The sequence below is a fragment of the Pogoniulus pusillus genome, chromosome 4 (assembly GCF_015220805.1).
Source record: "Pogoniulus pusillus isolate bPogPus1 chromosome 4, bPogPus1.pri, whole genome shotgun sequence".
Lineage (NCBI taxonomy): Eukaryota > Metazoa > Chordata > Aves > Piciformes > Lybiidae > Pogoniulus > Pogoniulus pusillus.
This window is the reverse complement of record NC_087267.1, coordinates 18,552,229-18,816,043: the sequence shown is the minus strand read 5'-3', so window position 1 is coordinate 18,816,043 and position 263,815 is coordinate 18,552,229. Positions and strand designations below refer to the sequence as shown.

At 46.6% G+C, this 263,815-nt stretch overlaps 2 protein-coding genes across 4 annotated transcripts; both read left to right on the top strand.

Moving 5' to 3' along the window:
• Positions 1–31,644: 31,644 nt before the first annotated feature.
• ETV6 (ETS variant transcription factor 6) lies at positions 31,645–180,175 on the top strand. 3 transcript variants are annotated; one of them, XM_064142300.1, is made up of 8 exons: positions 31,645–31,762; positions 80,025–80,148; positions 143,197–143,361; positions 147,695–147,829; positions 153,461–154,003; positions 168,212–168,354; positions 172,610–172,710; positions 175,884–180,175. In XM_064142300.1, the coding sequence occupies exons 1-8, from the start codon at positions 31,730–31,732 to the stop codon at positions 175,987–175,989; spliced, it is 1,350 nt and encodes a 449-aa protein (XP_063998370.1). In that variant the 5' UTR covers positions 31,645–31,729; the 3' UTR covers positions 175,990–180,175. The 3 variants fall into 3 exon arrangements, with proteins under 3 accessions (XP_063998370.1, XP_063998369.1, XP_063998371.1); XM_064142299.1 differs by having other exon boundaries at positions 80,022–80,148; XM_064142301.1 differs by lacking the exon at positions 31,645–31,762 and adding an exon at positions 44,033–44,093 and having other exon boundaries at positions 80,022–80,148.
• Positions 180,176–242,739: 62,564 nt separating this feature from the next.
• BCL2L14 (BCL2 like 14) lies at positions 242,740–261,603 on the top strand. Its single transcript, XM_064142868.1, has 6 exons — positions 242,740–242,764; positions 250,344–250,754; positions 254,607–254,756; positions 258,921–258,988; positions 259,931–260,203; positions 261,038–261,603. Exons 2-6 carry the CDS (start codon positions 250,352–250,354, stop codon positions 261,077–261,079), a joined length of 936 nt encoding a protein of 311 aa, XP_063998938.1. The 5' UTR covers positions 242,740–242,764; positions 250,344–250,351; the 3' UTR covers positions 261,080–261,603.
• Positions 261,604–263,815: the final 2,212 nt, after the last annotated feature.

Here is a 263,815-nt window from a genome sequence, read left to right as displayed (position 1 = left end):
AGTTCTCCCAGACAACAACTATCAGGACAAGAGGAAATGGCCACAAGTTGCACCAAAGGAAGTTTAGGTTGTACAATAAGAAGTTCTTCACCAAAAGAGTTGTCAAGCAGTGAAAGAGGCAGGTCAGGGCAGTGGTGGAGCCACCATCCCCTTAGGTATTTAAAAGGTGTGTAGGTGTGGTGCTTAGGGAGATAGTTTGGTGGTGAGCTAAGCAGTGTTGGGTTACTGGCTGGACTCAATCATCTTAAAGGTCTCCTCTAACCAAAACAGTGCTGTTATTCTTTGCTGTTTCTGATGTTGATGATGAGCTGCTGCCTGGATGAAATTCCATATATAGTACTATTACTGGTTACTGGTCCCTGCTACTCAGACCCTACCTGGAGTACTGTGTACAATTCCAGAGCCCCCAACACAAGAAGGACATTGAACTGTTGAAGTGAGTCCAGTGGAGGGCCACAGAGATGATCAGAGGGCTGGAGCACCTCTCCTATGAGGACAGGCTACAAGAGCTGGGATTCTTGAGCCTGGAGAACAGAAGTCTTTGAGGAGACCTTGTAGTGGCCTTCTAGTATCTGAAGGAGGCCTACAGGAAGGCTGGGGAGGGACTATTGACAAGGTCTTGTCAGGACAAGGAGCAATGTGTTTAAACTTGAAGAGGGGGAGATTTAGACTAGATGTTGGGAAGAAGTTCTTTACAGTGAGGGTGGTGAGACACTGGCACAGGTTGCCTGGGGAAGTTGTGGCTGCTTCCTCCCTGGAGGTGTTCAAGGCCAGGTTGGATGAGGCCTTGAGTGACCTGTTCCAGTGGGAGATGTCCCTGCCTATGGCAAGGAGTTGAAACTAGATGATCTTTGAGGTTTCTTCCATCCTAAACCATTATATGACTCTATACATCAAGTATGGATCCCAGGTACTCCCTCCCAGAGTGTGTACATAGAGCAGAGCACTGGCATCAACTGAAGGAGTTCCTCAGCTCCCTACTAACTTCTGCTCTCTCTGCCTATACATTGCACCAGCACAAACACAGTAGAGAGCATCGAGCCAATAATGTGAGGTAAAAACTTAGCACACCCAAATTATTCTAGTATTTATGTAGCAATGCCATTTCTTTTCTTTCTTCCAGTTTGGCAGTCAGTTGCTAATCAATGCTGGTTGCAGCAGTGGGTGTCCTGGGGGGAGATATGAAGCAGAGAGGTGATCTGGTTTCTGTTAACGCTGACTTAGAGCTCAGGAAAATCTGTAGGACTGTGGAGAAGCACAGCAAAGGCTGAATCAGAAAGATGGGAAGAGGACTGAGTAGCAAATCCATTTGAGTTTTTGTACTCAAAGTCATTGGCAACGCAAGCTTCAGAAGCAGTTAGTATCAGTTCCTCCTTCTGGATCAGGAAGTTAACCTCAAAAATAAAGTGAATGCCAGCCTGTGTTGGTTGATACTAACACCTGATTTGAAAAGCATGTGAAACTACACAGTCAAATCACAATTCAGGTCATAGAAAGAGAACCACCTCAAGGAAAAGGACCAAGGTGGTACAGTCTGGTTTGTTGCTCTTTCTTTGTTGAATTAAAGGATATGGAAGGGTCTTTTCACTGGGTTTGCTTCTCCATATTTGCCCTCTTGCTATGATACTTAAATAAAGCAATTTAACAAAAATCAATAGGAAAGGAGAGGTAGAAGGAGGAGTTTCCTATATCAGTTCTAGCTTTATGAAAGTAAGTTGATAATTCTGGGTCAGTTTTTGTTCTAGGCAATCATACATGAATCCTCAGGTTGTCAACAGGACGCTGAGGGTGATGAAGCTCAGATCCACACTCAACGTAGTTTCCAGACTGACAGATAAGGTAGAAAATTATTCAAGCAGTGGAGTCAGCAATGTATTGCCAACTCTAAAGAGCAGATAAGAACCATGACTAAGGCAAACCTTTTAGCTACTTGTTTATATTTACTTGTCTTCTGTTTTTCAGCCAGTTCCAGTGAAAGCATGCATTTGTGCATCAACCTACTCAGAAATCTGAACTGTGTGAGCAGAGAAGCTTTTCTGGATGCTGTGTTGGAATGGCATGGAGCAGCACTGCAAGCAGGAAGAGACTGCAAATACAATCTTGGCAAGTATGTTCTACACTTAAATACACATAAGAAGGGGTTTGGATCAAATGCTCCAGATACTGGACTTCCTTAACAATGTCAGATAGAACTGATTGATGCAAAGCAGCCCAGCTGGGTGAGGCAGAAGGGGTGATTGCATCAAAGACTCACAAACTGATACCATTTTCACGGGGCAGTGGAACATTTCAGTCTTAAATAGTAAGCCATTTGCTTAAAGTTAGAAACCACTGAAAACCACTGGCTGAGTTGGTGTAACCACTTGCAGCTGCTACAAATGTAATCTCTGTACATCTGTCTCTGTGCTGTCCTCTGCTTCCGGCTGTGGTATCTCTGGTATTCATCTATCTCAGTAATAAGCAGATTCAGCTTTCAGAGACTCAAAACTGAACCTGAAAGGAGATTTGAGCTAGGTGGGTGTTGGTCTTTTCTTCCTATTAACAAGTGACAGAATGAGAGGAAGTAGCCTCAAGTTGCACCAGGAAGGTTTAGATTGGATATTAGAAGAAACTTCTTCAATGAAAAGGTTCTCAAAGACTGTAACAGGCTCCCCAGGGAGGTGGTTGAATGTGTTTAAAAGAGGTAAAGATGTGGTGTAATTTAGCAGCAGATTGGGCAGAGTTAGAGAGTGGTTGGATTCCATGATCTTAAAGGTCTTTTCCAACCAAAACAGTTCTATGACTGTAAGTATTGATTGATATGAGTGAAACATGAATGGAAAAGGGCATGTGTAGACACCCAAGAAAGAGCAGAACAAAGGTTAGATGGATGGCTGGACACATTTAAGGCAGAAAAATTAAGAAATAGCTTGCTTCTCAAACCAGAAAGACTTGCTCTCTCTAGCACAGAAAATTTCTCTGCATAAGACTCTGCTGTCTGACAGCTGAGCATGGTGGGAAGATAAAGCACATCACAAATGGCATTTTTTTTCATCCAACCAGTAGCAGACACAGCCTCAGAAACCCAAAATGAAGAAACACAGTAAGTAGGCAAACAACTTTCCTGAAGTGTGTGAAGGCAGAAGTATAGAATTGTTAAGGTTGGAAAAAAGCTCTAAGATCATCAAGTCTAACCAAGTAGCCAGGCTGTGAAACTCAAGGATGCCACAATAGTGACTGTTGGGTTGTATTGTCTTTTGTACCCACTGCTGGGCATAAAAGATTCATCTAAGGCAGGCTGCCACTGCCAGTAAAGGATAACTCAAAAGATTCCATAAGGATGCAACAGTTGGCACCCATAGTATCACCTGGGCTAGAAGGGACCTCTAAAAGTCACTTAGTCCAACCCTCCAGCAGTGAGCAGGGACATCCTCCACTAGATCAGGTTGCTCACAGCCTTGTCCAGCCTGACCTTGAATATCTCCAGGGATGGGGCCTCATCTACCTCTACGGACAACCTGTTGCAGTGCTAAAGAATTTGTTCCTCACATCCAATCTAAATTTGCTCTTCTCTCATTTCAAACCATTGCCTCTTGTCCTATCACTGCAGGCCTTTGCAAACAGTCCCTCTGTAGCTTTCTTGGACATCTCCTTCAGGTTGCTGCTAGTTTACCGCAGAGCCTATTCTTCTCCAGGCTGAACAACCCCGGCTCCCTCAGCCTATCCTCCTAGGAGAGGTGCTTCAGCACACACAAGCACAGGTCATGTCCAGACCTGCTGGGCATACACTCTTCACTGCTTGTGAGTGTGGGGTTTAACTCTTTATGAGTGTGGGTGTGAATGAAGTGGAATAAATTGAAAGAACTTGAAAGGAAGTGCTGGAACAAATTGAAAGAACCTGAATGGAAGTTCAGGATCTGAGTGAAAGGATGAACAACAAAAGGCACAACAAGCTGGAATATAAGAAATTCCATTTAGATATTAGGATATATTTATTTTTTACCAGAGTGTGGTTGCTCAGACCTGGGCTAGAAAGGATATGAGATCTCCATCCTTGGAGGTATTCAAGTCTCAACTGGACACAACTGGCATCTGATTTCTGGGAGGGGTGCTGTGTTTGTGTATTACTTTTAACTTGTATATTTCTGTATATATTTGTAATATATTGTAAATATTTGCTTGCATATTGTGCTAAGCTGTAAATAGAAAGCTTCATTTCTTAACTTCCAGCTGGCTGAGTCTAGTCTGGGTGATTTCATAAGAGTAGGGGTGCAGGTAACTCCCAAACCAAACTGAGCACGACAAAAGGTGAGACATAAAGTAGGAGGTGAAGATGGATGTTAAAAATGAGTTCTTTACTATGGGGGTAGTAGAACACTGGAACACATTGCCCAAGGAGATGACTGGGGCCCCATTCCTGGAGATATTCAAAGTGAGGCTGGACAAGATTCTAAGGAACCTGATGTAATTGAGGATGTCCCTGCTGACTGCAGAGGGGGTTTGGACTAGATGAGCTATGGAGGTTGTGGAGACAGAGAATTAATGTGGCTGAGTCAGGAATGATAAAAATATAATTATATTATTTTCCTGAAAATCCCACCCCCAAACTATATAAAAAAGTGGTTTAGGTTCATTTGCAGGATCTAATTCAATTGGGAAGAATCTTCACAGAATGCTATAGGCAAATTTAGAGATTTAGGAAGTCAGGAAATGGAAAAGGCTACAAACACAGCTTTACCCCACTATAAATCAGGCTGAGCAGAGGAACAGGGAACAGTAGGCTTTACTCACAGAGGTGAGATAGATATTCAGCAAGGAACCCTTGCTGGATTTCTCTGTGGCTCGGATGCCCTCTGACTCTGCAAGCAATATCCAATAGTCTGGATCCTCGTGGCAGAAGTCCAAGGCAGGTGGAAAAGGCTGCCAAACTCAGAAGCATCTCAAACACTTCTGGATGGTTGTGGCAAAATACTGCCTCAGCAGCGGCAGGGGAGAGCCAAACTATTAGGGTCTCCCCAGGTCAGAATAGCAGCCAGAAAATCAAGGCTGCAGTATGTTCAGAGAGTAGCCAGGTCCAGATGCTACCAGCAGCTCTCAAATGGTGCCCAGGACTTGCCAAGCTTGCAAATCTGTACAGAATGGTGCAGAACTGGTGTACAACCATACAAAAGCAGGAACAGTGCAAAAACGGAGAGCCATGCAAAGGTTAGGAGCCACCCAAAGGCAGGGACTGTCCAAAACAAGAACTCTGTCACAGTAGGAACTCCTTCAAGGCAGGAACCTGTCCTGTTGGGAGCTCTGTCAAGGCAGAAACTCTTTTAAGATGGGAACCTTGTGCCTTTTCCCCTTGCTCTATTTATGCTTTTCTAGACAAAGTGTCTATTTGCCATTTTATACTGGGTGTGAAAACCCAGCCAACCACCAGCTGGATTCCCAGGGCAGGCTTCCACACGGGTCAGTGTACGTGTGGAAATGTGCCTTTTGATCTTCCCCTTTCAAGCCCGCAGGGGAGGGGAAAGCAGTTTTCATGCCGCCTTCTCCTCCCCATTCAAACCTGCAGGGGGAAGAGAAGGAAGGAATTTGGAGTGCTCCAGAACACCTTCCAACCATTATGTGATTCTGTGATAAAGAAAGACTAGTTAGTTGTTTTGTTTAGCAACTAGTAGCCACATGCACAACAGTGATTTTTGTAAGGACCATGGCGTTTATACTTGCAGAATGAAATGAAGAGACATAAGCTTAACACAGCTCCTAATCATCAGGAGAGCTTGCATGAAAAAACAAACTTGGCAGATCTTCCAACCAGTCTGTGAGACTTGGCCAGTCTAAGTGGCAGGATGTAAGTTGAATGTAAGTAAGATGTAAGCATCCTCCTAAGGAAAGGAGATTGTCTCTTTAAGCATGTTTTGTGCGTGTGCATTTGGAAACCAAATCCAAGAGCTGGTTCCTTCTCAAGGTGGACTTGTCAATCTTTTTCTGTGGGAATATAGTAACAGAGGAGCATTGCACTTCACTTACTGTATGTCCTGGGTTTGGGCTGATCCCTCCCCTGGGAAGAAAATTCACAACACAAACCCCCCTTCTTTTTGAAAGTCAGGGAAAGATGAAATTGTATTTTCTTATAGTATAACTATAACAATGTAAAGAGAAATAATAACTAGAGAAGGAAGGAAGGGAAAAAAAACAATACAATAACCTTAAGGGAGATGGGGGAGGGGTCAAGCAGCGGCGAAGCAGCAGAAGCAGCAGTAGCCAAAACAGCAGCCGGGGAAGATAGGCAAAGCTGCAGCAGCAGAAGCCAGCGGGAGAAGGGGGAAACAAACTGTGCTTCTAGACATTAAGTTCTTGATGCTCCAATGAAATTATAGTAATTTATCTATTGTTGCCATTTATGTGGCCTATCCCTGGAATGTTCATCTGTCCCCTATGTCTGAGCTAGAGGATCAGCTCAAACGGCCACACTGTATCACCACAAGGCATGGCCATGTCCAAGACCAAACCTTTAGATATCTTGGGAAATGCAGCCTGTTGTGCTGTTTGTTGCCTTTGAAAAGCACCTGATGTTAAAGCATCTCCAAGCATACTGTACAAGCTCTACAAGGCTGACTACTCCTGTTGTTCCATTAGAAGAGACTGCTTACCCTTCCTTTACACCATCACATACTTGCTTTGCTCTCAATTCAGCACCCAACTCTACAGCTTACCAATGATAATTTGGTAACTGTTGGCCTCTGCAGGTCCTTCCTATCAACCTCTCCCACACAAACCTGGTTTCTCTTTGTATAGCCATCTGTAAGTGGCATAAGCAAAGTTATGTTATTGAGTTCCCTCAACAAGGTGATCTAACCATGTCCTTCATTATGCAGTACTCTTCCTGCAGCTCTGGCTGCAGGGTAAAGTGTGACCATCAGCACCTTGGCAACATTCACTGCCCATCCCAGGAAACTGGGCTGCTTGGACTCTTGGCCAACACTGATAAGCAGCTGTCTGGCCTTGAATAGATCTCTCAGACAGAGCTGTGAGGTTTTTCTGTGGGGGCTGTCTCTGCTTCTCCTGGGAATTGTGTTTAAGCTAAGAGTTTCACCCCTCTTTCCCACCATTGCAGCATGCCTCTGCCTAGCTGCTGGCAGGTGGTGTGCAGTGGCAGCCACTCAGAGTGCTACAGCTTCTCTTACTGTCCACCTGCATTGCATTGCATCTGTCAGGGAGCAGTGGCCAAGTGAGCCAGCAGCATGGCACAGCAGTGAGGTGAGCCAGCTGTGAGTGACCTCAAAGCAGAGCAGCATCCAGTGACATTCTTCCAAGGTGGAGGCTCAACCTCTCTTGGTGACAGCTCCCAGGCTGGATTTGTTCCATGGGTACTTCCATCAAATCCACTCCCTTTATTTCTTGAAAAAGCTTCCTACGACCTCTCAGCCATGCTTTGGGACATCTCCTGTGCCCTCTCACTGTGCCAGTGCTGGGCTTTTAGGGATAGAAACTATCATGTCCACCATGGCTATTCAGGGCAGCCCCAGCAAGGTCTTGATAAAGAATCCACCAACAGAGGAAAATTGAACCATATGCCCCCAAAGGAGCAGACTGTTCAGATGCTGTGGCAGTCATTCCTGTTCCGTAGTTTTCACTTCTTTTCAGCAATATCAACTTCCCACAGCATGCCTGTTTTGAAAAGGTTATCAGAGGCAGCAAACAGCAAACAAAATTTGACATAGTTTTCATCTGTCTTTCTGGTGCTACTAACAGTCCCAAATGAGAAGCTTGTAGACCAGCTAGATCGGGCATGAACTTGTTCCAGCTTTGCCTAGTGGGTGAGAGATTGCCCTTGTAATATCCTATCCCTTTGTCAGGGGAAACTATTCCTACAGCCTCTGCAGAACCTAGTCACTGTAGCTGAAACTCTGCTTTATCAACCTGGACTGTGCAAGTGCCAGCATACAATTGATGGGGAAGTCTATTCAGCTTGCTTTTGAACTATTTCCAGTCACTGTTTTGGTCAGGGATGCCTTTGAAGACCTTTATTTTGTGCATTGCATACCAAGTGGTCTTTTCACTCAACTGTTCAGTCCTTCTTAGACTTGTAGGAGTTCTCTACAAGTTTTCCTAGTTCAGAAAGTTGTTTGTTTGGCTTTTTTTTTTACTATTCATTGTCATTTAGAATCATAGAATCAACCAGGTTGGAAGAGACCTCCAAGATCATCCAATCCAACCTAGCATCCAGCCCTAGCCAATCAACTAGACCATGGCACTGAGTGCCTCATCCAGTCTTTTCTTGAAGACCCCCAGGGACGGTGCCTCCACCACCTCCCTGGGCAGCCCATTCCAATGCCAATCACTCTCTCTGTGAAGAACTTCTTCCTAATATCCAGCCTATACCTACCCTGGCATAACTTGAGACTGTGTCCCCTTGTTCTATTGCTGGTTGCCTGGGAGAAGAAAATCTGAATACCTTTGCAATCACTAATGATGAAAGCTTGGTGGCGTTTGTTGGTTTGGTTTGTGTGTGTGTGTGGTGTTCTGTACTACTGCCTACTGTGGAGAGTACTTGTACTGGAGAAGCTTCTCTAGAGGAGCTCCTGTTGTCCAGGACATGTATTAATTACACAGACAACAAATTTTCTGCAGCTTCAATGGATATTCTGCTCACAGATTTGACAGGGAATGAGATAATGCCACAGCTTATAAATATAGAACATAGAATGGTTTGGGTTGGAAGGGATCTCCAAGGCTTGGTGATTCAGGGAGTCAGTAGGTCAAAGACTGATCAGAAGTGTGGAGAGTAGGAGAGCCCTGCAGATGGACCTTGACAGGGTGGGCAGAGGCCAATGGGATGAGATTTAACAAGGCCAAGCGCAGGCTCCTACACTTCGGTCACAACAACCCCAAGTAGTGTTACAGGCTGGCGACAGAGTGGCTGAGAGCAGCCAGGCAGAAAGAGACTGAGCCAGCAGTGTGCCCAGGTGGCCAAGAGAGCCAATGGCATCCTGGCCTGGATCAGGAACAGCATGGCCAGTAGGACAAGGGAGGTTATTCTTGCCCTGTACTCAACACTGGTCAGGCCACACCTTGAGTGCTGTGTCCAGTTCTGGGCCACTCAATTCAAGAGAGATGTTGAGGTTCTGGAACGTGTCCAGAGAAGGGCAACAAAGCTGGTGAGGGGCCTGGAGCACAGCCCTGTGAGGAGAGGCTGAGGGAGCTGGGAGTGTTTAGCCTGGAGAAGAGGAGGCTCAGGGGTGACCTGAAGGGTGGCTGTAGCCAGGTGAGGTTGGTCTCTTCTCCCAGGCAACCAGCAATAGAACAAGGGGACACAGTCTCAAGTTGTGCCAGGGGAAAGTACAGGCTGGATGTTAGGAAGTTCTTCCCAGAGAGAGTGATTGGCATTGGAATGGGCTGCCCAGGGAGGTGGTGGAGTCACCGTCCCTGAAGGTGTTGAAGCAAAGCCTGGATAAGGCACTTAGTGCCATGGTCTAGTTGATTGGATAGGGCTGGGTGCTAGGTTGGACTGGATGATCTTGGAGGTCTCTTCCAACCTGGTTGATTCTATGATTCTAAGTTAAGTTAGGGACCAAATATATGGTGATGATATAGTAAAAATTGTGTTATGTCACAGCTGCCCTCCTGCTCCTGGATTAAAACCAGCCCATGGATGGGACAGCTGCTGGTGAGTTTGTAACCACTAGATGGAACCCAAAGTCTTTGCAGTAAATTCACTCATCTGCTGCAGAGCGTCCGTCCTGGTTTTAGGTAAGACTGGGCTTCTGGTAGCAGTGTCAGCACCTGTGCTCAGCAGTGAGTGTTCCCAAAAATATGTTCCATTTACCCCAGTGAGCAGGAACATGAAATGTTTTATGTCCAAGCCATGGAATTGTTGCTGGTTTCTGCTGCTGTTCTGCTTTCCCCTTGTATTCTGCTCTGGTGAGGCCACACATCGAGTATTGTGTTCAGTTTTGGGCACCTCAATACAACAGGGACGTGGAGGTGCTGAAGTGAGTGCAGAGGATGGCAACGAAGCTGGGGAAGGGCCTGGAGAATTAATCTTGTGAAGAGTGAATGAAGGAACTGAGGATGATTAGTTTGAAAAAGAGGAGGCTGAGGGGAGACCTCATTGCTGTCTACAGCTACTTGGAAGGACGTTGTGGAGAGGCTGCTGCTGGTCTCTTCTCACAGGTGATTAGTGATAGAACAAGAGGGAATGGCCTCAAGCTGTGACTGGGTAGGTTTGGACTGGACATTAGGAAAGAGTGATCAGGCATTGGAATGAGCTACTCAGGGAGGTGGTTGTGTCACCAGCAACCCTGGATGTGTTTAAGGGTTGTTTGTATGTGGTGCCTGGGGGACATGATTTAAGGTATATCTTGTAGAGCAGGGATATCGGTAGGACTTGGTGATCCTGAGGGTCTCTTCCAGCCAGAATGTTTCTGTGATTCTGTAATTCTGTGTGCATAGCATAACATCTTTGATAACTTCACAAAGAGTGCTGGAATATGTCTTCCATCAGACAGGTCACCAGCACATGCTTTGATCTGGGGCAGGTCATTTAAACTGCCTGTGGCTTGGTTCCCACATCACTTAAGTAAGTTTTAAAACTATCTGCACTGAAGTGTGCTGAGTGTCCAGTAGATGATTCCTGAAATGGTTTCATCCACTTAGGTGGGGTACATTGTGCCAATTACTATTAAAGAATAACAAGCATTAACAAAGCTGAGAGGCTCCAGGCAAGATCAGGTCTGTGTTGTACTGTGCCTTGTACAGCCAGAGTGAGAGGAATTTCTTCCTTGAAGCAGGTTACAGTCTTCATAGGAAGAACAAACCAAGGGACAAATAGAGCAAGCAGTGCCCAAGAAAATGCAAACAAACCATCACTTGGCATGAGGGAATTCAGAGGGCAAACAATAGCTGGGCAGCTGACGTGAAGCTGACCCAGCATCACTGATTCTGTGAGCTCACAGCAGTTTATGCCAGCTGAGGATGTGCCTAAGGTGTGTGAAGTGTCTTTTGTAATGTCATATTCAAAGCCTAGCCTGGAGTTGAAGCAGCTTTTCAGAATCCAAATCACAAGGCTTCCCTTTTCATGTGCTTGCTTGCCCACCAGGCAGCCCTTTGTGAAGCCCTGGTGGCTGTCACCCATCACTTCATTATTCTCTATGCACCTTAGCACAGCTACCAGGAGGCTCAGCTCCATAGCCTCACCTGGCACAGAGGTGACACCAACTGCTCTGTAGTTCCCTGGGTTCTTTGTGCTCCCCTTTTAAAGAACAGGGGTTTGTTTCCCCTTTTCCAGTCTGGGGGCACTTTGCCAGACTGTCATGACTTTTCTCAAATATGATGGCCAGTGGCCTAGCAACCTCAGCCACCACTTCCTTCAAGACCTGTGAATGGATCTCATGAGGTCCCATAGGCTTGTGCACCTTCAGGTTCTCTAGGTGTTCCCAGACCTGATCTGTGCTTGCTCTGGATGGTTCTCTACTTTCCCAGACCCAGCCATTCCCAGTGAATTGAATGGTGAGGCTCAAGTGGTTTCCAGTGAAGACTGAAGCAAAGAAGCCATTGAGCACTTCAGCCTTTCCCATATCCTTGGTAACCAAGGCACCTGATTCCCTCCGGAGGGGCTCTGCATTCTCTCTTGTCTTCCATTTTTCTCTGACATACCTGTAAAATCCTTTTCTGCTAGCTTTCATATCCCCAGCCAGATTTAATTCTGCGAGGGCTTTAGCTTTCCTGACCTCGTTTCTGGTTTCCTGAGCTATTTCCTTGTATTCATCCCAGGGTTACCTATCCTTGCTTTCACCCTTCTTGGTTTCACCCTCTGCAGGCCTTTGCAAACAGTCCTTCTGCAGCCTTCTTGGAGGCCCTCTTCTGGGCTGGAGGTACTGGAAGGCTGATCTTAAGTTTCCATGGAGCCTTCTCTTCTCCAGGCTGAAAAACCTGTATTCTGTAATGTTCTGCTCTAGACTTTAGTTGTGATTACTTCAGCTGAAAAATCTGACCACTTTAAGAATATTTGTAAACTTTTAAGGACCTGATTCTATACTTCTAAAGGGATAATCAAATGAAATTACCTCATTGCTGTCTACAAGTACCGGAAGGGACATTGTAGCCAGGTGGGGAGTGGCCTCTTCTCCTAGGCAACCAGCAACAGAAGAAGGGGACACAGTCTCAAGTTGTGCCAGGGTAGGTATAGGCTGGATGTTAGGAGGAAATTCTTCACAGAGAGAGTGATTGGCATTGGAATGGGCTGCCCAGGGAGGTGGTGGAGGCACCGTCCCTGGAGGTGTTCAAGCAAAGCCTGGATGAGACACTTAGTGCCATGGTCTGGTTGACTGGATAGGGCTGGGTGCTAGGTTGGCCTGGATGATCTTGGAGGTCTCTTCCAACCTGGTTGATTCTATGAAAATATGCACTATGAAACCCCAGCGTATCCTTGTAGCAAAGGTGTTCCAGCCCTTGGATCATCTTTGTGGCCCTCCTCTGGACCCACTCCATCAGGTCCATGTCCTTCCTGTGTTAAGGGCTCCAGAGCTGGACACAGCACTGCAGGTGAGGTCTCCCCAGAACAGAGCAAAGTGGCAAGTGGCAGAATCCCCTCTCTTAATCTCTGGCCACGCTGCTTTTGATGCATCTTAGAATGCCATTTGCCTTCTGGGCTGCAAGTGCACACTGCTGTCTCATGTCCAGCTTCTCACCCACCGGCACCCCCAAGTCCTTCTCTCAGGGCTGTTCTCAATCTCATCCTCCCCCAGCCTGTGTTGGTGTCTAGGATTGCCCAAACCTAGGTGCAGGACCTTGCACTTTGCCTTATTGATGCTCATGAGGTTCTCCTCAGTCCACCTCTCCAGCCTGTCCAGGCTCCTAACCTTGTCAGTGCAGTGATTTCACTAGGATGGTCGCTTCCCTTTCCCAGCAAGCTTAATTAGCCAATGCGACCTTCTCTAAGGCTGCAGCACCTCCATGACCTGCAGTGCTCAGGACATCTCCGGTTACCCCATCACAGCAGGCACTGTCCAGATGCAGACAGTTTCTGCTTGGCAGTGGGCAGGAAGTCTGCCTCCAGCAGTTCCCCTCGTGGGAATGCCAAGGCAGTACATTTATTAGCATCTCATCTGTGGGTGAAGGTGGACTTTTGCAGAAGTGAGTATGTGTGCTGTGACTGGCTGGAGTTCTTTCTGCTGTGCTTTAAGCTGTGTTATCCTTCATCTCCCAGTGGCACTCACCAGCTTTCTCTGCTCTCAGACAGAGCACACCAGGCTTTCTTCAGGGCTCAGACAGGAGAAGTCGTGTGCTCTAGACAGGCCAGCAAATTAGCCCCTAGACATCTTTCTTGGCTTTCAGCCCCTTCTAGCTTAGGAGGAACTAACAGATGTGCCCCTTTGCTGTTCTGCTCTGAGCTCATTACAGGTTTCTCGGCAGGGGAAATGAGCAAAGTCTTGTTAGCATCTGTCTTTTCCAGCCAAAGAGGAGTCATACGCAGGCAAGCTCCTCAGCCCTGGCTATCTGATCTCATTTGGACACAGGTCCCTGGAAGTTCACCACTCAGACAGTTTCCCTCCTTTGCTGCTTTGCCAGCCCCAACTGGTCCTCCCATGTGTATGTACCTTTACTTCCCAGGGGAAATGAACTTGCTGTGTTTCAGGAGGTCAATGCCTTTGTGGCGCTGCTCCAGAGGATTTGCAATTGGTTTAGATGAAGAGCCAGGATAAAAAGCCAACAACCAAACTACTGAAAAAGCCTCTAAGGCTTTAGTTGTGTTTCTTTAATGGCGGTAAAAGGAGCCATGGATCTGCTGTCAGTCAGTTGCCATGGTTATTCTTTTTTTCTTAAAGCCTCAGGTCCTATAGCCCAGTAATTACCTGAGAAACATGGCACTTGCTTTAAAAGAAATTGTAATAACAGCTGTGGGTAAAGATGTGGAAATGCTCATTCTAACAGGATAAACAAGATAGGTAACAAACACATACAAAGAAACACAAAAATCCAAGTTGTGCCAGGAGAAGTATAGGCTGGATGTTAGGAGGAAGTTCTTCACAGAGAGAGTGATTTGCCGTTGGAATAAGGTGCCCAGGGAGGTGGTGGAGTCACCGTCCCTGGAGGTCTTCAAGAAAAGCCTGGCTGGGGCATTTAGTTGACTGGATAGGGCTGGGTGCTAGGTTGGACTGGATGATCTCTTCCAACCTGGTTGATTCTAAGATTCTATGTACAGATGTGAAGGATGACAGCTGACCAGGTCACATCCCGGGTGGCACATTCCTATACCAGATCATCTGATCATAGAATCACAAATTGGTCTGGCTTGGAAGGGACCTCCAAAGGTCATCTAGTCCAACCCCCTCTGCAGTATGCAGGGGCATCCTCAACTAAGTCAGGCTGCCTAGAGCCCTGTCGAGCCTCACCTTGAATATCTTCAGGGATGGGGACCCAACCACCTCCCTGGGCAATTTGATGAGGAGCAACCTTAGTTTCAATCAGTGTGACAAGGGCCCTTACCAAACCAACTCGCACAACAAGGAAGAGAAACCCCACCCTCTCCATCAGGCCATGCACCAAAGGCCAAGCCATCCAGCTGTGCAAAGAGGAAGGTCTTTTCCTGCTCCTCTCCCCTGGCTGCATCACTTTGTCTAGCTCCAGCACAGGCAGAAGCAGGCTGTCACACTGGGCTTTGAACTGGAGAGTTATGAGCACTTAGAGCAGGGAACAAGAGGCAGGAAAGGGCAGGTTAATCACAGACCACTCATTTGGCAAAGCACCATCACAAAGTAAATTTTGCTGGTGATGTTTTCCAGCTTGCTGTTTAAAGTAAGTGCCTACACGGGGAGCAAACCCTTCCTCACTGATCAGCCATTATCATGATTGGTAATCACAGGGTGTCCTAACACTGTGCCTTAGTGAAAAATACATTCTGCAATATGAGATCATGACTTTGCAGTTTCAATATTGACTGAATTCTAGGGAAAAAAAACAAAACCAAATCTGAAAAACAACTTTACAGTTGTTTCTTTCACCAGCAGAATATTTTTGGGAATCAAGATGATGCTATTCCAGTCACTAGCAGTGGGGCAGCAAGCTATAGAAGACTTCTACTTAGGATGTGGAAGAGTTAACTTTCCCTGCAGAGACTTTGAATGAAGACAGGGAGCAAGGTGGGACTCTGGAATAGGGAGGCTGTGGATGCCTCCTCCCTGGGGATCTTCAAGGCCAGGCTGGATGAGGCTGTGAGCAGGGAGTCTAGTTGAGAGGTGTCCCTGCCCATGGCAGGGAGGTTGGAGCAGATGAGCTCTGAGGTCCCTTCCAACCTGAGCCATTTTATGGTTCTGTGATTTTGTTTTCTGAAGCAGCTAGCCTTATTGAGGCTCACACTGTTGGAGACTGGTACAGCAGTTATGTGAGGTCTCTATATCCTGTGAAATGCATTGGAGTGGACAAGACAGTCATGATGATGGTAGAAGTTGAAGCTGTTGGGGTTTACTCCAGTTTTATGCTGATAGAAATCCCATGCTAAACCACTGGCCTCATTACAACAGACATCAGGATCCTGTAACTGCAGCTCAAAGGGAGCCAGACAGCACCACTTCCTCTGCTGGATATATTTTTAGCCTTGGAGCTGTGGTAGACCTGCCACAGTCATCTGAAGCAAAGGCAAATATACTGCAAACACAAATGGAGTACCCTAGAATATACATTTGCATTACACTGGCTGCTATATTCAGCAGAGACAGAGAGGTAATTCATCATACTCTGGTATCAGAACAAACAGATAAGAATACTAATCTGGGAACTAACCATTCAGATTGTGTGAATGGGCTAGGGTATCAGTTTAAATCTTGACAGGTAGTGTTAATCAGGTAAATTTGACATGACAACAGTGATCTCTGTACTGAGTTAGGGGCTGCTCCACACATTGTGCTGGTGGCTTCTCCATATGGACTGTTTTTGCAATAGCAAACAGAAGGCTTTGGCCTTTTTGTGGCAAATGGGGGAATAAAAATCCAACCAATTGTAATTAATCAAATTATATGATAGCCCAAACAAAGAAAAGATGAAACTCTCCCATTTAAAATGTAATCAAAGGCCTTGTAACACGACACAGATTAATTCTTTACAATTAAGGGATGCAACATCAGCGCCCGTGGGGAAATGCAGAACAATAAATTTCTAGTGCCAGACACTCAAGAGACTGTTTGTTTAAAATGCATGAAGATTTACACTCCACTAATCTCATTATGAACCCTGTGTAGGAAACATGGGTTGAAGCACATCAGACAATAAAATTGGACCTTCAAAGATGATCACGTTCATAAGGATCTTCTCTTAAATAAAGAGAGCAAGACACTTGATATTTTGCAACACCTGGTTCCAGCTAGTAATCATGTTAGAAAACAGTGCTGCTGTTAGACTTAAGGAGCAATTTCTCTTCCAGGATTCCTTTTGAATTGAAAGCCATCATTAACACCTGTCAGATCCATGTAAACACATTCACTGTTCAAGTCATGTCACCTGGTTGTGTTAGAGCTTATGTGAGTTTTGAATTTGTGTCTCTGAGGGTGGTAAATTAAAGGACAAAGTAAACCTTTTCTCCTACAAAACCATAATATCCATCTCCTGTGCTGTCTAGCTCCTATGCTGTCTTTTCCCTCTGTGCGTGTTCAGCTGCTTTACCAGCACCACTCTCCTTTATGTTTTGTTGGAAAACTCTGACAGAGGACTCTTAGAAAGCTCTAACATGCCCAAATTCCCCCAGCAAGATCATAGAATCATAGAATTAACCAGGTTGGAAGAGACCTCCAAGATCATCCAGTCCAACTATCCCCCAGCCCTAGCCAGTCAACTAGACCATGGCACTAAGTGCCTCAGCCAGACTTTGCCTGAACACCTCCAGGGGCGGTGCCTCCACCACCTCCCTGGGCAGCCCATTCCAATGCCAATCACTCTCTCTGTGAACAACTTCCTCCTAACATCCAGCCTGTACTTTCGCCTGGCACAACTTGAGACTGTGTCCCCTTGTTCTATTGTTGGTTGCCTAGGAGAAGAGGCCACCCCCAAGCTTTTGTGTTCTCTGGGACCCTAGAGGTAAGGATGTCACTGTGGTACCACGCTGGTACTGACATCTTGGGGCTTGCACAGCCTGGCATGCTGAAGCTGACCAATGCTTTCAGGCATGTTGGACAAATTTATGATCAGCAGTAGGCAAAATGGCAACTTTGAATCAAAGTCATGAGCCTGTTTCAAAGGACTGAGGAGCTGTTCACATCTTTTTTATCTGCTGTCCATCATCATTTGAGGACAATTGCTCAGCTGGGCACTTCATCCACGGTGGCTCACAGCACTCAGGTAACTGAATTGTCAGACACATAGATCTGTCTGTCTTCATCACACCACATCAACACATGCTCTGCACCAGCATCTTAAACTGTTTCAGCTCCTGGAGCTCAGATCAAAGATGTGTGCTTTCCCAAGGTGCAGAGGGGCCAAGGAGGTTCTCCCACAGCTAGGCATGTTTCAGCACAAACGCTGCTGGAACACAAAGCAGGCACATGCCTGATCTATCTCCTGGTTATCTGCAGGATCAGGGTATGTGTACAGCCATCATGTTGCAACCCAGTTAGGGCCTCAGCAAGTACTGAAGCTAGTGCTGGGAGAGCCAAAACAATTAATTCAAGCCTCTGGCCTGGTTCAAACACACAGCCCTGCCAAGCCTCACCAGCAGAGTGTGAAATTCATGCTCCTGGTTTATCAGCCCCTCTTGCAGCCTTTGCTGCTGTTTCTCTGATTTTTGCCCAGAAGCTATCTAGATATGTGCTGGTTACCACAGACCTACTAACCCACAACACATAGCCTGTGTGTTCTAAAGCTGAGCAAGGCAGTTGTGGACCCACATGGATGACAGGATGATAAGAAACCTCCCTTGGGTCACAAATTCCTTTTTCCTCTCCCAGTTCTTCCCACTGAATCACAGCATATATCTGGTTGGAAGAGACCTTCAAGATCACCCAGTCTCACCCTGTAACATCATGCTGATCCTTAGAAAATGAGCTAATGGCCTGGGGCAACTTCTGATGAGCAGAAGGTGCCTCCACTGACAAATGTCTGCAGGAGTCTCAGCATTGGTAGTGTCAGTACAGAAAGATGTAGATGGACTGCTATGCAACTTGGCACTTTTATATGCTCATGCAGTCAGAACAACTCCTGAGCAAGAGCTAAGGAGGTGCAAGTTCAGTTGTAGAGCTGTGCATCTGAGGTGCTGAAAGAGAAAAGGTCCCCTTCTAACGCTTTAATCTCAAGGTGACCCAGGAATGTCTCATCCCCTAAGAGACACCCTCAAAGCAGGTAACAGTGCCTATTCCAATACAGGTGATGTATCGTGACAGCACGAGGAGATGAACCCACTGGCCACATGCACTGGACCAGCACATTTCAAAGTGTCAGCCTGTGCATCTCTGACCCAGACAGAGTCTCTTTAAGTGCTGTTGCTACACCACAAAAGAGTTGTCATATAGAGCTGCGTCAGAAGGTGTCAGCCACTGTCTGTATGTCCTGGGTACACTGAAGGCAGCATGCAAAGTGTCCAAAGCAGAAGATGGAGTTCAGGGCATTCCTGCAGATGGAGAACTGTGGTGCTAACGGTGGCCAGAGGGTGGTAGCACTGCACAGCTGAAGTCATGGCCTTCTGCACCACGAGGAAAGAGGGTGAGGGAGTCTCTGATGCTTAAGGAGAGGTGGTGAAGTTGGAATAAATAGTGGAGACTTTAACACTGAAAGAGTGTTACTAAAAATAGGCCTTATCTTTTATAGTGCTCTTTCCTGATTCTTTCAACATCTGAAATATTGTGTCCAGTTCTGGTCCCCTCAGGTCAAAAAGGACCTCAGGGAACTGTTTGAAAGAATTCAGCACAGAGCCACGAAGATGCTGAAGGCAGTGGAACATCTCCCTGTGAGGACTGGCTGAGGGAGCTGGGGCTCTTTAGCCTGGAGCAGAGAGGCCTGAGGGCTGCACTCACTCACTCGTGTTCGTAAAGATGTGCAGGGCAGTGTGGGGAGGACAGAGCCAGGCTCTGCTCAGGGATGTCCAATGACAGGACAAGGGGCAGTGGGGGCAAGCTGGAGCAGAGGAGGTGCCACAGAAACAGAGGGAAAACTTTTTCCCTGTGAGTATGGCAGAGTCCTGGAGCAGGCTGCCCAGAGAGGTTGTGGAGTCTCCTTCTGTGAAGACATTCCAAACCCACCTGGATGTGTTCCTATGTGACCTGCCCTGGGTGCTCCTGCTCTGGCAGGGGGATTGGACTGGATGATCTGTGGAGATCCCTTCCTCCTCCTGTGATTCAGTGATTCTGTGAATTACACTGGTTTTCTCCTCTTGTTTTGTACTGGAGGATGCTCCTCTGCCCTCCACAAGCTAAAAATAGCTGCAGCTTCTTCATTTCATGTGAAGAAAAAGGAGGAAGCAGAGATGAGAGAAGGTGGTTTTTGAAATGAAGAGGAACTTTTACACAAGCATCTCACTTTTCTGGGCACTACAAACACTGTGCTAACCTCTGTCAGTGCAATCCTCCAGTGATGCTGAAGGCTGTTTTTTGGGCTTCTGCTTTTTCAGCTGATGCCTCTTCTGGAGTGGTAGCCACAAGTTGTTACATACTTCTTGCCCTATGATCCATAATGACTGAAAACAAATGATCCTACCAGGATGGTACTCATGTGCAGCTTCCAGGTAATTGCAGGTACCCTCCAACTGAAATATTCCAGACTAGTTGATCTCAAAGCATAGTTGGGGTTTGAAAATTTGTGGAGTATTGGCATCTTGCAGGTACAAATTGTTACCTTATGGATGCTGAAAGGAGGAAAACCGAGGAAATAGCTCATGTCAGGGCACAGATGACACTAAAGCTAGTGTTAGGATGATTGTGACACACCTATTCATCCATGTGTGCACATAGAGGTGTGTTTGCCTCTTAGTATTCCTTAGCTTGTAGATTAAGGCAGGGAAGATCCAAAGCTCACAGTCTCCACCTGTCATTTTATTTGGCATTGTGTATTCTAGAGCTATCAAAAGTAGATTTGAGCTGCTGACATCAGTTGTCTCTTCTCTTTTTCTCTCCTTTACCACTGAGAAGTCTCTGTCCCTGTCTGTCCTGCCTCTGTTTCAAGCTGCATTTATTGTAGTAGCTTAAACCAGAATAATGTGTGGTCCTTGCTGTGTGACCAGAGGCTTGGAGCTTTGCTGCCCTGAGCCTCAGCTCTCCCATAGGTGTGACAAAGGTAACTATGCTTACCCTGTTCTGTGGAGGGCTCTGACATCTCCAGCTGCTGTGCAGGAGACAATAGAGTGATTATAATTGCTCAGGCACTGGCAGACCCTGTTCTCAGTGGCATTTCTTGCCTGCTTCAAATACTGCCACACGCACTCTTGCTGGATTTTTTTTCCTCATTCCCCTATCCCCTTCTCACTATTTTTTCCTTTCTTCCTGCCTCCTCTCAGGAAAATCTACCTTCCTTATTGACCCATTTTCCTCCCCCGTTGTTGGCTCCCTTCCCTTCATAGCTGCTTGTATCAATAGTCACTTCACCACCACCGCCTTTCCTGCTCCCCTCCTCTGAAATTCCCTCTCAGCCCTGACACTTTCTCTAGAAAGACCTGCAGGCTATTTCTAACCTTCCTTCTCTCATCAAAGTGCTTGAGAAATCAGCTCACTTCCATCTCTCAGCTGGGAGGCTGCCACACCACTGCTGTGGTTCGCAGGCTGGGCTGGGCTGGGAACTGAGAGCTTCTGGTTGGTGACGGCGGCACCGCCACTGACTCACCACCTGGCCTTCGGCAAGCCGCTTCCCTCTCTCCTAGCAGGAGTGATAGCTATGCATTTACCTCACATGGGTGTTGTAAACGCTTAATTACCACTTGTAAGATGCTATCTGAGAGTGAAATGTCTCTTTATCTCTTGCAGTGGTAGCTGTGACCACTGCAATCTGCATTTGGTTCAGGCCTTGACACATTAAAATGTCTTCCCCAGGCAGTTAAAGCCTTCCATCCTTCTGGTCACAAAGGTGCCTATGCCACAGTCCTCTGAAAGAGTTGTCTTCCTGGCTGCAGGCTGTTCCTCCTGGAAAACAAGCAGGGAGGCTGAGTTCCCCTCACCTATCCACCTGCTCCTTTCATCATTCTCTCTCTCTTTCCCCCTCTGAAATTGCAGGTGAGGCCTCTCCTGAAACAAAATCGTGGTCCTCCTCTCAAATACTTTTTCCATCCTCACCCACTGGCTTGCTCTTCCTTTTGCAGCTGCTATGGCTGACAGGACTTGTCCAAGCCACCCTCCCTCTCTCCTCCTTCCTGGCTGTCCTCTCAACCTGTTTTGACTGGCACAGCCCAAGCCTGCCTCCACTTTCTTCAGGCAGTGGCAACAAAGATGAGTCTGTCTAGTCAGGTGCTATCCACCCCTGAGCATGGAGAAGGGCAGTGGACTGTGTGCCAGGCAAGTGGCAGTGGCAATGCCACTGTTGTCCAAGTGACAAAGTACAGGTTGTGAAGAGAGCACAAGGAAATGAACCAGATGTCCACAGACCAAAGCCTCTGTCCTCCCCTGCATGCACATAGGGGCTTCTCAGTCTGGTCCTCCAGCATCAGCCATGCCCAGCATCAAGTAGGAGCAGATGCATCCACACATACTGCCCTGAACTCAAGCTGACATAAAGAGGAAGGGGCTGGGGTCCCTCTGTAGCTATCAGAGATCTGTGCAGAGTTAGGCTCAGTAAGGTGAGGCCTTGGCACCAAGGTCCACCTACCTCTGTGCCTCTTCTCAGTCATTTCCCAAGCTAATGTTTGGGTCAGCTCAAATTTCTGGTCTTGATTCCACCACTCTGTACACACACCATAAGAAAACCATCAGTGAGTCGGGCTGATTACCAGCTCTTCCCTGTGAGAGGATGATCAGCAGAATATGCAGCCCCTGAAAAAGCTGCAGTTAACCCTTTTGGCTGCAGGCCTGCACTTGGAAATAGGATACAAAAGAAGCAAAGGCTCTTTTTTTAGATCAGGACAGTCAGAATGTCTTCTTTATTCTTTTGTATTCTTGTCCAAAATCTTTGTCTTTGGAGTGTGTTTGGCAGTTTCTGAGCTCGAGTTATAAAAAGGGGTGAGGGTGGAATAAGACCTATGAGTGGAAACTGTTTGCTGTTCAGCCACAGGAGAGGCTACTGCTTATCCATAATGTATGCACTCTAAACTATATCCATAAATGTCAGGCATGATTTAAGAGGCTCTAAAATCCTACATCATGATGCTACTGCAAGTATTGGAAATAAAAACAGATAAATCACAGCTCTGTGCAACAAGATGTGCACACAGTGCTTTATTCAGTTGCTGGGATTCCATTCTGTCATTTCTTGAGCATGCACTACCCTCAGTTAGCCTTTGGTTGAGTTTCCCTTTCCCCATTTCCTTTTTCCATGTTCTGTTTTCCATTTGCCTTTTCCTTTTTCCATTTTTTTTCCATTTTCCTTTCCCTCCTTTTCCTTCTCCTTTTGTCCTTTTCCTTATTCCTTTCCCCTTTTTCCATTTCCTTTTCCCCCCTTTCTTTTCCCTCTTTTCTGTCTTCCATTTCCCTTTACCCCTTTTCTTTTTTCCCCTTTTCTGCTTTCCCTTTTCCTTTTTTTTTTCCATTTCCATTTTCCTTTTCAATTTTCCTGTGGCCCTTTTCCTGTTTTCCTTTTTCCCTTTTCCTTTTTCCATTTTAACATGTTCCTTTTCCCCTTTTCCTTTCTCCCTTTTCCTTTTCCCCTTTTGTTTTTTCCTTTCCCTCTTTCTCTTTTTGTCCTTTTCCTTATTCCTTTCCCCTTTTTCCATTTCCTTTTTCCCCTTTTCCTTTCCTCTTTTCCTTTCTCTCTTTTCTGTCTTACATTTCCCTTTTCCCCTTTTCTTTTTTCCCTTTTCTGCTTTTCCTTTTTTTTTTTTCCATTTCCATTTTCCTTTTCAATTTTCCTGTGGCCCTTTTCCTGTTTTCCTTTTTCCCTTTTCCTTTTTCCTTTACCCCTTTTCCTTTTTCCATTTCAACATGTTCATTTTCCCCTTTTCCTTTCCTCCTTTTATTTTTTTCCTTTTCCTTGCTTGAGTTTCCCTTTCAGCCTGCTGGCTTTGCAACCACGGAATCATGCTGCTGTAAGCACCTACCCTGATGGGTGTAGGACTGGGCAGAAAGGTGCAAGATTTCCTCAGGCTTGGAGCAGGCAGTTCTCTGTTTTTCGCCTCCTAGGAATACAGGACAATTGTAAGCAGACTGACTGCTGTTGCTCTTATAATGCTATTCTTCACATTAGAATATGAGTACTAAATCTAGGAGACAATGTTTATCTGGCAGGGAAACAATTTGTGTCACTCATTTACTGCCAGCAAGACAGAGAGTTACGACAGGGATGACAGAGTGTGCAGCACTGCTTCAAAAAGGCTGCACAGCAGCAATCCTGGCACTCCATGGAATAAAAGTGATGCTAAAAAAGGAGGGAGGGGGTGGTGAGCCTGTGAGAATATTACTTGTAGGGAGGACTGGGGGGTGAGAAAATTTTTCTTCACCTTTGCAACTGGGGTAAGTGACATGGAGAAGGAAAAATCAGGCAGTACATGCAAAATAGAGGTCAATATGGATTTATCTGGCAGAGAAATTAAACTCTGTCCCTTCAGCTTCTTTTTGTTGTTGTTGTTTTGTTTAAAATGCTTTTTTATATCAGAATATAGCTAGATGTTTTTTCTACTTTTATCATGAGTTTCATCATATATCTTATTATTCTTTAATTTTCCTGGAGTGACTCATGCAATTATATGTGAAATAAGAAGGCAAGTGGGAAGGTGAGAAGAAAGAGGTGGAGGGAGAGAGAGAAGGAAAAAATAACAAAGAAGAAAAAAGAATGAAGAAAAGGGAAGGGGGGGGGGAATATTCTGGCACTCAAAATTTGGGAGAGAATTTTGAAACATGTACAAGACAAAATGCAGAAGAAAATAAGAAAATAGAGACTTTGTTAAACAGAATTTTCTGGAGTATTTTTTCCGCTCAAAATCACAAGATTTCGAGGTGAGAAGAAGGTCCATCATTACTCTGAATTCCTGAAGCTGTCAATATTGACTTGAACTTCACTGTTCCAGATTATGCAAGAACTAACAGAGGTTGGGTGGCTGATCTGTTGGAGAGCAGCTCTGAAGAAAAAGACCATGCGCAGGATGCCCATGTGCCAGTAATGTGCCCTTGTGGCCAAGAAGGCAAATGGTGCACTGGGGTGGATTAGAAGAATTGTGTTTAGTAGGTTGAGCTTCTTCTGCCTCTCTACTCTGCCCTGGTGAGGCCACATCTGGAATATTGTGTCCAGTTCTGGACCTAAGAAGGACCTCTGGGAACTGACTGAGAGTGATTTGCCATTGGAATGGGCTGCCCAGGGAGGTGGTGGAGTCGCCGTCCCTGGAGGTGTTCAAGCAAAGCTTGGCTGAGGCACTTAGTGCCATGGTCTGGTTGACTGGCTAGGGCTGGGTGCTAGGTTGGCCTGGATGATCTTGGAGGTCTCTTCCAACCTGGTTGATTCTATGATTCTATGATTCCAAGATGCTGAAGGCAGTGGAACATCTCCCTGCTGAGTAAAGGCTCAGGGAGCTGGGGCTCTTTATCTTGGAGCCTGAGGGGGGACCTTATTCATGTTTTTTCTCCAAGGAGCCTCTCATACAGTCTGCCTGGCCTTGCTCATCTCCAACCACAAGCAGAGGTCCCCCCTACATGCATGCTTAGTGGCACTTCAGTGCTCTCTGTCAGGGCAAGATTTTGTAGGGGTAGGGTAAGGACCAGTGCCTGGTTAAGCTTCTTGTCTCTTTGCTAGTGAGCAAGAGAAGCTTCTTGTCTCTTTGCTAGTGAGCAAGAGGGCTACTAGCATGACTTGATGTCAGAAGCTGCATCTGTGGCTGTGAGGAATCACAAGATTCCAGCTTGAGCTATCCCTGCCAGTCTCCATCTGCTTGCACCACAGCCAGGAGAATGAGATAGCTCTAAACACAGAGATGCACACACACAGACACACAGATGATACAGTGCTTGTGCTTGTTCACTTTGCTAAAGGACAGCTACTAACACGACCAAAGGGGAGTGTTGTGTGACCTTCGCAGCAGCATGGGATGGGGCACTTCCATGAGGTGCTAGCCCTGCAAACTTTGCCTTTTGGCACCACACTGCAAGCAAAATACTGGAAGAAGTAGACATGGGCTTGGCTGCTTCAGTCTTATGGTGCAATGGTCTTGCTCCATGGTGGTATGAGAGGGGCCTGTGGTCATAGAATCACAGAATGTTAGGGGTTGGAAGGGACCTTGAAAGATTATTGAGTCCACCCACCCTCCCAGAGCAGGATCACCCAGGGCAGGTCACACAGGAACACATCCAGGCAGGTTTTGAATGTCTCCAGGGAAGGAGACTCCAAGATCTCTCTGGGCAGCCTGTTCCAGTGCAAGTTTAGCCCAGCCTGATAGTCAGGTTTAGCTATTGCCAGCTTAGCGTCACTTGAGTTCATGTACTCAGGAGCTCTGTCAGGGCCACTTGCTGCCTCATTTATACGTGCTGTGACATGAAAGCATGCACCAGGAGTAGCACTGCCAACGTGTGTCTGAGCAATGTCTTGTGCAATAAAGTTTGCTTTTCAAACATGACTATAAACTGGTCTCTCAGAAGATGCTGCACTGCTCCTCAATCTCTCTTCCCCTTTCTCCTAACAGATTAGTCACACAGCAGCAGGGGGGAAAAAGTTTCTCTTACAGAAGAAATATAGCAAAATATAGCAGGTAATTCAGACTAATCCAGCACATGATGATGTGTGAGGATGATACTGCTTAGAACATCAAGCATGTTCAGGGTGGCAGTTTTTCCATACATTCAGTGCTGAAGTGGTGTCCTAGCAGGAGTTTTGCATTTCCACTTTGATTGCTGTGGGTTTCTGAACCCAATACCTGCAGTTTTGGGGAATTAGAATTGTTTGAAACAGACAAATGAACAAAAAGCCTAACAAATATTTTACCAAAACCATTATACTGTTGCAAATCATAGAATCAAAGAATGGTTTGGGTAGGAAGTGACCTCAAAGATCATCTAGCTCCATGAGTAAGGACACCTTCTGCTAGACCAGGTTGCTCAAGGCCTTGTCCAGTCCGCCCTTGAACACCTCCAAGGAGGAGGAATCCACAACCTCCCTGGGCAACCTGTTCCAGTGTCTCCCCACCTTCACTGTAAAGAATTTCTTCCTAATCTCCAGTCTAAATCTCCCCTCTTTCAGCTTCAATCCATTCCCTCTTGGCCTGTCACTAAAAGCTCTTGTAAAAAGTCCCTCCCCAGCACTCCTGTGGCCCTTTTCAGGTACTGGAAGGCTGCTCTAAGGTCTCCCTGGAGCCTTCTCTTCTCCAGGCTGAACAGCACTAACTGTCCCATCCTGTCCCTATAGGAAGATTCTCCAGCCCTGTGATCATCTTCCTTCTTGTGTTGGAGTTGCCTGCAGGAAGCCCCATGGAGTCCTCATCAGTCCAGGACAGTCTTAACCTGCCTTTCTGTATGTGTATTCCACCCTGGCTGACAGTGAAGGTGAAATGCTGTAGAAGTTCAGTGTAGGTTAGGACTAAACAAGGTTGGGGACATTAACAGCACCTCGCAGAATGCAGCAGTCATCTAGGAACAGGAAGAAGAGTCCTGCAACAACTCCTATAGGTTTTCATGCTAAAATCCTATTCAGAAAGCCAGCCCTGAGCAGTTAAGAGACCACTGAATCTCCTAGGCTCTTAGATGAAGCAACAAGAAAGGAAATGAAATGGATATGGCAGTTCTCACTCTAATGTTTAAGATGGAATTTCATACATAGTTCTAAAAAGCCAAGGATTTGGAACTTCTACTACAAGAAACATTAACCTGTCTGAATCTTGGCAAAAGGAGTTGCCTAAGAGTATGAAGTGAAAGCTAATCCTACTGCTAACGATCAGAAACAGCATAACTGATAAGCACTAGGGCCATAAAATGCAATCTGATCTGAAAAACCAGTTTGGGAAGGGAAAAAAGCAGTGTAGTGCTATGTGTGCAACAGGGATCACATCCAAAGCACACCTGTGCATCAATGATGATGGATTTACTGGTGTGTCCTCAAGACACTGACATGAATGGATCCTTGCATGTTCTTAACATTTACTCCTGCCTCTTACTGTGTTCTGTTCCTGATCCTTCCTCAGCCTGGAAGAATCATCTCTGTTGAAGGTCATTAATGTCATCAGACCAATCCTATCACACCAAGTGACTGGAAGACAGAAGTAAAACTAGTAATACAGATGAAGCAAAGAAGTGAACACTAAATAAGTGAGTCAGTTAAGTTCTGCTGGGGAAAGATAAAAAGAAGGAAAAACAAACATTGGAGAAACATTAGAATGAGTTAGTGGTAACTGGGCACTGGGAACTAATGAGTGTCTTTGCAAATGTTAAAAGGAATGAAAAAATACTACCATGAACAAGGTCTCCTTCATAAAAGCAAGGTGAAGGCAACAATTACTTGACAAATGTCTAAGGTACTGCCCTAAGTTGCTGAAACTGGAAAACTGGTACACAGAAGAAGAAATGAAACCCTTGGCTTTCAGCTGGGTGTAGGTTCCCAAGGGTCTAACTCTTCTGGAGAAAAAAGTTCCAACATCCTTTAGGGACATGTGGATGAAAACTAGCCTAGCAGGTGGGAAGGCACTGAGAGGCTCATAGCTGTAAAAGAGGTCTAGATGGAAGCTGGTGTGCAGATGCTCCACTGCAGGCAGAAAATGAAAAGTACCAATGAAAGGTTGGTTTGCCTCTGTTTCTTCTGGGCTTGCTCTGCTTTCAGGACACTACATACTTCTGTCTGTGGGATTTCTCATCCTGCTGCAGTCTCCCAACATGCCACCCATCTGTCTTTATTGAGAGAGCCCTAATCAGGGCAAGAACTTGGCCTCACTCCAGAGGCCAGAGCATAATTACCTTTTGCCTGCATCAGCATTGCTGCCATCTAGGCAAGCAAAAAGTTAGGGGATTTCTGGGGAGAGTGTTGATGAAAGGTGGCTCTCTGAGACAGCAAATGCTGCTTTTATCTAAAGAGTCCTCCTTGGAGATAAGCTAAAGAATAGCCTCTAGGTGAGAGGGAAGGAAACTAACTGGGAGTCTATTCAAGGTTTAATAGGAGCTAATGGATTTCCTTTACACTCTGTGCAATCTCCATGTGGTATGTATCTAAAGCAGAGCTGACAGCCGGAGGAGCTTTCTTCTTGTATTTCCAGAGTCCTGCAGCCACAGACCATCCTGCTCACCAGGAGATTTGGTAGCATTTTTCCTCTCCTGCATAGAGCAGCACCAGGATCACATCACATAGTCTGAGGTCTCAAGAGATGGAACTAACGAGAGGAACTGAGAGAAATCAGGTCAAAGAAACAAGAGCTGAATCAAGCTAATAAGCTAATGCATTACAAGGAGTTTGGCTCCTCCTCATTCAAAGATGTTCTCCACTCACTGTGGCTTATCTGCTTTTGTTGGTGGGGGCAGACCACAGAGTGTCTTGTCCAGCCATGTTTCCTTCCCCAGCTTCCTTACAGCAGCTTCAGTGGGGTTGACTTCTGGCTGGAAAGGTGCCTGTGGCCTTCTCTATGCATTCACCTTTTTTTGGTCCTTATCTTTTCTAGTTCCTGTCCACTGCACTCATATTGAGTGGAGCAGTGAAAACAACCCCAAAACTAAAGGAGCTGGAAGAGAACAGCTCTAAACCAGGCTGTAATCTTGGACAGATACTTGCCACCATTCATATTGGTTGAAAGGTCTGCCAAGATGGATCAAGGCCTGTGTTTGTAGGGCTGTTAATCAAAGCAGGAGGAACAGCAGTTATCAGTGACCCCAAAAAGAACAGATGTTGAAACTCCAGGCAAGATAATGAGAGTCGTGACACAGCTTCACCACAATCTCTGTAGGGAAAAACAGATTGCACTTGTAGTGCAGGAGGGAACACTGAGGAGTAACAGGACCAGATCTGATTCATGGCAATGGCATGTGCAAATTTTGTACAAGCTTCTGAGGCAACTTGGAGACAAATTAAATTGTGATGGGGGGTTGTCTGCATTTACAAAGGATCAGGCAGCTACTTGTGCCTAAACGCAGGCATCTGTGGGCTGAGACAATGACTGATGGAACAGGAATCAGAGGAGACTCATGACAATGATAAAGTGGCTGCAGGGGCTGATTAATGAAAGGAGAAAAAAAAATTAATAGCAATGGCTAGGAAAATGTGTGACACCTGAATGCAAGGCAGGAACAGCCAGTAAGGAGAACAACAGTGTAGAGGAGGGCAATACGCGGTTAGAACCCAGCTGGTTATACCCAGTTACTATTAGGTGAAACTGGACAAATGAAAACATTGGCCAAGTATTTTCTTGACCATGGGACTTGCTGGACTGTGAAACAGTCTCAAAAAAAAGGGGTCGAGGTCCTCAAGGCATTTAAAACAAAATCAATCAACTGTAACTCCTCTACTAGCAGGGAAGCAAGGTAGATGACCTAACAGGCCTTTTCCATCTCCAATTTCTCTATTTAACAACTCCCCCCCCCCAGCTTCCCATGAGTTACAGAATAATGACTCAGCACTTGGGGAAAGCCAGGAGTAGAATGGGAAAGCCTAATAGTGATGAAACAGAAAAACCAGCAGAGGAGAGAGCAGCACATGGCACAGTTCTGCTCCAACAGCTCAGCCATGCTGAGGGAAGCCAGGTAAAGATGAATCCTTTATTATTCGCTCAGCCCTGTAAGGTAACAGTGTCACTGGTTGCTAGGCTGAGAGGGAATAGTTCTTTCCCTGTCTCTTCCACATTTAATTCTAGTGGCTGGCCAAAACAAAGCTGCAAGAGGTAGTTTTTTGTTTGCAAAATGGCCTGCTGTAGCCTGCCAAAGGATGCCTACCAGATGTTGTCTATGTGGACTTCAGTAAAGTCCTTGACACCCTTTCCCACAGCATTTTCCTCGAGACACTGCTGGCTCATGGCTTAGACAGGTGGGCTCTTTGCTGGGTAAAAAACCTGGCTGGCTGGGTGAGCCCAGAGCCTCGTGGTGAACAGAATTAAATGCAGCTGGCAGCTCATGGTTTACACAGGTGGAGTCATTGCTGGGTAAAAACTGGCTGGATGAGTAAGCCCATAGAGTCCTAGCGAACCGAGTTAAATCCAGCTGATGGCTGGTCACAAGCAATGTCCCCCAAGGCTCAGTTTTGGGGCTAATCTTGCTTTAATATCTTGTATCAGTCGTGTGGATGAAGGAATTGAGTGGTCTCTCAGTGAGTCTGCAGATGACACCAGACTAGGTAGAAGTGTTGATCTGCTCGAAGGTAGGAAAGGTCTGCAGTGGGATATGGACAGGCTGGATCGATGGGTTTAAACAAGATCGAGAGGTTTAAACAAGGCCAACCGCCGGGTCCTGCTTTTCGGTCACAAGAACCCCATGCAGTGCTACCGGCCTGAGGCAGAGTGGCTGCAAAGTTGTCCATCAGGAGAGGTCCTGCGGGTGCTGACAGGACGTTTCCCATGGTGTGGCTATCCTCCGGTTGGACAGGGGGCGCCGGGCCGCTGCTAGGAGGGGCCGCATCCCGCTACTCCCTCGGTGTCTTTAGCCAGGGAGCTCTGTCGGGGGGCCGAGGCCGGGCCGAGCTCGACAGCAAACGGGGCTGGGCGGAGGAAAAACAAGGGCCGGCGGTGCCTCCCTGGACTTCCCGTGCCCCGCGGTAACCCGAGCCTCATTTCCTGGTCGGGACTCTTAAAGGGGCAGCCCCGGCGGTGGAACAAAGACCATCGTCCTGCCCGCGGGCCGCCAGTCCGCCCCCACCCCGCTCCCCACAGCGGCGTCCGCCCACCCCGCTGCCCGGCCCGGCGCTGGCTGCCGGTACCGGTGAGCGGCGCTTAAAGGGCCCGCCCGACCCTGCCGCGGCACCTCGCTAAGTCAAATGACACTCCATAAGATGACGCGACCCAGTCGCAACCCTCCAGCCTCCGCTCCGCTAGGACCGGCCCGCATCAGCAACTTGCCGCGCCCCTGCCGCGGGGCACGGCCGCTGGCGAGGAGGAGCGAAGGCTGGACGGCGGCGGCCGCCATTCGTGCCCGCGGTTGCCTCCTACCGGAACGGCCCCTTTAAGGGGCGGTGCCAGTGCCGGGAACCCACGTCAGTTTCGGCCCTGAAACTCCGGATCAATGAGAGACGTGGGGCGGAGCATAGGTCCCGGACAGGCCTGGCCCGGTCCCTGCCGCCTTTCGGTTTCTCTCTTCCAGGAAGGAAAACAGCGCCGAGAGCAGGGCCGCGCCGCAGCCCCCGCCCCTGCTGCTGCCCCGCTCCGCCGCTCCGCCGCTCCCCCGCTCCCGCCTCTCTCCTCCCCTCGGCTCCGCTCCCCGTGCCGCGCGCGCGTACCGGCTCGCAGACGGGGCAGGGAGCGCGCGCGGTCACACGCGCAGAGCCACAGGCGCGTGCCGGGGGAGAGGCGGGAGCGACTGCGCGGAGCAGCGGCGCTGAGCAGGGCACTCCGGCGGCGGGGCGCGTCTCCCCCGACCTCCCGGGCGGCTCTGCGGGCCGCGCCGTGCCCGCCGCCGGGCCATGGTGGCGGCACTAACTTCCCCTTGAGAGAGACGGGCCGCGCTGAGCCGCCGGGCCGGGAAAGGAGCGGAAAGTGGGGAAAGCCCGAGAACTTACCGTCCGCCCGCGCCCGCCCGTCCCGCCGGGCGTCGCCGATTCCCACCGAGAGATGTCTGAGACTCCTGCTCAGTGCTTTATCAAGGTAAAGCCCAGTCCCTCTGTCCCCCCTTGTGTCTGGCCGTCCTCTATCGGCGCGGTGTCTCAGGACGGTGGGCGCTGCGTTCAACCTGGGGTTATTTGGCCGCAAGACCTGGTTATTGCTCTTCCTCTTTGGCTTGTTGGGCGCTTCTTTCTTCATTGTATTGATTTGTTTCATCCGCGCGAAGTGCGGTCATGGGTTGTGGTGGGGGTCGGCCTCACGTCTGTGGGGTCAGCAGCTGCCCCCAGCCGTGGCAGTCTGGAACGCGGAGCACCCCGCGCTGGCCGCCGGCCCGGGGGAGGCGGACACGGGGTCTCAGCTCCCGTCGGTTGTCAGCGCCGTGTGTCTGCCCTGGGGGGACACGCACAGCAAAGCCGCCGCGTCCGGGATTTCACGGCGTGGCTCTTCGCGGCAGGAGCCGGCGATGCGATGAGCGCTTTAAAAGGAGTTTCGGAGGCCGGCCCGGCCTGGGCTGCCTCAGGGCTGGCTGCCCGAGGTTCCCCGACAGTAACTTCACAGAAAGTTTCCTGCCGTCAGGGAGATGCAGCTGCTGCTGCTCCCACCCGCAGTGGGTTGTCGGGCTTGCGTTCTGGGTTTTTTTTTGACTATTTTGTTTAATGTTCGCATTATTAGCATTTTTCATCACTGCATTTACTGGCGTGGCTTGCTAGTCAGCAGTTAGGGCAGCCAGGGCTGTGCAGCCTGGGCCCCACACTGCCAGGGCCCCGGGAGTGTGTTTCCGTACGGCTTGTCCTGGTGGAGAATGGGCTGCCCCGTAAAGTTTCTAAGTGGAAGTGGTATGAAGCTGAGACAATGGGAACCAAATTGAGTTTCCTTTTTTGTCCAGACCCTTCCTCTAAAGGAAATTCCCGCTGGAAAGAGTGCTTTCCTCTCTGCTTCCCTTACTCCTCGGTTTTGTTTCAGTCATGCATTTTCTTCAGGAGCCGTTTTGCCTTATTGCCAGCTAGGAATCTCCTACCTGCTTGCAGCTAAGAGTGCTTTAGCAGTTGTCTTTCCCTGCCTGGGAGGAAAAATTGACTTCCAGACTCTCTAAGGGGAAGAGTCTAGAATAATTATTCAGCTTAAGAGCATGACACTTTTTGTCTGCTTGTCGTACATGTGTATGTTTACTCTGGGAGTCTTGCAGCCTATATGGTGTGAGCACGATTTGAGAGCTTCTGTGTGTATTTTCTCTTGTTGAGTTAAACGTGTTTGGGCCTGTGTCCCATGAAGTCTTGTGACTTAGACAGTCAAGTTCAACTTTTCATGGACAAATTGGGTACTGAGATATTGTATGTGTGTTACAGTATGGCAATACTAATGCAGGCCAAGTGTGTACAATTAACTGAGCAGATCTCTGTGTGTGAAATGGATTAACACTGCTGTATTTTCTAGTAAACCCTGTGGAAAGGTAGGTTGTGTTCTCTGGGCAGAAGAACACAAGCAAATGTCACAAAGCAGTGTCATATGAGTTGTCTTGCCTTGGCTTTAAGTTGTCGTTTTGAAAATGCGAGGCTTCTGCTCTCACTGAAGCCAGCAACACCACTGGCCTTGATTTCAGGATCCATAAAACTTCCCCTGCCCTCATGGAGATGTATTACAGAACCATAGTCTAAGAGATGAGCTCCATATCAGGAGAGATGCAAGCTTTCGTTTTGAAATGATGAAACCCCACATTTTCATTGCATGTAGGCAGACATTATTTTTTTAATAAAGCAATCAATTCTAAACACTGTGGTTGGAACTTGCTTTTATTTTTTAACGTGCAGCTTGTTTACATGCTTGCTGCCCCTTGCACTTATCTTGGAGGACTGAAACTCCTATTACTGGTTTATCTGGTGAAGAATAGTTTAAAGTACGGAAAGTATGTCTGTTCAAACAAATGTGAGATTTAAATGATAGCGTTTCTTCCCTGGTAACACCATTCTGGCTAACTTTCTCTTCAGGTTTTCTAATATCCATCCAGTCAGAGGTGGTTGTGATCAGCAGCTGGATTCAGGAGGAGTTGTTTAAATGGTCATACGAGTAGGATGGAATATTTCTTCAGCCTACCGGGCTGGCTTGGAGCATGAGGTCGGGGTGGAGGCGCAAACTCCTCACCGTGCTCCAACTTCTCTGTTCTGAAAAGCAGCCAAGCGTTGGGCTGCAGAAGTGTCTCTGAGTTTCGTTAGAAGCCAGTGAACTGGAAGTGGTGGTGCTGCTAGATATATTTGGTGTTTATTTTTTTTTCTTTCCTACCCCAACATAAGACAAGGGTGCGTGCAGTAAATGCCACAGCAGCTGGGGTGATGAACCATGGAAGGCTTCAGCAGAAGGAAGTGAAGGCTAGGGCTTTGTTTATGCTGCGGCTCCTCAGTGCGCTGTGTCCCTTATCTCACCACCTGAGAGATCTGTAACAAAGTTTAGGAGAACTTGGAAGTGAAGTTTTGACATATATTTAACAAGTGGTAATTAATATAAACTTGCAACAGTATCTCAGTTCTTGTCAAGTACTTATCAGTATGTATGTGTGATTGTGTATTGATACGTGTTTGCTTTGTAGCGAGTATGTGTGCTTGCTCACATTAACTCTTTCTCCAAGAGAGCAGAAATCTAACACCTAATACCCTGATCTTGCCAACATTTGGGTGTGTGCTTGCCGGGCTGATGGCAAGCAAACTCATTGTGGCAAGGAAGTTAAGTGTGTGTGCAAAAAGCTTTAAAGCAAAGGAGAGAAATCATTGATGTGGTCCACAAAGTAAGATCTTGGGGGTCAGATAGGACTGTGAAGGTTGGATGCTCAGTGTTGATTACAATTTAGAGCATCGGTTTACTCTGCATGGAGCATGAGGTCGGGGTGGAGGCGCAAACTCCGCACCGTGCTCCAGCTTCTCTGTTCTGAAAAGCAGCCAAGCATTGGGCTGCAAAAGTGTCTCTGAGTTTTGAATCTATCTGGAACAGGCTGCCTGGAGAGGCTGTGGAGTCTCCTTCTCTGGAGACTTTCAAAACCCACCTGGATGGATTCCTGTGCAGCCTGCCCTGCGTGATTCTGCTTTTGCAGGGGGAGTGGACTGGATAATCTCTGGAGGTCCCTTCCAACCTCTAATGTTCTGTGATAGGCTTTGACTTTGAGACGAGTTAGGAAGGAATGTGTGGTGTGACTTCCTTATTTGGATACGTTGGGATGCCTATGTTGGTAGTAAATTTGTTCCTATGATCCTGGGCCATAGTAGTTAGCTGATAGGCCGTCATTAATTGTGCCATGTCGTTGGCACTCCCTCCTCACTATTGGCAAGTGATGCTTACAGCCTCACCTCTACTCCCTCAGATGGGACAACTGAGGCACAGGGAGAGTGTAAACATCTTGTCAAGGGCTCACATGAGAGCAAAAGCACAAAGGAAAACAGGACTGAAGGTATGGACACAGGTGATGATTTTGTGATTAATTGAGGTCCATGTGGTGATGAATTCTGTTTAAAAATTCGCCTGGAAGTTTCAAATTGTGAGAATCTTTCTTCTTTTTCTTTTTTTTTTCCCCTGGAATACCTGGAGGATATTGCCATGGTGTCACATATGGAGGCTTACAATTAATCAAGCAAATAGAAAGATCCCAAAGGCACAGTTTAGTTTGTTTTCCAAATATGTGTGGACCTGGCACTTTCAGTTGCTTAGTCTAATTTTTACCGTGTGACCCTACAAACAATTGTGCTGGCACAAGTGTGGAGTTGTGGGGGGACTCAAACTGGGATTATGGAAGGAGATCAGCTGCTTCAGATCTCCTAGACCAGTGCTTCTCCAAGCCTGGGCTCCCTTTCCTATGCCTGGCTGATGCTTGATTAGAGTGCTTCCTATGAGTTATATTTCACAGCTGACTCCAGTGGAGATTTAATGCAGCTTTCTCTTACAGTCAGCTGCATAGAGTGGCCCTTGTGATTGAGTGGACACCCACAAGTTCAACCCAGAACCCTGTATCTTGAGGCCTTGTCTCACTGGTGCTCATTTTGGATTCAAGGATGTACTTTGTAATCATTTAAAAAAAGGAAGGAAGGAGTGAAAAAGGCTGAATGTGTAAGATGAAGGGCAGAGAATGAGCATAGTGTTTGAGCTTTCAGTCTTAACTGGCTTCCCCAGATTTACTTCGTTTTTAAGTAGTGCTTTATGTCTCCTAATGCTTCATTAATGCAGTATTTGCAAAGAGCTGTCTCCCACTTAAAGCTTTCTGTGCTGAGTGACTGTTCAGCACTGCACATCCAGAATCCTGCTGCCCTTAACCAAGGCTGAGAATCTGTTGGTGCAGGTTATGTTCCTTAGTATTTATTAGCAAACTCATGTACTAAGAGGAGGGAGCCTTTTGTTGGTGTCAGTGACAAAACTCATTAAGTTCGGTGCCTGTAGGATTGAATGGGAGAAGGCGGGTGTTTAGAAGTACGTACTATTTAACACCTGATTAATCACTTAACTCCTTGGCAGCAGCTAAATTTAATCTCTCCGAAGCAAAATTTTACTAACAGTGTCCCAATTACGCACTGGTCATTACTATTCACTGTGTCATTACCAGATAAGTCAGTTTCCTGGGAGGTAACCCATTAAAACGGCAGCACCAATCTGAAATGCCCCAATTAAGCAGAGGATACTTCAATGGTAATTTACACATATATTGCACCTTGCATCTCAAAGTGCCTTTTGGAGGGAGGTGGCTGATAGAAATGATAATGAGCACGGAATGAAATCCTGTACAGTTAGACAGAAGTGAGCTTGCTGCTTCTCAGAAAAGTTATCTGGGTCCTTGAGTGTTTTCCTTCTGAAGTTTTCCAGCAGAAGCTTTCCTCAATAAACAGCTTTATGTGTGAAAAGAGACCTAAAGCAACCTGTGCTTTTGGCCAGCAGTGTGGTTCTGACCTACAATCCAAACTTTGGCTGATATAAGGGGGTTTATGCATGCATTTGTTTTGAGAGTTGTGGTTCAGTGCCTTCAGATGGGCATCCCAAGGGAGTCAGCAACTCAAAAGCCAGTATTTCTGAAAATGTTTGCTTTGGCCTTTGCTTTTCTTATCTGTGAAACAGGCATAATATAATAATGAACTTGCCTCTGCAGGGCAGTAGTGAGGCTTAGTATTTGTAATTCAGCATGCAGAAAGTTGTGTTTTTTACAGAAATCAGTGTTAGTGATCTGATTTGCTCCTGGTTTTTTAGTTCATGCAGTGTTTAGAGGCAGGGGAGTGCAGCTGTTGTTTGCCTCTTGTTTCTGTGGTGCGAATTCCTTACGTTTGCTAAGCAATCAGAGTAAGGTATAGGTGGCTTCACTGTGACACAATCACGTGTGGACAAGGTGGTCTGTCTGTGCCTACAGCCCATGCTGAATGTGGCTTGGGGAAAGCTGACTGCATCGTTCAGGTGTAGCTGTTCTGCCACAATCCTGCTCTTGGCCCAGAGCAGGAGCACCTGGGAGGGTTGGCAGCCAGATGTGGCTGCCAGAGCAATCCCCACTGCCACCCCCTGACCACCCCACCCTTGGCAGGGCGCCCTGCAGCTGAATACAGAGCAGGCTGCTACTCCGTTGTACAAGGCATTCTTTTCCTTTGAGGGTAGGAGGGCATCCCTCTGTTACATCAGGTAGGCCTTTGTCATCTGACAAGGGGGACGCACTGGCAAGGGCAGTGGCTGGTGGTCAGCTGCTAGCGTTGTCACAACAAATAATTTTTAGGTCTCAATGTGTCCCTGTGCCTTTTGAGGGGAGGAGACCACCCAGGGCAGCCCATGAGTGGGATATTCCTCTAGGCAGTGGTGAAGAAGCCAGACACAGCCCAGATGTGTGCTCAGAGTCAGCCTAAGCAAAGAGACCAGACAGGTCACCAAAACTCCTGTGCCTTTAACGGCAGAGTTGTGGCAACCGATTGCTGCTATTGTAGGTTATTTTTCAGGTCTACAACCCAAGCCAAATTTAGCCCATGTTGGTTCTGGTGTTGCTGACTTGTCTTCAGGCAGTGTTTTGTTGGAGCACAGAGGACAGCTACTTTCTCTATCTACTTCTTTAGTAACATATGGAACTCAAGGCAAGATTCTGTGATTATACTGATTTTTATTTATTAACTTTTCACCTCCAAAAGTACCACTACTGGCAGAAGAATAAATGCAGAAAACTCCAGTTGAAGTTTCCCTTCTTTATGGAATGTCTGGACCAGCTGTAAGTAAAGGATATCAAAACGAGTTAGGGTTTTCACTGATGGTATTGCATCTCTTCTGTAATGCCATGAAGCTCCCAAGTGAGCTGGGTACAGCAATTAAGGAAAGCTATAAAGGATTCTTCATCTAAAATGATTTTCCAAAGGTTATTCTCTATTATGCCAGTTTCTTTCCTTCAGTGTTGCTCTTGTACAGTTAGCAAACATTGTCCTGGATAAGGACAATCTGGAGAGAAAATGGGTCTGAAAGAGAGAGAGAGAGATTCTTACTGCTGTTATTTGATGGATCCTTTGCATGCAGAAAGAAATAGCACTGTAAATCATGTTAAAGATGTGAGCAGTGCCAAGAGCAGCAGTATGATTGCAAGAGTTAAGTGTCAGTACAACTCCACAGAAATACTTTGGATGTGACAACCAGGCTTTACATGTTAAACTATTAACAGATGGCCAATATTAAATCCAGAATTTGGATGTTTAAATTTAAAATACAATTAAATAGGAACAATGGGTTTTTTTTTTTTTTTGTGTTGGGGTTCTTTTTTTGAGGCTTTGTTGATTGTTTGCTTTGTGGTAGTTTTTTTGTTGTTGTTGTTTTTGGGGGTCTTTTTGGTATGTGTGTTATTTTTTAATTAGCTCAGGTGTGGTCTTACAATCTTGAAAATTCTTGAGAGTTTCATCTGGAGGAAAACAACTTCTATCCAGTAAGAAGCATCCTTAAAACTGATGAAATGCAGCAGAGAGTGAGATATCTTTATATAGTTTGAGTTTCAGCAAAGTATGGCTGAAACAACTTTTCCATTGTGTGTTCAATGTGATCCTCCAGCATATCTGTGAACAGAAACTAGAGATGTTTTCTAAATGCTATGGAATTCTGTGGAAATCCATGAGCTTGGAGTTCTACCAGATAAGTGAAAGAAATGAAACTACCAGAGATAGGTAGTACTAGAATTTGGAGGCAGATTTGTCCACTTAGGAGGGCCACAGCAATACATTCAATATTGGCAAACCACATTTTCCTTCTCCATTTATTCCTGAAAGGTCTTTATATCAAAGTGGTTTCTGTGATTGAGGGACCAGTGTGAAGTTCTAGTGGCAATTGTTTCACCTTGTTCTGTCTTGAACAAGTTCTGACCTCCTTGCTTGCTCTGTGCTTTAAAACTTCAGCAAAGCAAAGCCTTCTCAGACCTGTCCAGGAGTTGAGGTTAGAGATGCTAGGGTGCAAGGAACTGGAGGCTCTGTGGTGAGAGTTTTGGTCTCAGATATCACTGGAGGCTACCAGAAAAAACATTCCCTGGCAGATGGATCCTCCTTGCCACATCTCTCACAAGCTGTTTCTGATGTTTCCAGCAAGCACCACTTTGTGAGACTGGCTGCAGCTTGAAGCCTGCAGAGTGGTGGGGGTAGTGCTGAAGGTCTGTTGTCATCTGTGCCACTGCCTTTCTACCATGGTGGTTCTGTTCTCAGCAGCCTCAACCCAGCTCCAGGCGACCCTCCAGTTTAGAGCACCGTTATGCTGGGTCAGGCAGTCTGGTGTAGGGACATTTAGGTGGCAGGTGCCCAAGTGGGGCTGGGCTGTGAAGGTGGAGTGATCGACCCACCATCTGCCTGGAGGTGAGGAAATGAAGGGCTGAGCTGTTTTCACAGAGAGCTGAGGATGCCATTCATTCCTGGTAAGTCCCAGGGTGCCAGGAAGAGCACCAGGCTGCAGGAGCAGGAGTGCTGATGGGTGTAAAAGATATTTCTCAGTTGGCAGTCTGAGTGGTTGTGTCACTGTAAAATGGCTTGAGCAAATGGGTTCTTTGGAAGAGGGCTTGGGAAGACTCTGGGAAGTGGCTTCCAGGGGAAGAAGGTTATGGGCTGTAAAATATTTTATGACATGTAGCCTGAAATGTATATCACACATTGCACAGTAAACACTGGGCTCAGACACACTGCAGATAGTCTTAGCAAACTAGCTTACACCAGCTGAGTCATCAGAACCCTCCATGACTGACCCTGTGCTGTCTTTTATTGCTTCCCAAGTGGGACAAATGACAACTTCTTTGAAACCTCAGAATAAGAAGAGAGTGAATTAATAGCATATGCTGAGCCAATTAGTGCAGCCAGCTGAACCACATTGATGAGTAGTGAAACTCAGTGCTGCAGGATGCTGTGGAGGCTAAAGATGTAAAGAGAGTAGAGGAATACATGGAAAATACTAAGCCTGGCATCCTGTGTGGTGGAGAAGCACCCTTGTAATTACTCAGGAGAAAGATTACTTTTTCTGTCTATTAAGCCTTTCCTGAAACAGAGACTTCTTGTCTTTTGAGGACAAGATCTAGGCAAAACAGACTTGCACTGATGTCTAGGCATCCAGATGCTTCAGTGTAAAATCTTGCACCCTGGAAGGCTCATCTCAAGTGCTTGTTACTCTCCTCCAAATTGTTTCCTAAGTCTCAGCCCCGGCAGCCTTGATTTCCAGAACGCTAGTTAATTGTAAGTGGGAAGAGAGCTAAGGAAGAATTTGTTCGTGACTCAGATTACTGAAGTCTGGGTTGCTGGGACAAGCAAGAGATGGGCTTTGTTGCTTTAATTACCCAGATTCAAATGAAAGGGGGAAAACCCTTCAGAGAACACATGGAAGAAGGAATTGCAGATCAGCATTTGAAAAGGGGAAGTTTTCTGGTTATGGAGAAGAGAGGTTGTTTACTTCTAGGAGCCAAATGTGAGGTGACCTATGCTTTTCCAAAGGTCTCCCAGTTCCCATTATCACCCACCTGAAATGCGCTCCCCAGGCATTAACTCTTTTCACAAGTGTGACTGACAAATGATGTTCCAGCCAGAGCTTGAGCCACGGCCACAAGAGTTGCTGCCTTCAATGCCTGGTCAAATGCTGTGAGTAGTCACAGAACTGGCTCACTTGCTTAGAAATGCTGGCACTGGTGCATCACACTTTCATTTCGATGACCTTTTTCTTACATTTTTTCTTTTTTTTTTTTCCTTATTAAAAAAAACAACTCTTTTTTTTTTTCTTCTTCCCTTTTTTAAATTGCAGGCAGCAGAATGGATACACAAAATCAGTTCCAATATTGTTTTACATGTATACTTTTGCTATTTAAGTATCTGGATAGCCTCCTACAGGTTTAGTTAGGTTTTTATTTTGGAAAATAAAGAATTATTTGATTTGCTAGGTGATTGATTTTTATTTTACTTTTCTTTTTTCTTACATTTTCCATGCTGTTTATGGTAGACAAGGGCAAGTGTGGAGTCTTGTACTTGAGTAAGAACAATGCCACGTATCAGTATAGGTTGGGGACTGAGCTGTTGGAGAGCAGTGAAGGGGAAAAGGACCTGGAGGTTCTGGTGGTCAGCAGGATGTCCATGACCCAGCAATGTGCCCTTGTGGCCAAAAAGGTCAGTGGTACACTGGGATGGATTAGAAGGGCTGTGATTAGTAGGTCAAAAGAGGTTTTCCTGCTCTTCTACTCTGCCCTGCTAAGGCCACATCTGGAATATTGTGTCCAGTTCTGGGCTCCTCAGTTCAAGAAGGACCTCAAGGAACTGCTTGAGAGAGTCCAGTGCAGAGCCACAAAAATGATTAAAGGAGTGGAACATCTTCCTTATGAGGAAAGACTCAGGGAGCTGGGGCTCTTTGGAGTAGAGAAGCCTGAGGGGTGACCTCATTCATGTTTATAAATGTATGAAGGGTGAGTGCCAAGAGGATGGAGCCAGGCTCTGCTCCCAATGACAGGACAAGGGGCAATGGGTGGAAGTTGAGGCATAGGAAGCTGCCTGGAAACATCAGGAAGAATTGTTTTTCTGTGACAGAACACTGGAACAGGCTGCTTGGGCGGATTGTGGAGTCTCCCTCTGGAGATATTCAAAACCCATTTGGATGCATTCCTGTGTGGTCTGGTGTAGGTGATCCTGCTCTGTCAGGGGAATTGAACTTTTGATGTCTCTCCCAGCCTGCAATAGCATTAGTTTCTGCTATTATAGTTATGACTGTGGGTCTCAGTACATAGAAACACAGAATTAACCATGTTGGAAAAGACCTCTAAGATCATCAAGTCCAATCTATCACCTAACTCTTCTAATTAATTAAACCATGGCACTAAGTGCCTCATCCAGCCTCCTTTAAACACTTCCAGGCATGGCAACCTCCTCCCTGGGCAGCCCATTCCAATGCCAGGCACTCTTTCTGTGAGGAACTTCTTCCTAACATCCAGCCTAAACCTGCCCTGGTGCAACTTGAGACTGTGCCCTCTTGTTCGGTCACCAGATACCTGGGAGAAGAGACCAACTTCCACCTGGCTACAACCTGCTTTCAGGTAGTTATAGAGAACAATAAGGTCTCCCCTGAGCCTCCTCTTCTCCAGGCCGAACACCCCAGCTCCATCAGTCTCTCCTCACAGGGCTGTGCTCCAGCCCCCTCAGCAGTCTTGGTGCCCTTCTCGGGACACATTCAGGCACTTCAACATCTTTCTTAAATTGAGGGGCCCGGAACTGGACACAGTACTCAAGGTGTGGCCTGACCAATGCTGAGTACAGGGACAGAATGACTTCTCTTGCCCTGCTGGCTACACTATTCCTGATACAGGCCAGGATGCCATTGGCTCTCTTGGCCACCTGGGCACACTGCTGGCTCATGTTCAGCTGTTGACCAGTACTCCCAGGTCCCTTTCTTCCTGGCTGCTCTCCAGCTACTCTGTCCCCAGCCTGTAGTGCTGCTCAGAGTTGTTGTGGCCAAAGTGCAGAATCTGGCACTTGGCCTTGTTAAAACTGATGGTATTGGACTATGTCCATCTATCTAGCTTGTCAGGTCCCTCTGCAAAGCCCTCCTGCCCTCTGACAGATCCACACTTGCTCCCAACTTTTGCTGTCACCTGCAAACTTAATCCCTTCATCTGGATCACCAATGAAGATATTAAACAGGACTATGCCCAGCACTGATCCTTGGGGCACACCACTAGTGTCTGGCTGCCAACTGGATGTGGCTCCATTCCCCACTATTCTCTGGGCCTGGGCATCCAGCCATTTCTTAACCCAGCACAGGATGTCCCTGCCCAAGCCATGGGCTGCCAGTTTGCCAGGAGTTTGCTATGTCCAAGGCCTTGCTGAAGTTCAGCTAGACTACATCCACAGCCTTCCCCACGTCCACCAGACAGGTCACCTGGTCATAAAAAGAGATCACATCTATTATTGTCTTATTGTGTTCTTTTTAATGTCATGCCCCAATCTTAAAATTGAAATATTAGAAGTGGCTTAGAAAACTTAAATGTATTTAGATGCAGTGCCTTGGTGGATCTTGAATTTGGTGCTTGTCAGAATTTCCTTCTGTCCTCTGTGTGTTACCTAGTTTTTGTTTCACAGAATCATAGAATGGTCTGGGTTGGCAGAGACATCCAAAGGTCATCCAGTCCAACTCCCTCTGCAGTCATCAGGGACATCCTCCACTAGAGCAGGTTGTCCAAAGCCCTGTCAAGCCTCACCTTGTATATCTCCAGGGATGGGGCCTCAGCTGACTGCCTGGGCAATCTGTTCCCAGTGTTCCACCATCCTCATGGTAAAGAGCTTGTTCCTACCATTCTTTAATGCATTAGTGGTGGTGAGACCCATATTCAGCCATGGAGGACTGAAACAATGGAAAATCAGCTGGCACAAGGGTTATTTCTCTAGTGCAGCTTGAAGGTTTGGGCTTGCAAAGAGGAGAGGAAGCTGTTGTGGATGCAGAACAAGCTTCCTGGTTCCAAATAAACCCAGAACCCTTATGGTGTTAGTGCTCCTGGAAAGAAAAAGCTCATAAAACCAGCTTTGAATTAGTGTCCTACAACCGAGTTGTTGGTGTGCTTTCTGAGATACTTGAAAGCCTCAGTGATTTGTTATGTTCCTGTGAGGTGGGGAACTGCTGTTGCCTTGCTTCACAGATGGGGAGTGGAGAGCTTCATCTAGATTTTCAGTATCTATAGGTGTAGCAAAATACTTGCTGTGCTCTCCCAGCTTGGGTCTCCTTGGTCCCTTTGTCTACTGCCTGCCTGGGACTCCCTCTCGCTATTTCCTTGGCAGATGATGATGTACTTTTGCTGGCCTGTCCAGTCACTCATACTCACCCTTTCTGTTTGCTAGGGTGAGAACCTCACAGTCTTACTGCGTGTCCTGAGGATGTGAAGATTTCAACAAGGCCACTTATAAAGGTGAACTTAAATACTGTTGAAAGAGAGGCTACTTTCCTTCAGTCTAGACTCGAGCTTCCTAATTCCTTCTTTTTCTGTCAGTGGCCCACAGTGCACACTGTCATATGCAAAATACTCATTTGACTGTATGGGCCTTGGCCTTCTTTTTGTTGAGAAAACTCTCTCCCCTGAACAACAACTGAAGTTCTATAACTTCCTTAATTAAATAAACATGAGTAGACCCAGGTTGTCAGCAGGTGGTTGGCAAGCTGTGGATTGAAGACAGTGAGGTAGCTCCTTTGCTTTTTCATACACAGGACACTGAGCAGCTGGCTTGGAGTAGGGCTTGGATTTGGAGCACTTTTAAAGGTAAACATTGCAGTATGTGCACACTTAAATTGTCATGTAAAGAAAAAAGAACCCAAGAAACCTGAAAATTCATTAAGCAAATTAAGGTCATTAAATGATAATGTCTGGGGATATAGAAAGGTTCATTTTTTGGGGTTGGTTTTCATGCAATACATAAGAGACAGCTGGCCTGTACAGTTTTGAGTGGTCAGCACAATCTTTCTTGCCCACTGTTCAGATGATTTGCTCCAAAAATAAGTGGCTTGGTTAGTAGCTATACTTCTGGAAAGAAAACATTTACATATACTTAACGTTCTTTGTTCACAATTTGGCCCTTTGTTTCTTCTGAGAAACAAACTCATGGTCTAGAAAGCTCCACCCCGTGCTGGTGGTGGTAAGAATCTGCGTGAGCAGTCCTGCACTTCAGAGTGGGAACTTCTGTCTTGATTTGCACACCAGAGCTTCCAGACTGTTCTTTCCTCAGCCAGGCACACAAATTGAAAGATAATCAGCACTGATGCAAGATAAGAGCTTTGACATAGGGTGGCTCTCCATGCCTATGTAGATAGGGAACTGTTTGGACCAAACAGAGATCTGGTATCTGTGTTTCTATACAACTACTCTAAGATGTGGGGTGGGAGGGTAGTGGAGAAAGGAAAACAGGAACCAGGGCAATAGAATGGGATTGACAGTAAAGGAATTAAGAGAGGAGGAGGTTGCTGTGGCAGCAACTGCAGAGAGCTGGGTCTGTCACAGACTCCTGTGGAAGTCACAAAAAATTGCTTTAGAAGGTATGGGAAGCAGAGACTGAAGGAGAATCTGAATTGGAAGAGGTGATTTCTCACTGTATGGGAGCAGGGAGGATCAAACGGAAGCATTCAGCAATGTTAAACAGAGAAGTATGTATTGACACAACATGTGGGGGGTTATCAAGCTTATTGCCAGGAACTGTGGTACAGGGCCAGACAGGCAGTTGATTTCAAAAGGCAGTTCATAGCAGATAGACCTATTCAGGACCATTAATTGTAAAGATACAGCTGCAGTCCTTGTCTCAAAAAACTCTACCTGTAGATTGCTGGAGGAGCCTGCAGGGGAGAGTTTATTCCTGAGCATTTCCTGTTGGAGATTGTTGGAGATATTACTAGGTCAGACCCTTGGGCTGCCCAGAACTGCTCTGCTTTTCTATTCACATAGAGTGACTTCGTACTTTGGTGGTAAACTCTACAGATGCCTCTGACAAGTGGAGGAGTAATAGCTGGGGAAAACCTCTTATGTGAATCAGACCTTCTGCTCTGTTTCTTGATTTGTTGTTATGTTTCCTCAGCAGAGGTAACCTGACCATCTGAAATTCACGAGGCAAATGTTCTTAAGGTTATGAAGTTCACTCTGGGGAAAATTCGTGGGGATTTTCCTGTCCTTGAATCTCCTCTTGGGCTGTGATGCTGTTTATTGGCGTAACATGCCATGACCTATTTTACCTCTCCAGGTTTTTCCCAAGATTTGTCTGACAGAAGGTGAAAAAAATAATTAGTTTCTTAGATAATTCAAATGCTACGTGCTGTAAGCCACACCTCTTCTGATGGCAGATAAGGGACAAGTGAACACAGTTCCTTGCAGGATGAGGATGCGCTTGCTTGGATGGCACAGACACGTCACTGCATGACTGTATGGCTGCTGAACAGGTGTTATACAATACAGGGACAGTTCCAGCCCTTCCACTAATTTATTCCATCAGCATGCCTGGAACCTGCTTTGGAGTGACTATCTTGAATTGACAGTTTTATCTCTTTGCCTTTCAGTACCTGACTCTTCTTTTCAGGTTCCTAATAACTGAGAGAATTGAGGAGGAAGTGTTGTTTACACACTTGCTGGACTTGATTTTTCTACACATAACAATTAAGGAATGAGTAAGCCTGCAAACAGGACCTCCTTGTCATGCCCTCTGTACACCATTTTTTTTCCTTAAGTGCAAGATGAGCTGTTCCTCAAACTATGCTTATCTTGTGCTGATGAAGTCAGTGGGCAGTTAGAGCTAGAAAGGTGATCTGGCTAAAAGGAAAAAGCCAAATCTGCAAATGTTCATGTGTCCTTTACCAAGCCCCTCATCTAGAACAGTGTCCTGCAGCAGGCAGATGCTGTAGCAGCTTGCTGTCACTTGCCTGTCTCTAGGCTTATTTGTGATCTCTGCGACACACAACCTTCTCACCTTTAACTGTCTCCTGAAGTCCTGTTCCACCACACTGGCTTGGATGGTTCCTCTGGGAATGGGCCCTTCTTTGCTGTTCCCAAGCGCTGGCTATAGCACCTGAATGCCAGAAGATGTTACACACATTACCAACACAGTAAAACAGAACTGGAAATTCCCAGATGATGCTAGTAGCTGGAGAAATTCTGTTTTCCCAATGTTAAACGCAGGGAAATTACATTTTATCATTCCATACAAAAGTGAATTACATGTCTGTGTACCACATGCAGTCAGGACATACATTTTCCTAGCCCAGCGTGCAAGCAGAGCAGCAAGGTGATCCTGTGACCAAGCACTGAGTTATTTTCCCAGATTTTATAGTTAATCTTTAATTTCTTACTGATATGATGTCTTTTTGCACTCTACTACTTAACTCCTGTATTTTGCACGCAAGCTTTGGGTATTGGTAGGATTCATGGTGCTACAGGAATAGGTGCTGGAATGTCACCTGTGAACAAATGAGCACAGTTAGCACTACTGAATGCAGGAGGAGGACTAAATTTTCATACTTGCCTTTTGTAGTGTTCAGCCTGCCCCTTTCTCCCTATACCAAGTGCTTTGCCTGTTTGTTCATATCACTATGCTGTGATTTCCTTCAGGGTTGTATCTGAAGTTTTACCTCACCTTTCACCAGTTTGAAGCTTCAGCCCTTGAAAGTGGTGGTGACAAGGCTGCTGGGGGAAAAAAAAAGCAGCCCTTGGAGATTGAAAAGTCTGTTTTTCAAGACACTTGAAATAGGACCTAAATGGTATACTTGGTTTTAGAAAGTGGCAGTATTCTGTCTGGTTTTGTCCCTCCAGTGGAAAAACAGGTGAGGGTTTGATAATCTTTGTGGCAGTACAGTGGTAAACTCAGAGTGATTTAGATTGCTAATGGAAAGTCCTTTTAACTTGAATTTCTTAGCAGTGTGTTAGATGAAAGGAGAATCTTATTCCATCTGCTTTCCCACTGCTGCTGGCTTGCCTAGGGTCTGCCTAAACTGAAAAGGCAGCGCACAGATCCCAGCGTGCAGAAGTAGCAGGCTGCTTCTGTGGCCAGGTCATTAACTTCCTTCCCTCCATTTTCCATTTCAAGTCCTACTGCTGTCCATTGTCAATTATTCTGGCCCTGGGCTCATTAAGAGGCCAAGCATTTTCCAGGCACGAGTCATTTGTGGCGAGATGTTTGTTTTTATCCCCTGGCTAACTACTGCGGAGCCTTCTCCTGGTTGGCTCCTTTGTCTGCTTTGTCATTTCCCTTTTCACAGGGGGAGGGTACTCTGCCTAAACCCTGCTCTATTTGTTTGTGGGAGGTGCATGCCATAGGTCGTGGACTATATGGTCAGCTGTGCTGTAACCTGTTTTGTTTTGTGGTACAGTGGGATTTGGCATCATAAGAGGTGAAGCTTTTTAACCAAGTGTATGAGGAGTACTGCCCAGGGTGTGGTGAGGCAAGTGAAAACTGTGACTTGAGCAAGGGGTCTCCATCTTCATCCCAGGTTAAGCCTTCTACTTCCTGTTTTTTTTTCCTGTGGTGTGTCTGATATTTTCATACCATCCTTCCGTGCATCCAGCAGTGTCTCTGTAAAGGAGTATTTGCCCATATCTGACTTCAGGGTGATGTGAAGCTGGTGACTTCTCCATGGGATTTAAAGACATTGCAGAAGCACACCATTGGCGTTTTGCTGAAGGAGTAGTTTGGTGAGACTCTTAATTCAAGATAAGGTGGTGGCACCCTGAAAGATGTTGTGCCACCCTTCCCTTTCCTTTTCCTGTGGGCTGGCACAAATGTTTGGGCGGATGTGCACTTGATAGGGCAGAGATCTGAATTAGAATGGACAGCTTGTGCTAGCACAAGGCAGGGCATAGTGTGGAGGTGGGAACAGGGAGCTGGGAACATGAGGAGGGCAGGGCACGTTTTTTAGTGGCAGTGCCAGTTGATCTGGGATTAAAGCACTGATGAAACTGAATAAAACTTTGGCCAGATCTGTGTTACCTGACATCAAAACCTGAAGCTGTTTAAGGTTAACACCCATTTTTCTTTGAGAACTGTCCCTTAAGGCCAGATAGATAGCCGCAGGAAAAGTGGTCACTGGTTCAGCAAGACATGGTGGGTCTTGTGCCAAGAAGCTCACTCTACTTTTTTTTATGCCAACAAACAGGAAGGATCTAAAGAAACAAAGTTTGCTCTTTTGGTGTAAAGAATAGAGCTGTTGTCTGGAGGTGTGAGTGAGCCTTCTGGTATCAGTGTGAGGCCCCACCACCATCACCTCCAGCCTTCCAACCATGCTGTGGCTTGCTTTGCAGTTCTGAACACACTTTGGCTGTGCCGTTTAGGTTTGACTGTAGGAGAATGCTGCTCTTGTTGTACACTTGCATGTGTTGAGTTTTCTGAGATAGGCTGGCTGAATGCCAACCACCCCTGCTTTCATTGCAGATTTATGCTCTTCAGTACTGCTGATGCTGACAGAAGGTCTGGACCTGTTTAACCATGCAGCAAAGCATGAAGCCTTCCTGGGTCAGGGGAGGAAGTTTGTCCCAAGTGCCTAATCTAGAGGTCATTTCAGAATTTCAATTATCTGTTAAAATTATGTCCTCAAAACTTACAAATATGGAAATGATCCATCCAGATCATAAATTCCAGTTCTTTATGAGCCACTTTCACCACATCTTTTCTGGGAACTTGGTATACATGCCCTCTATATGGTGTGAAAGGTATCCGTGGCATCTTTTCTGTAACAAACTAGGTCAGGTCATGGATCTTGTTTTATTTCTCTTGTATCTTCTATGCTGGCCTTGTACATGGTTATAAAAATCTACCAACCTGGCTCATATACTCATTATCCCAGAAAAGGACTAAAGATACTGTATGGGGATACTAGAGGTTGTAGTTCAGTCCCCGCTTTGCCATTGCATTCTCTGTGACCTTGAAGTCATTTGATGTCATCGCCCCTCCATAAAGCATCAACACCTAGCAAAATGGGAGTTAGATTGTGGGTGAAAACTGCTTGTGCCTCTGTAATATAAATAATAATGGTCTTGCCCTAAAACTTTGCTGGGATGATGAATGGTGACGGGGGAAGTACAGGCTGGATGTTAGGAGGAAGTTGTTCACAGAGAGAGTGATTTGCCATTGGAATGGGCTGCCCAGGGAGGTGGTGGAGGCACTGTCCCTGGAGGTGTTCAAGAAAAGCCTGTATGAGGCACTTAGTGCCATGGTCTGGTTGACTGGCTAGGGCTGGGTGCTAGGTTGGCCTGGATGATCTTGGAGGTCTCTTCCAACCTGGTTGATTCTATGATTATTTGTAGTAGGATGCCGAGTTTCACAGTACTGAGGTAGGATTTTGGGTAATTAGTAGTTGTTTCCCTTTTCTTTTAAACTGTATCAGAAGAACTCCTGAAAATACCACTTTGTTGGCTGATGCCTAAAAGGGAGCCTGAGCCATGGCTAGGATATTTAACTTAAAATTTAAAGAAAATTCATAGTAGTATCTGCACAGTTGTAGAACTGCCAAGCTATCGGTCTGATAACATCTCTATATTGGTCATTTGGGTAGCTTTTAGTGAAATGACTCCTTCCAGCTGATAGCAACTTTGATGATCACTGTACTGAAGACTTGAGAATTTCTCCTCCCTCCTCCAATATTACTTAAACTAAAGAAACTTTTGCAGCTAAAAGAGGGAAGAAGTCACTCTTCAAGACAGAAGTATTTACTAGAGATTAGAAGGCAATCTTGTTTTATTTGGCCTGATATCTATGTGCTCCACTGAGTTCAAGAGGATTTGTCTGAGGCCTGCAGTAATAACTGAGCAAGAGATAACCAGTGGAGGAGAAGGAGCTCTCTTAAGTAGCACTGACCATAATGAAAGCTAGTCAAGAGACATTTTGTCACAGAGTTAACATCACTACTTGGAATTCATTTTTGAAAGTTTGAACATGAGGGATAAAAACAGTTTTGCTTTTAAAAGAAACAGCACCAACAACTAGACCCTTCTATGTCTGGTCAGGGATTTGTTAACAGTATCAATGTTAGTTTTTTTTCTAGTTACTATTAGCTTTGAGGTATTCTCTTACAAAGCAGAATGATTTACCATTTCAGAAATACATACTTCATTTGTCTTTTCCTGACTCAGCCTGAGGAATTTGACTGAAACAATACTTGCCCTTCAGAATACAGACCTGTTTTCTAACAAGGATGATTTCTGTTCAGCAGATGATGGAACCAAGAGCAATAAAGATAGCAAAGGATGATACAAAGTAGCCCTGCCTTCCTGCCTTCCTGCCTTCCTGCCTTCCTGCCTTCCTGCCTTCCTGCCTTCCTGCCTTCCTGCCTTCCTGCCTTCCTGCCTTCCTGCCTTCCTGCCTTCCTGCCTTCCTGCCTTCCTGCCTTCCTGCCTTCCTGCCTTCCTGCCTTCCTGCCTTCCTGCCTTCCTGCGCCATGAGCAGAGTCCATTGTGTATCTTTAACCTGTGTTTTAGCCATGACACCTGCATGGCAGGTACATAACAGACCCTCCACATTTTTTTTGTCCTTGATGCTCTTACTCCACTGCCTCTATGTATTGCCTGTCCAGCCTCAAGTAACACTGGTGACTGCTTAAGCCGTGCAAGTGCTGTGTCTCTTTGGGCCTGTGTGATATCTGCCTGACAGGTGGCTTGGCTGGGGAGGGAGGGGACTCCCTGACCATTCTCTTTCCTAACCAGTGGATAGCACTGATGCTGTTGCTCCTTTGCAGCGGCGAGAGGTGACTTGCTGTCTGATTTTCAGTATCATCCTCTGCTCTGGCTCAGGAGTTTGCATCTTGAGGTTCAACAGATTTTAAGGCTAACCTTGCCTGGATGAGTCATCTCTACTTTTTGATGTGTGTGCACTATTGATGAGCAAGAGAGGAGGCAGGGATACTTGCTGTCCTTGTGGTACAAGGCTACTTTCCACTGCCCTTTCTCAGTGCATCAGATGGAGTTGTCTTTTCCTCCCAAACCTCTGTATTGCCTGCAAGTTGGAAAACTGGGCTCTCATACTGAAGAAGAGTTTGTGTGTTCCCCCACCCCCTGCAAAATGTAAGCCATTCAGAATATCTCTGACAAGTATGACACAGATACAGGAGCTACTCTGTTAGTTTGGTTAACTGCTGCCCACCTGCCATCCAGGCATCTGGCTACTAATTTGTAATGGTTTCCTTCTGTGAACTGTGTGTGGAAGAAATCCCCATTTGGTGCAAAATCCCTTTCAGATTTATTTGAAGTGCTTATCTGACTTGGGTTTTGTCTCTTGTTCTATTTCAGATTTCTACCACCCATTGCTGAATGCTGTGCATCATAGAAATGTATCTAGGTGCCAGAGTTGACTGATAGTACTAATAGAACTGTTCACCATGGCCTGAATGAATGTCAGACAGTGAAGAGGTCTGATGCTGAGTTTTGTTTAACTGAAAAAAGGAAAGAAGCCTTAGCTGAAACAGTTCACTAAGAATTGACAGTCATCAGTTCTTGGGACACTGTAATAACGGAGAGAACTCCTGACTATCTGAATGTGAAATATGAAATTTGTGTGAAAGCAAATAACTTAAGAATAGAAATTCTTGATTTACAAATGCAGCTTCCACACTGGTCCTGCTGGATGACTGCACACTGCCCTCCTTGGTTCTCTGAGCTAAGTCCTGCCAGTGCTGCTGTATCACTGGTGTGGTTTTGCAGCTCTGTTAAGGGACGGCAGCTCTGACCTGACAGCCCCCAGAGTATTATTCCTTTTCTTTTACTAGGCTCAAGTAGTCGATGTTTGCCACCCTCTTTGAGGATAGGCACTTCCCAAGCTGTAGCAGGTTTTGGTACAGAATCTGTAACCCTCTTAGGTTATTTGAGCAGCTAGATAGAAGATTATAGAGCTGCTCCTGCTGGGCTTACTGAAGTTAGAGTATTTTTTTATTATTATTATTTGATCCATCTTTAAATTAGATCAGCTCAAGCAATGTTATTGTGCAAGTTTTACTTGAGACTGGTATAGCAGACAAGGAAAGGTGTGTGTTTGTGTGGGAGGATGTTTTCAGCCCTGTAAATAATAATCTCCAACTCTTTGCTGGTCACTCATTCTTTTCTTCTCCCAAAGACTTCCTGCATGTCTCACTGGTGAGATGAGGTTTCCTTTGGAAGTTAAGTGCCAATTTCAGCTTCACTTGGAAGCTTTATGAAAAGGTGGTCGAAGTGCTGAGGAAGAGGCTCTATTTGGAGTATCACTCTGAAGAACTGCAGGTCCTTAAATGCCTTGAGGAAAGGCAGAGGATTAAGTTCTTGGAAGAATTTTCTTTCCCTAGGATACCCCTGAGGAACTTTGCTCGCACTTGTAGCCACTTTGTGGTGAGTATAAATGCACTTCTTGGAAGTGGGGCTTGTTCACCACTTAAATCTTAAGTAGTGGTGCTGTATGTTTTTGTGTACCCCTCCTTACTCCCATGATCTTGTGGTTATGGTGGATTTTTGGCCACCTATGGTCTGAAGTAGAGTTGCTGTGGACTCTGTATGTGTGTAAGAATAGCAGATTAGAAAATGAGAGGTTGAGAAGCTCAAACAGCTTCCTGAAAGTGTGGGAGTACAGGCCAGAGAAAGGAAGAGAAATCTTTTTGAAGCTGTATCAGTGCTTTACACGGACAAGAATAGCAGACAGAGCTTATTGACACAGGAGCCTGAGGATAAATGTGGTCATGTAGCACAGCCCTAATGCTGTAAAAATCACCACCATCTACTAATGAAACAGATTCTTCCAGCATGAGTGCAGTTTCATCAGTGTGGCTGTGTCCTCAGTCCTCACTTCTGCTGGCACAGCTGCATTAGACCCAGTGGGTCTGTGCAGCCTCCATATGTCTGTGGTGTACGTCCAGAATGCCACAGAAGAGGCGTGGGGAGCAGCTTTGAGCACGTCCTGGGATGTGCACTGCCTCTGTCAGGAGACAGCAGATTGGTGTTCTCCTCCTGCAAGTCTGCCATACCTATGGTTCGTGCTTAAGTGCTGGTCCATTGGTGCATGGATCATTCCCCCAGCTCCTACAAGGTTCTTCCTAAGAAGGGTTGAACTCCTTGTCTCAAAATGTGTAGTAGCTAGGACTTGAGTCCTTGGTGGAGTGAGGCCTAGCTTTTGTTTCATGTTTCAGCCTCTGCTTCCAAAGGCTTTTTGAAGCAAATCAGTGTAATTTTCTGGTTTTCTAATGGGTAAACTGAGGCAGAGAGGAGCAGTGATGAAAGAGAAACAGCTTATTTAGCATCTGCCATCCTGAGACAGGAATAGCAGCCCGGTTTGTTTTAGCCCATTGCTTTGGGCACTTGTTCAGCAACACATTTAAACACATGCTTGATAATAAGCATTGCAGTAACTACCTTACTGTTCCCTCTTTGCAGAGCATCCTAAGCAGATTGCCCATGGCACCTGAAGTGCAGAGCTGTTCCCACTTAGCCAACCCCCATTAGGATCACCCAAGCTGTCAGCTAGGAGAAAACTCTTATTTGCTGGTGTAATGGATGGCAACATCTGGCCTTGTAGAATCTGTCTTATCATGAAAGATGCAGGAGATGGAGCAGAGAGTTACCTACACAGTGTCAGAATGTTACCAGTTGGGTTGCAGGTGATATCAGGACAAGTTTGTTTGTCTCTAGCTGGCTTTTGAATCGAGCTGACTTTAAGAGGATCTCCTGAACTTCCAGGAGGGCTCAGCACAGTCAAACAGTGGCAGCACAGGGGCACCAGGCAAACACTTTCATACAGCAGTGTAATGAGCCCTCTTAGACATGCCCTGAGCATTTAAGTGATGTAGTACCTCTGTTTGGAAAAAAAAACGACCCAAGAACCTAAACCGCTAAGAAGCCCCAAACCAAACAAGCAATGACTGTTCCAATACATCCACTTGCTGCCTTCAAAGAGAGCTTCAGTCTTAGCACTTGGCCTAACACAGAGTGTTTCATGGTTATGCTAAGAGGCAAACATGGGTCAGCACTGGAAACTGCTTTTATGAAGAGCAGTAATTTATTGTTGCCAAGAAAATTGCCTTTCCCAGCACCTTGGCTCGGGACCTGTCTGCATTGTGGGACTATAGTGCTCAGGAAGAGTGTTACAGCTCCATTTGCTGCTTGAGTTCTCCTCATACATCATGTGAGACACCATTCTTTTCTTTTCCTCTATAGGCCAGCCTCAGTTCAGTATGTCCCTCTGGGCATTTTGATCATCTCGAGGTCTTTGCTACTAATTTTGGAAGGGTATGATTCAGAACTTTCACCTGGGTTGTATTTTCTCAGTGAGATAGTTTATGAGAGAATGAGTCTCAGGATCCTATCTCAGGAATCTATCTACTTTAGTTTCTTTCCATCTGTACATGCAGGATTTTTGTGAGTGTTGCAATCTTAGCATCAGGACTGTGATCTATTCAGATTAAAACTAGTGGGAATTTCCATTACTAATTACCACTGACATAGATTCCAGGTCATAACAAATGCAACGCACTGTTCCCTAAGTTATTGTTAGTGGCCACATGAAATGTGATATATATATATATATATATAATGCATGCCATAATGATCTATGCAATGTATGCTGTTACCTGGTACATTTTACTTTGAGTAATGTTATTTTCTAAAATTGGAGACTGCTATTATGAATCATAGAATGGTTTGGCTTGGAAGTGGTCTCTAAAGGTCATCCAGTCCAACCTCTCTGCCATCAGTAAGGATATCCTTCACTAGAGCAGGTTGCTCACAGCCTTGTCCAGCCTCACCTTCAGTGTCTCCAGGCATGGGGCCACAACTACCTTCCTGGGCAACCTGTTGCAGTGTTCCACCACCCTGATGCTAAAGAACTTGTTCCTCCCATCCAATCTGAATATGCTCTTCTCTCATTTCAAACTATTGCCCTCATCCTGTCACTGCAGGCCTTCGCAAACAGTCCCTGTGCAGCCTGCTTGGAGTTCCCTTCACCTACTGGAAGGACACTCTTAGGTCTGCCTGGATCCTTCTCTTCTCCAGGCTGAACAACCCCAGCTCCCTCAGCCTGTCCTCATAGCAGACCTCCCTGATAATTTTTGTGACCCTCCTCTGAACCCACTGCATGTAGATAACTTAGTTTCCATGGAGCAGAACCAGCTGTTATCAAGTACTGAAGGGGATGAGTTGATACCTGAAGTAGGGTGAAGGGTGAAAGGGATACAGAGAAGAAGAGAGCTTAATCCCTGTGGTAAAGGTACTACACAACTGGGAAGCAGTTGGGTTAATAGTTCTGTAGCCAGGAGGGGTGAGAATTATTTAAATAGCATCTACATAATAATTTATTAGAAGATTAAATGACATTTGTTACCCTGTTAAAAGTCTAAAGCTATAAAACAAGGAATATATTCTATTTATTTCTCTCATTTTGGGCTATGCAAAGAGGCAGATGGAACTGATGAGTCGGGAAGGAGTTGCTCATCTCTGCAACATACCAGGAGGTCAGCATTAGCAACTAACTGAGCCCTGCTGAAGAAATAGAGAGGAGAAAGGAATATACTCCCCCCCTCTTAGGAGCTTGCAGTTTGTCATGCAAATTCTGATACTTGTTCTTAGCTCAGGTAATTGCCATATACAATATTGAAATAAAAAAACTTTCATTATGTGACTTCGGTGAAGTTTGGGTGATTTTTGTGATTTTTAGCCTGTGTCCTATAAATATCTGCAGAAACTTTCTGGACCTGCACGTAGTTTTGGCCAAATATAGGTTGAGAAGATCTTGATGGTGTGAGGGCAAAATAATTGGAAACATTTATGTTTACAGTAATCATCGTGGCTAAAAGACAGCTCTTGATCTGAACATTCCCAAATTTGGAAGTCTGAAATCCACATCTGGATAGAATTTTTAGATGGAAAGATTTTTATCCTTAGAAAAAAACACCACCAAAAACCCACTGATACATAGACAACTACAAAGTAAATCCCTCAGGAAAGACAGAACATGTGGAGGAGGTCCCTGCTGACTGCAAGAGCATTTGACTGGATGACCTTTGGAGTTCCTTTCCAACCTGGGTAATTCTATGTTTCTGTTCTATCATCAATGCATTAAAAGCCTTCAGCAGGGACATCCTCAACTAAAGCAGGTTGCTCAGAGCCTTGTTGAGCTTTACTTCGACTATTTCCAGGGACTAAGCCTCAACTACCTCCCTGGGCAACCTGTTGCAGTGTTCCACCACCCTCATGCTAAAGAACTCGCATCCAATCTAAATCTGCTCTGCTCTAATTTCAAACCACTGTCCCTTGTCCTGTCGCTGCAGGCCTTTGCATGCAGTCCCTCTGCAGCCTTCTTGGAGGTCCTTCTCAGGTACTGGAAGACAGCTCTAAGATCCACCCCAAAGCCTTTTCTTCTTCAGGCTGAAAAATCTAAGGAAGCTCCATGCTTGGAAACACTCAAGGTGAGGCTGGACAAGGCTGTGAGCAACCTTCTCTAGTAGAGGATATTTCTTGCTGACTGCAGGGGGTTGGACTGGATGACCTTTGGAAGTCACTTCCAACCTGGGTGATTCTTCTTTGTTTAGGTGTGTCTTTACCACGCAGACTTTGCTGTGCTGGCTCATACTCTGCACATCTACAACATTCATTCCAGGCACTGCACAGGGCAGCTTTTAGAAACTCACCTGGACAATGATGTATTAAAGCATGCACATGAAAAATAGAGTTTAACAACAACAAAGGAGTTAAACTGAGACTTGAATCATTCCTGCATGAATTTGCAGGAAGAAATGAATTAGTGTTTCTCTGCCTTTTTATTTAATTAACTTAATAGACTGGACATGGTATGTGTTCTTACATATGTAGGGCCCTCATTACATAGAAATAGAACTACTATTAAGTGACATTTCCTGTGAAAACATCAAAAGAAATGATTTTTTAATAGATTTTTCCTTTGTAGCAGTAATAAAAAAAGTTTTCTTCTATCCAATTTTCAGCAGAAACACATTTTTCCATAACTACAAGAACTTGTTAATCAGAAACAGGAGATCAGCCACTTCTCTACTGCTTCCCTTCTTAATAGCTTTGCTCTGTATGTCTGGCCCAAAAACTGTAGTGTGTCCTCAGCTTTCAGCAGTTAAAACAGATATGGAAGCCTATCAACAGGTGACTGGATTGGTCTCAGAAATCTGTTGAAGACCCAGTCAGAGGTCATGTTCTGGCTGCAATTAATCCAGACTCAAGAGATGCTGCCTAAAGTTACTATTTTTGTTTGTTTCATTGGGGTGTTGTTGTTTTGTTTGTCTTACAATATTCTGCATATCAGGTATTTAGTTGTTTGGGGTTAGAGTTAAAAATTATTGTCTTTAAATGGTGAAATTAGGAAATTGAGATTCCCATCTCAGTGGGATTTACCACCCACTGATCCTGGGGTCTGCCTTGGTTTCCTGAGCCAGATTTTCCCTTTATAGCCTGCTTTCTTAGTGGCATCTATGTAGTGAGATAAGGATGTTGATGAAAAAGCAAAGCTATTAAGACTGCAAGCTAACTCCACTTTAAAAATAGCAGAGAATTTATTTTTCCATTATACTGAAACATGGAAAGCAGATGGTAGGAATTTTTGGCAATGGGAGTTGCTTTATTTGTTGGTGGAAAAGGATTCGTTCTGGAGAGGGTGCATGGGAGGGAGATGGACTTGATTCACGTGCTCTGGTGATAAGAGAGCCATCCCAGATACATCTCAACCTACACTTCAACTAAAGCTCAAAGTGGTTCAGAGAAACTGCTTAGATGAGTGCTGGGCAGCTGCTTGCCTTTTTGGGCTGTCCTGTCTAAGTAAAAGCCAGCCCAGAGTTTGCTCTCTGTGGAGCCTCTGTGTCTTTGTGTTTCTTTCACAAGTGCCATCTCCTTCACTGTTTGGCTGCCTGAGTTGTGGCCCTTTGGAGTGGCAACCACTGGTGCTGTAGGTCAAGTGCATATCCCTGCTCTCAAACGTGCCTACCATGCTTCAGTGTCCCTACACGCGGCATGGCTGTGCCCAGGTGGTGGTGAAAGGGAGCTGAGCCGCTTCCTCTTGGCTCTGCTGCTAGCCAGAGGTGAACTTGGAAACACTCCTCTCTTGTTTGTGGGACAGTAAGGTAGGGGTAAGATATGGGTCTCCTCTGAAAGGCTCTGCTGACATGATACATGGTGTGTGTGCTCCTCAAATCAGCCCAGGGACAGTAAGGTAGGGGTAAGATGGGGGTCTCCTTTGAAAGGCTCTGCTAATGTGATGCATTGTGTGTGCTCCTCAAATCAAATCAGCCCAGGACTATCCAAACCTGGTTGGTGTAAAAGTGACAGCTTTCCAATTAGCCCATACTTTCTTACAGCTGTAGAGGAGAGGAAAGTGCACAAGCTGGGGCCAGCCCAAGTGCAGCTGCTGGTTGTTATCCTTCCATTGGCTGGGCATGAGGCAATTCCATGTGCCTGGCCTCACCCCACCCCAGGCATTGCTGGTGCAGGTTCTCACCATTTCTAGTAGAGAGATTGCTCTGTGGCAGAGCCCTAGTGTGTGGCTAGATGGGGATGAAGAGATTGCTCTCTGTTGTAGCCTGAGCTGTGATATGAACTTGTGGCATGCAGCATGGTTTAGGAGCTGTATAGCTGTCTGCCTGTAGGCAGGGTTTCAGGGTCAAGTAATTGAAATTATCCCTCAGCAGCTTTAATCAGTGGATCGTTCATTGTCATGCTGTGGCAGTGATCCCAGCATTGCTTGGGATGACCTGTCTGCTACCTTGGTTGGGCAGAGTTACCACCCAAGCTCAGGAGGTCTTCCTTTCAAGTCCAGGCTCCCTTTACCATGAGCTTTGCAACATCTGCTCAGCTTCATTTTCTGTCCCCCTACTGAGGAAGTGATTGTGCTTTCCAAAAGGGCAGGAGAAGGAAGAGAGGAAAAGAGCTAAAGCAAAAGAGCTTGTGAGCCTGGTTGTGCGGTGTCCCTTCTTTCAGGCCCTCTCTTTTGTACTAAATTTAACTGTTCTCGCACTAAGCAGCAGCATGTAGTCTGGAAACTGTTTCCTGCTGATTTAATGTGTTATGCTAGGAAGAGCATGTCACAGGACTTGAGATAGGGTTAGGCAGTGAGCATGGGCATTAATGGAACAGCCATTGTGAGAGACAGGCTTGTTCTGTCTCTCAGCTCCGGCTGAAGGGAAGTGGCTGTGAGCTATCATGTAGCAACAGGCTTTTCCTTCAAAGCTTGAGCCCTTTGCAACACAGTTTAGTTGCCGTCCAAAATTACCTGGCACGGAACATTTATTTGGGGCTCCATGATGCTTGCAATTTGGCAGAAGCAGGTGACACTGATTTCAAAGCAAAAAAGCTGGAAAACTTCCTTCGTAGAGCCACTAATGGAAAACTTTAGACAAGTATTTTACATGTCAGAATTCTGCTTTGGCATTGTGGAGAGAGGCAGGAGATGGCTTTGGTGGCTTTTCATTACAAGTAGTACCATCATGAGAGCAGCATCTTTGACATCTTGAGAACCTGTCTGCCCTTGCTGCTGATTTCTCACCTGAAATCCTAACTTACTATGGGTGGCATTAGACACACTTCAGCAGCAGCAGGTTGTGAGGAGAAGTGCGAACAGCCATCCCCTTGGTAAGATGATTAAGACAAGTCCATGGATGTTCAGCTTATGGTTCAAGTACTTTGAAAAGGACACAACCATGTCCAAGTTATCTGCAGTCCCATTTTCTGCATGAAGCCTGAAGTAAACGAGGCCAAAGTAGACTTTGGGGGTTTACCATGAGGAAGTAGATCTATTGCGTCAGCGTTAAGTAAAATTTAACTGAAGAAATAATCTGCACTTTTTATTTTCCCTGTAAGATTCTCCTCCCATTGGTTTCAGAGTCTCTGAATAAAGATTTATATTTCTACATGCTAGCTGAATGATGGCAACAAACCAGTGTTATGACAGCTGCTGTTTTTACAACCATCTTTAAAGTGCTCATACATCACATGGAATAATCGAGGATGGGTTTTTTCCTTACGTAATCCTGAAATTTGCTGAAGACTGCCAGGCATTTTGTCTTCAGCCAAAGTTTCTATAGATACAACACAGAACTGTGACCTCAAGTGCCATGCAAGAGCAGGGAGGTTCTGTGTGGCCTTAAGCCTTTTGCTCTTCTCAGGAATCACAGCTGATTTTAGGCTTTTGTTATCTACACCAGCATGGCAGATAATAGTACAGACAGCTATGATCTTAGGAGTTGGGGTTGTTCAGTCTGGAGAAGAGAAGGCTGAGGGGAGACCTCATTGCTCTTTACAGCTACCTGAAAGGAGGTTGGAGTGAGGCTGGTTTGGTCCCTTTTCCCAAGTAACCAGTGTCAGGATGAGAGGAAATGGGTTTGAGTTGGCATGGAAAGGTTTAGGTTGGAAGTGAGAGAGTGTTGAGGAGTTGGAGCAGGCTGCCCATGGAGGTGGTGGAGTCACCATCCTTGGACGTGTTCACGAATCTGTAGATGTGGTGCTTCAAGAGATCGGTTAGTGGTGATGGAGGTTGGGTTATGGTTGGACTCAGTGATCTTGGAAGTCTTTTCCAGCTTTCATGATTCTATCTATATGTTTAGAAGTTAGGCCCAGCTTTCAGAGTGCTGATGGTTTACCTGCTCTTAGACTAGATTTGATGTCAGTATGTGTAAATGAACACAGCTTCCCCCCTCACCTTGTTTGTTGAAGTTCCAGTTTCTGAAACTGATAGGTAGGAAAAGCTACAAAGAAAAAGGCAAATCGTCAAGTAGATGCTAATGTTCTTTCAAGATACAAATTACTCATGTAAATCTGTGTCAGGGAACAAAGCACTTGCACCTGAGGTTACCCTCATTGCTGCCAGGAATTTAGGAATAACCTTCTGGGGAAGGGGGAGGGTAGGTGTTTTAAATGTATACATAATATGTGAGAACACAGATTGCATCATTTGTGCCAGATGTTTTTTTGGTTTGGAGAGAGTGGAGCAGTGTGGGTTTTTTGGTGACTATTGGTGTAGATTGCATGCCTTCATAGCATCCTTTAATAGATAAAACCAAACCAGCTTGAGAGTGACCACTAAAGACTCATCATCACTGCTCTGGCAGTATATCCTGTAACTCCAGGTTACCCACTGCCCCTTCCCCTGTTTCTGTGCACATCTTTTCCTCCTTTAAGTGGTTGCAACTCCTTGTCAGCAAAGCTGAAGTTAGGAAAAGCATAGTGAGCAAACTTAGTTAGATGAGTTCTCCAGCTGCAGATGTAATCACTGTGTTGAGCTAATCAAATGTCTCTGTTTAACCTGAGGGTCACTTTTTCTTGGGTTTGATCCCCCAGTGGTTTCCAGTAAGCCTCTGGACTTTGCTCTGGAGCAGATAAAGAGCACTCAAGCGTTTCCTTCTGCCTAGCCTGCTTTGGGATTGTTACTCCTCGTGGCATGGTGGTAAGAGATGGCAATTAAATTGCTGCAGTTGTTTATTAAACCTTGAGCTTCAACTAGGCAGAATTTTGTGGTCCAATATAAATGGAAATGAAGAGATTGCGATTGATTCCCATTAACCAACACAGCTGTAAAATTCACTTGCCAACATTTGCTTCAGGACAACTTCTTTGGGTGACTTTCCTAGACTGATAGACCACTTTTTTGAGACTCCTGGTGGCATATGTTTGGTGTAGGGTCTGTGTAGTGCCTGTTCTTATGAGTAGTGAGATTAGTTGGAAATAATACAGGACTAATAACCCCTACTATAACAGTGAGTTTTGTCAGAGGATAAGTATTGAGTTGTGTCTCTATGAAGAATGTGAGCTAGCTTTGTTTTTAGTAATGCTTCAGATGCAGCTAATACTGATGGTTCCACAGTGGCCAAAAGAAATCTTTCCAGTTAGGTTCAATCAGAAGGGCTAGTTTTGCTAGGAATAAAAAGGATTTCTTGCAGAATATGAGCCTGCCTCCATTGTATTCATAGGCACCTGTAGGTATTCTGCGTAGTGAACACCTACACTTTGGTCTCTGTTCTCAAGGGCTTGCTGAGGTATGAGGATTTGCTGCTGTGTCTGAAATATGCACATTTAGTGCCTTTAGAACTTTTTATTTCCCGGGTGGGGGGGCCCCACAGCCTTGAACAAAAACAGTGTGTATGCTTTTTCTGAATTCATAGTTTTTACAGTTAAACCTGAAGGTCTTTGCTGCTTCTGCAGACCAGGGAGCTTGGGATGTTTGTTCCCTCTTGCTGTCATGGATCTCTTGTGTTTCCTTTCTGTCCTCATCAGTTAGATGAGTGAGCTGTCAGTGTTTCCCGTTTTTCTTTACTTCCATACAGTAGAGAATTTGTGTCCCTAAATTCTCAACTGTCTCTTAGTAACAGGCTTTCTCTTTCTCTCCCCAGACTGGGAGCATTGTGTATACCTAATGATTTCTGTTGTGCCCAGAGTGCTGTGTGCATTTCCCAATGGGGCTGATGCTTTTTTTTTTGTTTGCTTGATCTGTTTTGTAATTATGATCTTGGCTATGGCAAGGGCTATTGTCCTGTTGCAATGTGTCACAGCCTACATCAGCAGCCAGTTATTGCAAGTAGTAAGAGTAGGTAGGTGGGTTGCTCACTACAAATACCAGTGTCTCCATTTCCTACTTCTGCTGTTTGCAGTGTTCAGCAAAACCTGTGGTTCCCTGTGTCAGCAGCAATGTGCTTGCTAGCTCACATTCTTTTTATCATAGAATCAACCAGTTTGGAAGAGACCACCAAGATCATTCAGTCCAGCCTATCACCCAGCTCTGTCCAGTTGACTAGAGCATGGCACTAAGTGCCTTATCCAGGCTTTTCCTGAACACCTCCAGGGACGATGACTTCACCACCTCCTTGGGCAGTTCATACAAGATGAAGATGTGTTAATTTTTGCATGCTTGCACTCTGAGATGTATTTCAGCAGAGGTTCTTGGTTGTTGCTGTAGATTTCAACATGGAGGTTGAAGTTGCAGTGGTGATAGTAATATAAGTGTACATGTACACATGTTGAAAGACAGCAGAGCTTTGCCTGAAGCCTGGATGTTCTTCCACCTACATCAACTAATCCAATAAAAAGTTCTAGATTTCCGTGCAGGCCAGACTGCTCTGCATTTAAATATGTCAATAGCTTTAGCATTTCCAGTCTGGGACTTTGGATCATTGTATTCCTAGCAATCTGGAGAAAAGGAAGAGAATAAGTTTTCTAGGTAAATCGTAGAATCCTAGTTGTCTGTGGTGGCAGTTCACAGTTCTGTGATTTTAGCATTGGCTTAACAGGCAGGAGGCAAGTAGAATGGTTGCTAGCTAGATCATCAATGCAGCTTGTTGCATGGATTATCATCCTGCTGTGCATACAGCATACACTGCTCTGTCCAATGCAGGTTGGGTTAGCCTGGAGCCAAGAACCATGTCTGCTATCAGTGGGGTGTCTGCGTCACTGAGCCTGACAATGTCTGGTGGATGCCTACTGTAGTGGAGAAGTCTGTAAGTCTGTGTAGGATGGCTGCATCCAGAGGACTGTCGTCAGCAGGGCAAGAGAGGGCATTCTACCCCTTGACTCTGCTCTGCTGAGACCCCACCTCCAATCCTGCCTCCAGTTCTGGTGTCCCCAGCCTAAGGAGGACATAGAGCTGATGGGGTGAGAACAGAGGAGGCCACAAAGGTGATCTAAGAGCTGGAGCCCCTCTGCTATGAGAACATACTGAAAGAGCTGGGATTGTTCATCCTGGAGAAGACAAGGCTCCAGGGACACCTTAGAGCTGCTTTCCAACAGCTGAAGGGATCCCACAAGAAGGCTACAGAGGGACTTCTCCTGAGGGTGTCTAGAGACAGGACAGAATTTGTTCTTCACCATGAAGGTGGTGAGAACCTGAAACAGGTTGCCCAGGGAGGTGGTGGAGGCCCCATCCCTGGAGGTCTTTAAGGCCAGGCTGGATGGGGCTCTAAGCAACCTGATCTAGTGAGGTGTCTCTGCCCGTGTCGGAGGGATTGGAACTGACTGGATGATCCTTGAGGTCCCTTTCAGCCCTGACAATCCTGTGATTCTAGGACAAGAGGGAATGGTTTGAAGATGAAGGAGAGCAGGGTTAGACTGGATCTTAGGAAGAAGTTCTTCAGTAGGAAGGTGGTGAGACTCTGGAATAGGCTGCCCAGGGAAGTTGTGACTGCTTCCTTCTTAGGGCTGTTGAAGGCCAGAAGCCAAGTCTAGTTAAGAGATATCCCTACCTATGGTGGGAAGGTTGGAGTAGATGAGTTCTGAAATCCCTTCCAAACTGAATCATTCCAGGATTATGCCCATGAGGTCTGATCCATACAAATTTTAAGCATCCAGGCTGTTAGGAGGGGTCATTTTTCACACTGTTATGTGGTTATGAATGTAGATATTATGGAAGTCTTCCATTTGTTGCCACCCAGGGAACTGGACTAGCTCAAGACCGCTTAGAATCCAAGAAGATGGTGTTGCTGTGGGGCTGGCTGTTCTTACTGAAGCTGATTTTAAGGGGTCCCTAACAACTTCCTCTTTCATATAACTGGAACGTGGTGAACAAATTTTCTTTGTTTTTCCTGCTTGTAGATGTGTAAGCTGTGGTGCCCATTCACTTGTTGTGCAGTGAGCTTGTAAATCCTTCATAAACTGTTTGTAAATCACTTTGGGATCCTCGTGGCTCACAGGCAGATCCTGCATAAGCTCATCACCCAGCCTGCTGAGGCAGCCTTGCAAAGCCCGAGCCTTCAGGAGTAAAACCAGTTGCCAAAGAAGCAGGTGTGTCAGCTTTAACAGCAGCCCACGAGGAGCAGCTGTAAGCTTGAACTTTGCCCATTTATTTGCTCAGGGGTTTATCTCATCCTTTATTATACAGACCAGTGAAAATGAATATTTACCATGTCACTTAAACTGAGGCCATCTGAGTGGTAGGCTCTGTGTGCGCTAAGTGGCCTCATGGGTGAGAGAGCAGAGCGATAGGAAAGTGTTGGAGGGGAAGGCTGTGATTTCTGTGTCATCAGAGAAGATAGGGACACCTGAGTAAACAGTGGGCACCCAGGGCTGTGTGGGTAGGGTGACTACTTTGGCACACTTGATTGATTTTTAATTTTTTTTTTTCTTTTCCCCAGTCTATTTATTTTTTTTCCTCTCACACCTATAACATCTGACATCAGAGCAAGACAACGGTGCTCTGAAGGGCTGCATCATTCTGCTTCAGGATTTTGAATATGAATAGCAAAACAATTACTGTCAGGCCAGAAGTTTCTTTTGAATTGAAGATCGAATGTTCCACTTGAAAAGCTCTACAGTCTGCTGTTGCTGCTCTTGAGATAAGTTGTTCTGGAAGAAAACCCCAAACCTAGCCCAACAAACCTCAGCATTACAAACCGCTCTGTGTGGTAACCAAAAGGGATATCTTTGGTTTAATGTTTTGATTTTTAGCAAGGTTGCATGCATTGAGGAGAATGTTCACCATCAAATTGGTTACCATTTCTGGTCTTCAGATCCCTGCTGATGGACCTGGAGCCAGGCAGCTGCAGTTGCTGAATTATCTTTTTTTTGTCTAATGCATTATAGGAGGATAAAGAAGGAGCATTTTCTAGGATTGATTAGGAGCTATTTGGTGCTGGAGTTAAGGCATCCATATTCACATACAGTAGCCCAGGTTTGCACATAGGGGAAGACACATGACTTGGAACTTGTCCAGAGAAGGGCTGTGAGGATGATCAGAGAGATGGATCACCACTCCTGTGAGGACAGACTGAAAGAGTTGGGGTTGTTCAGTTTGGAGAGTGCTCAGAGGAGACCTTATTGTGGCCTTCCAGTGTCTGAAGGGAGCCTACAAGAAAGCTGGAGAGGGATTTTTTAGGATGTCAGGTAGTGATAGAACTAGGTGGGAATGGAGCAAAACCAGAAGTGAGTAGGTTCAGACTGGATGTTAGGAAGAAGTTCTTCAGCATGAGAGTGGTGATACACTGGAACAGGTTGCCCAGGGAGGTGGTAGAAGTGCCATCCTTGGAGGTTTTTAAGGCCAGGCTGGATGGGGCTCTGAGCAACCTGATGTAGTGTGAGGTGTCCCTGCCCATGGCAGGGGGTTGGAACTAGATGATCCTTGAAGTCACTTCCAACCCTGCAATTCTGTGCAGGGACCCGGGTGGATTCTCAGACCTTCTCTCTGTCCATGGCTCTGCCTACCTTGAGCAGTTTGGCTGCTCTGTGCCTCCAGTTCTTGTTTCATCTGTGCATAACTATATTTCTTTAGATTTTAAAACAATTTGAAATGGGACTGCCTCTTACTATTGAAAACAACTGCTTTATTTCAACACAATCTTAATAGTAAACATAACCATGGGCTGTGGATATTCAAAATAAATTTAGGAAGATTCTGGGTGGGTTTTGATTATTTTTTTCAACTGCTGTACCAAGGGCTGATCCTTGGACCTATAGAATCAAATGCTTTCCTTATTTGCCTTCTGTTATTCTGCCTTTCGAAGGACTTTGTGGAAAAGAAAGCAGCATAAAAATCACACAACCGGTTTGGCAGGTCCTGTATAAATAGGAGGAATGCCAGGAAAAGTCTCATGTCTTTGTTGCCAGCTTTAAAAAGAAGAAAGAAAAAAAAAGTGATTATTTTTTCTCCTAATGCAAATCTCAGCTGTTCCTCCGTGTGAGCAGGGCTGTGGGGGAAGGGTATGTGGTGGAAGGGGCTGGTGAGGGATGCTTGCTAGAAGGAGGAACATGTGTGTCCTCAAGTGCTGGGAATGTTCCTTTTCCTGGGCAACTGTCCCAGTCACCTCCTTGGCTGTAGGAACAGAAGAAGTATTTTGTCATGCTTCTTGTAAGCAGGTTTGCTGCTTTTTTATAATTTTTTTTCATCCCCCATCTTCCCTGACAGTCTCACAGCTCAGCTCCAGCGTTAAACACACCCAGCTTGATTAGAGGGGGGTGATTGATGCCCCCCTGTTTTCCTTTGCCTGTGCCAGCAGAAAGCTGTGCTGGTTTTTAAGGCTGTTTAGCTGTGAGTCGGGTCGGATAAGAAGTCCCTGCCTTCCTAGCTGCATCTGTGCTGTTGTGTAACTGTGGGAAGGGTTGGATTGCCTCTGTCCCGATTCTTGTGGCAGAGGAGGGATGGGTTCACAGCTCTCTTTTGATGCAGGCCATCTCTGTTGCCACTTGGGAGCTGAAAGATTTCAGTCAGTGCTTTGACAAGGAGGAGCATTAGAAATCAGAAGTGCTTATATGGAAGGTATTTAAAATCAGTGCTAAACTGCAAAGTGAAATCCTTCTCAGAGCTTTTGCTCATTGGCCACATCATTTTAATGCTCACTTGTCTTCATCTTTGGGTTTCCAGAGCCAGCAGTCTCATCCCAGAAACGCATCCATGTGGGTGGAGGGTCACCGTAGGATTTGGGCAACCTGCTGCTGCTTCCTGCACCTCTGTTCCTAATTGGAAAATAGAGTTTAAAAAGATCCTTCCTCTGGTATTTTTCTGTCTTGACTGCTTTGGCTGTGAGCTGTTCAGGGCTGTTCTCTGCTTGGTGTTTCTGTGGTGCCTGTTTGTCTCTGAGTGCTGTCACTATAAATGTCAGGTCCTAACAGCTGGATTCAGATCCCAGTAGGGTTCTCAGGCTAGAATATTGTTTTCTAAGGTGTCAAAGAAGGATTTTGCTCAGTGCTTGTGTTCCTGATGGGCTGTCCACCTAATCTGCATGTTCTTTGTTCCCTCCACTTGTCCAGGTGAGTGCAGTAACACTGCTCTTCAGTGCACAAAAGGGGTAGAGGTAGTATAACACACGCTTAAACAGTGTAACAATAGTGAGGACCATGGATGAGCCTTTAGATTGAGTCAAAATGGCCCCAGGGCTAGCACTTCACTCGTTTTCTTCTAGGTGGCTGCAGTTTACCCCATTTCAGCTGGCTTGTCACTTCTGTGACAGAGCAGTATTTGCAGTTCATAAGCAGTCTATGGTAAGGGTGGAGTGGCTCTTATTCCAGCGTCCACTCAGTCGTGAACCAGCAATGCTTAGCTGTGAAAACAGGCCAAAGATAACCAGGGTGAAACCTCAACACTTCTCATCTGCCAGGAGCAACATCATAACCAATGCTTTGGGATTATGAGCTAAAACAAAATAATAATTTAAGGAAGAACAAAAAGCAATGCAAAGGTTGAAAGGAACAATTAAAACAGTTGGGAAACTTAACAAACAGGAAAAACTATGGCAGAAAGCAAGCAACTAAACTGAGATTTTTTTCTTCTTAGCCATCCCAAAGCTTGACAGACCTGTGGACTCGGTGTTCTCCCATTGCTCTGCTGGCACATCCGAGGCAATGAGGGCTGCAGTAGTGCCACAACTTGTTTTGGACAGTCACTAGCAGGTCTAGGAACAGGCTCCTGTCCCTCTCAGGGAGGTCTCTTCTTTAAACCTCTTTGGCAGAGCTTTGTGTTTTCCAGTGCTTTGCAGTGTGGCATCTGGCTCCTAGCTCCACGCAGCAGCACTATGCAGGGAGTGATCCACTTCTTGTTCCCCTTTTGAATGCTGGGAGTGCCACTGGAATTTACAGAGTGAAGGAGTGAGGGCTGTGTGGGGCGTATCCTGTCACATGGACAGGTGTACCTGGAAGGCATCTCTTGTTTTCAGAGCAGTTTGGAAAGGATTGCTAATAGCTCTCCTTACACAACAGAATATTCACCCACTTAGTTCATTACTTATTAGCTTCAGGCAGGGACATTGCAGATTTATTAATGGTAATGGCCAAATCATTAGAGTGTGCAGCATTAATGCAGGAGAAAGCATTTAATAAAGAGCCATCACTGGACCCTGTCATTTTCCCTGGAATACAGACCAAATTGTCACATTCAGGCTCTGCTTTCATTCTGCCACCTGTACCGCCTTAAAAAAGATGCCTTGCTCAGGAGCTTCAGCTTCTTTCAAACATGTGAAAGTTCATCTCTTCTTCTTTTGAGTTAGGTGTACTGTACCATGCCCAGCTGCTTCTGTACAAACAAACTTAGTATGTCTCCTTAAAGTTCTACCAATCTCAGTAGTCCTCTACTGGAAGGACCATGTTGAAGAGGAAACAGAAGATTTTTTTGTGCCTCAAACTATCTCCCAGGTGGTTTGTTTACCTTTTTCTGACTAATATCCTGTGGCTGATGCATTGATCAGCAAGGATTCAGTTTCTTTTAAGCCTGTAGACTGGTCCTGCTCTGGAAGGGGGTTTGGACTCAAAGATCTCCAGAGGTCCCTTCTAACCCCTAATCTCCTGTGATCTTGTGCCTTCTGGTGGGGGTTTTTGCAAAAGCTTCTGAAGAGCTTGTTAAATTGTGAAAAAATAACCTTGTTCTTGTACAGGTTGACCTGCCTGCAGGTTTTCCTTGTTCTGATGTAACTCACCTTCCTTCAGTGGTCTTCCACTGCATCTTAATGTTTTAATCACAGCTTTGCATTAGCTCAAGCTTCTGCAGTATGTCCTCCAGACTATCGTCCCTTTCCTCTGTTTTTATGTTGGCTGTTGAGATGTGTCTGTCACATCTCCCTCTCTGGTTCATTTATTCCTTCCTTACAAGCTAGAGCTTCTGACTGTTGTAAAACTTGTCTATCTCACATAGACACCTCTAAGTCTGTGTGTTTATATAGATGGTGCAGAATGAAGAGCCTGCAGATGCGCAGGATGCAATGTTCTATGTGAAATCCTACCAGTTGTTTTTTATATACTCTCCTGTGTCAGCCAGGGCTTTCTTTATAGTCACACTGATCTTGTGGTATTCATGTTAGGGTGGCTGGAATAAGTGAGAGTGGGAAAGGAAGATTGCAATTTGATGTTTCTTTCTATCCAGTTTCTGTACAGTAGACAAGGTCAGTGCAAGTGTGATCCTTTTTAGGAACTCTCTCTGCATTTAGTATGCTGGGAGTCGAATGATCAGATCACAGAACGTTAGGTGTTGGAAGGAACCTCTGGAGATCATCCAGTCCAATCCCCCTGCCAGAGCAGGATTACCCCAGGTCAGGTCACGCACACGGAGCAATGCATCTGTGGGGGGCTGAATGTCTCCAAAGGAGGAGACTCCACAACTTCTCTGGGCAGTGAAAAAGTTTTTTCATTATGGTCACACGGAACCTGCTCTGCTCCAGCTTGCATCCCTTGTCTTCTGTCCTGTAAGTATCCTTTTGATACTTAAGTGACAAACATCCATTGCCTCTTGTTTCAGGACAAGCTTATTGTGGCAGTCTTTATGTGTTTTATTTGGCTGTATTTCTGTCTCTGTGGATTCTGTTTGGTTTTCCTGAGCACTCAAATAAATTTGCCCTTTTTTTTTTTTCCAGAAGCCCTTACTGTAGCTGTCCTCTTCCTGAGCTGGCCTAGATTCCCTCTGGAAAGTTGCTTTTGCTTACTTAGAGGTGTTGTTGAACATGAGGATGCAGCACACTCTGCATGCTGAGTTACTTTTGCAGTACTTGAACCTTTAGGAGCAGCAAATGTGATGTATTAGGGTTAGACCTCATCATAGCACCTCCAGGTTTTTCTATATATTTGGTGTGTCCTTTCTCAGGGCAAGTCTGCCAGAAGTCTGAAGAGTGATGAGATGCTGTCATGGAAATGTGATAGTGTGGGGTATGCTCACAGTGTTTTCTTTGCTGATGAGAAAAGTTGTAAAGATGTCAGCCTTGCAAGGTTAAACTGTTGTTTCACACCACAGTCAGTAGGTACAACCAGTTCTCTTGTCTGAAATGGTTTTTCAGTACCAGAATCCAAGCTTGCAGTCAGGGCTGTCTTCTCAGCGCCTCCAGCAGTTGCCAGGAGAGACATTCTCATGCTCACCAGAGTAGGCACCTTGGTAATCACACATAAACAACTCTTTTCTAGCCTGTTATAGTAGCTGTTTTTTGGGTGTGCCCATATTTTCAAATGGTAACAGATAGAGGATAATTATAGCAGGTGATGATGCAATTTGCTTCCAAACAGCCATATATAAACGTTGCTCACCCCCAGGTTCACTCCAATTTCGTAGAGCTAATGATGGAGAGCAGACATAAGTGACCGAACTGAAGAAGATAAAGATGGAGGCTCGCTCATGCATTCACTTTATTCCAGCCCTGACTTACAGTAGTGGAAGTAATATTTTTCAAAACACCTGAGGATTTTGCAGACACAGATGGGTTTAAAATCCAGCTGTGCAATGGGACCTAGAAGGGGCATTCCTTAATTTTTAAGTTGTATTTCTGTAATGTGTATTTCAGAGCGTTGTAGCTCTTCAGGAATTTTACTTCCACCAGTGACCGAGGACTGAAAGAAGCTCTGACTTTTATGTGAATTACTCTGCCATGATTTTTCCACTGCTTGCCTGATTGGCAGGCAAATAATCTGTGGCAGTGAATGAGTTGACCTCATCTACGTTCTGACCTGTGGTTCATCCTATGAAAGTATTTGATATCCCCTGCTGTGAAGGATTCTCTTGTTCACAGTAGAAATGATCAGAAAGCACCACTCACCCCATGTGGAAAGACCAGACACGATGCTTGTGCCGGAGATGTGTTTGAATTCATAGCAGCATTGCAACTTAACCACTGCAGTGACAGCTTCCTAATGCAACTTGGAACACTTGCACTGCCATGCCAGCCCTGAGACATTGCAGAATGGTTCCAGGATTCTCCTTTCCCATAACACATGAGAGGGCAGCTCCCTGTACACTGTGTCTCCCCTTAGTTTTCCCATCTCAGTTTCATGGCCTGCAGAAATTTTGCATTGAAATGAGTGCATGACTCCAGTCACGGGTGTTGAGGGTGTGAATTCCCACGTGTACAGGCAGAGTTGTACAACCACTGTATGCTGCTGGGATGAGGCTCCCTTAGTACTCCTTGCTTTGGAAAAGAGAATGTGAAAATCTCTTGACACGCAGCTGTCTAAGCCTGCTAAAGGCTCTCTGTTGCCCTCCCTGCTTCCCTGCTGCATACTCACTGGCCACAGTACTTCAAGGCTTCATGTGAGTTGCCTTCCCCCCACCCCGCCCCAGCTGTGCAATAGTCTCTTTCTTGAGATTTCTGTGGTGCTTTGTACTAAGGGGTTGTGCTAACCAAATTAGGATCTAGGTGCAAAAGGAGTTGTCCTGTGGACCAGAGCAGCGGTCCTCCTTTTTCTATGGCCTACTTAAATGGAGGTCAGTAGCAAATTCTTTGGAGGGATGATGCGGGGACAACCCACAAATGTTGGAGTTGAATGTGGAAAGAGGATGGGAGCAGATAGTTTATTAATGTCAGGCAGTTGAACCTCTGGGTAATTTCTGCCTTGAAGTAGTAGGCCAGATGGGCCGAGACCCAGCTTTACTGCACCTTCTTGGGGGCGTCACTGCAGAAGGATGGGTGCAAGGGTCTTCCACTTAGGTAAGGCTCTACACCTCTTCCAGAGTGTGATGATTCCACATTTCAATTCTTATCTAGACCCTGTCTCCCATATAAATTTGTGCTGCCTAGTTGGGATGTTGCTGTCTCCAACTACCTGAAGGGAGGCTGTAGCCAGGTGGGGGTTGGTCTGTTCTCCCAGGCAACCAGCAACAGAACAAGGGCACACAGTCTCAAGTTGTGCTGGGGGAGGTATAGACTGTATGTTAGGAGAAAGTTCTTCACAGAGAGAGTGACTGGCATTGGAATGGGCTGCCCAAGGAAGTGGTGGAGTCAGTGTCCCTGGAGGTGTTGAAGCAAAGCCTGGCTGAGGCACTTAGTGCCATGGTCTAGTTGATTGGGCAGGGCCGGGTGCTAGGTTGGACTGGATGATCTTGGAGGTCTCTTCCAAGCTGGTTGATTCTATGATTCTGTGTCTGTGGTTAACATTGTTTATTATTCATATAAATGAATAATCCATATGTAACTCTTGTTGAGCTTTTTGTCTTATTGCTGTTTTTTGTTTTTTCCTGATATTATCTTCCTCAGCCTCTTTCTACTCTTTATTCATACATTTTAGCAGTGATCTCAGTGAAGAAATGCTTTTGGAGCATGTGGTTCAGCTAGTTTTGTTGTTTGAGGTTTTTTTTTTTTCCTTCATTTATATTTGCTAATAGAAATTTTGGTATTTTGCAGTGCTTAGACAATAACACAACCATATAATGGCGTTTTCAACAGCAACGTTGACCTCTGCAAGCTGCCTTTTCACAACATTGGAGTGCATCAATAATGCTTTTCATTTAATTAGAAGAGTGGCAATAATAATTTTGGGAGAAGCCTGAACTTCACCACTGTCTCCTTTCCCCTTCCCTTTCATGATGAACTGTTGTACCTCTGTGGTGTTTTTTTTTATTTGCTTGGGTAAGGGTTGAGACATGAGAAGGTAGCCATCTCCTGCTCCTCTGTTCTGGGAGGTTTGTCAGAGACAGGCTGAAGGGAAGAGGCAAGGAGGAGCTTCACAGAATCACTAAGGTCACGGAGACAATCTCTGCTCTGTGTGCAGGAAATGAGATGTTAATCTTTTCCCAGTGCTGCTTTGCATAAGGTCCATTCCAGAGAGCTGTATTTGTTTTAATTTCTCTAATTACTGATAGTGTGCTGATTATACTGCTAGAGATTTGACGTGAATTGCTGTATTAATGGGATCAAAAATGAGGAGAAGTCTGCCATGGAAATTAAGAAGATGACAGCAGCAGGGGGAAGGGAGAGAAGTGGAGAGTTTAATTTTTACCCTGGTACTGCAGAGCTCTACTTTGCTGTTTCTGGAGCATTATCCTTTGTCCCTGGCAGAAGTTGCTGGATGCATACCCTCAAAATCTATAGACTCCTCTAGACCTGGGGTCCTGTGGTCTCTTAGGGGGTCTGATTTTTCTCGCCTCCTCCCCTATGTTAAACCTTGTGGCTCACCTGATAGTAGTCTCTTGAACTTTTGTATCCAGTTATACTGTTGCATACAAAACATCAGTGAACACTGCTTGTCTTCCTTCCCTTTCCTCTTCCTCTCACTTGCTTCCATAGTGACTAATGTACTTTAATCTCTTGCTCTCATCCCCTGTGCTACTCTGCAGCTGGTTTGCTGGCATTGCCTTGCTGAGTGCCTAGATGTGCAGGGCGTTCTGAATCTTCTCTGTGAGCACCTCATTCACCCTCATTTTCTCTAAGGCCACGTATTCTTTTCTTCTGTATCCAAAGCACCTACTCCTAGGAGGATTTGCAACAGCAAAACAAGATCCTCTTCAGGGTCTGAGTTTTTTGTACCCCCCTGACTGGGGGTGTACAGTGCCATGTCCAAAGCACAGCCGTCACCGTAGGTTTCAAACCAAGACTTTAACAAGCTAAGGACATATTACTCAGGGGTTTTTAAGGATAGGGCTTCCCCAGAATCTTAAGAGAGCACCAGAACATCTACATGCCTGGTAGTGCTGCCCTCTCTGAGCTGGAATCTTCCCTTAAAGCAGTGTCCTGCAACTTCTGTCCTGCAAGTAAGCAAGAACATCCTGTGAGGACACAACCGGTGCGTAGGTACCTTTCTTCTCTTTTACTTGTAGCTGTTTGCTTTCTGATAGTTACCTCAGCATGAATCACTCTGTCTTCACCTGCCTGCTTCTCTGGGGAGCAGGGGGAATCTGTGCTGTTTATGAGGAGGAGATAAATATCAAATGCAGCAAGACAGGCACGGAGTGGCACAGGTACACCAGCAGCCTGCAGGGCAAATGAGTGTCAACTTTCACTCTTGGTTAATCTTACCTTGTGTAGTATCATCACAGGCAGTACAGGAGTAAATTTTTACTTGTTGATAAGTCAGCTTCCTTTTCTGTTCAGCACAGGGTATTTGCAGACTCATGTACTGCTTTGATTTCCTGAAAGCTGCTGTATAACTCATGCATTTCGTTGCTTTACCAATTAAAAGCAGTTGGCTTAGTGCATCACCTCTTCAGCTACTGAGGTAGTCATGTTGTTGGGACAACCTGAGAGCTTGCTTAGCATGCCTTCTTGCATGCTTTGTTTTCTTTTCTGCAAAAACTCGTATGCCCTTTGTGCCTGCCATCTGAATGATGTTAATAAAGAGGCAAAGAGACTTATCAGACTGCAAGCTGGAGAGCACTGATGATGAAAACTGCTGCTTTGGATTTTAGAAAGGCCTAACTTTAGCAATAATGTGAAGCTATTTTTACCTTGTAGCATTATTCAGCATCAAAAGTTAGACGTTTTTAAAAGGCAATTAGCAATATGAACAATTTGTATTCTTGATAGAATTTTCCATGTGGGTTTTTTTTTTCTGTAAGGGATTTATCCCAATTCTTCAAACTGAAATCAGTGTGTGTTTTGATGGCTTTGGAAGTCCAGTCAGCTGTTATGTGCATTCCTACTAGAGAGTAGTAATCAATTATAGCATTGGAAATGCCTTCCTTTCTCAATGCTTGAATATTTAGTGATTTGGGTTTTTTTTAGTACAGAGAAAACAATCATAACTTGTCTAGATTCTTTATAATGTGTTTCAATCTCTGTGCTAGATTGGGCAGGTCAAAACAGGACCTGCTCTCAGCAGATCTGGATGTTTTGTGGGTGGCACTGCTGGAGCACCAGCCACTCACTAGAGTTAACCTCAAGGAGGGTCTCTGTAGAGGCTGACTTAATACATCTCTTGAGTTACTTGTAGTCAAGGTGAAATTCCACGGTGAACGTATTCTGACTCACTGTGAGCTGAAGAAGACTTTAAAAAGAGATGACAGTAAGGAAGTAACCTAATGGTTTTATCCACCTCCATACTTTGTGGCTACTGGGAAAACACTTAGGAGATGCTATTTTCAAGTTCTTTGGGGCTAACTGCTTGGTCACCTATGGGTTTCAGCGTTTGTAGGGTCCCCTGGCAGGCAGTGAATCTGGAAACTGGCAGTGCCAGGCCCTCTCTTGTCACTCATGAACAACAATCTGAAAGGACCACACCAAAGAGGTGTTGATTTAGGTTCTTTTACCAGTAGAATAAGCTGCAGCAAGGCTTTTTGCTTGAGTACATACAAGGTTCATACTGTCTTCTATCAGCACTACCTGTCCTTCCAAGCTGTTGCTTGAATAACCCTGCCATTGACCCATTTACTCTTGGCCTTAATGCAAAGGGAAATATTAAACTGACTGGTTAAGAAACTTGGCAAAAATCCTAAGGTTGAATAACCTTAGAAACACGAGATACCAGCCATGGTTTTGTTTGATGAATCCCATAGGGAGAAGCTTTAGGCAGTTCTGAAGCTGTGAAGATGAAAGCAAATCTGTTCTCAGTGTTGTGAGCACAACAGGTACCTCCTGGAAGCATGACTAAAAGGCCTCAAAAAGCCTGGAGGAGCCAAATGTGACTTTGTGTGTTCACACATCTGCATGGGGCAGGAGTTACGTGTGGCTGAGGCACAGAGCTACAGCAGGTTGTAGAACTGGACTGATTTTTGCAGTTCTGCATCCAGCCACGTTACTGACTCATGCCGCAAACAGGGCTGAAGCTCATTTTTCCACAAGCCCAGTGCCTTGACCTCCCTGTGACATTGCCATTCCACATCTTTTGTAAATCTGGCCCAGATAGTTCCAAGGGCTGCTTTTTCAGGATGCACTTATTAAATGTATTGCCACTGAGAGTCACATGCTGTCTCTTTTCCAGACAGCTTAACTCAGAAATTACTTAGCTCATTTGAGCTTTGCTCTTTCTGTAACTCAGGTTGCCCATGTGTCTAATAAAAAGAAAAAGACTTACCTAATGTCTGTAAATTGCTTTGATATTTGGGTTAAAGGTGCTGGAAAAAATACAGGATTAGTAAGAGAGGGCATTTCAAAGGCACTAACAAGAGTCAGAGAGCTAACTCCTCTTGGTGCCTCATAAAACGCATCTGCAAATTCCCACGTTGCTGTGGACATCCAAAGCATGTGGGGAAAACATAACTGTATTTTCACAGCTTTGTGGGATTTACAGTCACCTTCTTAGGAGTACTAGGAAACAATGAATCAAGTGTATTTGTGAGGGTAAATCTCAGGGCAGATGGCTTGGTATAAATGAGGTTACCATATATACCTTTAGGAGGTTAATGAGTGCAGAGAGGAAGGCAACAGGTGTACTGAAAGCTTAACATCTTAGTTTGATAGAGCACCTTCTCAGTGTTGAAGGAAATGCATGGGCTTCTAGAACTAATTTTGTCCTCTGCACTTTTCCTCCTGCTGTTGGCCAGCGAGAAGGCCCTTTGAAACCACTTAGCCCTTGTCTTTGGAGCTGTGATTCAGTACTTCTGTGAGCATGAAATGGAACCTGAAGTTGGGTCCTCTGTTCTACAGGGGGGAGGAAAAGGACTTCAGGTGTCCAATCTGTCCTCTAATGGCTGTTTGTAGAGGCAAGTATCTGTGTGGCTATGTTTCAGCAGGTGCTCCTCAATACCTAACTCAATAAACAAAATGATCAGCTGCAGCATGCTTTGGTTATCTGAGCTTTGGATCGCAGCAGGAAGCAGGAGGAAATGGCTGATCTGGTTGTGAATTGCTGGTGTGTGCACCAATGGTGAGAAGGTGCAGTGAGACTGCAGAATGGGCAGAGAGCTGCACCTTGCAGGAACACGAAGCACAGAGTCAGCTGTTTCAAAGCAGGGAAGGAGTTGCATAAGTTAAAAGCAGATGAGTATTTTGTAGCTCCACAGGTGTGTCTTTCACCTCATCTTAATAAATATCCCTGTTAGGACTTCAGCATTTCTTAGTTAACTATGATCTCATGGATTTCTGTTGCTTGGACAGTAATGGGTAGACAGGAACTCTGTAGATACAGTAAGATGTCAAAGGGGTTTGTGGGAGACTGGACAATTCCAGGTTAAAAATAAGTGAGCTGAAATCCCCAGAGGCTGTACCCACAGCAGTAACGTCGTGATGGTGGAGCGAGCTGGGTCTGGCTTCCCCACTCCATCTAAACCCAGAATCTTCAGCATAGTTTTGTCTCTGCTATGGTAGTCAGCAGTGGTGGCTATAGTGTAGTGGTGGGACTGTAGACATGAAGATGAAACTTCTAGTTCTTCATGAGCTCCTGAGCAGCAAGCTGAGAGCAGCACCTTGCACCAGAATGGCTTGGGCTTGTTTTGAAGTGGTGGCTGAGTGAGACAACACTTTCTAGATGCCCTGTGTCACATCCCATTTCTTTTTTGATACCTCATTGGCCTGAAGAGCTTTCTGCTTTGGTGAAATTTAGTTGTTATTTGCCCCTGTTGTACAGAACTCTTCCTCCCTAGGTGGTGAGGGTGCTAATGTTCTGTCTATCAGCTTCACTCCGGTTGCCTGCCACACACCTGTGATAGTAGTGTGCTTTGCAGTGGAAGTTGCTACCTCCTCTTGCTTCGGCACCAAGGTTGTTTTCCTTTTGCCAGAGATCAGGGTGAGGGTGGAAAGCTGCAACTATATTCCTCCTCTCCTGCAACTGTTCAGAAATGGAGGTAGCTCCTTTCTTTCCCATCTAGATGTGTGTGGATGGAAATCCAGGCCGTTTGCACTGCCATCGTGAATTGCCAGCACCACCGCTCTGGGCATCGCCTTCCAGGAAGCACATGATAATAATTTGAATTCTGTTTTATTTTGTTAATGCTCCTGTAAAATTGTGGTTGTGTTTATTTACAAAGGGTATGATTTGTGCTGTTATTGAAGTACAGGCTTAGAATATGGAAGAATTTTTCCATCCGATCAGATGCAATTTCAGTCTTAAATTTCTTGGTAGACATTTTCAGAACTAAAACTCTAAGGGTGACAACTATGAAATTCAATCCAACATTTGCTGATTGCCCTTTACTTGACTTCTTTGTGTAGCTGCTTTCTGCGTGCTGACTTATTTGGTTACAAGTTAAGCTACTTCAAAGAAAGTGCTAATAACTAGTTCAGTCAGGGGAAAAAAAAAGAAGTGCTGCTTTGCTGAGTGGTAAATAAAGTAGTTTTTAGTGATGGAGTATGGTTTTCTTCAGCAAAGGCAAAAGTAATTGCTTAAGGTTTTTTAAACTGCTATAAAGGATTAAAGTGTTAAATACTAAAGGTGCTCAGACCGTGACTGGTTTGTTAACATAAGATGAATTGGTTTTGACACTGTAACATCAGGCCGTTGCTGTCAGCTTTGCACCCATGTCAGATGCTCCGTCTCCTCACTTGCGTGTCACTTCCCTTTCCTCCTTTGGCAAATTTCTGAGACGATCCTTGGAAACTTCGCAGGCCTTTTTAAAAATTAATCAGGCTGTCCTGCCGGCTGTTTGGAGCCCAGCTGGGCAACAGGCACCCTGCGCAGCGCTTGCCTGCGAGCGTGCCGTGCTCGGTGGCTGCCCGGGCAGCCGGGTGCATCGCCAGTGCCGCTCGCCCCCACGCCGCGCACACTTCCTTCCTTCCTTCCTTCCACTCGCTTCCCCCTCCCCTGCCTTGGTTTCACACCTCTGTTCCAAAGTTCACATTGTCCTCTCTTCTCTCTTCCCCCCACCCCACCCCCCCGCTTTCTCTTTAACAGCAGGAGAGAATTTCGTACACCCCTCCGTCGAGCCCGGTACCAAATTACACCTCGTCACCACTACATGTCTCAGTGCCTCGAGCCATCAGGATGGAGGAAGACTCGATCCGACTGCCCGCACACCTGCGTGAGTGTCAGCACGGAGCCTTCTCCTGCGCTTGGGTTGAGGAGGGTGTGGGGCAAGCTGAGAAGGTGTTTCTGGTTTTATGGAAGGCAGCAGGGAAGCTCCCCTGGCTTTAGGCTTCTTTTAAAGCTTTGTCTGGTTTGGTTTTTTTCTAAATATTCTTTTAAGCCAAGGGAAATGACTCTTAAAGCCCCCCTCCCCTCCACTCCATGTCAAGAATTTGTCTCGTTTCTCAGGGTAGGCACAAAAGTGGAAGTTTAATTTTGGCAGGAAGTGCTGCATTTCCTTCCACGGTAAGGGAATTGCTCAGCTATGTACTGCAACCCAAGGTCAGGGTTTCACAAACTGCAGCAAGCAGAGAACATTTCTGCTGTGGCTGTTTCTCAGGTGGTTACAGGTCTCAGTATTCAGTGCTCCTGGTGTCCCTTCTCTTTGCTACAGTGTGTATTGACAGAGGTGGTGGTCGAGGAGGAAGAATGGGCATAGTTGTCCTGTGCAAAAGGATGCTGCAAAGGAAGATGGGCTATTGCTGACACTGGGACAAAAAGTGTAGCTGGGGCAAAATTAGAGCCAGGCACTTCCTTGCTGAGATGATTCAATGTTTGAGGAGTAGGAAAGGCCAAGGGCTTTTGGCCAGGGAGGGAAATTAGTGAGATAGGATGGGGACAAGGAAGAGTGGAATTTTCCTTTTTGGAGGGGAAGGAGTTCTGATGTAAATTGAGAAGCTTTGAGTAAACTTCTGTCAGGTGTTACTTTCCTGGGGTGCTTGAGCTGAGCAACAGGCTGGGAGCAGATGTAACCTTGTGTGTTGTCATCTGACAAATAGCTTTGGGATTTCAAGGTGGAGCAAAAGTAGTCCATGTTTATCACAAGACGAACTCAGCTCTGTCCTCAGCTGTCTCCTAGCCACACTCCTTTTCTTGATACAGACTGTGCTTCCAACACTTCCATAATCCTGTGCTCGGTTTGTTGCTGGTCACTTGAGTTGCTTTGCCCCAAGGTCACTCATTGCTCATGCTGCCTTCTGCATGGTCCTGTTGTTGCTTGCTGCTGCCTGTTAACTCTCCTGCCCCTGCTACAGCATAGCCCAGGTTGTACTGGTTCCGTGTTTTCTGACTGGGAGCAAGAGCTGGTGCTGTAGCATGTCTGACTGTAGTCACTGCCTAAGTATCAATGAGCTCCCAGACCCTGTTTGCCTGTGGTTTCTTGCTTGTTCCTTCATCCCAGGGAGGACTTGCTGTCACACTTAGAAGACATTTCTGTGGTTTGCCCAAAGCTTAGACATGGAAGACCCAACACAAGCAGTTTTCCAGGAGTATTTTTCATCACTGGTGTTTCTAATCCCCAAGATACTTTTATTTCTCCTTATATTGGTTGTTATTATTTACTTCTGCTGTGGGAGCCATTGCCTGTCCTTTTCACATGGTCCATGGTTAGCTTTCCAGTTCTGCTGTCCACAGTGCAACTGGCAGATGCACAAGGCAGGAAGGCAGAGACCCTTGACACTGAAAGGGGTGAGGCACTGTGTTTACTACCTGCTTCCTTCCTGTCAGCTTGCCAGCATGCTAGGTTGTATGAAGCTTGTAAGGCTGCCTCTCAGTGAAGACTTTTCACCCAGTATTGTTTGGTGTGATTCAGTCTTTCATCTTGAATTTTGTTTTGGTTTTTCTTTTCTTTTGATTGGCACAGTTTTAAACTTGAAAGGAGGCTTCTTTCCCATTAGTGTTTCCACACCAGTATGACTTCTTGTAGTGTGAAAACACACAGACAATTAATCATTAAATATCTGTGGAATATTATTGCAGAGAGTTAGTGTCTGAGGTCACAAACAACGTGGAGCACATTTACAAAGCTGTAGTCCTTGGCAGTATAGCCTTTTGTAGCTAAGTATGCAGTCAGTATTGATCCAAACACTGTTACCAGCCTATGACAGTTGGAACCATTGTTTAAAGTATAGAGGTGAACAGCCAGAGCAGAAGGATCATTGCTTGTTCCTAAAACAATCTCTGCTGTTGCTTGAGTCACAGAACTTCACTCAGTTCCTGTGTTCAGGTCCAGCAACTATTTGAGCTGCAGCATGTTATGCAGAAAGATTTTTTTTTTTTGGTGGGTTGTTTGTTTTTTTTGCTCTTCATATAAATATTTCAGTGATGGGGAAAATATAAGGTCTCAAGATGTTCTTTCATTGCTTAATTAGCCTTCTTATTTGCCTTTTTTTTTTTTAAGTGCCCTATTTATAGTTTGGATTAGTCAAGCTTCAGTTTCCAACTATTAGATCTCATTATCTCTTTTCCTGCTAAATATTGTCAAAAGACTACTCCTGATAGAGGTGCTTTTAGATAAAGTCACTTCTTAACCTTTTCTTGGCTAAAGTTGATAGGAAGAGAGGTTCTTAAGGCTGTCAATCTTCCTGTAAGTCTTCCAGATTTCAGATTCTGTTTGTGTCATGTCTATGAACTGTTTCCTACTTCAGACATCCTCCTTAAAGTGAGGACAACAAAACTGAAGATCATATTCCAATAGTCTTCCTCATACCAGGCACAGGTATAACTAAGCACGTGTTGGGTCGTGAGGTTTAAGAGGTATTAACATGAGATTTTGCAATTCCTGTGTGAATTTTTCTAATTTTATGAATGGGGTATTTTTTTTGTTTGTTTAGAGATGTGTCTGTGAGATGGTTTTAGTCATCAATCCAAACTACCTTAAGTCAGGCTGTGGTACTGTGTGTGAAGGTTTGAGTTAGGTCAACAAAGACTAAGGATTTTCTAAGTCTGAAATGTGGTTTGGTTCCAGCCTTGTTGCCTTTGTTGCTTAGGTATAGGGTAATAACTTCTTTCCACCCTCACTCATTCCAGTGCAACAGGGAGATAATGGCAAGTTCCTCCAATCATTCACAGAGCTGATAGCTTGTCAGGTGCCACTTAATGCCATCAGAATGTCATGGAAGTTACTGAAATAAAGGCAGAGTTAAGTCCTAACCCATACAACTTTGCTTCTGCCAGCTTGCAAGTTCAAGAGCTGCTACAGATGCCACTGAAAACAGCAGTTAGCCCAAGCAAAGGTAAAACTGGAGGCAAACATTGCAGCGCGCATGAAGTCCACTGTGTGGATTCTAACACTGTTTTATGTCTTCCTATTAGAAATTCCACTGTTTTTAATTTTTAAGAGCACTCTGAAGGTGGTAACAGACAATAGAATCAGGATAATTAGTGAAGCAATTTCCTTTGGTGCAATAAGTTATTTCTCACTGTTTGGTGAGCAAATGGGTCTCAGCTATGCTGAGCTGATTCATTCCAGAGACTGGAAGAGGGAGAAGTGCAAGTTTTAGAAGGGTGGGATGCAGATCTCTTTTTGGTATGAACATGTAAAGGAGGACTCCTCTTTGTTTTGTTCAGCACAGATAGAAATACAGAAAATTCTCTCTTCCTGAGGATGTTGTTGAAGGTGTTTTCCCCTTCTCACACTTTCTTCTTCTTCTAATGAGCTGCTTTCTTCCCAGTCTTCCTATTCCTATAGTAGAAAGGTCCAATGTATTCAATCCTTTAAATCTCTGGGAGAGTGAGTATCATTTTCTAATAAAACACACCTTCCTCTAATGTTGCAAGAGACTTCTCTATAAGGGATTTGTGACCCATTCTCTCAAACATTCTTGTTTGCTTAACACTTACCTAGTAACTGGGGATTTGAGGCATTGTGAACTGTGAGTGGGGAGATGGAGAATTTGCTTTCCTTTGTTTTGGGGACAGTGGTCTGCAGTTTGCTCTTTGTCTCTTGTTGCATACTGTGGTAGCTTTCCAGCATATCTGATCTCCACTAGAATGCATTGAGGATGGAAGAAGTCTTTGGAAAATGAAGACATTTATCAAGGGTTCAAGAGAAGCAAGTTCAGGTCTCGCACAAAGCCCTTTGTGCCTTGTGTGACCTCGGGCATCCTGTTTTAGTTCCACTACTGTAGAATGAAAAGGCGTGAGTGCAGAGACACAAAGTTTTGAGTATTAATATGCTGACTGCCCAGATGTTGTGATCATGAAGAATACTGAGATAGGTAGAAGTCATCTGAAACTATTTGCATTTGCACACCTCTCTCAGGAAACCTACTCTGAATTACCACGGAGAAAAAGTTACTTTGGTGGGATTTTTTCTTGGAATTAAAAACAATCATTTTGTCTTCTGTGGTCCAGTGTCATTAGTTACTTATTTTGTGCTGTGGCCAAAGCCTTGTGGTAAAATGTTCTTGCAACTTGATAAGGAATACAGCATTTAAGAGACTGTTTAGAGAAATACCTTCACTGTGCCTATTAACATGTTCTGAATCGGAGAGAAAAGAGCTGTAATGGTTTAGGTGTTACCTGCTCCCCCACACTTAAGAAAATCACCCAGACTAGACTCAGCCAAGCTGGAAATTAGGATGAAGCTTTATATTTACAGCTTAGCCCGATATATGAGCAGGTATTCACCAATATATACAGCTACAGACAGAAATATACAAGTTAAAAAGGTAATACAGAAACACAACAGCCCTCCCAGAAACCTGAGTGTCCAGGAGGGGCTCTCACCTCCCTTCCACCCCTCTACCTTATCCCAGACTTAGCCTTATGTTCAAGGTGAGTTTGGAGAATCAGCCGGGGGGTTATGAAGCAGATGGATTAGTTACACAGGCAGCACATTAGGAAGAGAAGGGAGGTAGCCAGCCAGAGAGCAACTCTGTTGTCTATATTTGTGTTCTTGTTTTTATACATCTCAGCAAGCCTGAGTGCAGTAGCCATATCACCATTGTTTCCTTTTCACAGTCTATCATCTAATTCTTCTCACCAAAATATTCTAGCTAGCTTCAAACTAGCACAATGGCTTTTCCCTTTTTAGTAACATGCAAGATGAAAATAAGGTGATTTGCCTTCTACAACAGCACCTGTAAGTATGTGCTAAAGGTTTCTTGGTTTTCCTTGTCTCCTTAATGTGAAACTTCTTCAGCAAGAGACAGAAACACCAGTGCTGAAAAAGGACTTCTTGCATGCTCTGATGCTGTGCAGCAGCATTCGCCCCTTACACATTTTGTACAGTCTGAGATTATTTTTTTCATCTCTGAAAGGCATCTTCCCTTGGGATATGCCTGTGTCTTTGTTTATGGAGATGGACTTCGTGGGCAAAGATTCCACAGTGTTTTCTATTGATACAAGCATGAACAAGAGTTCAGTTTTTCCTCTGAACTAATTACTCTTGAGTGTTGGCATCTCTCAGCTGCCTGCAGCCCATTGTCATTGCAAGGCACACTGCACATACTTTGCATTGCCTTTCTATGCATATGAACCAATTCTTAACAGCAACTAATTTTGCTTGATGTTGCCTTTTTTCACCTTCTGAACCCCCTGCAGGCTGCACTGATATTGAGAGTGCAATGGCACACTCTAGATGTACTCTTGTGCAACTTATTCCAGGCTAACCTTCCTTAGCAGGGGAGCTGGACTGAAAGACCTCTAAAGGTCACTTCCAACTGCTGCCATTCTGTGGTTCTGTACCCGCATCCCCTCCTGGCTGCCCTCGCTTTCTGAGGGGTAATGGTGATGGAGAAAGCAAAAAGCCTGTTTGTAAAATCATTTGAGTCCCTTTTGTTTCAAATATAGGCTTTAGGTGTCTTAGTCTTTGGTTTTCCACTGCACAGCACATTCTGTGCTACCAAACTTGACGAACCTCAGAATATTCCAGACCTGGTTCCATGCAGTTAGTGAGACCACGGCTTTTAATTTATTTCAGTGTCTATGTGTTGCTTGTAGTTACTCTCTGGTTTACACCTCTCATTAAGGAGAACAGAAGGCAAATTTGTTTAGCTTTCTACGGTGGTTATATTAATAAAGCATTCAGGTGTTTGGCAAATGCTACATGAGGATCTTTCTGCTTGCCTGTTAATACTGGTATTCAATACTCTGATTCAGAGCTTCTTTCTCTTGATCACACAGTGTTGCTGACAGGCATCATTTGTGCTTTAAGGGCTCCGGCTGTCGTTCTGTCCGGCTGTCATTCTGTCCGGCTGTCTCTCTTTTAAAGGAATGCAGGAAACAATTAAGAGAAGGAGGAGGAAACAACAGTGCTCTCAGGGTTGCCAAGGATCCATTTTTTTCTGTTAGTGTCTATTAATTATGCTGCTCCTTTTATTAATCCTTCGGCACCTGTTAATTATTCTACAATTTTGGCTAGCAGCTGGAAAGCCACTTTGAAGCATTAAGCATATTGTTATTTAGTTAATAGAATATTCAGTGCCTTGAACTGAATATATGTAGTGAGACAGGGGAAAAAAATCCCTTTACCCTAAGCCACATTTAGAGCAGCAAGCAACAAAAATATTTACTTTGGAAGGGACTTTGTGGAAGAAAACTGAGTGATGCACATACAGGGAAAACAAAATAAAAGCTGCGTAAGACAAAGGGACTGTGGGAGGTGCCCAGAATGTCAAATTAATGACTCCGAGACTAATGCTGCTCCCACTGAAATGAATGTTTCAATTCCCACTGATTTTAGTGGGACTGGCTTCTTTCTCAGATGACTGACTTTTTCCAGATCCCTCTTTGCTCTTCTGACATTATGGCCACTTCTGCTTTGTTCTTCCCACTTACTGTCCTTTTTGCAGTTGCCTTTCCTCCTGATCTGCCTTTCACTTTGTGCATCATTCTCTGTTTACCTAGTACTTGCCTAGCCAATCCCAATCCCCTACAAAAAAACAGACAAAATAAATGAAGCCAGTACAGTGACTCTGCTTGCTGCCACCTGACTGTTTGCAGCATTTAATCTTCTTGATATTGCATCTTTGTCTTCCACTGTGGGCTTTTCTTGCACATTTATATTGTGAGCTATGCAGGGCAGAGCCCATCTGCTTCCTCTGCTCAGCAGTGCCTGCTGGTCATCCAATTCATAACCCCTAATCATCTGCTGACTGACTGGACTGTGGCAATCCTGGCCACCCATTGTGTCAGTTTCAGTGACTATGGCTTTGGTCAACCCTAATAAACTGACTGGACCTGAGTCCTTCACAAATTTGAGTTCATCCAGTTGCTAGGCAAATAGGATGAAAATGACAAGCCAGGCAGGTGTATTTTATGCTTGCCTCTGTCCTGAGGTGGCTGCTTCCACAGGCGGCCTCAGGTGCTCATCTGAATTTAATTCAGCTACTCCAGCCTGCCTAATGGGTGTTTCTTAGAGTGAATGTCAGGACAGCTTTGAAGCAATCATATGGCCAGGCAGTTTGGATGAGTGGGAAGACTGGAGTCTGGGTTCAGCCCTGCACCATGTCAGAGAGGAGTGAAACTTTCTGTTACTGATCCAGCTGGGAAAGCTGTGGCATCTGGCTCAGGAAAATCCTGCTTACTACAGTTTTCTGGCACAGTTTTTGTTCATCACTTATGGGAAATGGAGCCCTTTGTCATTGAGTTTGCATCAAGGTGACTGAGGGTCGTTTCAGTTGTCACTCTTGATGTAAACAGCTGGTGAGTTAAACCCTAAATGTGTTAGCTCCTTACTGCTGCCTGGTGACTGTGGCAGAGATATCTGGGTTAAGTGTGAAAAAACTTCACATAACAGCCCAGTGTTGTGAGCTGGTTTCTGCCTTTTGGGAGAGTCAAATGGGACTTTTGTTGTTTATTTGTTTGTGCTTCTTTATGCACCTGATAGTAATCAGACAGAGTTAACACAGTGATTTTGTGCACTGACAGTCCCCAGTGGGAATATGTGGAGGGATGACATCTTTCCTGCCCCAGTGGGAACTTGCAGAGGAGGGCAAGAGATTTGTGTGGGAGTCTCAGTAGTACTAAGTAAGTCTTTTGCCCTCCTGGAAAGCTTCACTTCAAAGTTTAAAATGTCCAAAACACAGACTCCCCTCCATTCAGAGGAGAAAGAGATCTGTATTGCTTTAATCTAGGATTCAAGGCGATCCCTTTTGGAATTTCCTTGGAAAGTGTGTGTGGGAAAACAAGAAGCAAAAGCAGCAGCAGGACATTTATGGTATTGCTGGGTTTGAAGCATTTTTAGCATCTTAAAGGGATGCTGTCGAGAGCAGCGAACCTAAAATTAGCTTGCTTTCTCTTTCCATTCCAAATGTATCTTTACTTCTTTGTTTATGTCAGGCTTATAAATGCTTTTTTTTGTGTGTGTGTGTTTGTTTGATTGTTTTGTTTATTGGTTTGGCTTTCTGTTTTTAAAGAAATAAAATTAACATAAAGAACCCAATGTTCATAAATAGCTCTACAATTAAAGAAAACACAGAAGAGAAACTGCTTGTAAGCCATGACTAACAGCTCCGCAATAACAAACCATTCTGTGGTGAGTGCCTTGTAACAAAACCCAAGCGTGGTAGAAAAAACACCCCTGTGGAAATAACATAGCATGTATGCCATGGCCACTGCCCTAATGAAGAACAGAGCTGAGCCTCTGGATGGTGAAAGGAAGCGCCGGTGTCCACCATGGATAGTTTGGGGCACATCTTGTGTGAGGAGAAACCTGCTCAGCTTCAAGATGCCAGGGATTAACACAGTAGACCAAGCGTATACACCTGTGCTGTGAGGACAGGCTGAGGGAGCTGGGCTTGTTCAGTCTGGAAAAGAGAAGACTCCAGGGGGACTTTATTGCTGCCTGCCAGTACCTGAAGGGATCCTCTAGGAAGGCTGTGGAGGGACTTCTCATGAGGACATCTAGAGACAGGACAAGGGGGAGTGGTTTGAAGCTGAGGGAGAGCAGGGTTAGACTGCATCTTAGGAAGGAGTTCTTCAGTAGGAGGGTGCTGAGACTCTGGAACAGGATGCATAGAAAGGTTGTGGCTGCCTTCTGCCTGGGGGTATTGAAGACCAGGTTGGATGAAGCCTTGAGCAGCTGAGTCTAGTTGAGAAGTGTCCCTGCCCATGGTGGGAAGGTTGGAGGAGATGATCTCCAAGGTCCCTTTCAACCTGAAGCATTATAGGGTAGTAATACTGTGAGTTGTTAAAGGTCACCACTGATTAACTTGCTAGAGGCAAAGAGTTAGGACACATGCTCAGACCCAAATTTTTGTTGACAAGCCTTTATGCATAGAAATCATAGCCTGAGAATAACCCTGAGCACCCTGTGTGTGCCTGTGTGGTTTTGATCTTGATGTGCTTTAGTATGCCATTGAATAAAAGTGTCCATTCTGCACTGACAGCAGGGTCAACTAGCTCTGGCAGTTGTACAGACCAGAACATGAAAATGTTAAATTACACCTTGGCAAGTTACACTGAAATTGTCTCTAGTGATTAACCAACTTATCCTTCCTGCCTTTAGAGTCCACAGCCACAGTATGGGATGCTTTGCAGTCACTGGAGAGGTAGAACAAGGAACCCTCGGCAGTCTCTGTGCATTGGAATGGACTACCCAGGGAGGTGGTGAAGTCATCATCCCCAGAGGTCTTTAATAAAGCACTGGATGTGGCACTTGGTGGCACTTAGCTGATGTGGTGGTGTTAGGTTATAAGCTGGACTTGATAACCTTGGAGGCCTTTTCCAGACTCAGTGATTCTGTGATTCAGCCCTAGAAGTCTCAGTTCTGAGGGTTGGTTTGGAGACAGGACAGACTTCCTGTTGGAGAGTTTACTGAGGGGATCCTTGTAGCCAGAGAGGCACTATCCAAGTCCCAGGGTTACTTGTAGCACCAGATCCCATTTACTGTGAAATACTGCCCCTCTTCTTGTGGTGGTTTGGGCTGTTACCCTCCCCCCCACACTTCAAGAAACACGCAGCTAACTCAGACGGACTCTGGGAATATAAATGAAGCTATTTATTTACAGCAGCACAATATACAAGCAGATATTTACAGTATATACAGTTATAGACAGAAATAGACAAGGTAAAAAAAACAACACAGAAACACAACTCCCCTCCCAGAAACCTGAGTCCCCAGGAGGGGCTCTCAACCACCCCTGCACCTTCCCCCTGCCCCTCTCAACCTTACCTCAGTCCAAAGAAAGAAGAGAGGTTCAGCCAAGAGGTTAAGAAGCAAGGTTAGTGGCAGTGAGGTTAGGGAGCTGTGGCTCAGTTCGAAGCCAGAAGCAGAGTGAGAAGATGGTGAAAAGTGTTATCTAATGTTTCCTTTCTTGTTCCCATGCCTCTCAGCGAGACTGTGAGGGAAGGAGACATAACCATTGTTTTCCTTTCACAGCCAATTATCTACTTTCTCTCACCAAAACATTCTAGCCTGCTTCAAACTAGCACACTTCTGCAGACAAAAAGTGTTCTCCCCATGTCCTGCATGGATTTTGCCCTCTCCTGGAGCTATGACATGCAGGGGGTGCTATCCCTCCATGGCCTTTTGTCATTACGTATTCTCTTCCCAAAGGGAGAGTGGTAGTTTCACTGGTTTTTGGACAATGCACCCCTGGGCGTGCTCTGGGGATGGCAGAGGAAGCAGTTAGTTGGATGATAGAAGTTAAGTTGAGAGGGTCTGACAGCTATATTTGCCACCAAGAAGACTTGGTCTGAACAAAGCAGTTGTAAACAACAGCACCAGAGTTAGCCCCTTGCCAGAGTGATAAATGTTACAAATGCTTTCTGGTAAGAATCATAGAATCAACCAGGCTGGAAGAGACCTCCAAGATCATCCAGTCCAACCTATCCCCCATCCCTAGCCAGTCAACTAGACCATGGCACCAAGTGCCTCATCCAGTCTTTTCTTGAACACATCCAGGGACGCTGCCTCCACCACCTCCCTGGTAAGGATGAGCTCTAACACCACACTCAAATACTGTAATGCTGGTAGTGAAATTGCAGGGTGCTGAGAGGTGCAAAGAAAAAGGCTTATGTTCTTAACTTACTAATATGTTCTCTGCATTCTCCCTCTTTCAGTTCTCTAGAAGTGTGGTTTTGTTTGGGGTTTTTTTTATGTTTCCATAAGGTACCTTGAAGATTCTTGTTTGCAGAACAAACGTCCTGCAGAGACTATGACCTGGTCAGAGCACTGACATTTTGCTTGAAGCCCACCAGCAGCAAAAAAAAAACCACCAAATACTATTGAAGGGAAATTTCCTTTTTGGGTTTTTGTTTCTGTGCAAGAATTTCCTATGTAGGCAGGCAGTAATTCCTAGCTCCATACTTCCTGATAAGGAAACAGCTCCAATGAGAATGCAGCTATAAATAGCTGCCTTTTAATTTCTTTTAAAACACAGGGAGATTTGTCTAGCCTTTCTTGCAAACTGGAGAAGGAAAGGGCCAATGTTAGGATAAAGCTCTTAAGGTTGGCACCCACTGCCTTTCCAGATCAACAAATGAAGATTTTTTTTAATCTGCATCTGTCCATTTAATTATGTAAAGTTTAGATGTCTTTATTTCTGTTCATCCTCACATTGGCAAAAAAGAGAAAAATGAAATCTCCTTTTTCTGTGGGGATTATAAATTGCTTTTTTACTTCCTCCTGAAGCAAAAGTATTTCCTGCTTTAAGCAGAGTTTATGATGCTTTGCTATGTGGCTGCATTTTAGTGCTTCTCTTTTCTATATAGTTTCTAAGGTGTGTTGTCAGAGTAAGCAGCAGGATTGTCAGCTGTGTTTATGCATGTTTGCTATGGATGCACTGTGGCAAATTCATAGTTAGACATAAATCCTCCTTTTTTCTGTCAAATTAATTTGCTGGGACAATTTAGTGCTGGGACAATTCTCAATTTTTTCCTACATTTTCTCCCACCTTTTTATCTTCTTTTATTTCTTCTTCTTATTTTTTTCCTCCACTTTGCTTTTCTTTATATTTTTAACAGAACCAAATGCACAGTATCTTCAGGGAAACAAAAAAACCCAAATCACTGATTATCTACAAAAACATTTATAGAGATGAATAAATTTGGTACACAAGTTCGTATGAAAATGGCTTTGCAGGTTAGATTTCAGGACAGTTTTGCCTGGAATACTTCTGTGCCTGAAATTCTTCTGTACCTGTTGCTGTTGGCAGGGTTCTCCCTAGTTTTCCTGGGGAGACTGAGGTGCCCATGATGGGCTCCTGGCCATGCACAGTGCCAGTTGCACCATGCCTAAAGCTGCTGTAAGGGTGAAGGTGCAGCTTTCTCAGAGCCAGGAATCGGTGGGAAGTCAAGGCTCAGCACAGCAGAGAGGAGGTCAAATAATGTTCCCTTCTCTTTCCAGTGATTTCACAGGGTCTTATGATTTGAAAGATCTGCCTTGCTCTTATCAGTCAGTATTTGCTGGAAGGTCCTGGCAGGGCCCAGTGTGTGTCCCTCCTCAAATATTGCTCACCTAGCCTGTGAACACACCACTTGTACTTGGTTTTCTTTTGGGGAAAAAACCTGTAGGGATTTGACCTTCCTCCTTCTGTGCTCCTCTCTTGGCTACACCAAAAAGGTTGGTCAGCAGGGCTGTGGAACGTGCACAACTAATATGGTGTTAATTAATTATGGGGAGGAGTCGCTGCTGGCACGAGAACCAAGGCTTGCAGCTTATAAGATGAATGCTTTGATGATGAGCTTGAAAGCAGGTTTCCATCAACTGAAGCCAGGAGAGAGCTTGGGTGATACTTAAACCTTCTCTCTGTACTTTCTGGAGCTCACAGGTCTGCCACCCTGTGCTCTAGCAAATCAGTAGTGGCAAAAGAGGGTTCAGAAAGCACAACCATGGACTGACCCTCAATAGTTGTAGGTGGAGACATAGGGGCTGAGCAAGAAATGGTTTGCCAAGACAGCTTAGTAGATGATTGCAGTGTAAAAGGAGTTACTGTCTGGACCCAGAAATGGGACTTGTGTGGCTAACCTCAGCAGCTCCCAGGGTTTTTTATCCAGAATACATGTGTGTGTGAGTAAATATGCAAGTTTGCACTGTGCTTCTACTTGCTTGGCCAGTGTTTGGAGGAAGAGAGCTGCAGGAATGACTGTGCCTCTTTGTTTTTATGCAATACTGAGAATTTCTGCTTCCTCCTTCTGGCTAGCGCAGAAGGAAGTAGTCCTGGTCCCTACCAGTCCACAAACCAGTTACTCATTTCAATTCTGCCACTCAAGTGAGCCTTTGTGTATTTCCTACTGGGGGAAATCTCCCTTTGTGTCTAAAAGTTCCTCCTTTGCTATTCTCTCTTTCGTTCTTATTTCTTCCAAGCAATCTGCCTCCTTCATTGTTTAACCTCCTCGCTGGCTTTCGCTTCCTCTCTATGCTTCAGTGAAGGCGTTTTGTCAGAACCCCCCCTCTGTGCACAGATCCTTCTTTGTTTCCCCCCCCCCTTTATTTTAAATGTCATACTTCTTTGTATCATGCTTCCTTGGAAACTTCCTCAGTAGTCTTACTACCTCTGAACTTTTAACTGTAGTACTCTGGGTAGTCATGGCTGTGTTGCTGGGTGTGTAATTGTTTAAGGCACCTTAATCTTTTTATTAGAGGTTGGTTGTTTTTTTACTGCTCTTTAAATCCTAATAAGCAGTGGTGACAAATACTATTATTAAATACATGAGGCTTGTTTCGTTGCTGCTCTCCACAGCATGCTCAGGGTTTTTCACTTGTTGAAAGTGAGTGTAACCAAATCACAGGAATCATTCTCTACTTCCACCTTGACGTTGTCCTCAGTGGTGCAATGTATGGTGCAGGGTGGTGGAGAATGGGGCCACAAGCAGTAGAAGTAGTTCAAGGTTTGGCACAACATTTGAAGCCTTAAAGCTCAGCAGAGTAGAAACAAAGAGTAGTGATCCATGTCTGTAAGAGCTGGATCATTTACAGTCCTCATCCAGTTTTAACACTCTTGAGTTTTAAAATCATGCAGAGGGGGAAGTGAGCAGAGGGGATGGGGGGGGATAGCAGGGGTAATAGTGGCAGCAAACTGAACTGAGTTTGTGATAGGCAGACCTGCAGCATCTGGGTTGTTAGAGGAACTGATAACTCCTTTTGGCCACACAATGATCAGTGTGTGCAACAGTGATGGCAAAACCTCAGAAAGATTGGTGGCTGATTCAGTTCCAACGGAACACCCAGAAGTCAATCCAGATGTCTTTCAAAGTGGTTGAATACACAGCGTTGTGCTAAATTCTCCATAACGATTGTCTTCTTATGAGGGATAATCCAGCTGAGTATCTTGAGACTACAGCTTCTCACCCATGGCCTTTCTCATGCTCCATCATTTGTAGGGAGAGCAAAAATCCCACCTCAACTTCGGGAAGGGGTCAGTAACCAAAATCTGCTTCGAAGCTGAGAAATGTGGAGTTCTTTTCAAAATCTGGCACACTTCAGGTGTTTTTGTGTAGATGGATTTGGAACCTGCAGAAAGAAGGCTTGCTCAAGGACTTAAGTTTCATCCACAGAGGCTGTTAGGTAAAATTGTAAAATTAGAGCCTATCATCAGAAAAAAAATCATAGAATGATTTGAGTTGGAAGGGATCTCAAAGATCATCTAGTTCCAACCCTCCATCATAGGCAGGGCCAGGTTGCTCAAGACCTCATCCAACCTGGCCCCAAACACCTCCAGGGAGGGAGCATCTGCAGCCTCCCTGGGCAACCCATTCCAGTGTTTGACTACCCTCCCTGTAAAGAACTTCTTCCTGACTTCTAGTTTAAATTTCCCCTCCTCCACTTTTAAACCCCTTACCCCATATCCTGTCATTACAAGACCTTGTAAACAGTTTCTCCCTATCCCTCCTGTAGGCCTCCTCCAACCTGCGCCATTCTGTGGTAATTCATACAGCACCACAGTGCAGAGAAATGTCATTCAGAAGGATGCTGTGGCCAGAAGGATGTTGTGGTTGTTCAGCAGAAAACAATTGTTGATGTGAGCAGCTCACTGCTCTTTTTGTGTGTGGTTTTACAGTGAAATCTGTCAGTTTACATGGAGTGTAAAAGTAAACAAAGATATTTGTCAAAAACCAGTCACCAGTCTTGTTTAGCAATTCTGCACTGAATTGCACCAAAATTGTTAGGAAATAGAAGTTTTGAGCACAGCCATGATGAAGTTCATGAATCTGTAGAGAGGTTTCTTAACACCTTGAGTTTGTTCAAACTCAGGCATGCTCAGCATGTGCTGGGTCATTTTTAGTATGAAAGAGGACCTAACTGGACTAATTCCCCAGTTTTCTCATTGCCAGGAGGCTGACAGAGAGGAACAGGACTCTGCAGTTTGAGGATAAGCTCAGTGTTAGTGAATGGGCTGGGTTGGGAGGGAGAATGTTGCTATGCGGTTAGGAAACTGTACTTGATACGGAGAAGGTGACCAGGGAATGGTTACTGGCAGTTCCTCACAGACCAGAAAATACTTTATTCCTTACTTTTTGGTTTGATTTTTTTTTGCTTATGGAGCCACAACAGAATACATTTGGTTAGATGGGTTTGTGATCTTTCCTAGCATGGCAGCTTTTGTGTTTTACCCCATCTCATAACCATCTTCAGTGATTTGACAGCAGTGTGGATGCCTTCCAAGCAGATCTGTATTCAGTATGCATATGCTATGCTAGAGGGCTCTTTGAGGTGATAACTAACTCATCAGCTAGAGGCCATGGATAAAAGTTAAGTGGGGGGGATTTGCCTTTAAGCAGTTCTGACAAAAGTCTCTTTACACACCAGCTGACTGAATCACTGAATGTAATGCCAAGGGCAGCAGTAGGGAAAAAAAAGCCATGTAAATTAGCTGGCAAGAGAACAGGGCAAAGCTATCTGGTATAGGAGGGAATGGGAGAGGAGGGCAGGCAGCCACCTGCTGGAGCTTGGGCTTCAAAGACCAGATCTCCCCCATCAAGTGTTTGAAGGACAAATTTTGAAGTTGAGAATGAGGGGCAAACATGGAGCGTGTCTCTCCCTAGTGTACAGGCTTCCAGTGGACTGTGATCACCCCCCTGTGTGATTCCTTTATTTCTATCTTTGTCTTCCCACAGGCTCTCAAAGGGCTGCTTTCATTCTCCTGTTCTTGCACAGCCCAAGATCCAGTTCAGCCTGTGCCCCCCCCTGTCTCATCCATGCAACCCAAGTTTCGGTTCTGCTTCCTCTCTCTTGCCCCAGATGGCAGTTTGGGTTTCTGGGCATAGCTTTATTCAGCATTACTTAGGATTTGAAATAGGAAATTAAAAACTAACAGGAAGTTTGGCAGTGCTTCTGATTGGTATCCCCTCTCTCAAGGTGCTTCATATGTTGTTCTTCACTCTGGCTTGGATGTTGTTGGCACTGTCCCACTTAATGATTCACAAGATGTCTGTGAGATTCATTTACCTAAGCATGGTTCCCCCTATTCCCTCTGTATAGTCTCATTTTCCTCCTCCTTTGCTTGCAAGTCTTCACTGCAAAAGTTCATTAAATAAACCCCATGGAATGTATAAGAGACAGGGTAAAGTCTCTGCTGTGTCATCAAAAGAGTTCTAAGATATGGTGCGGATTTTCTCCCTGATTTCCAAGTAGGGGATTAGAGTAGTTTGGGAAACTTCTTTATGGGTCCCCCTCCTCTTCCCCTGCTCATTCTCAGCTCTCTGTGTCCTGTGCCTCTCTCTTGAATAGAAAGAATTTTTGCTACTAAAGGCTCAGCAACCAGTCTCCTCTGAATGCTCCTGGCAGTGTTTGGGGGGGGGAGGAGCAGGAGAAGAGCTGGATGCAGTGGGGTCTCTGCATGCCTGTGCAAGGGCAGAGCTGCCAAGCCCTGCATGCTGGCTGCAGTAAGGAGGCAGGGTGCTTGCAGGGCTTGCATGCCAGAGTCTCTTCAAACAGCTCTGCTCAAAGGCGTGAGCTGGGCTCACTTCTGAGGGAAATTTCCTTTTTGGGGAAGTTGCTGCAAAGGAATTTCCTGTGTGGGCAGACAGAGCTTCCTGACTTGAAGGCTTCTTGGAAGGGAAACTGTTTCATAATGAAATGATAAATTAAAGACATACCAGCCTGGTTCGCTTCAAAACAGCTATTGAGAGAGCTCAGGCAGTGCACCATTATCCTCCCGCGCAGAGGGAAAATAAATTGCATCCTGACAGGATTCTCTGTAGTGGAGCATATCCTTCCCCACAGCCTTTTCCCTCTATGTCTTGCTTTCCTTTCCTACCCTTCCTCCCCCTTTTTCACTCCCCCTTTCTCCCTCCCCTGCTATTTGCTGCTTTCTCATCTATCTTTGGCAGCTCTCACTAACCAACAGGCAAATGAGCTTGATGTTGAAGGTGGTTTGCTAAACACGCTCCTTTCCCTGTGGAGTAGGCAGCTTTGGTTCCAGCCCTGCTCTTTGGGATGGCACAGGGAAGTCCTTGGATGCAAGGCATGGGAATTACACGTGGCTGCTCTGAAAATTGGGTGACTTGGACACTGATGTGATTGTGGAAAGGAGATATTAGGGGTATCGACAGAGTTTGATTCAGTGCCTATAATAAGGAACGTCTTGCTGTAGTCATGCAAATAGCTGGGAGGAAGGCTTGCAGAGTACTATTTCCTGTTAAATGAGAGGAAAAAAAGGACCTTTGCTCTTTCCCAACCAAGACACAATGGAGGTGGGAGAGAGTTTGGGTTGTTATAGCAGAGGTCTCTTCCAACCTTGGTGATACTGTGATACTGTGATACTTTTTGGTAGGCACAAAGCAGATTGTGTTATTTGCCTGCTCTGTGCCATCCTAATCTGGGGAAAAGTGAAGGTAAAGTGCTTGTGGGTCCCCATGCCCTAAGGGCTGCCTGCAGCTGCAATCTAAAGTGATCTGGGTGAAAAGCTTCAGTTAAACTGCTTGAGTTGCTGAACACGTTGTGTGCGCCTATCGAAGATACCATTTCGGGTGGCATAGAAGCAAGGGAAACGAACGAACAAGAGCTTCACATCACCTTTGCAGCTGTTTTCCCAACTACAGGATCTGTAAGCTTGATGGGTGATGCTGCTCACAATACCTAATTCCACAAAGTGATCTGATATATGCTGCTACAAGAGTGGTGTCACCATTTTATTCTCTCCCTTGAGAGAATTGTAGAATTGGCCAGGTTGGAAGATACCTCCAAGCTCAGCCAGTCCAACCTATCATTCAGCCCTATCCATTCAACTAGACCATGGCACTAAGTGCCTCATCCAGTCTTTTCCTGAGCTCCTCCAGAGACAGTGACTCCACCACCTCCTTGGGCAGCCCATTCCAATAGCACATCACTCTGTGAAGATTCCTCAGGTGTCTGAGAGCTCTTCCTACAGCCAGCAACAGGTCCCCTGCCAGTGCTTCAGAACTGAGTATTAGGAAGAAGTTCTTGCTGCCTATTAAAGCTATTTCAATTCTTTACAAGAGTCTTCTCACTGGTGTGCATCGTGTACCTTGCTGTGCCTCCAAGGCCTTACCTCTCTCAGTGGCTTAGAGACTTTCTTGGGAATTTTGCATGTGATACATCTGTTTTTACAGCTTTGGCAGTTTTTACCTTCTCCTTATCATGCTTGGCTATGCCATCCTGCAGCACTGGGAAGGCAAAATTAACACTCTGCTGTGTTTAGTGATTCAAAGAGCTGCTGCTGCTGGTTAAATGAGTTGTGAGGGATCTGTCCTGAGAAACCAGTAGAGTCGTGCCAGCCCTTACAGCTACAGGAAATCGTTAGAGAAACAGAGTTCTGCTCTATGGTACTAGACTGTCTTCTTCATTCAGGTGGATCACTGAGCCAAACTGAGTTGAAAACTAAATGCTACAGAGAAGAAAGATCCTCAGCATGGCTTGTATTTGGAGGTACTGAACCAGTGAAAGTTGTGTGGAAGTACTCTGCTCTTGTGTGACCCCACCTCAAATACTGCAGCAGATCTGGTGTCTGCAGTATAGGAAGGACAGAGGTGTTAGAGTGAGCCCAGAGGAGAGCCACAAAGATGATCCAAGGGCTGGAGCATCTCTGCTATGAGAGTGGGCTGAGGGAGCTGGGCTCGTTCAGCCTGGAGAAGAGAAGACTCTAGGGGCACCTTAGAGCTGCCTTCCAATCCCTGAATGAATCCTCCAGGAAGGCTGCAGAGGGACTTTTTCCTGAGGGTGTCTAGAGACAGGACAAGGAGGAATGGTTTGAAGCTGAGGGAGAGCAGGGTTAGACTGGATCTTAGGAAGAAGTTCTTCAGTCTGAGGGCAATGAGACTCTGGGACAGGCTGCCCAGGGAGGTTGTGGCTGCCTTCTGCCTGAGGGTGTTGAAGGCCAGGTTGGGTGAAGCCTTGAGCAGCTGGGTCTAGTTGAGAGGTGTCCCTGTCCATGGCAGAGAGGTTGGAATAGATGACCTGTGGGGTCCCTTCCAGCCTGAGCCGTTCTAGGATTCCATGGAATGACAATGCTCAGTATAGTTGTAAGCAGTACTGGTTTTAAGAAGACACTTTCTATAGTCAAGGTATAGATCAACAGAGAACAGCACAGAAATACCTGCTTTGTTTTAAATCCATGTTGTAAGACACCTGATAAGTTTTAGTAGCAGTGCTATCACTTGTAGGGATAGTTTTGGAATTGAGGATAGTCTCTCAGGAAGACTTTCCCCGACAGATACAGTGCCTGTTCAGCTTGAGAGGGCTTGGAAACTGAATTGTTAACGTTTCCCTAATGTGGCTAGCATGCCTCAGATGAGGTCTCATTGGACCATTTGACAGGCTTGCTCATCAGCCCCTTTCATTTGGTGGAGCTGTGAGGCACTCAGAAGTGCACTAGGCAGTCTGACTGCAAAGGGTGGATAAATACTGAGCTCAGGACTCTGATGCTGTCACTGCTTTTGGATAGCATTAAATTAATGGTTCAAATCAACATGCCATGTACTGTTTGCATAAGCTGTTCCTTCTTCTGCCCTTGCTATTGTTTTTTGTTCAGCTCATCTCCTCCTGAAGAAACTTCACTGTGTTTTCTTTATTCACCACCTCTTTCTTAGGCAGGATGATATGCTTCTCTTTGTGTGCTTCACAAGGCCTCAGCTCCTGGAATCTGCTATCTTAAACTTCTGATATCATAGAATTACAGAATGGTCTGGGGTTGGAAGGGACCTCCAAAGGTCATCTAGTCCAGGCTCCTCTGCAATAAGGAGGGACCTCCTCAACTAGATCAGGTTGCCCAGAGCCCTCTCAAGCCTGACCTTGAATATATCCAGGGATGGGGCCTCAACTACTTCCCTAGGCAGCCTATTGCAGTGTTCCACCACTCTTCTGCTAGAGAACTTCTTCCTCACATCCAACTTAAATCTGCTCTTCTCTCACTTCAAACCATTGCCCTTGTCCTGTCACTGCAGGCCTTTGCAGGCAGTCCCTCTGTAGCCTTCTTGTAGACCCCTTCAGGTGCTGGCAGGCTGCTCTTAGGTCTCCCTGAAACCTTCTCTTCTCCAGGCTGAACAGCCCCAGCTCCATCAACCTGTCCTTGTAGCAGAGATGCTCCAGCCCCCTGAATATTTTCGTGGCCCTCCTCTGGTCCCACTCCATCAGGTCCTTGTCCTTCCTCTGTTGAGGGCTCCAGAGCTGGACACAGCACCGTTGAGGTGTCACCTGAGCAACTTCCCCCCCCGCCAAAGAACATGGAACTAATTTCTTTTGCCTGCTTTTTTTCAGTCAAAATGAAACAGAATTGCTTCCAATCTCTCAGAAATAAAACCTGGGTAACATCCTGCAATGGCAGCAGCTGCAGCCACACTGGGAGGAAATCGGAGTGGAAGCATAATGGTCAGGCTGCACGTAGGACAGAACACTTCACCAAGTACTTGTTCTGTACCAGAAGTTTGCATTGTTAATCAGGTGCTACTCCAAAGCTCACTTTTCAGCTTAATGATGGTGAGTTCCAGTAAAATGCTGAGGGAAGGACACTTAATTTGGGCTGGATTTTTATTGCTTTAAACATGCTCACTGTTTGTTCCTGGCACAGTATCAAGAGTGCTGGAAGGAAATGAGGTAGAAAAAGGACACGAAAATCACAATTACATGACTGATCTCTAAGGGTGTTGTTCCTACTTCAACATGGGAAGACCAGAGATTCCTAGTAGACATTCTTGCTGGGTTGGCAGAAGATGGAAGCTTCATATTTCATTTCTGACAATAGGGAGTCAGTAAGGATTTCTCTAATCAGCTGAAAACTAGCAGTGATGGAGCTGAAATATATTGTAGGCAATTACTCCTATCACAGGAACAGCTCTTACAATGCAAGAGCTTTGAGGACAAAAGGAAGACTGGAGAAGTGAGGTAGAATGCATCTTACTACTCTTGTAAGTCATGTTCTAGAGCCTAATCTTGAGTTCTCTCCTATTGTGCAGCATCTATTTATGCTTGAATGAGAAAACTGGAGATGTTGATGGGTATCATGCATGTCCCCACTCCAGAGCACTACATTTTGTTATATACTTGTCTGCTTTGGTGGAATTTCTGTGATGTCCCTTGTGACTCAAGTATTACCCATAGGAGGCTGGCATTCAGCCTCCATTTTCTTCAAGAGAAGTTTTCCTCCTGAGTTACACTGACTCAGGACTACTCTGAGCATCTGCTTGTGGAGTGCTTAGACCAAACATTGTCAGGCATCTTATGAAGGATGACTGAGGGAGCTGGAGCTGTTTAGTTTGAAAAAGAGGAGGCTGAGGGGAGACCTCTTTGCTGTCTACAACTGAAAGGACACTGTGGAGAGATTGGTGCTGGTCTCTTCTCACAGATAATTAGTAATAGAACAAGAGGGAGCATCTTCAGGTTGCAACTGGGTAGGTGTAGACTGGACACTAGGTAAAGAAATTCCTAGAAAGAATGGTCAGGCATTGGAATGAGCTGCCCAGGGAGGTTGTTGAGTCAGCAGCCTTGGATGTGTTTAAAGGTCATTTGGATGTGGTGCTTGGGGGTATGGTTTAAGGTGCCTCTCGTAGAGAGGCATGGTGATCCTGAGGGTCTTTTCCAACCCAAATGTTTCTTTGGTTTCTCTCCCAAGCTGCCTGCTTCTCCTGGTGTGAAGAGAAGCTGCATAAAGTATGTGCAAAGTTTCTGAAAGCTCAACAGACAGGACTCAAAAAGCTGGGGGAAGAATATGTGAGCCAAAAATGAATTCAAGGTAGCCATTCTTTGGATTCTTCTGGAGCTCGGAGCTGCAGGCTGTCTGGAGCGCAACTGGGATTTTATCAAGCTGGATCTCTCCCTCCCCATTTGAAATGCTTCCTTTTTCACCTCAGCATAACTTACAATCACAGGGGCTATTGCAGCAAGAAATGTTAACAGGAAAGATCTGTAAACACTCCAACTGTGTTTGACTTCCTCTAAATATGTATATGTTTGTGTTGAGGGAGTTAGTCAATTCAGAGTGAAATAAAGCTTTCCAGTCAGCCCTGGGAGAGCCTGCCTTTGAGATAAGTTCATCTCCCGGGGAGGATGACGTGTGCAGCAGTGCTGGCTGCTGTGTTGCCCAGGCTGTCACTATGACAGCATTTCAACATGGCATCAGCATCTGCTCTGCACTGGCTGCATTTGCTTCCCATGAGAAAGAGGATTGGCAGGGAGAAATCCTAAAATTGAAAGTGAGAATTACAGACACGAGTTTCTTCCCTTGCACAATCCCTATTTAGGAGTTTTCCACTCCTGTGTCTGGTTGTGTGTGGAAATGCTTCACTTATGAACTGCTGAAGGAGGCAGAGTGACTTTGGGCTGACAGAGTTGGGGTTGTTCAGCCTAGAAGACTTCAGGGTGATCTTAGAGCCGCCTTTCAGTAGCTGAAGGGATCCCACAGGAAGGCTGCAGAGGGACTTTTCCTGAAGGTGTTTAGAGACAGGACAAGGGGGAATGGTTTGAAGCTGAGGGAGAGCAGGGTTGGACTGCATCTTAGGAAGAAGTTCTTCAGTAGGAGGATGGTGAGACTCTGGAATAGGCTGCCAAGGGAGGTGGTGGCTGCCTCCTTCCTGGGGGTGTTGAATGCCTCAGGTTGGATGAGGCCTTGTGCAGCTGAATCTAGTTGAGAGGTGTCCCTGCCCATGGTGGGGAGTTTGGAGTAGAAGAGTTCTGAGGTTTCTTCCTACCTGAGGCATTCTATGAGATTCATCTCTGCCTAGCCAGACTAAAGTGACCACAACTGTCTGGTTTAGATGTTTTTGGGGATGGAGAGTTAGCCTTCCTGAAGCAGGTAAAGAGAAGTGATCTCTCTTTGTGTTGACACTAATATCTTGTATCCCTAAAATACTTTAAGAGGCACAAAGTGATATTTTTCTTAGGGAAATTTCCTTTCTAAGGAAGTTAGTCATATAAAATAATGATTATTTTTCAATTCAGTAAGAGTCAAGGGAGTGCCCTGATTACACATTTCCTGGAAAAGGCCATTGGTGACGTACCATTGACTAACGAAAACTCTCTGCTTCTCTTCTGTTAACTATTTGAAAAGGCAAAAGTATTTTACTAATACAGCTCTTCACCATTTCCTTTCTTTTTTAGCCTCCCAATCTTTAGCAGCTACAGAGTTGTGGCCTTGATTGAAAAATACAAAACTATTCTACTAGGATAAAATAAGTCAAATCAAAGCCTACTTGCCACCAGGTTGGGAGTGCACAGCTTAATGCACGACCTGAAATGCAGAAAGGAAAAAGAGAAGCAGAAAGGAGGCAGAACAGACATGGCAGCAGTTCAGTCAGATTTCCCTTGGAAATCAAGGTGATGTTTTAGCTACTGGTGAGCAGCAGCTCTCAAAGAGCTTTGTAGTCCCGGCAGAGGTGTTAAAGATGGACTTTTGTGGCTGTGTGAGAGATTCTGGGCAATAAAAAGAGGAGCTGTTGAACTTCTTTGTTTCATCCACTAACTCAGGATTTTCTAGCATGCATTAAACCAGTGTCCAGGAAATCTGAGGAGTGGGTGAGACAGAACTTCTAAATACCATCTTAGCTGTTATGTCTAAGACTCTGGGAATTGTGTTGCTTATGCTCCGAAGAGCATGACTTGTGACTCTAAATTGTTCAACTCAAAATGACCTCCAAGTCTTACTGGAAGTCAACTTAGGGGAAAAAAAATAGAATATCCCCCCCCTACTTCTACCAAGAGACTTTTCCGTTTTCAGATCAGTGTCGTGCAACGTTTTGTTTTGAGTTTAACCCCAGCAATATCAACACAAGGGAATTATGCAAACAAGGAAATTTCCATGGGCTGAATTGCACAATATCAAGAAACAATCTGAGTTGTTAAATAAACATGAGCCCTGGTACCTTAGGAGTGAAGGGCTCTGCACTCTCTGTAGCTCTTGGAGCAGAGAGAATAAATACACCTTTCCTTTCTCCCATTTTATTGACTGCACACACAAGTGGGTATGAATAGTACCTGGGAAAGTGTTTGTGTGCAGTGCCAAACCACGGGGGTTGTTCTGAGGGCCTAGTGCCTGAGATTTACCTTGCAGTCAATGCAGCGCAGAGAGGGAGAGAGGAGCAGCGCTGCTATGGGTGTTAAATCTGTGCATTGAGAGTCTGCCGTTAGTTTCCTAGTGCATTAAAGGTGCTGAACTTTGGCAATAGCTCCAAGTGCAGGGTGCTGCACTTTGGCCACAACAACCCCATGCAGAGATACAGGCTGGGGTCGGAGTGGCTGGAGAGCAGCCAGACAGAGAGGCATCTGGGGGTGCTGATTGATACCCGCCTGAACATGAGCCAGCAGTGTGCCCAGGTGGCCAAGAGAGCCAGTGGCATCCTGGCCTGCATCAGGAATGGTGTGGCCAGCAGGAGCAGGGAGGTCATTCTGCCCCTGTACTCTGCACTGGTTAGACCACACCTTGAGTCCTGTGTTCAGTTCTGGGCCCCCCAGTTTAGGAGGGACATTGAGATGCTTGAGCGTGTCCAGAGAAGGGTGACAAGGCTGGTGAGAGGCCTTGAGCACAGCCCTACGAGGAGAGGCTGAGGGAGCTGGGATTGTTTAGCCTGGAGAAGAGGAGGCTCAGGGGTGACCTTATTGCTGTCTGCAACTACCTGAGGGGTGGTTGTGGCCAGGAGGAGGTTGCTCTCTTCTCTCAGGTGGCCAGCACCAGAACAAGAGGACACAGCCTCAGGCTGCACCAGGGGAGATTTAGGCTGGAGGTGAGGAGAAAGTTCTTCCCTGAGAGAGTCATTGGGCACTGGAATGGGCTGCCCGGGGAGGTGGTGGAGTCACCATCCCTGGGGCAGTTCAAGGCAAGGTTGGACGTGGCACTTGGTGCCATGGTCTAGCCTTGGGCTCTGTGGTAAAGGGTTGGACTTGATGATCTGTGAGGTCTCTTCCAACCTTGGTGATACTGTGATACTGTAAAGCATTTCCTTTGTGCTTCTATAGGATTCTGTGTAGTCTGTGATGATAGCTACCTCTAGATATAATAAGAATTTCTGACTCCACCACAAAGATTTCTGTGAGGGATGCAACCCAGGCACCACCAACCTGTTAGTGATCTGCATTTCAGCTTTCAGCAATCAAATAACCTCTTCTCACCCAGAAGCTTTAAGCTTGCCCACCAAACTGTATCCCAGGTATACTCCCCAAATTGAACTGCTGGGCTGTATTGTTTTGGTGGTGTTGCCAGTGTGTAAATTCACATCAGCTCTTGTTATGTGTGTTCTGCCCATAAGGGCAGAATGCCTTTCCCATCTCTCAGTACTGTAGCTTTCATTATTACAAAGGTGTTTGATTATGGTGGGGATGAGTCTTACCTTAATCGCTTAATTACCTTAATTTCTGTAAGGAAAATCTCAATGCCAACCTCACTTTGCATGAATGCAAACCAAACCTGGTACTGGCCGTGAACAAATTGATCTGGGGTATGTAAAGTGTGTAGCTGTTGGAGGAGGGAGGTTCTAGAGGAGTCATCCAGCAGGATTAGTGGCTCAAGCAGTCTAAGCAGTTGTTGGAGCTTGTGCTATTTTAAGTAGGATTATTATAGAGAGGATTCAACTTGGGTATGCTTTCTGAAGGGTGGTCCACCTAGAGGTCCCTTCTACCCCAGTGTCTTGTGGCCTTAAAAGTTTTGTGTGCTGCTTGACTAGATCTGGAGTTTCTGGTAAAGTCCTCCAAGTCAGGATTTGTGAGGTTGCCTGAGCTGTGTGCAGAATTTGAGCTTTATTACTCTCCTGTGGTTACTATGTGCCTCCAAACCCCTGGACCCATGCAGAGTGTAGGGGAGTGTGTTTGTGGAAGGGGACTAGGGTTCAGACCAAGAAGATGAGAGGGAGGTGAGATAAGCAAAAGGAGTAGGGAAGTGGTGGTGCTCCTGTACTTGGTCCTAGTGAGGCTGAGTACTGGTTTCAGTTCTGGGGTAGGAAAGACACTGATGTGCTGCATGGTGTCCAGGGAAGAGTGGTGAGGCTGGGGAGGGCTTTGGAGGGCATCATATGAGGAGCAGCTGAGGGAGCTGGGGTTGTTCAGCATAGAGAAGATAAAGCTGAGGGAAGATCTCATTGCTCTCCACAGCTCCCTGAAAGGAAGTTGGAATGAGACTGGTGCTCATCTCTTCTGCCAAGTAACCATTGACAGGACAAGAGGAAATGAGTTTGAGTTGTGCCAGGGGAGGTTTAGGTTGGACATGAGAAAAAACTTCAGTGAGAGAGTGGTGAGGGGTTGGAACAGGCTCCACACCTAGGGAGGTGGTAGAGTTGTCTTCCCTGGAGGTGTTCAAGAAGCTGTAGATGTAGTGCTTCAGGAGATGGTTTAGTGGTCATGGTAGCTGGGTTCTGGTTGGACTTGGTGATCTTAAAGGCCTTTTCCAGCATTGGTGATTCTGTGAGTCTCTGATTACAGTGAAGCTTGGGGATTACAGAGTGTCTCCTGTGAAACCAAGCAGGGAGGGGAGGCAAGACACTTCCATTCTGCTCTGTGAAAAAATTAAAATGGGGATGCAGGCATAAGCTACCTGCATTGGCACAGAAGGATAGCATATCTGCAAGTCACAGGATGCCAAATATGTGCAAAAGACATTATTGCAGCAGAGGAAGTTGATTTTCTGAAGGCTCAGTCAATGAATACGAATGAATCAATATTCTCTTACATTTTATTGGATGATAATCAGGCAGTGAGACTCTTCAGCAGAGTGAGGGATGTGGTTTCTTTATCTGACTGTCAAGCAGAGAGGTTATGTGTTATTCTTCACTTGCTTGAGTTTGCCCAAGGCTCACATTATTGGTGAAAACTGTCCCATTTGCTGTACTTAATGATTATGAAACCTCTGCAATCCTTTACTGCCTGTTGACACATTATTGCAGGATGCCGCTCACTTTGCCTGCCTAGGAAAGGTTCCTTGGCAAGAATAAACACATTAATTCTTAGGAACTATTTTGAAGCCTGACGATGAAAGATTCTCCTTTCCACTCTTTCCAGACTATTAACAATAATTCTAGCTGAAGAGGGTGGAAGAATGGAGAGTATGGATCAAAGGGCATTGACAGTTAGCAGCTTATCTAATGGGCTTGTCTTTAGTGTAAAAGAGCTGCGACCATTTGAGAAAGGGGGACTGAGTGCAGGACCAAGACTTTGCAGTGAGCAGTGCTGAGAGAAGGTGGAATCCTGTGATATCTCACCACAGCAAGTTATTCTGATGTTCTGATTGTGTTAAGGCTGTCCAAAACCTAGGAGACAGGGCCTAAAAACCATATAATATACATCACAGACCCACTAAACATCAATTTTTGTTCTGGTCATGGATCAGTCTAAGGAGGAAAGTGGGAGGTGAGGGCATAAGGGAGCACAAGCTGGCTCTGTGGAACACTACTAAATTTGGTCTGAGTCCAAATCATGCTAACAGTGATCATAAATAAACGCTTGCTGATTCAGTGGCTTCTGCTAAATAGATGGTTTCTGTCCTGTCTCCAGTGAAGAACTGTCCATGAGCATCCATACCCCATCATTAAACTAACTGTAGGTGTAGCTGTGAGGTCAGGACTACCATCAGGCCAGGGAGACTTGGAGCGAAACAGGCTATCACAGCTCAAGATGACCTCTCTTTGGCAGGGTTAGCCCATGGCCAAGGCAATGGGATGTGAAGTAGTAAACTAACTCTTCTCTCGTCTACATGGTCTGGTGGTTCATGCTTTCCCACAACACTGAAATCTCTACTGAGACAGAAGCGTCATCAAAGGTGATAGAGAAAACTTAACTGAATGGTGCAGCAGCAGAAGGGGGAGGGAAGCTAAGGAAAAAACACTTGTCAGCTGAAGAAAGTACAAAATGAGAAAAGTCAGCATGTTGTCAGTTACTCCACTACCTCCCTCAAGCATTTCCTTCATGCTTAGAACTTTAATCATCAGTAAAACAACAATAACAAAATCTGTACAAGGAGTCCAACCATCAGCTATTGTAATTCTCTTCAACACAGCAAAGCACTCTTTAACAAATAACCATTAAGAGATTAAGGCCCTTTTATGAACAAATTGTTTGGTATGCTGAAGGCAATTTGTTTGACATTATTTTTGCAGGATTAAGGAGTTGAAGACCTTGACAACATGCTAATTGTACCTCACAGAGAGGCAGGAGGAAAGCCTTGCTAATACTCCATGCTATTGGCAAAAGTAGTATTCACAGAAGGTAATTCGTTAGTGTAGTCCTTAGTTTGGCTGCTAATGAAAGTAAATGAGTGTGTGTCATGATGATGCTTTTCATCCCAAGATTCCCAAACACCATTTCCTCTGAGGGTCTTCCAAAATCCATACCTGTTCTTCCTATCTGCACACTGACTGTTGGCAGATTTTCTACTATGCAAATAATTCCTCTGGCTTAAAACTAAAATTTGGAGAAAACAGTGGGGTTTGTTTTGTTTTTTCCTTTACATTTACCTGGATCCTTTTCTTGAGCAGATTTTTTTGCACAGCAGATTGAACACTTCAGGAGGTTTCAAGGGAGCTGTATAAAAACTGGAATCTGAGGTAGGACTGATTTACTGTGGCAGTGCCACTTTAAACTGGCCTGAAGTGCTCATAAAGCTGTGGCTCTAGGTAAAGTTTAATAGCCTGTTTAAGGACTTGCTCACACCACTCTCATGGGTTGCCTCACATCAGCTTTAGCCTAATGAGTGAGCATACACAGAGTTCCAGTCAAACTGAGTCTTCTGCTGCTGCATCTGAGCTGTAGCCAGTCTGGTTAGCCCACGCTGGCTGCAGCTGAAGCAGTTAAGTGCAGAGCAGAGATGCTGTCAAAAGTGTGAAGCAGAGAATCCAATAATCCTTGCCTGTGTTCTCCAAAGCAGTGACAAGCATGCTGCCCACAGCCTGATTGTAGTATTCGTCTCTTATGTTCTTCTCTTCTTTTTAAAACAAATGATTTAGCAGCCTGAAGCATCTGCTCCTCAAAAGGAAAAGCATTCAGGGAAAAAGGGGGCAGGGAATCAAATTTTCCTGAAGTTTATTTCCTGGCAAGGCAGTTTTCAGCTTCAGAAGGATGTGCAGGGCAGAGAGAAGTCCTGTAAACATGTTCACACTTGCCAAAGCTCCTTGAGTTTTTGCCTTAGCCTAAATCCCACAGGACACATTGACTGTGGTTCATTGTCCTCTCCCAGGGACCTCCTAGTAAATTGTAAATTCTGTACACACACAAAGAGGACCAGAAAAGAAGTGAGTCTGTGTCAGGTTGTGTTAAAAAACCCAAACCCTGAGTCTCCATTATTTCATCCCCTCCCTTTATGAAATACTTTTAATCTAAAAATGATGGAAACTGAGATCATCCTAAGAAAAGTTAGAATAAACACGACTGGAAAAAAGGGCCCTTGGGAGGTGGTTTCAGTCTTCTGCTGCTGTGCAGTTAGTTGTGTGAAAGCTTTCTGCCTTCTCTCTGCAGCTGAGCAGGTACCAATAAAGTATAGCTCAGGAGAATGAGACAACTTCCTCTGAAGAGGCATGATGGGGGAATCAAAACAAGTCAAGTAGCAGTAAACTGTGTGTCAGTGATTTGCTTTACTATCTATCTGTCCAGCATCTGTTGTTTGGGGGTTTTTAAGTGTACTGCAGGAAAAACCCTGCTTTGCTGCTTGATCAAGCAAGGTCCTCACCCACTGCAGAATAAAGGCAGCAGTTGATGCATGTCTGAATGTGTCCTGGGTTAACATAGCCTACTCTCACAAGCCCCTGCCATCCCTCCTTCCCCCCCATCCCAGACTGGAGGGGAAGTAACTCACAAAAAAGGCCTCTAAAAAGAGTTTAATGAAATGCTAAGATGCACAATAACCTTGGCCTGTTTGCAGAAAAGGCACCAAAGTACACAAACAGCTGCAGAAGTCAGCAATAAAATGGTTCCCCCCACCCTGAGCCTCAGCCAGTCCAGCAGAAAAGCCCTGTCACCCTAAAAGGTGAAACTGGAAGTCTCCCATGTTACAGTCTGAACTTCAGGCCCCATGATACTTTGCTCCAGCCAGTACTTTCATCTTGAAGCTGGCAGGGTATTGAGCAGTAGTAGCAGCAGCAGGTGCAGCTGAAGCAATACCAGAATGGCCTGTGTAGGGGTGTGTGCATGGGCATGTCTAGCCTTGAGCGTGAGGTCTCCATGTGCTGACTTCCACTGATTAAGCAAATAGTGTTACTTCCTGCTGAGCTGGGTGCAGAAGGAGACTCCATACACCTAGGCAGCACAGGAGATGTTCTCTCCAGATTGCCCAGGGAAGTTCATCCAGGATTCAAGAGTTTGTATCTCTGGTGCTAGTCGTTGCTTTTACAGTTACCCTAGCTTCTGGGTGATTGTAAATGAGGGGCATTATCAATTTGAGTTGACCCTTGGGTTTGGATAGTAGTTTCTGGCTTTTACCCTCTGAAGGGGTGCTGCACACGTGCTCTGCTAGTGTGATCTATGGTCTCTTTGGGAGCTAGAGGACAGCTGCTTTTAGGGAGCAGAGGAGAGCTGAGTTTATGACTGCGAGGTAACAGCAAGGAGTTTATTTCCGTATGACAGCCTTCCACGTAAGTCATCCATTGGGTGAGGCTGGAGATTGTGGATGTTTTTCCTAAGCTTACCTAGGACTGTTGGAAGACCACTGTACTGAGCTCAGGTTTTGCTGTGGATAGGATGATGTCAGCGAATAAAGAGTAGAGCAAAGAGCTCTGAGAGCCACCTGCTACCAATCTGGAGCTGCAAGTGAAGTCTCTTGTTTGTCATTGCCTGGAGGACAGGGCAGAATCTATCTTGTTTCACCTGCCTATCTTTTCCTTTACTCTAAAACACATCTAAGTCCTTGGCAATATGCTGTTGGAAACAGAGAAGAAAAAGCTGTAGTATTTTCTACCAGCTAGGCACCTCTCCTGGTGGTTTCCTTAGGACAGCATATTTTAGTGGTCACAGGCTGCAACCTCCTAGACTGCTGTGCCCCACTCTGAGAGTGGTTCCTACAGCACACCCCCTGCTCACATCTCTGAACACATTTCATTATGTTTCAGCTTTTGTTTGGTCTCTCAGTTCAGGGACCTGCTCTTAGAAATGCTTTTGATTATTAATAGTAAGCTTTGACCATTAGGGCTTCACCAGGAGGTTTGTTGTTCTGCAGTAAGAATCAGGTGCTAAATGAGGTTACCCTACCAATAATTTTTCTGGTTTATGGATTGTCTGGGATGAGCATTTATCAGCAGCTGATAAATGAGAAGAACGTTGTTGTGACATAGATCACAGGAGGTCTCAGGTCTAGTCTAGCAGGAATAAACGAAGGGGTTAGCAGTCTACACATCAAATAAGTCCATGTTCTTGCTTTGTGGCTTGGGTACTGATTGAGTTCTTTAGGTCATCTGCTTCATGAACTGTCAATGACTTGCAGAAATTTGTTACTCTCCACTGTGGATTTGTCCGAGATGGATCTTGGTCAAGCAGCCAGTCAGCGTCCTGTTATGATGCATTTTGTCTGTGCTGTGCACTCCACCTAGGCTGCCCTTGTGCTGTTTTCTCTTGCTTTCCCTGTATTTACTTGCAGCTGGGTGTGTTTGGGGATTTATTTAAAATCCAGTGCCTTTATGTTTTGCTGTCTGAGAACGGGAGAGGAAGACAGGGAGCTGCCAATGAGGAAACAGTGTCTGAAAGCTTGAAGAATGGAAATAGTGAGAAGCCAGGCACATTTTCAGAGAGGTGTAATGAGGAAAACAAAATCCTATTGCAACTCTAAATGGCCCTGACAGTCTTGGAACCTCGAGTGGAAACTAACCCCAGGTACTTCCATATGTACAGATGATCCCAGTATCAATTTCCAAGTCCTCTACCATTTGTACAGTGCCCACAGCAGATTTTTTTTATAACAAGTAAGGGCAATGACTTTTCCCGGGTAGGGTGTAGCACTGGCACCTCCAACGTAACAAAACTGTCTGGTCTAGAGAGGAAAATATTTCAGTAAATGGTGTGTTTGTGTATCTAGAGGATAATAAAGGGATTGATGAAACTTTCAGGGCATTATTAGATGTTCAGAACAGTAAGCACTGAACTCACTGCAGCTGTTGTCCAGCTGGCAGTTGTGGGTGCCATCGGCTGAATCTGTCATGCAGGTTGAGCACTAGTGTCTGGCAGTGCCCTTTGTCGCACTGCCTCCCTCAGAAATGGGGAACAGCTTTTGTAGGACCTGCCAGTTCAACTGGCCAACACTTCTGCTTACTGCCTTCAGTGGCTGAGTGTTTGCTGAGCAATCTACAGCCACCTCCCTCATGTGGGAGGGCAGCTAAAATCTGTGTGCTCCTTCAGGGCTGGCTTAGTGACTCCCCTAAAAGACTCTGTCTTGCAGCAAAGTTTGCTCTGAGGTCTCCTTGGGGATTTTTCTTTTCTTTCTGCAAATGCCTTCTCCAAAGCAAGTCACCTCCAAAAATTAAAATTACTTGTTCTTTGTTTTCAGTGATCTGTTTTCCTGAGTGTCTAAGGAAAAAAACAACTTTGTCTCTAGATCTGTGTGTCTTTGATTGTGTGGTGATCTTAACCGACCTGATCTAATGTTTGATGATAGAACATAACATTCCTGTTGCTGGCATCAGACTATACCACCTGCGCTGCCTCAGTCTCCCAAGATATGCCAACAGCATCCTGGGCAGCATTAGGCAGAACCTTGCCAGTAGGTTGAATGAGGGGGTCCTTGGTTAGATCATGTCTAGAGCACTGTGTCTAATCTTGGACTCGCCAATATGAGACAGACATTGACATACTGGAGGAAGTCCAGTGAAGGGCCATGAGGTTGATTAAGGGTCTGGAGCATCTAACCTGTGAGGAGAGGCTGAGAGAGCCTCCAACTGCTTATCCTCAAGAAAAGAAGGCTGGGAGGGAGGTATCTCATCAGTGTGCATAGGTATTTGATGGAAAAGAGTAAAGACAGGGGCAACTCTTCTGTGTGATGTGCAGTAACAGTGGGCACAAACTGAAACACAAAATACTGTTTTGATCAGGGGTTGGCCTCAGGAGATCTCTGAAGTCAACTTCCAGCCTCAACTGTTCTGTAATTCTGTGCAGGCTGATGAACCCTGGGAAAGCTTATAGTAAAGAACCTCATGCCACTGCTATTACTTGTAGTCTGCTGGGAGGCTAAAATAAACCAGGAAAAAAGGAGTTGATGAACTAGAGAGAAGAGGATTGAACGGGCCTGCAGTTGTATCTGGCTTTCAGATCACTCTGGAATCACAAGCATTCACTCAGTTATCTGGAGATGTACTTTACAGGATGCCATCCCTTCATTCTCCTAGTTCATTGCAGCTCATTCGGAAGTTCTGTCTTTTAGGTGGGATAGGAAGCTCATCTCTCCCTTCTTGCCACTTAAGACAGATTACAGGCTAAAGTAGTGTCAAATTGGAACTTAAAAGGAGAGACACATTTACAGAGATCATAGAATTCAAGTGAGCAAGGATCTCAGGAGGTCTCTGCTCCAACCTCCTGCTAAAAGCAGGGTCAGCTGTGAGGCCAGACAGCATCCCTCAGTGCTTTGTCAAGTTGGGTCTTTTAAATCTCTAAAGATGGAGGTTGCACAATGTCTGTGGGCAACCCTGCCACAGTGCAAGTGTACTCATTGTGAAAAGGGTTTTCCAGTCAGAATCTTTTGCTCTCAATGTTGGGGTTTTTTAGTGTGTGTGTGTTTGTGTGAATCAAGGCAACAAGGTAGCCTTTGAGGGTTTTAAGCAATCTACATCCCTTACACTCTCAGGTACATCTGGAATCCCTCCCTAGGCCCTTACCTTTATTTAGAAGCACAAAAAAAACCCCAAACCAGTGTCTTCTGGCCTTCATGACTTCAAGAATTTCCAAACTGAAACTCTGTTAACTTTCTTGTGTATATAAGCAATGACTTCTCTGGAGACTTTCAAAACCCACCTGCATGCATTCCTGTGTGACCTGTCCTGGGTGCTCCTGCGCTGGCAGGGGGCTTGGACTCAATCTTTTGAGGTCCCTTCCAATCCCTAACGTTTTGTGATCCTGGATTTGGAGAGGCAGGATGTATCTGGTGAAATGTAACTGAAATATTTATTTATTTGTTTATTTATTGCACTTTATTTTTCTGTTGACTTTGCTGATGTTAGTAATGAAGAAGTAAGATGAGAACTAGGGCCATGGTTAAGGGCTGGAGCACCTCTGCTATGAGGACAGGCTGAGAGAGCTGGGGTTGTTCAGCCTGGAGAAGACTCCAGGGTGACCTTAGAGCTGCCTTCCAGTACCTGAAGGGATCCTCCAGGAAGGCTGCAGAGGGACTTTTTCTGAGAGTGTCTAGAGACAGGACAAGGGGGAATGGTTTGAAGCTGAGGGAGAGCAGGGTTAGACTGCATCTTAGGAAGGGGTTCCTTAATGTGAGGATGGTGAGACTCTGGAACAGGCTGCCCAGGGAGGCTGTGGCTGCCTCCTTCCTGGGGGTGCTGAAGACCAGGTTGGATGAAGCCTTGAGCAGCTGAGTCTAGTGGAGAGGTGTCCCTGCCCATGGTAGGAAGGTTGGAGCAGATGAGCTCTGAGGTCACTTCCAACCTGAGCCATTCTAGGATTCCATGAATTTTTGCAAAGAAGGGAAAGATTAATAATTCCTTGTACATTGCCTTACAGCTCTAGGAAATGACACCAGTGAAATGTTTTTAACAGGCAAGGAAAAACCTGTGTGTGGAATCTTAAGAATACTATGGCTGTGCACATCAAACAGGCACAGTGTTTAAGGCAGAAAACTTCAGGAGTCAGCTGCAGTAGCATATTTTGTATATTTGCTGTATTTTGCTGTGTGCCAGAGACTAATTTGGTTCTGTTTCTTACCCTAACATAACTGCTGGGTTTTTTTTTCCCTTTTGTGGCAGTGTTTGCTTTTGCTCTGTCCGTTTCTTGTTACTCTTAAGAAAAGGTATTTGCCAAAACAAATGGATGTGAGTGATAAAAGCTAAGAGGAATGTCTGTTGGACCACAGGAAATTTCCTGTGCAGGAAGAGATCTCAGGAACTTCCTGTGAAGCAGGGCATTGTGGGTGTGTTGGCAGAAGTCCCTTGACCACAGCTGCAGTTAAGTAGAAGAGGGTGGAAAATGGTCAGCACTGCCTTTTGCTGTCGTAGAGTTCAAGAGAGGAGCCTGAACTGGATGCTTAAAACAGGCACTGCATGAGCTAAACGTTAAATCAGAGCTGGGGGCGTTCAGGTGATCACTCTCATAGCCAAAAATAACCAAGCAAATGAGAACGATGCAGAATTCCAGGCCACCTCTGCTCATGCTCACATACTTCATTTCCACTTACAGGCTATCTTGGAGTACCTGGGGTGTACCCTAGGTTTTGATGCAGCTAAGAGAGTTCAGTAAGGGTGGTCCCATGGGGCTGGAGAATGAAACACGTCCTCAGACCCTGCAGTTTGTGCACTGCTATGGCCTGGCGCCTTAACGTGCTCAGGAGATATTTCTAGTCAGCCTGTGCTCTCCAGCAGGATTTTCCCATGTCAGTACTGTCCCTGCAGCTTCCATCAGGGTCCTCAGCATGTCCCTCTTAGAGTGGGGACCAGAATCCAGATGCCACCTTGAATAGGGTGTCCCCAGCATAAGGACACGAGCTGTTGGAGTGAGTCTGGATGATCCAAGGACTGCAGCACCTCCGCTGTGAGGACAGGATGAGGGAGCTTGGGCAGTTCAGCCTGCAGGGGCACTTTAGAGCTGCTTCACAACACCTGAAGGGATCTTACAGGAAGGCTGCAGAGGGATTTCTGAGAGTGTCTAGAGACAGGATAAGGGGGGACAGTTTGAGGCTGAGGGAGAGCAGGGTTAGGCTGGAGCTTAGGAAGAAGTTCTTCAGTAGGAGGGTGCAGAGACTCTGGAATAGGCTGCCCGGAGAGGTAGCAGCTGCCTCTTTCCTGGAGACGTTGAAGGCCAGGCTGAATGAGGCCTTGAGCAGCTGAGTCTAGTTGAGAGGTGTCACTGCCCATCCAAGGGAGGCTGGAGTAGATGAGTTCTGAGGTTCCTTCCAATCTGAGCCAATCTGATTCTTCCCAGGAAAGTTCAGGTCTGAGGTGATCCATATCCCACGTGCTGCGTTAAAGCTTGCGTTCACTGCCAGCATGCAAGACCCTGATTTTCACATCATTTTTATTTTCCCCACTAGCAGACATGCATCTCTTTCCTCTTCTCTCTAAGACAACACCTGCAGGAGCAGGGGAGCTTCTGTGGAGGGAGACATTGAGGGGAGAAAATTGAGGAGGGGTAAAGCATGCTGGCACAGATTGGTGTAATAAAAAGGAGGGGAGAAACAATTGTCATAGGAGGAAATGGGCATAGTTCACAGGGCAGAAAGAGAAGGGCAGAGAAAGAAAGAGACACCAGAGGCACAGATTTTGTAGGAAGAGAAACTGGATGGTCAGCTGGAGACAAACACATTTCTTCTAGCAGTATATTCAGAGCATGATCAGATGTTACACAAGGGGAATTTGTGGGGCAGGGGATGTCAAACCCGTTAGGTGATGGCAAAGTGAGCTCGATATGGGGTGATACCTCCTAGACTGTAGTCCCAGATTCATCTGTGAAGACAGTCATAGCCCTATGCCTGTATCCTGTCCTTGGCCTCACTTGGAGAATGACAGAATCTCAGAATGTTAGGGATTGGAAGGCACCTCCAGAGATCATCCAGGCCAACTCCCTGCCAGAACAGGATGACCTAGAACAGGCTGCACAGGAACACATCCAGGTGAGGTCTGAAAGTCTCCAGCGGAGCAGAAAGTGCCATAGAAGAGGCCACTGAAGTGGTGCTTGAGCTTGTGGTCTGTGCTCTCTGGCAGCCCTGTGTGAAAGGTGGCATTTAAGGGTGTTGAGTCCCTTCAGAGAGGTCAAACAGCAGCTGACAGTAACATCTGAACTTCAGCCTTGTGAGGCAACGTAGAGAATCACAGATTGTTTTGGCTGGAAGAGACCTTTAAGATAGCTTAAGCATAATGGCATCATCTGGTGATTTCTAAGGGCCAGCTCCTCAAGTGGCATGACTCTCCTCATAAAACAGGGTCTTGTGACCTAGCCCCCTTGCCTGTGCTGCTTCAGCAGTTGACTGTTTTCTTCCAGCTGTCTCTGTGCACTTCTCTTTGTTTGCTCACTGAGTGCTTCCCCACAGGAAATTTCCTGTGATGGAAAGCTCCGGGGAAGCTTCCTGTCAGCTGAGGTGCTGCAGGGGGCAGATAACAGAGACTGAAGCCCACAAACCACAGCAGCTGAGGCAGCATTGTCACCTGCTGCTTTCTGCTGAGGGAGGCTGGCTGACAGGAAGAGTCAGACACTTTCTTGAGTGGTATGGGGTGATGGAAAACCCACGGCTGCTGTTGGCCTGATGAAGTCTTTGCTAAAGCTGGATGCTGGAGTTGGTTGCTCCCAGATCCTCAGAAGCCATGGATTAGTTCTTATCACAGGGGACTCCTGAGGGGCAGCAGTTCTCTGGAGAAGGCCTGTCCCATAGTGAGCTGGGTGGCTCTGCAGAGGAAAAAGCTTTTGCCTTAAGGAGGACCCCTGCCTCTCTCCTACCACTTGCTTTCAAGAGGAGGGATCCTGCAGTCATACCACTTTTGAGCCAAAGGCTGTGTTTGGCAGTCCATGCAGAACCACTTTTCATCCCTTACTGACACTTGCTCTTGCACTGATACAGAAAGAGTGATCTGTCTGGTAAGAAGCTGTTGGTGCTACTGACATCCCAGGCTGCAGCAGTGTCCTCTTGCTGTTTGGGCAGGGGTTGTGGCTTGGCAAAATTGGATCTTAGTGACTTCCTAGGAGCAGTGGCCAGCAGATGTGCAACAATGATTCAGTCAGTCCAAGGCTGACAGCACAAACCCTGCTTGGGGAAGGCACCCTGATGCAGGAAAGCTCTTCAGGCTAAGACCACAATTCCCTGGTCATCACATGGCCCATGTGGTTAGGTGATACCCTGGGGAGCTCTGAGGACAATCAGGTACTTCCAAATAACCTACAGCCTTCCACAGCTCTTGCCATTGAGCCTTGCTGTGCCTCACATTCCTCATACATAATACCATGATGATAGTGCTTCTTTCTGCCCCCACTGACATCTCTGTCCAGATCAATGACTGGCAAAGGTGGTAGAACTTCAGAGCTGTCAGTACAGAGGTGTGCCTGCCCCATCAACAATAATTTGAGCTTCCCTCTCACCAAACTACCTTCAGCCCTCCACAGTGTCCCCTTAAACTCTTCAGAATGTTTCCTCTACCTCTGCAACACCTCAGCTTTCCATTGTCTGCTGTATCCATCTCCACCATCCAATGATTTTTTACATTACCACCACACATTTTCTGGGTACTGGTACCATTCCTTAAACCTCCTCTTTGGGAGTACTCTCATGAAGAGATCTTCAGGATCATTTGCCTAAATGTTGCTTATGCTCAACTGCACAGAACCACAGAACATTAGGGGTTGGAAGATCATCCAGTCCAACCCCCCTGGCAGAGCAGGAGCATCCAGGACAGGTCACACAGGAACACATCCAGGTGGGTTTGGAATGTCTCCACAGAAGGAGACTCCACAACCTCTCTGGGCAGCCTGCTCCAGGGCTCTGCCACGCTCACAGCAAAAGTTTTCCCTTCTGTTCCCATGGCATCTCCTCTGCTCCAGCTTGCCCCCATTGCCCCTTGTCCTGTCATTGGACATCCCTGAGCAGAGCCTGGCTCTGTCCTCCCCACACTGCCCTGCACATCTTTATCCACGTGAATGAGGGCAGCCCTCAGGTTCCTTCTCACCAAGCTCAAGAGCCCCAGCTCCCTCAGCCTGTCCTCAGCAGGCAGGCAGGTGTTCTACAAGGGGGTTTGTTGTTTGCATGCAATCCTTCTGTACGTTGATTTATGCCAGGAACCTCTGGGAATTCTTACCAAAAGATGGAAGGGAGAATAACCTTTTGCACTGAACATTCCTGGTTTTCTTCTTCAGAGCTTAACCTCTTGAATCTGGTGAGGAAGGTTAGAAATTCAAGTTCAAGTCACATTAAACTGAACTATGATGTCCTTCAGTGACTTCTTTAGGCCTACTCCCTTGGGGCTAGAGAAGGCAGATGTTCAAAGCTTTTAGTTTTCAGTGTGGCATAAGTGCAACGCAGCCTTCGTTCAGTCAGCAGTAACTGCAGCAGTGTGATCCTTGGGCTTGACTCAGAATCGTGTGTGGGCTGGCCAGCTGGCCCAGCCAGTCACTCGCTGGGCTGGTGAGACTGGCCAGCTGCTTGTCATTTCTTGACTGATGGGGGACCCCCAAATTGCAAATGCTGCTTCTCAGCTAGGGGCCAGGTGGGAACAAGGCACTGCTTCTGGTGTCCTGATAGAGTAAAGACGTGGTTTTGGAGCTATATGTAGCCATCAGTCCCAGTGTGGTGTCACCTGCCATGGATTGAAGGCACACAGGAAAAATGTCAAGCTCTTGCTGTTGGGTGAGTGACTGCACTGCTTGTTTTCCAGATTTCTAGACAACTCCTATGGTTGAGAACTTGGTCTTGGCACTTGTGCAACTTTTCCTCTCTTTTAACTGCTGTGGCTGGAAATTTCTTTGTCAGGACAGAGAACAGTATATTGCTGTTGAACTCTCACAATGTCTGGCACCCTAAGGCTTGAAGGAAGAGAAGTAGTCTCTGCTGTGCTTTGGGTACCTCTCTGCTGGGCTGTGTAGGTGAGAGAGGAGCCAACACAGGCAAAACCAAGATGCCCAATTCAGAGGGCAAAGGGAGGAGTCTGGTCAAGGAGACTTAGCTTTGTGCATGGGTACAATCAGAAGTGGAAAGAGAAGGACTTGCAGTGGAGCTAGAAGGATGCATTTCTTAACCTTGTCCTTCCTCTGCTGTCACATGCCTCTGTTGCACAACCTGCTGGCAAAGTGAGTAAGGATATCTCCTGCCCTCCTGGTAGTGCTGGACTCTGTGAGAGGTGGCAGTATATTCCTGCTGCTAGCAGCTGCCACTTCATCAAGAAGGTCTGTAGGTTGGATCTGAAAGTGCTGACTCTGCTACTGACCCATGCAGGTTTCATTATGATGCCATGGTGGAACTTCTGAGGGGAGGTTGTTTTTTTTTTTGCCATTTCTGACACTTAACAAAGGAAAAAAATATTCTCAACATATGTATCCTGCATTACAGCCACGAAGGTTGTGAAGGTGAGGGAATGTCAGAATTAACATTGCCTATGTGTACAGTGATCCCTCAGTCACTTGGGCTTTGCCTATGCATTAGCACAGGCAGAGGTTAGCAAAGTGAGGGCTCCAGAGGCTATGTGAGTAACTCCACTAGATACTGGTACGAGAGGAAAGGGGATAAACTTATAGTCAGTGGAGAGGATAACTGTAGGAGAAAGCTATTAAGTCTGCAGGGACTCGTGGTCTGCTCACTGCTATCTCAGCATGAAAAGTGTTTTTGCCGCTCCCATGTTGTCCATAACCACATCAGCTTTGGTTACTTACAGCTGAGCTGGAACCACTGTTTTGGAGACTGTGATGAAAGTTTCTTCCTGGCTGATTTCGGCATGTATGGGTTTGCTAGGGCAGAGGTGGTTGGTACCAAGTCACCTAGGAAGTCTGCAGCTTGTAAATCTATATATAGATTTATAGAATGGTTTAGGTTGGAAGGGACCTTAAAGATCATCTACTTATAACCCCTTGCCATGGGCAGGAACATCTCCCACTAGCCCAGGTTGCTCAAAGCCTCATCCAGCCTGGCTTTGAACACCTCCAGGGAGGAGACATCCACTGCCTTCCTGGGCAGCCTGTTCCAGTGACTCACCACCCTCACTGTAAAGAATTTCTTCCTAATCTCCAGCCTAAATCTCCCCTCTTTCAGCTCAAAGCCATTTCCTCTCCTATCGCTACAAGCCCTTATAAAAAGTCCTTCCTCAGCTCTCCTCTAGCCCCCTTCAGGTACAGAAAGGCTGCTCTAAGATCTGCCTGGCATTGAACGTGGCTTTTCCTGGTCCCTTGACCTTGCTGTAAGATTCTTCGCTTTGCAACAGTGCACAGATCTACCTTCCCTTCCATCCCAATTCTGTATCCCACTGGCAAATAACTCAGCTGTTTACATGGCAGTGTAATGGTAGGAAAAGTATTGATTGTATTTTTAGCAGTCTGTAATGTAACTGAGCAGATGGAAAAAATGAGGAGAGAGGCAGCTTTCTACAGACCACCACCATGTGCTCTGCAGGCTGGAGCTGGGGGGTTGGTAAGATAAAAACTGAGTGAAAGCGTGCAAAGCTTGCTGCACAGATGTGCTTACTGTCAGGATGGACATGCACTCAGGAGAGAATCCACAGTCAAAGCCACTCATTTCAAGAGTGAGCTCTTCCATTGACTGTAGTTGGCTTTGGCTTAAACCCTGTTGTGTTCCCTCGTATGGTGTTTGTAAAGTGTGTTTGTCCTGCTGCAGAGGTGATACATAAACCTCACCACCATGCACTTGGACAAACTGAGTCAGTGTGCTGTGGAAAGTGCAGGACAAAGTACTGCATTGTTCATTCCAAAGCAGTAATGTGGTTTCAATCATTTTTAATAACACACTTGGACATCTTCTTGATGTGTTGTGTAAACAGAATAAAGTATTAGGAAAATTAGTTTGCTAAAGATTGGCTATTAGGTGTTCTCAGCTTGAGGCTGCAAGAAATGATCCCAACTGGCAGTGAGAGTTTGCAGTGGTGTTCTTTGTAAATATAACTGGTGAGGTTCAGAAGTGAAGTCGTTAATAGAGCTCATCTGTCAGTAAACCTCTTTGACAGTAACCTTTAATACTCTAAAAGCTGTCTCTGAAACAAAATTCTTCTTAGAAGAGGTCACACTACAACATTTTTTACTTCTATTCTGAAATATTCAGAGTTGGGGGGGGTGAGGGGAGAAAGTGCTTTTAGCAACGATTCTCAAACCTCCTAACTGTGGAAAACTTTGCTTACCCCAAAACCTAGCTTCCCCTCACACTCAAAGTAGGCATCACAGTTAGGAGAGCAAAGCACCAAAAGCTGGTTGCCTCCTGAATGCAATGGATTAATACCAGACTGGAAGTGGCACACTTTTCCCCCTTTGTATTTCATTCAGTGGATCTTATTTTGTAGACTCAAGGACTTGTTAGCTCTCCAGCCTCCTGAGTACACCATCAGCTCCTCTTCTTCCCACCCCGCCCCTTCTTCTCCCCCCTGCCCCTTCTCCCCCCCCCCCCCCCCAATTCTTCTCTTCATATTTAACTTTCATGAACTGGAGATTTGGGGAAAATGCCAAAAAATTCCATCTTCTTAGATAGCAATCTCTGTGCAGAGCTATTAAGGACAAAAATATCACTGCTGCCCTGTTCTGTCTGCATTGCCAAGCACACTGGGGTCCTGCTTTATGATTGCAGCTGAGACACTACAATTATGCAGAATAATAGTGCAGGCCTATTGAATTAGATGATGAAGATTATTTGATTTCAATTAGGACAGCACCTCCTGGCCCTTCACATGAACCAGGGCCTCACTGTGTGAGCTCCTGCGCTTGGTGTAGTAATTGTGTTGTGTCTGTACAAACAAGACATCAGGCCTGCTGACTTACTGACACTGGACAGTTTTAAACTGCAGTGAAAAATGAGGCAAGAGCTTGTGTTGTTAATGAAATCTTCAGAATGTGGCAAAATTTCAGCATAATCCATTCCAGAAGAAAAACCATGAAATTAAAGAGACATTTCCCTCCTCCCATCCCCAGGTCAAAATTTTGTATTCAAAACAAAACAACTGTGCCCAGTTCTGGTGTCCACATCAAGAAGCTGTTGGTCCTCCCAGGGTGGCCTATTCCAGTCTTACCACTCTCATTCTAAAGAATTTCTTCCTAAGATCCAGTTTGACCCTGCTGTCCCTCAGCTTCCAACCATTCCCCTTTGTGCTGTCTCTAGGCACCCTCAGGAAAAGTCTCTCTGCAGCCTTCCTGGAGGATCAGGCAGCTCTAAGGTCCTCCTGGAGTCTTCTCTTCTCCAGGCTGAACAACCCCAGCTCCCTCAGTCTATCCTCATAGCAGAGGTGCTGCGGCCCTTGGATCATCTTTGTGACCTCCTCTGGACTCTCTTCACCAGCTCTGTCTCTTTCTTATGCTGGCGACACCAGAGCTGAAGGTAGTACTGGAGGCAGTACTGGATGTGAGGTCTCAGCAGAGTAGAGTCAAGAGGCATGATCTCTTCTCTTGCCCTGCTGCCCACACTCCTCTTGTTGCAGCCTAGGGTACAGCCTGGGTAAGATTTTCCTAGGATGCATCCTAGGTAAAGTTTTCCTATGGCTTCTGTGACACATGGAGAAATGATTGACAATTCACAGAGAGAGAAATTCAAACTAGAGAAAAAATATATTCAAATGGCAGATTTATGCAAATGACCTTATCAGGACAAGCAAAAGGCTTCTCCAGGGCTGCCAGTTAGGAGACAGCAGCTCTGGCCATACTCAACTCCCTCTTCCTGAGAAGATGCTGCTTTAGCCTGTGATGTTGGCAACCACACTGTGAAAAGAGATTAAAAATTGTCTCCACTTTTGTGTGGTTTTAAGAGATCGGCAGAGATGTGAATTCTGGACACAGCAGGCACCCTAATGGTATCCCAGTACCACTTCTGCAATTTCATCTGGGTTCTAGCAAGCCACGAGAGCAGAGCAGCCCCTAGGCTGTGACAGAGGTACAAAATAGTCCCAGATTTCTTTCAAGGCTCTGGTGTTCTCTGTCCTGACTCTCATTCTGAAGATAGAAGTGATGAGCAAACACTTGCTGCTGTGCAGCCCAGCTCAGCTTGCCCAGTGCAGCTGTGCAACTTTCTCTACTTTTTACCTCTTAGGATTCAATCTACCCTCACTGTTGGTCAGGCTGAATGGAACCCAGGAAAGCAGCAGCTCCTCTTCTGCAGCCTTTTCCAAGTGTGCCAGGATTTGTGAAGTGTTTTGGTCATTAACACAAAAGGAGGGTGTTGTGTTCAGAATCAGTAACGTGAACCTGCTGGTACTCTTAGAGATGTTTCTCCTCCTTTTGGTGCCTTACCCACTACACTTAGCCCTGCAGCCGAATTATCAAGATTGCCTCAGATTTCCACAGGAGCTTTTCAGGACTGAAAGGCAGCATTTTGAAGAGCAGGCATTCACAGATTGCTTTGGGTTAGAAGCTCATCTTGTCCAACCTCCCTACAGCCAGCAGGGACACTGCTCGTTGGTTTAACTTTCAGCCGAGTGAAGTCAGTCCACGGTCACTGTTGTGCGTTCATGAGGATTTCTCATAGCTAGAGTTTGACTGTGCCCTGACAGTGAAGGTGACAGAGCCCTGGAGCAGGCTGCCCAGAGAGGTTGTGGAATCTCCTCTGGAGACTTGGAAAACCCACCTGGATGCATTCCTGTGCGAACTACCCTAGGGGATCCTGCCGTGGCAGGGGGGTTGGACTGGATGATCTCTGGAGGTCCCTTCCAACCTTCTGTGATTCTGATTCTGTGAAATAGTCTGGGGGCAGCCAGGGGTTATGGTCAAATGAAAGGGGCAGCTGAAATGTGATGCTCTGGATTAAGTGCACACCCTGGGAGTGCATCACGTGTGCTAGTGCTGCTTCATTCCAGTTGCTGCTTCTCAGGCTTAAGTGCAGTTTGTGTGAGCAGCATTGCTTAAGCAAGAGGGCAGGAACTAGAAAAGCACTGTGAGCTCTCTGCGTGTTAAAGCAGAGCAGCATGCAGAAATAAGAATCCAAACATTTTGTCTTCCTCTCCTTATTCCTGTACTGAGAGAGAGAACATCCTGGGTGGGAGAACAGAGTTTAGTGGAGGGTAATACAGCTGGCAGAAACATGTGCATTGGAGCTGCCAGAGTGCAGGGCTGTGGGAGCAGCCACTCCAGTGGGATGCTGCAGAGAGGCATTCTTCAGTGCCCGACAAAAGCTGTGAGCCTTGAAGATTCTTAAGATTCTTCTTGTTGCATGGAGGTGCAGCCTGTGCCATAAAATCAGCTTGGGTGTTCAGAACAGTGGAAAGACCTAGAGAAGAGAACTTGAAAGTTTGGTGCAGAAGAGCTCTGCTTCTTCTGGGGTCAACACTCCATCTGCTGCTGTGAAGAGTAGGGTCTGATGGCCATGGTCATGTCTCTGGCAAAACCAAAACCATCAGGAAAGTCACTGTCACAAGAAATGCTGATACTCCATGTACAGCTTGGGGCTGAATTCTCTGCTGATTTTCCCTCTGCTGTGAGAACCACAGAAATGTCAGAGTTGAAAGGCACTTCAAGGATCATCCAGTTCCACCCCCTCTGCCATGGGCAGGGACACCTCGCACTAGATCAGGTTGCTCAGAGCTCCATTCAGCCTGGCCTTAAAAACTTCCAGGGATAGGGTGCCCACCACCTCCTTGAGCAACCTGTTCCAGCATCTCACCACCCTCATGGTGAAGAACTTCTTCCTAATGTCTAATCTGAATCTACCCACTTCTAGTTTTGCTCCACTCCCCCCAGTCAGTCCTAGCATTGCCTGACACTCGAAAGTCCCTCTCCAGCTTTCTTGTAGGCCCCCTTCAGATACTGGAAGGCCACAATCAGGTCTCCTCAGAGACTTCTCCTCTCTAATCTGAACAGCCCCAACTCTCTCAGTCTGTCTCCATAGCAGAGGTGCTCCAGCCCTCTGACCATCCTAGTGGCCCTTCTCTGGACATGCTCCAGCACATCCAGATCTTTCCTGTAATAGAGGATCCACAATGGACACAGTACTCCAGGTGGGGTCTCAGCAGAGCAGTGTAGAGGAGGAGAATCACCCCCCTCACCCTGCTGGCCACACTTGATGCAGCCTAGGATCTGGTTGGGCCTCCAGGCTGTAAGTGCATGCTGCTGGCTCATGTCGAGCTTCTCATCCACCAGCACCCCCAAGTCCCTCTCCTCAGGGCTGCTCTCCAGCCACTCACTGCCCAGCCTGCGTCAGTGTCTGTCATTGCCGCAACCCAGATACAGAACCCTGCACTTGGTCTCATTGAACTTTATGAGGACATGGGCACACCTCTACAGCCTGTTGAGGTTCCCCTGGATGTTTCCCTTCCCTCTAGCCTGTCAACCACACCGCACAGCTTGGTGTTGTTGGTGAACTTGCTGAGGGTGCCTTTGATGCCACTGTCCCTGGCACTGACGAAGATGTTAAATAAGACTGCTCCCAGTACTGATCCCTGAGGGAACTCCACTTGTCACTGCCTCCACTTGGACATGGACCCACTGCCAGTCACTCTTTAGGTGTGGCCATCAAACCAGTTCTTTATCCACTGAGTTGTCCATCAAACCTCTATTTTACCAGCCTGGAGACCAGGACATGGTGTGGGACAGTTTCTGGGAGGCTGCTCTAAGATCTCCTTGAAGCCTTCTCTTCTCCAAGCTGAACAACCCCAGTTCCCTCAACTTGTCCTCAGAGCAGAGGTGCTTCAGCCCCCTGGTCATTTTTGTAGTCTTCTCTGTCCCTGCTCCATCAGCTCTGTGTCCTTCCTGTGTTGAGGGCCCCAGAGCTGGACACAGCACTGCAGCTGAGGTCTCAGCAGAGCAAAGCCAAGTGGCAGAATCCCCTCTCTCCAATTCTCCTGCCACGATTCTTTTCAATGCAGCCTAGGATACTATTTGCCTTCTGTGCTACAGGTGTCTTCTCTGGACACAAAAGTGAGACAAGCAGTATGCCCAGATGCATAGGGCAGGACCATTTCTTCAGGTTAGCAGTTAAGAGTTGCTGCAAGGATGCTGTTTAGCAGTGAAGTGACACCTGTCTGTGTGCTTGTGCTTCACTTATGTTTATGGAGAGAAGGGGAAGAGCAGTGTCACAGTGCTGTGATTATTTGTGTTGGGTGCCTGCTGCTCACTGCTTGTTTTCTTTCTTGTAACACGGAGGTATTTACGTGCAAACCAGAGACTTCTCTTGCCAAATCAGCCTCCTCCTCCTACCTGATTCCATCAGCAGATCTGCAAAATCATCACTGCGACAGCACTGAAGGAAAAAGGGGCGAGGCTGGACTGACAAAAGTAATCTCTTCACACAGAGTGCACACCTCAGGGGTAGAGTGAAGAGGAAATCTAGAAAGAAATCAAAAAAGACATCAACAAGGCATCTTGTTCAGAATTAACCACAATGGGCTTGTTCAGACTGCAGAGCAGGAGGCTGAGGGGAGGCCTCGTCACTCTACAACACCCTGAAAAGAGGTTGGAACAAGGAGGGAGCAGCCTCTTCTCCTTGGTAACAAGCAGCAGGAATAGAGGAAAGGGTTCCAAGCTGCAGCAGGGGCGGCTCAGGCTGGATATCAGGAAATACTTCTTCAATGTAAGGCTTCTCAAACATTGGAATGGTCTGACCAGGGCAGTGCTGGAGTCACCCTCCCTGGGAATGTTCAAGCAGTGTGTGGACCTGGTGCTTAGAGACATGGTTTGGTGTTGATCTTTCAGTGCTGGATCAAGGGTTATACTGGGTTATCTTGGAGGTGTCTTCCCACCAGATGTATTCTGTGGTTCTGTTTTCTTTTGAGAATAATCACCAAGTGTTTCAGGACCTAGATTAACAAATGTAGTCAGAGCAAGGAAGAGACAATATTGAACCGGAGCAACCTAACAGTTGCCCATTCCAGCTGCTTCAGCAGAAGGTGTAAGGAAGAAACACTCTGATTTCCTGAGCACACAGTATCTAAGTCCATATGCTTGATGTTTATTATCTGCCAGAGTGGTGTGAGACATGTAGAGTCTGCAGATTGGTTTTTAGGGCTTCATGGGAAAAATTTTGGCACTTTGCATTCCCTAATGTCATTTGGTGTGAAATTGCTGAAGAAGACTTCTCCCCCCTCCCAAAACTGACAATGTGCCCGTGTCTGCATTTCTGTACCATGCTGTCAGTGCTAAGCCAGCTGACCCCAGTAATGTGGAAAAATCAAAATCATGTTCAGAAGCAAAGCACTTCAGAAAAGTAATTTTCCACTTGTAGCTTGTTAAGAAGAAAAGCAAGGCTTGGAATGTCAGCTTGCTTCGCACTGACGGCCTGGATTAGCTCAGGGATTTCTGTAATGCAGGAGCTATGAAAGCAGACACGCAGGGAAAAGTTAGGTCAGAAGGTAGCCTTTCCCGAAAGCACAGCTCACTGGCCTGCCCTGGTGGGCACACTTGCTTCCTGCCTTTTCACTTCTCAAGTCTCTCTTTCTGTTTGCCCCATTCCCTGCCATCTCCCATCCAAACACAGGTCCACTTCGATCCACAGCCTGAGAGTCTGTGCAGTCCTGCTGCAATCTGGACTTGCCTCTTGTGCTCTGCTTAACCAAGAAGCTTCCCTTTCTCTGATTTCCAGAAATTACTGTTGCTGGTACAGTTGGCAGAAGCAGAAAGGATGGTACCTCTGTACTTGGCCCTGCACAGCTTGAGCACTGGGTTCAGTTCTGGGTGCCACAGGACAGGAAAGACATTGAGGGGCTGGAGGGTGTTCAGAGAAGAGCAGTGAGGCTGGGGAGGGGTTTGGAGGCCATCATATAAGGAGAGGCTGAGGGAGCTGAGGTTGTTCAGTGTGGAGAAGAGAAGGCTGAGGGGAGATCTCATTGCTCTCTACAGCTCCCTGAAAGGAGGTTGGAGTGAGGCTGGTGCTGGTCTCTTCCACGTAACTAGCAATAGGACCAGAGGAAATGAGTTTGAGTTGTGCCAGGGGAGGTTTAGGTTGGACAGGAGGAAAAACTTCTTTAGTGGAGAGTGGTGAGGGCTTGGAACAGGCTGCCCAGGGTGGTGGAGTGGGCATCCCTGGAGGTGCTCAAGAAGCTGTAGATATGGTGCTTCAGGAGATGGGTTAGTGATCATAGTAGCTGGGTTATACCTGGACTCAATAATCTTAAAAGTCCTTTACAGCCTTGGTGATTCTGTGATTCTGATTCATGTGTGACACAGTCACATTAACCAAAGTGGGGACATCCAGGCAGGTGTATCTTACTAGGACAGCAGATACCACATTAGGGCTGGCCAGGGCTGGTTCAGACAAGTCCAGGTCCATGAGCAGTAGGTCCAGATGGGGATTTAAAAAGATATTCCATGTTGTGCAAGTTGGCTGTCAGTTGGTCTTCCTAGGAGAGCAGAAATTTGAGATGATTTGAAAGGTATGATATGAAAGCATGAAGCTCAACTGGTTTGGATTTTGTAAGTCAAGCAACTCTGGAAGAACAGCAAAAAAATTACTGCTTTAGACATCTCTGTGGCTTTCCTGACTTCAGCATGACTGTGACTGGCTGAGTTTTTGAGACCAGAAGTGTTGTGTGAACAGACCCACCTGTGAATCTGGCTTTCTGCAGCAGATAAGATGTAATTTGACAAGTGTCTTTCACAGAGCTGGCTGAAATATGGGGGAGTACTGCTAGGAAAAATTTAATTGGACAAGTTGATGAAAAATTATTTCAACTCCATTTTCACAATAGCCACTTAGGAAAGAGTGTTTGGGGATTCCAGCAGTTTCGGTTAGTTCCCAGGGGTGTCAGCATTGCCTGCACACCACCAGGCTGTTCACTTTGCTTGTGCATTCAATCCCTTCCCTCTCCTTTCTGTTTATAGTGTCCTCCAGGCAGGGCCTTCTCCTTACTCAATATTTTACACCTCCTGGCACAACTGTCAGCCACGTGCAGAAGCCATGATATGTTACTGAATATTTCTGTTGTGGGCTATGATTTGCTTCTTTCACAAGACTTAAACTAAGGAAAATAAGGTTACTGCCCCACACACCTTCAAAAGAGAGGGCACTGATAGTGGGTCTGACAGGGGTAACCTCACCCCTCCCTGCTATCACAGCTCCACAGCTGATCCCACCTCAGCTGCAGCACATGACACTCCTCTCAAGAGCCAGGGCCCCTTTCCCCTCAGCACATCTGCAGCAGTTTGTTGGCACTAGCAAGCACAGGGCTGGCCATCCTGTGCCAGTCACAGCCTGGGCTGCAGCAAAAGCAGCCATGGAGGTGCTGCGGCCTTAGAGAAGGTTGCACTGGCTACTTAACCTTGCTGGGAAAGGGAAGCTGTTATCCTGCAGAGAAGGACCTGGGGGTGCTGGTGGAGAAGTAAGACAGGAGCCAGCAGTGTGAGCTTGCAGCCCAGAAGGCCAATGACAGCCTGGGCTGCATCCAGCGCAGTGTGGCTAGAGATGGAGAGAGGGGATTCTGTCCTTCTGCTCTGCTCTGGTGAGACCTCATCTGCAGTGCTGTGTCCAGCTCTGGAGCCCTCAACACAGAAAGGACATGGACCTGGATGGAGCAGGTCCAGAGGAGGCCATGAAGGTGATCAGGGGGCAGGAGCACCTCTGCTGTGAGGGCAGGCTCAGGGAGCTGGGGTTGTTCAGCCTGGAGAAGAGAAGACTTCAGGGAGACCTAAGAGCAGCCTGCCAGTACCTGAAGGGGTCTATGAGAAGGCTGCAGAGGCACTGTTTACGAAGCCCTGCAGTGACAGGATGAGGGCAATGGTTTGAAATGAGAGCAGAGCAGGTTTAGATTGGATGTTAGGAACAAGTCCTGCACTGTGAGGGTTGTGGAACACTCTAACAGGTTGCCCAGAGAGGTGTTTAGCACAGCAGGTTCAGAGTTCATGGAGTGAATCTAGGGTGGTGTCAGTTACCTGCCATTACTTGGTGTGCAGCCTCTCTCACAGAACCTTTGCCTTTGCAAGCAACCTGAAAAGCAGGATGAGACAGACCTTGTGGATTATCTCATCCAGTTGTTTTCTTTTCCATTCAAAGCGTGATCCTCTACTGGAGATGCGTAGGTAAATCACTTGTCTCTGTTGACATTGCAATCCTTTTTTTAGCCCCAGAAGCAAGCCTTCCTTGATGACATCATCCAGACCAACCCAAGTAAGACACTATCAGTGACATGACATGTTCTACAACAATTTTAGCTGAAGCATTTCCTCCCTTCTCTGTCACCAGATCCAGATGTTGTTCTTTTTTGCAACTTGCCACCTCCCTGCCACTTGTGTTGAGCTGCCTATTACTGCAGTTGTGCTCCCAGAAAGCTGACTGGCAGAAACCAACATGCAAATACACTGTGGGTCCTTGGTGACAGGACAAGAGGTACTAGGAGTAAAAGTGAACATAGGAAGTCCCATCTAAACATGAGAAGGAACTTCTTTACTGTGAGAGTGGCGAAGCCTGGCACAGGCTGCCCAGAAAGGTGATGGAGACTCCATCTCTGGAGCCTTCCAGGGCCCACAGGGACCTGTTACTGTGTCATCTGCTTTGGCAGGGGGATAGGACTCAATGCTCTTCAGAAGTCTCTTCCAACCCTTGCCATTCGGTGATTCCGCCCTGCATTGCACTGGCACATCAAAGGGTTAGCCAGAAAGGCCTACTAAGCACAGCCACCAAGCACTGCATCTTCTATGAGCTGTGACCTGGAAGGAGCTAACTGGAAGGACAGCAGAGTAACTGCTGGCCCCTTCATACCAGACAGAATAACAGAAAAAGATTTCAATGCCCTCAGTTCAAGAGGGCTCACATTTCCCTCAAGCACAGGACTCCAGCAAGACCTGTATGAAGTCAGAGGGGGATAAACTGTGTGTTTCTGAGATCTGGGGCTGCCTCAGAGTGGTAGCCATAGCTCAGACAGGATCTCTTTGCTGCAGGGAGAGAGGAGTTGGTGTCACAGCTGCCCAAGAATGTATTGAAGCCACAGACTTCAGCATGACCTAGCTACCATGGTGTCAGGCAGGCTGTGCTGAAGATACAGCCTATGCTCAAGCCCTTGTTATGGTTGGCATCTCAGGGAGCTAGTTTAGAGGGCTCCCCAGGGGTGACTGCAAGTGCTGCACCTGTGCCTCTGAGTGAGGATGCTCATGGCCACGAGACACCAAGAACAGCAGCCTAGCTCAAATCTGACAGGCTTCTGATCTTGCCTGCCATCCCAGTTAATAAAGATGGTTTCTCATTCCTTGGGCAGTATTTGGAAGTGGCCCCAAACAGATGCAATGTGTCAACTTCATAAGAATTGCAAAGGAATACTAAGTGAAAGCCATTTTGGGGGGAGCTACAGAGAGTAGGTGTGCTATTAACTGTGGTGACTAACTTCAGAGCAAGCAGGAGTTAAACTCTGGAGAGGAAGCAATTCTGAATCTGCAGCAAAGATAATCATGATAATTTATCACCTGATAATCAAAGAGCACACACTTAATTTGTACTCATTAACAATGTATTTCAAGCACAAGTACCTCAGTGCAAGAAGCCTTTCTGTGCACATGTTGCACTGGAAAGGTGGAGATTAAGGGCTCCATGAAAATGCAGTGCAGTTCTTTCTCCTGTCTGGATGATGTGGAATAGAGCAATTTGGAGTCCTTCTCAGTGGCCTCCTTGTCCTGATGGAGTGGGAAAGAACCCCTGGAGTTTAGAGCTGTTGTTTGAAGCACTTGACCTTTTTCTAGGACGGCAGAAATGACTGACCAAGACCTACAGGGATTTGGTTCATTAAGAAACCATCAAGAACTGAAGCTGGAGGCTTTAACTGTGTCAGGATTCTGGCTTGCAGCATGCTAGGACTGGGCTTTTACCTCCAAAGCCCAAGGGGTGGTTCAGATCTGAGAACAACATACAGGCTCCAGAGCTGGCATTTGCACCATTTGCCTCAGTGATTTGATGTCACTTGAAGGCAGGTCTTTGCAATAGGCACAGGAAGACTCATCTGCTGGTGGACTGAAGCAGGCTCAATGCCTGCATAAGCCAAGAGACAAAGGTCCAGAGGTGAAATCAATTCCAGCAGAAGTACGCCATGCTTTTACCACATGCTTGTGTTAACAGTTTTCTCTACACTGATTTGCTTAATGGTTAGAGGCAGAGTAAGGCACAGTGCTGGCTGTGCTGCCAAAATCTGCTTTTACAGTAGCAGCACAAAGTGCAGCTGCAGCTTGCAAAGGCCTGCAGCCTCTGCGCTGAGGAAGCCAACAGATGACATCTTGCTGTCATGGGGCAGGCTGCTCTGTAGTGGAGCTGGCCTCACGTTCCCTGGAAACAGCCTGGCAAACGTGCTCCTTGTGTCCATCCCCCCTCCCCAGCTCTCACAGTCACAGCTGAGTTAGGAAACAAAGTTCTAGCCAAAATTCCTCAAGGGAAAGGGACCCAAATTATTCAGCATGCAAGGCTCTGAGAACAAAATCTCCTTGTGAGAAGAAAGCAGCTCCTTAATACAGGAGGATTACAATGCCTTGCTGTGTTGTTGGTTGTGTTTTGCTGGCTTGTGAAACTGAGACTTCAAAACTTTCCACTTGATTCAGCTGTACAGAAAGGACTCCCCAGCCTCTTTCTTCTGAAACAGAATCACCTCTAAGTTTGCAGCCACTGGAAGAATGAGGTTACCTGGCCAATGACAGGTTGAAGTGACAAATTGCTGAAAGGAGCCATCTTCATTTTAGCAGCTGTATTCAGTGCAGCTGGCAGCTAATTCTTCAGTTCCCCCATCTTTCTGGAGTGTTGATGGAGTACCCAAACTTGGCACTTTCTGTTTACCAGCAGCGTTACTGCTGCAGACTGTAAGCCTGGGAATGATGGCAACAGCCCTCTCTGCTCTACAGCAGTCAGGCAGCAGGCAAGAGACTCATGTGATGGTTTGGGGGTTACTCCGCCCCTCCCACACTTTGTATTTGCCCCAGCTAACTCAGACGGACCCTGGGAATATAGATGAAGCAATTTATTTACAGCTAGCAGAATTTACAAGCAGCTATTTACAGTATTTACAGTTATATACAGTCATATACAGAAATATACAAAGGATAAACAATACAAAAGCACAACTCCCCTCCCAGAAACCTGAGTCCCCAGGAGGGGCTTTTAAACCACCCCAACACCTCCCCCCGGCCCTCTCAACCTTACCCCAGTTCTCAGGAAGAATAGAGGTTAGGGAGCAAGGTTAGTAGGAGCAGGGTTAATGAGATGTGACCAGGTCTAAGGCAAAAGCAAGAGTGAGTAACAAAATGGAGAAGAAGTCTTTCTTCTTCCCAGAGTTCTCAGCGAGACTGTGAGAGAAGTTGACATCAATTGTTTTTCATTTCACTGCCCGTTATCTAGTTCTGTTACCAAAACATTCTAGCTTGCTTCAAACTAGCACAACTCAGGTGAAACCATGGCTAGGTCAAGACTCTGCTTTGAGGACAGGCTGGGGGAGCTGGGCTTATTCAGCTGGAGAAGAGAAGAATTCAAGGGGACCGTAGAGCTGCCTTCCAATAGCTCTATGGAAGGTTGCAGAGGGACTTTTCCTGAGGATGACTAGAGACAGAACAAGGGGGAATGGTTTGAAGCTGAGGCAGAGCAGGATTAGACTGGATCTAGGGATGAAGTTCTTCAGGAGGAGGGTGGTGAGATTCTGGAACAGGCTGCCATATTAGGATCCCTAATAGGATGCCTCCTGCCTGGGGCTGTTGAAGGACAGGCTGGATGAGGCCTTGAGCAGCTGAGTCTAGTGGAGAGGTGTTCCTGCCCATGGTAGTAAGGTTGGAAGAGATGATCTCTGAGGTCCTGTCCAACCTGAGCCATTCTGGGATTCTATGACTACCAAGATCAATTTGGTTTTAGTTACGTACAAATCCTCACCACCCCAGCTAGGGAGTGAGGCTGTGTTGTATTAAAAGAAAGAAGCAGCAGGTTTCAAAATACAGATTTCATGGATGCACCAAGCAAGTGGCACCAGTGGGGAGGAAAAGCAGATGTAAAGATGCTCTGCATTTGTCCAGTAGGAAAGAGGAGCAGAACATAGTGGATTTAGTCCCTCCTTTAACAGATTTGGAGTCCAATGACTTTTTGCTTCACATTCACAAACCAGATGTAACAACCTCATCTGCCTGCAGTTAAAAAAGATGCTGTGTGATGTCATTATATGAGTTACTAATAGTAGCACCAGCAGTGGCTGCATCCAGAACAGGGAGACTGCAAGGAATATTATTTTAGACCTGAAGCTTGCCCTGGGTTAAGATAAATTGGTTTGAAACAGTAGAGAGGTGCTGAGGAGAAAATTGAAGTTTTCATAATCCCACTGACCTCTGCTTGCCCCTAGCAGCAGAGTCTTCTGAACTGGCTAACCCATGCCACTGTGGGGCTGAGCTCTTTTTGTTTAGGAGCTAGGTTTTGCACATACAAGGGAAAAAAAGCAACAGGGGACGTTTCTTTCACCACATTTTGGAAGGGAGCAGTAGGAAAGCAGTGTCTGCTCCACGGAAAACAGCCAGCAATTGGTTGAGCAGGAGTGGATTAAGACTGTAAGTGGGAGCAGATCCAAACCAACGTTTCCTCATTCTCCATCCCCCTGCCAGTTGCTTGTGTTGCACAAAACACTCTGATAGGTGTACTGTGGTCAGCTGCACTCTTGTCTGTGGGCGCAGCCTGAGCAAGGAGAGTGGGGTCATCCGGAACCCAAGCAAGTTCTTTGCCAACTGTGGTGTCCACAGAAGTAGCTGAATGGCTACAGGCAGCCAAAGAGCATTGTCCTGTCTACAGCTCAGACTCACTGCTCTGCTCTGGGCTTCTCTAAATGCAGTGCCCAGGTGCCAAACGCTAGCCTTCACCCTGCCCTGGAAGGAGAGCTCTTCACCAGCTTCTAGGTTTTGCAAACACCATGAAAGGAAGCTGAAGTCATTCTGCACAGCTCTTGGAAGTTCTTGGACATGGCTCATGGAATGAGCACCCAGAAAACATGCTGATCTTTTCATCACTGCTGTGCTTGCTTGCTTCTTTAGCCATTAGCTTATCCCTTCCAAAACTTTCAAACCCTTCAAATTCCAGTGTCTAGGCAGGTTTGCCCCACCCTGGGTGAATTTTACTTTCAGGCTGCAAACTGTCAGCAGCAGGTAAAGTGCTCCAGCACTGCTACATCTTCTGTGACTGATCCCAAAGTGGGGCAGCTCACAGGGGAAAGAGGTCTACATCCCAGCTGCTTTTTATGCAAGATACTTATGGTGATGCAGGTGGAAACAGAAAGGAGAGAGGTGTCTGATAAGGGGCAGATACTGAATTCATTTACAAGAAATGGAGCACAGCTGCCACGTTAAGTTACTGAGGTTGCATTTGAGACTTTGTTCTGTAACCAAGTACAGTTCTGAGGACTTCAGGAGTTGGTTTGCAGGGTTCAGAGACTTTTCTGATTGTTGCTGGGACAGGGGAGTCTTAGATTAGCTGAGTAATTTTGTGTAAGAGTTACTTCACCTACTAACCTCTGTCTTCAAAGAAAAGGGTTTCTCTATAGAGTGAGAGAAAATGTGTGCTTGGTGTTTAATGCTGCAGTGTGGCCTTTTCCCCCTCCTTTCCTGCTTACACAGCCTTCAGATTTTGTGATGTTTTTGTTCTAGTGACTTCATCTGCCACCATTAATCAGAGAGCTATCTCAGCCCAGCAAGCTAATTTAGAGTCCTGCTCATGCATTTGATCAGCAAATGCAAACCATGTGTAATGTCAGCAGGTCAGGGGAGGTGATGGAACATGGGATTTTCACCTCAGTTCCAGAAAGGGCCCTGCCTGCTTCCAGGAAGCTGAGCTCGGCACTGGGTGTGGGGAATTGCAAAGATTTATTTCCCTCAGCGAGAGCTCAGAGCTTGATCATTCTAATCAAGCATTTTCCAATCAATATGTTTCTTACACACTTTCCAAAGGCTGCATTAGAAAAGCAGTTTTATTTATTTGATGGCCCTGAGGGATCTGGGTGCAGCAACTTTCCAAGGTGTCTGTACAAGCCGTGAGAAGAGAAGGGCTGGGTCGCAGGGCACCATGCTAGCAGAAACCTGGGCTGGTGCTTCCCAAGGTTTGGTCCTGTAATGTCTCCATACACAGACCATACAGCTGAGCTTCTTCAACAGGACAGCAGGAGCCTCTGCCTTTTATTTCAGACTGCTGCAGAACAAACCTGTTTCACCCTTTGTTCCTAGCAGTGTAGGAAACTTCCCAGAGCCTTGCCATTCTAATTCCAGGCAGTTTCACACCTTTTTAAAGGACATGCAAGCCTTGCTGGGGTCTCACTTCCTGCCCATCACACAACTCCTCTGTCCCCTATCCAGTATCTTTTTCCTTAACAGGACCTGTAAAGGTGGCATTTCATATGCTGCCATCAGTTTCCCTTGGACCAGTTTGTACTCCACTTTCAGATCGTTTGCTGAGGATAAGCCAGGATTAACCTTTTCTACCTTTATCTCTTGGCCTTGAAACTGCAGAGCTCAGTCTCTGCAGGCCAGCAACAATGAATGGCCACTGCTTCTCCACTCTCTGGGTCAAGTGGCACCTGCTGGAAGGAGCAAGTGGTCAGGCACATCACTGTACCCCAGACCTCTGTCCCCTACTTATAGCAGCAAATGCAGGGGCCACCAGCAATAGTCAAGTCTTCTGAACTTCAACTGAAGTCAGAGCTGTCCTGCCTCACACTGTCAGTGATGATGTGTCTTTTTATAGGTTGAAAGGAAATGGCCTCAAGTTGCACCAGAGGAGGTTTAGGTTGAGTACCAGAAGAAACTCCTTCACTGAAGGGGTTCTCAGCCACTGGAAATAGGCTCCCCAGAGAGGTGGCTGAATCGCCCTGCCTGGAGGTGTTCAAAAGACAAGTGGATGTGGTGCCAGGGGACATGGTTTAGCACTAGACTGGGTAGAGTTTTACACATAGTGGTGGGAATCAATGATCTTGAAGGTTTTTTTCCAGTCCAAACAGTTCCATTATTTGTCCCTGGCTGTTAGGAAACCAGCTCCCAGTTTGCACACATTGGCCCCTTTGCCCAGCAAAACCAATCCTGCCTGCCTTGTAAAAAGGGGGAGTAAATGAGAGCTCTGTCTTTGCTCTTTACTTGCCTCTTCATCGTGCTGTACAGATGGTGTGCCCTGCGTAAGTGGAACAAGAAGCTGGATGGCACTTGCTGTGAATGCTGTTTCTGTCCTGCCTGCTTCTTGCATGGCTCCATCCTCATAGTGAAACTAAAATGGAGCAACAGCTCTGGGGGGTGCTGTGCATCACCACACTTTGTATCAGATTTGTGTCTTCAGAGTGTTCCACAATGAGTCAAGGTGAAAACAGCCCACAGTGCACTATACTTAATGGGTTTGCTGTGTCTGTTACGTACACTGTACTGCGAAGCACTTACTCTTGTCTTCCAAAGCCAAGAAGGAGGTGCTGCACAGGGGACTCTGCAAGATTCAAGATCAGCCACTTCTCTTCAGAAAACCAAAGCTGTAACCCCACCAGATGTTTGTGGTCAGATACAAATGTTGCTGCCTGTGTAGTTTTATCTGCAAAAGGTTATACTAGGTGAGCAGAGCACTCTGCTTTTCCAGCCTCAAAGCCTGACCATGCTTAAGTTTCCTGTGGGGCTCACTATCAAAAGGAGTCAACTCTAGACACCGTCCTAGAATGGCTCAGGTTGGAAGGGACCTCAGAGATCAATTCCTCCAACCTCCCCACTATGGGCAGGGACATCTCTTAGCTAGACTTGGTTTCTCAACATCTCATGCAACCTGGCCTTCAACGCTCCCAGGCAGGAAGCAGCCACAACCTCCCTGGGCAGCCTATTCCAGAGTCTCACCACCCTCCTACTGATGAACTTCTTCCGAAGATCCAGTCTAGCCCTGCTCTTCTTCAGCTTCAAACCATTCCCCCTTGTCCTGTCACCAGATCAATGCACTCTGCTGTGTGTGTGCAACTGCATGGACATAAGTAAACAGCTGGACTTACAGAAGCAGGTGTGAATTACCCCACTGACCCTTCTTCATTGTTCTTGGTTTGGCTGCCCAGGAAGAGACAGGAAGGGAGAGTGGTTTTCTTTTGCAGCCCAGATGGCTATCAGCTTGTGCCCTGGAAAATTGATCACTCACCATTTAGTAGCTGTAGTGTAACAGGTGCTAGAAACAGGACTTGGGATGGGGAATAACCAAAACAAGTAGGTGATCTCTTAAGGCATCACTGCTGCAGCCTGCAGCATTAGAGAGGTGAGCATGAATGTGAGACTGTCACATCCCAAAGGTGTCTATAAATTCTTGTATTTCACTCTGCTGGAGGTGGTGCTTGGAAGCTGACAGGATACAGCCTAAAGAATATGCTGAGTGTCACAAAGCCAGAGTCTGATGGCTGGCATTGGTCTGAGCTGCTTTCAGCTACTGGGTTCAAGAAGTGTTTGTTGTTGTTTATTTTTACATTACATGGATGGGAAGATTAGGTTGGGGATGCTTGCCAGACTTCAGCCAGTGGAGCTAGCTCTATTAGGTCAAAATTCATTCTCTGAAGTCTGTGATGACACTGAGTACTGGGAGAAAGGCAACATACCCTATATCTGATCCACACACAGTGAAAGCAGCAGAGCCTTTCAACAGCTGGTTCAGTAGGCAAAACTCTTGTCCCCCCATTTTCTATCCCAGCACTGATTTTCCTCACTGTTTTCAACCTGGTCAGTATCTTTGTTAGTTGAAGACAACACTGTTAGCTTTCACAGAGACTAAAACTGAGGAGATAAGAAGAGCCCATTTTCCTTCACCATGAGCATGACAATAAAAGAGAAGATAGAGAGAGGAAAAGAAAAACAACATCCAAAAAAGAAAACCTGTCTAAGCAGGATTAGTTTTTTTTCTTTCATGGAGAGTATAGGAAAGCATTTTCAGGACCTACTGATAGCTGTGGATGCTGTGCTGTGAAATCCTTCAGCTGCAAAGCCAACCCTCTGGTGCCCTTGTTTTCACAGAGCCAACTGCTTCTTCTTAAGAAAGGGCAAAGAAGGTGGGATCCAAGTTTATTCAATGCTGTACTGCACGTGAAATAATTGTTTTTGTATGGCAGTTTCTGAAGCACTTCGGCAGCACCAGCCTGTGCCTGCAGAAAAGCCGCATGGGGCTGATGTGCTTCAGGCTTACAAAGCAGATGGGCATGCAGTGGAGACAGGCAACTAGAGATGGGATCTAGGTGATTCTGTTCTAGCAGGGGAATTGGACTAGATGATCTTCAAAGGTCCCCTCCAACCCCTAACATTCTGTGGTCCTGTTTTTTTTAAGAAACTAACTTCCCAGGAAAATAGCAGGGCAGGGAGGGCAGGAGATGAGAGAAGAGGCAGAGGGAAAAGGAGGTAACTCATTTAATGGAACTTTGTCTTCCAAACAAGATGTAATGATTTAATTATAGTATCACTGTGCAGGTGGAGAGATGTGGCACATGCACCCACTGATTTTAGTGGCAGCCAGACTGACTTAGAAGGACTGCTTGCTGATTCTCACTAACTAGAAGCCCTGGGTCATAGAATCACAGAATGGCTCAGACTGGAAGGGACCTCAGAGACCAGCTACTCCAACCACCCTGCCATGGCCAGGGACTTTGCTCAACTTGACTCAGTTGCTCAAGGCCTCAGAGTTTTATGAGAGTTGAGAGAGGCCATACGGCTCTAGAACTTTTCTCACAAGCTTTGGAGGTGCTGCTGAAACTCAGCAGGGATCTGCTTTGCAGTGTGACACACTGGGCCGGTGTCAGGTTTGCCAGCACAGCACAAGTGGCTTGTCTTGGGCTGTGTGGCTTATTTGGCTGTTCTGGATCTAGTGCTGACGGATCTAAACCTCTCTTCAGCCATGGTGCTTTTGTATGAGCTGAGTGGAAGGCAAAAGTGCCCTATTAGCAGCACATGAGGAAATGTTGCTCTGTGTTTGTACAGGGAGGCCCTTGTTTATTATACTGTTATCTTTTCTGGAGCAAGCACCTCATGGCAAGTTATCATAGAGCTCTGTCTGTGTTGCCCTGATTTTTCCACTACTGTTTTGTTTTGTGCTTCAGGTTGTGAAGTCCACATCAGAAGTCCATTAGATTTCCACATGGCAGTGCTCCTCTGGGAAGTTCATTACTTGCATGGCAAAGGGAGAGGCAGAAGAAGTGATGCAAAACTATTTCAACCACTCCTGGGGTGGTGTTCTGAACTCTTTCATACGCTGTGGTCTAGCTGCATCACACCTGACTTCTTGCTCTCTGAGCTGCAGTCGGTGTGCTTGTGCATGCTGCCCAGCAGTGGCCTGTGAACAGCGCCGCGTTCAGCAGGAGAGGAACCTCACACTAGCATTTGGGATGACACTTGCTGTGTCTCTGAGCAGATCAACACCTCAGCCCAGTCCCCTGAAAAAGAAGGGTCCTGCAGAAAACTCTGACCTCGCTCAGCAGACCTTAATTCAGTAGGGAGGGAGAGAATTGCAGTCCTTCACCAACAGATAAATGCTACTTCATGTCTCTGTGTGGTTACGTAACAGTGCTACAGGGGCAGCTGAAAGCTATGCAGACATCTCTTCCTAAGGCCAGCTCTAACTCTTTCTCAGGCTCCATCTCAGTTCCTTCTCCAGCTGAGATTTAGTTCTGTGTGCAGCTTTGGAAAGTCCCAAAGCCACTGTCTAGGAATCTGGCACAGCAGCAGAGTGCAACTGACTGCATGGGACCTTCTGCTAGAACAGAAAAACAAGTGAAAAACTAAGACAGCACAGTGCAGCTCTCCCAGGTTTCTTTTAGTGCTTGCAGGAGGAGAGTAATCAGAGCTCAGAGCTTGGCATGCCAGGGAGGAAATTTCTTCCCATGTGCAGCATACAATCAGCCAGGTGGAGTATGAGGAAGGGAGGTTCATCTTTCTCTGAAGTGTGAGGCATTAGCCCATGCCAGAGGCTCTGTACCAGAGATCTGATCAGATACAGCAAATTTTATGTTCTAGGCACAGCGTGAAGCTTTCATTTCTGTGCAACACATTGTAGCAAGTCAAACAATGACTCATCTCGGAGGGAAAAGGAAGGAAAGCTCTTTATCTCCCAGTGGACCAGAGATAATCTCTCTACCTGGGTATAAAAAGCTCTTCACTGTGCTGCTTCCTCTCCAGGGGAAGAGAGCTGGTTTAAATTTGTCTGTGAAACAGGTACTGAATTGTGTCACCTCCCAAGCCTCTCTGCCTGGGCCTAGTGAAGGTACTGGGCAAAAGGTCTTTGACTTGATGGTAACATGGTTGGGCCCCTGTGGATTAACACAGTAGTTTAGACTGTGTGTACTGTACAGGCTGACTGGGAGAAAGGGAGCGCTGGATACCCTTTACCATGAGGGTGGTGGAACACTGGCACAGGTTGCCCAGGGAGGTGGTTGAGGCCACATCCCTGGAGATACTCATGGTCAGGCTTGACAAGGCTCTGGGCAACCTGCTCTAGTGGACCTTGTCCCTGCTGACTGCAGTAGTGTTGGACTAGATGACTGTCAGAAGTCCCTTCTGACCCAAACCATTCTGTGAATTTATGATTCTCCTTGAGGCCCTGGAAACTCTGGCCAGACCAAGCACAACTGCTGTTTTGCTACCAAATGGCATACCACCCTTCCCTGGGCAGAAGGCATTGCTATGATGTTCTCACTGCACAGGAGCCACAAGCTAAAGCAGTGCTAAAGATGCCGCAGTCTCAGTGCTTGTTTTGACCTCCAGTGAGGTGCAACAAAATCTGAGGTCTGAGCACACCTTGCTTAACTATACCTGCACTGATCACCAGTCAACAGAGGTTGTGTCTAGCATCCCCTCTTTGCAGACCCCAGCCACCTGGAGGGAAGCATGGGCACAGTTCTTGCAGTGAAAGGACACTCACTAAGTGTGGATGGAGCCAAGGACTTTGGCCTCCTACTTCTTCTGCACCCCAGAAGGAGCAGCTGGAGGAAAGTCCCATTTCAGTAGAAATCTGTAATGAAAGAATATCCTAGAAGCTTTTTCCAGTTCTTGTGTCTTTCACATGTCACCAGGAAACCAAAGTGCCTAAACTAATGAAGTATTTCACAGTCCAGTGCCTAAAGCAATTCAGTGCCAGTGTGATGCTCCTCTTCTACTCCTTCCTCCGAGACTTCGCACGTGGTGCTGAGGGGACAAAGGGGGAGTCACTGCTAGCTGCCAGTTTTCCCATGCCTCGTCTCAGTTTGGTAACAGGATCACTGTTTTCTCCTGCCACAGGTTTGCAGCCCATTTACTGGAGCAGGGACGATGTGACACAGTGGCTCAAGTGGGCGGAGACAGAGTTCTCCTTGCGGCCGATTGAGAGCGGCAGTTTCGAGATGAATGGCAAAGCTCTGCTGCTCCTCACCAAAGAGGACTTTCGATACAGGTCTCCTCATTCAGGTGAGGGTTGTTCACAGGAGCTGTGATTGGAAGGAGACAGAAAGATGCCACGAAACCTGAAGAGGGTCAGAGGAGAAAATAGTCACATTTGTTTTGGTTGGCTGGACAAGGGGAGGAAGCTGGGTACAGAAACACTTGTAAGAGGCAAGGACAAGAAGGGAATGAAGTCCTGGTACACCTGAGCTGTAGGCAAATTCAAGCCCAAACAAGCAACCTTTCTGCAGCTAAAACTCCCTGCTTCTGTGGCAGCACTGTGTGACTTGCAGCTCTTCCCTGCAAAGCTTATCTTCCACAGCCCCAGCTACAGCAGCAAGTTAATCAAGTGCTCCAGCCTCTTTAAGAGTCCCATATTAGCATTTTGCCTCGCAGTTGGCTTGGCTGACGTGCTGCTGAAAGCGATTGCAAAACTCCTCCCTGGGGTACCTTTCCTCTATTTAACAGCCCCCGTGGGCTTTGCATTACTTTCCCATATTCTCTTATGTGCTGGAGTCCAGCCCAAGACAGAGCACAGACAGGTGTGTGAATCAGTCTGCCTATTGCTCAAATTATGTCTTCATTTATTCACAAAGGAGATTTAGAAGTGTGTCTGTTGCCTGTGTTTCTATCCCCTGCGGTCTGTCTGCTCCAGTTTTACAGTCAAAGTAAGCCTCTGCCCTCCTTTGTCAGAGATGTTTAACCGAACGTCAGTTGTGAGTTCCTTTGTGACCAGGTACTCCTGGTAAAAATAAAGGCTGTAACTCAGTCAGCACAGGTGAGCAAAGAGTCTGGACCCAGTGGTGACAGAACTGCTGTGAGGAGGCTTCCAAGTGCAAGGCTCACTAGGTACAGAAGCACAGCTGGTACCACTTGGATCCAGCTGATAAATAAGCTGTGGCACTGACTCTGCACCAAGCTGCTTGGTGACTGCCTTGAACACCCCCTAGAACCATCCTCCTGCAGAATCTGCCTCAGCAACTGGGACTTGTTTGGTGTACACCAAGATTTTTAAGCACTGTGCTTCAAACATGGGACTAATATTGTGTGCCACACGTGAGCATCTATTGGCAGTGTAATACAGCAGTGACAAGTGATGCCTGGAAATAGCTTTTATTTCTGGTATGTGGCTTTGAATCATTACATTAAAAAATGAGCCCTGCTTATGGCTAGAGGAGTATTGAAAGTGAGGATGTGGGCAAGGACTGTAAAGGACACCTTTATGTATCTGAGTGCAGCTGCCCTTACCACCCCAGTGCCCCGCTGCCAACAAGTGATGCCCCTGCTCTGTCTGCTGTGAGGACACTTGAAATGAGCAGGATTCAAATGTTTGTAGGCTGCAACTAGAGCATTCCCAGAGGGAAGCCTTTGGCTTGCATGCAGAAGGTTAAGCTCTTATTTACCTAAATTTGGAATGAAGCAACCAAAGGAAAGGCTTCCCCCCTCACTTTTTCCCCCCTTCTCTCTAGGTATTCCCCACTGATAATAAACCTTTAAGAGGATATCTGAGTCAGTTGCTAAAAACTTAGATGACTAAGGTAAAGGGACATTTCCCAGAAATGAACCATATATGACATAGAAGAAGTACAGAATGATGTTTGCCACAGAGGCACTGAGTTGATTTCAAGGTTGTAGCTACATAAAAGCTTTGTCCTTTCCCCTCCTCTTTAAACCAGGAGAACTCTATCCACTCCACACAGTGCTCCTTACAATAAATTGGGCTCACAGCCCCACACCTGTGCTTCTCTTTAGGGCTGGGAGTCAGCAGGGAAAGGAGACCATGAAAAATGCTTCTCACTTTCCTGACTAGCATTGCAGCACGTGGGTGGTTGAAGAAACAGAACTGTTTTATCAGGTACAAAAAGCCAGCCAGCTTTACAAACATTTTCACCAGTTTGTCAGGCCAAACCAAACGAGGTACAAATTTTCTACCTTAGAGCTGGGAGTATTACAGCACTGGCTGCGATTATGCCACTTTTGCATTCAAAGATGCAAATGATATGGTAAAATCACTTTTTAGCCTTTCAGGTACTGAACATGGCAAAGGTAACTGGGTACTCGAGGCTTTGTTTTTAATTAGTGTTTTGGGTATTGCAATCATCTCTTAAAAATGCCCTGAAGCCACTGCTGAGACAGTTAAGAGCAGCCAGGATGGTAAAAATAAAGGAAGCTGAGCTCTGGAAAGCAGAATAGCTTTGACTGTTTCACACTAAGACACTAACAGATAGAGCTGTAGAGCCCTGGAAGTGTACAAAGACAAAGGATAAATGTTGTAAGGTTTACAGTCTAACAACAACAGCTGCTGGAAAAACTTCTGAGAGAAAACTCAATCAGAAAATGCATGGGTTCCTAACTGCAGCTTCACTGGGCTCTTTTCAGATAATCTGGGATTGCTGCAGCCTGTGCCACTGTGAGCAGAGACAAACAAAAGCTTGTACACGGAGTTCAAAAGATCAGAGAATTCCTATCCTGTGTGGTGCATCTCACTTGGCCATGTGCAACCAGTTACAGCAGATAGAATGTGCAGGGTCCTGCAGCTGGGTCAGGCCAGTGCCAGGCACAAATCCAGGCTAGGTGTAGAGTGGGTTGACAGCAGCTCTGAAGAAAGAGACTTGGGGGTGTTGGTTGCTGAGAAGCTCCCCATGAGCCAGCAGTACCCTCATGCAGCCCAGAAGGCAGCCCTGTGCTGGGTTGCAGTCAGAGGAGTGTGGGCAGCAAGACAAGAGAGGGGATTCTGCCCCTTGACACTGCTCTGCTGAGACCTCACCTCCCATCCTGCCTCCAGTTCTGGTCCCCAGCATAAGAAAGACACAGAGCTGCTGGAGTGAGTCTAGAGGAGGCCACAAAGATAATCCAAGGGCTGAAACACCTCTGCTGTGAGGGTCGGCTGAGGGAGCTGGGGTTGTTCAGCCTGGAGAAGAGAAGACTCTGGGGGGACTTTCAAGCTGCCTTCCAGTAGCTGAAGGGCTCCTCCAGGAAGGCTGCAGAGGGACTTTTCCTGAGGGTGTCTAGAGAGAGGACAAGGGGGAATGGTTTGAAGCTGAGAGAGAACAGGGTCAGACTGGATCTTAGCAAGAAGTCTGTGAGTAGGAGGGTGGTGAGACTCTGGAGTAGGCTGCCCAGGGAGGTTCTGGGTCAGGCTGGATGAGGCTTTGATCAGGCAAGTCTAGTTGAGAGGCTTCCCTGCCCAGGTAGGGAGGTTGGAGTAGCTGAGCTCTGGGGCCTCTCTGATTCTACCTGTATGATGTAGATGTTGTAGAGGGGCTTCAGTACCAAATGTGATACATAAAAAGACACAAAATAAGCAGTTCCTTGATTTTCTGGGTGTGGTGGTGACATATACCAACGAGGAAAGACACAGCACTTCTGGGGCCAGGAAATGGGAAGAGAGGAGCAGCCCATCTGCAGCCCCCAAGGAACCAGGCACCTGGGTCACTTCATGCAAGACTGTCAGCTTGGTGCAGGAAGTTCTGCAGTGATAAACTAGTACCTCACATGGTTTATTTGCCCATCCAGAGCACCAAGTCTGCTGCATTTTGCTCCTTAGTCTGCATCATATCCATAGTCCATACAGATTCCAACATCTAGAAATAACCAGCTTTGGGATCCTAGCTGGGCTTTTCAGTCCAAGCTGTGACACCAGAAGTGATGGACAGAAGTTCCTAAGGCATCTGTAGCACTTGAGTACTTCCAGGAGTTGTTAGCACAGCAAGTTTGGTCAGGATCCTAAAATCTCTCAATCCTTTTAGAGTCCTTGAGTCCATTCCAAAGTAGGTTGTCAAAAGTGAGAGTGGATTTGCTGGAATGGAGTTTCTTAATGGCAGACTGCCACTGGCCTTCAGACATCGGTTGTTGCATGAAGTGACTTTACAGCACTTCTGTCTCTCTCTCCATGATGCCTAAACTGTTCAGCAGCTAAAGTAAAGTATGGACTTTGCTCTAAGCAACTCATTGTATCAGCCCTGGGCTCTGTTTTGTAAGATTTCTGTGTCCTAATGCAGCTATCTAAAACCTGAGGCTATGATAAGGTAGGACACTGAAGTAACCACTTGTAAATGTTGGGAGCTCTTGAATGGACAGTCATAGCCTGGAAAAAAACCTCTGCATTAGAGCAAGAAAGGCCATGCCATGTCCTCTCACTTTTCCAGTCACACACAAAGGTATCCTGTGAGGCTTTGCTTTTGCTTTTTGTTTTCCATTCATGGAAGAACCTTGCGAAAGAAGCCAATGTGGGATTTTACTGTAAGCATTTTGGGCTCAGAGCACCCAGGAGCTCTGAATGCCTGCATCAGATGGCTATGTGACTCTTATCAGCAGTGTGTAGGTTTTCATTTCCTTTTTCCTGCTGTGTGCTTTCCAGGTGATGTTTTGTATGAACTCCTTCAGCACATCGTAAAGCAAAGAAAACCTCGTATGCTCTTCACACCGTTCTTCCACCCTGGGAACTCCATCCATTCTCAGACAGAGGCTGTATTACACCAGAACCATGATGAAGGTAACTATCTTGTTTTTAGAGAAGCTGCCCTTGTGGAGGCAAGTAGGGTAGAGCTGTGAGGCATGATGTCATTTTCTTCAGAGAACCATAGAATGACAGAATGGCTCAGGTCCTGATAACTATAAATGATGAAAGATCTCCCTAGATCACATTTTATTTGCTCTCTATGGTCTCCTGTGTTCATCACAGAATTTTAGAATGGCTTACATTTAGAAGGGACCTCAAAGCCCAGCTACTCCAACCTACCCCACCATGGCCAGGGACACCTCTCAACTAGTTTTAGCTTCTCAAGGCCTCGTGCAACCTGGCCTTGAACACTTCCAGGGAGGAGGCAGCCACAGCCTTCCTGGGCAGCCTGTTGCAGTCTCACCACCCTCCTACTGAAGAACTTGTTCCTAAGATCCAGTCTAACTCTGTTCTTCCTCAACTTCATACCATTCCCTCACCCTGTCATATTGCTAGACACCTTTATTAGCAATCAGTACCCTCAAGTCTCTTTCTTCAGAGCTGCTCTCAACCCACCCCGCATCCAGCCTGAATTTCTTGCTCCCAATTTACTTGAATAAAACTACTCTCTTCCATTTGTCTCCATAGCTTTAGAACAATCATTTAGTATAGAGAGGGAGTCCCCTGTCCATCTTCCACTTACCTGCCATTATGTTGTCCTGTTTCCAAAGCCTGTGTGGAGTTTAAAAGAATACCAAGAAGGTTAAGTGTCTCCACGGATTCACTTTTCCTCACTCACAATTAGGCAGGCAGAGATGCTGCATGGACTTTCAGTGTCCTGGAGATGCACTTGTTTGCAGAGCAAGGAAGAAGGAATGTCTAACTTAAAGTCACTTCAGTCACTGCAGAATGCCAGAGATTCCAGCACTGAGCCCATCGTGTTGCTTAGCTCTTGAGGAGGTGGTTTTTACTGCAGGTTTTCTCTCATTTTTACTATCAGCTTAGATTGTTCTCAGCCTCACAGGATCACAGGATGTTAGGGGTTGGAAGGGATCCAAGGAGGTCATTGAGTCCAACCCCTCTGCCAGAGCAGGACAATACTATCTAACACAGATCACAGAGGAACACATCCAGACAGGCCTTCAAAGGCTCCAGAGAAGGAGACTCCACAGCCTCACTGGGGAGCCTGTTCCAGTGCTCTGGGACCCTTACAGTAAAGAAGTTCCCCCTTGTGTTGAGGCGGAACCTCTTGTGCTGCAACTTACACCCATTGCTCCTTGTCCTATCCTAGGGAGCAGTGAGCAGAGCCTGTCCCCCCCTGGCCAGCCTTCAGATACTTATAAACATTTATCAAATCTCCTCTAAGTCTTCTCTTCTCCAGACTAAACAGCCCCAGGTCCTTCAGCCTCTCCTCGTCAGCCATGCCCTCCAGTCCCCTAATCATGCTCCTAGCCCTCCGCTGGACTCCGTCTAGCCTCCTGGTAGTGGCCATACATAGCATGCCAGACAGAGGTGGTAAGAAAGAACAGGTATGTTTGTGGAACTGCAGATTTGGGCTGCTTCTCCTCATTATTAGTACAGATCAAAATGTTTAAGTCTGCTTCCTTCCATGGAAGGCTGAGGTTTTATTTACTTTGAAAAAGAAAGCCTACTCAAAATACTTTCTGGTTTTCTTCACTAACAGAAAAATTAAGAGCCCAAGCATTTTAAAATGTCCTTTCCATAACAGCATTGTGCAGAATTAGTTTTTTCAATGAAAAAAAAAATCTAGGCAAAAGTAGTGTTATTCTATTCTCAGGTAAACAGGGGAAGAGAACAGAAGTGACTGAAGGTATCACCCTAATCCCTGCTAACTAGAGAAAAGGTGCACAAATTATTTCAAGATTCAATGCTGGGATTGCAAGGGAAGGTTAAGAGGTGCTGTCAGACCTGTCCAAGTTGCCCGTGGCCAAGCTGAGCAGGACAGAACCAAATGCACCAGCAAAACCCCTGAGACTGAGCCAGAAGCAGGACAGCAGAAGGTGGGATAAGGACACGCTGAAGTGTTTCCACACAGATGTGTAAATGTTGCAGATTAGAAGAGGCTGCTGCAGGTCAGGCTGAAGTTGAACTGGCAAATGTTGCCTGGTGTACTACAATAGGCACTTCCTAGAGACCATTTATTCCTGAAGCTTGGCATTCATGCATAAGCATCCCCTTTCCAAATCTCACAGAGAAATGCCAGCTGCCCTCCCAGACACCCCAGCAGCAAAGACAGGGGGCAGCTTTTGCTCAGAGAGTGTTTCACAGGGAGGTTGAGTCGGTTTCATCTGTGTCACTTAAAAGTTCCCTGCAATCCAGTCCAACTCCTGTCAGAGCAAAGGATGATTCAGAAAGAACTTTGCTCTCTTCCTGCCAATGCTGTGGCTGCTGATGGCAGTACTGCTTTTACTTACAGAACTCTCTACTGCTACTCAAAACTTTATAATAATATAAATTAACTCTTGCTTTGCTGTGAGGGGCAACTGCTAAAGGAGTAGAAGAAACTACAGCTTGCCTGCCACAGTGCTCTGAGCAATCAGAAAACCTCTGCCAAGAAGTTACAAGCGGAGGAATTTAGTCATTTACGTACTGTGGCATTCCTCCTTTCTCCTTCCTGTCCCAGTCACTTGGCAGAATCCAGCGCATTGAAGTCTACCATCTTCCCTCAGCAGACTGCAGCTTAGTGAAAAAGGAGAAAGAATGTGAGAAGTAGAGTTTAACCCTGCCTAACTCAGGTGTTACTTTGGCAGTTTTGAGTGGCTGAAGTTCATAAGCAATGGATCTCTGTTAGGATCTCTCCTGACTCCAGTGATCTTTCTCCCTTTTCTCCTACCAGCTCTCTTGCCTGTTTCTCAATAGATTTCAAACCTGTGATCCTGCTTCTAAATGCTTTTAAGGTATTTAACCCATAATTACATGATACCAACCTTGACATCTGGTGTAGCTAGTCAAAGTGTGTTTGACTACTGGAAATCAGTTAACTGATAGCAGTTCAGGAGATCTTCAGGATGCACTGGCTTGGAATCTGCCCTGCTGGCATCAGTCTCTGTCTCTGCAGAGGGATAAGCAATGCAGAGCGAATGACCTACATCTCCAGTGGTCCTTCTGACTCAGCACTGAGTCATTTGATGGGATGCCATATAGGAAGCTTGCACTGTCATTCCCTGCACTGCTTTTATGGGCAAGCAAAGAGTGCCAATTGTTGTGACTGTCACACTGGCAATTGCTCACTCTCAGCCCCACCCAGCCCTATATGGATCAGACAGGTCCAGTTTTCCTGGGAGCTGAATTCCGTTTCACAGCCTTCCCTTCAAGAAAAGAGTGTTGGTCACTCAGAATAAAGAGCCAGACTGATCATGTGGATCTGTTTCTGCAGGAAATGCTAAACCATATGTGCTTCGCTTACAGTCATTGGATGTGCCAGGGAATTAATGTGATGAGGATTTTATTCTGTTCAGGGTCATTCATGGCAGTGGAGCTGAGACTGAATTGTTTCATGGTAAACAGCAACTTCAGTCATTAGGGTATTCTTTAGTTAATTACCTAAAGAGAAAGCTCTTGGAGGGAAGTGAACACTGGTGTCTATCCATTCATGCTTTTTCCTCTTGCTGCTTTTAAAAGAGTTCCTTGGTCCCTACCTTCTCTCCATCCTGTCCTGGTTCAGGATCACCGTAGTTTGGGAGCAGATAGATAGGTTCTGCTTAGACCTTGACAGAACTAACTAATGTTTACAGGGAGCTTGGTGTAAAGCACAGCAGGGCATTCCCTTCTGCTTTCAGGATATTGCTCCACACAGCCAGGGCACTTTAAGTAAGACAGAGGATAGAAGATTCTGGTCTATATTTACAGGCCAAGAATGAGCACAGAGCATGTGTCTGTACAGTGATGAGGGTGGATGGCATATAGAAGATAGGACACACAGTAAACCTGGGGAGTTGGTTGTTTTTTCCTGTTGTGGCAGAGAAAGGAGACTTTAAGGGGAAAGAGCCACAAAAGCAGGTACAGCTGGTAAATTAATGCCTCTTTGGTCTTCACATCATTTGGGCTCTCCCACGTTAGCTGGCCACACTGCATTTGAAACTGTTTGGGTTTTAGCAAGAACAAGCCATAGCTCTGGAGTTCTACATCTTCTAGCTGTTTCATTGTAAGTACCTTAGCTCTGGAGTTCTACATCTTCTAGCTGTTTCATTGTAAGTACCTTAGCTCTGGAGTTCTACATCTTCTAGCTGTTTCATTGTAAGTACCTTAGCTCTGGAGTTCTACATCTTCTAGCTGTTTCATTGTAAGTACCTTAAACAGCTCTACCGATGCATTTTTCTGGGAGCACAGGTGTGTGAAAGAAGAGCTCTGGAGCCAGTTAGTTCCTGCCTGGTTTGCTGTAGACTTGGCATCTTGAGTAGGCAAAAGGATTGTCACTGCCTGCCACTATATTTTCTCGGGACTAGAGCATTTTCTGTCCAGGCCTTTCCCTGAGCAAGCGCTGATCCCTCTCTTGATGCCTGCCTGGGTTCCAGGTCAGTCCCTGGGTCTTCTCCTGCACAGGATCTTTAGCAAGTGTCAGTGCCTTGACAGGAGAGCAAGAGAATCCGAGCAAATGGAGTGAGCAAACAGGCAGCCACAAACAGGCAGCCCTTGTGTCACTTGTTGACATGGACCCAGGAGTTTTCTTCTCTTATCATCTCAGGCTCTCAACAAACAGAAATTTGATCTTTCTTTTTCAGATAAACACCTGATAGTCACTGCTCTCTGCGGGTATTTTCCTCTTTGTTGGTAATTTCCCAAGTCCAAATCAATGGCCTGAGCTAAGCTGGAAGTTTGCACTGTTTGTGTCAAGCAATTCCTTTTGTGGGCAAATTGTTGGTACTTAAAGACACTGACCCAGAGCTGTGATTTGTCTTAGCTCTGCTGTAAGGGATCACAGCTGGGGAAATGTGCTCCTGCAAAAGTGATACTAGAAATCCTCCTGATGCAGAAATGTACATGCAGGTATGGGGCAACCCATCAGTAGACTGCACAGGCCAAAGACATTAAGGGGAACATACCCTTCTGAACATGTTACATGCTCTTAAACATGGAATAAAAGTAAATCACAGAATGGCTTGGGTTGGAAGGGACCTCAAAGCTCATCCCCTCTGGCCTCCTCACTATGGGCAGGGACACCTCTCCACTAGACTCAGCTGCTCAAGGCCTCATCCAACCTAGTGTTCAGTAGCCCCAGGCAGGAGGCAGCCACAGCCTCCCTGGGCAGCCTATTCCAGAGTCTCACCACTCTCACACTGAAGAACTCCTTCCTAAGATGCAGTCTGACCCTGCTCTCCCTCAGCTTCAAACCATTCCCCCATGTCCTGTCTCTAGACACCCTCAGGAAAAGTTCCTCTGCAGCCTTCCTGGAGGATTCCTTCAGGTACTGGAAGGCAGCAATAAGTTCCCCCCAGAGTCTTCCCCTCTCCAGGCTGACCAACCCCAGCTCCCTCAACCTGTCCTCATAGCAGAAGTGCTCCTTCTTACGCTGTGGACACCAGAGCTGGGCGCAGTATTCAAGGTGGGGTTGAGGCTGGGTATCCAGTAAGCCCAGCGCCCGGTTTGACAGTCAGACCCTACTCCATGATCACAAACAACACAGACAATATGTATTTTTTGTGGTTTGTTTTTTTTTCTCCACAGATAGCTTTGTCCAGAGACCTTCAAGACCATCCACAGAAACAGTCCACCACAACCCCCCAACCATTGAACTGTTGCATCGTTCTAGGTCACCCATCACCAACAATCACCGTCCATCACCAGACCCCGATCAGCATCCACTGAAGTCCCCTATGGACAACAGTATCCGCCACCTCTCCCCAGCTGACAGGATGCCAGGAACAAGGTATCAGCAAGAGAACAACCACCAGGAGTCCTATCCTCTCTCAGTGTCCCCCATAGAAAACAACCACTGCCCACCTCCTCCTGAGGTGCTTCAGAAGCCCTCCAGCCCTCGCCAGGAGAACACCAGGGTTATCCAGCTGATGCCCAGCCCCATCATGCATCCCTTGATACTGAACCCCAGGCACTCCGATTTCAAGCCACCAAGGTTTTCTGAGGATGGGCTGCACAGGGATGTGAAGCCAATCAACCTGTCCCACCGAGAAGAGTTAGCCTATATGAACCACATCATGGTGTCTGTATCTTCTCCTGAGGACCACACCATGCCAATTGGAAGAATAGCAGGTAAGTGGCATTCTCTAGGCTACACCAAAGTTGATGCTCTTCATTCATAACTGTGTCGTGCATGGCCAACTCCATGCTTCCTTCCGCTGCTCTGTGACCTCAGGAGTTTACTGGCACTCTGCAGGTTTCAGCTCTCGTGTGGTTCAGACAGTTAAATGTGCGTAAAGCAGTTTCGTGAGAGGCAGGCAGAGGTGCAGAAGTGACTTGCTTGCGACCACAGAATGCATAATGAGTGCTAAAATGTTTGTGTCTTGATGCTCAGTGCCTCCTTGTCCACAAGCAATCCACCCAAGATAAGGATCTCCAAAGCCTTGTCCTGCAAGAGAGGTACTTTCCTGAGAGGTGCATTCAAATTGGGAGTCCAGTCTTATGGAAAGCAAAAAAAACCTACTTTTCTTTTAAGGTAACACCGTGTCAAGGTCACTATCCTGGGGATGGTGGGACTAAAGAAATTCCACCTCTGAGTCCTACTTTGAAGGAGGCTTCCCTGTGCTTCTCACACCAGGATTGTCCCTTCTTACAGAAACAAGGTTGCCTTTGTCACACACAAACCACAGGCATTGTCTCATCTTCATTATCGTAAATAGCTGACATCACAGCAGCTGAGTCAGGAAGCTGAGGCTACAGAAAATGGGGGGTTGTGCTTGAAAGGGAGCTATAAATAGACAGGGAGAGGGGGGAAGAGAAAGGGAATCCAACTTCAGGAATATGCTGGAATTGCCCCAGAAACCAATTTCTCTTGAGAGATGTAAATGCACACCACACCCAGGCCCATCCCATGCATCTGTGTCAGCAGTAAGCTAAGGTGAGACTTCAGCTTCTGAAGGGTGCCACACATGTCCATCTTGGCCTGTTTTGTGCTTAGTACCTGAAATTTGTTTCTGCCTTAGCCTTGATGAGCAAGAGTTTCTGTTTTCTTCAGACATAGCACCTTGAATTCAAAAGCTACACATCTCACCATCTAGGTCAGTACCAAGCACAGGGGCCATGGTCCTTTCACATGAGAGAGATGGGCTACGGGCATGCACATTGTGACGTTTTTGCCCTCCTACCATTTGTATGCCTCCTTTTGGGTTTCATTTCCTACTCCCAGCAAGCAAAGGCATAAATGTCATGGCACAGAAGATGCTTTACTGGTTGCATCACTGTAGATCTGCCCATAAAATGCTACTGGAAGATCAGGGAGCTTCTTCAGTCTTGTTTTTCTGAGGGAAAGATTCTCTAAGAGTGAAGCCTGAACTGAAAAGAACACAGGAAGGAATCTGGAGAGGAGATGGTGATGTTATCTTTCTGATTTAAGCCCAGGTGTTTTTCTTACAGGCTTGGGAACCCCTGGTTTCTGTGCACTGGGTCCATGACAATGGCCCAGTAACTGGTACTCCTGTGTCCTTGCCATCTCTGTAGTTTGCAGGACACCAGAACCTAACTCTGTGGGTATTTGAGCCTAGGACAGTTGCTTGGCAAGTGTGTAGCAGTTGGGAGTGCTAGACTCAGGCTGTATTTGCATACTTAGCTGCTTTCACCTGTGGTCTTGTGTTCCTTCGACCCACCAGCATGAGTGGGTCATCTTAAAGAGCGGTTGAAGTATATACCATGCCAAAAAGACCCAAAGTGTACTAAGACATTCAGTTCAGATGAGGGCAGTGCTTTCTGGCCACAGATTAGGGGCTTGCACAGCTGGTAGTCCTATCACTACCTGACACCCTAAAATGTTTCTCACCAGCTTTCTTGTAGACTCCCTTCAGATACTGGAAGGCCACAATAAGGTCTCCTCGGAGGCTTCTCTTCTCCAGGCTGAACTGAATTTGCCACTGTTCTTCCATCAGTGTCCCTTATCCTCTACTTGTAAGTGCCCACAAGCCTCACTTGCTGCACTGGCACAGGCTGGTGCTGTTCTGCTTGGGTCGTGATAGCTCCTGAATCATAGCTGGACCCTATAAAGAGCTCACAGCCATTTAAAGGTGACAAAACCTGGATTACCACCAAACATGTAGACAGCCAACTTCACCAGTGCGACTGAGCTCAACAGCACTGAGTTCAAATCCAGACCTGTTTCCCACCCATTTCACCATCTCCAATTCACTATTAGGAGATGTCATTTTAAGGTCCTTTCTTTTTTTATGTCAGCATAGATCTCTTTCCCACCTGGCAGTGATTATCTCCACCAACACTGCTATAGATAACCAGGAGGCTTTTGACTGTCAGTGGCTTGTCAATAGATTTGAGAAAATCAGACCACTTAGCACTTGAACTGCAAATGCACATCAATTAAAGAGAGCTTCTTAAAATCACTGCCATTAGTTCTGTCTCATGGATGAGGAATGGGTAATGAAAAGATTTGCCAATATTCCAGTGCCAGAGCCAAGTAATTAGTACAGGATCACAGAATGGTAGGGATTTGAAGGGACCTCCGGAGATCATCCAGTCCAACCTCCCTGCCAAAGCAAGATCACCCAGGGCAGGTCACACAGGAGCACATCCAGGGGGGTTTGATTGTCTCCAGAGGAAACTACACAACCTCTCTGGGCAGCCTGCTCCAAGGCTCTGGCACGCTCACAGGGAGAATATTTTCCCTTCTGTTTCTGTGGCATCTCCTCTGCTCCAGCTTGCCCCCATTATTCCTTGTCCTGTCATTGGACATCCTTGAGCAGAGCCTGACCCTGTCCTCCCCACACTGCCCTGCACATCTTTATCAGCATGAATGAGGGCAGCCTTTAGGCTCCTCTGCTTCGAGCTCAAGAGCCCCAGCTCCCTCAGCCTGTCCTCACAGGGAGATGTTCCACTGCCTTCAGCAGCTTTGTGGCTCTGTGTTGGACTCTCTCAAGCAGTTCCCTGAGGTCCTTCTTGAACTGAGGGGCCCAGAACTGGACACAGTATTCCAGATGTGGCCTCACCAGTGCAGAGTAAAGGGGCAGAAGCACCTCTCTAGACCTGCTAGCCACATCCTGATCAGGCTGGTGAGGAGAGAGCAGGTGATTTCCAGGGGAGATAGCAATGAGGAACAGCTACCCAGGAAGTCCTGTGGGCTGCTGAGTGAAACATTGGGCTGTTCTCCAAAATGTATTCTCTTCCCAGCTTTAGGATTTTAAACTGTAGAAGGAATTCTTCCTGGATGGAAGAACCATCCCAGCCTCATAAACCTGTTTACCAGAGCCTTATTTTGAATTAAGCATGCAGTGACTTGGTGCTGAGAAAGAAACCAAGGCTTGTGCTTGCTGCTGTCTACAAATACTGTTTTCAGGAGTTCTGGGCTTCCAATCAGACAAAATAATAACCTCTGCTCACTGACTTGACTAATCTTTCCTACCTTTTAATGTAATATGGTTTCTCAGAATATTAGTTTTACTGATAAAGCACTTTGCCTTTTATACCGAGGAATTTCAGCTTGAAGGTCTTGTTCTCTTTTCCTCTAAGGCCATTTTATGCTTTTCTAGCAAAGCAGGAGACATGAAGTATCTTTATGTTGCTTGTTAATGGCCAGCTATTATTCATCAATGGCTGGAGTGGGTTTTTAGAATGGTGTTGAACTCTCTTCTCAGGACGATATGCATGAGTCTTGTCTGCAGATTTGTCAGCACTAGAGGTCATTGAGGTCCTGGAGGGTGTCCACAGAACAGCAGTGAGGCTGGGGAGAGATTTGGAGAGCATCATGTGAGGAGAGGCTGAGGGAGCTGGGGTTGTTCAGTGTGGAGAAGAGAATGTGGAGGGGAGATCTTATTGCTCTCTACAGCTACCTGAAAGGAGGTTGGAGTGAAGCTGGTGTTGGTCTCTTCTCCCAGGTAACCAGTGACAGGACAAGAGGAAATGAGTTTAAATTGTGCCGGGAGAAGTTTAGGTTGGATGTGAGAAGAAACTTCTTTAGTAAGAGTAGTGAGGGGTTGGAACAGGCTGCCAAGGGAAGTGGTGGAGTTACCATCCCTGGAGGTGTTAAGCTGTAGATGTGGTGCCTCAGGAGATGGCTTAGTGATCATGGGAGTTGGGTGATGGTTGCACTCTAAGATCTTGAAGTTCTTTTCCAACCTTAATGATTCTATGATTGTGTTGTTATGATCCAAAGGCAGACTTGAATCTACTTGTGGATACACCAGAAATGGTGTGGCTAAGTCACTCAGACAGCAAGGATCATCTCACTTCTTTCAGATAGGTGATGTCATCTGAGAAGTCCCATTTGATGAGAAGAATTGTATCCAGGATGTGAGTGACAGATGGGTTTGAAGAACAGCACCAAAAAGATGCAGGATTTGGATGGCACTGTTCACTCTACAGAGGGTCTGTTTCTAGTTAGATGAGTAGTGTGACGAGCAGGAATGATGGGATTGGATAAGGGGTGGAATGTCCCAGGTTGAGAACTATAGAGTTAAAAAAAAACATCTTCTGGGGACTAGAAGACTGCTACTCAATCCCATAATTCTGCTATCTCTTTATAAACTCAGGGCAAGGCCAGCTCGTTCTCCTTTCCTCTCCCTCCTGCCCTGTGTCAAGCAGGAGCCACTTTATGGGACAAAACATGTAAGCAGCAGGCCTCTTTAGGGGTCTCCAGTGGCTTGTGTTTAGGCCTGTAGATGGCAGAGGCACTGGGGGAGGAGGACTGGAGCACTGGAGAGCCTAGATTTAGTTTTGGGCTGGGGGAAAATTCAAGGTTGCTGTATCTGCTTCTGCAATTTCTTTCCTGTATCTCTCCAAATCTGATTCTGTGGTTTTATTCCGAGAGCTTCATTTCTGTCGTCTCTCTTTGCAAACCTTGACACCCAAGTTTTGATTCAATCACTTAGAACTCACTGATACATTTCAGGATGCTTCTTGTCAGGGGAAATACATTGCTGAGCAGGTTCCTGGGATCCAGCTCCCAGTGTCCTTTTCTCTGCTAGCTCTCTGGGACTGAAAGGCTTCTTCACTGCTGCACAACTTAGTGCTGGCACTGGAACTTTGGGTACAACAACCTCTTTTACCTGAGCATTACCCAGTACAGATGCTAACCAAACAGATGTGTAGGTGTGAAATGCAAAGTGCTGTAGAGCAGTGCTGGGTGCTGCTGGACCTCCCCCGCAGGGGCCTTCTGGAGTTGGGACCCAGTAAAGCCCATGAAGCTCCAGGTTCACTCTGTGTGTGTCTGCTGCAGCCCTCTCCTGTTCCAGCACACAGCTAGAAGGATGGTGTTGCTATGCCCTGCCTGCCCCACCCTGCCATCGCTTTGGATCCTGTTTTGCTCTGGGTTGGGGGGAAGTCTACAGGCAGGTGAGTCTTATGGCTGTGGCCTGCTAACTGTTCTTATCAGCTGGGTTCCCGTAGCAACTGGGCTCTATCTGACTTTATGAGCTCCTGATTTGTTTCTTCCCCTTCAGAAGCCTGAGGAGAACCCAGGTAATGTTTAAACTGCTCAAAGGTTTGAACCACAGAGCTACTGACTGCTATTGGAATGAAGACAGGCAAGGTTCTTACCCTGCCAAAGCCATGGAAGAAATCTAACTCTAGCCTGGCTTCTGGCTTGCCTCAGGCCCCTCAGCCTGCTACCCATGGAAGAGTACAGGCTTGTGGCATGAACCCTGCATGTATGTAAGCAACCTGTTAATAAAAACAATCTGACAGCTGAGACTGGAAAATGCTGCCCCTGTTAGGAGTGCATCAGCGATGAGTGACTCATGTTCTACTAACAGCTACAAACAGCACTTAGGCTGGGCGTAGGCTGTGTGTTAGCTGTGAGCACAGAGAGGTCTTATAGCTCTGTAGGGATGGCAGTTTAGTTGTTTCTTGTTGGAAAGGGAACAGGCTGAGGGATTCTCCTGCCCTTTCATTTGAAAAACTTCTTTGCTTCTCATAACTTGCAGGGGAGGGAAAAGGAGAGGTTAGCAGAGTGAGCCTTTTACATTGCTGTAATGCAGCACCCACATGCCATGGCTAGGCAGACATGAAGTGTGCTCAAGGCACCCTCAGTCTTCGCTGGGGTCAGCCCCATGTTAAGCACCTTGTTAAGAAACTACCTGTGAATGAAAACGTGCCCCTTGCTTTCCCTGGGGATTGCACACTTGCTTCAGGCTGAGGCGAGGGAAGAAAAACCAAGAAAACCAGGGAATCAGGCCCAGCCAACCTGCAGGAAAGGAAGGTCCTGCCCAACCAACCTGAGTGACCTGCCTAGTAGATGTGGGCAAGGCTGTGGATGTGGTCTACCTAGACTTCAGCAAAGCCTTTGACGGTCTCCCACAGCATTCTCCCGGCAAAGCTGGCAGCCCATGGCTTGGACAGGTGCACTCATCACTGCATTAAAAACTGCCTGGGTGATTAGGCACAGAAAGTGGCTGTGAATGGTGCTGCATCCAGTTGGTGTCCGGTGACCAGTGGTGACCCCAGAGATCAGTACTGGGCCCAGTTCCAATCAACATCTTTACTGATGACCTGGAGGAGGGGATCAAGTCTACTGTCAGTATATGTGCAGATAAGAGCGAGTTGAGAGGGAAAGTTGATCTTCTGGAGGGCAGGAAGATGCTGCAGAGGGATCTGGACAGGCTGGGTCAATAGACTGAGGAAAATGGGATGAGATTCAACAGGACAAAGTGCAGACTCCTGCACTTTGGCCACAATAACCCCATGCAGCACTACAGACTGGGGCATGAGTGGCTGGAGAGCAGCCTGGTAGAGAGGGACCTGGGAGTGCTGGGTGACAGCCAGCTGAAGGTGACCCAGCAATGTGCCCAGGTGGCACTGAAGGCCAATGACATCTTGGCCTGCATCAGGAATAATGTGGCCAGCAGGACTAGGGTTGCAATTTTGCTCCTGTACTCAGCACTGGTGAGGCCTCACCTTGAGCACTGTGTGCAGCTCTGGGCCCCTCACTTCAAGCAGGATATTGAGGTGCAGGAGGAGAGTGATGAGACTGGGGGGGGGCTGGAGGGGAAGTCTGCTGATGAGATGCTGAGGGAGCTGGAGTTGTTCAGCCTGGAGAAGAGGAGACTTAGAGGGGACCTTATCACTCTCTACCACTACCTGAAGGGAAGCTGCACTCAGGTGGAGGTCAGGCTCTTCTCCCAGGCAACTTGTGACAGGACATGGTCCGAAGCTGTGAGAAGAGGTTTAGGTGGGAAGCACTTCCTCACAGAAAGGGTGATTAGGCACTGGAATGGACTGCCCAGGGAGGTGGTGGAGTCACCATCCCTGGAGATCTTTAAGAAAAGACTGGATGTGGCACTTGGTGGCATGGTTTAGCTGATGTTGTGGTGTTAGTTTATAGGCTGGACTTGATGATCTCAGAGGTCTTTTCAGCCTCGATGGTTCTGTGATTCTGTGAAAATCACAGGAGGATCAGAGGCAGTTTTCCCTAGTGAGATAGCTGGAAGAGTGCTCTCTAGCATTGTGGTAGAACAGGAAAAGAACACCACTTTGCTAACACTGGAGGTAGCTGCCTGTTTAGTGGAGACTGGAGGATGGAATGGGAGAACAGAGCGAAAAAACTCAGACATTATTTCATACTTCAGCTTTAAGACTTCAGCCTGCAAATTCTCCTTCTATCAAGCTGTTCACATATTCTTTGTGATTTGAGTGCTCTTTTCTACAACTACACGAGGGATAAGAACCCTTTGGATCCTTCTTCTCCTGACAAGATTTTATTGCCAAAGACAGAGCTTGGCCTCATCTTGCTATGTTACTTTTGCAAGCTCACAGCACAACTGTTTGCAGGATGACAGCCTCAGGTTCCTGCTCTCACACTCGGTGCTGGGTACGAGGCAGAAGCGGTGCACAACTGCTGTATTGTGCCATCTGGCAACCTCTCTCCTCAGCCCCAGCTTGAATTTACTGAGCTGAACAAACAGTTGTCTGTCAAGAGGTTTCTCCACATAGAAACATTGGCTGTACTGTACCAGCTTACCATCCTGCTTCCCACAGCAGCCAGCATCTTTCTGTCAGTAACCTGGACAGGGATCAGCATACAGGGATGAGCAGGAGTGCTTCCATCTCAGGATGTTCCTCCCCAATCCTCAGTGCCATTTAACTACTTGAGACTTGGCTACTTTTTTGGCTTCATTTTGTCTGCTCAAATAAGTGTGCCATGGTATTAGGTAGCTACTGAGGATGGGTTGTGTCTCTATGCAGCAGTAATCCTACTGCAGCATGCCCTTCTGTCTTAGTGTGCTGTCAGTTTTTTCCCAGTATTTATTTTACCATGGAAAAGGCTTTCAGCAAGAACAGAAGAGCTGATTTGATAAGGTCCAGCCATATGTCCTCTCTCTCCTTTGTACCAGCTGTGTTTTATTTCCCTCCATTTGAGGGGAGCAAGTTCTCACTGAGTTGTTCTCACTATACTCCTCTAACAAACAACAGTACCAGCCAGCCTGATGAGCTTCATGTGCCAGCCAGACAGCTCCAAGGTCCACTTGGGTGATCCAGAAAGCTGTGCCTGTTGCACTGTATAGGATGTGGTTAAACTGCAGTTGGAGTTCACCTCCATGGCAAGCCTAAATCAGAACTCATGAGTTGTTTTCCAGTCACCTTAGTGATTTGCTGGTTCTGGCTGAAACAAGTAGCATTGTCTTCTCTGAGACTTACTGATCCTCTCCAGCAAGGGGGATGATGACCACAGGCTGAGGGTTCATGGGACCTTCTAAGCATGTCTTTCTTTCTTCCCTCCCCTCACCTTCTCTGCCAGTGTAGTCTTGCCAATGTCTTTGTGCTGGCTGCAACATTCAGCAGATCTTCTGGCAAGCAGACTCAGCTCTCCTACAGCAGAAAGCAAGCTGGTGTTTTCTGCAGGGTTTTTGTCTTTTATTTAAGTGATTTAAATCAGCTCACAGTGAAATCTTACAAAGAGCCAGCACAAGGGAAGCAGGAGGAGAAAGGGAGGTCATGACCTTCTCACAGCACCTGCAGACAACCTGATTTTGACCAGTTCATCATTTTGATAGCATGAGCATCACCTTGTTAGCTATCCTAACCACAGTTCAGGTTTGTTTATGGAAACCAGAGCAGCAGACAACTTTAGAGAAGCTCTCTTCATCAGTCTCAGTTGTGAACAGCTTTTGCTTGCTTCACTGCACACAAATGCAACCTAAGCACAAGTCACCTTGGAAAATAAGCAGGCCTGAGCTTGGGAGAGCTCCTCAGCTGGTAGAAATGACAGAACCATTTCACTCAGATGATATCATGCTGGGGGAAATTTCAGGCTAACCTACTCAGCATGGGGTAGGGCCTAAGCTGGTGTCAGAGTGGGATACTCTGACAGTGCTGCTCCCTGAAGTCATGTTAGTGTCCAAGTCAGCCATCATGATGCCAGACCCAGTGCATTTTCTGTAGTGAACAATGTGGGTGGGTCCCCTGAAACTTCTCTGTGGTGAAGAGAGAGAGGATCAGCACTGCTGTGCCCTGAGGGCATCACTTAAACCAGAGAGCTCTCTGTTGTGTGTAGGAAATACTGCCGTGCAAGACAACGTTGTCTTCCAAACCAAAGAGGCCTTCAGCATGTGCATGCCTGTGCATGACTTAGTCTAAGGGAGCACAGAGACAAGACTGTCACTACTGCAGCATCGAGAGTGCCAGGCTAGTGCCTGCCATGGCCAAGTGATTCTAGAGCATTCATAATGACTGGACAGCTGTCAAAAGACTAAGAACCCAAGGTCATAGAATCGTAGAATGGTTTGAGTTGGAAGACACTTCCAAAGGTCATCTAGTTCAACCCTGCCAGCAGGGACACCCTTCACTAGATGAGGTTGCTCAGAGCCTTGTCCAGCCTCACCTTGAAGATCTCCAGGCCTCAGCTACCTCTCTGGGCAATCGGTTGCAGTGTCCACCACCCTCATGGTGCAGAACTTGCTCCTCACATCCAATCTAAACCTGCTCTTCTCTCGTTCCAAAACAGTGCCCTCGTTCTGTTTCTGCAGGCCTTTGCAAACAGTCCCTCTGCAGCCTTCTTGCAGCTCGCTTCAGCTACTGGCAGGCTGCTCTTAGGTCTGCCTGGAGCCTTCTCCAGGCTGAACTCCATCCTGTTCTCATAGCAGAGGTGCTCCAGCTCCCTGATTATCATTGTGGCCCTCCTCTGGACCTGCTCCATCAGGTGTGTTGAGGGCTCCAGAGGTAGATGCAGCACTGCAGCTGAGGTCTCACCAGAGCAGAGTGGTAGAATCCTCTCTCTCCATCTGTTGGCCACACTGCTTTTGCTGCAGCCCAGGATGCACTTCGAGTTGCAAGGGATGGATGTACTGCTATTATGTAGCCACTAGGAAATATTTATGTGCCAGGTTTGCTGCCTGTGGGGAAGGTTTTGCCTATGGATTCAGAAGGATATTTGACACACAGTGTCTGACTGTCACAAGGGATTTATAATGACAATTTATTACTGCCTCCCCTTGTTTGCAGCATTACCAAGCAATGCTGCAAATGCAGGCAGCAAACAGCTTTTCAGCCAGAGAAGAGAAATTTTACTGTGCCAAAGAGGAGCGGATGAAGCTTGGGTGCTTCTGCCACCTGAAAGCAGGGGTTAAAACTAGAGCAAGGAGGCTGTTACTGGAAGGGTTTAAAGTCAGCAGCTGATGTTTTGGGAGAGATTTCTTCCTACTGAAACCCCAACCACTCTCTTCTGTCTCCCACCCTCTCCAGGACTGTGCAGCTGTCCTTTTTTTGCTGCGCCTAAGGTCAACCCTTTCAGCCCAGCAGCATCCAGGAGACTGAGTGGGCAGGCATCACCAAAGGCTTCTGCTCTGCCAACCTGGGGACTGTACAATCCATGGCTGTTACTAGCAGGAGTAGGAAACTGCTGCTTCTTGCACATATAAGGCAGTGTTTATGGGACACAGAGCCAGCCAAGTACTGCACACCTTATTACTACCTGGTGCATAACTGTAAAGCCTGCTCTAGAAGCATTAAGTGCGGGCAGAAAGCTGCGGCTGTGCCTTTCCATTTGAAGGCAGAGTTTGCCCTCATTCCCAGCCAGTTACACAGTACAGCTGAGAAGGTGGCTGAAGATGGGAAGCTCAGCTTTCAGGAGCCTGCCACACTGCTGCACCTTCCCACTTCAATTGGATGTGTTAGGGGGAAATGATGTTTTCTTGTCCTCCAGAGAAAGTTACTTTCTAAGTAAGCTTATTCTAGCCAAAAGGCAGGAAATTGCAACATGCTCAAACAATTCAGCTACTAGCCCTGACTCTCTCCCTTTTAAAGTGTGACTCAACTACCACTGGCCTCAGCAACATCCCTGTGCTTTCTTGCCATTGCTCACCAGCCAACATACCCCCTGTGGAGGGTACCCCTCATGTGACTGCTCCTCTGGAGGCCTTCTGACAGCCAGGGAAGTGATTCAATCTTCATGGAGTCCTTCACACCACCCAGGTTTTGCTCAAACAGCTCATTTGCCCTTAGAAAACAACTCTCCATACACAAGTCCTTCTCTGCATTTCTCTCTCCTTCCTGACAATGCATGGAACAGTTTTGACCTTCCTGGAGGATGTGACTTTCTGTATTGTCACCGCCAGCCTCTTTTCCTAGTGGAGAAGCTCCTTTCAATAGCATTTTCTAGCACTTCCCTTCTTGAGTCTTGACCAGTTTCATATGCTTGCAATCCACTCCAAAGGGGTTGTACTCTAAATTCATCATACTTGCTCAGAGTTGACAGTGTTTGACCTAGAGCTTCTATTCTCTTATTAAAAATTACCTCTGTTAGCCTAATCATTATGTAGCTGCTGCTCCTCTGTCAATCAGAGAGACCCCTCCAGAACCTCCTTTCTTTTTTTTGCTGGGCATTTTACAGAGAAGGACACCCACCTGTGGTTAAAAAGAAACAAAGCCTGAGTGACAGGGCTTAAATTCCTTGAGGTCTCCCATGTGACACCTGAAAAAAGGCAAACTGGTTTAGGTCCTCTGCAAACAGAGCTCAGACATCTTCTGAATGGTGCTGCCAAGCATCAGCTGGTCCATGATGCATGCTCATAGCTCTCAGCAGAGGTAAGAAGAAACTAAGTGAGCCTAAACCTTTCCTACTGGTGTTTAGATCTAACACTTTCCATTTCCTCTCTGCAGTGGCTGGAGACACAGTTGCCAGTTGCACTGATGTATGCCAGCTCACTGAGTTACTGCAGCTCAGTAGGGTATCTGAAGTTGCTGACAGACAAGTGTAGTTTGTGCAGACAGTTTTTTAAGTGGTTGTAGGAGCCAAGCAGAATTTTCAGGAGTTTTCTGTTTTCATTTTGAAGCAAACAAGAGGTCTCCAAGACACTTGGGTGGTTGGTTTGGGTTTTTTTTTTGTGAATTCCATCAGCCTACTAAATATCTGTGCAAGTCTGAGCAGCTCAGTCAGTTTAGAATATCAGATGGGGCCCTTGATCACTTAGGACTTCTCTTGTGAACATCTCAAGATGCAGATCTGAGGTTTTTCTCATTTGAGAAATATTTGTATTCAAGCTTAGCCTTAATCCATTCTAAAAATTAAATGAAGAACAAAAACCAAATTTGCATTTTAATGCTACTTCTTCTTCAAGTCTGAAGCTCCGTTGTTAGTCCCAGTAATTTGCCACCCAGACATTTCAGGCTGAATTTGTTGCCTTTTCTTGCTTTTGTGAAGTAGGGTGCACAGTGCAGGGAGGGAAGAAGTAATGGTAGGCAGTGGATAATCACCAGCACCACTGGAATTCAGACAGATTGAAGGTGAAATGTACAGCCCTGCCATAATGCACATGGCTGCTGTCAAGGAGCCAGCAGCTCCTTGAAACTCCTCCAGGAGCCAGTGTAGAGAGGGTATTAGGGGTCTGCCATCCCCATCAGCAGGACCTGTGTTTATACATTTTGTCTTTGGTTGATTGCTCTTCAACCACTCTTAACAAGACCTCTCTCAAAGACTGGTTTGGCTTTTAAAGTGAGTTGCAACCTTACAGCAGCCATCTGAGGGCCCTGGAGAACTGAGCTGTAAAGGCCCTGTTGTTTCTGCCAGCAGCAGAAGCCCCAGCTCTGTGCAGCTCACTTTCCATATTTCATAGCTGCCAGTTACTACGCTGTGCCATGCACACACACTCACACTGCAAGCAGGAAGCAGGAGCAGCTCAGTTCTTGGCTTCCTCTGTCTCAAGAGACTGCCATGAAACTGAAAAACACTAAAGTAAAACCTAAGTATCTGTTAGACCTTTAATTAGCAACCTGAGGAGTGTTTGCCAAGAGGAAATTTGAATTCAATTATCCAAATAGAAAGTATTTAACCTCTCAATAGCACTCAAGTAATTATACTACTTGGGTTGGGTTTTTTGGTGTTTTCTTCAGAAACCTAAAAGAAATAAAACAAAAAGCAAATTGAAAAATGTTAGAAGGTGTCAATTTCCCAACACATGAAGCATACCAAGGCAGGCTGTGGCGTTGCCCATGCTTTAGGCTGGTCATGTTGCACAGGAAGGAGCAGCCGTGAGCAGGGAGAGCAGGTTACAGAGTTCTTCATTTCCCCAGTGAGGCAGGGCCAGCAGAGGTGGGTTTGTGTGCAGGAAACACACAGCTAAGGGCACTTCACGTAGCTTGTTGTGTGTTGAGGGTGCTTGGTGACTGTTAGAAAGTCACACAGAGAAAAGGAGGGGAAAGGACTTAAGAAGTGATTGTAAGGCCTGGCCTGCAGAGTGAGCCCGAACTGGAGCTGTGTCCAGAGAGGGCGACAAAGCTTTTGATCTGGAGAACAGGGCTGGTGAGGAGCAGCTGAAGGAACTGGGGTTGTTCAGCCTGGAGAAGAGGAGGCTGAGGGGAGACCTCCTGGCCTCTACAACTCTCTGAAAGGAGGTTGGAGCTGGGTGGAGTTGGTCTCTTCTCCCAAGGAACAAGTGACAGGACAAGAGGAAACAGCTTGAAAATGTGTCAGGGGAGGAAGAAGAAACTCCTTCACTGAAAAGGTTCTCAAACAGTGGGACAGGCTTCACAGGGAGGTGCCTGAACCCCTGAGGAGGTGTTTCAGAACGACAGAGATGTGGTGCTGAGCAACATGGTTTAGCACCAGCCTTGCTAAGTTAGAGCATGGTTGGTCTGGATGATCTTAAAGGTTTTTCCCAACCAAAATGATTCTGTGGCTAAGACACATCAGAATAGGCTGAATACTCCAGGATATTTTGCGGACATTGGTCCACATGAACCACACCACCTGCATTTCAGATCACAGCAGCTGTTTCAGCCCTGCTCCCAACTGTGTTTTCACTACTCATCTGCCCAGAGGTGTCCAGAATGAATGCCAAGGCAGAAGTCACTACTGTCTTGCTCCTCTCTCCACAGACTGCAGGTTGCTCTGGGACTATGTTTATCAGCTGCTTTCTGACAGCCGGTACGAGAACTTCATCCGATGGGAAGACAAGGAATCCAAGATCTTTCGGATAGTGGATCCCAATGGGCTGGCCCGGCTGTGGGGAAACCACAAGGTAAGGAAGCAAAGCAGGCTTTGTTCTGTGCCACTCCACCCCTTGTGATCTCACAGGATGCACTTGTGAACAGAGGGAGGAGGAAGACACATCTGCACATAAACTGCTGCTGGAACATTGTGATCTTTCATGCTACACACATGACAAATAGAAATCACCTTGCCTTAAACCCACCTTTCATCTAGAGAACCTCTTGTGTTGGTTTCAAGTCACTCAAATGGATTTAATGACAAAGAATCAAGGGTCCTTCTCCCTCAAGGTGGCTCATTTCTTCCTGAAACCCCATGCTACATAAGTTCAGGTGAGAGGTGGTCTGCAAAGGCCTGTGTAATACAGCTGCACAGGAGCTTTCTATATGTGTTCCTGTCTGCACCTGTGTTAAGAGCAGCTCTGAAGAAAGAGACTTGGGAGTGTTGATTGACAAGGATCTCCCCATGAGTCAGCAGTGCCCTCATGCAGCCTAGCAAGAGGAGCATGGCCAGCAGGAAAAGACAGGATTCTGCCCCTTGAATCTGCTCTATAGAGACCCCACCTCCAATCCTGCCTCCAGTTCTGGTGTCCTCAGCATAAGGACACAGAGATGAATCCAGAGGAGGCCACAAAGATGATCCAAGGGCTGGAGAACCTCTGCTATGATTATATGCTGAGGGAGCTGGCATTGTTCAGCCTGGAGAAGAGAAGGCTCTGGGGGGACCTTAGAGCTACCTTCCAATAGGTGAAGAAATCCTCCAGGAAGGCTGCAGAGGGACTTTTCCTGAGGGTATTTAGAGACAGGACAAGGAGGAATGGTTTGAAGCTGAGGAAGAGCAGGGTTATGATCTTGGGAAGTAGTTCTTCAGTACGAGAGTAGTGAGACTGGAATAGGCTGCCCAGGGAGGCTGTGGCTGCCTCCTCCCTGGGGGAGTTTCCAAGGCCATGTTGGATGAGGCCTTGGACAGACGAGTCTAGTTGAAACATGTCCCTGCCCATGGTGGGGAGACTGGAGTAGATGATCTGTGAGGTCCTTTGCAACCTGAGCCATTCTGCAGTTCAGTTCTCACAGACTGTCCTGTAGCACACCCTAGATGCTACAGGATTATGGATTTCCTAGTCAGAGGATAGCTCTGCTTTGTTCTTTCGACAGCAGTTACTGATCTTTGCAGTTCAGGGCTGAGTATGCACAGCTGTCTCTGTGGGGTTTTGTGATGAATATAGGAGTAGTCAGCGTGGATTGCCAAAAAGGAAGTCATGCTTAACCACTCTGATACCCATCTACAATGAACTAACGAGCTCAGTGGACGCAGGGAGCACAGTGGTTATAGCTTACCTTGATTTTACAGAGGCTTTTCAGACTTTCTCCCAAAACGTCCTCACATAGAAGCAGAAAGTCTCAGGCAAAAATACAGTGAGGTAAAGGGAGATCTGGCTGAACCACTGGGCTGAATCACAGAATGGCAGGGCTTGGAAGGCACCTCTGGGGATCATCTAGTCCAATCCCCCTGCTAAAGCAGGTTCACCTAAAGCAGGCTGCACAGGATTGTGTCTCAGTGGGTTTTGAAAGTCTCCAGAGAAGGAGACTCCACAGCTTCTTTGGGCAGCCTGGTCCAATGCTCCATCACCCTCGAAGTGGAAAAGTTTTTCCTTCACTTCAACTGACCTCTCTTGTGCTCCACTTTGTACCCATTGCTCCTTGTCCTATCACTGGGCACCACTGAGAAGACCCCAACCCCATTCTCATGGTCCCCATATTTTAGATTTTGATAAACATTGATCATAAACCCTCTCAGTTCTGTTTTTTCTGGGCTAAAGAGTCCCAGGTCTCTCTGCCTCTCCTCGTAAAAGAGATGCTCCAGTTCCCTAATACTCTTCATGGCTCTCCCTCAGACTCACCTCAGTATTTCCCTGTCCCTCTTGACCTGGGAGCCCAGAGCTGAACACAGTACTCCACGTGTCCCCTCAAGCAGGCAGAGCAGAGGGGGAGGAAAGCCTCCCTTGACCTGCTGGCCACACTCTTAATGCACCCCAGAACACCACTGGTCTTCTTGGCCATGAGGCTACATTGCTGCTCATGGTGAACTTGTCACCTACCAGCACTCCCAGATCCTCTGCAGAGCTGCTTTCCAGCAGATCACCTCCTAAGCTGTCCTGGTGCAGGGGATTGTTCCTCCCCAGGTGCAGGACTCTGCACTTGCCTTTGTTGAACTTCATGCACTCTGCCCAGCAATGCAGCCTGTCCAGGTCTGACTGCATGGTAGCACAGCCTGCCAGGGTGTCAGCCTCTCCTCCCAGTCTTGTGTCATCAGCAAATCTGCTGATAGTACACTTACACTCTGCTCCTTCATCCAGGCCCTTGATGAAGATGTTGAACATGACTGGACCCACTACTGACCTTAGGGGCCTCCAACTAGGCCTGCATCATTGGTCACAACCTTTTGAGCTCAAAAAATCCAGTCACTAATGATGTTACCCCAGGGACTGATTCTGGGGGGCAATGCTCTTTAGCATCTGCATTAATGACTCTGGACGATGGGGCAGAGCACAATCTCAGTGAGGGACTGAACAATACAGAACTGGGAAGAGTGGCTGTTCCACCAGAGGGTTGTGCTGCCATCCAGAGGGACCTGGCCAGAATGGAGAAATGGGCTAGCAGAATTTCATGAAGTTTAACAAGACTTTACCTTGCCCCTCGTTACATTTCATGAAACCCCAGCTGTGGGACTGGGACTGTTTCTGTAGAAAGATGGTCAGACACTGGAGCAGGCTGCCCAGAGGAGACTGTGGACTCTATTTTTTGAGATGTTCAACATCCAGCTGGACACAGTCCCGAGCAGCTGTCTCTGTCTGACCCTGGTTTGAGCAGAGGGACTGGGCTAGGTGAGCTCCAGAAGTGCCCTCCAACTTCAGTTCCTCTGTGATTCTGCATACAAAGCCTACAGTCTTAACAAGGTCAGGATTTTGTCATCTGTCTTAGAGGGCTTGGGCTGCATCACTGGGAAATTGGAGAGTTCTGCCCTTACCCAGTCTCCATGCTAATAATTTGGCCTCGTATTTCATGTCTAAAACTACTTCAGCACAGTAGCCACTTGGGAAACTCAGTGGCCTTTTAGCATGTCAGGAATTGCAGAAGCACAAGTGGCATTTCAGGGGACTTCCCAGGGAGTGCAGCCTGCACTTTGTCACAGGAGCTCATTATATGGCCTTCCTTAGCAGAGCTGCTGTGGTCAGGGCAAGCAGAGGAGGTCTGCTCTTAAGGGCTATTTTAGACAGGCAGATAATTTACTACAGCTAGGTCACCACTACAGCCTTCTGCATGGTGCTGGACTGGCAGAGCTGTGCCAAGCCAGCATGGAGGCCAAAGCATGCTTCTACTGGTTTGGCATGCTTTGCCCACGGCGAGGCAGCTGCCTTCTGCTCCTGCAAACACAGCTTTGCTCCTGTGGCTGACTCTGCTGGGAGCATCTTTGCCAGCATAGTCACCTGTGTTCCTCATACCACAAGAAAACTTCATGGCAGACATAGCCTAAAGGACTGATCCTGCTACTCCAAGTCAGTGCTTATAGAGGCTGCCTCCATGTAGCTCTGTCAGTGCCTGTCACTTCTGCCTTTTGAAACTCAGCTTCAGCAGGGCCATGCCTTAGTGCCCCTCCAGTGCTCTGGCCATGGCCCTTGGGGTTAGCAGCTCCCAGAACGAAAGGGAGGCTCTGTCACAGAGACCACTGTACAACCTAATGGGCTTCTTGATTTGCGCCCATATAACCAGAGGAGGAGCAGGCGCTGGGTCTCCACAGTGCTCTGTGAGCATGACCTAGTTAATGGAGGGGAATCCCAGAGCAGCAGCAGTGCTCTTCGCAGGGACTGCTGACAGGCGCAGTCTATTAACCACTGGTCTTAGGCAACCAAAGGTGGTTGCATTAGGAACAGGCCTATCACATCTCACTTAGCAGGAACATATCCCTCCATCTACTGTTTCCTCTCATGGCTGATGAATCCTTTTGTTAGCTGTGATCCAAGAGACTGCAGAAAAACCTTGCTTTGAATTTTTGTTAGCCTTTCTCGCTTAAATTGCCCTGAGTAAAAAGAGGCCCATAAAATGTTGGTGATGAGAGCTGGAGGGGCAGGCTGGGCCTGCAAAGAGCAGAAGCATGGAACATGTAATTTCTTGAACCTACTTAGTTACTTGAGCTAGCTGCGATAGTTCTGCAACTCCTTTTGAGGCTTGGGAAGCTTTTCATGAATCATCTCACCAGGCTTTTCCATTTTCTTCTGAAAAAAACAGAACAGAACAAATATGACTTATGAGAAAATGTCCAGAGCCCTACGCCACTACTACAAACTAAATATCATCCGGAAGGAGCCAGGACAAAGGCTTTTGTTCAGGTAATTTGTTCTTTTCTTTGCTGTCCCTTTCTACAGACGGCTCAAGTTTTGAAGGTGGGGAAGGTGACTGTGTGGGAGGTACTTTGTTGTGACAGCTGTAACAGAAGTGACAATGGGCATCTATTTGTGAAAGCTGTCTAGGGCAGTGCTTCCCAGGTGTCAGGGCAACCGCAGCGATTTAGGCCAACAGGGACCTGTTTTGGTGATCAGTGGACTCAGAGAATCCTTTTACTGGCTTCAACCATGTTTGTGCCATTGTTTAAGACCTTGGCTAAATGATTCATGATCTCAGCCAAACTGCTAGAAAACTTGCTCCAAACTGACTTCTCAAACACAGCTGCCAGTGAAAGCTAAGCAGGGAGCAGGCATTTCCTCAAGTGCCTCAGCATAACAGAAGTGCTGATGACCATGTTTTCACTGGTGCTGCCTGCAAGGAAGAGAGGGACCTGCAAGAGCTGTTCATCAAATGCATGAGATGGGATGGTACAACCCATGAATTTAGGAAAGAGAGCCTGAAACAGCATTAAAGCTTGTACAGACTTGAGTGTGGCTGGCAGAGGGTGAGGGCACTCCAGTTCTCTTTAGAAAACACCAGAGAATACAGTGCATACATCCAACCTACAGAGCACTGAACTCACACCAAGTGCTGCTTTGATGTCAGTGGTCTGAGTCTACATGTGCTCAGAAGTGGTATCAGTCAGGAAGCACTGGGTTGGTGTTTGTGTTCTTAAACAGCTAACAGAACTGCATTAGCACAGCTGCTACATACAGCTGGGAAAGTTTCTATGGGATGTATCATGGCAGCTCTTAAAAAGAGACTCGGAGAGAGGAGAGTGAAGGGAAGAGGGAAACAAAGGCAGAATCAACTGTGCCATTTCAGTATTTTTTGTGTTAAGGTAAAATATATTTTTCAAGATAAAAGAAGGTTGCCCTATCAGCAGCAGTGCCACAGGAACCTGGATTGCGCAGCCCTGGGGGTATTCTGTGATGCTGAACAGTGAATGTGCTTGGAGGCTGACTTTTCAGTGGGGGCACAAAGATAACAGGAGTCCATCACTTCTCAACCAGGCTGCCTATTTTCTCAAAACCCTAGTGACTTAATAGGCTTGGAGACCTCACTTCCTCTGTCAGACTTGGCCAAAATTGACCAACAAATTGAAAGGTCACCAGGAAGCATAAAACATGAGCATATAAACTTCATTTCCTTTGGAAAATGGAAACAAAAAAAACCCCAAAGCATTTTTCTGCACAATTCCCAATAAAAACTTACTGATGTTGTTTTCTTAGACCTATTTATATCGGAAGAGAAAAAGAACAGCTGCAAAAAATCAAGCTATTAATGTGCTTTTCTTGGCTATTTCTTGCAAGCACAGAAATAATAAGAACTGTGACTTTGTAAGTAACATGCAAGCAGTTGTCATCTGCAGATATGTGCAGAGCTTTAAGGAAAATGGAGTCCGAGAAGGGCTTCTTCTAGGCTGCCAGGGTGTCTTGGCAACAAAAGAGGTCACAGACCCTCCTTCCTCAGTAGCTTGTAGTTCTCTGGGAGTAATTAGTTTTAAAATTTAATCAAATTCTATTACAAATAAATGTCCATGCTTTGAGTTCCTTGACGTGACTTATAATGCAGATCAGAAGGAATACTTGAAGTGGTGCAGCTCAGGGCAGCCCATTTCCCACATGGCTTAGGAAACAAGAGCAGACAGAAGGTAGTGAGGTCTGTGGGACTGCTTTCTGATTTGACTTCGTCCTGATAGGACATGAAGGCAGCAAGCAGAGGGTTTGAATCAGGGCATGGCCTGGCCCCTAGACTTTAGTGCATTGTCACTGATTCACCACTCCTGAATGCTGTTTTTTCACCACCGTAACACCATTTGTATCAGCAGCGCTCTTAGAGCATACAAATGGGAGTGACACAGCAGTGAGTCACAGCCCCTTTTTTCCCTTTTTCCCCTAAATGCATATGTGCACATGATTTCCAAAATTAGAAGGGGTGGTGAAAGGTTTGTTCCAGGCTGTACTATGCATTTGTTGAGAGACTTCACATTTTTCCAATGGAAAGCCCTTGGCTTTATAACCTCAGAGACAGAGGAGGAGGTTGAGCCTTGCCCATGAGCTTCAGCAGCGATTTTTCTGGGTCAGTGATAGTACCGAGGCTCCTGTTACTAGACTCTTGGGTTTGTTTTCACTGAGGCAGGGATACTGAACATATCATCAACCTGAAATAAAATTAGCTCCTCCGATTAACACATTTGGTACTGCTGAATCTCAGCCAGTACATCGTTAACGAAAGGCTGTGAAATATTGTAACACTTCCAGCACAAATATCTTTCCTCCTTATTTCTCCAGAAGCACATGTAAGAAAAATTGGTGTTTAAACTGGTAGCTCATCCTTCCTGTGCCGTGCTCTCTTCCTACACCACTGAATTCAGAAAGCAAACCCAGAGCTTTTCTGTGTATACAGAAGCACCCTGGCAAAGACCAAGACTGCAGACTTCCTCTGGAGGCTGGTGGATGTCATTTCCCACTTCCTGACGCTGTCATGCCTCCCCAGAGGCGGTTTCTAGCCCCCTGCAGACCTTCTGCCTCAAGACATCAGTGCTGGGAGCCGTGGCATTCATTGAGGGAGGGTGCTGCTTGCTGCAGCCACACAGGAAGATGTCTTTGCTCACAATTCTCTAGCCCAAAAGCTTTTTCTTTTCCATTTCCATTTCCCAAAACTTGTTCTGACTTATTCCTTGGGTTTTTCCACCACTGCTCTTTAGGTGTTTCACATTCCCCTTCACTCAGCTGCACACAAGCCTGTACAGACCCTCTGTCTCTTCACTCCTTTCGAGTGCTTTTGCTTTGAAATGTGCTGGCCATAAAGTTCTTTAAAGTTCCTGTCACCAGACATCACAAAGGCATGCACCTGTGGCAAGCTCCAGTCTTATGTGACAACAGCAAACTGCGCAGGAGCAGTAAATACCATTCTTTGGAAAGGACTGGGAGGTTAGTGCAAATCTGACTTTCCACCATGCCTAAGGGATTGAACAAGACAGACCCAGTAGACTGGAAGAAGAAGCTCAGAAATATTAAAGCAAAGATGATTTGGGGAGCTGAAGAGCTCAGGGGGCCTCAATGTCTTGGTGAATGTAAAAGCTGAGGCCACTGCTTGGTTCCCTGTTTTGCAGGTTCATGAAGACCCCAGATGAGATCATGAGTGGCCGAACGGACCGCCTCGAGCACCTTGAATCCCAGGAACTGGATGAACAAATATACCAAGAAGATGAGTGCTGAAGGGGGCCATGGCATGGCTGGCACAGTTTGGGTGGGGACGCAACGACACAGAAGCAGTACTTGGGGTCGCCGCTTAGCTTGAAGACCACGCAGGACCTGAAGCACCTTAACAAACTAACAGGCAGAAGTGGTGCTGGCAGAAAAGTAAAGGGGAGAAAGCCTGGACTTATGCACTACTTCACTGTTCCTACAAAGTCTCCCTTGAATTCCTTCTTTCTTTTTGGTTTGTTTCAGTTTTGGGGTTTTTTTTTTGATGTTTTGGGTTTGGTTTTTTTTCCCCTAATAAACATGCAGTTTGACTTTCCCTATCTCATATAGGACAAGACATCACATTATGCTTCTTGGGGGTGGGAGTAGGGAGGTTTGAAAAGCTTTCCTATGGAAACAGAGCACTTATTTTCTGTGCAAGTCTCATGACATAACACTGCATAAAACAATGGCATCACAGAAGGGATTTGCTCAAGGGTTCCAGTTTGCTCGGCTCAACTTACATCTGCTGCCACTGGGAAATGTGTTAAAGTAACCAAAGCGATTCTCCACACGTATCTGTCAAGTGAAGAGGAGTCACCCTGCATGCGTGGGCTGCACAGCGACTCCTGCCAGTGGCTATTAACTGCTGGATCATGGACCAAAACAGATCACCTAAGTGCTCCAGGGAGGAGAAAAATAAATGTGACAAACCTCTGCAATAGACTGATGTTGATGGTTTCCCTCTCTAGCAAGCAAGTGAAAGAGTGGAGTGGGGTGGCAGTCAGGAGGGGGAAAATACACATATAGCTATGTGTGTGTATATATGACAAAGGTTCATATATTTATATCTGTGTAACCCCCACAGTGCAGAATTCCAGCTCAAAGGGTACTGTAAAAAAATCAAAGGCTGAAGCATCTGTAATTACAAAAGGAAGGAGTGCTTGATAGCAATTTTGAGGTGGAAGGTGAAGGACTGTTCCTTACCCTGTAGGGAGAAAGCAAAGGGATCCATCACATGGTTTGCATTGCTCAGTGGCCTCTCCAGGATCATTTGTGCTGCTGGAGAGGTAGGTGATTCACCAATCTGAAAGCTGATGGTTAAAAACTAGAGACCAAATAGCTATACTTGTAATGGGTTTGGGCTTTGTTTTGGGGATTTGCTATTTTGGCTTTTTTTAATGCTTCCTCCTATCTTCCCCACGCCACAGGTCTGCCATCAAGGGAGCTTCTCTCAGTTTGAATGTGATTCAAAAGACAAAGACAAAAAAGAAACCCTACAGCCATGGTGCTTTCTTGGGGTTTGGGTTTGTTCTGGTTGCAAGGTGCCTCTTTTTGCACACCCCTAGTCTGATCTGCTGCACTGTATAAGGCAAAGAGCTACACCTACTTTGGTCACTGGAAGCTCGACTGTCCTTGATGCCAAATAGAAGAGCAACTGCTGGCTCTTGTTATTGCACATTGCTTGGACCACCATGGCAGGCAAGTCTGTAGTGTCTTGTGATACATCAGCAGAGGCTCTTTGAAGGGAAGGAAGATCTGGCAGCAGAAATGATGCTTGTTAACAGAGAAGGTGCGTAAAGAAACGACGCAGGAATCCCGTGGTGGCTGGAGGAAAGTGCACAAATGCTAGTTCATTAAAAGAGAACCTTGGGAACTTTAATACTAGAAATGGGGAAAAAACAACAGGCCAGTCTAATCCCTTTCAACCAAAACCCAAGGTCCACTCCCACCACAGAGCCTTCACCAGCTGTTAAAGACACACAACATTGGTCTTACCCCATGTTTAACAAGAAGGTTCATCTATCCAGAAAATATGGTACTTGGAAATGCATAGTGATGTCTGAGCTTAAACAGAGTTAGTCTGGTCTACAGAAGGCTTTGTAGGGAGTCACAGGTCATAGAAGGACCAGTTTGGTTAAGGGTGTAGGCATCTTCCAAAGAGGAGAGATTTTCCAAAGCCAGTACCTGGTGAGGAACTTTTCCCAGCTACAGATTGTTTAGTAACTCACTATGTTATAAGTGCCAGCACACTGCATACTTGCCTTTTTCCGCCTCAAAACAAGCTAGGGGAGTGTGTATCAGAGCAAACCTGCAACCTGGCATCTGTCTCTGCTGTGACTAAAGTCCTTGGAGCTCAGGAGAGATGAGATGGGCAGACACGGGGAGACACTGAGAGACTTAAGCGGTTACAGAGCTGAAACCAAAGGTCTCTTGAAGCCAAAGGGCCAAGGAATTACTCTGCTTTGTCACACTGCTCAAGGGCATCCAAGCTGTGGCTATGTCTCAGGAGCGGGGGTGAAGCGGTGACTATGAATGATAGATGAAGAGTGATCAGAAGAATCAATGTAAAGAATGCTTCTTACTGGTTCCTTGTGTTTCTTAGGGTGCCCAAGTGGCAGAAGGTGTTTACAAATACTTAAAGGGTGGGCATCAGGAGGACAGGCCCAGTATTTTCTCAGTGGTGCCCAAGAACAGGGCAGGGGCTAATGGTCACAAACTCTAATGCAAGAAGTTCCATCTAAACATGAGGAAATTCTTTACTTTGAGGGTGCTGGAGCACTAGGACAGGCTGCCCAGAGAGGTTGTGGAATTCCCATATCTGGAGTCATTAAAAAATCTACCTGGATGCCATCCTGTGTAACTTCCTTTATGTGACCATGCTCTGGCAGGGGTGGGGCTGGACTGGAGAATCTCCAGAGGTCCTTTCCAACCCCTAACTTTCTGTGAAAGAAACAAAGTTTATACAGAGAAAAACTGATACTCTTGACTGTCCAGGCTGTGACAACTGCATAACTCTGCTATTTTCTTTTGCCTGCTACAGCTACTGTGTGAGCTAAGGAGAAAATAGGATGATGGGGCCCTTCTATATAAAAAATGCTCTGATGAGCCACAGGGGTTTTGTCACAGCTAAGGTGCACACTGCAAAATACATGGAACAAAAGACAATCCACCAGTGCTGTCCCATGGTGAAATTTTGTACAGGAAATGTTCACCTTTACCAAAAACTGCAATCACTTTCACCTGCAAAATCTAAACCAAATGGAAAATATACTTGGTGGCTGTTAGAAACTTCCAGTTCACAGGTAAAAGACATCTTAAGACCACTTCACCATCACAACCACAGAGAATTTTTCTCAAGGCTGATGATAGAATGAAAACAGCCTTTGAAGTTGGAACAGGTCAATCCCACAGAGATACTTCCTGGCTGATGCTGTCCCCTGCCAGGCCTGTGTGGTGCAAGCAGGGGCTTAAGACCTGTTGTGGGAGCTGCAGGATCTGAACTGCCTGTTTGGTCTTGGAAGGACGTTTACTAGGTATGACTAAAGAACCATGAAACCAGGCTAGAGCAGCTGCAGCAGGCAGATTCCCATCTACCTCACATCCAACTGGCAGATATGTGGAGCACACATCATTAACACAGCAAGCTCCAGGACTGCTTGGTGATCTGGCTGGGCTAGTGAAGGTGATGCTGCCCTTCCACTGGCCCTAAGCCGCACCTTCCTGCCCCCGGTCCTGCATTCCCAGGGTAGAAGTTCCCAGCACCAAACCATCCAGACTTTCTGCCTTTGCCATCAAAGCACTCCACAAAGGAGTGGCATCCATGGAGACGTGCAAAAAGACATCTGGACACAATCCTAGGCATCTGGCTTAAGGAGGAGGGATGAGGGGTTGGATCAGATGTATTCTAGGTCCCTTCCAGCCTCAACACCCAACAAAAGATCTTCAAACTGTATGGTTGAGTAGGACCTTCATTACTGTCAACTTGCTGCAAGTCTGAACAAGCCACAAGCTGGTCAGGCAAGACATGCTGCAGTTCCACAGCAGAATGGTTTTTTGACATAAGGCTGAAACCTTTCAACTGCCTCTTCATCCAAAGAACACTACAGGGGGGCCCTTTTCATCACCATTAAGTTGCTGCCACCCTCCCCAGACTTCAAACTCCACACATGCATTCTCCAGATCTCTGTTAGACTGCAACTGTGTGCAACTCCAGAACGCTTCAGTTTGAGGTCTTTTTTTTTTCCTGTTTAATAAAATTCCAGTTTGTTTTTATTGATGATGGCTTTTTGGTTTTTTAAGGTGTGGGGCTAAGAGACTGAATCAAATGAATGTAACAAAACAAAAACAAAGCCTATTCTCAGGGCCAGTGAGTTGCAAATAATTTTTTTAATGCTTGTAATTACATCATCTCAATAAAAAGACAATTAATATAAAAGTGGGAATGCCAAATTTTGTTGGTGCAATCATTGCTACAAGGTCCTTTCTTTTTAAAACCCAGTATCTAGAGCACACAGCAGCTGTTTGCAGTCAGGAAAAGAAAGCTGCAGGCTTCCCATGCCCAAACATGTATGCAGAGTGTCTGGCTTTTCCCTGGGAAGCAGGTTCAGAGAAGTTAAGGCTGTCTCTTGGAGTGTTTACTTTGCTGCCTGCCCTGAGAAATAAGCAGAGCACTGCACTAGTGCCCAAATGGGTCTACCTGGTTTTCTTGCCTTCTCTTGGAGAGGCTAGAGAAGCAAAAAGCCAAGTGAAATGATGCAGTGTGAAGACAGTTGCATCATTTTTACGCTACCAAACAGGGCGGGTCAAGGAGAGTAGAAGATCTTCCTGTAGCATTCATTGCTGCAAACCAGTCTGGAAACCCTGCCATCAACATGCTGCTCTTCCAGCACAGGAGGATCTTATTCTCCTGTCTTCATCCATAACCAGGCACAGCAAGCAGATACTGAGTGCTTAGAGAACAGAAAGGTGAGGTGGCACAAACTGCTGTGGGCTGTCCATCAGTGCTCACCTCACAGTAGTCCTCTCACACAGAGTGGCGCCTATGGCAGTGTGAAGCCCCTGGAGGGTTTCTTCACGGTGCTGCTCCAGATAGGTGACACCAAACACTATGACAAACAGAGCTGGTCAGTGGTACACAGGAAATAGCTAGAGCTTTATGGTGTGAGGGATTCATGGTCAGATTGTTTGAGTCCCAGCTATGGCTCCAGATGACCCCGTGATAATCTGTCTGATCTATGAGTTAGCCACTCAGCTGCTCCTTGCTCAGTATTTGTTCTTGGCCGCCTTTTCACTGTTGATTTCAATCCACAAGGCAAAGGAGTAAGCACTAAACAACCTGCTCTCTGAACCATGATATCAAGAAGGAAGGAAACAAAAGTGTGTTGCTCCTCAGTTCAGTCTGATCCTGACTTCAGTTTGAAAACCAAGCAGCTCCTGAGCAATGGCAGAAAGAGCCACCTATGAATGGTGCCAGGAGGGCATAAGGAAAGGACACACTGCTAGGGTAAAAAGGCAAAACATAAGTGTGCTTCGTTCATCACCTGAACAAAGAATTAGCATTGTTGGTGGAAATATTCTAGTAACAGGATCAAGTGGAAGTACAGCATGTCAGCTCTCACTCTGCTGGATTCCCATGCACAAGAGAGCTGTGAGCTATGCTGGATTCATCCTTGGCACAACCTTGCTAAGGCGTGCAGCACACAGAAGCATCCATTTTCACCCCATGCCATGTAAAGGCCAGCAGAACTAGTAGTCCTGCCAAATGAAAACTGACAGGCTGGAGAGCTGGGTGGGGAGAAACCTAATGAAATTCAACAAGGGAAAGTGTACAGTCCTGCATCGGGGGAAGAACGATCTCATGGATCAGTACAGGTTGTGGGCTGGAGAGCAACTCTGTGGAAAAGGACCTCGGAGTCCCAGTGGAAAACAGAATGACCATGAGCCAGCAATGTGCTCTCCTGGCCAAGCAGGCCAATGGCATCCTGGGAAGCATTAAGAAAAGTGTAGCAAACAGGTCCTGGGAGGTTCTCTTCTCCCTCTACCTTGCCCTGGTGAGGCCACATCTGGAGTATTTTGTCCAATTCTGGGCTCCCCAGTTCAAGAAGGGCAGGGACTTGCTGGAGAGGGTACACAGAAGAGCTACAAAGATGCTGAGGAGACTGGAACATCTCTCTTGTGAGGAAAGACAGAGGGAATTGGGGTTTTTTTGTCTGGAAAAGAGCAGACTGAGGGGGATCTCATTAATGTCTATAAACACCTAAAGGGTGGGATGTCAGGAGCATGGGACCAGGCTTTTTACTGTGGTGTCCAGTGACAGGATAAGGGGTAACAGACACAAATGTGAACACAGGAAGCTCCATCTAACCATGAGGAGGTCACATAAAGGCTGACAGAGCACTGGAAGACATTGTCATCTCTGGAGACATTCAAACCTGCCTAGACATGTTCCTGTGTGACCTCTCCTAGGCACATCTGCCTTGGCAGGTGGGTTGGACTCCATCTCCACAGGTCCCTGCCAACCTCTAGCAGTCTGCAAAAGCCACCTGACAAAAGAAAGGTGCCTTACTTCATGAGCTGCTCCAGAAGAAGTGTATGACCATACACTGCCATCCCACCAGACACAGCAAGGACAAGAGGATGGGGTGGGGAGGAAGGAAAGGGATGCAGCCCAGTTCAAGATCTCACCTCACTGGACAGCCTTCTAAGAGCCCAGAAGAGAGTCAGATTGATGATGGAAGATGTGCTTCCCTGCAACTACTTCCAAAAGAGGCAAGAACATGAGACAGCAAGAAATCAATGCCAAGGCAGCTCCAGTACAAAACGTAAGATAGGTCTGTGCCCATTGGTGAACAAAAACACATCAGTTTCTTCATTCCATGTGTTTTTATCTGTTTTCCCCAATCAAGGAAAAAAGAGGAGCAGAAGCCTGTCTACCTACCTTCATCTCTTAAGTTCACTCCTCATCTTGCTGCCTTAGGAGAAGAGGAGCAGCACACAGAAGCTCATCAGCCAGCTCTCCCTTGCACACAGAGATGTTGGTGTGCCATGCACAGCAGCACATGTCTTGCTGAGCATGGGGGAACCTGACACACGCCAGCCCACTCACTAAACCTGCGCTTGGTCCAACAGTGGCAGCGTCACCAGTGAAGGAAGTGCTGTTTCACACAGAATCACAGAATCACTTTGGTTGGAGAAGTCCTTTAACATCATCAAGTCCAATCAATCTCTAACTCTATCGCGTCTGGTCCTAAACCATGTCTCTTAACACCACAACTCTGCCTCTTACAAAAAACCTCCAGGGATGGAGATTCAAACACCTCCCTGGGAAGCCTTTTCCAGAGTTTGAGAACCCTTTTGGTGATGAAGTTTCTTCTAATGTCCAATGTAGAGCTCTCCTGGTGCAGCTCTCGTCCTATCACTTGTTACTGGGGAGAAGAGACCGACTGCTGCCTCACTCCAACCTCGGGCAGTTGTACATATCAAGGAGGTCTCCCCTCAGCTTCCTTTTCTCGACTAAACTACCCCAGTTCCCTCAGCTGCTCCTCATGTGGCAATAAAGCTGCACCTCTGCACAGCCCTCATTTTTCCAATGGTCGGCACTAACAGTGCTTAATGAGTCTTCCCTGGTCTGTTGTCACACAGGCAGCTTGTCTGCTTATAGCCCATCTCCCCACCCACCACCTGGCCCTGGTCAGACTGGCTGCATGCAACAGCTTCCTCCGTAGGACACCCATTTCTTCTTTTGGTCTTGCAGACCAAGGCAGGCTAAACTTACAAATGGACAAATCATCTAACTGCTGAAGGGAAGAGAAGCACTGCACAGGTTTACTTCAGTGCTGTCCATTTGTCCACAAAAAAGCATGTCAGCCTCAGCACAGCACCAGTGTATCCCAGCACAGAACCAGGCTGATACACCCAGAGCACCAGTGTATTCCAGCACAGAACCATGCTGATACACCCAGAGCATCAGTGTATTCCAGCACAGAACCATGCTGATACACCCAGAGCATCAGTGTACTCCAGCACAGAACCAGGCTGATACACCCAGAGCATCAGTGTATCCCAGCACAGAACCATGCTGATACACCCAGAGCACCAGTGTATTCCAGCACAGAACCAGGCTGATACACCCAGAGCATCAGTGTACTCCAGCACAGAACCAGGCTGATACACCCAGAGCATCAGTGTATCCCAGCACAGAACCATGCTGATACACCCAGAGCACCAGTGTATTCCAGCACAGAACCAGGCTGATACACCCAGAGCATCAGTATACTCCAGCACAGAACCAGGCTGATACACCCAGAGCACCACTGTATTCCAGCACAGAACCAGGCTGATACACCCAGAGCACCAGTGTATTCCAGCACAGAACCAAGCTCAGATACCCACAGCATCAGTGTATTCCAGCACAGAACCAGGCTGATACACCCAGAGCATCAGTGTATTCCAGCACAGAACCAGGCTGATACACCCAGAGCACCAGTGTATTCCAGCACAGAACCATGCTGATACACCCAGAGCATCAGTGTATTCCAGCACAGAACCAGGCTGATACACCCAGAGCATCAGTGTATTCCAGCACAGAACCAGGCTGATACACCCAGAGCATCAGTGTATTCCAGCACAGAACCAGGCTGATACACCCAGAGCATCAGTGTACTCCAGCACAGAACCAGGCTGATACACCCAGAGCACCAGTGTATTCCAGCACAGAACCATGCTGATACACCCAGAGCATCAGTGTACTCCAGCACAGAACCAGGCTGATACACCCAGAGCACCAGTGTACTCCAGCACAGAACCAGGCTGATACACCCAGAGCATCAGTGTATTCCAGCACAGAACCAGGCTGATACACCCAGAGCACCAGTGTACTCCAGCACAGAACCAGGCTGATACACCCAGAGCACCAGTGTACTCCAGCACAGAACCAGGCTGATACACCCAGAGCACCAGTGTATTCCAGCACAGAACCAGGCTGATACACCCAGAGCACCAGTGTATTCCAGCACAGAACCAGGCTGATACACCCAGAGCACCAGTGTATTCCAGCACAGAACCAGGCTGATACACCCAGAGCACCAGTGTACTCCAGCACAGAACCAGGCTGATACACCCAGAGCATCAGTGTATTCCAGCACAGAACCAGGCTGATACACCCAGAGCACCAGTGTATTCCAGCACAGAACCAGGCTGATACACCCAGAGCACCAGAGCACACCAAGCTGGCTCCCACAGAGTGCAACCAACATTTAAAGGGAAAAAAAGCAAACTCTCTCCCACAAGACAGAAAGAGGTCTTTCTGAGTGATGTGATCAGCTGTGAAAGCTGCAGGGACACATCAATCTTTCTGCCTCCCGCTTACACCTGTGCACAAAGTTTCTCAGCATCTCCAAGTGCTGCAAAACAGCCGCACCAGGAAGAGCTCCAACTGCTCAGGAATTAGCATTGATCTCCTGCCCTGGCCTGATAAACGCTCCTAGCCTGGGGTTGTTGACTCGAAGCCAAGCTCTGTTAAATGGACAAAGTTTTCAAGTCAGCTCTTCCCGGTGTTTGCCAAGGTAAAGGGAAGGAAATTGAGTGAAGACAGCTCAAACAAAGCAGGTACTGTGTCCCCTGAGCTCTGCCAAGACAGGAGCACATGACCTCAGAAGTGAGGAAGAGAGGCAGAGATGGCTTGAAAGCTGAGGCAAGGAGAGTCGGTTTGGACGCTCACAAAGACAAAAGCTGGGAGTGTTCACCACATGCATCTGACTTTCCTTCCCATGGGCAGAGCCAAGATTTGCTTGGTCAAGGCATGCTTACAGGTTATGAAAACCAGTCTCAATACAGAGACCTGCAGAATGAGGACTCCGCCTTCACTGCAGCAAAGGTTGATCCTCCACTGCATTAAAACCTGCCTCTTCCTGATTCTGTCTGAATTCCACTTCCAACCATCAGCTCTCACTATGCTTTTCTTCAGTAAATTCTGTAGACCATAGTATTCCTATCACATATGAAGATCCCTCCTGACTGCAGCCAATACAACTCAGAACCTGCTGGGTTTTCCACATAAATAAGCAGAATACAAGGGAGGAACTGAAGCTCCATTACAGAACAGCTTCCTAGAAGGGTTGTTCCCAGCTTGGAGAGCTGTGGATCAGAGCCACGCTTGCATCTTGGGGGGGCTGTCTGAGCTGTTTCTGTGCAAAACGCTCCAGCCAGCACACGAGTCTCTTGGGAACCTGGCTGACAGGAAACAGAAAGGGGAAAGGAAGAAAGCCACATGTAAGTGCCCTTGTGACAACGAGTCCAGATGACTTGATAACTGTGCTTCTTCCACCCCTCCAGCTAGGGTGGGAGGTTTTCTCCCAACCTGGGAACCACCCCGGGGAGATTGCCTGCAAATACAGTAGCAAATACATCAGCAAAAGAGGCTGCCTGCTCCCTTCTTTCTTTTCAAAACGTTCTTAGGGTTGGTGAATGCTCTTGGGAACATGCTGTCTCACACACAAAGGTTTCTTCCTCTTCACATGCCTCCCTGACTCACAACCCAGTTCACTCCTAAAAATTCAACGAGCAAGAACAATTAAGAGGCAACCAAATTTCACCCAGCAAGGACTTCGCCCAGCATTTGAATGACAGTGCAATCCACTGCTGAAACTTCCTGAGAGTTACACAGCAGAGGAGGAAAACAGGCCAGACAGATCTGCTGTTCCAGTGCTAACAATTTCAGGCACACAATGACACCTGTGCTCTGCTAAAGCCAATGGAAACACAGAGATCTGAGTGGTGCCCACAAAAAATATCCTACCCAAGAAAAACTGAGGATACACTACTACAAGAATAAAGCTCAACTCCCACAGCAGCCTCCTCAACCAAGCCAATTCCCACCCCAGAGTGACAAACACAGCCATTTGTTTTGATGCTACTTTGCAGAGACCTGATTTCAGCGCTGACATCCATCAGCTTCCAGTACAGATAAACCAACAGCGCAGGCATAAACTGACAGCACAAAAGCAGCCTCAGACCCAGTTGTTAAGGCCTCAGGCACCCAGGATTGTCAGGTCATGTGTTTTCCAATCAGAAGAGTTTCATTAGTGATGTCTTCCCAACAAAGGATAAGTTTGGTGTACAAAAATCCACATCTACTTCATAACAGTAACAGTCCATCCAGAACATACAGCCCAGTTTTCAGGAGGATTGATTAAGAATCACAGAATCAACCAGGTTGGAAGAGACCTCCAAGATCATCCAGGCCAACCTAGCACCCAGCCCTGCGCAGTCAACCAGACCATGGCACTAAATGCCTCATCCAGGCTTTTCTTGAACACCTCCAGGGACGGCAACTCCACCACCTCCCTGGGCAGCCCATTCCAATGCCAATCACTCTCTCTGGCAACAACTTCCTCCTAACATCCAGCCTAGGCCTCCCCTGTCACAACTTGAGACTGTGTCCCCTGGTTCTATTGTTGGTTGCCTGGAAGAAGAGACTGAAACCCACCTGGCTACAGCCTCCCTTCAGGTAGTTGTAGACAGCAATGACGTTTCCCCCGAGCCTCCTCTTCTCCAGGCTGCACACCCCCAGCTCCCTCAGCCTCTCCTCACAGGGCTGTGCTCCAGGCCCCTCACCAGCTTCATTGCCCTTCTCTGGACATGTTCCAGTACCTCAACATCTCTCTTGAATTGAGGAGCCCAGAACTGGACACAGTACTCAAGGTATGGCCTGACCAGTGCTGAGTACAGGGCAAGAATAACCTCCCTTGTCCTGCTGACCACACTGTTCCTGATGCAGGCCAGGATGCCATTGGCTCTCTTGGCCACCTGGGCACACTGCTGGCTCATCTTCAGCTACCATCTACCAGTACCCCCAGGTCCCTTTCCTCCTGGCTGCTCTCCAGCCACATTGTCCCCAGCCTGTAGTGTAGAACCCTGCACTTCGCCTTGTTAAATCTCATCCCATTGGCCTCTGCCCACCCATTCAGCCTGTCAAGGTCCCTCTGCAGAGCCTTCCTACCCTCCAATAGTTCGACACCTGCTCCTACTTGGTGTCATCTGCAAACTTACTTATGATGGACTCAATCCCTGTGTCCAGATCATCAACAAAGATACTGAACAGGACTGGGCCCAGAACTGACCTCCGGAGCACACCATTAGTGACAGCTGCCAACTGGATGTGGCACCATTCACTACCAGCCTCTGGACCTGGCCCTTCAGCCAGTTCTTGAACTGTTTCAGAGGAAGTCTGTCCAAGCCACAAGCTGCCAGCTTTGGCAGGAGTTGCTTGTGGCAGACAATGTCAAAGGCTTTGCTGAAGTCAAGGTAGACTACATCCACAGCCCTCCCCACATGAACCAGGCAGGTAACCTGATTGTAAGTTTTCACTGAAGTCAACAGAAACTAGTGGGTTTGCATCTGGAAAGTGGACCCTCCTTCAAGCTCCTACATCTGCTGATGCTTTATTTGTGCACATTATTAAGGGTACATTGCATTGTTCCTTCCAAATGTCTCAGATGGAGCAGGTCTTCAGAAGTTTTCCTTGCCTCATGTCAAGGCCCTGCCACATCTGCATGCTTGGCCATCCTCTTTGCTGCCTTACACCTCTGCAGAAGCCTGGCTTAGGGAAGTAGTGTTCCACAGTGGACAAAGAACTAGGTAAGCAACACCCCTTGGAAAACTTCACTACAAGGACTGTTCTCCATAGAGGCAGGGCAGGAACAAAGCACAAGTGCCATTTGTTATGGTAGGTCTGATAGGCCAAAAATAGGCTTTACACAAAAATAGGCTTGCCCAGGCACATTCTTCTGCTCTCTCTCCTTCTGTTATGGAGAGAAGCAACCGCAGGAAAGAGGACAAAGAACCTGGAGCCACTGAGTCTAAAGACTCTGGCCTGCCCAGACTTGTTTACATCTTGTGCTAAACAAGGTACGCATGCATAGCTTGTGTCTGCCTTGTGCAAGGCCTATGCTTTCCCCAGATTTGGGTAAAGCAAGCCTATGGCTTCACCTAATATGGTCAAGCTTGGATAACTGCCATTTTGATTGGCTATTCTGTGTCCAAAGGCCCATTAGTCTTGGGCTGTATTGATAAAACAGCTGAGCAGGTAATGCAGTGTGCTCTGCTACTGTATTCCTGCCTGCTGCTTGCCTGCTGCCATTGCTTACTGCCTCAGTGCATCCTGAATTGCCTGGAAACTGCCTGAGGCTCTAAGTGCCTCCACACAACTGGCCTGCACAGCCAGCGTGACATCCTGCCAACACTGCACGTCGCAAGACATCCTGCCTGCACCTGGAAGTCTCCTGCCGAGAGAGAAAGTCCTGCAGATACACAGATCATTCAGAGGAGCCAAGGGACAAGGTCAGAGATTGTCTGCCTCCTTTCCCCAGAAGCCTGTGAACAATCAGAAGCCTCAGCAGCTGACAGTAAGAGAATTCCCTGAAAGCATTTAGGTATTGTCTGTAGCTAGCCCCATGAGTTGGGAGATAATATTTTGTGAGTAAATAGCCTCTTGTAATTTACCATTGCCTTCTGCCATAAGCAGAAAGGAGCTTCTTGAGGCCATCTAGTGGGCAAGCAGTATATTGGCCACAAGAACCTTCCCTTCCAGGTCAATTAATGGTTATATTTTTTTGCAAGTTGTTCTTCTGTAAAATGTTTCCATGACTGTGCAAAGAACCAATTACTATGAAAAAATAGTGGCTGGGGGATGGTGAGAGTTTTGAATATCAAAACTAATAAACAGTTTTTAAAAATATCTTGTGATTAATTAATTACCCCTCCATAACACCATCTGAGGTACCTGAGACATCTGCACAGGCCATAGTGGGACATGCTGGAGACATGTATCTGGTTTGGGAAACACAGGTGATAAGGACACATCAGAAAGGGGGGGATAAATTAGGAAGAAATTCTTTCCAGTAAGGGTGGTGAGACACTAGAACAGGTTGGCCAAGGAGGTTCTGGTTGCTCCCTCTGTGGAGGTGTTCACGGCCAGGCTGGATGAGGCCCTGAGCAACCCAATCTAGTGGAACACCTCCACAGGAGGGATGGGAAGGGCCAGTTGGAACTAGATGATTTTTAAGGCCACTTCTAACCCAAATCATTCCATGAATCTATGAATCTTTTACCTTCATGGCAGCAGAGACCTTTTCAGGTGATGTTTTGCAGAAAAGCCATTGAGTTGCCTTGGGATAAATTCGGCTCTCGTGCTCCAGACCATCAGCAAAAGGTTGGAGAAGTGCCCTAAGTGCAGTGTTTGTGGCTGAAGCAAATGTGGACAGCCTGGGGAATGAAACAGGTGCCAAGAAGAGAGCAAACGAGAGAGCACAGCTATGAGTGCACGAAGCTGCTGCAGAAGGGCCAATGTTTATCCTCAAGAATTTTAGAAAGAAGGAAACACTTTTCATTTGGTCATAAGTCTTTCAGGAAATGAATCCTTTCTCCAATGAAAACCTTTTATTTAAATCCAAAACAACTGTTTTTCTCCTGGGTTTTGTTTACAAAAGAAGGAAGAGTTTCAGTTCTGCCCTTTTTCATCCGTCCTCCCTAAAATAACAATGGAGCTTCATGTCTGGGGCTGAGGAGTCATTTCTTGTAAAGAAAGGGGGGAAAAACCCCAAACCAGAAAGTGTTCTGAGGCTTTGCTGAGCACCTGTGGCTACTGCTGGGGAGAGGAGGAGAGAACCATCCTGCTCCTCTCCACCTGTTGCAGATGGGCACGAGGTTATTTTTAATGAACTCATTAGAGCCAAAGGCTGACTGCCAGAAAAGCAAAGGGGAAAACCAACTGATTCACCTCTTCAAGAGCTACTTAAGCAGTCAGAAAATGAACATCTTTTGTTACCAGTTCACTCCTGCTTTTTCCACTTTGATACTTTTTGTGTAAGATAGGGAACTCTTGTGTGTTGCAGTTGCATGGGGTTTGTGTGCAATGACTGAGCAGTTGCCAGTCCACAAAATAACCATCCTGCCATCTTGTGCTCTTCTATCTCCCATTTCACAGCAGTATTGCCAGCATCCCTAGGAAGCCACAAGAAAACTCTCACAGGCCTTTTGCTATGACTGAGAGCTGGTAACCTGGTCTATTGCCTAAGCCCAGCTTTCCCAAGGAGTTTATTCCTTAAAGGAGACTCTAACCTCTACTGGAACTCAAACCAAGAAGTGTCACCTCTGGCTTCATGGATTATCTCAGTTGCTGTGGTAATAACATGACCAATCAGGCACACTATTTGGTTGTAATTTAAATGTATAAATGCAAAACCAAACCAAAACAGGATACAAATAACATGCCATGGACACAGGAACTGCCTTTGAGCATGCAAGTCACCTTTGGCATCCATGAAAACTAACAGTGTCTTAAGGTGCAACCACACTGAGAACACATCAGTGACTGCATCTGACTACAGGAGTGTGAAAGAGATGTTAGCCCACCAATAAGCAGGAGTTGTTGTTACAAACCAGCAGGAGACAATACACTGCCTCCAAGAGCATCTACAGAAACAAGAGGCACACACAGCTGTGACTGAGGCTAAGGAGGAAGATAAAAAGAACAAAAATAATGTTGAGAGCTTCCCAACTTCCCAGCTCTAACCCCTCCTGTGACCTCTGCAGCAGTCAATGGAACCTGGCTTACCCTAATTGAAAGCAAGAAGCCTCTCTCCCACATCTTCAGCCACAAATGTGGCCCAGGTCCTCCCACATGTTCCCACCACCATCCCAGTGCCAGCATTATCCCTTTGGCAGCCAGCATGCACACTGATCTAGGTGAAAATAACCTGGGCAGAAAGAACAAGCCAGTGTTCAGCTGCTTCACTCCATGATCTGACTGACCACCCAACTGTGCAAACAGCAATGCTGCTGCAAGATAGACATCCCAAATTAGGGAGAGAAGACTTTGGTTTGCTTAAAGCAACTGGGAAAGTGCAGCCCAGACAGATCCCCACTTGAGCCAGCCCATTTACCTCTGACAGAACTCCATGTTGCCATCTTCTGTGTGTTTCCTGTCTAACCACCTCTCTCCACCCAACACAGATCGACAGCAATTTACTTTGAGCAAACCAGGCTGCAAAACCAAACTCCTGGGGCACAGCATGGTCTTTGCACAATGCAGAACAGCAAAGCTAGAAGCTGTCCTGCTGTATGAGCAGATGTGGGCAGCTGGCTGATGTGCTTCAAAAGAGCTTGTACATGCACAGCTCTCTGAGCCTTTAAACTGCAGCCCTCACCGTTTATTTTTTCCTTTTAGTTTTGCCTCCCTGCAATTATCCTTTGCAATCATCTGAGAGAAGTGAACTAACTCAGGTCTGCTTCAGAAAAGCCAAAAGCTCTCTGTCTAGGTGTTAATGCCTTTCATGGCTGGGCAGAGGAATGAGAGCAGGGCAGAGGTACACTGAAGACACAAGCAACAGCAAGGGACATTCCCATGGTTCGTACAGGGAGCCCCGGTTCCCGTGGCCAGCCCCTGCCATCTTTCACAGCTGCTGCCTCTTGACTCATCAGGGAGCACCATCTCTCCTCAGACAACACCGTTGCCCTCCCCTGGTGGTCTCTTGTGGCAAGACCACCCTATGTGCAGGCTTTAGAAAGAAGCCTCATCCTTTTCAAGATAAAATTCCACCAGAAAGAGAGTTCACTTCAGTACAAGTTACATCTGATTATCTAAAAGACATCAGAGTCTCCCGCCTGCTTCCTTGGCACTGCACCATGCACTTCCAGCACCCTCCATAAAACAGTCTTTTTTGTCTTGGCTAAGGAGTTGGCCACAGAAGTAACCACCTCCACACAAGACTACTGTAATTCCCAGGCTCTGAAATCCCCAGGATATTTACTTGCCAGCTCTCACCACTACTTTGATTTTCACCGCCTCAGTGAAGATGAGCTGGGGGAAGATGATGGCTGTGGCAAGCTAGATGCTTCACTCACAGAGGCAGCAGGCACTTTCCCAATGTCCCTAATAACCACTAAGCAATTGCCCCTCCCATTGTACCCTTCGAGTCCCTTGCTGTGTGGTGAAGCCCAAGAAAAACACTGCAGGGATTTTGAGGGGTTCACTTTCGTCATCTAGCATCATGTGAGTAGCTCCCATTGCCATGACCACATGCGGCAGCTGCCCCCAGAAATCCCCTAAGTGTGACCACTTGCTTGTGCAGGCAGCATGCAGTGAGCAGAGCCACACTGTGCTGAGGCCTCTGTCCTGACCATTTCTCCTGGAGTACTCCCCAGCACTTCCCTAATTTGACTTATTCAAGCACACGATGAAACCACACACAACGCAACCAAGTAGCCCTGGCTCCTGGTCCTTCTGCTCTCTTCTTCTCCTCAATGTTTCATTCATGAATTCCATGCAGCCCTGCAGGCTGCTAAGAGTTTTTGCACTCTTGCATAGATACTACACTAAGTGTGCAGCCCTTTGATTGTGACAACTTCAGTCACCTCTGCTGAGCCCTACAGTAAAGCACAAGTGTTTGCCAAAGACAAATTGGTTTCCTTCTTTTCCCTCCCCTCTACAAGGAGATGGGAAGGATACTGCAACAGGTGTTGTACTCCCCAAACACATTTCAGCAGGAACAATCAGAAAATGTTTCTTTCTGTGGGCCCTTAGACCACATATAAAAAGCAGAAACTTTTCTCTTCTTACAAACAAACCATCCCAAAACCAGCTCCCATGTGATCTCTGGACTAGCTTACAGGGAACCAGTTCAGCTGATAAGGCAAGCAATGCTACTAGTGGGATAGCTTCTGCCACAGATGCAGAGCTGATCTCCCAACCTTTGGAAAGGGGAAAAGAATGCTCAGGATCTGCCTATTCCATCAAGGAGACATAGAAGGAGGAAGAGCTTTTTGAGAGTTGTATCTGCACGCACTCACCACAGAAAGAGACTGTGGGAAACGACAGCCTAGGTGTGCCACAGCTTCTGCTTCTGACAATGCTGGTGTGTTGCTCCCCAAAGCACCTTCCCAGGAAGCAGGGCCCTACAGCTACACATGATAAACTGGCACAGCAGGAATCAAACCAAATTGACATTAATCAAACACCTGGCCCAAGGTGAAAATGGGAACTCCAGCAGCCATTACCACCACTGCATGCAGGAGCACAAACTTAGCAGAAATCAGCATGAGAGCCCAGCTAAGATCCATGCATGGTGCTTATCAGACAGACTGAAAGCAGTAAGAGACAGGCAACATTTAGACATGCAGGCAGGAGAAGGTAGTACCCATCCAAAACAACATCCTTAGCTAGAAGAGGTGTTTAGTCCACAGTCTGAGCTGTGTCTTGGGATGCACAGTCCAGCACATGCATAGCACTCTGTGAGCACGTGAAGGAAATATAGAACCAAAGAACCATTTTGGTTGGAAGAGACCTTTAAGATCCTGTAAAATCCAACTTCAAACAGTTTCTTCACTTTGATTCATGCAGTCACTCTGATTGTGCTCACACCTGTTCTGCACACCTATATAAAGCATATGCCAGCTGCCAGTGCCACTCTGACCACCATCTCACAGGACATCACTGGATTTTCAGCTACCAGTAGGTGAACTGCTGGGTTGGAAGTCTGAACTCTTGGGATCTCACTGGAGTTTGTCTCTCCAGTGGCACAGGGCCATGGTCTGACAGGAATTGGGATGGTGCAGATAGAGGTGAGGCTAAAGAGACAAATTTTAGCCCCAGCCTTGCATCTAGGACACCCCAGGAGACTGGCATCTGTTTTTCTTCAGGATCAAATACATGGAAGATCTTTGCTTCAGAGGTTTGACTGTGATGAGGCAGACTTGAGCAGTGCAGAAGCCCCTGCTTACTGCTCATGCACCTCCACCTGCAGCCCCTGGCTGCAGCAGCCCCCAGCAGCCTTTGCCCCTATCCTACTGTGCTTATGTCACTGTCACATCTTGCCAAGGGGCCTTGGAGTCCTGTGCTTCTCCAGTTCCAATGCAGCCTCACCCAGCACTGCTAGCATCAGCAGTGGTGGCAGTAGCTCCAACGAGTAGCAGACATCAAATTATCACAGTAGGGTATCACTTTCTCTCCCCTGACACAAAATAAAATGCTCCTCACCTTGCTGCCAGCAACTCTAACCACATCACAAACAAGAAGGAATCTACAGAAGTATTCAAAGCATCTGGATATTGTGCCACTACAGCAATTAAATCCACGTTCACTTTCTCACACAGTGCCTGGAGGGAAACAGACTGCATGGCAGGGCAGAGGAGGACACGGGGTGGTAATCGTGGCTTTCTTGTGGCCCAGTTCTACACTGCAATCTCTGAAACTATCTGCAGCAGCAGGACTTGCCCCAGGCACCTGGTCCACAGTCTCTGGGGTGAGGTCCTTCTCTTTGGTGGACAAGCCATGCCAGGAATGTCCCTGTACTCAGAAGAGCCTGCAATGCATGGGGCTGCCTCTCCTTGATTCCACCTTTAACTGTCTTTTTGTAGCTGAGATGCAGCTTTCACTGAGCAGGGCTGGGGAAGGTGAACATCCTCCAGCACATGGCCAGCAGCTTCGAGAGCAGGCTGTGGCATGCCAGACTGCTTTCCTCTGCCTGGTTGAGCCACCTGCTCCAGACCTTTGGCTGCTGCCTGGACGAGGCACAGGGAGGCATCCCACCCTGGGCAAGCAAGGACATTGGTATAGCTAAGGTACTTGGAAGCACTCTTCTCCTTGAAGTCTGCCAACACAGGTCCATCAGCTCCTTCCTTCCTTGTGCACACTGCAGAGCAGGGCTTTCCAGCAGGGGATTTATTGATGCTTATAAATATGTAATGGGCAGAGAGCAGGAGGATGGGGGCAGACTCTTTACAGTGGTGCCCAGTGACAGGATAAGGTGCAACAGGCACAAATGAGAGCACAGGAAGGACATCGGGAAAAACTTCTTTGAGGGTGACAGAACATCGCTGTGGATTTTCCTTCTCTGCAGATATTCCTGGATGCTATCCTGGGCAACCTGCTCTAGATGAACCTACTTTAGCTGAGGGGTTGGACTAGAAGATCTCCAGAGGTCTCTTCCAAGCCCTATCTGTGACTTTCCAATCCACAGAAAGGGCTGGAGGCTCATGCCTTGAACTAGCCCCAAAAAAAAACCTCAGTTGGAAATTCCTCACCACCAGTCATTTCAATGTCCAATCTTTTCTGTCACCATGACCAAACTTCCAGTGAAGGAGTCGAGAAGAATTATACTCCTGTGAAGCCAGGGAAGAGATTCCAGCTGCAGGGCTACACAGGCACTTCCCAGCACACTTTGCTGTCTCTAATCTGTGAATAAAAAGCTAAGCCAGCATCCAAACATAGATGCATTACCTCCCAGTCCATCACCCTTAGGGTCTTGCTACCTTTGGACAAGGCAAATACTCTCTTGATTATCTTTTCAGCAGAAGCTTCCATTTATTTGAAGTCCACAAATATCTTTTTGTTTAATCACTTGGTAGAAATATGCTCTTTGCAGCACAGTGTCAGCTTGGCTTTACAAGATATATGCTGCCTAATAAAACAGGGCCCTGCTTACTCACTGCAGTTCCTAGAAGTTAATTCAATAGAAAAAAAAAGCACAATTTGGCTAATTTGCTACCAGCCACTTTACAAATCAGAATTAGATGCATCAAAAAATACTCTGTCCAGAGTCAGCTGGATCAATTATTTTTGAGAATACAGTATTTTCTGAGAAAAAGGCATCACAGATGGACTGAGAAGAACTACAGGTTCAGGTCAAGTGAAGTTCCATCAGGAAAAACAACAACAATAAACAAAATCAAGACCCAAACAAAGAAACTAAAGCAGGAAAAAAATAACATTAAAAAAGTTTAGTCTGGCATAACTGAAAATTATTTCCTCCAGAAAAGCCAAATGGAAACTTTTTTACTTTCTCATTTCAGGATGAAAAGTTTCATTTAAAGATTTAGAATCATAGAATCAACCAGGTTGGAAGAGACCTCCAAGATCATCCAGGCCAACCTAGCACCCAGCCCTAGCCAGTCAACTAGACCATGGCACTAAGTGCCTCATCCAGGCTTTGCTTCAACACCTCCAGGGACGGTGACTCCACCACCTCCCTGGGCAGCCCATTCCAATGCCAATCACTCTCTCTGCCAACAACTTCCTCCTAACATCCAGCCTAGACCTCCCTGTCACAACTTGAGACTGTGTCCTCTGGTTCTGTTGCTGGTTGCCTGGCAGAAGAGACCAACCCCACTTGGCTACAACCTCCTTTCAAGTAGCTGTAGAAAGCAATGAGGTCTCTCCCTGAGCCTCCTTTTCTCTAGGCTAAACACCCCCAGCTCCCTCAGCCTCTCCTCATAGGGTTTGTGTTCCAGGCCCCTCACCAGCTTTGCCACCCTTCTCTGGACACGTTCCAGCACCTCAACATCTCTCTTGAATTGAGAAGCCCAGAACTGGACACAGCACTCAAGCTGTGGCCTGACCAGTGCTGAGTACAGGGGCAGAATAACCTCCCTCGTCGTACTGGCCACACTGTTCCTGATGCAGGCCAGGATGCCATTGGCTCTCTTGGCCACCTGGGCACACTGCTGGCTCATCTTCAGCTACTATCTATCAGTACCCCCAGGTCCCTTTCTTCCTGGCTGCTCTCCAGCCACTCTGTCCCCAGCCTGTAGTGCTGCTTGGGGTTGTTGTGTTACTTCAACTTCTAAAAGGAAGATACTGAAGGAAGATACCAGGAGTAAGAAGGAGACTATTCCACTCTGGATCACATACAGCATTTCATGATGATAAATACTTAGTTTGAGTTTGGGTTGGTTTTATTTCTTTAATTTTTCTAGGGGGAAAAACTTTCTGATCTCCTTCACCCTGACCCAGCAATTTGCCCCAAAACATTCACCTTAGCCGCTGAGCAAAAACACCATCACCTCACCACTGGGTTTTGCAAACAACAAGAGCAGCTTGTAGAACATCTTCAAGATTAGAATTTAGAATTTGTGTGGACAAGCAGGGACAGAGAAATGACTCAGTATGTTTAGGAACATGAGAGGCAATAAGAGTGAGAAGGAAACTGCAGATCTTTTGATCTACACTTTCCTGTCAATGCACAAAGTTAAGTGTGGATGTCACTGACTGGGATGCCTTTTTCTCCTGCTAAATGATCCCTTCACTCTCTTCCTAGGATCCATTGGAGGAATGTTTTAGAATCACAGCATGATCAACATGGGAAAATGAAATGCAGAGAGCCTTTTCAGCTGCGTTTACACAATAAGCAGCCTGCAAATTTGGGGTGTCTGTGTTTTTGGCTGCCTGACTTCAGATAGCCGCAGCCTGATTTGCATGACTATTACATACCCAGAACTCCTACTGAGATCAAAAACCCAACTCAGTGTCTCTTCAAAAAAAAACAAGTTGCTGGCATCCAAAGACAGAGACACACAAACTCAGCACATTTTTTCCAAAAACTGGGTCCACACCCCTTATCTGAGGTGGCCATTTAGCAGCTCTTGGCATAATCCAACTCAACTTCTAAAAAATCCCCAGTAAAACAATTATAATTGCAATGTTGGAAGCAGGCTGCCCTGGACACATTTTCAATTGCTCTGATTTGAGGCATCTTAGCCCAAGGGAAAGTTGCAGGTCCTCCAGTAGAGTGGCAAGCCTCTGGAAGAGGCTGCCCCAGGTTGTGGATGCCTCCTCCCTGAGGGTGTTTAAGGCCAGGCTGGATGAGGCCTTGAGCAGTTGAGTCTAGTTGAGAGGTGTGCCTGCCCGTAGTGGGGAGGTTGGGGCAGATGATCTCTGAGGTCCCTTCCAACCTGAGCCATTTTGTGATTCTGTGATTTTTCTAGATCCTTGAAGTATTAAAATTGCTCCACACCTTCTGTGGACTGCCCCTACATACATACATATACACCAGCAAAAAAGCAGCTGGTTTACAGCAAGCACCACGGGGATTTTCTGAGGAGGAGACACTCATCAAAGTTGAACAAAGAGCCTATTTTGTCCATGGGCCTTCACCATGCTGTGAGGTGAGTGTTAACCACACAGTCTGTGTGTTCACCATCCTTCTGTCAGCAAGCTGCAGCAAACAGGTGAATGCAGACAATGTGGCATTGGTCTGTGGCCAAAAGGAAAAAGAAAGATTTAGCAACACTTCCTGCTTTTCTGGGAGCAAGGTGGACTCCAGAAGGTTCTACATTGTCTGCAACATCAACCTGCAGAGTTTTGCTTACTGATGTGCTTTTTTTCAAGTGGATGGAGGTGTTTGTTTGGCTGAGAAGAGAAGCATACACTGCCAGAATCTGGCAAGGGCAATGCCGTGCCCAGGTAGCCTAATGGCTGGCTTCTGTCCAGCTGTGGCAGGACTGCTGGGTGGCTGCTTTCATGTGCTTTTCGTTTCATGTTCACCACCCTGGCATCTGAGCAATGCGCATCTTGGTTCAGCAAGAACCTTGTGAGGGGGAAGGGTGAGAGGCTGAACTCTTTACAGGAGGGTGGGGTACAGAAACAAGCTAGGCAGATTTCATCTGGCCTTGTTTTCAACTCCGATCTTCATCAAACAAAGCTCGATAGGCAGGCAAATCTGCTGCAGCTCACAGAAAGGCAGTGGCAGGGTCATCACACTGGTGATGCCTGGGGGAGCTGCTCCAAGCTGGGCTCCAGCAGCAGGTGCTGACAGTGCTGCAAAGGGAGGGACCATTTCTGAAGATGCTCAGCAGCTTTGCATCCTTTGCCTTTGTCACAGGCAGTGCTAATAGCCACACTATCCTGTGGAAGGGGAGCAACAGACACAAAGCCAGGAGAGGCTGCTAGAAGAAATCTAACAATTTCTAAAAAGCAGCTTAACCCAGGTGGCCACAGGTACTTGGGACAATCTGTTCTGGGCAAGAATTGTATTTCTGTGAGCTCTTTCACTCATGGCAGACTGTGTTTCAAATCAGCTTTGACACAGCCTCACTGACAAAGGCTTTGAAGTCTGAACTAAATGTGCTACAGAGATCATTATTCATAACCACTCAGATGGAGAGGGAATATTTTCCTTTCAAAAGGTACTGCCAAACCTGTCCTGTGCTTTGTTTGCTTTCAGAGGCACCATGGTGGTTCCTGGGGAGGAAAGAGGATAGAGCTAAAAAAGGGTGATAACAACCTGGCAGGGAATAGCCTTCAGAAATCACTGGGCACAAATTCACTAATTAAGAAAGTACAGGGACCATCCCAGAAGCCACTGCTTCACAGGGACTCCAGCTAAAGGACCTCTGAGCAGAGGACATCATGATCTGCATCTATTATGCTGAGATTTCAGCTGCTGTACTTTGCAGGCCAATGATTCTATTTGCAGCGACAAGGTGCAGCCCAAACAGTGAGTATTTATATACTTGGAGAGCACAACACAGTCCCCAGGGAGCACGGCAATCATCTAGGATTTTACAGTACAGGGATTGGCAGGGTTGGGGCTGCACACATACATCTCCAGAATAGCTTTGAAGATAAATAATTTTTACATAGGAGTTATGAGAATGAGTTTTGGCTAAAGTTCTGTGTAATAGTAATTTCAAATGCCCTGGGGCCCAACCTGCTCCTGTTAAAAGTCCCTGGAAAGACTCCAAGGCAGCAAGCTGAGCCCTTTGCTCTTTGTGTCTACTTTTCTTTTAGTGCCTTTCCTCTGTTCATTTTCCCCCCACTTACTGTTGGTTTTGTTTTGTGGTGGTTTTTTCCCCTCCTTTCTGAACATTTCTGTTGCTGGGTTCAACTAAACCTTCCTCTGGCACAGTGACATTCTCTAAAACACTGTCAATGTGTTTGTGTCAGTGTGGTCTAAGAGCAGTGAAGAAGGGGGTGCTCAGCAAGCTTGCAACCCTCGACTTCACAAGAGCTGACTTTGGCCTCCTCAGGGATCTCCTTGGTTGGATACCATGGGACAAGGCCCTGGAGGGACTGGGAGTCCAGGGAAGCTGGCTAACTTTCAAGGATCATCTCCTCCAGGCTCAAAGGCTCTGGAGGCCTGCATGGATAACCAAAGAACTCCTGGCCAAAATCAGGCACAAAAGAAGACTCCACGGGGAGTGGAAGCAGAGACAAGTGGCCTGGGATGATTTCAAGGAAATTGCCTGGGAAACCAGGGACAAGGTTAGAAAGGTTAAAGCCTTGATGGAAATAAATCTGGCTAAAGACATCAAAGATAACAAAAAAAGTTTTTACAGGTACATTAAAGGAAGAGGAAGAACTAGGGAGAATGTGGGAGCCCTCGAGAGGGATCCAGGTGACCCAGTTACTGGGGATATGGAGAAGGCTGAAATACTTAATGACTCTTTTGCTTCAGTCTTCACTGGCAACCAATTGAATCACACCACCCAAGATACAGAGGGCAATGCCTCAGTCTTTGGTAGCCAAACCAGCCATTCTCATGGTATTCAGCCCCCTGAGCTCAAAGATGAGGTTGAAGATCAAAGTAATCCCCTTATAAGTCAGGAAATAAAGGTGAAGGACTTGCTAAGGGAATTGGAATGGAATTGTCTGGAAAACATGACCTATGAGGAGTGGCTGAGGGAGCTGGGGTTGTTTGATCTGGAGAGGAGGAGGCTGAGAGGGGACCTTATTGCCCTCCATGACTGCCTGAAGGGAGGTTGTAGTGAGGCTGGAGCTCTTCTCTCAAATTACTAATGACAGGACAAGAGGAAATGGCCTCAAGTTGCATCAGGGAAGGTTTAGGTTGGATGTTAGGAGGAAGTTCTTTACTGAGAGGGTGGTCAGGCACTAGAGCAGGCTGCCCAGGGAGGTGGTGGAGTCGCCGTCACTGGAGGTGTTTGAAAAAAGAGTGGATGTGGTGCTTGAGGCTGTGGTCTTGTGATGAAGGATGCTGGGATGAAGGTTGGACTGGGGGATCCTGGTGGTCCTTTCCAACCATAGTGATTCATAGTGATTAGATGTTGTGCTGAGGGATATGATTTAGTCAAGGACTTGTCAGTGTGAAACTAATGATTAGACTTGATGATCCTGAAGGTCTTTTCCAATCTAAGAAATTCTGTGATTCTGTGAATGTTTGTTTCCTGAAGGCATCCACTTCTCTTTTCTGGATGTATTCTCTCTCTTTAAGGGCTTTTCCTCGTGGCTTTCAGCACTGCTGCCAACTCTTCTACAAACACGTTTGGTAGCACTTCATAGGCACCCTTCCTTCAGAGTGGCTTCCACCTTGCCTGCCTTCTCTGACAAACATCATACTGACTCCTGCTGCTTGCTTCTAATCCTTTCCTTCAATGTCTCTTCTGTATTTATCTTTCCTTCACTTCCACATTTTTAAGTTCATTTCTGCCTCAAGATCTCTGCATTCTTCCCACTACTTCATCTCATTTCACCTCCTGTTTTTCTAACCACGTAACTCCAGCCTCCTTATCCTCATCTCCTATCAGGTTCTCTTCTCCCTGACCCCTTCATCTTAGCACTTGTCTTTCTTTCTCTACTGCACACATAATAACTTAATGTTTTTGTCAGAGCTGGATACAGAAGAGAAAGGCAAGGAGGATCAAGGGGGATATTTGTATTACCTAAGTTCGATAAATAAGCTCCCTGTGCAGTTGGTGGAGAAGCATAGGACAACTTAGGAGGTTTATTAGTTGTCATCTCCTTCATTGACTCTGTAGGGAGCCTGACTCATTCCACCTAATTTGGTAGCCTGAAATTAATGAAGCCATATGAATACCCTCTGCACAATCTCACCTTTGTTTAGGCCCACACAAAGGAGAGTGGGAAGGACAAAGTATCAGTAACACAAGGAAACTGTTTGCCAGTGACCAGGCAGCCTCAGCTCATGGTGTACCTGGTAGGCACTTGTGGGGCATGGGGAGTGGCAGTTTTTCAAAGCAGAGAAAAATGGTTTTGCAGATATCTGAAGGGAATGCCTCCCAGTTAGAACAGGGCTTTGGGCTGTGAGAGACAAGTCATCTTCAAAAAAGGCTTGTGGGAGACTGATCTGTGGATAAATGCAGTATTAGTCAACTCTTGAGAGACCTGAAAAGCAGAAGTGGAAAGAAGTCATCCACCAGAAGGAAGCAAACAGATGAGCAATGTGATGGTTGAAGCAGCAAGTCAAAATAGGAGGTTTTAGCATCATGTTGTTTAGGAGACTAGATAGGATCAGTGTCACAGGTACCTAGGCTACTGCAACAGCAGTGAAGGAAGGGTGGCAAAACCAAAGGCCCATGTCTAGGTTTTCACTGCCATGGCTGACAGATGAAGAGAAGCCTTAGCAATGGAGAACAGCCTGGATGCTAAGAGCCCAGCAAGAGAGCTGAACCAAAGATGAACAGCTTGCTACTTTAATTCCTCACTCTGGGCACCTCCCTAGTCCATCTGCACACCTGGACACACCTCTGATATTTCCTCTGCTTTATTTTCTCTGTCCACAGCAGGCTGTGGGCTACAGCTGCTCTTTTAACACTCAGTATGTGTTCACCAAGGACAGAGCTGAACAGAGTTAAAAAACTACATCTGTTTTGGGGTGATAAAATATTGCTCCAAACAGGATATTAGTTAAGAATCTGTTCTCTTGCTTCCCATATTTTTCACATTGCCTTGCCCACTGAAAGCCTCCAAGCATTTAGGTGAGTGGAAATGAATATTAATCTGGGACAGCACAAAGGCTAGAAAGAGAGAGGTAGGAATCTTGGAGGCTGTGCACCCTTTCACAGATGATGTCTTTATTCTTACTGCAATTTCTGTAGGTTACTTCCAAGGCTGTTAGATAATATCCTCTTGCCAAAGCCAAATAATCTGTTTTGAACTGGCCAAACCCACTCATATCCCTTACTGAGAACTACCTGCAGCAATTTTCACTTCACCTATATAGAAGTGGAAGCATTAGATTTTTTTTTCTTGTAATGAAGGAGAACCCCCCCCAAGTCCAGCTTGTCCCCAAGATCTGACAGTACACCAAGCAAAAATGGTGGTGGAAGGGCTCTCAGCTCTCCACTAGTCAATAAATATAACCATTTTCCAAACCAATTAAAAGCCAAGACATGTAAGAAGACAAATACAATGGAAACTATGGACATTTCAAAAGACAATCAGCCTCTGCTCTGAGGAAAGAAAACACAACCTAAATTGTTAAAGGTTTCCCAGGGTAAGGGTTTTTCCTCCCACCTTGCTATTTTTCCTCTCCCTCAGCAATGGTATGCAAGCACCCTGCTCTGTCAAATATATGAAGCTAAGAAGCATTTGTGAGAAAAAAATGCATCCAAAGTGACTCCAGAATAAAACAAGAAAAACCTTTCAGCACAAGGACTTGTGGAGGTGGGGACAGAACAAAAGCACAAACACCCTGTGAGAGATCGGAGAAGCAGCTGCTTTGAATGTGCCAAGAGAAGGAGCCCTCACCCTTTATGAGGCTTTCTCAAGATACCCACAAAGCTCTGCTCTGACTTCCAGCCCTGTGAATTTCCACTCCAGCCTTGCTGTTTATAATCAGTACACAAAACCCTTATCTTCCAAGCACAGCTTTAGATTATAGAGAGGGCATGCTGTCAAGAGAGCCTGCAAAGGCTAACGAGCAGAGGGTTAAACCAGGGCTGCAGCAATGGGACACCACTTCAGGAGCTGCTTGGCAGACAGGTTGGGTTTTCAGTCTGTTTTCCCTTCTCCCTGGTTAGCTCCCATTGCTCTGGAGCTACAGCTTGACCACCTGGTCTCTGAATACCTAGGCAGGAAGCCTTTGGAGCCCTCAGGAACACAGTGCTTGCTGCACCCCTGAAGCACTCACTCCCAGAGGTGGGAAGGTGTGCACTTTTCCAATGGGTTTTTGGTGTGTCTGTATCTTTCTGACTGTCTTTCTGCACGGATACCAGGACTTTTAAGCATGGCAGTTAAGAAACCATGGCAATTCACATTCTGGCAGCCCATTTCAATGGCAAAGGTAGACAACTCACATAGCCCACTTGGGAATGTCTGAAAACCATGTGCCCCCATGGAGAACACCAAACTTCTTCCAAATGCAGTAAAGAGATGACAGCCACAAATGCAGTATGACTGCCTTCTGCCCCTTGTTTTGCTATTGGCCAACCAAAAAGCAAGAATTCCCAACAAAGCTATTGCTTCTTCTGAGAAAAAGCTTCCTGTTCCTCTGTGCAAAGAGGTTACTGCTTCACAGCACAAATTAGGAAAGGTAAAGTTGGTAGAGTGGAAGAAAAAGAGTAACCTGGGAATAAATTACTCTATCATCACTATAAATGGAAGACAGCTGAAGACGGTTGAGCATGGAAATCACAAGCATCCTGGGATGTATTTTTCCATTCATATCATACATTCAGATAAATTGAAAGTGATCTTTTGTATCATACTTCCTCTGCCTATCCAATGCAGTCATTTCCTCTAATAAACTTCCTAGTGCTTTGTGTGGTCAAGTGTTAGATGTCCCCAAGGGATGAAGTTTCCACCACTTCCTTGCAGGGCACTGCACATCTCTCCATCAAGCAGATTCTTGATAGTCAGTTAAATGTTCTTTTTCTCAGTGCACTTCTGTTACTCCTGATTATCCCTTTGTGTACAGCCTTAAGCAAATCTGCTTAGCATTTGCTTCTTTCCAACACTGCCAAGAGCCACTACATCCCCTCTTTTCCATTTTTTCACTCCTTCATGCAGAACAATTGTGGGACAGCAAATTCACAGACAAACTCCCCCTCCCCCCGTTTTTTTTTTGTTGCTGTTTTTGAATCCCCTCCAGCATGCCTCTGTCTGCCTAGAAGTGAAGTGGTCAGGACAATATTCCACATGCTCTGCCTTCCCACATGTAAGAGGGTGCCTTCCCACACATCACTCACTCCTACAGCTTGAGAAATATCACTAGCCATCAGCTAGCCACTATCATTCCTAGATCTTCTCAGCACGAGTTGCGGCGTATTTGAGTCTCAAGTTGCTTTTCTCCAGTTTGCATCTTTCCAAGTTGGAACTTGCTCTGTTTTTTTCCAGCCATTCTTTAATCTCTCCTGAATTGTTTCATATGACTTTTCTGTCTATAAGGGTGTTCATAGCCTTTACCAGTACAGCACTGATGTGTCTTTCACTTCTTGTAGAAAACATAATGAAGCCATCAGAACACCTAGATACCTGCAGTGAGTGACTATACTTGTGCAACAGGCAAGACACAGCTCTGTTGCTCCTCTACTACTCTCCTGCTTATTTCCTAAAGCTCAAACCACCACAAACTGTGGGAAGAACACACCCCAAGCACAAGTCACAGTAGCTATCATCCATGGATTACACTGAAGTGCTGCTGACTGTTTTGCATGGGAAAGCCATCACCATGTCATCCCCAGTAAGGCTGCTGTTATAACATCATGAGGGCTCTGGTATAGATAGAGCTCACATCCATACATTTACAATGCAAAGTTTAGAAACAAAAACTGGGTGCTCCATGAACACATGAAGCCAGCTGAATTTATCACTGGAACCTGTAGCATGTGATAACACACACACACACTCTCCATGCCAGCCTACTGCCAGAACACCACTTTACCACAGTTCAGTCCTAGCGTTGCAGGCTGACCTTGACCTCCAGGCCAAGGTGACCATCTGGGGATAATTTGACTGAGAATGGTGTGAATTTCACACCTAGTGACAGGAGCTGCGACTCTCCAAAGTGGAGCTGACCTGTGCTGCTGTACAGAGCCTGATCACTAAACCATCCTCTGTGCATGTGTGTGACAGTCATGCAAAGTACTCAAGGCAAAAGCAGACCAGTTTACTTTCCACCACCCTCTCCAAAAAGTGTTTCCATCTCCTACAACATATAGGCAAATAGAGGCAATTTTGGTCAAGTCACATTTCTTCTGAGATTAGTATTTTGAGGTCTTCTGAGGACCTCTGCCAAGAGATGACACCAACTACTAAAGCACTCAGTGAAAAAGATTGCATATCCATTTCTGCTTTTCTTCCCAGTTTACCAATAAAAGGACTTTTTGTCACATGTAAACAGAAGACTCAGCCAGGCTGGCACACCTCTGTACTCAGCATAATTACAACACCAGGAATCCAGCCTGAAAACCTTTCAACATCACCTCACTTCACACAAACAAGGGGTAACTTTAAGGTGAGATTCTGCACAGGCATGGAGCAAAGCACATGCTTGGTGTGTCTGTGGTGCAGTCTGCCCATTCTATGCAAACACTGAAACCAGCTGGCAGTGCAGAAGTGGCAATGCAGTGCTGAGATGCTGATGAAATACACGGGTGTCAGAGAGATCCACATGGCCACACACCAGTCTCTTGAGTCCCACCCCTATGCTGCTGTAGCAGCATAGAAGTACCCTACCTCTGTGGCTGCTGTCCATCTGAGGCTGGAGGTCTATGGGTAGCTCCAGAGTGGTCCAGGCAAAGCAGCTCAGTTCCAGTGTTCTCAGCAATACATATCCAGTAGAAAATACCTGAGTACTCACCCATTTAAGTTAAAACAATTGCCTGAAACAGATCTGTACTTGTGTCATAGATTACAACAAGAACTCTTGGGTAGAAGAACAAAGTAACAGTTTTGAGTACACAGTTTCAGCGGTAGCTGCTTCCCCAGCTGGCACACCCAGAGATTTTTCTGCTACTTTCCCTTGCAGTGGCCTATCTGAGGAGCAACATTACTCACAGTTTGCCACCTGCCTTGTCTTTATCACCTACCAGGGTCCTGTGAGCACCACCTTTGCAATTGTTCTTCAGAAGGAAGCACAAAGCAGTTCCTTTATCAGTTTTTGTTATTTTCCTTTCTTCTCCCTGTGGGAAAAGAGGTCTATGTTTAGAAGAGAGCATCTGATTAAAACACGTGTTCTTGTCTTTAGTGGTGTAAGTCTTGAAGCCTGGAGAAGGCTGGGCATGTGCCTCCTCATGGCCAGATGAACAGCTTTTTGCAGTGAGATGGCCACTGCCAGCAGCAAGTTCAGAAATGACACTACTTTTGGTTCAATTCCACAGACACACTAAGAAAAAGGATCCTAAGGACATGAGATTTACAGGCAAGTAAAGTAGGAGCCAGCTTTCTCCTTCCCTCCTTCCCTATCCCAGAGGCAACCAGGACTCTCCTCAGCCTGCTATCCTGCTGCCTCTGCTTTCACATTCTCTTCTTGTAGCTGATCTCAGCAGTGTCCTTCCTGGCTGAGGTGTCAAAAGAGCAGCTTCAGTGCTCTTCTCTCCAGGAGGTGAGCATGCCATCCCACAGGGCCTGGGAAAGCAGTCCTTGCTGACTGTGAAGCAAGTCAGTGATCCTGCTTCTGGGGGACTGGTTTAGCGACGGAGTTGGGGAGGTGTTGTTTGTTCATTTGCCTCTTTCCTACCTTTCCCATTTCTTTTTCCATTTCCTATTTATCTTTCTAGAACCCGTAAAACTGTACAACTCCCCACCAGTGGATGCCTCCAGCTCTGCAAGAGGACATAAGAGCCAGTGTGATAAAAAAGTTTGGAGCCACAGCTGAGGAGAAATATATTGTCCAGCAGGGAGAAAGGAGGTTGGAGCAAGGTGGATATGGTCTCTTCTGCCTAGTCACAACTGACAGGACAAGCGGAAATGGCCTCAAGTTGCACCAGAGGAGGTTTAGATTGGATATTAGAAGAAACATCTTCGCTGAAAAGGTTCTCAAACTCTGGAATAGCCTCCCCAGGGAGGAGGCTGAAGGTGTTTAAAAGAGGCAGAGATGTGGTGTAAAGGTACATGGCTTAGCAGCAGACTTGGTAGAGCTAGAGAATGACTGGACACAATTAAAGGTCTTTTCCAACCAAAAGAACTCTATGATTCTGAGAATCGTGTGGAAGCAAACCAAACACAGAGAGCCAGCCTGAGCCTCAGCCAGGACAGTGCCTCTGGACTCACACCACTGCATGCTTTCCATATTTATTTTTTTTCAGTCAGATTGTCAGGAAATGTTTTATTACCACATGTGGGCAAAGAAACAACAGCTTGCACCCAGGCAGAGAAACCTTCAGCACCTCAGCATCTGTCCAGCACAGTGCTATGGCAGTGCTGGCAGAAAGTACAGTACTGCCTGAAACGGCTTCGGCAGCCTGTCCTTCGAGGCTTCCTGTCCATGCTCTGATCCAGCCCAGCCTAACTTCTGACAGGATCACAGCATCAGGACGCGCATACCCGCAGGCAAACAATCACAGCAGAGGCTGTAACATGACAGTGCCGAGAATTAACCTAACCACCAAGCCTACTTTGGGTGCAGCTCTCTGTCATCTCGTAGCTCTCAGAATTAATGAACTTAGCAGGGCAACACAATGGGCACGTAAGCAGCAGCATTCACATCCACCTCACATCCGCAGCAAGACTGATCAAAGCCACACACTGTGCAGAGGTGCCCGTGCCCATCTGCCAGCCTACCTGCCACGGGCAGCCTGGAGACTGGCAGCACAACATAAAGGGACCCGGTGTGGATCAGGAGACCAAGGCTACAACAAAACAGAAGACAGTACATTAACAATGCAGCACTGATCTTCCCTAATAGCCTCTGCTGCTGATCTATAGAGCCAGCACAATTCGTTTATTCAGGCTACCTTCAATTTGTTGTTATTAATTGTTAGATTTGTTTTGGCAGGGATGGGGAAGCTTGTCTGATTAAAAATAGCTTTGGGGACAGCAGCTGGCAGAGTCACAATGAGAGAGGGATCCAGCACCAGATCTTTTTGCAAAGAATGTGTTCCTAGCAAGTAATTGGGTGCAATCAAGTGCAGAGATAAAAAGCAGGACTTCCCAAGGTGTAGCTCAAGTCTCTGATCCTGCCAGGCACTCTTCACTGGCAAACATTCAGAAAGGCCAAAGATCTGCTCATATCTCTGTAGACTTTTTGGCAGGACCAGAGCCCAACTGCTCTGCAGGGCTGGAGAGACTTTTCTAAATAGAGCAGGATGCCTTGGCAGGGGTGGGGGCTTTTGGATGTTCAAAATACATCACAATGGTATCAAAACCACGGGGCATTAAGGTCTGAGAACCTGTTTCCAAGAATGCTCGTGCATCTTTGTGGCTAATGTACATGTGCTTCTGCAGAGCCCTCAGCTGCACAATCTTCCACAGCTTTCTCATTTTGCATTCTGCACTCAAGCAAGTTTCCACAACCAAAATGGAAAATTAGCAGCAGGCTGAAGAGCTGATGCTCTAACTGAACACTGAGAGTGCTGAGAGGCAGAACTACACCGATCCTTTTAACCATTGCTGACATCCACTGACCCTTTCACTGCAGATCCTCACTCCCCATTTCCAGTTCCTGCCAGTACACATCAGACCTCCACGTGAACACGTTTTGATTTCCTCTGTCTCATCTACTAGTGTGATGCTGCAAGGATGGATCTCGAGCAGTTTGACCAAGCTGGTGCTTAAACTACAGGAGGTCTGTCCTCACAGGTTTTGGCTAGGGAGATGCAAGATCCTTGCTGTGGGAATGAGCAAGGCAGATTTCCAGCATCCAAGTGCTCACTCATCACCCTGCTTCATTTCCAGCCAAGCCAGAAAGCAGCAGGACTTCTGGAGAGTTGTCCTCATCGGTAGCCTTTGAACTTCTCACGGAGGCCTCTGCTGCCACCACCACCCACCAGCTCTTTCACTTCTTGCAGTTCTTGGGTGCATGAAAATCACATTACGCAGCCCAAGAGATCAGGAGGCCTGGCCGACCTTTAATACTGCTTTCTAATGTATTTCTGTGCTCACTTCCAGGAAGGATTTGGCAATCTGTGAAGCATTTTCTTTGGAAAACATCTCCCACTGTGTCATTAGGTGAAAATGGCCTCTGGAACAGCTAAAAACCCCCAAGCACTTGCCCACATATCCTGTTTGCAGGAGGAAAGTGCCACACTGATGTTTTTTCTTCGGCCCACTCCCCCAAATATGTATGATGAAAACATATGAAACTGCTAGAATTATATAGGCAGGTTTGGCAAACATTAGAGATTTAGCTGGACTGTAACATCCAATTCAATTTTGGAGCTTGCTGCCTTCCTGAATATGCACTCTGTATTCGGAAGAAGTTTTAGCAGCACAACCACTGTGGTTAGCTTGTGCTGACACCAGGCAGGTGTAACCCAGTGCAGCTACACTGAAATCAATAAACCACAACAATTTACACTTGCTAAAGTTTTGTCCTCCTACTTCGCTGGGTTTTGGGTCTTCTGGGGTATTTTTTTCCTGTTTTCTTTTTTTTCACAGACTCACAGAACGATCCCTTTGCCTCTTTAGCACATTGGCTCACGTTTGCCTCGACCAAACAGCGCTTCGTGCTAGGGATAGGCAGAGCCCCGAGTCAGAGCAACGAGTGCCACCTACTGAAACCTGGATTTTCCACAACCCGTTCCTGCCCCCACCCTGCATCCCCCACCGGCTTCCTCCAGGACTTCCAAAAGACACAAAAGAGCAGGAAAGAGGATTTAAGTTATTTACATGGCCATCAGCCCTATTTTAACCGGCAAAACCTCGGGGAAGGGGGGAAGAAGGGGGCCCGGTTTCCAGATTTTTAGTCTGCCTTAAGCTGAAAGGTACACAAAGAGAGAAAAAAGCCCCGGCTCAAAAAAAAAAGCATTTCCTTTCAAATGGCATGATATGCCTTTAAGGGGAAGGTAGTAGGCAACGATCCATCTTCACCACATACAGACTTGCCTTGTTCTTCCATTTCTGGCTGAGTGATAAAACGTTAAATGTCATTTCCTGTATCAGTGGTTAACCACTAGACGCTGGATCAGAGATTTACCAGAAGTGCAATATTCAAAAGTGGACCTGCTGCTTTCAATAACCCTTTCTTGCACTCTGTGGGAAACATTTAACCTTTGAGAGAGAGAGAGAGAGAAAAAAAACACAGAACCAAAACAAACAAAAATACCCTGGATCCAGATAGGGTCTCCAGCTTTGTGCCAATGGCTCGCATCTCGTGCAGGCACTCACAGGAGTAAAGCCTTTGCTAGCACCAGCCTGGAACAACCCCAGACTTGTAAGAAAGTCAAGCAACTATGCCAGTTGCTTCTGAGCCCTCAGCTGTGTCATCAGCAACTGGATATCAGGCACCAGGGGACACAGCTGTTAGGTCTGTACTGATTTCCTTCTACTAAAAAGAAGCATGTTTAGCAAACAGACTGACACTGAAATCCAAAACATGTACTCCCTACCAGCTCTTTCTTTCTGCCTATGTTACACTGCGGAGGAAAGCAGTTTATCTGCCCAGGCTGTATTCACTGTATTGCCATCAGCACAGCCAGGTATGGGGTTGCAGGATTAAAAACCATTTTGGGGAGAGCAGCTGGGAGAGTTAGGAGCAGATAAGGAAATTTCAGTTGAGGCTATGTTTCCAAAGGCTGAGTTTTGAACACGTGGTTGTACAATTGCCTGAGTAAATAGGGAGTTACTTTCCTAATTACATAATATTTGTAAAGCACTCAAAACATACAATGGCTAAGCACACATCAAACAATACTAGTGAGAGAAAGTTGTGGCCAAATAGTGGTGATGAGCATCTAGAAGTAATAGAAGCAGGTCCTTTGGATATACACCTGACGTGTGGTGGAGTCACCATCCCTGGGGATGTTCAAGAAAAGACTGGATGAGGCAACTGGTGCCATGGTCTAGTTGACTGGATAGGGCTGGGTGCTAGGTTGGACTGGATGATCTTGGACGTCTCTTCAAACCTGGTTGATTCTATGATCTCTATTATCTCTAAACTGCCTGTGCATTGCTGCTGGTTGCAGCAATGCCCCTTGCTTCACCCTCTGGCCTTGGTATCATCACCGTGTCCCTGCTCTCAAACTGCTCAAACAGCCTAGCTCAGTTGGAGAACACACTTTTGCAGGGTGGGGAGCAGCTCTGCCTTGGCTGCTTGCATGTGCCTTGTGCGACAGAGCCCTTGTCCCTGAAGGCAGCCTGCAGGCAGAATTGCAAGTCAAATAACAAACAGTAATAACCTCAGAGATGAGGTACCTCAGTCCTTTCTTCCACAGCCAACAGGAAACCCCCACATCTCTTCTGTCATTACCAGTTACTCATTTGCACTGCACCAGCATCCAGCTGACTCAAGTCGTGAACCTGACCCTAGCCAAGCTGGGCGCTGTGCAAAACAGGCTGCAGCCACATAGCCTGTCCCTCACAGAGCCAATGCTTCCAGACATGAAAAGGAAATGCTCCCAACACCCTCGGTCAGGCACACCTTGCCCACTGGAACCTGCACCTTAGACAGAGTTTAGTTCCCAAAGCACACATGAGAAGACAACAGGAACTGTATGGTTCGGATCCTGGGCTTTCCAGCTAAATAAGGGCAGAGGCTAGAATTTCCACAGAGCGGCTCCCACTGCTCCTGAGTAGTATCCACCACTTGCTGAGCCCAGAGGTGAGGCTGCCTGTGCTACAGAGGAAAAAATCTGGGATGGTGGAAGATCCAAGATTTCCCCAAAAGGCAACCTGGGTTTTTTTTCCTTCATTCCAGAAGTCACAGGAAATCTCCAGATTACTCATCCTTTCCCAGGAACCCTGACTGGAAAAAAGTCAAGGGGCCCCACTATTTTCCTACAAACACACACATACACAAAGGAACCCTGCAAAGACCTTTACACCAGCTGTGCTTGCCCTTGCCAGAACTTCCTGAATCCACCCCCGTTTACCCTCGCTTGCCAAGGAATGCAAATATTTGAGAGGCCACCTTGTTTCCGCAGTGTGTGATGTAAAAATCTGCATCAAATCCAAGTGGTAAAGGCTGTGACTCACAGCTACTCAGCAGCCAGAAGTCCTGTCAGGCAGGCTAAGCTTTTATATAGCAGGAGGTCACTGGAACACACTCTGGCTCACCTCTCTCATCGATCAAAGGAGTGCAACCACTTAGAAACATCTCTTCCTTGCCTTCCCATCTTAAAATCAAATGCTAAGAAGCTGCTTCCTAGCAGGCAGAGAACAGGATGGCACAGTTAGGGTCTCCTGGGGAAAGAAAATGAAGTTTTCTCTCAGCAACTGTCGAAACTTACGGCACAAATGTGTTCTGCCATGTAACCCAGAGACTGCAGTCAAGAGAAACTTGACTCAGAAGACCTGATTTCAGTTCCTGCCTCCGTTACTGCCCTACTGTTTGATCTTGGGTTAGTCACTTTAACCACCTCTGGAAATAAAGTCCTCCTTTGATGACTACTGCTTGGGAACAGCCTGGACACCCTGGGAAGAGCCAGGTGACATCTGCAGCTGAGTCCCAGACCAGCATGTTGCTGCAAGATCCACAGGGAAGATGGGTGATGAGGAAGGAGTGAGGTAGAAACTAGTGCTTTGATAGCTATTGAGATGTCTCCATTTCAATAATTTTGTTTTAACCTCTCCCCCCACCACACACACACTGGGAACACTTGAGCCTCTGGGCTCCCAAAATGCTGCACAAGCAAGACGTGCCTCATCACAGAGTCCCCCAGGAGGCAGCTTGCCTTTCATCTTGTAAGGGTCAAACCTTTGACCACATTAGCAATCCCACACATTCAGGAACCATGAATCAAGGCTTCAGAAGCTGCAAGTCAGATTTCAACACCCCAGAGTTTCCAAACCATGCCCCTGAATAAAGAATTTTGTACTTTTATTTATTTAAAATATGAGCACCTAGATTATTTTCCATGTGTAACTGACTCCAGGAGCTGGAGGTAACAATCTGTTCGTCAGGGCATAGAATATTCAGAGGACAGTATGGCCCCCATTCAGTCTTCATATCTGAAAAGTTTTTTTCTGCTGCACCGAGAAAATAATTCCTGACTAATTAAAGACTAAGAAAAGAAAACATCTACCAAGATTTTTTTTTCTTCTTCTAGGTCTGAGTTAGATCTCAGGGTTGTACTGGGTTAAAATTGATTCCTGGCAGACTGAGGACAAGCAAATTCATTAAACCATGTCAAATCGAATGTTTCAATTTCAGGAACATCTTAAAATGCATTTAGCCTTGACTAGCAAGTTACAAACTGAGCCCTGGACACCTACTTTTTCATACATAACCTTCCAAGGTGGTTTCTCCACCCTTCAAAAGCACACCTTGCTTACTTGCACACAGCTCCAGGCTTAAGCTTTAAGCTTGACTTCTCTCAAAATGAACTACATAAATGTATCTCACTGTGTGAATGTCCTGAAACTGGTTCAAGGTTTCTCCTGCAGCAGCTTAGGTGACTTCTGATCCAGGCACTCTTCTCCATACTTTCCTAGTTTTCCAAATCTCCCCTCTCATCTGCAGGAAGGGGTTGTGTTGTCATGCAAAGGCATATGGAGGCTGAGGCCAAGGAACCTACAAGAAACACAAAGTGAAGCTGCCACACCTCTGTGGCTATCACAGGTAAACGTCCCTTCGAGTTGGCTTTAAAGGGTGAAAAATAGAATTAAATCCCTCCCTGTACAGAGGCTGCTTCCACAGGTATAGTCATAACAACCTCCCGAGGAAGAGCAGGGAAAATCTGGCAACCTCAAGTTTATTCATGAGGTTTCACCCTTGTGTTGATGTTCTGCAAGGCTCCAAGCTGAGCTATGGTACTTTTCTATTCAGCGAAAAGGAGCAGCAGTAAGCAGCCTGGTGCAACGCTCCTCCCTTATGCTCTGCTATACTTATGTATGCTGCTACAGCACAGAAGCTTTAGGACTGCACTGTCTGGATAGTCAAGGCTTCAATATGTAACAAACATCTCAAGGGCAAAACACAGTCTTGAAAGACTCATCTCCACAGGCCTGCAGGAAGTCTAAAGTGTAGCCATGGTCATCCCTGGAACGGAAATTAGTTCCTTGATCAGTGGTTTTTGACATAAATAGCTTTTAGCATGTAAAGATTACAGGTTTGGCTGTCTTGGAGTTATTAAACTACAGGACTGAAAGAAGTGATATCTCCCTGAATGGGGTACTGCTGAGTTACGCCTGACAAGCACATCAAGCAATGTTTGACCTTGCTGAAGGAAGGTAAGGAGGGGAAACACAGAACTAGGTATTTCTTCAGGAAAATGTCTCACAGAAGAGACTCAAAATTAAGAGCTTAAGACTTAGAGAGATTCTGAGCATTTTAATTTCCCATGATACTCTCAACATGATTGGCAGCTTTTTCTTTTAAAGCCAGATTTGCCTTCACTGCTGCAGACCATGCTTTACAGCAAGTCCATCCTTACCATGGTGCATGTATCTATTCAACCAGTAGTTTGTAGAGCAGTGCAGGCTGTGACTTAAGCAGAGTAAAATGTGCTAAAATGTAAACCAATGTATTTGGTAGGGATGTAACACAAAAGTGTTACAGGGTTATTAGAGTTTTGCAGATACAGATACAACAGAGAAGCAACTCCTTCCATGGTACTGCAGATCCTTAGGGCTTACACATTATGAATTTGTTCCACAAGCTGAGAGACAAAAATAATTCCCATAATATTTCCTCTTTTATTGCCTTCTACTGTTTACATTTTCTCTTTAAGCACGAGGGTTAGGATTAAAATATACATTAACATTACATTTCATTAAAAATATAGTGGAAGTTTAATCAGGTGATTTCAGGAACAAGGGTTTAATGGGGAAAACCCCTACAGTCTCTCCAGAATCCAGCTCCTATGGGATAACCACCAGCACTTTAAAAGCAGTGCTGCTTGCAAGCAAATCCTGCAATAACCTAGACACAGAATCAAAGAACTGTGTTTTTCTGGGAAAGAATTTTAAGATGGCTGAGTCCAACCGTCAATTGGACGCCACCACAGCCATTAAAGCATGTCCCCAAGTGGCATGTCTACCATGGTTTTTTAACACCCCCAGGGATGGTGACTCCACCACCTCTGTGGGCAGCCTGTTACAACCCTTACCCAGTCTCTCAGCAAAGAAACCTTGCCCAGTTTCCAACCTAAACCTCCCCTGGCACAACTTATGGCCATTTCCTTTCATTCTGTCACTTGATACTAGGAAGAAGAGACCAAGCCCCACTTCACTACACAACCTCCTTTTAAATAGCTGTAGAGGGCAATGATGTCTCCCTTCAGATCCCTCTTCTCCAGACTAAATAATCCTAGTTCCCTCAGACACAACTCAGAAGACCTGTTCTTCAAGCCCTTCACCAGCTTTGTTGAACACAACACTTGTGGTAAAGCCTCACCAGCACTGAGTACAGGGGCACCATCACTTCCCTACTCCTGCTGGCCACAGCACTCCTTATACAGCTCAGGATGGTGCTGGCCACCTTTGCCATCTCAGCACACTGCTGAGTCATGTTCAGTTGGCTGCTGACCAGCATTCCCAAGTCCTTTTCTGCTGGACAACTTTCCAGCCACTCTGCTCCAAGCTTGAAGCATTGTGTGAGGTTGTTGTGACCCAAGCGCAGGACTCAGTATTCGGCCTTCACATAATCACTGAGGCTGGAAAAGACCTCAAAGATTGAGTTCAGCCTATGACCCAATACCACAACATCAGCTAAACCATGCCACCAAGTGCCACATCCAGTCTCTTCTTAAAGACCTCCAGGGATGGTGACTCCATCACCTCCCTGGGCAGTCTAGTGCCTAATCACCATTTCTGCGAGGAAATGCTTCCTAACATCCAGCCAAAACCTCCCCTGGTGCAGCTTCAGACCATGCCCTCTTGTTCTGTCACAAGTTGCCTGGGAGAAAAGCCTGACCCCTGACCTGGGCACAGCTTCCCTTCAGGTAGTGGTAGAGAGTGATAAGGTCCCCTCTAAGTCTCCTCTTCTCCAGGCTGAACAACTCCAGCTCCCTCAGCATCTCATCGTCACACTTTCCCTCCAGCCCCCTCCCCAGTCTCATCACTCTCCTCCTGCACCTCGATATCCTGCTTGAAGTGAGGGGCCCAGAGCTGCACACAGTGCTCAAGGTGAGGCCAGTGCTGAGTACAGGAGCAAAATTGCAACCCTAGTCCTGCTGGCCACATTATTCCTGATGCAAGCCAAGATGTCATTGGCCTTCAGTGCCACCTGGGCACATTGCTGGGTCATCTTCAGCTGGCTGTCACCCAGCACTCTCAGGTCCCTCTCTACCAGGCTGCTCTCCAGCCACTCATGCCCCAGTCTGTAGTGCTGCATGGGGTTATTGTGGCCAAAGTGCAGACTCCTGTTGAATTTCACCCCATTTGCCCCAGCCCGTTGACCCAGCCTGTCCAGATCCCTCTGCAGTAGCTTCCTATCCTCCAGGAGTTCAATTCTCCCTCCTAACTTGGGTGTCATCCATAAATTTACTGATGGTACTGGTGGCCTTGTTAAACTTCATATAACTGACCCTGACCCATCGATCCAGCCATGTCCATGTCCCTTTGCAGAGCCTTTCCCCTCTGAGCAGGTAACCATTCCCAACCAGTCTGCAGTCGCTCCCACTCAGTTTGGTGTCAGCTGCAAACTTACTGAGGGTGCACTCAACACTGTTGTATTGATAAAGATATTAAACAAGACTGGCCCCAAAACTGAGTCCTGCAGAACACCACTGGTGTGGTGTTCCAGCTGCCAGCTGGATGCCAGCAGTGCATGCCAGGAAATGGGCAGGACAGACTAAAAAGAAGTAAATAGGCAAAACCTGGCAGGGTTTGAGAAAAGGAGGCATACTGAACCTCTGAGGGACTGCAACCTGTGAAGGTCCCACACCATGGCAGCAACACTGGGAATCCAGGAGGAACACCCAGTAGGAAGCAAAGAGCAACAGCTAAAAAGCATAAAACACACAACTCCAATATCCTATGCCAACCAAACGATTGGGAGGGACTGAGGTGAAAACAATGGGATCTGAGCCTCAGAATCAGGGAGGAAAGGTGTTTGACAGAAGATGAGCTCAGGGAGGGGAAGGAAAGATGAATGCTGTCATCCTGCTAGTGAATGACAGTAAGGGGGGACTTCTTTTTTCCATTCCTAAAAAAAAACACAAATAACACAATGGTTTATTCACCTCATAGCTCACTACAAGAGCTGAAAACCGTTTCAGCCTGCTTCCTGCCTCAAGCTGGTGTAAAACACAGTCATCTGGTATGCCTTTCTAGGTCTAGCCCCCTAAATTTGGTGAGGCCAAGCAGCTATTCCCTTATAAGGTTCATTTTGCAACTACCCACGTCTTGTGCTGCTTCCCTGCCTTCCAGCTGTTTTATTTTCCTCAAACTTTCCTTACTTATTTCCAGTAAATAGGGTAGCTTTGTTTCTTTAAATTTGTCACTCATTCCCTCATAGACCTGAGATTATAAACAGCTGTCTACAAAAACAATTGCTTCTAGCAACGCTAAGGAGGTTGGGAGAGGGTTGTGACTTCAGCCTGCATACAGGGAGAGAGAGAAGGGTGCTGGAAACAAAGATCCTGTTTCAGTGCCTATTATCCCAGCTTTAACAATAGAAGGGCATATGGGATGTACAGCCAATTCCTCATAAAGAAGACATCTCACAGTTTATTCAGAAAGCTCCAGAAAACCAAAAGAAAAGTAAAAAAACAAAACAAAACAAAACAAACAGCAAAGCAAGTCCCCCGACACGCCCCTAGGTACTTGGCCATGTGAGAGAAAGCAAAGCTGTGCAGAGCCACCTATGCAGATGCCCACAGAGCCTGCCAAGAAGCATATGCCTTGGGCAGCAACTTAGCTTCTAGTGCTTGGCCTCCTGGGATGCAAGACTGCCATCAAAAAATGCCAAGATGAGGGGAGAGAATCACTGGCATCGAGCACTCATCGGAGTAGCACCTGGCCATTATCAGCTGTTTGGGTAAGAAAAGTTATTGCATTAACCCATCTGGTGGCTAAAGAGCCAAGAGTTTCCAGACTTAAACCAAAGCAAGAAAAAAAAAGCATAAAAGCTATTTTTGTTAGCAAAAATTAGCTCTAAATAAAGGCAAAACTATTTCCCTGCAAACTTTCAGGAACGTCCTGTGGAGAAACACAACTGCTAAATGAGAAACACGATTGACTGTTTGTGTGAATGCTTTCCATGTTTAGCTTCTGCCTGTTTAAGTGAGAGTACTCATCTGGATTTGGATCTTTCTTGCCAGTGCACTGATGACTCTGGCCAAGTGATACACAATGATTCCCATCTGCCAACATCCATGTGTCCTCGCCATTCCTACTCACGAAATCAATGCACAGTCTGGTACTCCCTCTCTGCCCAAGGCCAGCTCTTGCCTATGTCAGGCAGTCACAACTGCTGTATTATTGATCTGCAGAGGATCCCAACCTACAAATTATTACAACAAAAAAACTAGCACTAGGATTACAGAGCAAGGTCTATTGTACACTTTTACTCTTTAAAAACTCTTTATGTTTCTACTCACAAGATGAGGCACATAATCTTCTGCAGAAGCTATTCCCTACATGGACACAGCTGGCTGGTAGATGGTTCTCTAGCAAACTATTTCTCTCAAACAAAACATTACTTTTGCACACAGGAAAGACAGGCAGACAGATGAACATATAGGTTCCTACCCCTTTTTTTCACTCATTCATGCAGTAATTTTACAGAATCTCACAAAACACATGCTTCTAATTGAAACAGAGGCCAACTAAACACTGAACTGTGATGGTGCAAGACTTTGGATGCAGGTTTCATTGAAGTATTTGCTACAAGGCAACTGCCTCATGACAAGGATTGCACCAGCCTTGGATAAAACTCTGCACGACCCAGAGAAGTGCTGTTTTCCTTATGCTTAGACAACCATACAGCGCATCATAAAGAGAAGAAACATCTGTTTTCATCCTATAATCTAATAACAAAGAAAGAACAAAACCAGCATCTTCACAGGAACAAACAGGGCACTTTTTCCCACTCTCTCTTTCTCTTTAAGGTCCATCTGTATATTGTTGCAGGAAGGGGAAAGGGAAGTGGAAAAGACTTCTCCATTTAACAGTGCACTAGAAAAACAATCCAGGAATAGAATGGCCATATTTTAAAACCTGACATGTTTGGAAGTTTTGGGTTGGGGTGGTGAGGGGTTTTACTTCTGTCAGAAGAGCTGGCAGCATGGAAAAATACCTACATTGTGAGCACATGTTTACTATTGCCACAAGCAGCTCCTCCACTTATAGCTCACTGGGTTCAGTCCAGAAACGTCTAGGTGTGGAAGGCTATGTCTCAACAACTTTCATGTCGAGAGCCCTGAGGGTATCTTTTGACACACAGGTTTCCAGTGGCAGTTTTAGCTGATGTGGATGCTCTGCTCCCTCCTTACCCACGCTGTTTGTTCCCGTGCCCAAGCCAAGTCCTCTGTTGTGCTTATTCAAGTGTTTGGAGCAAGGAACTGATTTCACTGAAAACTATCATCCCTTCCTCCTTGTTTTTCTAGCTGTCAGCTGCAGGGTGGGGTGTGAAGGCTATGCATGAGGAAGGCAGCATTGGACCCTCGACAATCTGTGGTGTGAAGCTTTAAAGTGTAACAAAGCAGCAGAGCGCAAGGCCCACACGCGAGCAGGTAACGGTGGCCACGACCACAGCGTGTGAGAGCTGCAGTGGAGGCCTGGGAAAGCCACACCCTAAACGAGGTGAAGATTAACTTGCAGTGAAGGAAAGAAGGCAAACAAAAGGAAGCACCTGTTCTCCCCTCTCTCTCCCGTTCTTCCGCCCGTTCTCTGCCGGGTTTGGCCTGAGGCAGTAGTTGGAGAGCGACCCGCCGCGTTTCTCGGCGGTCTCCTACGGGAGGGTGAGAAGGGCCTGCGGGAGCCGGCCCGGGGCGGCGCAGGGCCAGTGCGAGGGAGCAGGAGGTAGGCGCGCACTGGTCCCTGGGGAGCGCTCAGGCAGCAGGCTGCTCTGGCACCGAACGTCACTTACAGGCACTTCAGCTCCTGCAGCACCGTCCTCCTCCCGGCCGTCGGCCATCGCCGTGCAGGCATAGCGAGGGGCGCCTTGAGCCGAGCCCTGCCGCTGCCGCCACGGCCGCCCGGGCCCGTGCCCAGCGAGGCCTCGAAGGCGGCGGATGGCGGCGGATGACGCCGCTATGGCGCCACCTGGCGCCACGGGCGGGCCAGCTGCCGCCGGGGGAAGCGGAGGTGCCGCTGGGGCCTCTCCAGGGTCAACGGACGTCTAAAACCGCAACATTACAAAGCATACACACGTACAGGAGTATCTAAGCAAGTAAGTTCACAAATCCTTGTGAGCCTGAGTCCCAGCTACCTGACACTTACCGTCGAAGAGTATCACAGTATCATCATCATCATCATCATCATGGTTGGAAGAGACCTCACAGATCATCAAGTCCAACCCTTTACCACAGAGCTCAACCACGGAGAGCAGCAGAACGGAGCAGCAAAACCGAACCCAGCAGCAATCCCCGCAGAGCTTTTCACTCTCTCGGCTCGGCAGCCAAAATGGTTATTGCCATCTTTGCCAAAGCGGTCTTTGTACAAAGGATTTTACCACTCACGGCATTAAGGAGTCTTGTGAGACGAGGCTGCCAGAGGAACACCCTCAACTGGCAGAGGAATGCCCCAAAGACAGGGTCTGCTCTCCAAAATGGAGAGGCTTTCCCAGCCCAGTCCTCACCCCACAGGTGAGGGCACAGAGGGCTGGAGTGCGCATCCCTGCAGGGATGGCTCCCTGCCAGGCAGTGCTGAGCTACGGCTCTGCTGTGCCTCCGTGAGGAGAAAGGACACGAAGATACCCAAAGGGAAGTCCTGACGATTTGCATTTCAAAATGTGCGGTTTTGAATGTGACTAAATTCCAGGACAATGACTTCCACCTTTCAGCTTTTCACAGCATCACAGTATCACAGTATCACCAGGGTTGGAAGAGACCTCACAGATCATCAAGTCCAACCCTTTAGCACAGAGCTCAAGGCTAGACCATGGCACCAAGTGCCACGTCCAATCCTGCCTTGAACAGCTCCAGGGACGGCGACTCCACCACCTCCCCGGGCAGCCCATTCCAGTGTCCAATGACTCTCTCAGTGAAGAACTTTCTCCTCACCTCCAGCCTAAATTTCCCCTGGCACAGCCTGAGGCTGTGTCCTCTTGTTCTGGTGCTGGCCACCTGAGAGAAGAGAGCAACCTCCCCCTGGCCACAACCACCCCTCAGGTAGCTGTAGACAGCAATAAGGTCACCCTGAGCCTCCTCTTCTCCAGGCTAACCAATCCCAGCTCCCTCAGCCTCTCCTCGTAGGGCTGTGCTCAAGGCCTCTCCCCAGCCTCGTTGCCCTTCTCTGGACATGCTCAAGCATCTCAATGTCTCTCCTAAACTGGGGGGCCCAGAACTGAACACAGTACTCAAGGTGTGGTCTAACCAGTGCAGAGTACAGGGGCAGAATGACCTCCCTGCTCCTGCTGGCCACACCATTCCTGATGCAGGCCAGGATGCCACAGGCTCTCTTGGCCACCTGGGCACACTGCTGGCTCATGTTCAGGAGTGTATCAATCAGCACCCCCAGATCCCTCTCTGTCTGGCTGCTCTCCAGCCACTCCGACCCCAGGCTGTATCTCTGCATGGGGTTGTTGTGGCCAAAGTGCAGCACCCTGCACTTGGAGCTATTGAACCCCATCCCATTGGACTCTGCCCATCTGTCCAGGCGGTCAAGGTCCCACTGCAGAGCCCTTCTGCCCTCCAACCCAGCCACATCTGCCCCCAGCTTAGTGTCATCTGCAAACTTGCTGATGACTGACTCGATGCCCTCATCCAGATCATCTATGAAGATGTTAAAGAGGCTTTTCAACAGCACTTACTGCCCACCTCAAAGCGTTGAGCTTTTCAGCAATAACTCTGCTGTTTCCTGCTGTTTCAGACCCTCTCTTCCTCAGGATTCTCCACCTAGTTTTACCTGGTAACCTGTGTGTGGAACAGTGAAATAATGTCCATGTTATTTTCCAATCAAGAATTTAATTTTCCCAGAACATGATTTTTAATCTATGGTGCCTAAAGCTTGGTATGTCTTTGGACCCATCTGTACCCAGGTAGAGTTTTGTGATGGTTTGGGTGTCCCCTGCCTCCCCAGCACTTTAGAAATCACCCAGACTAGTCTCAGTTGGCTCTGGGAATATAAATGAAGCTATTTATTTACAGCTAGCACAATATACAAGCAGATATTTACAGTAGATACAGTTATAGACAGAAATAGACAAGGTAAAAGGTAATACAGAAGCACAACTCCCCTCCCAGAAACCTGAGTCCCCAGGAGGGGCTCTCAACCACCCCTGCACCTTCCCCCTACCCCTCTCAATCTTACCCCAGTCCCAAGGAAGAATAGAGGTTTGGCCAAGAGGTTAAGAAGCAAAGGTGAGTGGAGGGTGTGTTAGAGAGATGTAGCCCAGTCAGAAGCCCAAGCCAGAGTGCGACAAAATGGTGAGAGTGTTATCTAATGTTTTCCTTTCTTCTTCAGCAAGACTCTGAGGGGAGCAGACATCACCATTGTTTTCCTTTCACAGCCTGTAATCTAGTTCTTCTCACCAAAACATTCTACCCTGCTTCAAACTAGCACAAGTTTCCTAAACTGAGTTCTAGCCTATAGATGAGACTTCAGTAGAGGAAAGACTTGATGGATTTCTGCCCATGGTGGCACCAGATTTGATGATGTCAAGGGCACTTGCAACTCCCATGTAAATTAGATAGGGAGCTTCTGCAGGTCTGACTGTGGAACTGTAAAAGTCTTGGATGCAATTCAGCTTCCAAAAATGGTGCTCTTATAGAAGACATCAATCTATTGCCCTGCTGTGTCGAGCACATCGTGCTATGAAAAACAGGGAAATACAGCTTATGAAGCAAGACTTTATAAAGAGAGAGAAACACTGGGTTGCTGTCCTGGGCTTTGTGAATGAAAAAGGTTTTGAAGATACTCATTAATAGGGCATAGATAAGGAGGTTGCAGGACAAGGTTATCTTACCATTTCCTGCAGAAGGTATCATTTCTTCGTTTGTCTCTGCGCCTCTCTTTTGGAACTTCAGGGACATACATGAAAGAAAAGAGAAATTATTAGTTTTCCAAGCATGTGCTTTCCTGGCAGATGCATTCAGACAGTCAAAGGCTATCAGTATCAAACATTCAAACAGGTAAAGATTTATTCCTTATGCCAAAGGGAAGGTCTGAGTATCTAATATAATGTATCAGTTCTGGCCTTGAAAACAAGAGGTCCATGAAACTAAGGAGCAACAAGGATACACCGGACAATTTTGCCCTGGAGTACAACTTCATGTGAGTCCTTACTTAAGTCCCACAAATATTTATTGGTTCTTTTTTTGACATTATTGAGGTGTCTCTAGATTGAAGCTCTGCCATTTGTCTCTGCCAAATTCACTACTGTCATATTACCCACAGAAATGCTGAGGATGTACTCTGTTCTCCTCCCAGTCACTGCTAAAGGTGGTGAACAGTATCAGCCCCATGTAGGCTGCCCATTACCACCCACAGGTTAGGTAATGAGCTGCTGATCACCAGCCTGGCAATTCAGTCGATTTTCCCATTACTCCTTTTGCTTACCCCATACTTCCTCACTTCCAAAAGAGAATGCTGTAGGAGACATTATAGGGCAGCCTCAGTAAAAAACCACCTGAAGGGAGGTTGTAGCCAGGTGGGGGGTGGCCTCTTCTCCCAGGCAACCAGCAACAGAACAAGGGGACACAGTCTCAAGTTGTGCCAGGGGAGGTATAGGCTGGATGTTAGGAGGAAGTTGTTGGCAGAGACAGTGATTGGCATTGGAATGGGCTGCCCAGGGAGGTGGTGGAGTTGCCATCCCAGGAGGTGTTCAAGCAAAGCCTGGATGAGGCACTTTGTGCCATGGTCTAGTTGACTGGATAGGTCTGGGTGATAGGTTGGAGTGGATGATCTTGGAGGTCTCTTCCAACCTGGTTGATTCTATGATTCTATGATATCTCCATCACCCTCTCCCCCCCCCCACATATAAACAACCATTTCCTTATTGGTTTATCTCATGCTGGGTTTTGTGCCAGGTACTTAAAAAATGCTTTTGTAAGTCCTCTTGTCAGAGCATAAAATGTGTCCTGTAGAATTCCCTGTTGTAAGAGGGAAGAGCTGCTTTGCACGTGACCAGAAGTCACACCAAGCCGATAATCACTAAGTTACTAAAGATAAGATCCAGGTGAAGCAGGGCTTGCATGAGCAGCAGGGAAAGATGGTATTCCAAAATAAAGGAGGAGTTTGGTTCTCCTTGGTTCAGAATTCTGGCATGCACTGGACACACCTCACATCTAAACCAAGAGCATGGGTAGGTGAGTTGGAGCGGCACCAGTGTGATCACCATGCTGGTGCAGTTCCCACTGGGGATGCCTACCTTCTGAGATGGCAGTTGATCAGCTCTGCTAGCTACACAGCTCGGGAGCTCTGCTGGCCAAGGGAATAAGGCAAGTATAGCCTGCCCTCTGATCAATAGAACTACTTGGGATTGTTTGTCATGTCTTATTCAGCACTGTAGTTTCTCCCTGTGGCTGTAGCGGGTGAGCCACAGGTATTGTGTATATACCTTTCTCGTGATGGTTTTAGTGTTTAAGGTATAATAAAGTATTGAAACTGTACCCAGAGGGAGGTACTCATGTGTGAGAGCGTTCCCTGGTCCCAAAGAACTCACTGGGACACCTGTCTTCCTCCACAGTGGAACAAGGTATCCTCAAGTTCTTTAGAACTTCTCTTTACAAATAATCAAATCTCCTTAGTGAGCCAGATCTGCTTTGTGGACAATTCTACCTTCAAATTCCCTGCATGAGGGAATTTCACCCTCTCACCTTCCCAGATTCTCTCCAGTTCCTGATCTCCAAGATCATCCACTCTAACCTAGCACCCAGCCCTATCCAATCAACTAGACCATGGCACTAAGTGCCTCAGCCAGGCTTTTCTTCAACACCTCCAGGGATGGTGACTCCACCACCTCCCTGGGCAGCCCATTCCAATGCCAATCACTCTCTCTGTGAAGAATTTCCTCCTAATGTCTAGCCTAGACCTCCCCTGGCACAACTTGAGCCTGTGTCTCCTTCTTCTGTTGCTGGTTGCCTGGTAGAAGAGACCAACCCCAACTGGCTACAGCCTCCCTTCAAGTCCTCTGGAGATAACTACACCAGCTTTAGGACAAAATAAAGAATAATAAGAAAAAATCAGTTAAGTTCCATCCCATTCAGAATTTGACTGCCTTGTTCTCTTTGACAGAGATTTGCAAAGCCCAGCAGTGCTAGAGCTGGGCTGTCTGTTGGGGAAGGAGGGGAGGTTTTCAGCCAGTTCTCCAATGAGAAAAAGATGAGAAATATAATGGTTCATTAATGTCCAGGATGCTTAGGCAGAGATTGAGAAAATAAATTGTTACTTGTCAAATTATTGTACATGTTATCTTATAAATAGTAAAAGATGCTAATTGTCATGTAGCCCTTGGACTGTGATCAGGACCAGCACTCCTGCAGCTTCCAGCAGCTCTCCTCTTTCACGTGGTGATCAACCCTGTTCTTGCTTCCTTCTGTCATCCCAGGTCTCACATATGATCTTACTTTCTGCCACAAATGGGATGAATTGTGATTCAGAATGTTAGGAGCTGGAAGGGACCTTCAGACATCATCCAGTCCAATCCCCCTGCCAGAGCAGGAGCACCCAGGGCAGGTCACACAAGAACACATCCAGGTGGGTTTGAAATGTCTCCACAGAAGGAGACTCCACAGCCTCTCTGGGCAGCCTGCTCCAGGGCTCTGACACCTTCACAGGAAAAAAAGTTGTCCCTTCTTTTCTCGTGGCACCTCCTCTGCTCCAGCTTGCCCCCATTGCCCCTTGTCCTGTCATTGGACATCCCTGAGCAGAGCCTGGGTCTGTCTTCCCCACACTGCCCTGCACATCTTTATCCACATGAATGAGGGCAGCCTTTAGGCTCCTCTGCTCCAAGCTAAAGAGCCCCAGCTCCCTCAGCCTGTCCTCACAGGGAGATGTTCTACTGCCTTCATTGTCTTTGTGGCTCTGTGCTGGACTCTCTCAAACAGTTCTCTGAGGTCCTTCTTGAACTGAGGAGTCCAGAACTGGACACAATATTCCAGATGCAGCCTCACCAGGGCAGAGTAGAGGTGGAGGAGAACCTGCTCACCACCACTCTTCTAATCCAGCTCAGGGTGCCATTGGCCTTCTTGGTCACAAGGGCACACAAGGATCCATCTCACTATTACAGAAGTTTTACAAGGCAAGACACAGAAGACAGCAGGGGAAATGCTGTCGTTAGGAAACCACTGCTATCAACCCTACTGGCACAGAAATGTCTGTTGGTGCAGCGTGAAAGCAGCAGTTGGGGCTGTGTTTGGTGCTGTTCCTCCTCCTGAGAAGAAATGCAATAGAAGATTTCAGCCAGGCTGCAGTGACTGCAGTCCAGATAAGAACTAGCAGCAAGCTGCTCCTTTTTCTCTGCTGTGATACAAGCATGAAAATAAATCTGCTGCTAGCTTCAGAGTGATGCTCATCTTTAAAAACAAAAGGCTCAGAGACTGTGGGGAAGGGGGCCTGTGTCTTTAAAGCCAGGTATGGAGGAAACTACAGCTCATTACTTTATTTTTATAGACATTATTATTTGCTGGGTTGTTTAACAGCATGCAGATGTTTGAAGGGGCTATTTAGCTTTCAGTAAATAAAATCCTTTTTTCTCTGCCAGTAGCTACAAGATTTTCAGGAAAGGACAAGTGTGTGGACAGCATTCAACATGCTATTACTTGTACATAAATGATTGGTATGAAAACTGGTAGCAGCCTGACTTGGTTAATATCATTGTTCTTACTGACAAATTGTAGACAGCCTTGATCCAAAGAAGTGAATTTTAATTATTTAACAGTGAATCTTTGAACTTTATTTCTTTAATATCCAAAGCTAGACTGAACTAGATGGACTAGATGATCCTTTTGGTCTCTTCCAACCCTGACTGATTCTATGATTGTAAGCTGTGCCAGGGCAGGTTTATGCTGGATGTTGGGAAGAAATTCTTCATGGAAAGAGTGACTGGCATTGGAATGGACTGCCTGGGGAGGTGGTGCAATCCCCATCCCTGGAAGAGTGAAAGAGGAGGCTGGATGAGACACTTAGTGCTGTAATTTAATTAATTAGAAGGGTTAGGTCATAGGTTGGACTTGATGATCCAAGAGGTCTTTTCCAGCCTGGTTAATTCTGTGTGAACTGGATTGAGGATAAATTGCTTCAGCCATAAATGCAAGGTTTAAAAAAAAAAAAAAACTAGATGGATTTTTTATTATTATTATTATTATTATTAATCTAAAGAATCCACTATAAAGCTAATAGCAAGATTTTTTTAATCTATAGAATCCACTATAAAGCTAATATCAAGATTTTTTTAATCTAAAGAATCCACCATAAAACTAATCTCAATATTTCTTTTGATCTAAAGAATCCACCATAAAGCTCATCTCAAGATTTCTTTTAATCTAAAGAATTCACCATTAAAATAATCTCAATATTTTTTTAATCTAAAGAATCCACCATAAAGATAATATCAAGATTTCTTTTAGTCTAAAGAATCCACCATAAAGCTCATCTCAAGATTGTTTTTAATCTAAAGAATCCACCAATAAAATAATCTCAATTTTTTAGTCTATAGAATCCACCATAAAGTTAATCTCAAGATTTCTTTTAATCTAAAGAATCCACCATAAAGCTCATTTCAAGATTTTATTAACCTAAAGAATCCACCATAAAGCTAATCTCAAGATTGCTTTTAATCTAAAGAATCCACCAATAAAATAATCTAATTTTTTAATCTATAGAATCCACCATAAAGTTAATCTCAAGATTGCTTTTAATCTAAAGAATCCACCAATAAGATAATCTCATTTTTTTTAATCTATAGAATCCACCATAAAGTTAATCTCAAGATTTCTTTTAATCTAAATAATCCACCTTAAAGATAATCTCAATATCTTTTTTAAGCTATAGAATTCACCACAAAGCTAATATCAAGATTTTTTTTTACTCTAAAGAATCCACCGTAAAGATAACCTCAATTTTTTATATCTAACGAATCCACTATAAAGCTCATCTCAAGATTTCTTTTAATCTAAAGAATTCACCTTAAAGATAATATCAAGATTTTATTTTCTTTTAATCTAAAGAATCCACCATAAAAAAGCCTGGATGAGGCACTTAGTGCCATGGCCTAGTTGATTGGATAGGGCTGGGTGCTAGGTTGGACTGGATGATCTTGGAGATCTCTTCCAGCCTGATTGATTCTATGATTCTATAAGATTAAACCCAAAAATATATAAAAGATCCACGATAAACCTAATCCCAAGCAGCTTTCAGAAAATCTCTTCAACTTTTTTAGCATCTCTATTCAGTGAGGAAAACTTGTTGCATGCCTTGCATGTCATTTGCTGACTACAACTACCCGAAGGGAGGTTGTAGCCAGGTGGGGTTGGTCTCTTCTGCCAGGCAAGCAGCAACAGAACAAGGGGACACAGTCTCAAGTTGTGCTGGGGGAAGTATAGGCTGGATGTTAGGAGGAAGTTGTTGGCTGAGAGAGTGACTGGCATTGGAATGGGCTGCCCAGGGAGGTGGTGGAGTCGCTGTGCCTGGAGGTGTTCAAGAAAAGACTGGCTGAGGCACTTAGTGCCATGGTCTGGTTGATTGGACAGGGCTGGGTGCTAGGTTGGACTGGATGATCTTAGAGGTCTCTTCCAACCTGGTTGATTCTATGATTCTATGATTGGGTTTTGGTTGGTTTGGTTGTTTGGTTTTTTTTACCACCTCTTAGGAAAACAAAACCCCACCAAAACTGTTTAACTCCCACCTGGAAGTCTTGGAAGCTGGCACTTGTTAAAAAAATGACAATATAATGCTCTCCTCACATGTAGACACACAAATTTCTGTTTAAAATAACTTGAAAGTCACTTTGAAATTCAAATAGTTCCAGCTATATCTATCAAGAGGTTTGAGGCTTCAGCAGAGAATTGGCTAACACCTGATATTCTACTAATTAAGTCAATTAGGAAGTCTTCTCCTAATAACTAATTAGGAACCTAATTTCTGTTTTCAGTTTGTTGGGCACTGCAGGCTGTGACTTACTTCTGAAAGTGAGACTCAGTGTCTCGAACACTTAGAAATGTAAACAGCCAACATCCTTTCTCACAAAAAGCCCTTTGATCTCCAGAGTCCCTCTCCCTCTTCACCCTGAAGATGAAATGTAATTAATGTTGGACCAGAACAAAAACAAAAAAAGGCAGAAGCAGCAAGGTCCAGCACCTTTGGGCATAAAACAGGAATTGGGACAACTGAAAAACAGTTGTGGGAAATCCTTCTATTTCAGTATCTTGCTTTCTCCCAGCTTGGGATGAAGAGAATTTCTCAATGAATGAAGTATTTTGGGTCAAGGCAAAGGTAAGTGTTTTACTGAAGTGCATTTCTGCATTGCTAAGCATTGCTCCATGCAGTTCCCACGTGTCTCCCAAACACCTCAGCCAGAGAGGAAAGGCTGTTGCCTGGGGAACCAAACACAGGGTACAGAATTTGACCTAAGCTAAAGCTCCTGTGAAGCAAAGCAACACTAAGCAAGGCAGTTATGCATTAGTGTAATTGAAAACGTGCCTGAGCATACCTTCATCCAAAGAGATGAAATCAAACAACTAGAAATATCTTTATCTTATCAGCTTCCAAAGGGCAGGTGTCAAGATGATGAGGCCAGTCTCTTATAAGTGGTGCCCATCAACATGACACAGGGCAGCAGGCACAAACTTGAAGACAGGAGGTTCCATCTGCATGTGAGGGTAAAATTCTTTACTTTGAGGGTGACAGAGTCCTGGAGCAGGCTGCTCAGAGAGGTTGTGGAGTCTCTTTCTCTGGAGTCTTTTGAAACCCACCTGGATGCATTCCTGTGCAAACCACTCTGCTTTAGCAGGTGGGTTGGACTAGATGAGCCCCAGAGGTTCCTTCCAACCCTTGCCATTCTGTGATTCTGTTTATTGTGTTTGGGGGGGAAAAGGCATTTAATTTCAGTCCCATATTCCCCTTCAAAGATTTTCTCAGGTATCCAGCAAATCTGGAATAACTTTAGTGGGAAAGCCCTTACCACCTGTTATGAGGAATGAGGTACTACAAGTGCCATGGTCTAGTTGATTGGAGGGGGCTGGGTGATAGGTTGGACTGAATGATCTTGGAGGTCTCTTCCAACCTAGTTGATTCTACCATTCTAAGTCTGCTGTGCCTGTATCTAGGTAAATAATGTCATTAAATAGTCCTCACAAAGAGCTTCCAAAGGACAGTAAAGCAAGGTATAATGTTCAGTAAAGGCTTCCTTTTCTCCTCTCAAGCAATCAGAGATTCCAGATGTCACACATGTAGGCTCTTCCTTGCCATCAGCTGCAGTGGTGTTCCCAGCCAGAGAAAAGTGTAGAGGACAACAGAATTACCAGGAGGGACTGCATCTTGAGCCTCAGTCCTACTTAGATTTTCAGGAGACCCTGCTGTTTTCTGCCCAAGCTCAGTGATTCACCCACTTAAATTAATTTCCAAAATGAAGGCTCTCATGGTATCAGGGACTTGGAGATATTTACAGCACTAGAGGGGTGCTAAGTCTTATGATTTATAGACTAACAAATGCCAAAGAAATAGGAAGATTGGAAAGCCAATATCTCTGTCTCAGAGGAAAGGACCCTTACACACACAGATGGTTGGTTTTAACTTAAATGGGAAAAGCAGCTTTTATTGTTAATGTTTAAAAAAAAAAAGGTAGTAAACCCCAAAGGACTGCACAGAATGGATCTCCCAAAATTCAAACCCCATGCTTCTTCCTCAGGAAGCCAAGAATTTTATTCTACGTATTCCTTTGAAAATTCTTATCCTAATTTGAAGCAAAATGATAACTTTTTTAAAGTTCTAATTATTGAGGCTTATAGATCTGCCATCTGTGTTACCCACCAAGGCTTTTCCCACCCTCTACTAGCTGTGCAAAGCACAGTAGTTCATCTCATTTTGAGACGTTTTTTGTTCTGATACAGTGTTTTTTCTCTGACTGGAAATGTTGCTAAAATATCACCCTTCTGGGGCAATCTCAATCAAAAAATGTGTCCCATTTGGCCTGTGAGAATAAGCAACCAACACAGACTGTAACTGTCTGTTACTGTGGCAGCCTCTGAGCCCCTTCATTCATATGGTTTCATTCAGCTTGTGGTTTCCAGTCTCATGCTTTCCACTCATAAACATTTTTTTGCCTTTAAAGCTACTAGCTGCAGTGAGTCAAGTGTGTATGAATGCTGCTGTACAAATTTTCTACCTGAAACTCATCAAAGTTCCCCATTCTGCAAAGAAGAAAGAGAAAAAACCCTATGCATACACACAAAGACATACTCATACTGCTTCAAATGTCAGTCACAGAATCCTAGAATGGCTTGGGTTGGAAGGGACCTCAGAGCTCATCTACTCCAACCTCTCCACCATGGGCAGTAACATCTCTCAGCTGGTCTCAGGTGCTCAAAGCCTCATCCAATCTGGCCTTGAACAGCCCCAGGGAGGAGGCATCCACAACCTCGCCTATGCCAGAGTCGCACCACCCTGCAGGAGGACCTACAACTTTCCCTTGGGCTGAGGGATGCACCAGCCAGTGAGTTTGCCTCTGCCAGCAGAGCTGTGGTAACTGCACATCCATCTCAGCTAAACATCTAGGCAAATGCTTTAATCTACATATGTGAGGAACACACAGAAAAAGTTACTGAAATTCCTTCAATGCTCCTGAAGTAATTATCTGCTCAGCAGAATCACAGAACGGTTTGGGTTGGAAGGAGCAAATCCACCACCCACAGGCAGGGACACCTTGCACTAGAAGAGGTTACTCAAAGCACCACCAAGCCTGACCACTTCCAATGATGGGACACTGACAACTTCTGGCAGTTCCAGTGTCCCACCATCCTCACTGTAACAAATGTCTTCCTTATGCCCAGTCTAATCTACCCTTTTTCAATTAAAAAACATTGTTTCCTCTGCTGTCACTACAAGCCCTGGTGAAAAGACTCTCTCCATCTTTCTCACAAGCTCCCCCTATATATTGAAAGGCCACAATAAGACCTCCCAAACTCTCTCAACCCTTCTTTGCAGGAGAGGTCTTCCAGCTCTCTGACCATTTTTGTGACCCTTCTTAGAATCATAGAATCAACCAGGTTGGAAGAGAACTCCAAGATCATCCAGTCCAACCTAGCACCCAGTCCTGGCCAATCAACTAGACCATGGCACCAAGTGCCCCAGCCAGGATTTTTTTTATGTCCTCCAGGGACGGTGCCTCCACCACCTCCCTGGGCAGCCCATTCCAATGCCAATCACTTTCTCTGCCAACAACTTCCTCCTAACATCCAGCCTAGACCTCCCCTGGCACAACTTGAGACTGTGTCACCTTGTGCTGTTGCTGGTTGCCTGGCAGAAGAGGTCACCCCCACCTGGCTACAGTGTCCCTTCAGGTAGCTGTAGACAGCAATGAGGTCACCCCTGAGCCTCCTCTTTTCCAGGCTGCACACCCCCAGCTCCCTCAGCCTCTCCTCATAGGGTTTGTGTTCCAGGCCCCTCACCAGCTTTGTTGCCCTTCTCTGGACACGTTCCAGCACCTCAACATCTCTCTTGAATTGAGGAGCCCAGAACTGGACACAGCACTCAAGGTGTGGCCTGACCAGTGCTGAGTACAGGAGAAGAATAACCTCCCTTGTCCTATCGGCCACACTGTTCCTGATGCAGGCCAGGACCCACTCCAACAGGTCCATGTCTTTCCTGTACTGGGGACTCAGTGCAGGGATCTCACCAGAGCAGAGAGAGAGAATCACCTCCCTCAACCTGCTGACCACATAACGTAGATGTGGAATAGAGAGTTGCAGATAATGCAAGCATCTGAAACAGCTCAGTGACATCAGGAAAATGCTCCCTGGTGGGTGGGAGCTTTGTGGCAGCACTGGTATGGTACAATATGTGCATCCCCACATGTGTGTAGTGATGTTCTGGTTTGGCAGAACCACAAAACTGCTGAAGGAATAAATTCACCCATCTGGTGAAGGATCTGTGTGCCACTTGATTTCCACGCAGGCCTATAGGGTTTGCAGTAGCCCTTCCCAAGCTGAATCTCACTCTTGTGTGTGGCTTTGAGCACACCTGGAATGAGCCATGAGTTCAATACAGGGCATAGCTGCTCCACCACAAGTTCCCAGAGTTGTCAAGGGTATGGTCAGTTGTATCACAACATTGTCCTGAAGGAGGTACAACAGTGGCTGGTTTGTACTAGCTCATTCCCTTAAAAGAGTCTTTGAGTTTATTAGATATTGGCCTTTATTCTCCACAGTTGATGCCAAAGGCATAACATAATGATAATTCAAGTGTGAAAATAGTTTCCAGAGACAGCTGTATATGATTTTTTTCTTAGCCAAGGCTATCTCATATTTCAGCACTAATCCAGGAATGTAAACACTTTGTGGTTTAGGTTTCTTTCTTATATAAAATAAAGGGATTGATAAAAACTTGCTTAGAGGGATTTTTGGCCCAGTGGCTCTAAAGCAAGCTCTATTTATTATCTTACTGAAAAGGCTGAGAGAAAAAAGGGCAAGGCAGACTTCCCAAGCTCTAGAGCATACCCTTGTTACTCTGGGCAGATCACAGCTTACAGCATCCTACATCGAACTGGCTTAAGGACAGGGCAGTGGAAGACTGGAAAGAGTGTCTTTACCTTAGACCAACTGAACTGTGCTGAGCTGCCAGTCAGGAACTGGACTAGAAGTGACTGTAAATAAGAAGAAAAATAAAAGGATGTGGGTTTTCCTCACCCAGTGTACCAAAATAAATACATCCCAGAGTCGCTTTACTACTGACAGGCACAGGGCATAACTTGAATATCAAGAGAGTGCCTGTGAGCCTCCAGATTGGGCTGCATCATAGGGCATAGGGTGCTGGGAGCTGAGACTGACAGCAGGCAGCCCAAAGCAGCATCCTCATGGGCAGAGAGAAGCCCCATGATACCTGTGCAAAGCGAGGAGAGCAGGTTCCAGGATCCTAACCAAACTCAGACAGGAGTCTTCTGATTCCCAGAGACCTGTGGGATGAAGAAGCAAGTGTGAGGCAAATCCTGGGGGCTGGGGTGCTGGATTGGCAGGCACGTAGCCAGGCACAAGCAGAGCCGCAAGACCAGGGATGGAGGTCTGAGCTGAGATGCAATGCCCCAGGAAGGTGAGGAGGGCTCCTGGCAAGGCCTTCCACTGTGGCTCTTTCCCTGGTGTCAGACATTAGAGCTGGCCTGGAGCACCAGCACTGAGCCCCATGAAAGAGCAGAGCAAAGCCCGAGGTTTAAAAGGGGAGGACAGCAGCCTCTCTGAGACCAAAAGCTCTCCCCTGCCTCCCACCACTCAGTCCATCGCAGTATGCAGTAAGCAGAGGCAAAGCTCTTTTGGCAAAGGCTGCCTAATTTGGTAACTCCAAGTAGAAATCCTTTTGCTTCTAAACCAAGCAAGCAAGGGTAGCAGCGCCGCTCAGAAACAGACCTTCACTCTGAGCACACGTTTGTGCAGGGTCCCTCTCCCTTGCATAGCTATAGTGGCAGGAATGAAACCTGGTCCTTCTCCTGTTCCTCAGCCTGCTCTAAAGCCCAGGCTCTGCTCTGCACTCACAGGCGTCAGCTCGGTCACCTCAGGCAGGACAGCCAATGACCTTTACGCCCCGTTCATGGCGCTGCGCTCCAGCAGTGCCCTCATCATCACAATCATTCCTTATCCCTGCCCGGCGTGGGAGTCTAAATTAGACACCTGTCCCAAGCCACCGTCCCAGGCCGCCGCCGCCGCCACCGGGTGTCGCTGCCCGACGCCTTTTCCCTGCCCGCCCGGGCAGCGCAGGGGGAGCTGCCAGCACCGCACCCCGCCGCAAGAACCGCACCCCGCCGCAAGCACCGCACCCCGCCGCAAGGCTGCTGGTCTCAACAGTCCTCACCTCCACCTCTCCAGGGACAGTGCTTCAGGCGCACTGCTGGCCAGGGCATCTCGCCTCAGCTCTAACCACTTCCACCCCGGAATGCGATTTCTCTGCTCCTCGCTGCTGCGAGCACCCCATTGCTCTGACACTGTAGGCCTGAGCAGGCAGAAAGCCCTTAGCCCTCTTGGAAGTGCCCTTTGATATCAAAAACTGATGGGGGATTTGTTAACAGATGATGCGTGGAGGCACTGCTGACCCACCTGGAGTCGGTCCCCTGCTGTGCCCAGCTTGCACAGGCTTCCAGCCAAAATCGCCTTTAATTCATTACTCATTCCTGAAGCCTGGCCGATGCTGGGTGCATCTGTCTGCCTTCTTGGAGCAGTTTGTGGCTTTTTTCTTCTCCTCCCACCTTCTTCGGTAGAAGGACCCAGTGTCTAGATCTCACGGCCAGGAAAACCTCCTTTAGGTAGAACGACCTGGACGTGTTATTCTTGGCTATTTCAAACCTGCAAGGCAAGAACCTATTAAATATTCAAATTGCTTTAGATCTTTCATCTCAGAATGGGCAAATGCTTATGTTGTTTCTGATTGGAAAGAAAAGGAGAAAGGAGAAAAGAGAGAAAAAGAAAAAAGGAAAGGAGAAAGGAGAAAAGAGAGAAAAAGAGAAAAGGAAAGGAGAAAGGAGAGAAAATGAAGGAAAGGAGAAAGGAGAGAAAATGAAGGAAAGGAGAAAGGAGAGAAAAAGGAAAGGAAAGAAGAGGAAAAAGAAAATAAGAAAAAGAAGAAAAGGACAAAACAAAACCCTCAGCCAAAACTCTAAGCCTTTCTATCTCTCAAAAAAAAAACCCTCTTTTTTTTTCTTCTTTGATTTATTTTTCCCTCTTGGAAAGAAGTAGTTTCTCTCACCAGAGACTGCAGACTCTTCCCAGTTTTTGAGGGGAATCTTCTTATACTTTTGGCTCAATGCATACAGCAAAAGTCAATCCTCACAGGCATGCTCAAAGTCCATGGAAACGATGGTTTTTTGTTTTCAAGTGGCCTTTTACAGACTGTACAGATCAACAGTTGGGATCTCAAGGATTTTAGGCTGGAAAGTAAGTAGAAACAAAACTGAAACTAGCTTGCGACTGACCTAAATTTGCCTAAGGTGGGAAACAAAAAAACCCAACCCTTAAAGCAGCTTATTCCCTATGGATAACTGCATGAGTCAACATCACATGTTTGGCTGCTTTAGCTGAAGGTAAATGAGACTGTTAGAAAAGGGCTGGAGGATTTAGATAAGATAGATGGCAACAGAAAAGGTAAGAAACCTAAGAAGAGAATAGAAGAGTTTTCCAGGAAATTAAAATCCATAATACAAAATCCATAATACGAGCAAGACAGAGAACCTAGTTTGGGACTTAATGTGAGAAACGTCACAAAGGGACTGAGAACCAAAAAAAGAAGCCAAATGTGAACCTCCTGTAAAGCAGGGAATTATCCTGCCATTATTCACATTGTTTGCTTTGCTCTCCATTTTCAGGAAAGGCTATAAAAATAAATCCTCCTTGGCAGGCAAACCAAGCGGGAGGAAAATAGAGAAGCACAATGAAGTCAAACAAAATAAAGAGTGCTAAAAACCAATATTGCATTCTATCTAAGAGGGTTGCTCTTTGATATTCGTCTTGCCTTCTCTGGGGCAGTTTCCAGCTCTGTTTGTTTGAAAAAGCTACCACCAGAATTAAAAAGGAAAAAAATAAAAGAGGAGTCCTGGTCAGAGTGAGCCTTCCCTTGCACCCACATCTGCCTAGGCTGCCTCTACCATGCTTAGAAATATCCCTCTTCCTGATACTGCTCTGGCTTGAGGTGAGGAGAAAGTTCTTCACTGAGAGGGTCATTGGATACTGGAATGGGCTGCCTGGGGATGTGGTGGAGTCGCCGTCCCTGGGGCACTTCAAGGCAAGGTTGGACGTGGCACTTGGTGCCATGGTCTAGCCTTGAGCTCTGTGGTAAAGGGTTGGACTTGATGATCTGTGAGGTCTCTTCCAACCCTGATGATACTGTGATACTGTGATGCTGTGATAACGGACAAAGCCAGATCCCTCCACCCAGTGATTTTAGCAACCCTGAGCTCCAGCCAAACTGGCACCAGCTTTTCCTGTATGCAGCCAAAGTTGGCCATTTGCAACTAAATACTACTGAGCATTTAAAGTATTCCAGATATTTTTATGTCTCTGCTATTTAAAATCACAATCAGAGAGGATACTCTCAACCATATAGGGATATGCTTGGTCTGAGGTGGAAAGGAGCAGAAACTTGATGGAAGCAGTGGGTTGGGTGAGCAGTTCTATGTCAGAGGAGGCAGTGATGCTGCCTTGTTGAGGTTTGGGCAGCGCTGAGTGATTTGAAATAAGACAGCAAGAGGGGTAACATCAGGACACAGAGAAGGATGTGGATAAGGAGTGCAGCTTCAAGGAAAACAACCTCGAAGAGTTGGCAGAGAAGCTGCAAAGGTAGCTGTGCGAGAGGACTCAGTGGGGGGGTGGTCAGTCAGATTTGCTTGCAGGGCATGAGGACAGCCCATACTCTGCTATGTAACCTATCAGAATTATACACATAGTATTGGCATTATATATAAGCACTGCTTCTAGCTGCAATAAAGGTTCTGTTTGTGCATCACATTGCTGTCTCAGCATCATTCCAGTCCCTGTATGATCTAGGCAAGCCCAGCACTGCCTCAACCAAATCAAATCTAATCAAAATGAAATCTGTCTTTACTACAGGCTGGGGACAGAGTGGCTGGAGAGCAGCCAGGCAGAGAGGGACCTGGGGGTACTGGTAGATAGTAGCTGAAGATGAGCCAGCAGTGTGCCCAGGTGGCCAAGAGTGCCAATAGCATCCTGGCTTGTATCAGGAATAGTGTGTCCAGTAGGACAAGGGAGGTTATTCTGCCCCTGTACTCAGCACTGGTCAGGCCACACCTTGAGTGCTGTGTCCAGTTCTGGGCTTCTCAATTCAAAAGAGATGTTGAGATACTGTAACATGTCCAGAGAAGGGTGATGAAACTGGTGAGAGGCCTGGAACACAGCCCAATGAGAGAGGCTGAGGGAGCTGGGGGTGTATGGCCTGGAGAAGAGGAGGCTCAGGGGTGACCTCATTGCTGTCTACAACTACCTGAAGGGAGGTTGTAGCCAGGTGGGGTTGGTCTCTTCTCCCAGGCAACCAGCAATAGAACAAGGGGACACAGTCTCAAGTTGTGTCGCGGGAGGTCTAGGCTGGATATTAGGAGGAAGTTCTTCAGAGAGAGAGTGATTGGCATTGGAATGGGCTGCCCAGGGAGGTGGTGGAGTTGGCATCCCTGGAGGTGTTCAAGCAAAGCCTGGCTGAGGCACTTAGTGCCATTGTCTAGTTGATTGGCCAGGGCTGGGTGCTAGGTTGGACTGGATGATCTTGGAGGTCTCTTCCAGCCTGGTTGATTCTATGATTCTAATGTCAACACAAGTGTTGAATGGAAAATGGCTGATTTTTGCCTGTTTTGTCAGGATGCAACACAGAACAACCATGCAATCTTTTCTACAGGAGTAGACTAGAGAGGGAGAAAGAGAGTACAGTCAATGTTAGTGTAACAGGTTGAGTGTTACCTGCCCTCCCACTCTTTTGAAACCACCCAGACTAGAGTCAGCCCAGATGGAAATTACGAATGAAGCTTTATATTTACATCTTAGCACAACATACGAGCAGATGTTTACAATATTTACAGCTATAGACAGAAACATACCAGTTAAAAAGTAATACAGAAACACAACACCCCTCCCAGAAACCAGAGTGCCCAGGAGGGGCTCCCAAACACACTTCCACCTCTTTTCCAGTCCTCTACCTTATCCTAGACTTTGCCTTACGTTCAAGGTGAGTTTGAAGGATCAGCCAGGAGCGTTGGAAAGCAGAAGAATTAGTTACACAGACAGCAGGTTAGAGAGAAGAGTGCAGGCAGCCAGAGACACACAGCAACTGTGTTATCTATGTTTGTGTTCTTGTTTTTATACATCTCAGCAAACCCATGAGTGAAGTAGACATCACCATTGTTTCCTTTTCACAGCCTATAATCTAATTGCTCTCACTAAAATATTCTAGTTAGCCTCAAACCAGCACAGTTATTTTGTGTTTTCTCAGTCCTCTCACTTTCTAACTGGTGCTCTAAAGCACACTTTTAAAAGAGTGGTTGTTTAGGTCTATTTTCATGCTTCCAGCAGGCTAGCCTGCCCTTTTCTGGGCCTCAAATACAGTGTTGGGTTTTTTTTTCCTCCCCTCTTAGTATTGAAGAAAGTGTGTTCTGCATTGGGCTATGGCGTGTGTTTGAAAAGAAAATGAAAGCTGAGGTCCAGGGAATGACAGATCATTAATATCTGTACCATGCAGTCTTTCCATCTAGTATTATTGCTCTCAGGTCAGTTGGCCCTAGGAAAGCAGGAAGGAAATGGAAAGCCTCAGTGAACACGAACAAAAAAGCTTCTATGAGCCTGCAACGTATACGTGAACTCCAGGCAGTTATTCCCTGGAAATGCAAAAGTTGACCCTGCTCATGTTCCTGTTTCTACCAGTAAATTCCTCCCCTTGCAGGAAAGGCTCCAGACAGACCCTTTCCCTACAAAGGCCTCAGACAAAGACACAGCCCCGAGTGCCTTTGCTGCTCAAGATCTTCTCCCAGTCAGAAACCACTTTGTACCGCCTAAAACTGTGTCTCTGCCACAGACAGATGCCAAATCCTCCCCTCTCCTGCACTTCAGGCCCCTCCTGGGTTGCAATTTCATCAGCAAGCTTGTTTCAAAAGTGAAACATCATGGTGAAAAGCCCCCTAAAAATGGATGCCTGCTGCCGACCTGACTTCTTGGGTTAGCTCACAGGGGTAGCAAAGCACAGTTCTGCTCCAGCAGCCACAACAGCAACGCTGCATGGCTGCTGCAAGCGGTTTAACAGTCTCATCTCATTGATGTTCAACGTGCTTAAAGAAACAACACTGAATAAAGGGACCACATACGAGAAAAGAGAGACTGGCTCACAGCTGTTTAGAGAGGAAGAAGTAGAAATCTCTTCAAACCACTTTGAGAAACCTTCCTGCATCATGAGGGTGATAGGATTTGACCTGTACCCTGGGAGAAGGGGGGGGGGGGGGGGGGGGAAAGGCGGGGGGAGGGGGGCTGTAAAGAAATATGAAATTGGTTGACAAGAAGCCTAAAGTGCCATGGACTTCTTCCCCCTTGCCTAGTGCACTGCTGAGCAGCACGTCACGGCGCAGAAGGGGCCGGCCCTTGCCCTGCTGCTTTTTATAAGGCAGCCTGTGTGTTTGAAGGTTGTTCTCAGAAGGAAGTACACGGGGCACCTTTTTATTGCCACTCCAGTACTTGGCACAGTGAAAGCTAGCGAGCACATGTTTGGATGAAAGGCTGAAAATACTAAATGAAACCAGGGAACTTCAGCTGTCTGAAGGGAATTGGTGTGCTTGCAAGGCTAGCTCTAATAAAAAGAGCCAAGCCACGGGAAGAGGAGGAGAAAGAATTGAGATCAGCGGCCACGTAGGGTTGCTGGTGCAATAGACCTGAAAGGTAATAAATTCCCTTTTTTTCTCTGGACTTGGTTTATCTTGTACAATGTTTTGCTGTCTGTATTCAGAGGCTCAGGGGGGACTTCATTGCTGTCTACAACTACCTGAAGGGAAGCTGTAGCCAGGTGGGGTTGGTCTCTTCTGCCAGGCAAGCAGCAACAGAACAAGGGGACACAGTCTCAAGTTGTTAGGAGGAAGTTCTTGCCAGAGAGAGTGATTGGCATTGGAATGGGCTGCCCAGGAAGGTGGTGGAGTTGCTGTCCCTGGAGGTGTTCAAGAAAAGCCTGGCTGAGGCACTTAGTGCCATGGTCTGGTTGATTGGATAGGGCTGGGTGCTAGGTTGGAGTGGATGATCTTGGAGGTCTCTTCCAACCTGGTTGATTCTATGATTCCAGCAGTCTTAGTTGTATTAAGCAGCCATATCTATCATCATTAATTCAGATACCAAAACAATGCACTTTTGGGTTTAGCTGTGGTGTGAAAAAGGAAAGGAGCTACTCAGGGTCTTTCTGAGCTGTCTTGGAAGCTCTGCTGCTGTTGGCTGTATGGCTTTGAAAGAAGAGACTGGCATTGTAGCCAAGGAGAGCAAGGCCCTGTTCTGCCAAGCATGCTACAGTTAGCTGTGGAAGGTTGTATTTAGAATTTAGGACAAGCTCAGTTAATTCATCCAGACTTACCTTTTTACCATCTGGTTCTTACAGGTTGGGTGGGTTCAAGCCAGGCCACCACTTGCTGGTAAAATCCTTTCATTTACAACTGAAAGAGACTCCAAGCCAAGTAAGCAAACGGTGGAGGTGAGTCAGCAGGTGATACACTCTCGGTAACCAGATCTGTTCCTCCCTTGCTGCTCCCAGATCTTTGCTGCACAATGACAGACTCTTTAGCTTCCTGGGGGACATAGATCTGTGCTTTAACGCTTCTGTTGGTGCTGGAAGCCAAGCAGTGCCTCACTTTTCTTCTGGTGCTAGCACAAAGTTTTGTATCTTCAGGTATTTGTGCAGGTGTTGCTTTAAGATAGTACCATGTCTAGCAGAACCGGTTGCTCAAGGTCAAAGAGGAGATCACAGGGGGATGAAGAATCTTCAGAACAATGGAGTCTTCATAGATAAGATGTCACAGGATGGTGAAGCTTGGGTGATAAAGAGACTTCTCTCAGGAGGTTGCTCCAATCATGGTAAATGAGAATAGAAATTACCAAACAGGAAAGAAGGTACAGAGAGGTCATCCAGAGGACAGCTGCAAAAACTCCAGTAGGGGTCTCCACGACCCCTCAAAGACCACCAGAGACCCCTCAGACACCACCACAGAGATGTGCCCCACATGTGTCACAGATATGCAAATATGGTGATCAGTTCAGGGAAATCTAAGGTGTACGCAGGTGTTTAAGAAACAAAAGGCTGCTACTTTGGACAAGGTCTTAGCCCCGAGTCTCCTTTCACCCAGACTTCAGCAACTTGGTATAGAAAATATTTGCCTTTTGAAACTTAAAACTGGAGTCACAGTATCACAGTATCATCAGGGTTGGAAGAGACCTCACAGATCATCAAGTCCAACCCTTTACCACAGAGCTCAAGGCTAGACCATGGCACCAAGTGCCACGTCCAATCCTGCCTTGAACAGCTCCAGGGACGGCGACTCCACCACCTCCCCGGGCAGCCCATTCCAGTGCCCAATGACTCTCTCAGGGAAGAACTTTCTCCTCACCTCCAGCCTAAATCTCCCCTGGCACAGCCTGAGGCTGTGTCCTCTTGTTCTGGTGCTGGCCACCTGAGAGAAGAGAGCAACCTCCCCCTGGCCACAACCACCCCTCAGGTAGTTGTAGACAGCAATGAGGTCACCCCTGAGCCTCCTCTTCTCCAGGCTAAACAACCCCAGCTCCCTCAGCCTCTCCTCATAGGGCTGTGCTCAAGGCCTCTCACCAGCCTCGTCGCCCTTCTCTGCACACGCTCAAGCATCTCAATGTCCCTCCTAAACTGGGGGGCCCAGAACTGAACACAGGACTCAAGGTGTGATCTAACCAGTGCAGAGTACAGGGGCAGAATGACCTCCCTGCTCCTGCTGGCCACACCATTCCTGATGCAGGCCAGGATGCCACTGGCTCTCCTGGCCACCTGGGCACACTGCTGGCTCATGTTCAGGTGGGTATCAATCAGCACCCCCAGATCCCTCTCTGTCTGGCTGCTCTCCAGCCAGTCCGACCCCAGCCTGTATCTCTGCATGGGGTTGTTGTGGCCAAAGTGCAGCACCCTGCACTTGGAGCTATTGAACCCCATCCCATTGGACTCTGCCCATCTGTCCAGGCGGTCAAAGTCCCGCTGCAGAGCCCTTCTGCCCTCCAAGTCCTAGTGGGTTTCCTCACACAGCTGAATTTCACAGCCATGAAGATCATCAGATGTCTGGAGAACCTTCCTTAGGGGGACAAGCTGGGTGAATTTGGACTGTTCAGCCTGGAGAAGAGAAGGCTCTGCAGAAACCTTAGAGCAGCCTTCCAGTACCTGAAGGGGGCTACAAGACAGCTGGGATGGGGCTTTTTACATGGGCTTGTAGTGATAGGATGAGAGGGAAAGGACTGAAGCTTGAGGAGGGCAGACTGAGACTGGAGATTAGGAAGACATTCTTTCCAATGAGGGTTGCCCAGGAAGGTCATGGGTGCCCTTTCCCTTCAGGTGTTCAAGGCCAGGCTGGATGAGGCCTTCAGCAACCTGGTCTAGTGGAAGGTGTCACAGTATCATCAGGTTTGGAAGAGACCTCACAGATGATCAAGTCCAACCCTTTACCACAGTCCCTGCCTGTGGCAGAGGGCCTGGAATTAGATTATCATAGAATCACAGAATGGTCTGGGTTGGAAAGGACCCTCTGAAGGTCATCTAGTCCAACCCCCTTGCAGTGAGCAGTGGCATCTTCAACTAGACCAGGTTGCCCAGTTAAGGTTTCTTCCAACCTGAACCATCCTATCAACCTAAGAACAAGGTAATTAACGTGGATATGTTACTACTGGTCTGAAATGTTACCAATGGTAAAGAAGCTTAGTTGGTAATTCTTGGGTAACACCCACCAGGATGTTGCCCAGGGTGTGATACTAACCTATGGTAGCAATAAAAATGCAGGCCATGTGTCAAACGTGTCTTAAACCGTCTCATGAGAAGTGTAGGGGGTGTGTGTGCACAGTTCTTTGACTCTGCTCTCTTCTGTGCTCAGTCTTTCATGGGTATTTGCTTGTTTGGTTAGTTGGTTTGTTGCTGTTATTTTGTTTTGTTTCATTTTGGTTTTGCTTTGGGTATTCTGCTCCAGCCTTCTCTGCTCTCTATATGATGTCTGGCATGATCTGAGAGCTGTGTAGTATGGGAGGGTAAATTTGGGCATTTTTTTGCAGGTAGTTAGGCAAAGGCCTTTGCTCAGGCACTACAGCCTGCAAAATGGGCTTTGAAGCTGAGTGGGTTTGTTGCTTTAGCTTTGCTTCAGCAGTTCTGGCCAAAACAGGGCTGCCTTTGGCTGCTGGCAGCTTTCCCTTTCCAGAGCCAGAATTAAAATCCTCTAGTGAGGAAGAAACTTCCTAAAACATGGACTATTACAAGAATGCTAATCAGAAAGTAATGCTCCAGTTTTGCCTGTCAAGAAGCCATATTCTCAGGAAGTCTTAGAACACATCCTTATTTAGCTTAGAACCTTCCCTTAGAAGGTTTTAGGGTGTCACTAGAGGCTGAGTTTTTGGCAGCCTCTCATCTTTGAATATATATGGGGAAAATTTCTAGACACCCACAGAGTAGCAGGCAACTTCTCTTCTGAAAGACATGTACCAGCCAAGACCTCTCTATACAGCATGTGTTGGAGCTGTTGCACAACACTGCTCATGAAAAAATCTGCTGCCACTAGGGACGTTTTCCTTGGCATTCTACTGCAACTCTGCCTTCACTAATTATCTTGCATCCTCTATAGTTAAGATTTAATAAGGGGCACATCATCCTTCAGCTTGCAAGTTGTTGCTTTCCATCCTAGAGGCAACCAAGTTACTGCTTTCCATCCTAGAGGCAACCAAGCTACTGCTTTCCATCCTAGAGGCAAGTGTATTGTGGTAACACGTGGAGAAGGACTTTCTGGTGGGCTCCTGCCTAAAGCCAGCTTTATACAGCATCTATAGAGTTTTCACTGGTTCAGCCTCTCTTGCACAGACAGCATCCATCCATTAAGGGGTTTAAGAGAATGGCTGACTCAATACAAACTCTTCAGTGAAGTGTGTTGCTTGCATACTAATGAAATCTGGAGCCCTACAGTGCTTCTGCTTCTCTCTGTAAGAATTATCAGTAAACTAGGGTCATCCATCCATAGGAAAGGATCACAGCATCATAGAAAGGCTTAGGTGGGAAGCGACCTCAGAGACTATCTCCTCCAACCTCCCCACCATGGACTGGGACACCTCTCAACTAGACTCAGCTGCTTAAGGCCTCATCCAACCAGGGAGAAGGCATCCACAACTTACCTGGGCAACCTATCTCAGAGTCTCACCAAATTCCAGAGTCTCTCTAGCTTGAAAAGCTGTGGGAAGAATTCTGTCTTGTGCTTCTCCTTGCATGGGAGTTTCCACTACCACATACCCTTGTTTGCTTCTCTGTATTGGAAAGCAGAGCTGAAGTACCAGCCCTCGGGGTGTTTGCATAAGGTAAACAACAGTGCCTTTCCTGTTAGCACTTATCTCCAGCACTGCCTCAAAAAGAAAGTGTTCACTCAGAACTGATGGCCCAGGCAAGGAACTGCATTTCTCTCTGCTGCTTGAGAGAGAAGTACCAGACTGGATCTGAACAGTTTGGACTGGAGAAAACAAGTCCTGCCCGGGAAGTTTAGATAGAATTCTAGGAAGAGTTGCTTCACTGAAGGTGTTATCAAGCTTTGGAACAAGCTGCCCAGGGAAGTGATTGAGTCGGATTCCCTGGAGGGATTTAAAAGACATGCAGACATAGCACTTAGGGACATGTTTAGTGGCAGACTTGGCAGTGTTAGGTTTACAGTCGGACTCCGTGAACTTAAAGGTCTTTTCCAACTTAAATTATCCTATGATCCTATGATGATTTTTCGAGGGCTTCTTTCACTGCTTTCTGCTTTGCCTATTCAGCCTTCCAGGGCAGGCACTGCCTCTTGCTGCAGAGCCAGTTTAGCTCCCTGTGCTTCCCCGAGGTTTGCCAGCACTGGAGAGTGCACATGAGGAGTAATCGAGCCAAGCAGCTGGATCAGCACTGCCATTGCTTCTACTTGTCCAAAGTCACTAAACCTTTTGGAGATAAATCCCAGGGCTGTGCATGAGGCAGAGAGATGAACCATTTCTTCTGTGGAAGGAACAGTGGTAGAGCTTTTGTCTGTGCTCTGTGGGTATGAGGAGGAAGGCTAGCAGGCACATCAGCAGCATGTGGAGGAGAGGAGGTGCTGGAAAAGCCTGAGTGCAGCACCTTGCTGGGGTCAAGAGGACTTCTGTGGTCCTCAAGAGGGTCTGTAGAGTTAACCACCATGAGGGGTTTGCAGCTATACATGCAACTACATATTAATAAACAAAACCAATACAACAACTGTTGAGGAAGGGCACGGCAAGGCCACCACTTGTTCCACTTTCACCAAACACAGGTGTGTAGTTGAACAATCCTCCCAAGTTGTTTCATATGTACTGGAACTTCCACACTGCACTTTCTCCTAACAAAGACTGAGCAGTCACATTGCAAGCTCTCTTCTCTATGGTTTTCTTTCCATATGCTGCCCACTCAACCTTGTACAACTAAATCCTCAAGCTTTTTGTTGACCATCATTGATACTGCTCCAGGTAGTGTTACAGTGCTACAAGTTTGGTGGGGGGTGTGGGGGTATGTTCATGGACTTGTGCAAGTTTAGGCTCTCAGAGACTCCACAAGAAAGCAGTTTTCGTGATGCTCAAAGCCAACCTGGGTGTGTTCCTGTGTGGACTGCCCCAGGTGATCCTGCTTTGCGATATGAGTTGGACCTGATGATCACTGGAGGTTCCTTGCAACCCCTAACATTCTGTGATTCTGTGATCTGTGTTTTTTGCCAGATTTCTTCATGCTGGCAGATAATTCCCAGAGGGGATGGAGTGTTATAGTAAATGTACCACTGTGAATATCCATGTTCTGGGAAATGGCATGTGGATATGACATTTGGCAATGGGAGGAAAAGGTAGTATCATAGTATCATAGTATCATCAGGGTTGGAAGAGACCTCACAGATCATCGAGTCCAACCCTTTACCACACAGCTCAAGGCTAGACCATGGAACCAAGTGCCACGTCCAACCTTGCCTTAAAGTGCCCCAGGGACGGCGACTCCACCACCTCCCCGGGCAGCCCATTCCAGTGTCCAATGACTCTCTCAGGGAAGAACTTTCTCCTCACCTCGAGTCTAAATCTCCCCTGGCGCAGCCTAAGGCTGTGTCCTCTCGTTCTGGCGCTGGCCACCTGAGAGAAGAGAGCAACCTCCCCCTGGCCACAACCACCCCTCAGGTAGTTGTAGTCTGGGGGAGGATAAAGAAGGAGGGGTAACACTCGTCCCTCAGAGCCTGCAAGCTCCACAAGATCAATAATTCAGACCACAGTTTTTAAGTAGACAGAATGAGACCATGCTGCTCCTCTCCATAATCTGATCCCCTGAATTTCTTTTAATCATCCTAGGAAATAATATGCAGATTTGCATTTTAGCAGGACTTGTCAAACCAAATCAATGCTGGCACTAAAAAAGGTTCTTTACAGGAACTTATTCCTGCGAGTTCACATAGAGAGTGCTGCTCTTGCAAAGGGCCTGACTCATCTCTGCCTCACACCAGAGGGACAGTGGAAAAATAACTAAGTCTAAAAAGATATATAAGTCACAAATTAAGATTCCAAACGTTAAAATGACCTGAAAAACAAGTCAGCTGCTGGCTGGCTGTCTCCTTTTTCGTGCTATCTGTAAGCAAACAGCATAAAGGAGCAAACTGTTGCTCCTTGTTCTGTTTTTATACACCTCTGGCCTTATCGTGTACACAGAGGTGAGATTTCTTACTAAGCTTTCAGTGCTCAACAAAGTCCCAGTAAGGGCACTCCTACACCACTTTTTTTACCAACAGTACTTCTTCCATTTCTTAGAGGTTCCCCATTAGGGTGAGGCGCAGGTCTAGCTGTGGAGCTGCGTCTGATTTGCAAGTGCTTGTTTGATGTTGTGTAGTAGCAGGCTATGATAACAGCCTGCCTGCTGCTATCAGTCTACACTTGCCCTTGTTTAGGAGATCAACCTTTGACTCTTATTTGTTTTTTATCTGTATAGCCACCTTGGGCAGGACTGTCCTCAATGTGTAACATTGCAACATACAACAACAGCCCAGTGTATAGGGCCGGAAGCATTTCATAGAATCACAGAATGGTTTAGGTTGGAAGGGACCTCAAGGATCATCCAGCTCCAACCCTCTACCATAGGCAGGGACATTTCCCACTAGGGCAGCTCAAGGACTCATCCAACCTGGCCTTAAACACCTCCAGGGAGGAAGCACCCACAACCTCCCTGGGCAACTGCTTCCAGTGTCTCACCATTTGTTTTAGTGCTAACTTACTGGCAATTCCTCTTGCTATTTGTGAATGAACTTCTTTATTATTTGATAGAATTACTTCACAGTGTTAACACCTAGATATAGTTTAACCATTTTAGATGAAGGTTTATATTTATATAATTACATACTTTGTATTTATTATATTTATATACTCATTTAAAATGAGTATATGTGAATGTTACACAACTTATTTTAGATCTATGAGGAATCATAGAATCAACCAGGTTGGAAGAGACCTCCAAGATCATCCAGTCCAACCTAGCACCCAGCCCTAGCCAGTCAACTAGACCATGGCACTAAGTGCCTCATCCAGGCTTGGCTTCAACACCTCCAGGGACGGTGACTCCACCACCTCCCTGGGCAGCCCATTCCAATGCCAATCACTCTCTCTGCCAACAACTTCCTCCTAATATCCAGCCTATACTTCCCCTGGCACAACTTGAGACTGTGTCCCCTTGTTCTGTTGCTGCTTGCCTGGCAGAAGAGACCAACCCCCACCTGGCTACAACCTCCCTTCAAGATAGCTGTAGACAGCAATGAAGTCCCCCCTGAGCCTCCTCTTCTCCAGGCTAAACAACCCCAGCTAGTACCCGTGGAGGGGAAGGTGAGACTCTGGGACAGGCTGCCCAGCAAGACTGTGGCTGCTTCCTCCTTGGGGATGTTGAAGGCTAGGCTGGATGAGGCCTCGAGCAGCTGAGTCTAACTTGAGAGGTGTCCTTGCTCATGGTGAGGAGTTTGGGGGAGATGAGCTCTGAGGTCCATTCCAACCTGAGGCATTCTGTGTTTCTATGATTCTTGCAGGAACCAAGATGCCTTTTCCAAATGATGTCACCATGGAAGACACACTCCTGGAAGACAACGAGCGAGACAGCCTAGAATACAAGATCCTAATGGCCTATGCCCGGCGACGGCTGCCTGCCAGCAAATACAGGAAACTCCTGGAAAATGAAGCTAAGGTGCAGAAATCATCACCCTTAACTGGGAGAGGAGTAAAGACTGACCACCAAAGGGATGAAGAGAAACCAATACTAACAGTCCATTTTCAGGGTCCTGTGACACAACCACAAAACAAGCAAGCAGAGCCAAGCTGCTTCCCAGGATATCATCTACTTCCCCTCTCCAGCAAAGCAGAGGGGACAAGGCAGGGAAGACACACAGAATATCCCTGTGCTTTTAGCTCTGTTTCAGAAGGGAATTTTCAGTCTCAGTCAGGTATGTATTAGCTCTTCCCTTCTGCTTTACCTTTAAATCTCTCTCTAGACAGCTTAAATGGCTAGCTGCCTGTGGAAAGGCAGGATGAGGAGGGGGATTTCTTTCACTTTTTGGTTACCTCTTATTAGCCTTATTGATTTCCAGCTAGGAAGGCAGGTGGCTGGATCTTCAGTAGTACTTCCACACACAGGATTCATACTTGTGAGTGGCTTTGCTGTTTTCCATCAGGTGGTGGAGTAATTGCACTTTTTTTGTTTGTTTGTTAGTTCTTTTCCTGAGAATTGTCCTTTTCTTTCTCATGCCTGGTTAAAAAGCAAACATCAAACCCTGGTCAAATCAAAGACCTCCACACTGCTATCAAGGCAGAGAAGTTGTCTGAAGGCCTGTTCAAGGAGCTTTATCATGAGATAAATATTCCATGCTAAAGACAGAAGGACTAGATTCTGTTTGGAACACTGGCAGTGACCAGCCTCAAGCACAGAGAAGCCCATCTCTCTGCTCCACTTCTGATACTCCCATCATGCATCTCAAATGTAAAGTCTTCTAGAGTTACCCAAGTCCCCTTTACAAGTTGCTAATACATGAAGTCTAAACTTGCCCTCCCCTGTGTTGCAAGAATCATAGAATCAGCCAGGTTGGAAGAGACCTCCAAGATCATCCACTCCAACCTAGCACCCAGCCCTAGACAATCAACTAGACCATGGCACTAAGTGCCTCATCCAGGCTTTGCTTGAACACCTCCAGGGACAGCAACTCCACCACCTCCCTGGGCAGCCCATTCCAATGCCAATCACTCTCTCTGACAACAACTTCCTCCTAACATCCAGCCTATACTTCCCCTGGCACAACTTGAGACTGTGTCCCCTTGTTCTGTCGCTGGTTGCCTGGCAGAAGAGACCAACCCCACCTGGCTACAACCTCCCTTCAGGTAGTTGTAGACAGCAATGAGGTCAGCCCTGTGCCTCCTCTTCTCCAGGCTGCACACCCCCAGCTCCCTCAGCCTCTCCTCATAGGGTTTGTGTTCCAGGCCCCTCACCAGCTTTGTTGCCCTTCTCTGGACATGTTCCAGCACCTCAACATCTCTCTTGAATTGAGGAGCCCAGAACTGGACACAGCACTCAAGGGGTGGCCTGACCAGTGCTGAGTACAGGGCAAGAATAACCTCCCCTGTCCTACTGGCCACACTGTTCCTGATGCAGGCCAGGATGCCATTGTCTCTCTTGGCCACCTGGGCACACTGCTGGCTCATCTTCAGCTTACTATCTACCAGCACCCCCAGGTCCCTTTCCTCCTGGCTGCTTTCCAGCCACTCAGTCCCCAGCCTGTAGAGCTGCTTGGGGTTGTTGTGGCCAAAGTGCAGAACCCTGCACTTGGCCTTGTTAAATCTCATCCCACTGGCAGTAGGTGGCTATAATCCACCCAACATGCAGGATTCTGTCCACATAAACTTCTTGTACCCTTGCCCCCAAAACCAGCCCTCTATCAGGTGCCGCACTGCAGGCAGTGAGATTTTGCTCTTTGAGAGAAAGGCTGAGATCTCCCCACCAACTTGCCACCTCCAGTATATGACAGATGAGGCCTCCCCATCAAGTTGCCACCTCCAGTGTATGACAGATGAGGCCTCCCCACCTTGTTTTATGTAAATAAGGCAGAGGATTTTTGGTTTCATTTGTCCCAGCTTGATACTGTTGATGTCACAGCAATTCCTCTCCCCTTTCACTGCATTTAAAGGTATTTCCAAATATTATCTTCTCAAGCCTAATGCCCTATCCCTGGTCAGTTCATCTGTCCTGAGGCAGCCCCTGCCCACCAAGCTCATAACTTTTCTTGCTGCCAAATCCAGCTCTGCCTTTCAAGAAAGTGTCTCTGCCTCAGCCCAGTGCATTTTGCTATTGAGAAGTAACTAACTTTCTGCTGATTTGATTGCCAAGGACATAAATCTGCATCCAGATAGCCAGTTTCATGCCCATTTCATTTTCACATTGCCAACAAGGTGCTCAGGAGCTTGGGTGCAATCATTCAGTGGCCCTGCCAATGTTCTACTCTGTTGTCTGCAGCATGGCTGGCACTATGGCCTCGAGGTGAAATCTCCCCCTGCTGAGTGTTAACTTCCCTGGAAATTCTCCTTGGCTTCAAATCCGGGCTCCACCTGCCCTTCAGCAGATTGCAGGACCAATTCATAAAACACCATCATCATCATTAATCATTATCATCATCATCATCATCATCACCATCACACTGCTAGTAGCTGCACTGCAAAGCTGGCCAGGCCATATTAGAAAAACTGGGTGTGCTCTGGAGGATTCCCCACCTAAATTGAAGGTTTGTTCAACTCAAAACCAGTTGCCACATCTTTCCAAAGACAGGAACAGCTCAATCTCCTTCCTAGCAGATTAGCGTCTCGCTGACAGGCTACGCAGGCAGGCAAAGGGCTTGGGGCTGCTTTGCCAATTGCAATGCAGTTTCTATCAGCTGCATTAACCCTTACTGCTCTCACAACAAATTCTGCTTGTGAATTTTACATGTCACAGGTCAGGCCACTGCTGCTCACACAGGAGCTGCTGCTTGTCAGTGGTGGTAGAGAAATTGAGTTTTGCAACCCAAGCTAAGTGAGGCAAATTGTAAGGATGAGCACCTTTCAGATGAAAAAAGCCTTGCAACAGCTCCTCCTGCTCTTCTTGCTACAGCAGAGTCTCTTTTAGAGTCCCCTCAATGCGCAGTGCCTTCAGCTGCTGAGGGTACACAAGTCAGCACACAAGGTAGATAAAGCCAGTCTAGTTGCTGAGTTCTACCAATTTTCTTATCCATTTAATACAACAGTGTCAAGGACATTATAAGGTTTTGTGCTAGAGATGCCTCTGAAGTGAAATCTGCTGCCAAAAGAGCCAATGGCATCCTGGCCTGTATCAGGAACAGTGTGGCCAGCAGGACAAGGGAGGTTATTCTTCCCCTGTACAGAGCACTGGTCAGGCCACACCTTGAGTACTGTGTCCAGTTCAGGGCTCCTCAATTCAAGAGAGATGTTGAGGTGCTGGAACATGTCCAGAGAAGGGCAACGAAGCTGGTGAGGGGCCTGGAACACAAACTCTATGAGGAGAGGCTGAGGGAGCTGGGGGTGTGCAGCCTGGAGAAGAGGAGGCTCAGGGGTGACCTCATTGCTGTCTACAACTACCTGAAGGGAGGTTGTAGCCAGGTGGGGTTGGTCTCTTCTGCCAGGCAACCAGCAACAGAACAAGGGGACACAGTCTCAAGCTGTGCCAGGGGAGGTCTAGGCTGGATGTTAGGAGGAAGTTGTTGTCAGAGAGAGTGATTGGCATTGGAATGGGCTGCCCAGGGAGGTGGTGGAGTCACTGTGCCTGGAGGTGTTGAAGCAAAGCCTGGCTGAGGCACTTAGTGCCATGGTCTAGTTGATTGGCCAGGGCTGGGTGCTAGGTTGGACTGGATGATCTTGGAGGTCTCTTCCAACCTGGTTGATTCTGTGATTCTATGATTTGCTCAGGCTTAGCCTGTAAGGAGGAGGAAAGACATTTCAAATACCCATTTTTCCTGAATCTGGACCTAGAGGTACGTGCATGTTTCTTAATATATGGTGTGCTTCTAGGTTGCAAGGATGTACCCTGGTGAGCAACACTTACACTTGCTGCTGGATGGCCTCTGTATGGCTTACCTGCTGCTCAGATCCCAGAGAGGGATTACACCATGTTACCTGTCTCACTCAAGCAATAGCAAGGCCCCAGCATGGAGAAATGTATCTCTTGGTATCCTCTGGTCACCTCCAAATGAGGCAATCACTGAATTATTTCCTGGAAAGATTAATTACCTTCTTTATTTTCCACCCTCCTTCCCAAACAGGTGAATCAGCAGACGTCAATCACATTGCAGACAAACTTGCCAAGCTCGTTACCTCAAGATCCCAGGAATCTCCTTCTTTTGTGTTTCAAGGCCCACATCCAAAGCAAGACAAAAGTGACTGTACTGATGGAAGTGAGGCTAAGGAACATGGTAAGGTGAAACATTCCTGCTTTCCTGCTCATGGGCAGCATGCCAGGCTGGGATTGCACATTAATAAAACATTCGGAACAGAGAGACTCAGAAGTGGAAGCTCTGAGTGGGGAGGTGAACATTCTAGGGATAGGCCATAGAATGGCAACAATGGGGAAGTTAATACAGTTTCATTGGAGCACCAAGAGCTTTATGTCTGGAATCACAACTTGTACCTTCCCCTTGCTGCTTCTGCTGTGCCCGCTACTATCTTCCCCTGCCAATGTTCTGGCTGCTGCTGCTGATTTTGCTGCTTTGCTGCTGCTTGACCCCTTCCCCATCTTCATGGAACCATAGAATCACACAGGTTGGAAGAGACCTCCAAGATCATCCAGTCCAACCTAGCACCCAGCCCTAGCCAATCAACTAGACCATGGCAATAAGTGCCTCATCCAGTCCTTTCTTGAACACCTCCAGGGACGGTGACTCCACCACCTCCCTGGGCAGCCCATTCCAATGCCAATCACTCTCTCTGCCAACAACTTCCTCCTAACATCCAGCCTATGCCTTTCCGCATACTACTTGAGACTGTGTCCCCTTGTTCTGTTGCTGGTTGCCTGGGAGAAGAGACCAACCCCACCTGGCTACAACCTCCCTTCAGGTAGTTGTAGACAGCAATGAGGTCTGCCCTGAGCCTCCTCTTCTCCAGGCTGCACACCCCCAACTCCCTCAGCCTCTCCTCACAGGGCTGTGCTCCGGGCCCCTCACCAGCTTTGTTGCCCTTCTCTGGACACGTTCCAGCACCTCAACATCTCTCTTGAATTGAGGGGCCCAGAACTGGACACAGTACTCAAGCTGTGGCCTGACCAGTGCTGAGTACAGGGGCAGAATAACCTCCCTTGTCCTACTGGCCACACTGTTCCTGAGCCAGGCCAGGATGCCACTGGCTCTCTTGGCCACCTACACACGCTTCTGCCTCATGTTCAGCTACTATCTACCAGCACCCCCAAGTCCCTTTCTTCCTGGCTGCTCTCCAGCCACTCTGTCCCATTCCTTAAGGTGATTGTATTTCTCTAGTAGTTTATTCTCCTTATATTGTTATATTTAGTTTAAACTATAAGAAACACAATTTCCTTTCTCCTGACTTTCCAAAAATCTGTGTTGCAGTGAGTTTACTCTGCCAGGGGAGGGATCCACGCTAACCTGGGTCACTAGACATGCCAAAGCACTTAGGACTTCTGCAATAAGATGCTGTGAAGAAGGAAGTTTGTTCTGCTGGGTCTGCCTCTGGGGTCTGTCTCTGTTTCCCACACTTCAGGAACTGCTCCTGCAGTCCTCTAATGAGTCTTGCCTACTACTGCAATTAGAGAGAGCATCCTTAAAACTCCAGAGAGACATGACATAATAAAAGGAGGATGGAGGCAGTGACCTAAGGTGACAGAGCAGTGGTAGGAGTGGCAGGGCTGAGGACAGATGACATTTTTTTTTAAGAGCACAACAGGCTGAGATTATTCTACCTTACTCTTTTTCTAAGGAAAAAGAGCAACAAAATAGTAAGGCTCCCACAGAATTGAAGAAGAATGCAGAAAGGCTGTTTTTAAAGATATGCAGAAAAAGACAGAGCATACATGAATCCCTAACACTTCATGCAGATACACCAGAATTCCCCCAAAATCTTCCCCCCAAGCAAATCAAGAATCCACCAAAACCCCAGTGCTCATTTTCTCCCAATCCCTATTGTCTCCCATTTAGGTCCCAAACAGGCTAGATTCACTGTGGCCAGGGCCTACAGCAGGGTACTGCTACATAGTTACTTAGTTACTCAAATAACCCACACCTTGAGTACTGTGTTCAGTTCTGGGCCCCCCAGTTTAGGAGGGACATTGAGATGCTTGAGTGTGTCCAGAGAAGGGCGACGAGGCTGGGGAGAGGCCTTGAGCACAGCCCTACGAGGAGAGGCTGAGGGAGCTGGGATTGGTTAGCCTGGAGAAGAGGAGGCTCAGGGTGACCTTATTGTTGTCTACAACTACCTGAGGGGTGGTTGTGGCCAGGAGGAGGTTGCTCTCTTCTCTCAGGTGGCCAGCACCAGAACGAGAGGACACAGCCTCAAGCTATGCCAGGGGAGATTTAGGCTGGAGGTGAGGAGAAAGTTCTTCACTGAGAGAGTCATTGGACACTGGAATGGGCTGCCCGGGGAGGTGGTGGAGTCGCCGTCCCTGGGGCTGTTCAAGGCAGGATTGGACGTGGCACTTGGTGCCATGGTCTAGCCTTGAGCTCTGTGGTAAAGGGTTGGACTTGATGATCTGTGAGGTCTCTTCCAACCTTGATGATACTGTGATAAGGATCCCTCTGGGGAGCTGAAAAGGCAGGGCGAAAAGAGAGTCAATTGACCTTGCTGCTTATTTCCGAAGTGTTTGCAGGATTATGGGACTGAATAACACAATTATGATCTCCTGGGGTGACCAGTTCGTCCCCTGGGACAGATCTTGGTCTCTCTAGTTATTTTGGGAAGTCTGGGATAACCTGGAACTCCTCAAACCATGACAACAGAGTAATACATTAGTGCTTCAAGGCCAAAGACTGGTCGCTTGGGCACAAACGTCTTGGTCAATCCCAGTCTGGTGGCAGTACAACACTGCTCAACAATGCCACAGAATGGCTGAGGTGGGAAGGGAACTTGGAGATGATGTGTGCAGCCATCCAACAAGATCTGGAAAGGCTGGAGTGCTGGGCAAAGTCTAACCACGTGAAGTTCAATAAGGACAAGTGCAGCGTCCTGCATCTGGGGAGGAATAGTAACAGGCACCAGCAGAGCTGCTGGAAAGCAGCTGTATGGAGAGAGACCTTGGAGTGCTGGTGGACAGCAAGTTCTGCAAGGGCCAGCAATGTGCTCTTGTGGCCAAGAAAGCCAACAGCACCCTGGGGTGCATCAGGAAAAGTGTAGCCAGCAGGGCTAGGGAGGTTCTTCTCCCCCTCTACTCTGCCCTAGTCAGACCACGCTGGCAATACTGAGTCAAATTTTGGGCTCCCCAGTTTGGGAGGGACAGGAACCTGCTGGAGAGAGTCCATCGGAGAGCCATGAGGGTGACTGAAAGACTTGGGCACCTCCCCTCTGGAGAGAGACTGAGAGCCCTGATGCTGTTTAGTCTGGAGAAGAGAAGGCTGAGAGGGGATGTGATCAGTGTCTATAAATATCTGAGAGATGGGTGTCAAGTGGATGGGGACAGTCTCTTTTCATTGATTAGTAGTAATACAGACAAGCAGCAACAGCTACAAACTTGAACAGAGAAGGTTTCACCTCAACATGTGGAGAAACTTCTTTACAGTGAGGGTGACTGAAGCAGGCTGCCCAGGGATGTTGTGGAGTCTCCTTCTCTGGAGACTTTCAAAACCTACCTGGATGCATTCCTGTGCAAACTACCCTAGAGGTAGCTTTGACAAGGGGTTTAGACTCAATCCCTGGAGGTATCTTCCCACCTCTAATATTCTGTGATTCTATGATCTGCTCCAACCTCCCCACCACAGGCAAGGACATCTCTCAACTAGACTCAGCTGCTCAAGGCTTCATCCAACCTGGCCTTCAACACCCCCAGAGAGCAGGCAGCCTCAACTCCCCCGGACAGCCTATTCCAGAGTCTCACCACTTTGTTACTGGAGAATTTCTGCTTAAATCTCTGAGAGAAGTTTGAACTGCTTATTTCCTATGACATCTGCAGAGATGCAGTTTTAACACAAGCTTTCTAGGGATTTCTGGTTACAAAAGGGACCCTGCCATAGCTGCAAACCCAGTGTTCATCCTCATGAGTTGCAGAAAATAAAATGATGAGGGAACTTCCTCCCCTCCTAATGTTAAATCCCTTCTCAAAGGCTTGTGCTAGCTGCTCTTTCGTTCTGGCTTGTTTTCAGGCACATCTCAAAGTCCAAAGGGCTGGCAGTGAGATGTTAAACCTCTGCTCTTTCCCAGATTCTTAACTGGAGCATCCATAGGGCAGATCGAGAGACAGCACAGCTTATGCCACACAGACAACAAAAGTGAGCTGAAAGCTTGGACACACAGCTCTGTGACTGTGCTGGCAACTAGCAGGTGTTCCAATGATCAAATATCACAAAGGCTTTTGCCACAGCTTGCTATCTGGATCTTAGTAGCTAAGGTTGTGATATTTATGTTACTCTTCCCTTTAACAGATCAAGAGAAGATAATACAATCAATAGTTTCACTGTTAAGACAAAAAGGAGATGAACTGGAAGAAAAGGTAACTTCCTACTCAGGCTAGATCATGAGAGAAAGATGACACTGCTCTTGGGAGTGAGGCTTCTGTGGTGTGCTTTGTCTCTATCCTCAACTTCCCTTTCTGCATCTAGCACTTGCTGAAACCTTTGCCATTCATCCTAACATCTTTCTTAAGAGCAGAGACCTGCACTATTATGTTGGGGAAGGAAGGGAATAACAGGGTTGGACGTTACTGCAACCACATCACTCCTGTTGAGTTTCATGGGATGCTGAGCACTTGACTGACTCAGAGACACTCTTGTGCTCATATTAAATTAGACCTACAAGCCGTTCCCAGTGGAGGGAGGGAAACTTCAGAGCTTTGAGAGTTGCTGTAGGGAAAGGGGAATAAATCTGCTGAGTGCATATTGAAAGCTCTGCCCAAAAGCACACTCCCACATGTCCTTGAGATGGAGTGGGTGTTTCCTCTATTAGAGGTACAGGCACTGGTTCCCTTTACTCACTTCTTCAGCTGCCCCTCCTGCTCGACAAAAGTGTACTCCCACAGGGGTGGCATGCCCAGATACAGGAAAAAGCATCAAAAAGACCATCCCTGAGCAAATAGAGCTTAGCATGGCAGCTGATGCCATGCTTCTTATAACCTGGGCACTTCAGTTCACCCTCCCAATGTCTCCTGTATTCCCTTGGCTTCTCACCTGCAGGTCTCAATATCAGTGTCACACTAGTTTTGCTTTCTCTCTCTCTGCTTTTCCTATTCAAATACAGAGAATTGTGGATCCATCTCCAGAGTCTGAAGGAACAGCTTAGCAGTGAGCTGTGGCCTTTGTGTGCCACTTCTTGTGTTCAGCACTGTGCTTAGACTGTGTTTCGGTACTGCCTCAGGATATTCTGTTTTCCCAACGAGATGGAGAAAGCAATTCCAACAAAGTGGCTCAGTTTAACCAATCCTTACTCTTATTTTCAGATCAAAAGGGATAGAGCTTTCTCTCAGTGTTTTAAAGACATGCTGTCCTACAACTCCTTCAAGAGGATCACTGATTTGTTCTTGGAGGAAGTCTCAGCAGATTCAACAAGAGCACCAGAAGGCGAAACCGAACGCTTGAAAGTTGCTTATACAATGGAAGTTGCCACCAGACTTACTGCTATTGACAACCATCCCATGAACCTGGTCTTGGGCTTTGGATCAAAGTACCTCAGAGAACACTTCAAGCCATGGATTCAGGCTCAAGGTGGCTGGGTATGCATTTTGCCTGCCTTGACTTGTGCACCACCTAAATTAGCATCTTGAAGCAGCACACTTTCACAGAGCCAACACGGGCCAGGTGCAAACCAACCCAACTTGCTACATGGCATCTTCTATGCAGCAAGTTCTTTATTTACCCAGGTTCAAAGATCAATAGGAGACATTCCTTGAGTATAAAACAAGATTAATTAGAAAACACAATTCCTGACACAGTCTCTCTACTACAAATAGCTGAGGACTGAGAGAAATACCAGGAAACTTCACACTTGCCCTATTCCTGTACTTCTCCCTAGGGGTGTGGTGTTGGCAGGTTCTGAGGACAGCACTGGAGTTCAGCAGTTCATACAGTCTGCCCTCATGGTGTGGTTTGCCTCCACCTTTCCTGCACAGAAAGCCATCTCTTTATCTTCATATCTCTCTTTTAAAGCCATTTGTGCAAGGTGCTCTCTGGCCAGCAGTGGTACTGAGTTCTTGCACAAGATGCTCTTTGGCCAGCACTGGTGCTGAGTTCTTGCACAAGATGCTCTCTGGCCAGCACTGGTGCTGAGTTCTTGCACAAGATGCTCTTTGGCCAGCAGTGGCACTGAGCTGTTGCCCTTCACAGCTCATTTGCATGGACTTGCTCAGAAGCACTTGCACTGGAGATCACAGAGACTGTAGTGCTTTGAGAAACAAGCATTCAGCAGCTGTGCAGCCTGTGTCCATTGGGATAGACAGCGTGGAAGGTCAGAAAACCTACTGGCAAACCTGACTGACCTCAGCAGAGCTGAAATTAGAAGGAGGGTCCTCAGTGGTTTTTTGATTGTGGCTTTCCTTTTTGTGTTACAGGAGAAGGCTGTGGCTTCACTGGATGAGGAAGAAGTGGAGTAATTACAACTGAATCCATGTTCAGGGTGCAGGAGCCTCCAGTTACAGCACTGGCAGGCTCTTATGGGATGCCAGGGTGACAATGATTCTGTATGTTAATTTTTTTTAGGGAAGGTACAACTGCACTTTCTTAAAGTCAGTATTGATGTGAGCTTTTCCACCTCCAACTTCCCTGGAGCACTCAGCCACACAGACAGTGCTTTTAGGTCCCTTTTTGAGTAGAGGTGCTTGCCACTACTCCTGTGGACGGATGTTAAAAGCACAAACTGAGGGAAAATATCAAAGTATGCAGTCAGGAACCACTGGACAGTGATCAACCATCAGCCAAGTGAGACAGTTGCTGCCAGCTTTGTGTGGTTCGTAGTGGTATCATCTGTTATCAGTTCCACAGCCCCTTGTTAGAAGACAAACCTACACACTGCTATCAGCTCCCCCTCTCCTCCTCCTGATTAGATTCTCCAAAGCACTGATGCAATTGTATACATCTGAAAGACACTAAGTAAGGTAAATGAGGGTTCTGACTTCAATACCTCCCCCATTCCTCCAGGAAAATAAACTTGATTTACCTACAGAAGCTTTTAATTTGAGCTCTTCTGTTTTAAACCCTTTCAAAGAATAGCACAGTAGACAGTGACTTATGCAAGATTATTTTGTCCACTAATGTGAAAGATACAAACACTGGGAGAGCTTTGTAGGCCAAGAAATTCAAAACTTGCCCTACTGTGTCAATTTTCCTCCTCACTCAAAAGGAGCTGGATGCTAGACATAATCTCAGGGATTTCTCCATAAACTCATCTGGTCCTTCAGCTACTGCAAATATATGATCTGATTTGAGCTCTTGCACCTGTGTAGCAGTAGAAGGAATGACATTGCATCATTTAGAGGAAAGGTAGATGCCAGTGAAACTGTTCATAACTCTGAGGCTTGGTTTAGTGGCCCATTTACTCAATAACTTTTGGATTCCATCCCCTGTGGAGAAAAAGGGAATCTGGGACACCTGCTGAAACTGTAAAGCCATGGCACCACTTCTGTCACTTTCCAGTACAAACAGAGAATTACAGAAGGTTAGGGGTTGAAAGGGACCTCCAGAGATCATCCAGCACAAACCCCTGTCAGAGCAGGATTATTCAGGGCAGGCCACAAAGGAACACATTCAGATGGATTTTGAAAGTCTCCAGAGAAGGAGACTCCACAGCCTCTCTGGGCAGCCTGCTCCAGGGCTCTGTCACCCTCATCATAAAGAAATGTCTCCTCATATTGAGCTGGAACCTCCTGTGTTCCAGCTTGTAACTCTTGTTCTTTGTGCTATCACTGGGTACCAGCACAAAGGCCTGGCACTTTCATCTCGACACTCACTCCTCAGATATTGACAGACATTGATCAGATCCCCTCTCAGCCTTCTCCTCTCCAGACCAAACAGCCCCAGGGCTCTCAGCCTTTCTTCATAGGAGAGAAGTTCAAGGCCCCCAGTCAGCAGCACAGCTCTCCATTAGACTCTTTCCAGCAGATCCCTGTCTCTCTTGAACTGGGGAGCCCCAAATTGGATACAGTATTGCAGGTGTGGTCTCCCCAGGGGAGAGTAAAGGGGGAGGAGAACCTCCCCAGCCCTTCTGGGCACACTTTCTTTAATGCACCCCAGGATGCTTCCTGAAGAGGCCGTCTGCAAGATATGTTTACATTACAGATGCTTATTCTGTGTGTAGATGAACTACAAAGACTGCATGAAGATGTCAGTAAGAAATTAGGAAGCTGAAAGAAAGTGCTAAAAGCATTTTGACTGGCTGTGCAAAACATGCAATGCTACCAAAGAGCAAGCATTTTACTAATAAACCTTAAACTTGCAACTGATGTGTAGTGAATCCTGCCTCTCTTTGGATACAGACACGTGAAACAGAAGTCAGAGAAGGCAGAGGCCACCTACCTTTGTTCCACTTCCTCAAAGTAGTTGGAGAACACTTGCTGCATCTCTAGACTGCAATTCTGCTCTTAAGAACATCCCCTCTTCTTTCTGATCACATCAGATATCCCCAAAAGGGGGCTGATTTGTGGGGGAGTGGCAAGAACTTACTGAAAAGTTCAAACTGTTGTTCTTCCATCTTCCTCCAACACCTTTTTCCTATAGAAAGAAAATAATAGTGAGGCACTGTAGCCTCCCACAGCCTGCAGGTTGATGCTTCATTAGAGTCATAGAATCAAGCAGGTTGAATCATCCAGCCTAAACCTGCCCTGGCACACTTGAGACTGTGTCCTCTTGTTCCGTCACTGGTTGCCTGGGAAAAGAGATCGACCCCCACCTGGCTACAACCTCACTTCAGGTAGTTGTAGACAGTAATGAGATCACCTCTGAGCCTCTTCTTCTCCTGATGTGATTGGTTTCTAAAGCAGATCTTGGCTCTGAAAAGCTAGATCTGACTTCAGTTATACTAAGACCAGACTCAGCCTGTGTGCACTGGTTTGCCATTAGCTGAGTGCTCATGGAAAAAGCTTTTGACATTTTCTGAGCTCAAATGACACTCAAGGAATCACAGAACATTAGAGGTTGGAAAGGGACCTCTAGAGATGATGCATCCAGTCCAACCTCCCTGCTAAGGCAGGATCCCCTAGGGTAGCTTGCACAGGAATGCATCCAGGTAGGTTTTGAAAGTCTCCAGAGAAGGAGACTCCACAACATCCCTGGGCAGCCTGTTCCAGTGCTCTGTCACCCTCACTGTAAAGAAGTTTCTCCACATGTTGAGGTGA

Bases quoted from the DNA above. Each gene is read 5' to 3' on its own strand.
- ETV6 (XM_064142299.1), top strand. From the start codon at position 31,730: ATGTCTGAGACTCCTGCTCAGTGCTTTATCAAG. The intron at 143,362-147,694 runs GTGAGGGTTGTT...TGTGCTTTCCAG, and splicing joins ATACAGGTCTCCTCATTCAG to GTGATGTTTTGTATGAACTC. The intron at 172,711-175,883 runs GTAATTTGTTCT...CCTGTTTTGCAG, and splicing joins GGACAAAGGCTTTTGTTCAG to GTTCATGAAGACCCCAGATG.
- BCL2L14 (XM_064142868.1), top strand. From the start codon at position 250,352: ATGCCTTTTCCAAATGATGTCACCATGGAAGACACACTCCTGGAAGAC. The intron at 254,757-258,920 runs GTAAGGTGAAAC...TCCCTTTAACAG, and splicing joins AAGTGAGGCTAAGGAACATG to ATCAAGAGAAGATAATACAA. The intron at 260,204-261,037 runs GTATGCATTTTG...TTTGTGTTACAG, and splicing joins TTCAGGCTCAAGGTGGCTGG to GAGAAGGCTGTGGCTTCACT.